The sequence below is a fragment of the Ursus arctos genome, unplaced genomic scaffold (genome assembly GCF_023065955.2).
Source record: "Ursus arctos isolate Adak ecotype North America unplaced genomic scaffold, UrsArc2.0 scaffold_6, whole genome shotgun sequence".
NCBI lineage: Eukaryota > Metazoa > Chordata > Mammalia > Carnivora > Ursidae > Ursus > Ursus arctos.
In genome coordinates this window covers 35,686,286-35,974,643 of record NW_026623078.1, presented here as the reverse complement: position 1 = coordinate 35,974,643, position 288,358 = coordinate 35,686,286, and the positions used below count along the sequence as shown (strand labels likewise).

General features: G+C 41.3%; 1 protein-coding gene across 1 annotated transcript; it reads left to right on the top strand.

Annotated features, from left to right (window-relative positions):
• Positions 1-47,837: 47,837 nt before the first annotated feature.
• On the top strand, positions 47,838-285,703 carry ZNF704 (zinc finger protein 704). The gene is made up of 9 exons (XM_026495838.4): positions 47,838-48,521; positions 95,114-95,355; positions 235,222-235,325; positions 239,662-239,903; positions 256,429-256,529; positions 260,768-261,035; positions 263,235-263,339; positions 272,333-272,430; positions 273,130-285,703. The coding sequence occupies exons 1-9, from the start codon at positions 48,039-48,041 to the stop codon at positions 273,239-273,241; spliced, it is 1,755 nt and encodes a 584-aa protein (XP_026351623.1). The 5' UTR covers positions 47,838-48,038; the 3' UTR covers positions 273,242-285,703.
• The last annotated feature ends 2,655 nt before the right edge of the window (positions 285,704-288,358 follow it).

The window sequence follows — 288,358 nt, the reverse complement described above, 5'->3', positions numbered from 1 at the left end:
TATTTGCAGATGACATACAATATATAGAAAACCCTAAGGACTCCACCAAAAAACGACTACAACTGATATGTAATTTCAGTAAGATTGCAGAATACAAAATCAATATACAGAAATCCATTGCATTATTATACATTAATAATGAAATAACAGGAAATTAAGAAAACAATTCCATTTATAATTATACCAAAATTAATAAAATACCTGGGAATAAACTTACGCAAAGGGGTGAAAGACCTGTACTCTAAAACTATAAAACTTTGATGAAAGAAATTGAAGACGACACAAACAAATGGAAAGACTTACACGCTCATGGATTGAGAGAACAAGTATTGTTAAATTGTCCATACTACCCAACTCAATCTACAGATTTAATGCAATCTTTATCAAAATAACAACAGCATTTTGACAGAACTAGAATAATCCTAAAATTTGTATAGAACCACAAAAGACCCCACATAGCCACTACAATCTTGAAGAAGAAAAACAAAACTGGTGGTATCACAGTCCAGATTTCTAGATACACTACAAAGCTGTAGTAATCAAAACAATATGGCACTGGCACAAAAAACAGACACATAGATCAATGGAACAGAACAGAGACCACAGAAGTAAGCCTACAGTTATATGGTCAATTAATCTTCAACAAAAGACCCAAGAATCTGCAATGGAAAAAAAAGACAGTCTCTTCAACAAATGGTGTTCAGAAAACTGGTCAGCTACATGTAGAAAGGATGAAAATATTATTACATCATGGGGCGCTTGGGTGGCACAGCGGTTAAGCGTCTGCCTTCGGCTCAGGGCATGATCCCGGCGTTGTGGGATCGAGCCCCACATCAGGCTCCTCCGCTATGAGCCTGCTTCTTCCTCTCCGACTCCCCCTGCTTGTGTTCCCTCTCTCGCTGGCTGTCTCTATCTCTGTCGAATAAATAAATAAATAAATAAATCTTAAAAAAAAAAAAAGAAAATATTATTACATCATACACAAAAACAAACTCAAAATGAACTAGAAACCTAAATATGAGACCTGAAATCATAAAAATCCTAGAAGAGAGCACAGGCAATAATATCTCTGGCATTGGCCTTAGCACCATTTTTCTAGATATGTCACCTGAGACAAGGGAAACAAAAGTAAAAATATACTATTGGGGCTACATCAAAATAAAAAGCTTCTCCACAGCAAAGGAAACAATCATGAAACCTAAAAGAAAACTTCCTGAATGGGAGAAGATATTTGCAAATGACATATCTGATAAAGGGTTAGTATCCAAAAATATATAAAGAACTGATAGAACTCAGTATCAGAAAAACGAATAATCCAATTTAAAAATGGGCAGAAGACATGAAAAGACACTTCTCCAAAGAAGACATACAGATGCCAACAGACACATGAAAAGACGCTCAACATCACTCACCATCAGAGAAATGCAAGTCCAAACCACAATGAGATACTGTGTCATACATGTCAGAATGGCTAAAATCAAAACAAAAGAAACAATAGTGTTGGTGAGAATGTGGAGAAAAAGGAACCCTCTTGCACTTTTGGTGGAAATGAAACCTATTGCAGCCACTGTGGAAATCAGTATGGAGATTCCTCAAAAAATTAAAAATAGAATTACCATATGCCCCAGTAATTCCACTACTGGGTATTTGCCCAAAAAATACAAAAACACTAATTCACCACTATGTTTATTGCAGCATTATTTATAGTAGACAAATTATGGAAGCAGCTCAAGTGTCCATCAATAGATAAAATGATGAGGAAGATGTGGTATACACACACACATGAATATTACTCAGCCATAAAAAAGAATGAAATCTTGCCATTTGCAACAACATGAATAGACCTGCAAGGCATAATACTAAGTGAAATAAGTCAGTCAGAGAAAGACAAATACCATATGATTTCATTCATGTGGAATTTAGGGAAAAAAGAGACTAATGAAAAACAGATTCTCAGCTGTAAAGAACAAACTGACACTAGAGGGGAGGTAGGTGGGGGATGGAATAAATACTTGAAGGGAATCAAGAGTATATTTATCATGATGAGCACTGAGTAATGTATAGAATTTCTGAATCACTATATTATACACCTGAAACTAATATAACACTGTATGTTAATTATACTAGAATTAATTTTTTTCAAAAGGTAAAAAAAATAGATAACAATGAGTTCTGGCGAAAATGTGGAGATATTAGAAGCCTCATACATTGCTGGTGAGGATGTAAATTGGTGCAGCCACTTTGGAACACAGTCTGGCCATTCTTCAAATGGTTAAACATAGAGCTACCATATGACCCAACAATTCTACTTTTAGGAATATACCGAAGACAAATGAAAACATGGGTCCACACAAAAACCTGTACATAAATGTACAGAGCAGTATTATTTATAATAGTCAAAAAGTAGAAACAACCCAAATGTCCCATCAACTGATAAATGAAATGGATTCATAAAATGTGGTATGTTAATAAAATAGAATGTTACTCAGCAATAAAAAAGAATAAAGTAATGATAAATGCTACAATATAAACTTTGAAACATTAATGAAAAATTCAGCCACAAAGAATCACATATTGTATGATTCCATCTATATGAAATATCCAAAACAGGTTTTTACAAGCTGTTATCACTGAGGGAAACTGACAAAGGCTATATCAAATCCCTCCGTATTATTTCTTACAACTGCATGGGCATCTACAATTATCTCAAAATAAAAATTTTAATTAAAAATATATAATAGAATACAAAAAAATAAAAATTTTTGACTTAAAAAATTGAGCAGAAGCAAATAAAGGGAAAAAAGAGATCATAGCACACAAAAGACAAAAGGCCAAAAAAACTTAGATCAAAAACTTCGGTAAAACTTTGACTCACAATAGAAGCACTCCCTTCTACTACAGTACATACAATTGAATAAAAAACACTGAGTCAAGAAGATAGCAAGGCAATGAAATAAAAAAAAAAACAATTTCTAGATGAAAACAAATTGAAAGACAAAGCAGCAACATTTTAGAGCTAATAAAATCAAAACAAAATAAATACTGCTGAAAATTAAATTACTGACCCAGTGAATGCAAATGAAAGAAGCAAAGCAATTATATACAGGACAATATATGGTAGATAAACATAATCCAATATAAGAACAATTGGTACATCTGAGTTGAAAAACCTCAAAACAGAAGATATATTCCAAGATATAATAAAAGAGAATTATCTAAGATATTATAGTAACTGTAGATGAAAGCTACTACTATGTTCCAAGAAAATTTACATTAGGATACCAATACCAAAGTTTATTCTAAGTATGCGAATTTTAAAGAAATCTACAGGCATCTACTAGGCAAAATATACCACACAGAGGGAGGAAAATCAAGTTGGTCTCAGACTTGCCTCAACATCATTCACTGCCAAAAATAATGGAGCTATGAAATCAGGCTTGCTCACCATAAAATATGGCTCTATACACATCTTCTCCCAAACAAGTATAAGCATCAGAAATGATAATGAGAACACTGAAGCCATAAATTCACGTCACAGCACTCTAGGAAAGAAAGGAGTCTGCAACTAATTAAATGAGCTCATTTTCTGAAACTATAGGTGGTACAAAATTAATAATGAGCTATGATCAGTACTATTAAGAAATAAAATACTGATATTATCAATCAGCAATTATTTTTGTGCCCAAAACTTTACCACAATCCTCCAACGCCCCTATAGGATAGGTGTCTTGCTGAGAAAATCAGTGGTTAGCAAGGTGAACTTGCTCTGAGTCGTACTGTTAGGCCCATAATTTAAAGTGGGGTCTACCTAACTCAAAGCCAATTCTTGCCTAACAAAACAGTGTAATCTTGTATCTAGATGGTGAGATTATACATGACTTTAATTTTCTTCTTTTTGCTTATATTTTTTCTAAAATTTCAACAATGACTCATGTTGCTTTCCTATTAAAAACTAGTAGGATTTGTTAAAGAGTCACACAAAGGTTCTTTTTTATAACAACAATACATAATTTCTAGTCCTTGGAATATTAACTCTACCCTCAAAGTGGTTGAAAACTGGCTGGTCATTTGAAAGCTTAGTGCATATACATAGTTTTTCTCACTTTTTAACTCTTTGCATATGGGTTAAATACAAAATAAATGCAAAAATAATAACCACAAATTCAGAAATTAAGTTGGCTGGGTTTTACTAGTCTAGACTAACACAGCCTGTTTCCTGGAACACTACCTAAGCCTTCTGTCTTTTTTTTTTTTTTTTTTAACTGTTTACTGTTCAACTGTCAAACATACACACGCTCATACACTGCCACTATTACTGTAGGTCACTGTGAGGCGGTATGGATTGGGATACCAGAGGGATCCAGGGTTCATCCCAATCGCAAGACCAATGCCACCCCCGGTGGGCAGTCTTCCCACAGAGCCACTGTGAGCCTGGTCAGAAACTAGGCTTCCCCAGAAGAAAACAGAATGTGCCGCCATGAGACGGCAGGCTCAACCTGGCCCATTCACATTTTTCACCAAACAGCCTCTGTCTGTCAAGTTCCTTGAACTTGCAGTAACTGGCTGGGGTGCCAAGCAAAGAGCTCAGCCAAGTCCCGGGCAGAATTCCGCCCCCCCCCCGCCACCCACCAAACCCCAAAGAGCCGGTGAGGAATCAATGAGGAGGACCTGCCAATTTTCTGTCACTTGGAGCACTTCCAAACTCAGGATCATACCCAAGGAACCAAAGTCCAAGAGGCCTGTGTGTAGAAGCAAACAGGACTTTTTCCTGTTTCAAAATATTGCCACAACTATGTCAGAAACGCTGGGAGGAAATAACGTATTTTTGTCAGATCAGCAAAAGCAGGCAGTTAGTAGAGAAAAGTGATCTCATGAGCTGGCAAGTTTTTCTTCCTTCCCTCTCCCTTAACATTTATTTGTGTTGTGGTAAATCATTGTAAACAATTTCCTCCGACTTGAAAGTTTTGAAAGATATTGGAATTCAAAGCACAGTTTTGGGTTGGGTTGGGTTGGTTTAGTCCTGCTCAGTTTGGCTCGACTTGGTTTGGTTTGGTTACTGCTCCTCAGAGTTCGTGGAAGGAGGCGGCAGTGGGACGCTGAGAGATTTAATGTCCCAGGTTGATTTTAAAACCAAGGTGTAAGATATGTTACCTCACACGTATAAGGAATTTTCAGTTACACTCCAGCAAGTCTGTTATACCGGGGCCTCATAATAGTCCATGGGAGGGGGCTGTTTGTGGTTCCCTCACCCCACCTCAGTTTTAAACGGGTACTTCATAAGCAATCCCTCTTATCACACAATAGATGAGACAAAAGCTAGAAATAATCTTTGAAGAAGTGATGATTTCACTGGAACAGGGGCTCAGATGACCTCATTGTAACATTTTGAAAGACTGAAAGCGGTAATTACAGGGTTATTTTCTAAGGGGCTTTATTTTCTTAGATTAGAAAAACATCCATTTTTGAAAACAAGGGGGAAAAAATTGGATACTTCAAAATGACCAGGAACCTTTGTAACTTTGGTCATGGTGAAAGGATTAAATGAAACTCTTACCTAGTTTATAATAAGAACTTAAATGTCCCTGACATTTCATGGTGCAGGCGAGGAAGAAGTAACTGGTTGAATGAATGCCACTGGAATGTAATTTTCCTAAATCATTTGGTCTCAAGATCTTTTAAGAGTTCTCTTAGCTTTTGAGCTTCTCAGGATTTCACGGCTTCAATAGCTACGGATCCATTTTAACTCATACTCTCTGTAGGGGAGGAGAGATTTCTCTGAAAGAATCCCAGGATTTTCAGGGATATAGATCCATCTGATAAAAGCACAGAGAAATGGCACTGCCGCAGAGACCCAAACCTTGCAGCGTCTGGGTCTAGATCATATACAATGAGCTTCCGGTGTCTCACAGGACAGTTTAGCTTCTCAGAGCAATTGGCTTCTCATCAATCTTCTAGTCAATAGTCTTTGCATCATCTGGGTTTCTTTCTTAGATCAAAGGGACAATTTATATACCAAAGGATATTCAGGTCTCTACCTTAAGTATGTAACCCAAATATAAGCCCATCTCCTGTGGTCTCATCTCTGTAGTCAAACAACACCAGTCCAGCTGCCAAAAAGCAATTTGAGAGGATTTGAACCTATTTTCATCTCCCTCAGGGGTTCTAATTAAGGCCCCAAAGCCCCTTCTTTCCCACCCACAGGTCTCCTACACTCCTGCACAACCTCTCCCATGCAAAATCCACAATTCCCTCTTCAGCACAGCTCATTAGGTTTTTCTCTCCCCCACTCCACCTTCTCTCCCCTTTTACCCATTCCATAGGGTGCCATTGCCATTCTAAGCAATCTGCCCCACCCCACTCCCTTTCTTCCAAATTTTCCATTTCAATCTTGACTTTTCTGGCCTCTTTTCCATTTAGGCTACCCTCTTCCGTTCTCTTAATTTTGCTCATAAACCATCCAGGACCCCATCTGGATTCCCAGTTAGTAAGTGGAAAGGGAGGAACAGAAATGTGTGGATGAGATGAGGGCCTGGAAGGAAGGAAACTGGATACATTCACCCATAAACAACAGGGTCCACTGTACTTGCAAGACAAAAGCACAGCTTGCAAACAAAGTGCCACTGGATTATATAATTTAAAATGGCAAATGTTATGTGTATTTTACCATAATTAAAAAGATCATGGTAACACAGACCTCAGAATTGTTTTAAGTCTTAAATGCCATAGCAAGCACAAGATAATCATTGTCAATGACGATACTGACGGGGTGGAGGATGGGAGAAGACAGGAAGGGTATAGAAGCCAGAGTTGAAACGGTGGAGTGGGGAAGAAATAAGTTGAGGCCTGGTGGGGAGGGCATAAGAGATGAACAGGACTTGTGCAGAGGACATGAAGAGGTAATGCAGATGGGAAAGTGTATACATGTATATAGTAAATGAGAGCAAGGCATTGCAGCCTTTTCATAAAAATCGAAGCAATGGACTAGTTCACACAAATCCCACAATCAATGGTATGGTTAATATTTTGTGATGAGAAGAAAGCCAGTGAATTTAATGCCGCATGCATAGCTTTGTAAGCCCTGACTTGTGAAGTAATCACGTTTCAGTACATTCTCATGTTGTGCCGCTGTCACTGCTATCTAATTTCAGAACATTTTCATCACCCCCCAAAAGAGACCCTATACTGAGTAAGCAGGCACTCCCCCTTCCCCTGACACCCCCCCAACTAGCCCTTGGCAACCACTACTCAGCTTTCTGTCTCTAGGGATTTGCCTATCCTGAATTTCTCCTATAAACTGAATCATACAATGTGTGGCTTTTTGGGTTTGGCTTCTTCCACTTAGCAAAATGTTTTCAAGATTCACCCATGTTGTGGCACTTATCGGGCCTCCGTTCTCTTTTATGGCTGAACAATATCCCATCGTATGGATATACCACATTTTGTTACCCATTCCCTAGTTGCTAGACATTTGGATTGTTTCCATCTTTTGTCTTTTATAAATCATGCTGCTCTAAATTTGTGTACGTGTTTTTGTTTAGATATCAGTTTTTAATTCTTTGGGATATATACCTTGGAGTGGAATTGCTGGATTATATGGTAATTCTATGTCTAACTTTTCAAGAAACCATCAAACTTTTCCAGAGGCCACACCGTCCTACATTACCACCAAAAATGTACAGGCATTCCAATTTCTCCACAGCCTTGCCAGCACTAACCATTTTCCCTGATGGCTGATGTTTGAACAGATTTCATGTGCTTTTTGGCCATGTGTAAATATTCTTTGAAGAAATATCTATACATATCCTTTGCCCACATTTTCTTTGGACTGTTTGGGATTTTGCTATCATAATCTAATTTTACAAGCAAGGAAACTGAGGCACAGAGAGTTCAGGTTACACAGGGAGCGAACAGCCAGCTGAGATCTAAAGCCAGGTAATCTGGCTCTTGAGCTCTTTGCTCCCGCACTAGAGTGCCACAGTATGCAAACCCCTTCTTCCTCGCTCAGAGAGCATCTCCACTGTGCTCTTTTGCCCCAAAATGCCTGCCCAGGAGGACTGGTCCCCAATGTTTTAAAAATCACTATTAAAGATTAAAAGCGATTCCTTGGTTAGGCCAGGCATCTCCCTGAAGGAAGGGAGGCAATTGAAATTTGCCAAGTTTTCATTACCACTCGAGGCATCTTCACTGATGATGCAATTTTTCATTTCAGTCTTACAGCAACTCCTGTTTTTATTACTGTTAGACCGGAGGTGAAATTAAAACGGAAAAGTCAACTTCCACGCCCAAGCTAGAAAGTAGGTGCAGCTGAACCAGAACCTGGTATATGATGTGTAGATGCTCTCTTTCAATATGTAAATGCTGCTGAAAATGCTGGGCTATTGAACTTCTCAGTGAATCGGCCAAGGCCACATGGTACAGTGTTTCTGCCATTTGCTCCAGAGTCAAATTTCTGTTTTTAGGCTTGAATTTCTGTTTAGCTGTGTGGCCCGGGACAAGTTTCTTAACCTCTCCAAAACAGTGTTCTCATTTACAAAACACTCCATGTGAGCTTTAGTGAGGCATCCATGTAAATACCCTAACAGACTGCCCCGCATAAACGCAAGAGATGCAGAGGATAATGATGACCCAGGGGGACTGATGGCTTCCAGAGGTCCCTTCTCCTGCCCCACATTCCTGCAGAGGCTCTTCCTGCCATGGGCTGACGTGTGCATTCTCTGTGCAGAGCAAGAGGAAATACAGCTCTGTTCATCTGGAGAAAGACCATCAGAGGTTTCCAAAGAGTCACAGAGCACCTTGAAAATAAAGATCAAAACAGCAACTTTGTATCTATTCTTGAATAAATCCAGGTCTCTCTGACCTCGTTGCTAAATTTGGATAAAATAAGAAATGAGACTCTGACTCAAAGCAGCAAATTTCATAGGGAAATTAAACAAATGGGTGCAGGTCCAGAGATTAAGCTGAACGAGGAAGAGATCGCAGCCAGTGACTTTACCCCAGGGAGCTCTCCCGAGGGGGGGCAGCACGGCGCGGCATGGGGACCAGCGGTTTGATCTGACCATGACATTTTACACTTCCAAGCCAGGGTTTCCTGAGTGGCATGGATTTCCAGGTGTGCTGTCATGCAACAGAGAGAGAGAGCTTGAAATGAGGAACTGGGCATGCAAAGATCTGAGTTCGTCCAACTGCTTTGGCCTTGCAGCGTCTCAGTTTTATCTGTAAAATCAGTAAACTGTGTTGAGTGACCCACTCGATTTCTCACGACGCTGCTAATCTGTGATTCCTGTGGCTTAAGGTCTACACTGCCGTTTGCTAATAATATAAATCATCCAATGTGAGGCACTGTATTTTGATGGCTTTGTAAAGTAAGTAGCGAGGGGTGGACGTGAGTAAAGCGAAGGCAGGAGGAGGTCTACAGAGGTCTGGCATTTGTGGGTGAAGATGAATATACTCAGAATCCTGCCCTCGCATTGGAAGAGAATGCTGCAAAATGATCATTTATTTGCTTATAAGAGACAGCGAGATTAGCACAAACCGGGACTGCATTAGCGGTTCAGGTTGGAGTATGATTGTCGAGGAAAAAAGCTTTACAATGCTTTGGGGGGGGATCTAATTTGAAACAAACAAATGGATTACATTTGCCTAATTTAGCAGTCAGTTAACTGTGACTCATCCTCCTCTCTCCGCTCATGTGACCAGGATAGTAAATACAATATTGACAAGAAAATCTAGCCCTCACGTGGGCAGCTGCCAGCCCTCCTCAGACTGAAGGCGCAGTGGAAATGCGCTTGTTTCCTGTTTGCTTTGCATAACCAAATTGCAGGCCCGTGCCAGTGTTTATTATAGTGTCCTACGTGAAAGGGGGCTGATTGCTAATTTCTAACTTACGAACTGCAAATATTGTGGCCAACACTCATGCCTTCTACTTCCTGCTTTTAGGCAGGCCTGAGTCTAAATGAATAGAGATAAACAGGCCCTGGTCTGCCTCCAATTCCTGAGGTGACCTGCCCACGCACTGGAAAATGTCCTTTGCCTCCCAGACTCCTTTCAGCAAGCGATAAGAACTTCGAGAGAGATGGGCACAGGTTTGTATCCCAGGTCGGCCTCTTACTATCTGTGTCACTTTGGGAAAGTTACTGACACTCTCGTTGCCCAGCTGCTTCATCTAAAACGCAAATAAAAATCTACTTCTCCAGTACAATTGTTAAAACAAATGGTAATATTTGAAAATTATTTGCAAACATTGTATCTACTGGGTAGATACTGAAGAGATGGTAACTATACTTCAGGCATCGTCAGCTAACACTCATTAGTATGAGTTGTAACTGAGAGAACAATACAAAATATCCCCGTCAGGGCAAGGGACAGAAATACAAAGACGTGTACCCATATAGAGAAAAGCCACCCTGCTCTGAGCAAGGTGGCAAGCAGGGGCTTTTGTTCATGCAAGGAGAAAATGTGGATCCACTTCCTGCGTTTTGAACAAAAGAACTCAGAGAGGAGTTAATGTTGCTGAATTTGAGCAAGCATGGGTAATGTACACACGCACCAGGAAAGCATCTGTCTTGTGTTTGGGCCAAATATGGAAGCACACCAGTGAGCCCCTTCCTACCGCGCCGGGGTGGTGGTGAGACTCTCAGTGTAACTAGAGAAGCCACTGGCTTGTTTATTGTAAGGACCGAGGAGCTCAGAGAATCAACTGGAGGCTTGGAAACTGGAAATGTGAAGGGCAGAGTGAGCGCCAGGCCTCCAGACTCCCAGCAGCATTTCTACAGGGACACCAACTGCGACCCACCCCTCTTCTGTGTCACTCATGCCTCAAAGACACAGAGGAGAGCACTGATTGGTCAGATGAGGACATGTGCTCACTCCCTGGCTGCCTGAGAGGAGCCTCTGGCCCCTACACTTTCCTAGGAGGAGGCAGGCATTACCCTCCCACCAGGCCACACAATTTAGGGAAAAGGCATTTTCCCAAAAGGAAATGGGGGCTCTAGGGTAGAAAGATTGGACGCTGGACAAAGAACAGACATTCCAGATTCTCTGCACTTGAAACTGAGTGAGAGAGTTCACGTATAGAACATGTTTCGAAAATTGATGATGTGGACCCTGACAGAGGACACTTGTGGCAGGAGTCGATGAAAGAGAGAAAGATCCAAGCTCAGTGACCTCCACCAGGAGCAGGCCTCCATCTTTTGTCAATGGACAGGAGGATTCTGAACCCAGAATGGCTTCTGTCCTGTGATTCTGATTCTGAGCCTGGTCCCCCTACATTTAAAATGGAGTCTTTTGGACAGCAGAGGGGCTGGAAATGAAAAGTGAAAGAGCTTTTTCCACATTTGTAGGAAAGCACTAAAACAAAAGCTCTAGACATCAGGGCACCGGGGCAGTTAAGGCTGACGTGACCTTCTTCCTCATTTGCCCCACACCACCATCTGATACGCGCCCTGGGGGAAGGGGGCCTCGTGGAGACAGCAGTGCCCCACAAAGCAGGAGAAGCTCCCAGCTCATGGGTGAACCCTGCTTATGCACGTAAGAGCATCAGCCATTGATGTGTGAGTTATTATCATCAATTAGATTCCTCATTAGAGCCTGCACCCTGATGAGGAAAAATCCAACATGTCCTCCAAAGCAAACCCCGAAGAGGAATGAAAAACGGGAACTAGCTGGAGTGTTCAGGGCCTCCCTTTTACCATCTCGGGCAAGTTACAAAAAAGTCTTTGAGATTTGGTTTCCTTGATTGTAAGATGGAAACCATAACTCTGTGGGTTACTGTGATTAAATTAAATCAGACAAATGGGCCATACAGTAGCGCTCTCTACATGGAAGATAAATATCTGAGTAATAATCGACATAAAATACTAACAATTCATTGAGCACTTCCTCTGTGCAGGCAGAGTCTACTTCTAGCTTGGCAGTCAGACATCCTGAGTTCAAATCCTACACCTTCTGCTGAGGAGCTAGCTGTGGGGCCTTAGGCATGTTCCCCAACCTCTCTGAGCTCTCAGAATCCAGACCCAATGGTCTTAGCTACCTCATAAGATTCTTAAGAAGATTAGCTGAGATAAAACACATAAAGGCAATGCAACAATGCCTGGTAAACTCTCAGTAAGTAGGAGGCATTACTGTTGCTGTTAGTACCCTCATTTTCCACAACGCTAGCTGCCCGACATGGAAAAAAGGACTGCACTCCCCTCACCTCCACATGCTCCTTCCAATATTTGGCCCCACCGAGTTAAAGCAACAAGGGGTGACCAGAGATGCTGACTTGGCAGAGGAGATAGAGAAAAAAAGACAAGAGGAAATGAGGGAAAAGAGGAATGAGAGAAGACTGTTATATCTGATCATGGCGCATGGGCTCACAAGTCACAGTCACACACGAGCATTTTCCACCAAGCCCTGAAAGAGTTCTCTTAATGTCATTTTGGAAGCAAATATTTAATTAGTACTCTCTAAGCATAAGGACTGCTACATTAGTATTGTATGGGGTGGACATACAGGCAGTATTGAAAGAAGGGGAGCCTGATTTGGGGGAAAAGTGATTCCAGTGCAATGACTAATGAACGAATTAGAAATGTATAGTGCTCAAGGAAGGCCGTCTGTATATTCCAGATGCCCCAAAGTTCCTGGTATCAAGACTGTTTACAAAGTATTGTAAAACCCTGAAAGATGGATGTATGAGGAAAAAGGAAAACCGAAATATTAAAAGAGAAAGAAGCTTAAAAATAGCAAGATTACCAAACCCAACTGCATGTATATTTTCAAGCTTTTAAGTAATGCATGAAGGAGACATTTAGAATCAGACAATTGAAAGAAGAGAAAAAAGTTCCAGACGATGGTAAAATTACTAAACATATAACCAATTCAAAAGGGAGAACACACAAAAAACATGTCATTTAGGAATACTTGGGTGTCTGTTGTCTTGCACATCTTTGAGATCAGCGAAGCAGAGAGATTCAAGTAGACAGCAGGGCTCAAAATCAACTCATCTCCATGAGCAGACTGATATTCAAAGAGGAATGGAGCAGAAGTCTTTGTTAATCATAATAAAGAATTTGCTGTATTCAAATGAAATAACAGCAAAGTGGAAGTATGCCAGGGCAACACCAGTTTTCCAAGCAGGAATAAAGGGAACGCTAGGAAATTACAGAGCCTTCATCTCAATGTCTGTAATTTGCAAAATAATGGAAACAATAGCAGGGTAAGTTTGCCAAATGCATTTACAAATGAGTATCATTCCCTTTAATCAAGCTAGAGATAACCAACAAGGCTGGATAGAGAATTGGGGGTTTATGAATCTCTCTCTCTCTGCTCTCTCTCCTCTCTCTCTCTCTCTGATGGGGCTATGACACAATTACTAATTACATATGACTTATTCTACTTTAATGTCCAGATTATTTTTACATAGCAGCTACTTCTAATGTGTCCATTATAAAAGAGAATAAAATAAAATGTAAAGCAAAGAAAAACAAAGTATTTCGTGCTGTTCCCATTCTATGCTGTGTGCTACTATATATTCTTTTTGCTTAATATCAAACTGTGGCGTAGACCTAAGGGAGAAGGTAAGAAATCTAAATAAATCGTCCTCCTAGGACTGCAGTTAAACCACCTGCGGTATATTTGTTCCTAAGGATCACCTTGGCAGGTTATTCTCTGTCCTCTCAGAGCCCACCCTTCTTAGAACACCCTTCTTTTTTGACATTTTTGCTGCAATTTAAGTGCATTTCCTATTGTCTTGTCTTCAGTGAAGACCTAATAGCTTAAAGTGGTCTCCTAATGCCAGAAAACCTGCCTTCAGTAACCACTGGCAGAATCCACAAATTCAGTAATTTTGGTAGACTCTTGTTACATTGGTTATATATTCATTCATCTAACTTGCATACTTAGCTCATAAGGAAAGAGCCCAGAGCTTCTAGGAATTAGAGCAACTGGTTCAAGTTGTGTCAGACTTGGGTTTAGTAGTATGACATGGGCAAGACACTTGAATCTGGATGGCTGATGGGCACCTCCACTAATTTATGATCTCTCCAGTGGTTTCAATGTCGAGTTCCACTTTGTAAGTTTCATTCTTCTGATGTCCACAGCAGACATTAAAAAGCATTATCTGCCCTCTTGTGCCTATCTCTTTTCTGGACTCTTGCGTCTTGAAAATGGCCTTCTTTATACTTGAGTAATGGTGGCCATCAGGCTTAAAATTCACAAGTTTTCCTTACAGCAACAAAATGACAAACAAAAAAACCTTTTCATATCCATAGCCATTCTTACAATTTTAGGGGAAGATGTGATCTTCCTTTCATGGAAGATGAGTATCTCCAACTGTGCATTAGAATCCATCGCCTTCTGTCTCTCTGGGGATGTCTCACTCTTCAGCTTCCCTTTCAACAGGCACCGTCCCCTCAATCGATAAACATGTTGGCGACTCTAACACACAAAACCCTTCCCCAAACCCAGTGCCCCCTTCTAGCTACTGACTTTTCTCTCTCCATGCCTTCAAAGTCAAGGTTATTGATGGAATAATCTCTACTCATAACGCCACCTCTTCACCAACCCCGTAATTGGTCTCCCATTCCCAACAACGCAGGGAAAGATACCCAAGCCAAGGTTTCCGACAATTTCTTAACTGCCAAATCCTTATCAAGCCTTTCTTGGTCACTCTGCAGCAACTGATACTTTTACCCACTTTCTCTTCCTTTTGATTTTGAGAACCCTACTTTCTCCTACTTTATGTTGTTCCTTAATCATTTTACTCCACTAATCCTGTGAGGGACTAACAGTCCTGTTTTGGGTTCTCCTATCTGGTTTGTTGAGGAGATTGCAACCTCTCCCTTGGTTCTGACACCTAAATTCCAGAAGAGTTCATATTTCATTTCAGTTCTGCTTTCTCCTCCTGCTCCAGACATGTATACTCAATTTTCTCTCGAAAACCTCCATGCAAATGCTTCCTAACCTCCTCCAACTTCAGTGATTCTCTTCTCTCTGCTGTTCTTCCCACTGTCCAAATTCCTTCTATATTCTCTCTTGGCCTGAGGCAGAACCCGGGATTAATTCTGGACTTTTTTCTGTGACATTCCCCCCCCCAACATACACACATATTTAACTAGTCACCAAACCTTCAAATTCTTTCCTAAACCTTTCTCGTGTCAAGCCTCTCCACTGCATCCCTGTGGACTTGCCTTAGGTCCTCATTATCAATTTAGGTGCCTGGGTTTTTGTCACCATCTTCCAAATGGTCCCTCCACCTGTAGCATGGCCTCCACTTCATCAGTCCTCTATGCTCCCGCCATAGCGCACACACCATTCACATTTCTTTACTCCCTACGGTCTTTTGTAGCCACACATCATCATCATTAAGATTTTATTTATTTGAGAAAGAGAAGGAAAGTGAGCACCAGTGGGGGGAGACGCAGAGGGAGAGGGAGAAGTAGGTTCCCTGCTGATCACAGAGCCCGACACGGAGCTCGATCCCAGGACGGACCGTGGGATCCTGACCTGAGCCGAAGGCAGATGCTTAACCGACTGAGCCACCCAGTCACCCCTGCATAACTCCTGGCCAGAGAGTACACAAAGCCCTTCACAGCCTCACCATTGCTGTCTTCCCCACCTTCCCACCACCACCATCACTTCACCTTCCAGCAGTATCATTCTATGTTCTTTGTGCCCCATTGCCTGGAATGCCATGAAAGCCCAGAGTAGGTGCCATCTCTTCCAAGAAGACGTCAATGATTATTCTCTCTGTGTGTGTGTGTGTGTGTGTGTGTGTGTGTGTGTGTGTTGTTGGGGCTTTTCTGCCTGTGACTCTTCACATGCAGGGCTGACTTGCTGTTCTGCATTGTTAATATTTGTTGATATGTCTGTCTCCCTTCCTGGACTCTGAACTCCTTGGGGGTAGAGTTCAGGTATTTATCTTTGTGTTCCCTCTCATAGTGCCCATAATATGGTAACTGAATTGAGTTAAATTTAACTGAAGACAAGAAATATTCTGCAAAGTACTCAGGAATGTGAAGGGTTTCAGTGAAGGTGCCTGCCTACTGCATAAGATATGAGCAGTTTGAGGTCTGGGGCTGCTTTATTTCTCCAGCACCTATCACAGTGCCCAGCACACAAGTAATATGTTTGCCAATGAATGGTGGCCGTTCTGCCTTAGGGTGATAGACCGCCCCCCCGCAATGTGGCTGTTTTAAAAATCCTTGTGTTTGGGGACACCTGGGTGGCTCAGCTGGTTAAGCGTCTGCCTTCAGATCAGGTCGTGATCCCAGGGTCCTGGGATCGAGTTCTGCATCGTGCTCCCTGCTCAGTGGGGAGCCTGCTTCTCCCTCTGCCTGCTGCTCCCCCTACTTGTGCACATGCTCTCTCTCTCTGTGACAAAAAATAAATAAATAAAATCCTTAAAAAATAAAAATAAATAAAAACATGGAGATGGACAATTTGTATTAGTGAAAAATACATGGGGGTTGTCTGGCCAGTCAACCCCTTCCCTGAGAACTCTGGTGATGAGTCACTAAAATCATGCATGATGCCCCCACATGCTCTTCCCCCCAAGTGCTGAGTCTCCTCTAACTCAGTAAGGAATTAACAGGGGTGGAGTGGGCGATATGGAGAGTTCTAGGCAATCCCCTTTCCTCTGGGTCTTTGAAGTAGAAGATTAGGTGAAGTCTATCTGGGCGCAGAGAGAACAAAGGATAGTGCAGGTATGTGAAGAAAGCAGGGAAAGAACATGAGAAAACAGAGGGAGAGAAGAAAAACAGACAGGGGGATAGGGAGAGAGGGAGGGGGAGACAGAGAGAGGAAAGAAAGGGAGAGAGGGAGAGACATGGGGGGAGACAGATAAACAAAGAGAGAGAAGCAGAGAGACAGAAGCTTTCAGGGCTAGGTTCCAGGCTCTCCTGAGGCCCACTGTGTTTACCAGACTTCAGGTTCTGTAAGGTACCACGTGGCCTCCTAAAGAATTCTCCTCATCCACTTTGGCTCTTATCTACAGAGCAGCCAGAGTGATTTTTCTTTAACTCAAATCTGTAATGGCCACACTGACCTTCTTTTAATCCCTCCAACTGGCTAGGTTCTCTCAGGCTACAGGGCCTTGAGTCTGATGCCCTCTTTCCCCAGAAGTGCCCCCACTCACCACCACCCCAGCCCTAAATTCTCTTTTCTAACACACCGTGGCAACTTTACATTTACACTGATGGTCTCTCTCCTCAAAAAGATTCTTTTTGTAGTTACCCATCGATGTCATTCAAATAGCCCAGTGCCGAACGCGTAGTATACATTCAGTGGTTTGTTGAAGGGAGAAACAAAATATCAAAGTCACTGGTTTTGCTGAGGTTTGAGATTTTCTATTAAATCCCCCAAATACCTCCCATGGCTCTATCATGATTTCGGTTCTCCCGTTAGAGATTCCTTCTTCCAGGTTAATGAGCATTTAGTCCCCTGGGCATGTCAGTGTTCACACTTTGAGGCAGAGTCAAATGCTCCCAAAGGGTCTCTGTGGTTCTTAGGACATTAGGCACCAGCATGTTTTGGGACGTGAGGAGCAAGAAAGGAAGGGAAAAGACATCAAACCAAACCTTCCCAAACTGCGTGTATGAGAGAGAGAAAAAGAGAGAAAGAAAACCATAAAACAGTAGATTAAAAATTTACATAATAAATAAACCCCAAAGAGCTTATAAATCTCTTTTCCAACAGCATACCAAAAGAGGTGATTTCCCCCTCTTCCTCTCACACACAAAATACAGTGTGACTTGTGGTTTTGTTTTGTTCCTCATAGTCTTCTGGGAATTCTAGTCTAGTAAAATAAAGTGAGAGAAGTGTCTTCGCCTTTCTACTAACCCACCAATGAGTCCCTGGCGGAGCATGGTCAGCCGGCCACCTCTCCTGGGAAGCCTTCATAGAGCTGAGTGAGTGAGAAAGAACAAGGAACAGAGGAAAGCAAAGTCTGCTTTTATTTGGGTTCCATGAATTGACTCAGTGAACCTAACTGGGTCCTCATTCCCCTCTTCCTCACAAAATGGAAGTTGGGGTTTCAGGGGAAGCTTTCACTGGAGTGGTAAAAATTCTTAGATTATCGTATTTTAATCGCAGTACAAGGAGATAGTACATCCAAAGAAAACACTAAATTACTTGAGGGCCTCCCACTGGGATCAAAGAATTCCCCTGTCTCCACATGAAAATTTTAAAATTTTCTCCCCACATCCTAAGAGCCTTCAAGTTCTTTTCTTCTCAAAGAGAACCACTTTGCCTTACTCTGAGCCAACACCCTTCACCTGTGTCCACTTACGACCTCTCTACTCCAATAAGCTTTCCTTTGATCAGCTTTAACTCATTTTGACGATGATGATACAATCCACTGCGCTCCGTGGGCCATCAGTGCTCATTTAATTGTTTTGCAGTACACCACTTGACATTTACTTATAATATTAATATTCTGAATTGTTCTCATGTGCTTATTTCTTTATTCAGTGCCTAAAGTCCTTAAGGCAAAGAATGTTTATGCACACACTATATATACTTCCAATTCGATTAAATTCAGAAAGCATTTACTCCATTGCATCAATGCCTGGCACGTGAGTAAATGCATAGTATGTACAGAAAATATAGTCACTACAGAGAAAAACATCTTTTAGATAGATGTGGCACTGTCCCTACCTTGGATATGTTTGCAGACACCTAGTTCTTTAGGAAACAAATTTTAAAAATATATATGTATGTGTTAAAACATACGTATATGAGAAAACACACATATATAGGTTTTATATATATTCATTTGCACAAGAAAATATTTCAAATTACTTTAGTCAATTTGTAAACATATGTAAACGTATAGAATGCACACGTATTTGAACCAATAACAACAATACGGGATTGTAAGGGCTGCAGTGGGAGCTGGGACACCTTGCAGAGGCAACACTTGAGCTGAGCATAGAGAGATGACAAACTCCCCAAGAGAAGCAGGTGGAGGAAGTTCATCATAGGTAAGGGAAGGAGGATAACAGGAGTTATAAAAAACCCGAGCTTCTGGAGAACAGGGGACAGTTGGATTAATTTATGATGCAGAGATACAGTTTTGTGAGGTAAAGACTAAGATGGATCTGGAAAGACAGGTTGGGCTCTGTTAGGAAATTTGCTCCTTATCCTACAGAGACCCTTGGAAGGTTTCTCAGCAGAAATGAGATGGGAGAAAATACACAAGTCCCCCCCTGCGGAGGGGACGTGACCCATGACCCCCCTACCCCAAGCAATTGAAATTTCGGAGTACCAAACCTTATATATACTATGTTTTTTCCTATGCATACCTATCTATCATAAAGTTTAATATATAAATTAAGCACAATAAGAGATTAGCAACAATAAAATAGCACAATTATAACAATATACTGTAACAAAGTTATGTGATGCAGTCTCGCCTCGCTCTCAAAGTATCTTATACCGTACTCACCCTCCTTCTTGTCTTGCTGTGGGGCGATAAAATGCCTATGCTGAGGGTATATGAGGGGAACGAGGGAGCCGTTGCAGGGCAGGGCCAGACTACTGCCGGCCTTCTGACCACAGGTCAGAAGGAGACCCATCCGGCTGGCCCCAGGGACCGGAAACTACGGAAAGCCAGAGCGCTCCGTAGCTGTGGAAGGACCACTAGTTGCGTTTCCACGAGATTTTCCGAGGTTTTCCCGGGCAGCAGTTTGGAGACTGGTGGGAGGTAGTGGCTTGTGAAACTGTGGAACAGTTAGGCAATTCCCCGACCCTGCGTGGTGGATAGTAGCCCACATGAAGGCAGTGGCCCTGTAAGAAGTGGGACTAGAAGGCCATCTCAGAGAAGAGTGAGTGTGCAAGAACTCTCCCCGGAAAAAAATACAAAATAGGTACAAAAGTGATTACTCATTTAGAGTAAGAGAAGAAATTACAACAAATTACAAGTAATAAAAAGCGGGAAAGCACCACAAAATTCAGAAAAAGTGACATAATAATTTTATCCTAACCATAATTAACTGCAGACACACCCCTACAACACTTTTCCTATATCTTTCCTCTGAATGGTTTTTTCTTTTTTAAGATAAAATTCTTACAACAAAAAGTTCACTATTTCAAAACATACAATTCAGTGGTTTTTAATATATTCCCTAGGTCATGCAACAATCATCACTATCTAATTGCAAAATATTTCTATCAGCTCATATTTGGGATGAGAGTCAGTCCCAAGTGCCCCCACCTCCTCTATCCCTTCTAACCCTAATCTATTTTCTGTCTCTGTAGATCTGCCTATCCTGGTCATTTCTTATAAACGATACCATACAATACAGGGCTTTTGGGGTCTGGGTTCTTCTGCTTAGCATAAAATCTTGAAGCTTCAACCATATTGAAGCTTGTAACACTATTTTATTCCTTTAAAAAATTTTTATTGAAGTGAAATTCACATGATAAAATTAATCATTTTAAAATGATTCAGTGGGATTTAGTACATTCTCAGTGTTATGTAACCACCACCTCTATCTAGTTCCAGAACACTTTTACCACCCCAAAAAGAAACCCCATACCCATTAAGCAGTTATTCCCCATTTCCTCTTCTCCAGCCCCTGGTAACCTCCAACCTACTCTCTCTCTGAGTTTACCTACTCTGGATATTTCCCATAAAAGGAATCATGTAGAATGTGACCTGCATTTGGCTTCTGTCACTTTGCATAATGTTTATGAAGTTCTGCCACATTGTGGCGTGTATTGGCACTCCACTGCTTTTTATGGCTGAATAATACTCAATTGTCTGGGGCACCTCGGTGGCTCAGTCAGTTAAGCACCTGCCTTTGGCTCAGGTCATGATCTCAGGGTCCTGGGATCAAGCCCCACATCAGGCTCCCTGCTCAGGAGGGAGTCTGCTTCTCCCTCTCCCTCTGCTGCTCTTCCTGCTTGTGCTCCCTCACTTGTGCTCTCTCTCTCTCTAATAAATAAAATCTTTTAAAAAAATATTCCATTGTCTGGATGTTCCACAATTTGTTTATCCATTTATATGTTGATAGGCCCATGGTTTTTTCCTGCCTTTTGACTATTGTAAATAGTACTCCTATGTATGTGTGTATATGGATTTGTTTGAGTACCCATTTTCAATTATTTGGGGCATGTACCTAGAAGTAGAACTGCTGGGTCATATGGCAATGCTATGTTTAACTTTTCGAAAAACTGCCAAACTGTTTTCCAAAGCAGTTGCATTATTTTATGTTCCTACCAGAATGTACGAGAGTTCTAATTTTTCACATCCTCACCAACACTTACGGTTTTTTTTCTATAGTGAAAGTCCTAGTGGGTGTGAAGTGTTACCTCATTATTGTTTTGGCTTTGATTTTCCTGATAACTAATACTATTAGGCAACCTTATATATGCTTCTCAGTAGTTTCTGTATCTTCTCTGGAGAAATATCTATTCAAATCCTTTGCCCATTTTTTAATTGGGGTGTTTGTCTTTTTGTTGTTGAATTGTAAAACTTCTTTATATTTAATATTCTGGATACTAGACACTTCTCAGATATAAGATTTGCAGATATTTTCTCCATTCTGTAGGTTGTCTTTTCAATTTCTTGATGATGTCCTTTGACACTATCAATTCTTCTATTTCCTTGCTGAAAGAATTTAGATGATTTGATTATGCTATGTCTTCTGTCTAGTTCTAGCAGTAACTGAAAGTGGAACATTGAAATGTCCCACAATTACTGTTCAATTGTCTATTCCTTCCTTCAGTTCTGTTAGTTTTCGTTTCAGTATTTTGGAGCTCTGTTGTTAGGTGTATGCATGTTTAACAGACTGCGCCACCCAGGCCTCCCTTAGGTGTATGCATGTTTATAATTGTTATATCTTCTTGATGGACTGACCCTTTCATTATTTTGATAATCCTTTGCCTCTAGTAACAAGTAAAGTCTGTTTTGTCTGTTATTAGTACAGCCACTTCAGCTCTCTTTTAATTACCATTTGCACAGAATGTATTTTTTCGTCTTTTTACTTTCAACCTATTTGTAATTTTTGAATCGAACATGAGTCTCTTGTAGACAACATGTAGTTGGAGCAATTTTTGATCCATTTTGCCAATTTCTGCCTTTTCATAGAAGAACTTGATTCGTTTACATTTACTGTAACTACTGTTAAGGAAGGAGAACCTCTGCCACTTTGCTGTTTGATTTCTGTATGTCTTATATCTTTGTTGTCCCTCCATTACTGCCTTCTTTTATGTTAGTTATTTTCTACTGTGCCATTCCCTTATAATTTCTTTTACCATATATTTCTGAATTCTTTTCCTAGTGGTTGCCCTGGGGATTATAATTAACCTCTTAATTTATAACAATTTAGTTCAGATTAATATCAATTTAATTTTAGTGTTCTAAATCTTTGCTCCTCCGTAGTTCAATTCTTCCACCTCACCTGCTCTGTGCTGTTATTGTCATAAATTACATCTTTGTACATTGTGCACCCAACATAGGTTGACAAATATTGCTTTATGCAGTTGTCTTTAAATCAGATAGAAAAAAAAATAGTTTCAAAGAATACATTCATTCTGTCTTTCATATTTACTCACGTAGTTTCCTTTTTCAGAGATCTTTGTTTCTTTATATGGCTTCCAGTAACCATCTAGTGTCCTTTTCTTTCAGCCTGAAGACTGTCTTTAGCATTTCTTGTAGGATACATTTGCTAGCAACAAACTTACATTCTGTTGATCAAGTAATATCTTAATTTTTCTTCATTTGTGAAGGAAACATTTTGCCAGATACAGAATTCTTGGTTGGCTTTTTTTTTCCTCTTTAAGCACCTTTTTTTTTTTTTTAAGATTTTATTTATTTATTTGACAGCGAGAGCAAGAGAGCACAAGCAGTAGAGGGAGAGGGAGAAGCAGGCTCCCCGCTGAGCAGGGAACCCGATGCAGACCTCAATCCTAGGACCCTGGAATCATGACCTGAGCTGAAAGCAGATGCTTACCCATCTGAGCCACCCAGGTGCCCCTCTTTGAGCTCTTTGACTACATCATCCTACTGCTTTGTGGCCTCTATGGTTTCTGATAAGAAATCAGCTATAAATCTTATTGGGGCTCTCTTATAGGTGATGAGTCATTTTCCTCTGGCTACACCAATAAGTCTTTGTCTTTTGATAATTTGATTATGATAGGTCTCAGTGTGGATCTCTTTGAGTTTACTACTTGGAGTTTATGAAGATTTCTTAGATGTATAGATAATGTTTTTCATCAAATTTTAGTTTTCTGACATTATTTTCTGAAATATTATTTCTGTTCCTTTCTTTTTTTCCCTCTCCTTCTAGGACCTGCTTGATACATATGATGGTGTCCCATAGGCTTTTAAGACTCTATTAATTTTTTGCTTCATTTTTTTATCTCTTTTGTTCCTCAGATTGGATAATTTCAATTGACCTGTCTTCACGTTGCTAATTCTTCTACTTGGTCAAATCTACTATTGAACGCCTCTAGCGAATATTCATTTTTTAAAGAAGATTTTACTTATTTCTTTGAGAGAAAGAGTGAGTGAAAGAGAGAGAGAGAGAGCACAAACTGGGGGAGGGAGAAGCAGACTCCCCTGCTGATCAGGGAGTCCAACACGAGACTTGATCCCAGGACCCCAGGATCACAACCTGAGCTGAAGGCAGGTGCTTAACTGACCGAGCCACCTAGGCACTCCATGAATTTTTAATTCAATTCTACTTTTCAGCTCTAGAGTTTCTATTTGGTTCTTTTAAATATATAATTTTTATCTTTTTTTTTTTTTGCTATTTTCTATTTGATAAGACATCCTTCCCATTCTTACCTTTTTTTAGGTATGGTTTTCTTTAGCTTTTTGAACCTATTTCATTTAAAGTCTTTTTCTAGTAAGTCCAATGTCTGGACCTCCTCAGGAACAACTTTTAATAAATTCAATTTTTTTCCTGTACTTGGGCCATGTATTCTTTTTTCTTTGCATGCTTTATAACTTTTGGTTGAAAATTGGATATTTTGAATATTATAATGTGGCAAGTCTGGAAATCAGATTCTCTCCTCTTTCCAGGGCTTATTGTTTGTTGCTTATTTTATTTATTGTTGTTTATTTGTTTACTGACTTTTATGAACTATTCTATAAAGTCTCATTCTTTGGGGCCTTTTAAGTCACTGTTCTGTTAGATTAGTGGTTAACTAATGATTGGACATATTATTTCCTTTCCAAACTTACCAAAAAATTTCCAAAACTTACCAAAAATAGTTTTTTGCCAAAGGGGTTCTGTGTGTATGTGTTGGTGCACTCAGCCCAGCAGTTTACAACTCTACCTAAGTGTTCACTTTCTCTTTGTGCAGAACCTCAAGGTCAGCCAGAGGTCAGATCCTACAGCCATCTCATGTCATTCCTGAGCATGCATGGCATGCTAGATTATCAGGAATATGTGTGAACTTTTCAGTCTTTATAGACATCTCATTTCCCAGCCTTTCCTCCTAAGCTTTTTGATTTATGCCAACAGTTATCTATAGCCTCAGGCAGCAGCAACTAAAATATTTGTCTGCAAATGTTTTGGACAAATAACCCCCCCTTCCCAGTAGCTTTTGAACTGGGCCAGTTTTAAATCAAGGCAAATAAAGGCAAGCTTTTTTAACTGGTCTTCTGTGAAGCCACCAGATTAAAAAAATAATAATAATTTTCTTTGCAAATGAGGTCCATCCTGTCCCTTCAGAACTGGGAATGTAGGCCGTTCTTTTTCAAAGCTACCTCAAAGCTAGGTGTGGGCATGGGCCTGGGCTAAGTTAAAATGCCACAAACCTCACTGTTCTTACTGGGATTCAGCATTTGCCTTAAATAAGTACTCCCTGGATGTTGCAAGCCTTTGGTTAATTTCCAGGTTTCTGAAAAATTTGACTGGGACAGTTTTGCCAGCTGTTTCTTTGCTTTCATGGAAGAACAGACCGTTGGAGATCCTTACTATACCACTTTCACTGACATCACTCTGTACACTCTTTTATCATCTCTTCATACAACAATTCTGTAATATAACTTTCCATTGAAAAAGTAGAAGGATGATCCAGTCTTTCCTTTAGCATAATTGACTAAACTTAAAAAAAAAAGCATAGTTTAGAGAAATTTCATACAGCTTATGAGCAATACCACATTTATAACTTCCTTTAATTTCGTGCTCAGGCAGGGCCTCCTGCTAGATAGAGCAAGCCTGCAGAGAACTCTAGCTCTTTGATCAGAGTTGGCGTGGCTCCTGCAAACAGTACCCTAGTATCTGGTTAGGCTTGGTCAGGTCCTTGCACCTCTTCCTCTCCCCCATACTCCTACTTACATTGGGCTAGTCCTGGGTTGAGAGAAGATGCCTAGAAGCCTCAGTCAGGATGCCTGGAAGCAAGCCCGGAAGTGGGGCCCAGGGCAGCTTCAGCTTCAAACCCTTCTCCAGGGATCCAAGAGAGGGTCCCAATGCTCCCTGATAACTGTCAAAGACAATGGCCCAGAAGACCCAATGGATATAAGGGTAGTGCTGGCAGTCTGTGCACCCTGCCCACAACTCTGAGACTACCAGCAGGGTATATACAAAATAGGTACAAAAGTGAATATACAAACAACTCACCCAAATGTGCCCATCAATGGCTGAGAAGCATATAGAATGTGGTTTGTTCATGCCGTGGACTATTATTCAACAGTACAAAGAAGTAAAGTGCTGGTACATGCTACAGTGTGGGGGAACCTTGTAAACCTTATGCTAAATGAAGGAAGCCAGTCATAAGAAGCACATATTCTGTGATCCCATTTATATGAAATGTCCAGAATGGGCAAATGTATAGAGACGAAAAGTGGACTGCTTCTTTTCCTTCTCTTTGGAGGACAACACTCAGCCTAGGAAGGGACACCTGCCGGTGAGGAGCCCTGAAGCTTGAGCTCCACCGGCAACCTTTGGATACGCATCATACAGTTTTCTCTTTTCTTTTTCCTTTTCTTTCTTTCATTCATTCTTTTCTTTTTTTTCTCCCTCACTCCCTTTCTCCTTCATCGCCCCCCACCCTTCCTTCCTCCCTAGGTTGTGTGACTAGTTCAGGGTGCCAAAGATTTTTTTTAAAAAATACATACTAAGTGAAATTAAGCTTTCCATTTTCACTGACTCATTTGTTGGCAATAACACAGTTTAAGGTGAAGAGATGTGGGTGGAAGGGCCCAAAGAGATGAAAGGAGGAGTGGCATTTAAAAAATGTACATATGAGCAATAGCTCCTCAATTTAAAACAACAGAATCAAGCAAACTAATCTTCTTTTCCTTTCCTTTATCCATAGACGCCAAGGCTGATGGCGACATGGAGGGCAGCACCCGCAAAATCAGAGTTGGCCTCAGAAGCAATAATAGATTTGACACGCTTTTGGAATCCTATCTGAGGGGTTCCCCAGCTCATAGAATTCCACCTTGGATCCCACCTTGGTAGTTCAGAAGTCCCCTTGGAACACGCTCAGACATCTTTTCCCAATTCTTCCATAGTCATTTCCAGAATGTGCCCCTGCTTTTCTTTAAACAATTTTGATTTGGTTAAATGTGGGTGAATTATAGACTAGATTATAGGACTAGAACATTCTGAAAACTTTGCTGAATTCTTATCTTCAGCTGGGGAGTATAGTCAGTCTCCCATTCTGTCATCACCCACAGTTATCTGTGAAAAGATCCTTGTCTGCGTGATCCTGGGGTTTGGCAAGGCATGAAAAGGCCGGTTTTTGTAAAAGAGCTTACCTCCCAAAAGGATACTGTGTAATGGCAAAACTTGCCAGCTGATCCCTGAATCTGCTTCTCCTTAATCCTGGACATACGGACCATGTCTCCCAGTCTGACTTATAGCTAGGTGGGATCGTTTGACTGAGGTCTGGTCAGCGGAACATGGGCAGAAGTGATATGTACCATCTCTATGTCTGTTCACCCACCAAAACACCTCATCCCCAGGATCCACTCCGCAATTTTCACCTTCCAACTGGCTGGAATGGAAATGGCTTCCAGGGCAAACTGAACAGCCATAAGTTAAAGATGGCAAAGTTGAAAAGAAAAAGAGGCGGACTCCCCGTTCCGGGTGAATCACCATCAAAAGAATGCCTTCATTGGACTGTTAAAAGAATGGACATTTAATCGCATTAGCCATTGATATTTGGAGGTTTCTCTCACATCCCTTGATGTCCTAACTAGTAAAAATGTATTTTAAATGAGCCTAACTGTGTTAAAATCTATTGCTATATAACAAATTGCCCAAAAATGTAGTGACAAAACAACACACAATTATCAGCTCACGGGTTTTGTGAGTCAGGAATTCAAGCGTGGCTTAGTTGGGTGTCTCTAGTTCTGGGACTCACAAGGCTGCCAGCAAGGCCAGACTGTAGTCACAGAGAGGCTCTCCTGGTATAGAATCCACTTCCAAGCTCGCTTTTGTGGCCGTTGGCAGCAGTTAGTTCTCGGAGGGTTGTCAGACTTAGGGCCTCAGATCCTTGGGGCTGCTGGCTGGAGATGTCCATTTCTTTCTTTCTTTTTTTTTTTTTTAAAGATTTTATTTATTTATTTGACAGAGAGAGAGACAGCCAGCGAGAGAGGGAACACAAGCAGGGGGAGTGTGAGAGGAAGAAGCAGGCTCATAGCAGAGGAGCCTGATGTGGGGCTCGATCCCAGGACCCCGGGATCACACCCTGTGCCGAAGGCAGACGCTTAACCGCTGTGCCACCCAGGCGCCCCTAGAGATGTCCATTTCTTGCAGAGGCTGTCTGTCTATAGCATAGTTGATGACACGGCGGCTGGCTTCCCTCAGAACAAAGAAGGCGCTCAAGACAGAGTCACAGACTCTTTGCAACCTCATCTTGGAAGTGATATCCCATCGCTTTTGCCATATTCTATTGTTAGAACAAGTGGGTAGGTCTAGCTCCTGCTCAAAGGAGGGGATCTCACTCAGGGGCATGAATACCCAGAGGTGGGATTATTGGGGATTATTGGGATTATTGTCTTAGAGGCTGCCCACACACTAACTTCACTCAACGTTTCCATTTTTGAGGTGCTCTAAAGGTATACTGCTCAGTATAGGGACCATTGGCCATACATAGCTACTAAAATGAAATAAAATGTAAAACTCAACTCCTCAGCCATTCTAACTACACGCCAAGTGCTCCATAACCACATGTGGCTAGTGGCGACTCTATTGGTCAGTGCAGATACATGACAATTGCATGTCATAGAAAGTTCTCTTACTGCTGTAAAAACAAAACAAACAAAAGCCCCTCTCTTTAAAAAGTTGATTGTTTCCAGAATTGTGAAGCAACATCTGTTTTCTAAGGTACCCAAACTCTCTTTTTCTGACCTCATTGCCATTCATGTTGTTCCTGTCTCTTTTCAAGAACTCAGTTACAACTAACTAGTCTCTTCCCTTCTTGAAAACCAGCTCTCAAGAAGTGATTAAGCTCATTCATACTGAGATGTAAATGACTATCTTTTAACCTTATAATTTCCTCAGTCGAATTTTCATTCTAACAAGACTGGGTCTAAAACCCAAGGAATACGTTTTTATCTGCGGCACTTCAGACATCAATACCACTGACTGGGGTGGGGGGGTATGTTTTGTTCTGTTTTTCTGGAAGAGGGGTGGTGTTCACGTCTTCCCAAATACTTCTGAAATTTGAAGAATCCTTTATGAAATGAGAATTCTCACCCATAGTCTATCTGGCTTATGATTCAGGTTTTCACATACGTGTTTTCTCAAAGTCGGTAACAACCTGGACCTGGATGTGTTCTAACTTAGTAAAAATCAAACAGATCAGGTAGTAGAAGCTGTCTCTACTTATTTATAACGAGGCACCGCAAATCGGGTGGATTGCATTATGACATTTAATGCATTACTTTTCTTCCAGGAATCAATGGATCCATCATTTAACTTGTTTCAAGCAGAAGGACAGCCTTTCAGCCGCAGAGGGAAAACAGAAGTTCTTTGACAGAGGAGGCAAAAAGCGCTGGAAATGACTCGCTCGGTTACCAACAATGTGCATTTCCACCTGAGCGAACAGGCCCATTATTAGAGCCCGGTGTCTAGTATTCACCTCCGCTGCCTGAGCAGGGTCGTGGCTGTACACACATAATTTGCCACATTGTCTCCATGTGATCATTTGGAAGCAGAGGGAGCTGTCTCTAATGACAGGTCGCACACATTCACCAGGCAGGCTCCTTTATGCCTGCCTTGCCGGGCTGGGCGCTGGCAGCCCTGCCATGCAGGCGCTTGTTTTTGTTATGGAACAAAAGCCTCACTCCCAGCTGTGGCGCCAAAATCTAGCTCACACTGTACAAGTAACTGACAGCTCCAAAGCTTGGCGGAGGGGAGGCCAGGCTCGGCTCCTCCAATAGCGGTCGCCCCTTTCTGGGAGCCCCGCATGTTTACAGGCAGCCTGCAGCCGGCGGGGAGGGGAGCGACGGGGAAAACCAGGACGTGGAGTCCGCTCGGAGTGGGCGTGCGTGCGCCCCGAGAGAAAAGTGAAAGCATCCGCGGCCGCCGCCGCTGCCGCCCGGCAGCCTGCCAGGGAGCCACCTGGAGCCCCGAGCCTGTGGCTAGATGCTGGGCATTTCTTTGGTTCACCGCTGCAAGAAATTTCCATGCCAAGTTCCTTCTGACTTCATGTACACAGTCTTTGTGATTATAAGGCGATGAAGTAACAGAGAACGTCACCCCTTCACTCAGGGGGACTGAGAGAGAACCATTTCAGTCCTCGATCCCCCTACCAGCTGCTCTGAAGTGACATGTGAGAGAAACTGAAGGAGTCGATGGATTATATGTTAGAAATGTTGATTGCTTCCTGCAAACCTTCAAAGCACAACGCCATTGCCACCATCATTAAAGAGGGCTTGTTAAACACTGAACTGAGCCTGCCTTGTGCCTGCCACTGTTGTGTACTGAACCATGGAAGGAGAAAGCGCTTGATCAGGCCTCTGCCTCCGAGTTGTGAATGGATTAACATGACAAGGAAAGTTCCCTGGGTGTTTTGCAAAGTCAATGTGCAAGATCTATATCTGTTACTTACCAGGCAAAATAAGACAGGTTGATGCCTGGTCAGCGACAGGCCACCAGGAGATGGAAAAGCATCTAGCCTTAAGGGACAACAGAATGATTTTTATTTTGCGGTTTCTGGGTTGGAGGCAGAGTTCAGAGGTTGAATGGTAGCTCTGGGATCTGCCCACCTGGTTCTGCTGATGTTGGTTGTGTGTTTTTGGAGAAGGAGTCTCTGGGCCTCCATTTTCTCACCAATAAAGATAATACATCCAAACTTGCTGTGAAGACTTAAGGGGAGAATTTATGTAAAGTGGCTGGCACTTAGTAAGCAGACAATAAACACATTTGGTTATTTGATGCCACCACATGATGGAGAATGTTCCAGAAAAAAAAATGGTATGATGATAGGCGCATGGTTCCTTGTGAAAAGAAGGCATTTAGGACAATATACCTGGGACCTAGTGAGCACCCAATTAGTGTTGGTGATGCTCCTGCTGAAACCAGACAAATCCTGACCACTGCCAATTACCAGATATGTCTCTCCATCTCTCTGTGCCTCTGTGTCCTTGTCTCCACGGTGCATATAGAACAGTACCTACCTCATAGGACTATTGAAAGAATCAAACGAGATAACCCGTGTAAAGAAACTGACACCTGGCCACACTCGGTAAGTGTCAGCTATTGTTACTATTGCTTTCAGCAACTGAAGGATGATCATTTTAGAAATCATGGCTTGGAGATAGACTGCATCCTCCTTACAGTGCCATTTAAGGATGGGAGGATGGGAGGTTTTCATTAGGAACATGCTCCGTTTTACCTTCTGTGTCTCTCTTCCCTTTAGATCTGGGGTCTTCTCCTTTGTCTGGGCTCCAAACATCCTTTCGATGCCCTAGCTGCCTAGGATCCTGCATTCTGAATTAACCAGACCTGTCTTCTCTATAGCTTCTTTTTAAAATTTTTATTTTGAGATCACTGTATATTCACACGCAGCCGTAAGAAAGAACACAGAGAGATCCTGTATACCCTTCACCCAGTCTCCCATAATGGTAACATCCTGAATAACAATAGTAATATCACAGGCAGGACAGTGACATCAATACATCCACTTTATTCAGATTTCACTAGTTTTACATACACTCATTTCTGTGTGTGTATTTAGTTCTGTGCAGTTCTATTACACGTGTAGATTTGTGGGATCACCACCACAGGCAAGATAAAGAACACTAACTATCACAAGGGTCCCTTGTCTATCCCTCTTTTTACCCCAACCTTCCCTGATCCTACCTCCCCACCATTTTCCCACAAAATTTTTGTCTCTTGAGTTCAGAGACCTGCTAAATGCTTAGCTCAACACAAATAAATTCTGGCTAGGGGATTGGTGGACGATAGCTGCTGAATGGGTCATACTACCAAGATCATTGTATTCTCAGGGACAGCTTTAATGATTTTACCCTAGAGAATGAGCAGCAGACTATCAGAAAGCAAGCAGAAGAAAAAAAGAATTATCACTTAAATTTGAATGCATATGAAAAAGGTTATGAGACCTCTGCCCCCATGAGGACTCTGCCTCATGACCTTCCAGAGGCCTTATTTTCTAATGCCATCACATCAGGGGCTAGGATTTCAACATATGATCTTTGGGGGACCCAAATGTTCAGACCATAGCACACACACCTTTAAAACGGGAAACCTTTCAAAAACTTCTCCACTTCCTCCACCCCCCCACCCCACTCCCATGACCCACTGAAATAAATAAGAACTTTCTGCTGCAGCTGAAAAACTGGATCTCATTTCTGTTCCCTTTGAATAGCACAGGGCAGAAGTTAAACAATCAATCAATGCCCCACACTTGCATCCGCCACCACAGAGCCCCATTTCACTATCTGTGGCCAACCGCAACCCTCAGTGCTGATGACCCCGACGTGTTCTATCCGGCGTAGAAAGCACTGGCTTAACGCCTGGCAGGGCCCAAAGATGAAAAGCATTCCTTCACAACTTTTGACATAATTAGAATGCATAATATTCCACAAACATCCCCCCACCCCTGCCACTGTTAAGAGAGCCTGTCAACTACAGCACAGAATCCTAGGAGAAGGGAGGTGGAAGCCTTCAGCCTCAGGTGCTGCATCTCACAGGATGGCCCTTCTAAAAGGGCGCAAAGCCAGTCCTGCTGGCTTTCTGTGATGCTGCAGGCAACTGCAAAAAGGGCAATGGGGTCGGGAAGAGAGGGTGTGAAGGAGCGACATGGCTGGAGGGGACAACTGACACGGATCTTTCTCATGTTCCAAAAGTGCGGTACCTGGATCACAGCACCAGCAGCACCCTGCACCTTGTTCGGGCGCAACATTTCCAGCCCCCCCCCCCATGTCTTCTGAAACAGAAACTGAGATTGTGTGCCATCGATCTGTGTTTTAATAACCGCCCCTCCCCGCCCCAGGTGATTCTGAGGCATGGTCTAGTTTGAAAAGCACTAGCGCTTCCAACAAAAAGATGCAAAAATAAATGTGTTGGCCCGCTAGAATGGAGAATCATTCTTATAGAGGTATTGATGGGACAGTCAGGTAGAAAGAAATGCTTGAGCATCTCTAAACCTAGGTACCATTCTAGGGACAGAGGGATGAGCAAGACAGTTCATCTCTCAGCTTCCTGGAGCTTTCATTCTACCTGCTTGGTAATAAGTGCTCTAAAGAAAAAAAAAATGCATCAGACGTGGAGTGCAGTTTTAGCAGAGTGGTGAGCAAGTGGTGATATTTGAGTGGAACCTGAATGAAGCGCGTGAGCCAGAGGCCATGCTAAGGTCTGCGGAAGAACATTCTGGCAGAGGGGACTGAAAGCGTGACAGCCTGACATGAGCAAGAGTTTGTCGTGACCAAGGAAGACTGACAGGTGGTATAGGTAGAAAGGAAAGAGGAGAGCAGGTTAGTGAGAGGTGGGATGGCGCAAGATTATTTGGGGTCTTCTAGAACTCGCAAGGAAATTTAGATTTCTTCTGAATGTGATGGGAAATCATCACACTCAGAAGTGTGTGATGGAGGGGTGCCTGGGTGGTGCAGTCGTTAAGCGTCTGCCTTTGGCTCAGGGCGTGATCCCAGCGTTCTGGGATCGAGCCCCACATCAGGCTCCTCCGCTGGGAGCCTGCTTCTTCCTCTCCCACTCCCCCTGCTTGTGTTCCCTCTCTCGCTGGCTGTCTCTCTCTCTGTCAAATAAATAAATAAAATCTTAAAAAAAAAAAAAGAAGTGTGTGATGGTTGGAGAGAGGCATACTTTGTCTTATGTATTTAAGACAATTTGGCTGCTGTGTGAAGGTTTGCTTATAGGAAGACAAAAGTGAAAGTCATGGTATTAGTTAGGAGACGAGCATGGTAGTCCAACTAGGCAATGATAAATACGGTAGTGGTGGAGGTGGTGGGTTTGGTTGAATGCAGGATGTATTTTGAAGATAAAGCTGGGATGTGGGAGAAAAAGGAGTCAAAATAATGTCTAGATTTTTGTCTTAAGGCACTGAGTAAATTGCAGTGCCATTTGCTGCAAGGAGCAAAACTACAGAAAGAACGAATGTGTGGAGAAAACCAAGGATTCAGTTTCGGTCATGTTATGTTTGAGATGCCTATTATAACATCCAAGTAGAGCAGGGCATCAAATATATGAGCCATTTACTCAATGGATAGATGGAATTGGACTTTATAGTATGTGTAACTAAGTAAAAACAGTATTCATGAACTAAATAGTAGGCAAATATTTTAAAGTAAGCATTGGACAAAATAATAATTTATGTTTAAAAAATTGCTTCCTCCATTCTCACACTCCTTGAATCTACTTTATCCAAACTTTCCACGTGGCTCGTCTACAGCAGTGTCTTTTCTACCACTAGAACCACGTTTCCCATCTTCTTTTTTTTTTTTTAAGATTTTATTTATTTATTCGACAGAGATAGAGACAGCCAGCAAGAGAGGGAACACAAGCAGGGGGAGTGGGAGAGGAAGAAGCAGGTTCATAGCAGAAGAGCCTGATGTGGGGCTCGATCCCAGATCGCCGGGATCATGCCCTGAGCGGAAGGCAGACGCTTATCCGCTGTGCCACCCAGGCGCCCCATGTTTCCCATCTTCTAACAGCTTTCCAGAACACGTGATGTTCACTGATAGCTGAGCTGTGTAGATCTGCATATGATGTGGCCTCTGGACACTTTGCCCCAACCACGCCAATCCATCTGCTGCTTGTGAGCTAACACCAGAATCACACATGACCTTGCTTTGTAAGGTGAGGTCTAGAATTCTTTTTTTCAGGAACATACAGCAATGGTGATCCCAGGAAAAACTGCCTAATCTACGGTACATTTCTTTGCCTCCATTGTTCAAAATTAAGTGTTTGAGCGAGCACCCTTGTAAAATGAGAGATGTCGTAAAGTCCAAATATAAGCTCTGCCTCTTTCTTGAGGGATGATTTAGGAGATAAAGAATCATGGATTTCAGCGGAAATATGTCAAGGCTAAAGAACAGTAGGCAGAATACATCTGGGCCTTGGCCTCATAGTCATCCTCTGCAACGGGAGAAGAGCTGAGGTACTTGGGGAATAATTCTCAGGTGTTCAGTTTGGTGTATTTGAGCCTGAGTGCAGCGGTGACCATATAACCCCGGGGATGTGGAGAGAAGGCTGGTGCTGCTGGCTTGGGTCCACTTTCGGGTGCCCTAAGGCATGTTGATTTGAGTGGAGAAATGAGATTGTCAAATGCTTCCAACATGAGTATTCACATTTCTCTGTGCCACTGATCCCCTCGTCCCATGAGCCTTCCCCGACCCACCCTGGACATCTGGCTTGCTCCTCCATGATCTACTTGTAGACAGGATCATGTGCTCCCCAGAGGCATGGTAATGATGTCGCCCTGTGTCTGTGTCCTCTGGGAGGTGGGAGCTCTCGACTGAAGGGACTGGGTAATGATCTGGGCATCTCAGAGTCCAGCAAAGACCTCACCATAGACATTCAACAACCTTTACTGAAGGACTAGCCTTCAGGGCTATATTTGGTTTGGTTTGGTTTTATATTTTTTAATTTGGTTTCCTGTGTAATCCATAGAAGGAGAGAGAATACGTAGCTATATGGTGTCTTCTGAGATGTGCAGCTACATGAAATATCCTATATCCCATAGGATATATCTCATCCTATGATAAGAACCCCTAAGAAGGAGTTCTTAGCTTCCAAATATGATATATCCCCTGCCATCTATATTGAGCCTGAAATTACTCCACTAAAAGTTACCATCCAGTTTAGGCCTTCACAAATCCACTGGCTTATCTATAACTATCCAAATACCCTTGGTAAGAATAAACTACCAAGTTCAGCGCTTCGTAACTAAATGCACATGCAAACCACTTGGGGATCTTGTTAAAATCCAGATTCTGATTTGGGGGGGAGTCGGGGCTGAGATTATGCATTTCAAATTAGTCTGCAGAACACACCTTGGGTTGCCACAGACTATGCAGTGGTTCTCAAACTATAGTGATTATCAGAATTCCCTGGAGAGCTCGCTAAAACACAGATCCCTGGACCTCACCCCCCTATTTTCTGTTTCAGTAGGTCTAGGCCTTAAAATTTTGCACATCTAGCAGGTTTCCAGGTGATTCTGCTGGTCCATGGAGAATCACAGCTACACATCAAATGTGTTTGCCTTCTTCGCTCCTGCAACGGCTCTGAGAGAAGCTGGAGAACATCACACAGTCCTGCAGTGAGTTGGCCTTGACCTGTATTTGCTATTTCTCCCATTCCCCTTAGAGGCCAGCACCAGTTCCCACTGCTCTCTGTAAACCCACCAGCATAACCTCTGCTATTTCACAGAGAAAACAGAAGCCTTTGGGTTTGAACTAAATCAATCGCTTATCTGGTCCCCTACCTACAAAAATGTCTGTATCTACAACATTCTTGAGGCCCTTTCTCTTATAAGAGACAAGTAAATGACCCTGTGCCAATATAGAGTCAGTCCATCTACTGGGCTCTGGATCTTATGACTACTACCGTTAGGATCTTTCTTCTTCATTTACCTCTCTTAATTCCCGTTTCTTCTTTCTTTTCTATTAATCTTACCCAGATCTTTCTCATCTCCAAAAACTCTCTTTATACAGTTTCCTCTAGTCCTCCCTTTAGTAGTTAAATTTCTAGAAAACATTAAAACCTGAAATGTGTATTCAATACTTTCTTAAATTCTGATTTTAAAAATCCACTTTGACCTGGCTTCCCATCCTCATTGGTCCCCTGGAAATGCTCTTGTTAATATCACCAACTTGTTACCAAATTCACTCAATTTTCCATCCTCCTCTACAGTCTCAAAACACATTCAATTACTTTAGCAAACATCTATGTATGTTAATGAGTCCTGTATCAGTCAGAAAAAGAGAAAACATTCTAAATTTAAACATACAAGGAATTTCATCCCCACAGGTGCTGAAGAGCTGAGAAAACAAACAAGGGGTATTGAGACAACCTAGAAATCAGTGACAGGAAGCTGCTACTTCCTGGCTGGAGGGATGAAAGGAAAAGGTGGGGCTATATCATGGCTCTGGTGCCCTGGTGGAAACTGGAGCCACTGGTTTTTGTGGGGAAACTGGAGCCATAGAGGAGATGAGCCCAGTGGAGAGACACTCTAGAGCAGACAAGGTGGGGAATTTCCTGGCTTTTGCCTCATTCTCTCCCAGTGCCTCTCTTTGGCCAAACCCAGCCAGCAGTCCCTGAGAAGGGGGCCTGAGACAAAGCCTACAGAGGTCAGCAACCTGATACAAAGGGCAGAGCGGGGAAAGCATCTGATGGCAATTGGCCAAGGACCAGCACAGCTTCTAAATCAATATACCCTTTCTAGATCTATCTCTTAAATGTCAAAAACCATTGTACAACTTGATCTGGGTGCCCAAGAACACCTCAACCTCAACATTTCCCCAAATAGTGCTGTCTTCCCCACCCAGCCCGCTTCCCTCCTGCTTCTCCTTCCTCTGTGACGATCACTAAGATCAACCGAATTCCATGAGTCTAAACCAGGCAATTGTCCTTGGCTCCTTCTCTCGTGCTGCCCAATCCTACTGGTCACCAGGTTTTGTTGATTTCCACTTTTGTTGTATTTCTGCTTTTTATGTATTTCTTATAACTACTCTCTCCTCACTTTCTTCTCTCTAGCAGCTTTGTTCAGACTCTCTTCATTTCACTCCTGGACAAAGGCAGAGCTCCCTGACTGTATGACCATTCTCTTATCTTCTAGATAGACCAGAACTAGAAGTCTATCTTCCATACTGCTGCCAAAATAAACTTCCTAACATGCACATTGAACCACATCCCTCCACTGCTCAAAATTCTTTAGTTTCCCCAACAGGATCCCAAGTCCTCACAGAACAGGTAAGTTCTGAATCCCTGCAGGTCCAAGCACAGAATAACACTCAAATCTGAACATTGGACTCTCCTTCTCCAAAGAAAGAGAAGAATCTAGATAAAAGGAAGTGGAAGAGACCCTAAGACGTGGAGTTTTGCCGCTAGTGATTGTACACACCCTTCCCAGTGTCATAGGACAAAGCTGGAAACAGGGCTCACTTCATGGCAGGCAAGCTGTCACTCAGGGCCCCAGGCTTGCAAGAGCCCACTTTGCTTTAATGCTCTGCTGTCTCTGTCTTGAAATTTGTGTTAATTTTGAGCAAGGAGACCCACATATTCGTATTACATTGGGCCCCCCACAAATTATGTAGCAAATCTTGGCCAGGAGTATCGATGAGCCTAAATAACAGGAACCGAAAGGCGGTAGTTCTGAAAGATGGCAGCTCATCTCCTTAGAGCGACATCAGATTTCAGAGTCTAGATAATACAAATATTCCAAGTAGGGACTGCCTGTTGAGCTGCAAGGTATATAAAAAGGGTAGACAGGTCACTGAGGACAACACGCTGCACATGGAGTGAGAATGGGAGAAAGATATTTAAAGCTGATAGGAAAATATCACTAACAGTACAATCATGTGGAAATAGTACAAAAACAAAACAAAACAAAACCCAAAGCCTTCATAAAACAACATGGATGAAATGACTATGGCCTGGTGGCTGAAACTGTATTGAAAACCTATTGGGGACGATTTAGAAAAAAATAGTAAAGATCATTATATATCCAAGATCACAACTAGCCAGTTTTTTCTCTTCGCTGAATATTGAATAAGGGGAAGGGAGGGATCCCCTAAATTTCTAAAGGACATGCTTTGGCTAAAAAGCAAAAAATCTTGTATGTGTGCATTCTTATATATAAATAGTAAATCACCAAAGAGCCAAGACTATTATTCTATTTTCTTGTGGCTCACCTTTCTTGTATCCTCCTCTGTCTTCTCCTTCCTTTTCTGTTCCTCTTCAGTTTTTTTCTCTTCCCTCCTCTCAACCTCAGGAAAGGAGCAAGAAACAACAGTATTTGCAGCACCAGGTTTTGCTTGAAATTTAAGTTTAGGCCAACGGTCTTAGAAGTCAGCTTTGCCTGTCACATGGCAAGAGGAAGCAAGACACCAAGCATCAGTAGTGGCTGTGACTAGGTAAACAGATGGAGCTACCAGGGGCGTGGGGATAGTGGGCTTTATAAATAGGAGATGGTGGGACAGGCAGCTCCACTATTGCTTCTTACAGACATAAGAAAAAAATTGCAAGTAACCTCTGTATCCATAGTGAAAGGCACGGAAGACGACCAAGGCTGCTCTGCCGCACCCCCTGCCCTCCCTCCACCATCCGTGCGTGTGGGCCAGATGGACAGTCCTCACACCTACCACGGTCTAGGGAAAATTCTATGCCCTCTTATGAAGTGGTGAGCACTGAGGAATGTTTAGACGCTTTACAAAATTCTGTCTCTCATTTCCCCCCCCACATTAACAGACATAACAATAACAACAACGAAAAGAAATTTATAATTAGCATTTAAGAAATCCCAGGGGCATTTATATCAGCATGAGCTGATGTCTCATATTTTACAGGTTTCAAGACTCTTACTATAGGTTGCTGGGGTTAATTCAGGTCCTTCTTCCCCTGGAATAATTTGAGAATAAAATAACAAACATTGGAACTAAAATGGTGTAGATAAAAATAGTGCTGGAGGCAGAGGGGATGGATTAGGAGCTTTTGACATCTCACCACCCTCAAACCTGAAAATAGCCTAATTGGAAGCCCAATGAAGGTAATAAATGAGGGTTGTTAAATAAAAGCTAATGATTTCAAAATATTAGGTTTTTGAAATTAGGTAGGTAGATGAGAAAATGTGGTAGTATTGATTTCGGATTTGCAGCAAAGTACCATGAGCGTGATTTCCGTGTCCTTAATTAGCTCAGGCAGGTTCACCTAAAAATGAATGTGAAAAGTAGAAAACAACACTTCAAGGGTCTGAGCCTGCAGGCGGTTAAGTGTTCGCCTTGGACTCAGGTCATCCCGGGGTCCTGGGATGCAGCCCCCCATCAGGCTCTTTGCTCAGCGGGGAGTCTGCTTCTCCATCTCCCTCTGCCCCACCCCTACTTGTTCTCTCCCTTTCTCTCTCTCTCAAAAAAAAGGCCTGAGCCTGCACTGTCCAATAACATAGCCACTAGCTACATGTAGTTATTAAACTTAATTAAAATTAAACACAATTTAAAAACTAGTTCCTCATTCGTACTAGCCACATTTCAAGTGCTCCACTGCTACCTGTGGCTAGTGGACGCCATATTGGACAGGGCAGGTAGAGACCACTTCCGTTATTGCAGAACGGGCTAGCAGATGAAACATTTGTGTGCTTACACTCATGTTAATGTTAAAAACATTAAAGGGGTAGGATTTAATATTTTGAAAAGCATTTTTTATTAGAGATATTATGGTGGTGATGATGCCGATTTAAACTTAGGAATATTTCTATTAAGAGGAAATACTAAGCAAAAGTTTTTAATTCATTTTAATTAATTAAACTACAGTCAGGAAGGCATGTAATCAATAACTAAGTAAATGATAATCAAATCTGAAAATTTAATTTTAAGAATTCATCCCAGCAATAGCACATTCTCTAGTATAAGGAAATCATTATGTTGGAGAAGCATATAAACAAAATTAAAATGAAGCTTTGCTGAAAAAAATTTTAAAAAGAAAACACAACTTGAAGGAAAATGATAAGGGCTGAAGTCTAGCAGAGGCTATTAGTACAAAATTTGGGGGGAAAACAGGGATAAGAATTTGTAAATAAAATCAGCAAAGAAAGGGAAAGAAAGGCCCATGAATAAATCTAAAGCTTTGGGGAAGATAACGTGAAGAAATTTAGAGAAACACTTGCAAAAAATATGACAAATATTTGCAAAATACTAGAGAAGTATTTGCAAAAAATATGACAATAGGATGTTTAATATGGAGAGTTCATACAAGTGGGAAGGAATATCCAGACTCTTGCAGGCATATGGGCAAAGGATAAGAAAAGAATTCGCAGAAGGGAAATAAAACTTGAACACATGGGGAAATACTTTTCTTCATTAATGATGAAAGAAATAAATTAAAACAAAATGAGGTTTGATGGAACATTTATCAAAGTAGCAAAGAGAGGGAAAGATGGAAAGAGTGTGATATGATCAAAGCAAGGGCCAGAGCGGAAACCAGCTGGTTGTCAGAATGAAACTCATGGCAACTCCTTCAGAAAGCCACCTAGTAAAATGTAGCAAGAAAATGCTCACTCTCTTTGACCACTAATTCCACTTCTGGCTCTGATTCTAAAGAAAGAACCCAAAAGATGTATAATATTTTCTGTACAAATGTTGATGGCACCCTATCTCAAATACCGAGACATCAAGAAATCATGATGGCACAGTGGCTTGACAGAAAATTCTGTGGTAAAAATTATGCTATTACTCTTTATTTGAAAGTGAACTATGTGATATTCGAATACATTTTTAAGTCATTCGAATACACATAAGTCAAAAATACAAAAAGTGGGAGACCCCCTTTGCCTCTTCTCTCCATCCAGTTCACCTCCTAGAGCTTGGAAGGTATCCTTCGGACACTTTCATATCCATCTATCCATTTTTCCATCTGAAATCATACTGTGTAGGAGTGGATAGCATACTTCATGTGGTTTTGCTTTACACACAAATGAGATCATGTTTAAATATTATTTTATAACTTGCCCTTTCCACTTCGAAATTTGAGCCCCTGCCCTTGTAGGACACATTGACTTCCCTCACTCTTTTTAGCTGCTGCATAGTGGTTCACACATTGCCAAAGGCTTCATTTTAAACAATTCTCCTATGGATGAATATTTATGTTGTTTTCCATATTTTGCTATTAAAACCAGTGCTGCAACAAGTCTCTCTGTGCTCCTTTGTGCTCATGTACACTGTTTCTTCAGGATACATAGTGAGAAGTGGATTGCTGGCTTCAAATGACAAGTGCATTTTAGAATTCTTTTTTTTTTTTTTTTTTTTTAAGATCCCATCCATTCACTTGACAGAGAGAGAGACAGCCAGCGAGAGAGGGAACATAGGCAGGGGGAGTGGGAGAGGAAGAAGCAGGCTCCCAGCAGAAGAGCCCGATGTGGGGCTTGATCCCAGAACGCCAGGATCACGCCCTGAGCCGAAGGCAGACGCTTAACGACTAAGCCACCCAGGCGCCCCGCATTTTAGAACTCTGATCAATATTGCAACAGTATACACAAGTACCTATTTCTCCATATTCTCAGTAATATTGCACATTATCAAAGCATTAACATTTCTACCTCTCTGATAGGTGAATAGTATATCTAGTTGTTTCAATAATGTGGAATTAGTTGTATTTTGGTATATATTAATTCCTGATTTTATATTAAAAATGTTTTCTAATCATCTTTCACTTATTTTAAAACTTTGTAATAGTGCCTTTGTCATAAAGTAAAATGTTTTTTTGGTGGTCAAATTTATCAGCTTTTTGCTATAGCTCTGACTTGATATCTTTTTTTTAAAATGCCTGTCATTCCCCAGAGATCATAAAAATATTTATGCATATTTTATTTTAATATCTTCATGATTTATTTTTTTCCTACTAGCTCATAATCCATGAAGTTATACTGCAATGTGTGAGAGAAAAGCTCACATTATAAAACCAGGTGGAAAAACAGTATGAAACAAAAAAAACCAATGATACATAGAAAAGAAATTAAATGTATCAAAGCAATAACAGAGTTATTTTTAGGTAGGGAGATTAGATGTGAATTTTTTTCCTTCTAATTGTTTCTGTTTCAGATGTTAGATAGTATTGGTTATATTTATCAACACATGATGGCTTTTTTTTTTCCTGCCTAGTACAGTAACCATCCTTTTCCTCTTTCTCCTGGTGGTTTGGTGAAGGCCTCCAATCACAGCACTCCACCCTTGGCCACAGATGCGGGCTCATGAAGAGTCCTTCACTGGGATTTCCCTAACTGCTGCAGACAGCAAAGAGCTTCCCTGCCCACGGTCACAAGGCCGACAGGTATGTGGCCAGAGCTGCCGAGACCCGGTTCTAGTTGACCAGATAATGAAACAAATGACACACATTCAGAGAAAGATAGAGGCAGAAAGACAGGACCACACATCATGTAAGCCTGCAATCTAATTTTCCTCAAGCTCAGGCTCATCTGCGGTTGAGTTACCTGGGCTGATAAATCCCTTTCCCCCTTTTTTTTCTTTAGGGTGACTAGGATTTCAGTTACTTGTACAGAACGGGACTGGATAAAAAAAAAAAAAAAAAACTATAGGAGGAAAGAAGATGAGATGAAAGCTTCAGAGATATGAAAATATCATTAGTAGGAAGTAAATATGCATTTAGACTAAAGCAATCCTCACTTTGTAGAAAGGGACACTAATACGAATAATATAAAATAACAACTACTTGGTTTATAGCCATTAGGGCATCTTATTACCAAAGAGAGAGCTAGTAAAATAAGATGGTAGCAAGTGTATGCATAATTTCATAATTTTTGCATTCCCAGAAAAGCAGGGATGCCCCCTGAAATTAAGGGTGACGTTGGTAGAAACAGAGATTGTGGTCTTAAGATACAGCACCTCAAATTAGCTTTGAAGAGATGTCTATAAATAAATATAAATACATACGTGCATACATGTAAAAATAAACATATGTACATACCTTTGTAGGCATGTATAATAGACTCCATTTGTGGACTTTAGTAATGGGCACTTGGCTTAATCATAAAACAGACTTCCGGTCAATATCACATCATGGAACTCAAGAGTCAGAAGACCTGAAAGAGTACAATTCATTCATCTTAGAGTTGTGAACCCTGCAGAGATTAGGGGACTTAACTAGTGTCCCATGGCTAAGAATACCCAGAACAGGATTTGGACTCAAGCCTCTGGGACACCAGTCCGGTGTTCTTTCCATTGCTTTAACGTGCCAATATGAGATCACACACACACACACACACACACACACACACACACCACATACTCCCCAAAATAACAAATATGTGTTACATTTTAAAAGGACAGTTATTGGTATCATTTTGATACTAGCTTAAAAAAATTCAAGACTGGGGGGTATTTTAAAGAATCATGTTAAAAGTACATTGTGTTGTTAAAGAGGGCTTAACTTAATTGCTCATGGAAGAAACATTTATCTGGGTGGAGGTTTATGCTTGATTTACACAGGCTTTCAGCCTGAAGGTTGTAATAAATGAGTGATTCTCTTAGCCTTAATCTATTTTTCATATGTTGAGATGACAGTCATCATCTGAAATCATTTTTAAGATTCCCAGAAGTGTGGAAAAACCAACCTAATCTTACTTTTATAAACTGTTTAAAGGGCAAAATTTTACTTTTAGTTTTAAAATAACTTTTAGAAGGAGGTACCATTCTCAGGGAATCCAGTGATTGAAGGTTGACGAGGCCATGAAAGAGCTACTACTGATGAGTCAAAGCCCGTTGTATTTCTGCCCTGGTTATGCCTATGCCTCACTGGATAACCTCATTTGATTTGGGGGGCATGATTATTGTTTTTCTGAAGACTGAATTTTTAAAAATTGAACAGAATGTCAAATTGAGCCTGATTTTTTTATTTTTCATTTTTATGCTCTAGTTTCTCAGATCCATGTTTTTTAAAAAAATGTTCAGAGTAACTTTGGAGCTCAGAACTCGAAGGTTTAAGAATTATAAGAAATCAGGCATGAGGCAAACTGTTGTGTGGTGGTTATGGAGTGGTCTTTACTGCAAAGCCCATTCTCAGTCTTCCTCATCAATGCTTCTCACACTGTTTGGCCGAAGCACCCCGGATACAGAGGAGAATGGATCCTATCCAAGGTTAAGAAGAGGGAGTTCAAGTTAATGCTTGACAAGGCCGCTGCTGCAAGTTCTCATTCAGATTTTACATTATGCTCCATAGTATTCTTATGTTTAATACACGTATTTATGTTCAATATATATGAAATATTATATATATATTAAATACATATAATAAGAAATCGTAATAAATATAATTCTAGATAATTATAAGTATAATTATCATTTAATAACAAATAAGAAATTAAACATATTAAATATTATTATTTATTTCTTTATGTTAAACTTCTAGCACTCTTCACCCTCTCCTCTGCTTTATTTTTCTCTATAGCACTTATTGGATCTGTTAAACCCTATAATTCATTTGTTTTCTTTGGTTATTGTCTACTTTCCTCCCCACAGAGGGTTATTTTGTTCACTGTTGCATACCAGTGCCCAGAACAGAGCCTGGCACTCAGCAGGGCTCAATAAATACATACGGAATGAATGATGGAATGTTTCATCTGATGACGTGTTAAATCAGACTGGAAGATGTGTCTTCCTTATCCTATGACTGAGAGGCACGCCTCATCCTCAGTGGGAAGCGTTCCTAGTTTTGGGAAGTAAAAATGTGTTATGTTTAGGGAACATGGGGGAAAAGCAGCAATGACCCATTTGCTTGGCACCGTGAGATATTTTTTGACTTCTGAGTCCATGAGCACAGTGTCATGAGCCCATATCATGAGATATTTCTTGATTCCTGATGAATTAGGTAATTTGATTTTACTTCCCCACTAAATGTCCTCTTATTTCATAAGGTTGGTCTTTGGTGGCCTGCACAATGCTGCTTTCCCTGCCCATCTAGCTCCTTCTCATCTCTCAAAGCCTAGATTGAGCCAAATTGCTTTTGTGACATTAGCCTGCACTTCATGGTCCGAATATTAAGGCCAATTTTTTCCTCCCATTCAGAGGGCAGTCTCTTGGGCCAAATGGGGCCAGGGAATGGGTGTGTATGAGCTCTGCAGAGGTGCCCTGAGAGAGAAAACAAGCTGATTTCAAAGCACATATAGCAATTTTGAAAGAAAGTACAATGGTGTAAATTAGTATCTCTTCTATTAATCCACAAATACAATCACTGACTCACTTAACTTTGTTTTTCTGCTCAGTTCTCAGGAAAACATTTACTTTCTCTCATCTATGGCAATTTCAGACATAAAAAGCTTTATCCGTGGCCTGACCATCGCCCCTTGGTAAGCTGTAGTCAGGCTTTAAAAGCATGTTCGTGCTAGTTACTGACAGTTCTGAGTTTACTAAAAAGAGAGCTACACTGTTGTTCTTTGAGAGTAACCCAAGCCATTGTGTTTATATACTGCTATCAGTATATTTAATATAATGAGGTTTATATAGATCTTCCTTGTGCTAGCCACTCTTCTAAGATGAATGCACACATTAACTCATTATCCTACAAAAGAAATTTTTATTAGGTAGGTGCTCCTATTATCCCCATTTTACAGATGAGGAAGCTGAGGCATAGAGGGATGGTGAGTAAAGGCATATAGCTGGTAAGTTCTAGAGCCAGGATTCAAACCCAAACACTTTGGTTCTTGAGACCACATATGTAACCACTAGCCCACTTGTCTCACAGCTTTGTTCCCTTCTGTCACCCTGCCCATACCTGCCAGCCAACTCCTTGCCCCTGATCTTTATTCTTCCTGGTCAGAGAAAGACCCTGCTGCCTCTCTCTAAAATCATCTCCCAAATCTACCAAGGTAAATTTCTTGCATTTGGGATGAAATCACTTCAGTGACCCTTCTTTACTCGTTGGAAACCCTCACTAATACTGATTAGTTCACTTCTTGGCTGGCCCCTGCTGTTCCATGCTTTGATCAAATCCACCCATCTGTTAAAAATGCTCAAACTATTTTTTCTTTCTGAATTCTTGAATGGAATAATTACAAATGAAAAGTTCAACCAGGAAATGCTATAATCTAAATGGAGTTTGGGGAAGAGGAGTCTGGTGGTCGTGTCTGGAGGGGGTTTAGGAGGGGGTGTGTCGCTGAGAAACTGGGTGTAGAGAAACTTTCACTTTTGAAGTCATGAAATACCATAGGAACTTTGGAAATGGAAAGGAAGGGGTGGATGCAAGAGGCATTTCAGAAAGAACAATGGATTGGACTTGTGGGCAACTGCCTCTAGGGATAAAGTAGAGAAGGGAGTTAAAATGATACCGCTATTTTGGGCCTGACTAATTATTCGAGAGTGTCATTACCTGAAATAGGTATATCAGGAAGCTAATCTGATTCAGGGAGAACAAAAAGTTCATTTTAGAATCTTTGTCATCATCCCAGTGGAAATGTTCAACAGTTGGAAGACACCATAAGTGAACATTTAATGAGCTCCCTTCAAGTGTCTAACAGGGCACAGGATGTTAAATCTCCTACAGTAATTACCGTGAAAGGAAGCTGAGGGTGAGGACATCTTCTACACCGGCCTCATGGAAGCACTTGCCAGAGCATTTGGTGAGTTAGCTCTTCATCAGACCTCCCCTACAAAGACGGAATGTGGCATATGATTTGTATGTAAAGAATATGGCTTACTATAGATCCTAATCCCAAATGGTACCACATGACTTTTCTTTATCACACCTAGAAATCCTCAGAAAGTGACAGTGTCATTAGTTATATGGCTATGTGCTTGATTTCCAGACTCTTATTTCATATTAGCTTTTAAAAATAACAAACTCAGGCAATCTTGAACTCTTGCCCCAGTGTGTTTCTCCAAAGGCCTCGATAGTGCCAGGGGTCTACGGGCTGGATGGTGAGAGCTGAAAGCTTCTAGGAATGTAGCCCTTATAATCAGGCACTTAAGGTAAACATGCAGACAGGAAAGCTGAAAGACTTACGGAGTTAGCACATCCCGCAGGGAGCTCAATGGGCAGGGCCTAGAACTGTGCGAGGTCAATGAGACTGAGAGAGTGGCAGGCAATGTCATGAACCAGTATCTCGAAAACGCAAATGAGTCTGATAATTCATATTAGCAAGTGGCCCCAAATCTCAGATTGATATACCTTCTCGGGTTTCACGTAAGGTCAAGAGTAGTCCCACGCACTGCAGAAACCATGAAAATAACTTGCGGCAAATCTCTTCCTTCGAAGTCTGAGTTTGACCAACAACCCTACTTGCCCCAAAGTCTTCCGTGCACCCTGCACAAGGAATCATCTGCGGCGGGGTAGCGTTTGCCCCAGCGTCTGGGCCGAATGCTGAGAAGCACCAGATTTGCGGAGGCTGAGGGTAGGGGAAATAAATCCAGTCCGGGTTTTGTCTGAACGGGGGGACCGGAGAGCTGTGAGGAATGGCTCGCGAAGAGGGGGGCGGTGGTGGAAAACACACAACACAAACAGCTCGCGCGGAGGGACGGCAGCTGTAGGCCAGGACCGCGCGGGCGCAGCGGGCCGGGAGAGGCGCGCGCGGGCCCGGCCACCGGCCGCATGGAGCGCAGCGCGGCCCGCGGCTCCCGGGCGGCAGCGGCAGCGGCGGCGGCGGCGGCGGCGGCGGAGGCGGCAGCGCGCCGCTCGCTCACACCCACCCCCGCCCGCGGCCGCCGCGCCGCCCCGCCGTAGCCGCCGGCCGCCGGCGTCCCCGCGGGCCGGTCCAGCGAAGGCGGCGCCCGCGCCTCTGCAGCCAGTGGCAGCTGCAAGCCCGGGGAGGCGGCTCCCGCAGCCCCCCGCAGCCCCGCGCCGGGGGCGCCTGCGACCACAGCGGCCGCCCGGGGGAGGAAGAGGAGGAGAAGGAGGAGGAGGAGGAGGTGACAAACTCTCCGGCTCCGCGCCGCGGCTGGCAGCCCGCGGTCAGGCATGCAGGCGCGGCGTCTAGCCAAGCGCTCCAGCCTGGGCAGCCGCCGGGGGGGCGCCGCGTTGCAGGCGCCCGGACCCGCGCCTGTCAGGGAAGGCACCTTGCCCGGCCTCCCACCCCTCGGCCCGGGCCCGGCCCCGGCCCCGGAGAGCTGGAGGCCGCCGCTGCCGCCGCCGCGCAGCGCCGGGACCGGCCCCCCTCGGGCCGCCGGGGCCGCCGCCGCCTCGTCGCCCGTGCTGCTGCTTCTGGGGGAGGAAGACGAGGACGAGGAAGGCGGGAGCAGGCGGCGGAGGGGGCTCGGGCGCGTGGAGGAGAAGCCCCGAGGGGGCGCGGAGGAGGAGGATGACGACGAGGAAGACGAGGACGAGGAGGTGGTCGTCGAGGTGGTGGACGGCGACGACGACGACGAGGAGAGCGAGGAGCGCTTCCTGCCCCTCGGCCCCGGCCGTGCAGTCCCCAAGGGCCCGGCCCGGGGCGCGTTGAAGGTGCGTGCTGGGCACGGCGGCGCGCGCGGGACCCGCCAGCCCCGGGAGAGAGACGGGCCCGGGCCCCGGGGCGAGGCGCGCGGGCTGAGGCCGGGGACTGGCGACCGGTGAAGGCCGGGCCGGGAGGGGTGTGTCAGGCGGCGCCGGCGGCAGAGCGAGGGAACTGATTAGCTTACACCTCGGGCCCCCAGCACCTTTCCGAGGCGGTCGCTCCCCCGTTCCTCAAAGGCCGGGTCGGGTTTGTTGTCTCGTGTGGGTGCAGGGAAAGGACACTTCTCCCTGGCGAGGTAGGGAACTTGGATATGGGACGAGGGAGGCGCGGGTTTGCGCCGGGTGGGGACGCTCGAGGTAGGAGGGGGTGAGATTTTATTCTTCGCAGAGGAAGCAGGAGTGTCCTCCCTATTTTGAGGGCTCGTCAAGCTTACTGAAACTAGCAAGCAGCTTCTCTTGTCAAGCTTTCAATCCCTTCTTCATCCAAGAACAATTGATGAGTTTCCATCACAGATGTTTGTAAGGGAATCAGTAAGCCCAAAGCGAAAATCAAGCCCTTGGTTTCTAAATGCATTTTGCTGGCAGCTTTTGGCAGTGCCCCCCCCCCCCCCAACTCGACATTGTTTAGCATTTTGGGTTTTTTGCCATCCTCAGAATTGCAGATGGGGGGAGAGGAAATCGGGAAAAGTGGGGGTAATTTGGCATTAAAAATGGATGTGAGTTTCTGCTGAGAATTCTAGTGAAGTCTCTTGTGCACTGAAGCACTGAGAGATCTTTCCGTTTGTGTATCTTCAGGAGATAAGGGGTTTATTATTACACAACTGACTGGCTGGGCTTTCAGGCATGCGATTGGACAAAGCAAACCACGTTGAGGTTCATGCACAGTGTATGTTGCTAAGAAGTTTTGAGGGCAGCAAGTGGTAGGCGATGAAGTTAGTGCTTTTTCTCGAGAGTGGTTCTTAAAATCAACTGAGTAACTATTTACTGGAGTTTTCAGAGGATAGTGGTATGTCAGGAAGAAAAAAAAATACATAAACAAGCGAGCTTAATAGAGACTATTTATCTTCTGGAGCTTGGGGGGAAAAAAAAGCTCCTCAAAGCATGAAATTGCACTTCCAAAGAAATGCTAAACATCAGCATTTAGAATATCCCCAGAATAGACATAGGCACAAATTTCTTTTCTAGACCACCCTGGAAGTACCAGCTCTAGGAGTGAGAAATTTTCAGCAAGTAGTCATTCGGGATGATAGTTTTTGACAGTTGCTTGTTGGACTCCAGACCATGAGCACGCTCATTACCATGGTCTGCTAAAAAGCCTGCATTGTATGGCTACAGGATATAACTGGGTTTGGAATTAAGTCACATGGCATCAGTGACATTGAGTAAGGAGAGTAGTGATTCCTTAGTGTTTTTGTCCAGCAATACTGAAAATATGTCTTGTGGCTTGTAGTTTGTGACAGAAGAATTAATTATAATTTACGCTCGGTAATCAAAGTAAACCCAATGTAGGAAAAAATCAAACCTATAGAAACAGAATAACTAGGGTGTGGTAATTCACATTATCAAAAAAGATTGTTCATGTCTCGAAACAGATTTCTGTTAAATTTTTTTAAAAATGGGCTTCATTTTATAACTTTTTGTGGGCTTCATTTTATAACAGCTTTTCAGTAATGTATATATTGAATAGTTTGAGTATAATTCTTTTCATTTTTTTACTGTTTTAATGACATCTTGATAGTATCTGGAGAGATTTTCTAATGGACTATAATGGATCGTTTTATTCTAATGCATATAAAATGTCAACAACATATATATATATATATATATATATATATATATATATATATACTTCTGCATTCATTTATTCAAATATTTATTGAGCATCTGCTAGGTGCCAGGTGCTATTCTAGAATATAGCAGTGAGCACTTCCTGATGCTCAAATCTAGTAAGAGGAGTCATAGCAACAATCAAATAAACAAACAAGTGTGGCACTTGAGATTGTGATTCATGCTATGAGGGAAATCATGATGTCAGAGAAGAAGAGAAAGTGACTAGGGGGTAGACCTCCCTGAGGAGGGGACATTTGATCTAAGGCCTAAGACATGTAGCTTGGGAAGATCTGTCCAGCCGAGGGAATAAGAATTGTAAAAGTCCTGAGGTGGGAAGGAGAAAAAGTTGAGTATGGCTAGAACTTGGTAGGTACGACATACGAGATATGTCAGGGAGGCAGGTGGCAGCCAGCAACCTAGGGCTTGGTGGACTTTTTCAAGTAGAGTATGAAGTCTTTGGAAAATCTTAGCAGTAAAGCATACAAGGTGGTTTTGGTTTTTGGTTTTGGTTTTTGTTTTTTTAAATTTCCTGCTGTATGGATTATAGAGGACAGCAGGGAGAGGCAGGGAGACCAGTTAGGTGGCTGTTGGTGCCATCCAGGTCAGAGGTGAGGGCAGTTTGCACTAGGTTGAGAGGAGTGAAGTTAGAGAGGAGTAGACAAATTTAGGATCTATTGTGAAGATTGACCTGCAAGGATTTGCTGATCAAGGAGGGGAGGAAGGTGAAGGAATGAGAATCCCCAGTGTAAAGGTTTATTAAATGTGCCATTCGCTGAGATTGGGAAAACTGGGGGAACAACAGATTTTTGTGAAAGAAAAATCAAATGTTCTTTTCGGACATTTTAAGTCTGAGATGACAATTAGACACGTAAATGGAAATGTAATTAGGCAGCTGGCTGTAGGTTGTGGAGCTGAGGGGAGAGGTCAGGGCTAGAGAGAAAAATTTGGGAGCCAAGAGCATGTTGATGTCAGACTTGGGCACAGCACTGCTCAAGTTTGGTGTAGGAGGAAAAGCCAGCAAAGATGGACGAGAAGCAGCAGCCAGACAAGTTGAAGGAAACTAGAGAATGTGAAGTCCTGTGAGCCAAGAGAAGAAATCATTCTAAAGATGGAGAGTGGCGAACTGTGTTAAATACTACTGGGATATTGAGTAAGATAAACATAGAGACATATCCGTCTAGATGAAATAATTTAGAACTTATTGGTGTTCTTGACAAAAAGAATGTGAAGGCAGTGATGTGAATACAGCAGGCAGAGCAGTGAATGGGAGGTGAGGACATAGTGAGACATCTGAAAAACTCTTCTAACAAGTTTTGTTGGAAAAGAGAGCATAGAGAAGGGGGAATACCTAGAAGGCATATAGACTAAATTTTTTTAAAAAATAGGATACAGTAGACTATCTAGAGTAGGTACTAAAGCATTATGGGAAATTTCTGGTGCATACAGGGGATGCCTTCATTTTCTATTGCTGTGTAACAGATTACCACAGACTTTTTGGCTTACAATAGTTCTCACAGTATCTATGGATTAGGAGTTGAGGTTCCACTTAATTGGGTCTGCTGCTGAGTCTCACATGGCTGCAATCGAGGTGTTAAGTGGGCTGTATTTTCAGCAGAAGGCCTAACTGGGGAAGAACGCACTTACAAGTCTATTGAGGTTGTGAGTAGAATTCATTCCCTTGCATCTAGGTCTGAGGGTCCCAGCTTCCTGCTGGCTCTTGCCTGGAGGCTGTCCTCAGCTCCTAGATACCCTTTCCCTCTACTCCCCACAGTGCTTTGTTACTTGAGCTTCCTCAACATGGCCTCTTACTTCATCAATCAAGCAAGGGGAATCTTAGCACCTGTCTGTCTTAGCAAGGTAAAGTCTCATATAATTCCCTGTTATCACAAGAACAATTCTCCATCACTTTTGCAATATTCTATTGGTTAAGGGTGGGTCATGAGTTCCACCCACACTTAATGGAAGGAGATATACAAGGATATATCACCTTGGAGGAAGGTGAGGAACATTCTTGGGAAAGTCACAGTAGGGGAGACCTGTAACCCAAGTACAGGGGTTGGCCTTTGACAGAAGCAAGGGAACTTTCTTCCGTTGAACTAAAGAGAAGGTGGAGAAAATGGGTCCAGATGTGGGTAGTTGTATATTGGATGATGGTCAGATGAAGTAGTATTTGTCTTATGGCTTCTGTTTTCCCCGTGCAGCAGGAGGGGAGGTCATCAACTGAGAGTGGAGGAGAGTTGAAGTAAGAGTTGAAGGCATGGCTCAGTGCTGTGGGGGAGTAGGAGAGCAAACATACTGAGAAAGCAAATAGAGTTTCCGGATAGTATCAAGAGCCCATTTGATGTCTATGGTTTCCTATTTATGGTGCAAGCAGTCTGTCTAGGTATGTGATTTTCCCAAATTCATTCCACTGACTCATGTGTGGAGTAATAATAATAAAAAATGTTTATTGAGTGCCTACTACGGTCTAAGTGTATAGTGTCATTTCAACTTCATTACATATCCAGGAATCAGGCATTATTATTATCATCCTCGTTTTACAGAGTGATAAGCAACTTAAAGATACACAGGTATTAGTTGGCAGAGCAGGTGTGTGAGCCCTGAGAAGCTGAACTCCAGAGCTACCACCCTTATGCCTTATAGTGTACTGTCTCTTTGGAGACAAAGCAGAGAGCAGGATTCAGCAGGGATAGGGTTTTGCCAGGTGGGTGAGCAATGGAAAGAAAGAGAGGAACATATTGTTGAGGAAGTTGGCATGGCTGTGACTACAATGATGGGCTATGGGATTTAAGAAAAGTAAGGACAGGAGGGGAGTGAGGAATGGTGAAAAGGCCGTAGGTCAGTGGATTAGAGAAAACAACGAGTTAACCAATAAAACCAGTAAAAGAATGGGAATGAAAGGCAGCGCAGTTTGGATTCCAAAATGTCATTAGTATGAATGCATATTTGCCAAATATTTATGAGCCAAGAACTATACTAAATGTTTTATAGGAAGGAGGATCTCATTAGAAATGATGATTTGGGAATCAATATGGCCCCATTCTCCACAATTGAGGACATTGACTCAGAAATGAAATACTGCAGCTGACGTAGTATAGTCATAAGTGGGAGCTTGGTTCACACACACGGCCTGTGCTTTTAGTCACCGGCCTGGAATCTCCCATAATTTATTTGCCCATTTACTTCCAGAAGGACTTGGGATGGCTAAGGAGGTTGAGGAGTAGATGCTATGAAGTATCTGAGATGTATTGCTCGATTATTATAATGGACACTAATTTAGGCTTTAAATGAGATAACAAGAGAAACCTTGTGTTACAGTTTTCAGTTTCTGATCAAAGGAAGCTTATATATTTATCTGCAGTGACAAGATTCCCCCTTCCACTCCCCCAAAAACATGAACCTCCTGGGCTCCTATAGAGGAAATGCTAAGTACTGCAGTAAACAATATCTTTATCCAGAGTTTAATTTTAAAAAATACAAGGACACTGTCAAACAGAGGAAGGATTCCCTAGGAAGTTGTCATTCGATGAAGCAGAACAGTAGGGTAGAGATGAGGAGGCCTGGGATTGTGCTCTGTGATGCCATATACTAGTGTGAGGATAAGAACAGAAGCATCTGAAAGGAGCAGTAATGTATTGGCATAATAAGTTTAAGAAAACAATGGACATGAAAGACTGCTCGTGCTTCTATCAACATTTCATCTATGGAAAAACTGTGAAGACAGGCTTTTAAATGAGATAATATATGCCAAAGTTCCCACTTTTGGTGCTCAATAAATATTAAATTGAATGGAATCTGCTTCCTATGAGCCAGCTCTTCATGGATGGTTAACACATCTATTAGACTGTATCTTGAATATCAGATGACTTTAAGAATCCTTTGGCAGGGTCTGTGCAGCAAACACTGAATTCCAATTTGCTAACAAGCATGTGTCTTGCAAATGGTCTGTGTTGGCTCGAGTGAAAGGCATGTGCTTAAGATACCAGACAAAGTTGTCATTCACTGAATCGTAGACTGCTGGAGTTGGAAGGGAAACAGAGATTATCTAGTAATCCAATACCCTCATTCGACCACTAAGGACACCGAGACCATGAAAGGTGGAATGCCTTGTCCAGAGAGGGCTGCTTAGCAAGTTTGGAGGGGCCAGGATTAACACCCTGGTCTGCCAACCCCAAGTTATGGCCCTCCTTTCTGGGTTAGTTTCTTGTGCCTGGGAATGTTCTATAGTTCACTCCCTTAGAATTGTGGCTAGAGAAATCACAACCTTCTGAAGTGATCTGTCACTGCTTATCAACTTCTATTTTTTGGAATGTTCATCGTAGATAAAGGGCCTCAGCTAGAAGTGGCCTCACTGTGGCTGTGGTAGCATGTGATAGGATGGGCAGGACCCCCTGGGAATCCTGCCTGGGCCAGTCCTCCATCCCTGTGCGGTTTCCAAGGGACATGTGTACTCAGCCCTCAACTAGGACCTCTCCTCCTCCACCAAAACTTTACTACTAGTTGATTGTGGAAGCATTAGAAAAAAGAGGAGGAAAAGTGGGAAGTCACGCCCTACCCTGAATCTTCTTACCCCTGCCTCTTCACAAGGAGTCAGAGAGAGCTACAGCCCTGTGTGTGCTTGACTTCATAAAACAGAGACTCTATTCATTTGTAAATCTGTCCCAGTCAGATTACTGTATCTTCCACCTCAAGAAGGGCTCAGGGAGGAGAAGTATGGGAGCATTTCCCTCTCCAAATTCCAACCTACACAGAACAACTGGTCTTGTCACAGTGACTTGATATCAAGCGTGCTAAAGTAGAAGAAATGTGACTTTTTAGTTGCCCTGTGCAATCTCCTCTTAAGGTAAATGCATAGTTTCCATTAGACTTCCTGAAGTATTTGAGAATATTCCAGGGCCCTCATACCCAGCCTTCTGGCCCAGCCAAATCTGTATCATTGAAGTAAGGGTGATTTTCTTTGGGTTTGCTTATTCATGTTCCTGTCCATTCCCCCAGTAGACATTTATTGTGGGCTATTGTTTATCATGTTCCTAATACACATGTGGGAAATAACAGTGACTAAGACCTGCCTTCAGAGAGCCCGCAGTCTAACAAATTCCTGCCAAATTGTCTATAAAGAAGTTCTAAGCCCTTTTCCCTCCTTATTCCTAAGACCAAGATTAGATTTACTGAGGGACCTTATTTGCCTACCACAATTTGGGATGTAATTTGGATATATACCCCAAAACAATTGTAGCCAAACAATCTATATGAGAAAGATGTTATGGTTTGGCCAGGAGGTGATTTCTGAGTACCTAGTCTAAGCATGTGTTTAAATCACTGAATTCGGCAGATAACCTTGGTTGCTCTCACTGGATGAAATGGAACAGGATATAACTCTGAGGTATGCGTAGTAGAATTAGAGTGATTAAATTTTTACACTTCGTTGAAGATACCGTTTTGGAAAACCCAGTGTTACAATTTGTATGTAGGGGAAATAGGCTCAACTCTTAGATTTTTGAAGGCAGGTCTGTAATTTTGGGGTAAGAAGTTTGCAGTAACATATAAGAGGGGTAGGTTCATCCTATGGAATACCATGGGGCCTTGAGGTGCAAAGAAATAGAAGGATCCTGCCTGTGTATTGCTCCCTGAGGACTGACTTAGCGTGTGTTACGTTGATGCTATGTCAGCAGTTACCAGTGACACACTTGCTTTCCGTATGTTCTTGTCATAATGGAAGGTTAAATGAAAGTAAAATATCCCTGATTTAGACTAATTGGGGATTTCTCGTCAAAGTAAGTGAATGTCAAAAGTGCTCCAACATTTTAAATTAAATCCAATTTTTAAAGAGGCTGTGTGCTTGAAACACTATTTGATAAAACCTGTAGACAGAATAATTTTAGTCCATTAGTGTGACCTTCATTGTGGGCTCATGAGTGAGGTGGGAGAGAACAGGCTTGTGTCAAAGCGGGTGATCCTGCTGGCTACCCCTCACTCCACTGTTACCTCTCTGTAGATCAAGAAGGATGTAACAGGCTGTGGGTTCAAATTCTGCCGTCTCCTCTTACTAGTTGCGTGGCCTTATCAGGTTGTTTAATGTCTCTGGGCTTCAGTGTTAGCATCTATAAAATTGGGATAATATTGTCTTGTCATTGCCTATTATTATTGAATATGACCCAAAGACCTCCTGAAATTTGATATGGATGGCAGTTTATTTCCTTTATGCTCTCAGAAAGGAATCTTTTGTAAAATTTTGCTCAAGGATCCCAAATCCCATAGTTATTTTAACTATTACAACCTTCTCCTTATTCCATGCTACCGAGGTATTTAAGAAAGCTACTTCCTGAAGTGGCTTCGTTCATCTGAACTTTCTGGTGTTCTGTCATATATGTGGTGAGCTTGAATCTTCCTTTTCATCTCAGGAAGCTGTGAGTCATGTATCAACTTGTGCAAAGAGGGCAGAGGAGTTCTATCTCTTAGGTTCATCAGTCTGTTCAGATCTATAGTTCTTATATTGAAGTAAATCTGGCTACTATCCAAAGGGGCGAGAAGAGCCTTACCACATACATTCAATGTGTGTTGTTCAAAGCTGTGGTAGAAATACCGTGATGTCACCTTCCACCACCTCTAACTTGCATATGGCTAAGAATCTCTGAGGTGTGGGTTTGCCCTTCCCATCCTCCTCTGGATTTGTGTCTAGGACCTGTTGTACTTTTGTTTGGTGAAGAAGTCATTGTTTTTTCAGGAGATGGGGATGTGCAGCCTAAAGTGTACCCTTAAACTCTTGTACCTACTTGCTTCTACTATTGGGGAGATATCCAGAAGGAGTAAAAAGGACACTCTGGCTAAACAACTTGGGGAAATTCCAGTTAAAAACAAAGGCACAGTTTTTTTTAAGTTACAAAATATTTTAAACATAGAGGAAATTGGGAAAGTAGTACAACACTCATATACCTGTAAAGAAGCTACTGGTCATAGATACCAAGGGCCATTTTGAATTTCTAAGATGGTGAATATAGGTTGTGGTATTTATATATTTATTAGATTACGGAGCCTTTTGTTCTAGAGCATCTTTTCCTTGGGGTACATTTTAGGAAATACTGTTTTATAATTATTTTTATAAATGAGAAATCCATGGATAAGGGTCTTATACTTGAGATAAATAACTAAAACTGCATTATTAAAGAAATAAATTGTCACATGTGCAGAGAAAGATTAAAATGTTGTTTGGGGTGCGGGGGGACGCCTGGGTGGTTCAGTGGGTTAAGGGTCCAACTCTTGATTTAGGCTCAGGTTGTGATCTCAGGGTTGTGAGATACAGCCCAGCATCAGGCTCCCTGCTGAGCATGGAGCCTGCTTAAGATTCTTTCTCTCCCTCTGCCCCTCCCCCGCCATTCACACTCTCTCTCTATTAAAAAATGTCTTTTTAAGTTGTTTGTGTGTCATGCAATCTTCAAAATATTTCCCCTCATAAAGCTGATAATTTTTTCAGTATCAAGTTTTTTAAAAAAAAAAGAGAGAGAGTATTTCATGTGGTAAATTTTCACTTGTATATCTGTGAATACTGTTTTTGTGTGTGAAATTTAAGAACTGGTAGAGAACACTCACTTTCTTGGTAAAGCAGGCTCCATTATGGGTCTAGTGGAGGAGATGGGAGGTGTGAGAGGTGCTATCATAACAGAATTACAAAGTGCCTAGGGAACAGAAAATCACAAGGTGTTTATACTCAGGAAAATGTATTCAATGATATGTTTTCCACATTCTAAAGGAAAAACGATTTAAAATATTAGAATAGGGGCGCCTGGGTGGCACAGCGGTTAAGCGTCTGCCTTCGGCTTAGGGCGTGATCCCGGCGTTACGGGATCGAGCCCCACACCAGGCTCCTCCACTATGAGCCTGCTTCTTCCTCTCCCACTCCCCCTGCTGTGTTCCCTCTCTCGCTGGCTGTCTCTGTCTCTGTTAAATAAATAAATAAAATCTTTAAAAAAATAAAATAATAAAATAAAATATTAGAATAGTCTAAATGAAAAGAATGTATAAAATCACTAGGACATTGCAGTTGACACATTTTCTGTCAACAACAGTATGACTATTGCAAAAAGGGGGTTAAGCATTTGTGAACACTGAATACATTGTATAAGGACTCTTTATTGGATACTGTTCAATATTTATATCAGTATCACCCAACATTTAATACATCATAATTTATAGGGGGCCCTCATAGCTAACTTCATTTGACCCTCTTTGTAATCTGGAAGGTGGATATTATTATCCCCATTTATAGATATGGAAAATAAGCCCCAGAGAAGATGGAGCAACGCCTTTCTTTCTTTCTTTCTTTCTTTCTTTCTTTCTTTCTTTCTTTCTTTCTTTCTTTCTTTTCTATCTATCTATCTATCTATCTATCTATCTATCATAATTTTGTATCAAGTGACATAGATATTTGTCAAACACTGCAGAAAACAGTTGGGATCACCAGACTTTAAAAATAACTGGAATTGGTACTTAAGCAACAGTGGTAATTTAAAGAGAGAGAAGACTTTATTTTGGAGTAAATTATAAAAACAATATGAAATACAATTTTCATAAACACTTTCATATAGCTTGTTCATGCTTCACAAGTCAACTACAAGTGCTTAGTAAAGACCAAAACTCACTAATTTCTATTAATTTGGGCTAGGGACTCAAAGTTTATTTAAATAACAATTTTTTTAAAAAAAGTAAATTGTTGAAGCATTAAGAGAAAAACAAGTTGTTCCATACAAGGGAACCCCCATAAGACTATCAGATTTCTCAGCAAAAACATTACAAGCCAGATAGGAGTAGCATGATATATTCAAAATGCTAAAAGGGAAAAAATTCCAACCAAGAATACTCTACCAAGAAAGGTTGTCATTCAGAATTGAAGAAGAGATAAAGAAAGAGCTGTCTAGACAAACAAAAGCCAAAGGAATCCATCACCCTAAACCAGCCTTACAAGAAATGTTAAAAGGGCTTCTTTAAGCTGAAAAGAAAGGGCACTAATTAGTAACAATAAAACATGTGAAAGTAAAACTCTCACCGGTAAAGGTAAATGTAGTTAATTAGTCACTTATAAAGCTAATGTGAAAGTTAAAAGTCGAAAGTAGTAAAAATAACTCTACCTATGATAACTAAGGGACACGCAAAATAAAAAGGTGTAAAATGTGACATCAAAAACATAAAACTTGGGGAAGAGGAGTAAAATGGTAGAGTTTTAGAATGTGTCCAAACTTAACTTGCTCTTAGCTTGTTTTATAGACTGTTATATGTGAGCCTCATGGTATAACCACGGAGCAAAAACCTATAGTAGATACACAGAAAATAAAATGAGAAAGGAACCTAAGTATAACACTACAGAAAATCACTAAACCACAAGGGAAGAAAGCAAGAGAACAGCAGCACAGAAACAGCAGGAAAACAATTAACAAAATGGCAATAATTACATACCTATCAATAATTACTTTAAATGTAAATGGACCAAATTCTCCAATCAGAAGACACAGAGTAGCTAAATAGATTAAAAAACAAGACCCATCTATATGCTGCCTACAAGAGACTCACTTCAGATGCAAGGACACACACATGCTGAAAATGAAGGGATGGAAAAAGATGTTTCATGCAAATGGAAACCAAAAGAAATCTGGGGTAGCTATACTTATATCAAACAAAAAAGACTTTAAAACAAAAATTGTAATAAAAGACAAAGATGAGCATTACATATTGAGAAAGGGGTCACTCCAGCAAGAAGATATAACATTTGTAAATATTTATGCATCCATTAGGAGCACCTAAATATATAACTTAAATATATAAAACAAATACAGATTTAAATGAGAAATTGACAGCAATACAATAATGTTAGGGGACTTTAATATCCTGCTATGTCAATGGATAGATCACCCAGGCAGAAAATCAATAAGGAAACATCAGCATTAAATGACACATTTGATTAGATGGACTTAATAGATATATACATCCAATAGCTGCAGTATACACATTCTTTTTGACTATGCATGGAATCTAAGTGTACATATTGTCCAGGGCAGACCACGTGGTAGGCCACAAAACAAGACTCAGTAAATTCAGCAAGGTTGAAATCATGTCAAGCATCTTTTCCAACCATAGCACTAGAAATCAATTACAAGTAGAAAACTGGAAAAATCACAAATATGTGGAGATTAAAAGTCATGCTACTGAACAACCAATGGGTCAATGAAGAAATCAAAGAAGAAATAAAAAAATACCGGGGCGCCTGGGTGGCACAGTCGTTAAGCGTCTGCCTTCGGCTCAGGGCGTGATCCCTGTGCTCTGGGATCGAGCACCGCATCGGGCTCCTCTGCTAGGAGTCTGCTTCTTCCTCTCCCACTCCCCCTGCTTGTGTTCCCCCTCTCTCGCTGGCTGTCTCTCTCTGTCAAATAAATAAATAAAATCTTAAGAAAAAAAAAAGAAATAAAAAAATACCTTGAGACAAATGAAAATGGACATTTAATATACCAAAATCTATGAGATGCAGCAAAAAATCTAAGAGGGAAGTTTATAGCAATACAGGCCTACCTCAAGAAACAAAAGAATCTCAAATAAACTATCTAACTTTATGCCTAACGGAACTAGAAAAAGAGCAAACGAAGCCCTGTATGGGTAGAAAGAAGGAAATAATAGAACAGAAATAAATGATATTAAGACTAAAAATTCAGTGAAAAAGATCAATGAAATTAAAACCTGGTTCTTTGAAAAGATAAACAAAATTGGCAAACCTTTAACTAGACTCACTAAGGGAAAATGAGAGAGGTCTCAAATAAATAAAATCAGAAATGAAAGAGAAGTTATGTTTGATACCAAGGAAATACAAAGGACCATTAGGGACTACTAGGAATGATTATATGCCAAAAAATTGGACGTTCTAGAAGAAATGGATAAATTTCTAGAAACATACAACCTTCTAAGACCAAGTCATGAAAAAATAGGAAACCTGAATAAACTGATTACTAGTAAAGAGATTGAATCAGTAATCAAAAAACTCCCAACAAACGAAAGTTCAAGACCAAGCAGCTTCACTGGTGATTTCTACCAAATGCTCAAAGATTTAATATCTTTTTCAAACTTTTTTAAAAAATTAAAGAGGAGAGAATGCTTCTAAATTCATGTTTAGAGGCCAGTATTACTATAATACCAAAATCAGACAAGGACACCACAAAAAAAGAAAATTACAGGCCAATATCACTGTTGAACATAGATGCAAAAGCTTCAACAAAATATTAGCAAACTGAATTCAACAACACTTATTAAAAGAATCATAAACCATGAGCAAGTAGAATTTATTACAGAGATGCAAGGATGTTTCAAGATCCATAAATCAATTAATGTGACACACCACTTTTTAAAATGAAGGGTAAAAATCACGTAATCATCTGAATAGATGCACAAAATATTTGACAAAATTTAACATACATCTATTATTTAAAAAAAAAAAACCTCAACGAAGTGGGTATAGTTGGAACATAGCTCAGCATGATAAAGGCCATATAGGACAAGCTCACAGCTAACATTACACTCAATGGCAAAAATCTGAAAGCTTTTCCTTTAAGATCAGAAAGAAGACAAAGATGCCCACTCTCACCACTTTTATTCAGCATAGTATTAGAAATCTTAGCCATAGCTTTTAAGCAATAAGAAGAAATAAAGGCATCCAAATCTGAAAAGAAGAAGTAAAACTGTCATGATTTTATATATAGAAAACCCTAAAGACTCCACCAAAAACCTGTTAGAATTAGTATATGAGGGGCACCTGGGTGGCACAGCGGTTAAGCGTCTGCCTTCAGCTCAGGGCGTGATCCCGGTGTTATGGGATCGAGCCCCACATCAGGCTCCTCCGCTATGAGCCTGCTTCTTCCTCTCCTACTCCCCCTGCTTGTGTTCCCTTTCTCACTGGCTGTCTCTATGTCTGTCAAATAAAAAAAAAAAAAAAAAAAAAAAAGAATTAGTATATGAATTCAGTGAAGTTTCAGGGTACAAAATCAATATGCAAAAATTTGTTGCATTTTTATATACTAACAATGAACTATCAAAAAGAGAAATTAAGAAAAACAAACCCATTTGCAATTGCATTAAAATAATAAAATACCTAGGAATAAATTTAGCCAAGGAAACTATAAGACACTGAAGAGGACACAAATAAATGGAAAGATTACATACTCACGGACCAGAAGAATTAATATTGCTAAGATGTCCACATTCCCAGAGCAGTCTATAGATTCAGTGTAACTCCTGTTAAAATTCCAATGGCATTTTTCCCAGAAATACAACAAACTTTCTAAAATTTGTATGAAACCACAATAGATCACGAATAGCCAAAGCAATCTTGGGAAAGAACAAGCTGGAGGCATCCTGATTTCAAGCTATATTACAAAACTGTAGTAATCAAAACAGTGTAGTATTACCATTAAAACAGACACACAGATCAATGGAACAGCATAGAGAGCCCAGAAGTAAACCCCTGCTTATATGATCAATTAATTTATGACAAAGGAGGCAATAATATACAAGGAGGAAAGGGAAGTCTCTTCCGTAGATGGTGCTGGGAAGACTGGACAGCTACATGTAAAAGAATGAAACTGGACCACTATCTTACACCATACACAAAAATTAATTCAAAATGAATTAAATACTTGCATGTAAGACCTGAAACCATAATACTCCCAAAGAAAACATAAGAGGTCAGCTCCTTGACATTGGTCCTGGTGATGTTTCTTTGGATCTATCCGCAAAGTAAGAACAGCAAAAACAAAAATAAATAAACTACATCAAATTAAAAAGCTTCTCCATGGTGAAGGAAACCATTAACAAAATGAAAAGGCAGTGTACTGAATGGGAAAAGATACTGCAAATCATCTATCTAATAAGAGATTAATATCTAAAATATGTATAAAACTCCTACAACTCAATAACAACAATACAACTAAAAAATGGGCAAAGGATCTGAATAGATATTTTTCCAAAGAAGATGTTAACCAATAGGCACAGGAAAAGATGCCCAACATCACTCATCATCAGGGGAATGCAAATAAAAACCACAAAGAAATATCACCTTACACTTGTCAGAATGGCTATTATCAAAAAGAGAAAAAATAACAAGTGTTGGGAAGAATGTAGAGAAAAGGGAACCCCTGTGTGCTATTGGGGGGAATGTAAATTTGGTATAGGCACTATGGAAAATAGTATGGAAGTTCCTCAAAAAATTAAAGATAGAACAACCATATGATCCAGCAATTCCACTTCTGGATATGTATTCAAAGAAAATGAAAACACTAATTCAAAAAGATAATATGCACTTTCATGTTTATTGCAGCATCATTTACAATGGCCAAGATATGGAAAAAACCTAAGAGCCCATAGATGGATGAATAGAAAAAGATGTGAAATACCCATACCCACACACACACACACACACCTATACACAATGGAATACTACTAAGCCATAAAAAAGAAGGAAATCTTGCCATTTGTGACAACATGGATGAACCTATTATGCTAAGTGAAATAAGTTAGAGAAAGACAAAAACCTTATGATTGCACTTATATGTGGAATCTATAAACAAAGCAAAACTCATGGATACAGAGAACAGATTGGTGGTTGCCAGAGGAGACAGGTTTACGGGGTAGGTGAAATGGGTAAAGGGGATCAAGAGATACAGACTTCCAGTTATGAAATAAAAAAGTCACGGGGATGTAATTTACACTGTAGTCAATACTATTGTAGTTGAAGTTTACTCAGAAAGCAAATCTTAAAAGTTCTCCTCACAAGAAAAAAAAGAAATTTTATAATTTTGTACGGTGACAGATGTATTGTGTTGTATTTTGTATTGTGGTGATCATTTATCAATGTATACAAATGTCAAATCATTCTATATGTACATCTGAAACTAATATAATGTATGTTAATTATATTTCAAATGAAAAAAAAGGTAAAATTTTGAAAATGTTTTCTTTTTCTTTTTTTTTTTTTTTTAAAGATTTTATTTATTTATTTGACAGAGAGAGACAGCCAGCAAGAGAGGGAACACAAGCAGGGGGAGTGGGAGAGGAAGAAGCAGGCTCCTAGCAGAGGAGCCTGATGTGGGGCTCGATCCCAGAACGCCGGGATCACGCCCTGAGCCGAAGGCAGACTCTTAACCGCTGTGCCTCCCAGGCGCCCCTGAAAATGTTTTCAATTAGCAGGTTCACATACTTACAACTCAAAACCAGTTTAACAAAATATTAGAGAAATAGTGTAAATATTACAATAAAGATCTTAGAACTTATAAAACTGAGTATGTGAAGAGCATCTGAAAGAAAAATAATCTTGTTTCATCAAGTATTAGTTGCAGTATCTCAGAAAGGGAGGAAAATGGGCACCTGTCTCCATGTAAGCACTGACCTAGTGGCATCTTAAAGTGGGAAAGTGGTGGTTGGCAGTGAGAGAGGAGCCGCTTGATGGTTTGAAATGACCCAATGTAGGGTTTACAGAAAGAGGAAGGGACTGCTATTTGCATTTCTTGTTACATTAGTGCTTGATGGGTGGTTAAGAGGTCCTGAAAATGTGCTTTAAGTCATCTGTTGGGTGGCAGCAATTTTTTTAGCACTTTATTCTTATTCTAAAAGAGATGTCTGAGTTCAAATAGGTTATTCTCTCAACTCCCTGTATTGATTTTGGTCGCTTGAGTTTTTCTTGCAATCTAGCATAGAGGTTATTAGGAAGAACTATTTTTACTTTAAAACTTTTAATAGATATGGTGTAGTTTTCATTGTTTGTAAACTATGCCTGTATTTTTATGTTAAAATTGAGATATCTTAAAGATCTTGTTTAAATTCAGTGATAAGTTGATAGTTTTATCGTTAAAAAATTTTAGGGCTATTTCATTCAATCTCATGGTTATTTCACTCAACAAATATTCACTGAGCTCCTACTCTTTGCCAGCTGCAAGGGCATAGGCAAGAATAAGACTGGGAAAGATTTCCTGTTCACACTCTACTTGGGGAGACAGTAAACTTTGTGTACAGTGGGTATGTTACTGAGATAGGAATGTATGGAGGAAGAAATATATATGTTATATATATTATATAATTAATAAACCCCTAGCTATACTGATTTTAAAAAGAGAGAGAGAACACAGATTACCAATATTAAGAATGAAAGTCACTACAGATCCTAAAGACTTTAAAAGGATAATTAGGACATATTACTGTATGTTAGTAGAAGAGTTTATGCCAGTGTCTCAGATGAGTTGGATGAAATGGGAAGTTTCCTTGAAAAACAAATTAACGATGGGTATTAAGGAGGGCACGTATTGCATGGTGCACTGGGTGTTATACACAAGTAATGAATCATGGAACTTTACATCAAAAACTAGGGATGTACTGTATGGTGACTAACATAATATAATTAAAAAATATGATTAAAAAAAAAAAAGAAAAACAAATTAACAAAACTGACCACAAGAAGTAATAGGATATTTCAATAACCCACCATTGTTAAATAAATGGAATTTATAATTAAGGACCTGTGCATATGGAAAACTCTAGGCCTGCATGGTTTCACAAGTGAAATCTATCAAATACTTAAGGAAGAAATAATACCAATCTCACAAAAACTTTTACTGAAAAAGAAAATGGAATCTTCCAAATACATTTTATGAGGCCAACATAACCCTGATACTAAAAATATACGATGACATTACAAATAAAGAACATTATAAACTTTTATGTACATAGACACAAAATGCTAAACAAAATATTAGCAAATCAAATCTAGCCATGTAAAAGTGGAGAATACATTATGATCAAAGTTTTCCCTCCCCAAAAACGTACTTTTGGTGAAGTACTTGACAATCAACTGGTATAATTAACTTTATTAGTAGACCGAAAGGGAAAAACCACATGATCATCTCAATAGATTCAGAGAAAACAAAGTTCAACACCCATTCGTGATTAAAAAAATTCTCAACACATTAGAAATAGGAGGGAAATTCCTCAAACTGATTAAGATCACATGTAAGAAGCCTATAACTACTATCACACTTAATAGCAATATCAGTCCACCAATATCAGGAACAAGGCAAGGATGTGTGCTCTAACCCCTTTAGTCAACATTGTGTTGGAGGTCTAGCCAGTGTGATAAGGCAAGAAAAATTCATGAACAATATAAAGATTAGAAAAAAAGAAAATAGGGATGCCTGGGTGTCTCAGTCATTTAAGCAACTTCCCAGTTCAGGTCATGATCCCAGCATCCTGGGGTTGAGCCCCACATCAGGCTCCCTGCTCAGCAGGGGAGTCTGCTTCTCCCCCTCCCCCTGCTCATACTCTGTCACTCACTCTCTGTCTTTCAAATAAATAAAATCTTTAAAAAACAAAAAATAAATTTAAAAAAGAAAAAAAAGTAAAACTTTTTCTTTGCAGATGATATGATCGTATACAGAGAAAATCCTAAGGAATTGACAAAACTACTAGAACTAATCAGTGAACTTATACAGTATACAAGGCCATTTTATAAAAATCAATTGCATAGGGGTACCTGTGTGCTACAGTAGGTTGAGCACCCAACTCTTGGTTTTGGCTAGGGTCATAATCTCAGGGTGGTGAGATCATGCCCCACATTGGGCTCCATACTCAATGCCAAGTCTGCTTGGCATTCTCTCTCTCTCTCCCTCTGCCTCTCCCCACCACACGCTTTCTCTCAGTCTCTCAAATGAACAAATCTTTAAAAAATCAATTGCATGTACCGCATTTGGAAAATAAAATTTTAAAAAATTACAGGGACATCAAAGACTAAACATTTGGGGATAAAATTAAATAAAAATGTAAAAAAAGATGTGTGAGATCTATAAAATATTGATGAGAGTAATTTAAAAAGACCTAAATAAATGAATCAATATGCCATGTTCAGTGAGAAGACTTAATATAGTTAAGATGTCAGTTCTCCGCAAATTGATTTATAGATTCAACATAGTTCCAAACAAAATCTCAGCAGGAGGGACACCTGGGTGGCTCAGCCGTTAAGCGTCTGCCTTCGGCTCAGGTCATAATCCGGGTCCTGGGATTGAGCCCCGCATCGGGCTCCCTGCTCGGCGGAAAGCCTGCTTCTCCCTCTCACATGCCCCTTGCTTGTGTTCCCTCTCTGGCTGTCTGTCTCTGTCAAATAAATAAATTAAAAAAAAAAATCTCAGCAGGAATTTTTGCAGAAATCAACAAGCTAATATAAAATGTGTGGAAATGCAAAATAGCTATAATAGCAAAACAATTTTGAAAAATAAGAACAAAATTGGAGGACTTATTGTACTTGATTTTGGAACTTGCTATAAAGTGAAAGTAATCTGAACAATGTGCTCTTGATACTACAGGATAGACAGACAGGTTTATGCAACAGAATAAAGAGCCCAAATTGACCCACACAAAAAAATGGTTCAACTAAGGCACCAAGGAAATTCAATGAAGTCTTTTCAACTAATAATCCTAGAAAGACTACCCAAATGGAAAGAACAACAACAAAAACCTATACCCTTACCTTGTACCAAACACAAAAATTAATTCAAAACGAATCAAATACAAATGTAATAGCTAAAACTTATGAAGCTTCTTGAAGAAAACAGAAGAGAATATCTTTGTTACCTTAGGGTAAACAAAGATTTTTCAGATAAGAACCAGAAAGCACTGATATAAAAGAAAAACAAATTGATAAAGTAGACTTAATCAAAATTGAAGACTTTTACTCGTCAAAAGATACAAGAAAATAGATGAATAATTAAGTAAATTTCCTCTTCTATCACTTTCATCTTGGGATATCTAAACATTAGATTAATTTAGTGCCACTTTGTATCAGCCACTTTACTGGACGCAGAGAATATACTACTGAACAAGAAGGACGTGGTCCTTACAGAATATTTAATTCGGTGAGAAAATAAACTAAGAAATAATATGAAATGACAACTACAAGGATAGTGACAACATAGGACTCATATTACAGTTTTCATTTTACAAATGTAGAAACCTGGCAGTGGTTAATAATTTGCTAAGTTGCAAAGCCAGTCTAAGCTCATATGTGCTGACTCCTATTCTCCAGTCACCCCCTTTTTTTCCTGTTGTTTTAAGCAAAAAAAGAGTGGAATTTAAAACTTAAGCTAAGTGACTAGGATCAAGTAGTAAATGGTATTCATGTTTTTAGTTTACTACAAAAAGAAATAGAATTGTAGCTTTTTAAAGAAATTCCATTTTAATGTTGCTGTGTTAACAGCCTTGTTTTAAAATTAGTTTTTCAAACTCTAATACCAACACCAAAGTTAGGCAAGTTTCTCTAATTATATTCTCTTGTAACGTAATGCCCAGTGAGTTGGAAAGGAGAACTCTGCTCAGGCAGCCCCTCTAATCTTTGCTAAGTATTTTTGGTGTATCCTTTTTAAAAAGTTGGCAAAGTTGACAGGAAAGCGCTGGGGAGTAGAAATAGAGAAAAATATAGGACTTGGAGCTTATCACTTGAGAAAGAAGTCTTTACTCTTTAAATATGTCATGGGAAATGAATGCTTTTGTCCTTCTTCCCACCCTTTGATTTGTGACAGCAAAACATTGATTATGTCTTATGTTCTTACAGTGCTTTAAACTCTTTAAAGTCATTTCATATATAGTACCTCTTATAATATCCTTGACAGTCATTATTATTTCAGTTTAATCATGAGGCAACCATGGCAGAAGGTTAAATGGTTCTTTCCAGATGATGTAATAAATGACTTTGAATCCTTTCTTTCTAATCTTCCTCCTTGCTTTTGTCTCATCTGCCATGTGTTTGTAGATTTTCATGTTGGTATCTTCCATTCAGACTCATTCGTGCACTAGTCTCCTATTTACTCATGTCAAGTAGTGATACTCATCTTGTTTCTCAATGACTTCCAGCCATCATCATTGCCTCCCCTTCCCCCCTATTGATTTCCATTTTCTCCATTTTTGCCCAGTACCCATTGAGAATATTTGCGTAGGAATGGATGCTCAGTAAACACTCAAATCAATAGAAAATGAAAGAATAAGCAAGTCGTTGTGCAAATACTCTCTAATTTCCTTTATCACCTTTCATTCCGTATCTCATCTATTACCATGTCCTGTTTGTTTTTTCCACCATGTTTTCTTCCCTAGTAATTATTCTCTTCATTCCTGTGGTAGCCTCTCTGCTTACTTTGTGCTTGCATTTCCTCCTCATTTAAGTCCGTTTTTTCACAGAATTGGAATTTGGTATTTGGAAATTAGAAATTGGAAAATTGGTATTTCCATCTAAAATTATCCTAGGTTTGACATGACTTTTTTACATTATAGAAGCAATATTTGTTTTTTAAGTGCTGATAAGAAGAAAGAAGGAACTAGGGCACCTGCGTGGCTCAGTTAAGTATCTGCCTTCCGCTCAGACCATGATCTCAGGGTCCTGGGCATTGGGCTCCCTGCACAGAGGGGAGTCTGCTTCTCCCTCTGCCCCTCCCCCCACCTGTATGTGCTCTCTCTCTCTCTCTCTCTCAAATAAATAAAATCTTAAAAAAAAAGAAGAAAGAAGGAACTAATAATCATCTAAAATTATTATCTTTCACAGGTAACCACCATTCATTCACCTTGCTGTGTATATCCTTCCAAACCATAAGAGTGATATGTATCACTTAGGGAGGTCACTTATCTGGCAAACTATTCTTGGTGACCTACCTTAAAACAACAGAAAGTAAGCTAACAATGCTTGAGTAGCTGGAGTAGGCATAAAAATACAGTTCATACTGCTTAAGTCAAATCAGAGAACATTTACTTTGTGCTATGGTATGCAAAGCACCGTGCTAGGCACTTCGGGGGCTTAAAAATAGCAATAGTTATTTCTTTCTAGGAGTTTTAAGTCCAGTGAGAAACACACCCATGAACGTATTCATTCTTACTTAGTATAGTTCCTACAAATGTGGTATGTGGTTTCTTGGACTGCAGCAAATTAAAAGTTGGAAATGAGCAGGAAGAAAGTTCTTCTCCCTACTAAGAGTCACTGTCCGAAGAGCAGCAAGCATGAACTGATGTTGATGGAAGATATGGAACCTATATTTAAAATACTGTGCAAGTGAGCATATGAAATAAGAAATTTTAACACTCTGGATCCGTTTAATGTGGTGGCAAGGAGTTCCTGAGGCCATATCACTCTGTATTACTGTTTAATATTTCCATGAACTTATACCATCAAGAAAATTTTGTTTTGTTCAATAGAGAGACAAGAAGGCAACTAATACATTTTAGAGAAATTTGCAACAAAAACTACTAAAGTTTATCAGTCGAAGAGGTAGAAACTTGTTTTATTAAAAACTGATTTATGTGGCATAGGTCCACTAACATTGATGGGATTATTATCTTCACCATGAGTACAGCAATATGGAAGCATGTTCCCAAATGATTTCATTCATTCCCCATAGTTGTCTAAGGGTTCGTGTCAGCAAAGCTACATATTGCTTTCCTGCCTTTCCTTTCCAGGTGCACATCTTAAAGGTCCAAGAGATGATATTCTAACTCACTGTCCAAAATAGGTTGGATGTTTGACATGTAGTGCGTTTTTCAGGGGGTCCCTACTGACTGAAGGCACTGGATTCCTTTCTTATCTATTGCTCTCAAAGTCAGATCGCCCTATAGAAAATCAGACCCACCCCTCATGTGCCTTCTAACGAAAAGGATCCTGAACAAGCATATGTTTTCTCTCTCAGCCTTTGCTCTCTAAATGGGAATCCTGAGAGATGCCTGCCAAAGTCAGCTGGAAAAAATAATTATGTCCCTGCCTTGCGTTGGCTCATGCATTTTCCTTAGATCATGAGAATAAACTTGCTGCTGTTTTCCAAAAACAAAACAATAGCCCAACCTAGCCGGCTGATGGCTGGGGACAATCAGGAAGCAAGCCTGCTTTACTGGCCACCTGCTTTAGGTCAGGCACTTTCCCATAGTCCCCACCTGAGGGACTCCTGTCAAATCGAGGAAACAAACATATTTGCAGACATTTATAGTACAGCCTTCTGAGTTCTATGGCAATGAACTCAAAAGTGTTCTGGGACCACAGAAAAGGGAGAGTTAGCTACTTACAGGAGTCCATGAAGGCTTTGGAGTAAATGATGTTAGAACGAATTCTAAAAGCTGGAAAGGAGATTGTAAAGTGGAGAATGAGGTGAATGGTACTCTAGGAAGAAGGCAAAGCAAAACAACAAGGGAAAGCACATAGTGAGTGAGGAAAGCAGGGGACAGGAAGCGGCCCTGGTGAAGGACAGGGAGGTGAGGTGGTAGAAGCAGGCATTAGTGCTAGCATGATATCATTTTGGCTGACTTTGCTGGGGACACACCATGCCAGTGTCATGCCATCATATAAGAAGCATTTCAGTTTCATAGGGAGGGTTTTTTTTTTGGGGGGGGGCGATTAAGTACTTTTTATCCCATGCATGTATTATGCATGATTTTTAAGTTGCGTTCTTATAAATACAGGAATAACAACCTGGGGAAAAATCGTGATAGCCCACCCGTTCTGAAAAATGTGCCAACAGCTAAGTTTATGTTAAGGAATACTAATAGCAAAAAAAAAAAAAAAGACGTTTCTGGTGAATTTAATCTCATACCATTATGTGATATAAAGCAAATTATGGGGCTGTAATTTAAAAGCAAGGCCACAATACGAACCACAATTAAGAATGAAGTTCCATCTAGTACATGATTAAAAAGCAAGTATGAATAAAGGTACAAAATCAACAAAATCACAGTAAATTTGAGCAAAATCCCAGAAAGTGACCATTGCTTATTAATGCAAAATAATATTTCAAGAAAAACTGATACAAAACATAACAAACTTAACTAAAATCCCAGTGTTATGCTGATAATGTAAAAAAAAAAAAAAGCAAATATTTTGTTGGGAGCAACAAAAATTGAATTCTAAAAAGAAACATATTTTGGGGCACCTTGGTTGAGCATCTGACTTTTGCTTAGGTCATTATTCCAGGGTCCTGGGATCAAGCCCTCTGTCAGACTCTCTGTTCATCAGGGAGTCTGCTTCTCCCTTTCCCTCTGCCCCTCCCCACTCCCAGCTCATTGCTCTCTCTTTCTCTCTCTCCTTCTCTCTCAAATAAAATCCATAAATAAATAAATAAAAAATAAATAAAAAGAAACATATCTCCGTGAACATTAAAGCTATAGAACAAGCCCCCAAATGTGCAAAACTATCATAAGAGTTTTAATCTTCATCCTCAGACCTTAGAAATCCATCATCTTCTAGGCCAGGTAAACAGAACCTGAAAACCCATGATCATTACCAGAATCGCAATGCTTCATTGCTGGAACTCACTGCAGTGTAGACGGAGTTGGCCCTGTGTGCAGAACACTGCTTTCCAGTCCTCTTGCAGCGTTCTGTCACAAAGTTGAGAACAAGATGGAACCGAGTATTAAGTAATACATTCGTCCCTTTTGATCCACAGATTGCAATCATAATAAATTTAAAACTAGACTCTGAGGTAAATAACAAATCCCACCTCAGGCTAGATTTATTTGTTGTGCGTGGCTTACTTCTGTGAAGAAGAGTACTTGTATCTTTCCTAGGATGTTTTGTGTCGCTGGGTTTGCCACTGAGGAGGGTGGGGGCAGGGGAGCAGACCCCAGGCTGGTAGCCATTAGCTGCATGTCCCCTGTGGTGGTCCTCCTTCTGCCCAGAATGTGGTATCCTAAGCTTAAGATATATTTAAGGGTAAGTCTGTGCATCTGGATAAGAAGTCCTTTTCTTATGGGTTTTTCTGTATAAATGAGGTTATTTGCCTTAGATTTGTTCAGATTTGTAGTAGAATTGTTTGTGCCTTTTTTCTCTGAGTTGTATATATTTAAGTTAGAATTATGTAAAACTTAAATTTAGTTCTCACTTATTCCCTTAACATTATTCCATGTATCCTTAACTAGATTTTTGGCTGCTTGATGTTATCTTTATTATTTTTTCTCTTTTTTAAAAACATTGGATTATTTTTCTAGTTGCTGAATATCTTTTTTTTTTTTTTTTTTTTTTTTTTAAGTAAGCTCTACACCCAATGTGGGGCTTGAACTCATGGCCATTAAATCACAAATAGCGTGCTCTACTGACTGAGCCAGCCAGGTGCCCCTGTCTTTATTATTTTAATCCCCCAGGATGGGATGGAACAGTAATGATTGCCTGTTTTATTATTTGTGTTGAGGATTATGGCACAGTGGAAGATTCAGAGTCCCGAGTCTTATTTTTTATCTAGCTCTTAGCTAACAGTGCAATCTCGAGTAAATTCCTTTAGTGCTCGTTCCTTTATTCATCAGTAAAACAGAGGTAGACTATGTATCTTTTTCTTTTTTATCTTTTTTTTAGGTTAAAAAAACTTCAAAAGATAATTATCAGTTCACCCACAGTTGTAAGAAATAACATGGAGAGATCCTCTATAACCTTCATCCAGTTTCCTCCAATGGTAACATCTTGCTTAACTGCAAGACAGTATCACACCCAGGAAGCTGATATTGATACAATCTGCTGACCTTATTCAGATTTCATCAATTATAATGCACCTGTGTGTGTGTATGCAATATTACCACATATGTGATAGATTTATGTGGCCAAGACCACAGTGCAGATAGGGAACAGTCCCATCATAAGGATCCCTCCTGTTGCCTTTTTATGGCCATAGCTACCTCTTTCTCACCCTCCATCTCCAATCCCTACCAACCACCAATCTGTTTTCCATGTCTATAATTTTGTCCCTTAAGAATGTTATATAAATGGAATCATACAGTGTGTAACCTTTTGAGATCGGATCTTTTCACTACAACATAGTTCCCTTGACTTCCATCCAAGTGTTGGAGAAGGTAATTGAGAGGACATGACTGCCAGCTACTTGAGAACAGGACCTAGGCAATCAGAGGCTCCTCACCCTCCCTTGTTCCTGGAATGTAAATGTACATTCTGCTCACCATTCCCACACTAGGAACTGTTTTAAGGATGTGGGCTTGAGAAAGGAAGGTGTTATTGAGACCATCTGAATGGTGTCTGTGACTGAGCCCAGTTAAGGCCTCTAAATAAACTTTTAGGATTCTGGTGGGCAGGTGTGGAGGTCTGCTTGTCTTGTGGCTGCCCAAGACAAGCCTGGAATATAAGTTCCCTTGCTTATTAAACCTGCCCTCTACCTATCTGGAACCATCTGCCTCTTTCTTCAGTCTTTACTTGCCCTCATATAGGGAGTTCAGTTTCAAATTTCCCCTGGGAAGCTCTTGAGGTTTTGAACCAAGACCGAGTTGTTGCATATATCAATATATTCCTTTTTATTACTGAGCAGTATTCCATGGTATGGATATAAGTGAAAGACATTTGGGCTGTTTCTGGTTTGGGCTAGTATGAAAAAAACTGTGGACATCCGTGTAAATACTTATTTCTCTTGGATAAACCCCCTTGGGTACAATTGCTGGATCAATTATGGTTAAGTGCATGTTTAGTTTTATAAGAAACTGCCAGAGTTTTTTCATAGTAACTGTGTCATTTTATATTCACACCAGCAATGTATTTTGAGTTGCTTTTTATAGAACATGTGAGGTGTGGATTTGATGTTCATGTGTTTGCCTATGGATGACCAATGCTTTAGCACCATTTGTTAAAAAATTATCTTTCCTCCATTGCATTGCTTTTCCACCTTTGACAGAAATCAGCTGGACATATTTATGTGGGTCCATGTTTGGGCTCTCTGCTTTGCTCCATTTGTCTGTGTGTCTCTCTCTCTCTGCCAATACCCCACTGTCTTGAATATGGTAGCTACCTAACAAGCCTTTATATAGGGTAGAGTGAGTCCTCTCACTTTCTTTCTTTTTTTTTTCTCAAAAATGATTTTGGGGCACCTGGGTGGCTCAGTCAGTTAAGCACCCTGATTTTAGCTCAGGTCAGGATCTCAGGGTCATGGGATCAAGTCCAGAGGCAGCTCCAAGCTCAGCAGGGAGTCCCTCTCCCTCTGCCCCTCCTTCACACATGAGCACACGCGAGCGTGTTCTCTCTCTCTCTCTCTCTCTCAAATAAATAAATAAATAAACCTTCTAAAAAAAAGTTGTAGTTGTTTCAGATGACTGCCCCTTTCCATACACATTTTAGAATGAGCATGTCTATATGTGTAAGAGCCTCACTAGGATTGAGACACCTGTAGATCAGTTTGGGGCAAATTGACACTTAGACTATATTCAATCTTCCAACCCACTGCCATGATATGTCTCTCCATTTATTTAGGTCTTCCTTCATTTCTTCAGCAGCCCTTTAATATTTTCGGGAAACAGATCCCGTACATGCTTCTGCTAGACTTATACCTAAGTATTTTATTTGGAATGATTGTAATTGTGTTTTAGTGTATTTTTTGTAATTGTGTTTTAAATTTCAGTGTCCATGTGTTTGTTATAAGTGTACAGAAGTGAATTAGTTTTTTGTTTTATTCATCTTCTATCCTGTGATCTTACAGAGCTAGATATCTTTAGAAGTCCTTTTAGCTCTGAAATTCTAAAAGAACATTGACCAGTTATTCCTTATCTCCAATGAAGATTGAATGAGCGGAAGCCAGGTTAAATTTTTCAGGAGTGGAAACCAGGTTAAGTCCAACCAAAAGAACTTATTATCCAAAAACATGACTATGTCAAAAGACTATCTAGAAAATACCTCCTTCTTTGGGAGCTCTGACAATGCTATAATTAGCTTTTCATGGAAGACACACTGCTTGACTTTAGATAATCTATTTAGTCCTCCATTAAGCCCCAAATATCTCTTGATTCATTTAAAAATGTACCAGTAACAGTATTCTCAAAGTAGAGGATTTAAGAAGTGTGTATGTATTAAGTCTCTGTATTTTAAAAGCTGTGTTACTCAGTAAATTGAGTACATATCTTTTAGTACATATCCTCCAAGATAAAATATCAATTTATTTTAAAGTGTCTATTTAGGAAATGAATAGTTGCTGCTAGGAACTACGTGTGAGTTTCACTCAAGAGCAACTGCCAAAACCAGTGAAGAGCATGCAAGTCATTAGTCCATGAGTTGAACATATCAGTGATACCAGTATGGCCCTGGATTACCTGGGTAGGGATGCAAATCACTGCAAAACCAAAAGGCTGATTTAATCATGCATGATTCATGAGCAGCATTTCTTGATAAGACCAAAGGAATAAGGTAGCTTCGTCGTCCAGCCTTCAAAATCTTGAACATACAACACAACATCCAGCAGTATGGAAAGCAAAAAGACATGCTTTATTTTATTTATTTAGAATTGCTAGACATGAATAATGCCACATAGTTTTTAGTACAGCAGAGGTCAGGAGCTTAACCACTCTTCTTTAGCAATTTTTATTAAAATCTTCTAAAATTAAAGCACCCACTTCCCTCCCCCAGTCAAGGTTGAACATGGTAATTTAGGAGCGTCAGATGCTGGGGTTTTAATATGGAGATTCTTATGTCATTTAGAGCATTAACAACTGAGTGAAATGGCCCCGAGTTGCTACAATTTTTCAGATTTTTTTTGTGTTTTCCCTCTGTTTTAGGGTATTCGGATGTGCCTCTTCTGCTTCGAAATCTTACTCTCTAAGCAAGTCTGAATTCATGGTTCTGCGGATAGTGCCTTACCATTCTACTAGTAGTAAATTACAAATCTTTAAGACAGTTTCTTCATCAGTGCTAAAGACCTTCTAAATTCTCACCCATGTTTGCAGAAGTTTAGATTTGTGGAGTATCTCGTCCCTAAAAGGAATGAATGCAGAGTATTGGAGCATACTAGCTCTTTTTTGTTCTGATGTAAGCCAGGCGATTAGTGTGAGAAAGGTAAACAGCACAAGTCACACAGCACCACTTTTAATCAAATGCTTGAACTTCCTAAATGTAGCCAAGACTCTCCTTATCAGCAGGGTCAGCCTCCGGCGTGAGGAAATTAAAGTGCAAGTGCAGGAAACGTTCTGCCTTAGATCTGGCATCGCACAGAGTCCGACTGATGACTGTGCCTCCATGGAGCTCTGTGGGGTCAGAATCACTGTAGAAGTGAGGAAGGGTGTGGCGTAGGTGCTGTGGGGCTATGTAGTACTAAAAACTGTAACATTCTATGTATATTAGCTTTTGGTGGTCTTGAGAGGCTAAATCTTTATGGAGGGGAGCATAAATATACAATAACAAAATTGAATAGAATAGGTCCTCTGTAACTTCCATTCATTTATCTTTGTGGTTAAGTACCTCAAGGGCTCCAGGTTTTTTTGAAATCAAAGTCAAGAAATATTCCACATTCAGAAACATTTTTTAAAACTAAAGAGTTTTTTTTTTTTTTTAAGATTTTATTTGTTTATTTAACAGAGAGAGAGACAGCCAGAGAGAGAGGGAACACAAATAGGGGGAGTGGAAGAGGAGGGAGCAGGCTCATAGTGGAGGAGCCTGATGTGGGACTCAATCCGGAACGCCGGGATCACACCCTGAGCCGAAGGCAGAAGCTTAACAACTGAGGCACTCAGGCGCCCCAAAACTAAAGAGTTTTGATTGTCTCCACATAAAACTGTAATAGTATATTTAGTTCGGAGGTAGATTTTTAAAATTTAAAAATTCGCAAGATGAAGTTTTATAAAATGAGAAAAACAGCTTTTGTTTTCCTGTCTTCAAGTCTTTAAATGGCTCATCAGATCCCTGCCTCCCAAAGTGGGCTGATAAGTTGACTGCTCTGCCAGTATCTGGTTGTCATTGTGGTAGGGAATGAAGAACACAGAAATCTCACTGGCTCCCTCTCCTTCACTTCCCCTCCAGATCAAACGCAGCACGCATTCCTAATGATTTTACTTGCTAAGTGTTTCTCAAGGAAGTATCCTCACCATTGCAGCCACCACCATGCGAGCATCTCTCCACTAGGCTAATGCTTACTGCCTCATAGTTGACCTCCCCATATATTAGGTTCCTATTGCTAGTGTAGCAAATTACCACGAATTTAGTGGCTTAACACAAATGTATTCTTTTACTGTTTTGGAGGCCAGAGGTCCAAATGGTTCTCACTGGGCTCAAGTCAAGGTGTGGGAAGTGTTGGTTCCTTCCTTCAGGAGGCTCTAGGGGTCAATCCATTCTCCCACCTTTTCCAGCTTCCAGGGGCCACCTATAGTCCTTGTTTTGTAGGTCCTTCCTCCATCTTCAAAGCACATTGCTCCACTCTCTGCCTCCATCATTACATGCCTTTCTCCTCCACTGTGAAATCTCCCTTGTGATTTTATTTAGAGCCCAACTGGATAGTTCAGGATAATCTCCCTATTGCAAGATTTTTAACTTAATCACATCTGCAGAGTTACTTTGGTCATATAAGGTAACATTCACAGGTTCTAGGGATTAGGATGTGGATGCCTTTGGGAGCCATTATTCAGCTTACTACACCCAGCCACACTCAGTCTCTCTGCAGTTCCCCTTGACACCACAGCCAGGACAAATAGCATATCTGGTCTATCATCCCTTCTACCCCCAGTTTAAACCCCGTCCGTGTATTCCATAGTCTTAGGATCAAGACCACGTTTTTTATTATTCCCTGTCTGGCCTTAGTTTCCTAAGGCTGTCATGACAAAATAACATAGACTCTGTTGCTTAAGCAACAAAAATTTATAGCCTCTCAGTTCTGGAGACTCAAGTCCACAATTAAGATGCTGACAGCCTTAGTTTCTTCTGAGGTCTCTCTTCTTGGCTTGCAGATGGCCACCTTTTTGGTGTGTCTGTACATGGTCATCCCTTGATCTGTGTGTTATCTGTGTCCCGATCTCCTTATGAGGATATCAGTCATATTGGATTAGGGCCCACCCATATGACCTTACTGTACCTGAAGTACCTCTTTAAAGACCCTATGTTCAAATATAGTCATATTCCGAGGTATTGGAGGTTAGGATCTCAATATGTGAATTTTGGGAGGACACAATTCAATTCATAATATGTGGTCCGGGCTCCTCTATCTCCTTGACTTCATCTCATGCCCTGTACCATCCCTTATTCTGGTCTCCAGCTTTGGTGATTTTTTCCCCTAGTGCTTAAACTTGCCATGCCTTCCTGTCCCAACTGCCCTTCACTTAGATAGCTCTACCTCTCGTCAGACCTCAATCCAGCCATGCTTCCTGATATGGACTGATGGTATTTGGAGATGGGGCCTTTCAGAGATAATTAGATTAAGGTAAGGTCATGGAGGTGGATACCCATGATGGAATTGACGTCCTTATAAAGAGATGAAGAGTCCAGAGCTCTCCCTCTCTGCCTTGTAAACCAGGAAACTGGTCCTCACCAGACACCAAATCTGCCGTGCCTTGATCTTGGACTTCTTGGCCTCCAAAATTGTGAGGAGCAAATATTTGTTTAAGCCACCTAGCCTATGTATTTTTGTTATAGCGGCCCAAACCAACAAAGACACTTTCTCAGTTGCCTTTCCAGATTCTAATTTTTCCCCTCGTATGTGTTCATAGCTTTTCCACATACCTCCCTACGAGAGCATGTGCTACAATTGTAGTATTATTTATGCTTGTGCAATTCATTTATTTATGCCCCTCACTCCCACTAATCTGCAAGCTCCATGAGTGTAGGCACCTTTTTACCTTTTTAGTATACACACACACACACACACACACACACACACACACATTATTATCCCCTTTGCCTACATACAACACCTCGTAAAAATATTTATTGAATGAATGACTACTTTTCAAGCAAACACTCTTTTCAAAGGTCTACTAAAATATCTTTATATCTCATTATCACTGGGGGAAAGGAGACTGGTATATGTGTGGGTTGGAATAAATATTCAAGCTTTAGAATTTTTATCTTCTTTAAAGCTTTTATACAACTTCTTTTATAAAGAGTTCCATGAGAATAATCTTTAAATAAGAAAACTAAGAGGTATTTTAGTTGGGAATTAATGTATTAACATATACTTAAAAACTGTGTGTTACACAGGGATACAGAAGGTGTTTATATAGTGTCTATCACTTGTCTGCTGTTTTCCTGGAAGAATGTACATGTTTTTGGCTGTAAACAACTTATTTGCCTTTCGAAGCTAGAGAATAAATTGTGGCTTATTCATATTTTACCTTCTTTTTATAGAATATCCTTCAAATAGCTAGCACATGAGCAAAAAGTTTCAACTTGAAAAAAAGACAACCCAGAATATGTGACCTTTGACATTCAGGAGCACAAGTCTTTGCACTGTGTAAGGTCCTGTGAGAGCACTGCTTGGCTGCCAGCCAAGTTTCATTTCTTATACCAGGGGTGTCAGGGCCACATGGTGTGTTTGGAAGGAGAATGTTAGTATACGGAGTCTGTAAACTACTGACAAAATCCCTTCTCCTACAAAGTCCATCTCCGAAAGTACTATATTAAATATCACTATTCTAGAATATGCAAATGAGTACAAAGTTCCTACTTTACTAAATTAGTGAAGTTTATACTAATATAAGGTTCCTGATTTAAAAAAAAAAGCTAAAAAAAACCCCTATAAATTGAGTTAGTTCATAGGCAAAACATATCAGATATATTGGTGGAAAATAGTTTATTCTACCTGACTTGCAGTGATTCATAGCCACGGGGTACATTTTAGCAGCAGCCCAAGTGGGGTCGTCTTTTGGCTCATTCCCTGAGTTGAAGATGAAAGCGCCCATCAGCAGGTGAGAAGGTGAGCCTCCATTTGGCCTGCTGCCTCGCTTGCAGGCCTGCCCTGGGTCTGTGTTAAGGAGACTCACGTAGGATTGCACTGATTTGGGGAAGATTGCTGCTGTTGTTAAACAAGCCCTGGGACAAAAAGTAGAGCCAGGAATGATGTGTCATTGCTGAGCACTTACTCTTCCTGTGGTTCCTATTTCCTAGGCTTTTTTGAGGCAGGGTAGAGCTCCGCAAGTGGGGTGATGTGGACAGTGATCAGAGACACTGATGGCCCCCCACTGGGCTCACTCCAGGCACCAGCTTTGAAGCAGGTGAGATGGATTTCAAGATCTCTTCCTGGTTCTATTGCTGTCTCTATTTTTCTTATGACCCACTTCCCACTCTAGGCTCCCAGAAGCCTTCCCTACCTCTGGCTGCCCCAGTGGCCCATACTGTTCTGAGCAGAGCCCCATCATCCTCCATCGGGGCCTCCTTTTCTGTGTTTTTGTAGTCCCTTTTCCACACTCAGCCTGTATCAGATTGCTGCAGCCCTTTGTCTTTCATTAGCCATCACAATGGATATATATTGCTCTCACAAACTAATTCTCCATAAGGTATTGACAGAGAGAAAGGGCTAGAGTTCATTGCCTATTTACCATGGATCAGTCACTTTATGAGATATTTCCATTTAATCCTTTCTACCCACCTGTAATCCCTTCTTTAAAGAAGAGGACTGGACCTTGAAGTGCAGAAAGAGCTAGGATTTGATCCCAGTTTTATATGGTTTAGCCAGAGGTGCTGGATTCATGATATAAGTATGATTTAACCCTATTGTTAGAATTTCTGGCATTATTCTTAGCCATCGGGATACAGATCTGGACTGGGGATCTTTCCAGCACCTTCAAGTTGTGAGCTTCCTACTTAAATGATGTCTTTAAAAGTTTAAAAGTTAAAACTAAGAATAATAGTTTATTAAAAATCATTTTGTAGGGTATGTTACAGTTATAAAATCTTCTTTCTTATTCAATTCTCTCATAATGTGTGGATTCTTGGGGATTAAGAGTGGAAGTAATTTAGACTGGAAGGAATTGTAGTAGTCCAAGTGAAAACTGATGTTAGCCATGGAAGAAGAGAGAAGTGCACAGACTAAGAATGTGTGTTGGCGGTAGCAGACAGAAGAGGCGGCAAAGACCAAAAGTAGGGAAATCTAGAAATGGATGTGGTGTGACAGAGACTGTAGATTGGTTCATTCAGCACTTCTGCCTTCCCCTCCTGTGTTACTCTCCTGTGCTGCTGTGGCCAGAATTTCCCAGAATGAATACCTTGTAGCCAGAACCGTGTGTGCCTTCGGTTCCACCAACACATGAGGCACGTGACAAGAGGCACAAGAAGACAGTGAGGGGTGGCCACGTGCGGAAGACATCTTCTGACAGATGCAGTGTCCAAGTTTCCTGGTGCTGCCGGGGCATCTGTCATGGAAGTTCTGGTTTTCAGTACCTGTTGTCATGGGATCTGAGTGGTGGGAGGCAGTGCTGCGGTGGTTTTTCTAGTTCAGACTTGCGATGTGGTTGGACTCTTCTCCTGGCTCTTGCTTCCTGCTCATCTTTCAGCATGGTTTCTTTGTGTCATTGTCCTCTTGAACATCCCAGTCGGACTCACCAGGCTTCTTGGAGATTTCTGAACTACCAAAAACCCTCTTCCTGTGTAAGCTAACTAGAGGGTTCTGTTGTTTCCTTCTGCAAATACGAATTGGAACTCATCCTGCTATAATGAAGCCAAGAAAAGAGGATGCTTCAAGGAGTCTAATTGTGTTTAGTACTGTAGAATGGAAATTGGAAGGTGTGCATTTATTAAATCTAGTGATATATAGTTCGCTGTGACTCCAGCAAAAGCATCTTTTCTTTTGTTGGAAGTAGAAATCGATTACAATAAGTCAAAGAGGTAGGGAAGAGGAGGTAGGGGAGGGAAGAGCGCTCATGTGGACATCTTCTTGGTGACTTGACTGTGAGAGGGAATACAGCGGAGGTGCAGTCGTTGAGCAGGGTTAGTGGTCAAGATAAGAGATATTGGAGCATATTTGATTATTGATGGGAAGTAACCAATAGAGAGGTAGGTAAAGGAGAGAGCAGGTGAGGGGAAAGATCTGTGAGACCTTGCGTCAGTTATGTAATTTCTGGGTGCTTTTGTTTCTTTACCTGTAAAGTTTAGACAACAGGATCGTTCTCTTAGGATTTTGGGGGAGATTGGAGTGAAATAATGTGTATGAAGAAATTTTAAGGCAATGTCTTATATGTAGTAAAGCCTTCATAAATGTAGTCATCATTATTATTAGTACTACTAACTCTTGTTATTGTCTTCTGTATACTTTAGAATATTGTGAATATGGAATAGTAATCACTCTGTCCCTTGACTTTACAGATCTTCCTTTCAGCTCTTGCAGACTGGCCCCACTGCCATATTATCATCACTTACTTACATTAACTAAGCAAACATTTATCAAGCACCCAGTGTGTGCCAAGAATGCTTATAACAGGTATCAAATAAATCTGATGTATATATCAGATACAAAGCTAAGCAAAACTTTTCTCCTCCTCCAAGTAGCTTCTGGACCACGGGAGGAGAGAGATGGGTAAAACATAAATACTTTATGCCACATTTTATATTGTATCAGTCTGGTTCTAGCAGGAACAGAATTGCTAAGACATATGTATATGTGTGTTATATTTATTTATTCATTTATACATACATGCTCTCTCTCTCTCTCTCTCGCTCTCACACACACACACACACACACACACACACACACACATTTGCACATTTATTATAGCTGGCCAAGCAAACATGAGGTCCACAAACATCCAGGCAGGAAGAAAGGATCATGAACAGGCTGAAATGCCATAAGCACGCCTTTTTCTCTTAAGGTTTGCCTGCAATCATCTATCGTGGGTTAGCCCAGTTCTTCTGTTGACCCATCTGCCTTCTTATGATAGCCTGTGCTGAAGTGGGAGAGATTTCTCCCTCTTATTACTATCTACTCCCTTATATACCAGTTGGACCTTTATTTTAAAGAATTAAATTTATGATCAGCAGATATACAAATTTATTCTAATATGTGCTGCTTAATTTTTTGAATACACTCTAGCTGCATTTATTAACAGATTTTATTTAGTCATCTGTGCAGCTAGTTAAAGTGATTGGCTGTCTGTGAATTAAGAGCACAACCCAAGCTAAAGTGTGAATTCATTCGTTTTCAACTTTAGTTTTTAATTTCACCTGCTGGTTACCGATCCAAGGAATAATGAATTGTATTTTAAGTGAAATGTATATTGAAGGAAGAAACTTGAGCAACCATTATTCTTTTTTCTTCTGAAAATGTGCCTCTTAATCTCTCTGAAAGTTAAACAAGCTTTATCAGACTGTGGCAACCACTGTTGAGTTTGAGAGCTATCTTTACAGCCCTATGGCCAAAGGAAGTCAAGGTATTGGGTTAGATAGTCTCACACTTTTGCTTTTTGTTGCAAGAAGTGGAAATCAGCGCTGGTTTGAGAGAAAAGAAAAGTGGGATGAGGTGGGTGGGTGGCGATTATGTTTATGAGGGGAAGATCGAGGCCTGTAGCAGGAGACAGCCTGCAGCCGGCGCTCAGGTGTGGACAGGCATAGGACTGGAGTGTGGGGACATGAGGCAGCCTCCAGACCCCGTCTGTCTGAGGATCCTTCTGCCCTCTGCTCCTGTTTCTCTCCAGAGTCTGCTCATCCCTCCTCTTCACTCTTCCCTGGTTTCCTCTAGTTTCTCATGTGCACACGGCCTGGCCACGTCACCTGCACTGTCGTTTCCAGCCACCGCCACTAATCGACACCAGTTTCTAGCTCTCTCCTATCAGATTCCTGAAAGAAAAGACTCTCTTGGCCCTGTTTGTGCCCAGACAAATTGTGCAATATTCTCTTCAAGAACTGATTTGCCTTTTTATTGATACGTATCAGAAATACATTCGACAACTGTCCATAAAGTTCTATTCCAACCACTTTGGGAAATGTGCGGTTTGGTCAGAGAAACCATGTTTTAAAGCCTGATTTGGTTCCCAGGTCAGAGGCAAATAACTATTTAACCCATGTTTAAAATGAGCTTTAACATACTGCTTGAGTTCCCATGAATCTCCTTTTTCTTGCTGTGTGTTTGTGCCTAGGATTCAGGCCAGGTGGGTCAAGGGAACTCAGAGATGCTGAGAAGAAGGGCAGAGGGGCCCTCAGGGAGACAGGGGATGGGCTTCCATAGGGGTGTGGGAAAGGCCCTGTGAAGTTTGCCGCCTCTGGAGTAGCCCTTCTATTCAGTGTGATGGGTCGGGGGTAAGGTGATGAGAGGGGTCCCTGGGGAAGAGCCTCCGAGAAGGAAAGGTTAGAGACAACGGAGGTCTGTTCTGTGCCCAAGGGCCACTGGCAGTGGCAGTGGCAATCACTGAGGCTCTGTGTGGCAGTCACAGCAATTGGTATGGACAGTCTTCTATAGGTCAACTGTCTCTCAGTAAAACAGCTGCCTCTATGCCTTCAGAAAAAAGCTTCTAAGAAAAACACGTCAGGTGGGGCTCAGTCACTGTAAACCCAATGTGGAAGAAACTGAAGACGGCATGGATTATCATTGTTATTCTCGACTGCAAATGTTAGGATTCCCTGGAGAGCAAGTGGCTGGCTCTGCTGGGAGCCACAGGCAGGTGTGGGGAAGTGTCCCTTGGCATCCCTGGGGACCAGGCTGCTTGATGACCTGCTCCTAACACTTTACTGTCCAGGAATCTTCACTCCCCAGGAGTTTTGAAAATCATACAACTTTAACCGTGCCTTGCTTCTGAAATTATGCCTTATTTTCTCTCTGTAGGTTTGTCCTGGATTAACCTGGTGATATTTGTAGAAGGAAGGTCCAGAGTCCCTAAATTTAAAAAGTAAAATAAATCCTATTTTCTCTATAGATTTTATTATAAAATAAAGATTACATTCCTAGAGATAAAGTCCTTCATGAAATAAAGTTGAATATTTTGATAAGGAAGGGATTAAGATGTGACCACTCTGTGCTTCACTTATTTCTTCCCTAAATATAGCACAATTCACTATTTCTGGTAGCTTAGGAGATTTCTTTTAGACCGAGGAACCCCATGCTTTGCAGCCTCAGGAACTTGGCATCCATCCTCCTTAGATTCTATTGGTAGGTGCTACCATATAGCACATAAAATCATCTGAAAATTCATTCATTTATTTATTCCCCAAATACTTAGTGAGGGTCCACTGTGTTTCAGACACTCTTTTAGGTGCTGGGAAACATCAGTACATAAAACAAAAAATGTCTATCCTTAAGAGCATCCTGGGCTGGTGGAGCAGCCAGGACTATAAACATAATAAACAGTAAATTATACGGTTCGTTGTGAAATGGTAAGCGCTAAAGAACAATATAAAATAGAATATGGCAGATGTGGAGTGGGAGAAAAGTGCATCAGCTTTAGAGAGGGTGGAGACATTTGCACAAAGAATGAAAGGGTGAGGAAGCAAGCAGTGTAGGTATATGAAGGAAGAACATTCTGGAAGATCGGGTGGCCAGTGGAAAGGCCCCAAGGCAGGGGTGTGTCTGGCACGTTCAAGGCCAGCACAGGTTGGGGAAGAAGCAGGAGAGGGAGAAGGAAGAATAGAAAGAAGCCAGCTCAGATGAGGCCCTGGAGGCCACTGCAAGGACTTTGGCTTTTATTCTGTGCAAAATGGGGAGCCATTGGAGGGTTCTGCAATAAGGAAGGGCATGATCTGACTCTTGTTTTTGAGAGATAAGACTGGCTACTGCTACTGAGAAGGAACTGGGGCATGTAGGAGGAGGGGAAAGAATGCAAACAGGGATCCAGGGAGGAAACTATCGTACAAATCCTGGCAAGAGGTGATGGTGGTTTGGCTGTGGAAGGTGGTGGGAAGTGACTGGATTTTGGATATATTTGGAAGGTAAAGGCCACAGCATTTTCCCATGGATTGGATATGATTGGTTGAGTTAAACATTGATTTATATAAAACAAATGGAATACCTAATTGATGTGATAAATTAAAAATTCTATATACTGAAGTTAAATCCAATAAGGTTGAGCCACATTGATATTGATTTCCCCTCTCTCCTTACATTTGGTTGGAAAAGATATGCAGGTGACTTTAACTGAGACTGAGGTCTATACTGTACTTTACAGAAGTAGGGGTTTCCATTCAGGGCTTTTCAGAAAGGATTTAAAAAAAAAAAACTTAAGTTTTGTGTTCTCACTTGCATAATTTTAATAGAAGGTTTGAAACTTCAGCCAAGAAGTCTTCCACCAAAGATTTTTGCAATAACTTTGCTAAATGTGCAGCTGACTAATCTGCCATTAGGCAAGCCAAGTCATGCTTTGTTGACTATTAAGTTGTGAGGATATTAAAGTTAAAACTTGCTGTAGTAAACCCAGCATTAACAGCTCTGATTGCTGAGGTGGTGTACTTGTATGGTTAGAATGCATGATGCCAGAACCTAACACGGCGTTTCAACTCTGTTGTGATGAGTTTTACTTCTTGCCCCATCTTCCCACCACAAAACCAGTCTGACTTTCATCTGCCATTTACTGTCTTGGTACAGAGAAATAATATACTTGAGGATAAAGCAGTCAAACACTTCATTGGTTTCAGAGGGCTAAGGGAATAGTATAATCAAGGGCCTAGCAATTGGAAGCAATTGTTTTTAAAGTGTTTCTATTACACCTATTCATTAGGACTGGATAGATTTGCCATGCAACTTATTTTTCTGTGTACCTAGCATGAAATTTGAAGAATTTAATCTAAAGTGATGAGTAGAGTTCTGTTGACTATTTCTGGACATACTTTTTGACAATTGACTCAAGAGTCCCATCTTTCTTTGAGCATGACCCTGAGTGGTAATATTTTAAATTAATTTACAATCAGTTGTTCCTATTATTAATATAACCCTTGCTTTCTGTGTGACATGTTCGAAAATCTTTGGGTCTGACTACATATTTCACACTGTGGTTGATATAGCCGTGGTCATCAGTCGCTAAATATGTAATGTATATTTATGTGTTTTGAAAGCAAGTTTAAAAAATAAATCCTAATGTGGGGAAACACAATCTGAAATAGGAAAAATTCTCTTACAAAGTTTTTCAGGTATGACTATCTAGTTTCCTGGTGAATGAAAAAGTCTTAAAGAGTTGCTTGGCCAAGTAGACTATTCACTTGCTTCCTAAGGCTTGCACTCCAAGCGTGGTTTTGCTATGGCATGAATTTCATTCTCTTTTCCAGAATTTCAATTTTACTTTCTTAAATGCAGAAAGCCCCAAAAGGCAAAAGGGTTGGCTTTCTGCAGATTATTCCTGGAAATCCAGTTAATCTCCAGAGCCAACTCCTCAAATTTTATTGGGTTGAGATGAGTAAGCAAGGACAGTTTCCAAGAGTGAGTGTTGACACATGCTTTTTGGCATCTTACTTCTGCAAATCCATAGGGAGGGTGTTAGGATTAAGGTGGCCTGGAATGCACTTGAGTGTAGACAGAAGAAGGGATTGATCAAGTAAGTGGGCTGATGTTAGAAGCCATCCTCTTTTCTGATGAGCTGTGAAAACCAGATGTTTTTGTATTGAGAAAAGCTGATGAGCTTCAGTCCCTGTCTTAGAAAGTGGCATCCAATTTACAAAGGACACCATTTAGAGAAATTCAAGATTTAAATAGATACCGTTAACGTCTTGTTTAAAATATTGCAATTTTCCCTAGTATATCATATTTATAGTTATGCTGTTTATCTTCTTTTAGGAAAACAAAAGCTGTTCATTGGAATAAAAAATTCGAGTTTTATTTGCTCATTAACTCAGTAATTGGTAGTGTTCTCATATAATTGAACACTGAAGCTTTGTTCCTATGCAAAAAATTACACTGGATAATGCATGTATCTGTGATGTGCTGCATGAAGGGCTTCTGTGTTGGGTAGAAAGAAGGAATTCAATGGTAGTTATTGTAATACAATATGATTGAGAGGTGCTGATAATCAGTGAAAATAATAGTGCAAGTGAATATTATTTTAAGTAATTCATTTTCTCTTTTAATATATGCATATATACTAATAATTGAAAGCTAGTGGAAGAAAGAGTATTACCTACATAAGTGCCAGATTCTTGAGAAACAATTATATAAAAATGGTGTGTATTTTTTCATCATGGAATAACTTCATAGGTTTTAAAATACCAAATTATATGCAAACAAAACAGAAAGCAAAATTGGCATATAAATCTGCTCCCAAGGAAAACCATTCCTAACATTTTGGAATGTCGTTTTAGAATTTTCTTCCTCTTTATATGCACACATCCCTTTTCCCTGAGATCATATTACATATACTTATTTGGATTTCTTTTGTTTTCAGTTAATACATTAAATGTCTTTCCATTTTAATAAATATAGAGATACGTCTCAGTTTTTAACCATACCTTTTGTTTATGCATACTTAACCCCAAATTTATTGATGTGTTTAAGGAATTTGCATTTGTTTAATGTTATAAGTAGTTCTGTAAAAAAAAAAAAGTTCTGAGATAAATATCTTTGTGTGCTTTTCTCTTTTCTTTCCTTAGATGTAGAATTGCTAAAACAAAGGGGTGCTCACTTAAATTTGCTACCTTTCACCAGGTGGGCCTCCTATAACATGTATGCTCCCTCCAACAGTAGTTGAGAGTCCCAGTTTCCTTATATGTCGTTTAGCACAGAGCATTACTCCTCATAATTTTTGTGAATCTTTTTTTTTAAATTGTCTTTATGTTAATTTTTTTAAATTTGAAAACCTTAAATACATAAAAGTCTTCCATAATCTCACCACCTAAAAATTGTGTGCGTGCGTGTGTGTGTGTGTGCCCATCCATAGGTATTTCTAATTATATAAGAAAAGAAGTCAAAGTGCCCTCTTGGCCCATTCAGTCTTCTATTCCTTAAGGTGTATAGCTTTTTAACAAACTACTCTGTTTTTTAAATGCAGTGCAATCATGCCTAACGTATTAGTCTGCAACTTGCCTGTTTCTCTTAATAGATCATGGATAAATGTTTTCCTCTTAATAAATCATGGATATATTCTCATGACCTTCCTTTGGTGACTTAATGGTATGTCCATCGTGTGGGTGTTCCAGACTTTGTTCCCCAGTGAAGAACATTTTGGTTGTTTGATTCAAAAATTCCAACCTCCAGGAATTTTTCCTGCAGAAAAAAGCTTGCACAAATGCATAAAGCTCTATGCATACATACACAAGGATGGTCATTGTAGAATTATTTTTAATAATGAAAAATTGAAAAGAACCTAGTGTCAGTCAGGAAAAGAAATCTAATCTCATGAACGGTTACAGTTTTCAGTGTTTTAAAAAATTAGTAGATCTATTACTAACATGAAAATGTTGCCCATGATTTATTGTGAAATGAGAAAATAAGTTGCAGAGTAATACATGTAGTATAATCACATTCATGTATAGATGCTCCAAACAGTATGTATACATTGATAGGTATTTAATGCATTTCAAGTAATTTGAAGTGTTGCAGTAAATTGTTAAAAGCTGTTCTCTCTCAAGATTGGACATGACTGGGCAGGGCTGGGAAAGGGATGGGGAGGAATAGAAAGCTTTCCCCATTTTATTTTATACACATTTTTATTGAAAATTTAATAACAAGCATATATTTTGTAATACTTTTAAAAATGAAAAGTACATTTAAACTCTACAGAAACAGTGAAAAAGAAAATGTTTAAGTGAGATGAGGTAGCTTCTGAGAATCTACCTAGTTCACAGTTTATGACTCCATGAAAACACAGTTAAGTAGAAAGTAATATTTCTTATAGATACACAATATTTCATTTACAATGTGGCACAAGAGTAAAAAGAAGAAAAGACGAAGAGCAAGTAAACTGTAAGGTCAGAAGGGAGTTAGCTAGAAGCAGAAGTGGATGCCATTGACTCCGTTTCTAGAGAAATACAGAAGAACTCAAATTCCTTTTCTTCAAGAGAGCTCTCCATTCATCTAAGAGCAGATGTGTGGGGCATAACCTTTCTATTTTCTAGACAAAATATTCCCAATTCCTCCTACTAAGATGCTTTGCCATGCTGATCATTCTGTTGTGTTTGTTCCAATTTGTCAGCGTCCATCATGAAATGTGACAGCCAAAGTCAAATACTACTACCTTCTGACATCCAGTCTTAGTGTGGGGTAGTCAGATGAATCCTTTCCTGGGCAGGAGACACTTTATTTTTTCTTAATCTAGACTAAGATTATTCCTAAACCTTAGCCTTGTTTGTCCTCCTAGAAATTCCTAGTCAGTGGTCTTGCTGTTTTTCTTTATTATTCGTCACTTGGGCCTTCTAGATTGTGTTTGTTTGTTTGTTTGTTTCGTTTCTGGCTGTCTTCTGTGTTGAAACCTTTGCCTCTTTATGAGCTGTAGCATGGAGTGCTTCTTCTGATACCCTCAACATTTCTATCGTCAAAACTATCTGGCTCATAGGAGTCACATAATTAATTGATATCCGCTTCCAGGAAGGAAGCTAACTTGGCCCAGGCCATGTAGATCATCAGAAGACTTTTCCTTTTGTCACCAGGGCATTGTGCAAATTGGGGAAAAAATAAACAAGAGTGCCCTCTTTGGACAGATGTACAAAAATTCCTCTCCAGGTGGAAGAATGAGAAAAGTGTCCCTTTTCATTGGGTGATGAAGCCAAAGGATGTGGCTTGAGTGGGAACAGGATCGAGCCCCATCTTACCAGTATGCAGGATATAACCATACAATTGCTTGCAGTGGCCTGGCTTGCCATGTCACTTGTGTTTCAAAAAAAAAAAGAAAAGACTCAGACTTTATGGAACCTCTTTATAAGCACAGTTTCCCAATTTCTGGTCTCAAGTTTCTTGTGACTATTCTTTCCACACCAGTTACTCCCGGCTTAGTTCTTCTTCTTCTTCTTTTTTTTTTTTTTAATTAGCTGTACTGTTGAGGTATAATCTACATACCATAATATGCATCTCATTTTAAGAATACAGTTCAAGGGTTTTTAATAAAATTATAGCATTATACAAATATCATTACAGTCTAGTTCTAGAACATTTCCCCCACCATGGAAAGTTCTCTGGCATGCATTTACTGTCTGTTTCTTACTCCCAACCCCAGCCCCAGGCAATCATTGATCTGTTTTTTTGTCTTTATAGATTTGCCTTTTCTGGAAATCTCATATAAATGGAACCATATCTTCCTTTAGCTGCTTTGTTCTGCTAATCTAATAGGGGTTCAAATTTAATCGGTGTTCATATGTTCCTTTTGTTGTGTGCTTCTGGTAATCTGCTAGAGGTGCGACAACTAGACACTGGTCCTGTCCCTTCTGCTACTACTAACCGGATTCATCCCTTTCTTTCCATTCTGACTCAGCATTCAAACATGCTCTATTACCTTTCATCTTAGAACATTTTCCCTTGTCCAGCATCCTCTCCAGCCACCATCCTATCCCTCTGAGCCATTTCAGAGCCCAGCTTCTCAAGATTTGACTTCATGCACTCTCCCCACTCTCTACTTTCCTGTGAACTCTTCTTTTAAAAAAAAACTTTTAAATGTAAATATCTGATACGGATAAAAGAGTATTAGAAAGAACATGTAATCTTTATATGTGAACTTTGAAGCTTAGTAATATAATGAAGATCTACACCTGTCACCCACTCCTTCCAGCAGTTTTACAACAGTGGAATCCATGACTCAAAGTATCTAAAATCTCTTACTCATCGCTATATTTTTTTGTCCTCTTTGGTCCATTTCTAACTCCTCTTTGTTCCACTTTTAATATAAGGAGTTTGGGCTAAATAGTCTTTGAAATCCATTACATTGCTAAACTTCCCTGATTACTGTTGAGAGATTAATTTTTTGTTTAGGATGTATTATGGAAGACATAGCTTACATTGAATATTACTATATTTTTATGAAGTCTTGGCTAACAGCGTGACATATAATTATAACATAATTTCCATAGGAAATTTATTCTATTTGCATTAATTTGCTTTAGAATGCTGGATTTTTTCCCCTAAAATTTTGAAACTAAAAGCTGAGCTTCCCTGTAACGTTCTCCACTAACCCTGTCTTTGGATTAAATTCATTTACCCAGTACAGTCAGCCCCAAGGGAGGTATAGATGTCAATTATTGCTACAACTTAATACTAATGACTACTTAAATATTTAATTAATGTAATACTTGACACTTGGGGGGAAACTATTTATAATAGTCAAAACCAGGGTTTTGTTTTCATCTTCTATGCCTGGTGTTTAGTGTATCCCTGTTGTAACATAGGCTTGGAATGATGTGCTATGAAGTGAAAAAGTACCTCCCTCTCCTACCTCCAGGCAGAAAAAGTTACAAGAAAGTGACTTGTGCTGGATATTTGAAATATTAGTAATTATATTTGTTGATTTTCTAAGCTACATTTTTATTGAACATTCATTGAATTTTTTAAAGTTTGAAATATTTTTTATTATTTTTCTATTGTGTACTGATGTCAAAAAGCACTCATTTTAAGAAATAATGGTAACTTTTTAATGAGTTGCAAGAAGACCGAAAGTGGCTAACCATTTTCCTGGGGCTAGGTCTGACAGGAACCCCATGAGAAGAAGATCATTTTGCCCTGACAAGTATAGGCCAGGGAGAGAAGAGAGCTCAGTGTTCATATGAAAGATACATGCCAGCCAACTGGATTCCAAGGCACAAGTTCATCCCTGGGTTCTGGAAATTCTCATATGTGTGTGGGTCTTGTGACTCTAACATGCATACCTCAGAGTTTCCCTTTAGTCTGAAAATTACTGGTCTTTAATATCATACGTTTTCAGTCTGCCATTATTGAACATACATATGCTCATTTTATTCTGAAAATGCCTTATGTTTGTGGCTTTAGCGTCTATAATTCTAAATCTATTTGATCAGGTTTTTTGAGCTTCTCCTCCTCCCTAAAATTAAGAAAGAAACAAGCATATCCTCTATTTAAGTGGGTAAGTGAGAATGTATGGATTTTATAGACTAAGTCCACAAAAAGGATGAACTGTTGAATGGACCTATGACATGCCTTAACAGATGTGCATATTTTGAAACACAGGCCACTTAGCAGTGGGGTACTGATCACTTTTCTTTTTCACTCTCCTTTTTTCAAAGATTTTGTTTGTTTATTTTAGAGGGAGAGTGTGAGATAGGAGAGAGCACGAGCATGGTAGGGGCAGAGGGAGAGGGTGAGGGGGGAGCAAGATCCCTGCTAAGCAGGGAGCCCAAACCTGGGCTCTGTCCCAGGACCCTGAGATCATGACCTGAGCTGAAGGCAGACACTTAACCGACTGAGCCCCCCAGGCGTCCCCTCTGGCTCTTCTTTGTACATTCATGACTTTAACAAGTTCACTCCAAACCTCACAATACCAACCACCTTTACAAAAATCTCTAACTTCAGTCTTTGTTTTTAGTCATCACAAATTCTGAAATAACCAGAGTCCATGTCCTGAGGCTTACTTTTATACTTGTCTTAAACTGAAGCATTGTTGCATTTAGTCAAAAATGGTAAGAAAAATTAATGACTTTTCTATCATCCTACTAATAAGGGTTTTCATTAAGATCTTAACTGCTGTAGATAAAAGATAAAAGACAGTTCTTCATGAACGAGAGAGTATGGTTAAGATCATTATTCATAGTCAAAGATAAGGCTCATTTTATGTTTATAGCACTCTTCTATTCAACATAATTAGTGTGAAATATTTGAGAATTTATTTACTTAAGTATCTCAGTTGTGGAAGAGAAACCAGCGATGCATTACATATTCAGATTTGTTTTAGGAGCATTATGCTGTCCAGTCTTCACAGTTCGTACGCCTGGAACTTTCCTTTTATGTTTGTGACGCTGCTTTGTTTGCGTGACGACAGGCGATGCATCAAATGTCTGTTACTTCGTAACGTCAGCTATTTTATTTTTATGTTATATTTTTCTCATTTAAGCTGTAAAATCTTCAACATGAACAAGGAGGTCTCCGATCTGTGGTCGTTTCTAGGGTCATCTGCATATAGTCATGCAAAGCTGAGGTTCTGGCAAGTAAGAATTGTTGTGTTTCGTTTCACAGGTGGGGAGCGTTAAGCGGGAAATGACCTTCACATTTCAACCAGAGGACTTAAAACGTGACTCTAGTAAAAAAATGTCTCATCAACACTTGTTTCCCTTGGCCATGGAAGAAGATGTGAAAACAGCAGACACCAAAAAAGCCAACCGAGCCCTCGACCATGAAAAAGAAAACACTCGCTCCATCTGTCTCCTTGAGCAAAAACGAAAAGTTGTTTCTTCCAATATCGATGTTCCTCCAGCAAGGTAAGGGGACGTTAGACTTTCTCTGTGACTGCCGTAGGAAGTCATGGGAGAGCGTCTACAATCTCCACCACCATATCTCTCTAAAGCATAGAGACTTAGGAAGGGTTTTCTGCCAAGAACATTTTTCTGTTGCTTGTGTGAAATAGAGCAGGTAGCCTGGCTCTTTGGAACTGACTTTGAGGCTGCTCTGGTTGGAAGTGTTGTAGCTCTAGAAAAGAATGTTTTATTAAATTTTGGAAAATGAATAATAAAGAGCAGAAGAATAAACGTAAAAGAAACCAGGAAATGTAGTACTGAGGCTAGCCACTTAAAAGTGGGGATACTCAGATACTCAGATTTTGGGCAGAGGTTGGAGGCCAGATTCAGCCCCTGGCACGTTTTTGTATAGCCTGTGAGATAAGAGTGGTTTTACATTCTTAAAGGGTTAAAAAAAAAATGGAGAACATGTGACATACATCCTAGGTGGCCTGCAAAGCCTAAAATATTTATATGTGACTCATTACAGAAAAAGTTTGGTGATCCCTGGTTTATATCATGGTAATCCTTTAAAGACAGATCTACCTTAGAACTGGGCCAAGAGGGTTTATGGAAATATCAAAAGGCTTTTATCACATTATAATTTTACTTAAACTACATCCAGTAGCATTAAATCAAAGCACAATATTAGGGCAGAATGACAACGGAATAGGAGTAGAATGGAACATACTAGATCTTTTACTTATTTTCTTGCTTGTCATTTATTTCACTTAGAAAATAAATTCCATGTTGGCTAGGATTTTAGTCCATTTTGTTCATGCTGTATCTGTAGCACTAGAATAATGCTTAATTATGTGCTAGGGGCTCCATAAATATTTGTTGGATGAAGAAAAGAAAGAAAATGCCATAGCATGAAAGCTTGCTTATTTTTAATATGTATGCCATATTTTGTTACCAAAAGCCATTTATAATGAAATTTCGTGAGCAATTTTTTGAGGTGTCCTCTATTCGTTTGAATGGTTTCAGACAGCTTAACTAGGAAAATAGTATCTTTGGAAAAGGGATAAATGTTTCTTTTCTACCTATTCACTTTTTATAATCAGAATTTCATTGCTTTCTATATTAAATCAAAAATATCTCTTCTAGAAAATTACATATTTTTCTATTCTGCTACCAAATTTGTCATACTTTCTAAAATTACAGGTCTCTTTGTTTTCCTTAACCTTCAGTTGAAAATTTTCATTTTTCATTACTTCCGTTTAACTACTTAGAATTATTTGCTTTTCTAATTTTTTCCTATAAAGCACATGTTAAATTCTTTAGGATTAGTTCCTTTAACTGGGGGCTCATCATGAAATGTTTTATCACGCCCTAAAACTGGTAGGTACTTCAATTCGTATCTGTTATTTGGTTGACTCATAGGAAAAGTGACATGTTAATTTGAAATGTGAAGAGCTATGGTTTTATTTTCTTCCTAAGCTTGTAGTGCAAAAATTAGACTTCCTGATGTCAGATACTTTCATGACAACTTGCAGTGCGACAGGATTTACTCTACCTAAAATTTCCACTAGAGCGTTTTATATGTTAAAAGACCTGGAATTAATCATTTTAAATTACCATAGATTGTTTTAGATATATCTTTCTTCTTTAATTTCATCCCACTTGCAAAAGGTTCTGGGGAAAATAATAAAAAGGAAAGGAAGAAAAATGTTTTCTGCCTCTTCTGCCTCTGGTATGTGGAATATGTTTTTCCACTTTCTCCAGTTCACTAAGTGTACTTAACAGTTATGAGTCAAGCCAGTATTATTGTAGTGTTCTTAAACAGTATAGGGAAGTTAATTAGATTTTAAATCCATTAATGTACAGCAAAAATTCCCCAGTGACAAGGTATAATTTAGACATATTCATCTGTTATGGGAAATACTAGTTAAAGCTTCATTGTTTGAGATTTCCACTGATGCACTTGTTTTCATTGCTGTAGTAAGAATTTAATCATCACAAAAATGCCAACAGTTGGTGAAATAAATTGCTCTTCCTCTTAATGACAATGAAAGAATCAAAAATTGTGGGGTCTAATTATCTAACTCTGAATTCTTTTGGTTCTATTTCCATTTACTGTCATGGAATTATTTTGTAAATGTTAACTTTCCACTATCATCTAGATGGATCAATATTTTATTTTAAAGAAACTCCTTTACCTGAAGTGGTAAGATGATACAGGACTTTTCTTTTTGTTTATAAAGGAGAAATAGAATTCTGTCTGGCGGCAGTGTATAAATAATGAAGTTTGAGTACATCTACAGTATGGTGAAGTTTATTGGTAGGAGGAAATCTAGATCTTATATAATATATAGTAAACATATGCATATGCATATGCATATATATATATATATATATATATATATATATATATATATATATATAGTCTATGGCTCTAACCACATGATTATTGCAACTTATTCTCCTAAATCCAGATGTTATGTATTGGACAGTTCTTAGAAGGGCAGGATAACTGTTTTTGACCAATAGAGTATCATTGTTACAAAGTTTCTCAACAGTTTAAAATAAATTCTTTATAATCTTTCTCACTTTATCTTTTGCTTATTCCAAGTATAGCTAATATTTTTGTTGATGTTTGCTTTCTATATTTTGTAAAGTGGAACTTGAAATTTATTTTCTATGGTTTATATAATGAAGATAATAGATATACTTTACGTTTTTTCATATCCCTCAAAGGGTCTAGGAACTACCCTCCCCATCTTCATTCTTCACCGTGATTGAGCATTTCCTGCTTCCATTCAATAGATTATTTATTGAGTACCTGCTACGAACCCAGTACTCAGTAAAAAAAGGAATGAAATGGGATGCCAACCCTCTAGGAGCTTACAGTTGAATCATAGAAACAGACACCTAAGTAGCTAATTTCAAGTAACAGTTCCTAACTTGCTCCCTTCTTATTAAAACTGGATGAATTTGTACATAAAGAAGAATCTCTCAATATTAGGAAAGGTGTTAATTTGATACAACTATTCAAAAGCCTAATTTTTTTGTTAGTCTCTTTTTCAAGGCGGGGATGAATGGAGAAAAAGGAACTCTGTATCTGAGGTCTACTTTACAAAATCCCTGTTTGTTTACCCATTTTCTGAGGACCCATTTAAAAGTTGCTAGTTTCAGGGAAATATAAATTGAAATAAGTTATTAATCCTGATGTGTTAGTCTGGGTAAATGCCAAGGCAGGATTAAATGCACGTGTTTTATTGGAACAGTTACCTGTGGGAGAAAAGGGGTGGGGCAAGGGGCAGGGAAGGAGGGAGATGCCAGGGAGCCTGTGGTGCAGGTGTGAGCCCAGTGAGGGAGAGAGCCAGGGAAGGTTGGGTGGAAGTGTCCCAGACTGACTTGCAAGGCCATCAGCAGTCCCGCATTATATAAATGCAATGGAGTCCACTTACCTGTGGGATATTGCTTGACCAATTTTAGGAAGGAACAGTCTTTTCTTTTGGGGGACTCCTAGGGATGGAGGTGAGTGCATTATAGAGTTGGGGTACTAAGAGTGTTCCAAGTTCTTCAGTAGAGAAAACTAAGCAGAAAGAGCAAGAGTGTGTGAGAGAGCACATGAATGAACAGTGTTTCTTTGGAACTAAAGATCTCTCATTAACAGAAAAAAACTTCTTTGCAACCTGAAGGATTATTGGGGAGCAATAGTTTGGGGTTGGGGGTTACCAGGAGTGTCAGTGCGAACGGTGGGGGCAACACTCTCTAGACGATGCCTCTCTCTCTGAAGTTTTCATCACTTATTCACTTAGTAATGCCTGGTTATAAAAGACAACACCCCCTCCAAAAGAGATTGTGAATGGAGAATGAGGAGTTACTAATTGTAGATATGTCATCTTAAGTATTTTTTAATCTCTAGGGAAAAATACTAGCAGCCTTGATCTTTATGGAGAGTTGAGAAAAATGAACTTTAAGAGTATAAAGAGACAGGAGTGTGAGCTCTTGAAGAGTCCATCCAGAAAGAAATTCCAACGCTGTAGTTTGGCTCAAGAAATGAGTAAGAGGCCAAAGGTCAGTAAGTAAGACAAATGCCAGTCAAAGGTTTTTTTGTGGGCAGAGCTCAGTGACTCATTAGCCAAGACAGTGATTTTAGCCTGATTCGAAAAATATGATGAACCTAGGCCCCAGATAATAAATGAATCATGCCCAGATTAGTGGTGGAAATCTGGGGAGAAAGAAAGAAAGAGTTGAAATCCAGAATAGGGAATTTACAAATTAGCCAGGGATGTGAGGCATAAATGAAGTTGAAAGGAATTTTTCTGTTCTTGGAATGTTTGCCAAACTGTTGGACTAACATGAGACTTCTGGTGAATCGGCTTGCTTGAATGTAGTTGCTAACACCAAATTCTTTCACAGTCCAAAAAGAGTTTATGTGAGTGTTTGAACTGACCCAGAGGGTAACTAGGCATGGTAGTAAAATCTGGGAGTCTCAGAAAAGAGAACATGAAGGACTCAGGAGAGCCCATATTGGAGGAGAAACTTCCACCAACATTAGTTCTGCCTGTTGTGGAGAGTTGCTGGGGTTACCACTGGGCTAACTCCCTTATACGGTTCATGAAGTCTGCTCTTACATTCCTGTATATTTTAAAGATTGTGTGTAGTACTTTCTGGCATATATTAATTGAAACCTGCTGCTTTCGAAGTAAACTATTTCGTGGCTCAGTCAGTTAAGCGTCCGCCTTTGGCTCAGGTCATGATCTCAGAGTCCTGGGATTGAGTCCCGCATCGGGCTCCGTACTAGCAGGGAGTCTCCTTCTCCCTCTGCCTGCAGCTCCCCCTGCTTGTGTGCTCTCCCTCTGTCTCTGACACATAAATAAATAAAATCTTTAAAAAAATAAAATAAGGTTAACAGTTTTATAAAATATGCTGATTTTATAGTAAACTATGTAGATATTTACCAAAAGAGAAACAAGGAGAAACAAGTACTGGACATTCATGTCAGAACTGAGAAATTGTAAGAGCTGTAAATTGTGAGAGAGTATAACCGATGGTAATAGAAATAAAGATTTTTGGTCTGTGTGTGCCAGATATCTGGAGCACGCATGGATTGAATCATGTCCCCCAAAAGTTATGACAAAGTCCTAATCCTCCAGTACCTGTGAATGAGGCCTTATTTGGATAAAAGGTCTTTGCAGATATAATCAAATTAAGATGAGGTCTTTAGAGTGGGCTGTAAACCAGTATGACTGGTATCCATAGAAGAAAAAAGGAGAGGAGACAAAAGACACACAGGGAGAATGCCAGTGGAAGCAGAGATTGGAATGATTTGTCTACAGACCAGAGGACACCAGGGATTGGCAGAAATACCAAAAGATAAGAAAAAGGCATGGATAGATTCTCCCGCCTGGAACCTTAGAGAAAGTGCTGTGGTCTGAATGTGTCCCCTCCCAAGTTCGTTTGTTGAAACCTAATCCCCAAAGTGATGGTATTAGGAGGTAAGGACTTTGCCTGCTGATTAGGTCATGAGGGTGGGGCCATCATGGATGGGATCAGTGCCCTGGTAAAGGAGGCTCAGAGAGCTCTCTTGCCTCTTCGACCCAGTGAGCATACAAGAAGTATGCAGCCCGGAAGACAGCCCTCAGCCAATCATGTGGCCCCCTGATCTCAGACTCCCAGGCCCCAGAACAGTGAGAAATAAATTTCTGTTGTTTGTAAGCTACCTGGGCTATGGTATTTGTTATAGCAGCACAAAAGGACTAAGAAAATATGACTCCCTGACATCTTGATTTCATCTTCTAGCCTCCAAAATTGTGAGACAATAAAAGTCTGTTGTTTTAAGCCACCCAGTTTGTGGTCTGCTCTAGGAAAATTAACATAGGCTGCTTGTGCTGATGAATACGTCTATGTCTTGCCTTATAAATTTACTTTGAATAGAATAATCATTCATGTTCATTAATTAAGACTTATACTTAATAACATTTTTAGTTATCTATGCCCCTCAGACAGAGACACGATCATTGCATTTTCTATTATTTCTTATTATAAAGGAAACCCTTAATCTTTTCATAATAGCATTTTCATTAGAACAGTAACTTACAGTAACTTACCTCATCTAATAAACTGTTAGGTAGAATTTTGCTTTTCCTATAACTATTCAATTTGTGGATATTTGTTCAGTTTGTCTCTAAATCAGTTTTATTGAGGTATAGTTCATGTAGGAAAATGCAACCACTTTAAATATACACTTTAATGAGTTGTGACAAATTCATGTACGCATGTAATTAATGCCATAATCAAGATACAGAAAATGTTCATCCCCCTACCAAAAAGTTTCATTGTGCCCCTTCCCAGTCAACCTGTCCTCTGACCTTTAGCGCTAGGTAGCCAATATTCTGTGGATTAGTTTTTTCTTTTCTGGAATTCATTTAAATGGAATTATACATGATGTATTTTCAGGAATCTTCATTCACTGATTTTTTTAAAGATTTACTCTATTTTTCTTTTGCATTTGTCAGTAGTGTGTTACTTTTTATTGCCAAAGAGTATTCCATTGTGTGAATATATGATAATCTGATTATCCATTCACCTCTGATGGACATTTGGGTTGTGTCCCATTTAGGGTTATTAGGAATAAAGCTGCTATGAATAGCCGGGTCTACTTTTGTGTGGGATATGTTTTCATTTTTAAATACCCAAGCATTGAATTAATGGGTCATATGGCCATTGTATATTAAACTTTTTAAGAAACTGCCAAACTTTTTCAAAGCAGTTGTACCATTTTACAGTCCCACCAGTAATGTATGAGAGCTGCAGTGGCTTTATGCATTCACCGACACGTAGTATTGTCAGTATGCTTACATTTTTTATGAAAGTAAGAAAGTACTCTTCTTAATTTGCTGAATTTTCCTCTTCGATAGAGGTTGAATATAGTAACAAAAATTTTTGCATCTATTTACATGAGCATACTTTTAAAAATTAATTTATGTCAAATGTATTTATTTATTTACATACTTGTTTATTTTTATTCATGTTCGGTTAGCGGGCATATAGTACATCATTGGTTTTTGATGTAGTGTTCAACGATTCATTAGTTGCGTATAACACCCAGTGCTCATCACAACACGTGCCCTCCTTAATATATTGAATTACATTGATTGGTCTTTGACCGTTGAGTGAACTTTGTACCACCCCCTTACATTCTGAAGGATCCATTTTTGGTAGAATTCTGTTAAGATTCATTCATTTCCATCCATTGACCTGTCACTTTATTTATTTGGATCTCTTTGTCTGATTTTAATGTAAGTTTAATGAGAACCTCATAAAATGTATTAGGCAGTGTTCCCTCCTCCTCTCTTTTTTCTAGGTTTGTTTTGGGTCTGGTATTACTTTGCCTTAAAGGATAGGTCCACCAGTGAAGCCGTCTTGACCTGGAGTTTTCTTTATGGAAGTGTTTTTAATTACAGATTCAATTTTTAAAATTGATATAATGCTGTTTAGATTTTATGTTTCTTTTTGCGTCAGTTTTGTAATCTGTATCTTCAATAAATTATCCGTGATGTTAATTTAGATGTCAAATTTATTAACATATAGTTGTTCATAATATTGCCTTATTTTTTCTAATATCTAGATTCTGTAGTAATGTTCCCTCTCTCATTTCTGACGTTGGTCAGTGTATTGTCTTCCTTTATTTAAGCAATCTTACTAGCAGTTTATCAATTTTATGGCTCTTCTCAAAGAGCAACCTTTGTATATATCGATTATCTCTATTGTTTGCCCATTTTCTATTTCATCGATTTCTTTTTTCATCTTTGTTATTTTCTTCTTTCTGCTTATTCTGACTTTTAAATCACCTGTTTCGTTAGCTTCTTAAGTAGAATTTTCGTCATTAATTACAGATCTTTCTTCTTTTCTATTATTAGCATTTAATACTTTTCTATTTTTAGTAATAACTCCTTTCTTATTTTAAAGATTTTTATTTATTTATTTGTCAGAGGGAGAGAGAGAGAGAGAGGGAAAGCACAAGCAGGGGTAATGGCATGCAGAGGGCGAAGTAGGCTCCCTTCTGAGCAAGGAGCCCAATGCAGGACTCGATCCCCAGAGCTGCAGGACTTAATCCCAGGACCCTGGGATCATGACCTGAGCCGAAGGCAGACACTTAACCAACTGAGCCACCCAGCCAATAACTCCTTCTAAGCACTTCTTTATGTGTACCTCCCAATTGTGTTTGATTCTTCCTTCTTAAAATTAGATGAATAGAATTTGATTTTATTGTAAAAAGTAAGAAGCATAATACATTTTCTTCTTATTGTTAATAATTGAGAAAACAATCCAGAAAACAGAAATATATAGCATTTCTTGAAATAAGGTATTCAACTCATTGCATTCATATAATTAAACTGACATGTTTAGAATTTCTTAATTTTTTCTTTTTTAAACCACGCTTTACTGCTTTTCCTCTTTCATAATGTTAGTCAAAAATTCTAAATAGTTCTTGATTTTTTTTTTCTACTTGTGACTACTAGTTCTGTATGTTATTTTTTTGTCTACCTCTTTACTGATTTTGTAAACTTCTTTACCTTTTCAGTTTATCAGAATTTGTTTTATGAATTTTAGAATTGGTATGTATTCTTTATGAATTGACCTCTTTATTATTATGAAATGTTTCTTTGTTTAACCATTTTAAATTTAAATTCAATTAATTAACATATAATGTATTATTGGTTTCAGAAATACAGGCCTGTGATTCATCAGTCTAATATAATACCCAGTGCTCATTACATCACATGCCCTCCATCACTCAGTTACCCCATCCCTACACCCCCCTCACCTCCAGCAACCCTCAGTTTGTTTCCTATGATTAAAAGTCTCTTATGGTTTGTCTCTGTCTCTGGTTTCATCTTGTTTTATTTTTTCCTCTCTTCCCCTATGATCCTCTGTTTTGTTTATTAAATTCTACATATCAGTGAGATCATATGATAATTATCTTTCTCTGATTGACTTATTTCACTTAGCATAATACCCACTAGTTCCAACCATGTCATTGCAAATGGCAAGATTTTGTTTTTCTGATGGCTGTGTGATATTCCATCGTATATATATACTGCATCTTCTTTATCCATTCATCTGTCGATGGACATCTCAGCTCTTTTCCTAGTTTGGCTATTGTGGACATTGCTGCTATAAATATTGGGGTGCAGGTGCCCCTTCGGATCACTACATTTATATCTTTGGGGCAAATACCCAGTAGTGCAATTGCTGGGTCATAGGGTAGCTCTATTTTCAACTTTTTGAGGAACCTCCATACTGTTTTCCAGAGTGACTGCACCAGCCTGCATTCCCACCAGCAGTGTAGAAGGGTTCCCCTTTCTCTGAATCCTCGCCAACAACTGTTGTTTCCTGACTTGTTAATTTTAACCATTCTGACTGGTATGAGGTAGTATTGCATTGTGGTTTTGATTTGTATTTCCCTGATGCTGAGTGATGTTGAGCATTTTTTCATGTGTCCGTTGGCCATTTGTATGTCTTCTTTGGAGAAATGTTTGTTCATGTCTTCTGTCCATTTTTTGATTGGATTATTTGTTCTTTGGGTGTTGAGTTTGATAAGTTCTTTATAGATTTGGATACTAGCCCTTTATCTAATATGTCATTTGCAAATATCTTCTCCCATTCTGTCAGTTGTCTTTTGGTTTTGTCAACTGTTTCCTTTGTTGTGCAAAAGCTTTTTATCTTGATGAAGTCCCACTAGTTCATTTTTGCTTTTGTTTCCCTTGTCTTTGGAGACGTGTATAGCAAGAAGTTGCTGCGACCAAGGTCACAGATGTTGCTGCCTATGTTCTCCTCAAGGATTTTGATGGATTCCTGTCTCACATTTAGGTCTTTCATCCATTTTGAGTCTATTTTTGGATATAATGTAAGGAAATGGTATAGTTTCATTCTTCTGCATGTGGCTGTCCAATTTTCCTAACACCATTTGTTGAAGAGACTGTCTTTTTTCCATTGGATATTCTTTCCTGCTCTGTCGAAGATTAGTTGACCATACAGTTGAGGGTCCATTTCTGGGTTTTCTATTCTGTTCTACTGACCTATGTGTCTATTTTTGTGCCAGTACCATACTGTCTTAATGATTACAGCTTTGTAATAGAGCTTGAAGGCTGGAATTGTGATGCCTCTAGCTTTGGTTTTCTTTTTCAACATTACTTTGGCTATTTGGGGTCTTTTCTTGTTTCATACAAATTTTAGAATTATTTGTTCCAGCTCTGTGAAAAAAGTTGATGGTATTTTGATAGGGATTGCACTGAATGTGTAATTTGCTCTAAGTAGCATAGACATTTTAACAGTATTTGTTCTTCCAATCCATGAGCATGGAAGGTTTTTTCAATTCTTTGTGTCTTCCTCAATTTCTTTCATGAGCGTTCTCTAGTTTTCTGAGTATAGATCCTTTGCCTCTTTGGTTAGGTTTATTCCTAGGTATCTTATGGTTTTGGGTGTAATTGTAAATGGGATCGACTCCTTATTTCTCTTTCTTCTGTCTCATTGTTAATGTTTAGGAATACAACTGATTTCTGTGCATTGATTTTATATCCTGCCACATTGCTGAATTCCTGTATGAGTTCTAGCGATTATGAGGTGCAGTCTTTTGGGTTTTCCACATAGAGTATCATGTCATCTGGAAAGAGTGAGCCAATTCAGATGCCTTTTATTTCTTTTTGTTGTCAGATTGCTGAGGCTAGGACTTCTAGTACTGTGTTGAACAGCAATGGTGATAGTGGACATCGCTGCTATGTTCCTGACCTTAGGGGAAAAGCTCTGTTTTTCCCCATTGAGAATGATATTTGCTGTGAGCTTTTCATATATGGCTTTTTATAATATTGAGGTATGTTCCCTCCATACCTACACTGTGAAGAGTTTTAATCAAGAAAGGATGCCGTACTTTGTCAAATGCTTTTTCTGCATCTATTGAGAAGATCATATATTCTTGTCCTTTTATTTATGTAGTGTATCACACTGATCAATTTGCAGATATTGAACCACGCTTGCAGCCCAGGAATAAATCCCACTTGGTCATGGTGAATAATCCATTTAATGTAGTGTTGGATCCTATTGACTAGTATTTTGGTAAGAATTTTTGTATCCATGTTCATCAGGGACATTGGCCTATAATTCTCCTTTTTGGTGGGGTCTTTGTCTGGTTTTGGGATCAAGGTAATGCTGGCCTCATAAAAGAGTTTGAAAATTGTCCTTCTGTTTCTTTTTTTTGAAACAGCTTCAGAAGAATAGGTATTATTTGTTCTTTAAAATGCTTGGTAGAAGTCCCTTGGGAAGCCATCCGGTACTGAGCCCTTGTTTGTTGGGAGATTTTTGATTACTGCTTCAATTTCCTTGCTGGTTGTGGGTCTGTTCAGGTTTTCTATTTCTTCCTGGTTCAGTTTCTAGAAATGCATCCATTTCTTCCAGATTGCCTAATTTGTTGGCATATAGTTGCTCATAGTATGTTCTTATACTTATTTGTATTTCTTTGGTGTTGGTTGCTATCTCTCCTCTTTCATTCATGATTTTATTTATTTGGGTCATTTCTCTTTTCTTTTTGATAAGTCTGGCCAGGGGTTTATCAATCTTATTCATTCTTTCAAAGGACCAGCTACTAGTTTTGTTGATCTGTTCTACTGTTCGTTTGGTTTCTAGTTCATTGATTTCTGTTCTAATCTTGATTATTTCCCTTCTCCTGCTGGATTTAGGCTTTATTTGCTGTTCTTTCCCCAGCTCCTTTAGGTGTAAGTTTGGGTTATTCATTTGAGACCTTTCTTGTTTCTTAAGAAAGGCTTGTAGTGCTATATATTTCCCTCTTAGGATCGCCTTTGCTGCATCCCAAAGGTTTTGAACAGTTGTGTTTTCATTTTCATTTGTTTCTATGAATTTTTAGAATTCTTCTTTAATTTCCTAGTTGACCCATTCATTCTTTAGTAGAATGCTCTTTAGCCTCCATGTATTTGAGTTCTTTCCAAATTTCGTCTTGTGATTGAGTTCCAGTTTCAAAGCACTGTGGTCTGTAATATGCAGGGAATGATCCCAATCTTTTGATACTTGTTGAGACCTGATTTATGACCCAGGATGTGATCTATTCTGGAGAATGTTCCATGTGCACTGGAGAAGAATGTGTGTTCTGCTGCTTTAGGATGGAATGTTCTGAATATATCTGTGAAGTCCATCTCGTCCAGTGTGTCATTCACAGCCCTTATTTCCCTGTTGATCTTCTGCTTAGATGATCTGTCCATTGCAGTGAGGGGGATGTTAAAGTCCCCTACTATTATTGTATTATTATCAATGTGTTTCTTTAATTTTGTTATGAATAAGCTTATATAATTGGCTGCTCCCATGTTAGGGGCATAAATATTTACAATTGTTACATCTTTTTGTTGGATAGACCCTTTAATTATGATATAGTGTCCTTCCTCATTTCTTATTACAGTTTTTGGTTTAAAATCTTATTTGTCTTGGGGTGCCTGGGTGACTCAGTCGTTAAGCATCTGCCTTTGGCTCAGGGCATGATCTCGGAGTCCTGGGGTCGAGTCCCACATTGGACTCCCTGCTCCTCTGGGAGCCTGCTTCTTTCTCTTCCACTCCCCCTGCTTGTGTTCCCTCTCTCGCTCTGTCAAATAAATAAATAAAATCTTTAAAAAAAAATAAAATCTTATTTGTCTGATATAAGGATCACCACCCCAGCTTTCTTTTGATGTCCATTAGCATGATAAATGATTTTCCACCCCCTCATTTTCAATCTGGAGATGACTACATCTAAAATCAATCTCTTGCAGACAGTGTATCAATAGGTCTTACTTTTTTTATCCAATCTGATACCCTGTGTCTTTTGTTTGGGGGAATTGGCTCATTTACATTCAGAGTAATTATTGAAGGATATGAATTTAGTGCCATTGTATTAATCTGTAAAGTGACTGTTTCTGTCTCTGTTGTCTCTGTTCCTTTCTGGTCTGTGTTATCTTGGGGCTCTCTCTTTGCTTAGAGGATCTCTTTTAATATTGTAGGGCTTGTTTGGTGATCACAAATCTTTTAATTTGTTTGTCCTGGAAGCTTTTTATTACTCCTTCTATTTTGAATGATGTCCTAGCTGGATAAAGTATTCTTGGCTGCATATTTTTCTCATTTAGCACCCTGAATATACCATGCTAGTCTTTCTGGCCTGCCAGGTCTCTGTGGATAGGTCTACTGCCAATCTAATGTTTCTACCCTCATAGGTTACACACCTCTTGTCCTGAGCTGCTTTCAGGATTTTCTCTTTGTCTCTTGACATTTGCAAGTTTCACTATTGTATGTTGGGATGTTGACCTCAATTTAGTGGCTTTGAGGGGGGTTCTCTGTGCCTCCTAGATTTTGATGCCTGTTTCCTTCCCCAGATTAGGGAAGTTCTCGCTATGATATGCTCCAATATTATCTTCTGCCCCTCTCTCTCTTTCCTCTTCTTCTGGGATCCCATTATTTTAATATTGTTTCACTTTATGGTATCACTTATCTCTCAAATTCTCCCCTTATGTTCCAGCAGTTGTTTATCTCTCTCTTTCTCAGCTTCTTTATTCTCCATCCTTTATTCTCCGTCCTCCAGTTTTCCATATCACTAATTCTTCTGCTTCATTTATCCTATCACTTAGAGCCTCCATTTCTTATCGCATCTCACTAATAGTCTTTTTTATTTCGACTGGTTAGATTTTAGTTCTTTTATTTCTCCAGAAAGGATTCTCTAGTGTCTTCTATGCTTTTTTCAAGCCCAGCTAGCATCTTTGTAATCATTATTCTGAACTCTAGGTCTGACATCATACTTATGTCCATACTGATTAGGTCCCTGGCAGTCAATACTGCTTCTTGTTCTCTTTTTGAGGTGAGTTTTTCTGTCCTATCATTCTGTCCAGAGAAGAATAGATGGACAAGAGAACAAAATACTAATATGGCAACAATGACCTCAGAGTAATATTATACTAAGCAAATCAGAAGGGACCCAAAACCAAAAAAAAAAAAAAAAATTTTTTTTTTTATAAAAAAAATAGAACATAATCAGACAGGTGAACAGAATAGAGCAATACGCTGGATTCTGTGTATATTTTGGTCTGTTTTTTAGAAAACTAGATCCCAAAATTGTAAAGAAAAGAAAAACCCATATATGTACAAAAATAAAATTAAATACAATGAAAGGGTAGAATGTAACTGTAAAAATGAAAATTAAAAGACAAGAAAAAACAAAGGAGAGAACAATAACAACAACAACAACAAAAGGAAGGGATATAAACAGGTGAACAGAACAGAAAAATACACTATCTCCTGAGTGTATTTTGGTCAATTTGTTAGAGGAAACTACATCTCAAAATTATAAAGAAAGAAAAACTTATATATCCAAAAATAAAACACATTGAAAGGACAGAATGTAACTGTAAAGATGAAAATTAAAAAAGATTTTAATAAAACAAAAAACCAAAAATAAAACAAAGAAAAAGGAAGAAGAAAAACAAAAACAAAAAAGAGAATATGATCAGATAGGTGAATAGAACAGAGCCATACACTAGATTTTGGGTATATTTTGATCTATTAGAAGAAACTGCACCCCAAAATTGTAAGGAAAGAAAAATTTATATATATACAAAAATAAAATTAAATACAATGAAGGGATAGACTGTAACTGAAAAAAATGGAACTTAAAAAAGATTTAAAAAAGGAGTTGATAAAATAAGAAATTGGTTGAAAAAGGAAAGAGAAAAAAAATTTTTTTTTTAAATATTTAAGTCAAAAGGCTAAAGAATCATGGGGGGAAAGCCACGAATTCTATGTGCTGTATTCCCCTAGTGCTGGAGTTTTGCAGTTCTCATTGATTGATTGGTAAACTTGGTCTTGGCCGGATGTTCTTGCTGATCTTCTGGGGGAGGGGCCCGTTCTTTGATTCTCAAGTGTCTTTGCCACCCCCCCTCCGGAACTGCACCACCCTTCCCAGGGGGCCAGGCTAAGTAAGTGGCTCCAGATTGCTCCATGTGGCTTTTGTTCCCCGAAGGCTTTCCACCAAGGATGAGAATGAAAATGGCGGCCTCTGAAGCTCCGGCCCCGCGGAGCTGGGCCCCACTCCTCAAAGCGCCCTCAGGGAAAAGCAGTCAACCACTCCTGTCTCCCGGGTCTCTGTCCACACTCCATGTTCACCCAGCCTGTGACCGAGCATTTCTATCTCAGGCACAAGACCCCCTTTCGAGTCTCCAAACCCTGCAGACTCCTGTGATGCGCTCCCGGGGGAAGGAAGGAAGTCTCACTAGTTCTGCTGTTTGTTGGGCCCGTGTCCAGAGAGCAGTTGCCTGACAGTGCTGCAGTTTGAGGTTGATGCTAACCCCAAGCTGACAGCTCATTCCTGGGCTCATGGATTGCAGCCGGCTTCCCCGCTCCAATGCCTGGGAGCTCTGCCGCACTCAGACACCCGCGGTCTTCCTGTGACCCTGGAGATCCTGAGATCACAGTGTCCCACCTAGGATTCCACCCCTGCTTTGCTGTCTAAGCGCCTTTCAGGCAGGGGTATCCTCAGTGGAGCAGACTTCTAAAAGTTCTGATTTTGTGCTCTGCGTTATCAGTTTCCGCTAACCGGCTTAGGGAGGCTCCCTACCCCCGGGGTCTATCTTCCCATATATCGCCTTGGATTCACTTCTCTGCACCTCTCACCTCTCAGAAAGTGGTCGCATTTCTGTTTGTAGAGTTGCAGCTATTTTCTTTGATCTCTGGTTGAGTTTGCAGGTGTTCAGAATGATTGGATAACTAGCTGAATTCCTGGGACCACACAAAACTGACGTCTCCTACTCCTCTGCCATCTTGGGACTGTCTTCACTTTTTCTAGAAAGTTATTGTTAAGTATTTTATTTTTTTGTTGCTATTATAAATGAAATCATATTCTTAATTTTATTTTGAGATTGTTCATTGTTAGTGAATAAGAATAAAACTGATTTTTGCATATTAATCTTGAATCCTGCAACCTCACTGAATTCTTTTATTAATTTGAGCAGTTTTTGTGGATTCCTTAGGATTTTATATATAGAAGATCATGTCATCTGTAAATATAGATAGTTTTACCTCTTCCTTTTCAATCTTGATGCCTTTCATTTCTTTTTCTTGCCTAATTGCCCTCAGTAGAACCTTCATTCAGCAATGTTGACTATAAGTGGATATCTTGTCTTGTTCTTGACCTTAGAGAGAAGCATTCAGTCTTTTGCATTAAGAATGATTTTAGCTGTGGGGGCGCCTGGGTGGCACAGTGGTTAAGCATCTGCCTTCGGCTCAGGGCGTGATCCCGGTGTTATGGGATCGAGCCCCACATCAGGCTCTTCCACTATGAGCCTGCTTCTTCCTTTCCCATAGCCCCTGCTTGTGTTCCCTCTCTCACTGGCTGTCTCTATCTCTGTCGAATAAATAAATAAAATCTTTAAAAAAAAAAAAAAAAAGAATGATTTTAGCTGTGAAATTTTGGTAGATGCCTTTCATCAGGTTGAGAAAGTTCCCTTCCATTCCCAGTTAATGTGTTGAGTGTTTTCTAATGAAAGAGTATTGCATTTTGTCAAATGCTTGTTCTGTATCTTTTGAAATGATCATAATTTTTGTCCTTTATTAATATTCTACATTTTATAGTAATCAGTTTTCAGACATTAAACCAATCTTGCATTCTTAGAGTAAGTGTCATTATGGGGTGTAATCCTTCCTGTGTATTGCTTGATTTGGTATGCTAGTATTTTGTTGAGGATTTTGCATCTATATTCATAGGCAATACTGATCTGTAGTTTTCCTTCCTGTGATGTCATTATCTAGTTTTATTATCAGAAAATATTGGCCTTGGAGAATGAGTGGTGAAGTGTTCTTTAATATTATTTTAAGAATTTATAAATAATTGGTATTAATTCTTCCTTAAAGTTTGGTAGTATAATCAATTATCCTTTAAAATTTTTAAACAGGGGCGCCTGGGTGGCTCAGTTGGTTAAGCGGCTGCCTTCAGCTCAGGTCATGATCCCAGGGTCCTGGGATTGAGCCCCAACGTCAGGCTCCTTCCTCAGCGGGGAGCTGCTTCTTCCTCTCTCTCTGCTTGCAGCTCCACCAGCTTGTGCTCTCTCTCTTTAAAATCTTTTTAAAAATAAAATAAATAAATATCTTTATCTTTAAAAATACCTTTAAATAAATAAAATAAAAATTTTAAACAAAAGTTATGTTTATCTACATATTGATATCTCTCTTTGTCTGCCCCCTATTTTCTCTGCATTACCAATGGCTTTCTCCCCCCTGGTAGAGAAGATGAATAGAAGAAGTACCAGTTTGTTTGTTTTTTTTTCCTTCTATCACTTGCCTAGAGGCAAGAGGTTCATAGTGAGCCCAGATGCAAGAGATTATTTTCCCCTTTATGTTCACCAAAAAAAATTTAACTTTTTAGTAAGGACTCTGATTATCACAGCTTTTGTCAGTGCCATTCCTGAACCCATCACTATAGCCAGGGGATAGAGTCTGTGACCAGCTTGCATCATGAGCCTCATGAAGAAAGGAAGAACAGAAGGAAATCTTTGGAACAGTCAAAAACAATAGCTGCCACCCCATAGCTTTAAAAAGAAATTTTACTAGTTGCTTGTAGGTTTCCAAGGTTATTGGTCCACCATAAGCAATTGTGGATCCATTTAGGATAGGATCAAGAAAAATAGGATGAAAGGTAACCTGTTTTCTTTTCCTCCTTCCTGTTTCTAAGGGTCTCACTGTGAATATTTAGAAAAAACAGTTTCTTGCTTACCATTGTTAGAACACTCACAGATATAGCATTCTCATTATAGACTCACTAAAAGTTTAACCATGTTTTTCTGACTCTATCTCTATTAATTGGCTTATAACCGACAACAAGCTAGTTGTATACCTTGCTATTAGTTTGTGGATGACATCTATTAACAAGAATGTTTAAATATATATACACACATACACTTCTGGTGAGAATCAGTAGTGCCATGTTGTTCAGTTCCAGTAAGCCCAAGAAGATGATATGAATAAGAGTGACCTAGCAAAATGTTTATCAGTGCTAAGTCACCAGAAGACCATTTCATTCTTTAATTTATTCAACATATTTATTACCTAAGTGGATTTTATGTACCAGATACTGGAATATAGGGTAAAATAAGTTAGACATATTTCCCACCCTCATAGAATTGAGTAGAGAATCTAAACAAAAAATACACAAATAAATACATAATTATAAATTCTAATAATTTTAATAAATGGAATGTACAGGATATTATGAGGACCATAAACAGAAACATTTATTGTAGGCTGAGGCATAAAGAAAGGTCTCTTTAAGGAAAGTACACTTTAGCTGACGCTTGAAGGCTGAGAAAGAGCCAGACTGAGTTGGGAAGAAAGTATTCCAGGTAGAGGAGAGCATGCAGGAAAGCCCCATGATGAGAAAGAAGGCTGGTGTGGCTGAAGCACAGAGCCTGGGGGAGCATGGTAAGAGATGAGGTTGGAGAGGTGGACAGAAGCTGAAGAAGCTGAATCATGTGGAGCTCTAGTGGATTATGTTAAAGATCTTTCAATTGTATATCTAGGTCAGTGAGAAGGAGTTTACGGAGAAGAATGATAGAATCCCTTTCGTATTTAGGAATGATCACTCTACCTGTTACACATAGATCAGGTTAGAAGAGAGCAAGAAGGCACGCAGGGAAGCCAGTCAGGAAGCTACAGCATCAGTGCAGAAAAGATATCATGGAAATTTGGACTAGTGGGGTGACAGTTCAGATGAAGAGAAGTGGACATATTTGAGATATATTTTTGAAGTAGGAGTGAGGGCTTCTTGGTTGTAAGCAACGGAAAATGAATGGCTGATTTAACAAAGGATGGAATTTTTTTTTAAAGACTAACCGTTTCTGGAAAGGCTGGAGAACCAGGTAACAAAGTGGACAGGAGAGTGGACAGCCAGAAGCATGGTTATGTTCATTCATTCTACAGAACCAGAGCTTGCAACTGGGCTTTTTGACTTCTAAAGTGAGAGCTGTGTGTGCTTGGAAATTCCTCAGACACAGGAAGGCACTGGGCATCAAAAAATTGGCAGATGTCATCATAGTAAGGTATCATAAATCCCATTTTACAAATGAGTAGATAGACTCAGAAGTGTTAAGTGATTACCAAGGAGCACACTTGTAACAAATGACAGACCTAAGACTAGGCTTGGTTTCTGACCCCAAGTGAATTTTTGTTCCTTATTACCACCATTAGTGTTTATCAGCAAACATTTATTTGTTGTCACAAATGCGATGCCTTAAAATACATCGATAATTCTAATATCACTTGTTATCTAGCCTCTAAAAAAAACAAAAAACAAAAAACTCAACAGTTAGGCAAACACTATTAGATAACCTAGATCGTTAGAGCATGGCATTTGTTATTCTCTTTTTGCCAGACATTGTGTTTTTTTTTTTAGAAGTGCTGATGCTTAAATTGGTTGGATTTCACCCAAACAGCAATTACAATTTGATTATGCAAAGTAGTAACTGTCTTCTAATTATAACTCTAAAGCTAAAGAAATCTATTAGCAAACCAGTTGTAACAAAGAAAAAAGAGAAAGTTGGCCAAAAATATTCCTAGACCTAACAGCAGCTTATTAGAATACTCCAGATTGTTAGTTTGCTGTTGGAAAAAAAGAAGAACCATAAGGTACTGTTTGTTTTGTGGGGGTTTTAAAATACAATGATGTCATATTTGTCAGATGCTGGATAAGATAAAATCATCTTCTCCTTGTAAGACACCACTCTGGGAATTGTCTGGTCTAGAAGGAACTTCAGAAATGCATTAACCTTTGAGTTCACAGTTGGGAAATGACCCAAGCTAAAAGAAATAGCCTACTTGTACAATGGGAAATTGTGAACGAACTTGACTAGTGTTTTCAGTGGTGGTGTCTACAGTTTTCTGCTTTGTGTTTTACGTACTATCTACCATTTATAGAAAAATCTCCTGTGTCAAATTTGGAATTAAGTGAGACATAAGGCAAGATTGCAGACATTACTTCTGAATCTCTAGAAGTATAGCCGTTCCTGGAGCAAATGTTTAATGAAATGCATTAAAAACTTTTTAGGTCACAAACTCTGTAGCCAATATGAAACTACTGAAAAAAAGAGAAAAGGTTAAAAGTTCAGTTTAAGCTTATCTTCTTGAATTTTTTTTTTTTTAATGAAAGAATAAGATTGGGAAAGGGAGGAAGAGCTGAGCCGCAGATGAGGGCACAATGGCAGCAAATGGATAAGGGGTATTTTCTTTTCTTTTTTTTTTAATTATCTTATGTTATATTCTTGAACATATAAAAAAAGTATATTGGTAGGGGAGGTGGGTGGGAAGATGGGTTAAATAGGTGGTGCGCATTAAGGAGGGCACTTATGATGAGCACAGAGTGATATATAGAAGTGCTGAATCACTATATTGTACATCTGAAACTAATATTACACTGTATATTAACCAACTGGAATTTAAGTAAAAACTTAAAAAATATATTGGCAGGGGACTATAAACGTACCTACCTGTGATGGAGAAACACTAATACTATATAACTTGTAAACTCTTGTTAAGAACTGAAGCAATCTCCGTAACTATAAAGACCATCTTTTCCAGGAAACTTTGATCCATTTCTGTCCCTTCCCATCATTTTAGTAATTCCGGTCAGCAAGTAACAGTTGTTCCCGTTTTCTTGCTCCAGTCTATGTGTTATGCAGCAGCCAAAATGATGTTTCTAGAACTTGAGTATAATCATGCAAGTAGAGGGATGGAGACAGGAAAATGCTAGGAACAAATATAATTGATATTATGATTTAGTGAAACACATTATGCCATCAGTACACAATCTTGCCAGGGATTTAGATTCTAAAGTCAACAAACAAGTCAAGATTAAGTAGAGACAAAATTATTCTTTATAGTGTCTTCAAACACCTATGAGACAAAAACCCACCATGAAAGACTCAGGATCTAAAACAAATTGAAAAAGAGACAATTCTTCTCACTCTTCTTTCTCTGGGACAAAATTTCATTGAATGGAATGGGAGGAATTTCTGTAGTTGTTTTATTATTATTTTAATTTCAGTGGCTTTACTTTTTATATTATGTTATGTTAGTCCCCATACATTACTTCATTAGTTTTTTGGTGTTTTGTTTTGTTTTGTTTTTTTAGAGATTTTTATTTATTTGACAGAGAGAGAGACAGCCAGTGAGAGAGGGAACACAAGCAGGGGGAGGGGGAGAGAAAGAAGCAGGCCTCCCAGTGGAGCAGGGAGCATGATGCAGGGCTCAATCCCAGGACTCTGGGATCATGCCCTGAGCTGGAGGCAGACGCTTAACGACTGAGCCACCCAGGCGCCCCTACTTCATTAGTTTTTGATGTAGTGTTCCATGATTCATTGTTTGTATGTAACACCCAGTGCTCTTTGTAATACGTGCCCTCCTTAATACCCATCATCGTGCTACCCCATCCCCCCACTCCCCTCCCCTCTGAAACCCTCAGTTTGTTTCCCAGAGTCCATAGTTTTTCATGGTTTGTCTCCCCCTCTGATTTTCCCCCCCTTCATTTTTCCCTTCCTTCTAATGTCCTCCATGCTATTCCTTATGTTCCATATATAAGTGAAACCATATGATAATTGTCTTTCTCTGCTTGACTTATTTCACTTGGTATAATCCCCTCCAGTTCCATCCATTTCAGTACAAATGTTGGGTAATCATCCTTTCTGATGGCTGAGTAATATTCCATTATATATATGGACCACATCTTTATCCATTCGTCTGTTGAAGGGCATCTCGGCTCCTTCCACGATTTAGCTATTGTGGACAATGCTGCTATGAACATTGGGGTGCATATGGCCTTTCTCTTCACTATGTCCATATCTTCGGGGTAAATACCCAGGAGTACAATTGCTGGGTTATAGGGTAGCTCTAGTTTTAACTTTTTGAGGAACCTCCATACTGTTTTCCAAAGTGGCTGTACCAGCTTGCATACCCACCAACAGTGTAAGAGGGTTCCCCTTTCTCCACATCCTCTCCAATATTTGTTGTTTCCTGCCTTGTTAATTTTTGCCATTCTAATTGGTGTAAGGTGGTAATGTGGTTTTGATTTGAATTTCCCTGATGGCTAATGATGTTGAACATTTTTTCATGTGTCAGCCATTCGTATGGCTTCTTTGGAGAAGTGTCTGTTCTTGTCTTCCGCTCATTTTTTGACTTGATTATTTGTTTTTTGAGTGTTGAGTTACAGTAGAACAGATTTGTTGTTTTCTTAAAGTAGCTCTCTCTTCCTGCCAAGTGCCTAAAGTTGAAGTTGAATTTCTGTAACTTAAATGCACACATGCTGCAACTCCACTCTCCAAATATCCTACTAAAATCTGAAGAAAATTAGTTAAGACCGAAAACCTTTCTAAACCAGCAGTCCTCTCTCCCATACTAGCACTGATAACATTGATTAATGTTATCTTTATTTTCTTAGTTATAACTTAGAAGAGCTTGTGTTTTGTGCTATACATTTGGCTCAGGTTGTGTGTGTGTGTTTGAAAGAAAACTTTATATGCATATTTGTATTGACCTTCAATATGACATTTAAAATTAATCGATTTCCAATTATTGTGGGTTATAGCCCTTTATTATAAGCAAACATTAGTGCCAAATTAGAATATGCCACCTATTTAGAATTGCATTGTGAATTTTGGATTTTGGCCATTAATACGAATTTTTTAAATAATTAATAATTTATGTCACTTTGCTATTAATGAAGGATATATTCTCTGGATCCATTAGGTAGTTATGTTGTAAAATACTAAATGTATGATATTTAGGCATTATAGACATCACTTCCAAAGAGTCCTTGGGTCATGAATAAATGTATACTACTCCTGGCAACAAAACGAAGAAGATTTGACAGCTGAGATTTCAGGGGACCAGGAGCACCTGTTGTGCTAGGTGGCTTTGTTGCACAGGCTGGGCATATGGAATGTTCTAAAATGCTTAGGTGAGCCGTTATTCTGCTTTCATACTACCAGTGCCATAGTTTGTCTCTGAGGAATTGGTTTATGTTTAGATTTTATGTAACATCTTTTTTCCTCCCTACACCTGTTTAAAATTTACACTTGTAGTAGAAATCATTGGATTCCTATTGCCTCTCACTCTCCACATCCTTCTGCCAACATGGATTCTGTATTCTGCTTTTATCACAGAAAGGCAAACAATAATGAAACAGATATTGGTCATTGTTATTTTAAAAGAATCACATTTGAAAATACCAGCAAACTGAATCCAACAATACATTAAAAAGTCATTTACCACGATCAAGTAGGACTTATTCCCTGGAGGCAAGGGTGGTTCGGTATACTTAAATCAATCAACGTGATACATCACGTAAAAACCATATGATCACTTCACTAGATGCAGAAAAAACATTTGACAAAGTATAACATCTGCCCATGATGAAAGCCCTCAACAAAGTAGGCTTAGAGGGAACATACCTCAACATAATAAAGGCCATATATGAAAAACCTATAGCAAACATCATACTCCAGGGGGAAAAAACTGAAGGCTTTCTCCTTAAGGTCAGGAACAAGATAAGGATGTCCACTCTCACCTCTTTTACTCAACATAGTTCTGGAAGTCCTAGCCACAACTATCAGACAACAAAAAATAAAAGGCATCCAAATGGGTAAGGAAGAAGTAAAACTTTCACTATTTGCAGATGACATAATACAATATATATAGAAAACCCACACCACCACTAAAAAACTACTAAAACTGATCAATGAGTTCAGTAAAGTCTCAGGATACAAAATTAATGTGCAGAAATCTGTTGCATTTCTATACACTAATAATGAAGCAACAGAAAGAGAAATTAAGAACACAATCCCATTTACAATTACACCAAAAATAAGAAAATACCTAGGAATAAACCTAAGAGGTGAAAGATCTATACTCTGAAAACTATAAAACTCTGATGAAAGAAACTGAAGATGACACACAGAAATGGAAAGACATTCCATGCCCATGGATTGGAAGAACAATAGTTAAAATGTCTATGCTACCCAAAGCAATGTACAGATTTAATGTAATCCCTACCCAAATACCAATAGCATTTTTCACAGAACTAGAATCCTAAAATTTATATGGAACCACAAAAGACCCCAAATAGCCAAAGCAATTTTGAAAAAGCAAAGCAAAGCTGGAGGCATCACAATTCTGGACTTCAAGTTATGTTACAAAGCTGTAGCGATCAAAACAGTTACTGTATTCTATATCACTATATTGTACATTATCTGGAATTTAAATTAAAACTTTTAAAAATATATTTTTAAAAAACAGTATGGTACTGGCACACAAATAGACACAGATCAGTGGAACAGAATAGAAAACCCAAATGAACCCACAATAATACAGTCAATTAATCTTTGACAAAGCAGGAAAGAAAAGATCCACTGGGAAAAAGACTGTCTTTTCAACAAATGGTGTTGGGAAAACTGGGCAGCCACATGCAAAAGAGTGAAACTGGACCACTTTTTTTACACCATACACAAAAATAAACTCAAAATGGATTAAAGACCTGAATGTGAGACCTGAAACCATACAAATCCTGGAAGAGAGCACAAGCAGAAATGTCTGTGACATCGGCCATAGCAACATTTTTCTAGATAGGTCTCCTGAGGCAGAGGAAGTGAAGGCAAAAATAAACTATTGGGACTACATCAAAATAAAAACTTTGCCCAATGAAGGAAACAATCCACAAAACTCAAGGGCAACCCACAGAATTGGGGAAGATATTTGCAAATGACTTATCCAGTTAGTATCCAAAATACATAAACAACTGATATAACTCAATCAAAGGGATGCCTGGGGTGGCTCAGTCAGTTAAGCATCTGCCTCCAGCTCAGGTCATGATCCCAGGTCCTGGGATCGAGTCCCGCATGGGGCTCCTTGCTCAGCAGGGACCCTGCTTCTCCCTCTGCCTGCCACTCCCTTTGTGCTTTCTCTCTCTCTCTCCTGACAAATAAATAAATAAAATCTTTTAAAAAAACCCAAAAAACAAATAATCCAATTAAAAATTGGGCAGAAGACATGAAGAGACCTTTTTTTTTAAGATTTTTATTTATTTGACAGAGAGAGACAAGGTGAGAGAAGGAAGGAACACAAGCAGGGGGAGTGGGAGAGGGAGAAGCAGGCTTCCCGCTGTGCAGGGAGCCCGATGCAGAACTTGATCCCAGGACCCAGGATCATGACCTGAGCCGAAGGCAGATGCTTAACGACTGAGCCACCCAGGCACCCCACTGAGCCACCCAGGTGCCCCTGAAGAGACATTTCTCCAAAGAAGACATACAGATGGCCAACAGACACATGAAAAGATGCTCAACGTCACTCGTCATTAGGAAAAAAACAAAACTATAATGAGATATAACCTCACACCTGTCAGAATGGCTAAAATAAAAAACACAAGAAACAACAAGTGTTGGCAAGGATGTAGAGAAAAGGGAACCCTCTTGCACTGTTGGTGGGAATGCAAATTGGTGCAGCCACCCTGGAAAACAATATGGACCTTCCTTAAAAAGCTATATTAGAACCACCCTACAATCCAGTAATTGCACTACTGGGCATTTACAAAAAAAAAAAAAAAATACAAAAACAAAGGGATACATGCACCCCTATGTTTATTGCAGAATTATTTACAATAGCCAAATTATGGAAACAGCCCAAGTGTCCATCAATAGATGAATGGATAAGATGTGGTATGTATACTTAATGGAATATTATTTGGCCATAAAAAAGAATGAAATCTTGCCGTTTGCAATGACATGGATGGAGCAAGAGAGTATTATGCTAAGTGAAATAAGTCAGGCAAAGAAAGACAAATACCATATGATTTCATTCATATGTGGAATTTAAGAAATAAAACAAAGGATCAAAGGGAAAACGAGGGGCGCCTGGGTGGCTTAGTCGTTAAGCGTCTGCCTTCGGCTCAGGGCGTGATCCCGGCGTTCTGGGATCGAGCCCCACATCAGGCTACTCCACTGGGAGCCTGCTTCTTCCTCTCCCACTCCCCCTGCTTGTGTTACATCTCTCGCTGGCTGCCTCTATCTCTGTCAAATAAATAAATAAAATCTTAAAAAAAAAAAAGGGAAAACTTGAGAGGGATAAATCAAGAAACAGACTCTTAACTATAGAGAACAAACTGATGGTTACTAGAGGGGAGGCGGGTGGGGGGATGGGTGAAATAGGCGATGGGGATTAAGGAGTTCAGTCGTCATGATGAACACTGGGTGATGTATGAATTGTTGAATCACTATATTGTATACCCGAAACCAATATAACACTGTATGTTAACTACACTGGAATTAAAATTAAAACTTAATAATAAAAATAAAATAAAAAGAATCATGTTTGAACAGCACTGTCTAATAGAAACTTCATGTGCGCTAAATTTATAATTTAAAAATATCTAATAGCTACATTAAAAACAGGAAAAAGAAAATAATTTTAATACTGTAGCATTTAACTCAGCATATCCCAAATATCATTATTACATGTAATCAATATAAAAAGTTATTAGTGAGCTATTTTACATTCTTTTTCACATACTAAGTCTTCCAAGTCCAGTGTATATTTTACTCTTACAGCACATCTCAACTTGGACTGGGAGCACTTTGAGTGATTGACAGTCTCATGTAGCTGGTGGCACCCGCCTCGGACAGTGCAGCTTCAGAATAAAGCATCTGTTATACATTTCAGCCCAGCTTATCATTTATCCCCAAGACAGTGCTTTTTCTCTTTTTCTGCCCAAACACACATGAAGAGAATTTCTCACCCATACCGATAAAAGTGGAATAGTGGCTTCCTACGGCAGTATTTCTTAAGGGTCCTGGAGGAGGAAGGAGCATCCCCGTAAGGAAAGGACAGTTCAGCATCTGTGAGTCAGGGAACATTTAGTTGTGAAAAATCTGCAGCACGATTCCAGAATGTCTTCTAAAGGGAGAAGGATTCCCAGTTGTTTACAATTATTATTATGATGTTTAAATTCCATCTAAGTCAAAGAAAGGTTAAATTGGTATCATCACAGACCTGGTTCTTTAAAAACACAAAGGCGGCTGCATTTGAAGAGAGGGCCTCTTCAGTTAGCAGATGTACCCTGCCGGTCCCGCAGCAGCAACCATGAGAGCAGTACTGGCAGGCCAAGTCAAGGTACTAGAGGCTTGGACCTGGGCTACCACCCTCAATGCTTTTGCTTGTGCTTTTTGATATAGTAACAAAATAGTTAATACGTACAACTTGTAAACTAGGAAATGCAAAAAAATATATCAAAACCTTTTCAAGACTCCTAAGTACAAGCGGTTTACTTTGTTACTGACTTAAACTGTTACTGATTCCCTTTTTAAATATTAGCTTATGTGTTTTTTTTCTTCTAAAAATTAAGTTCTGGGTGGAGAAGTGTAAGGGATAAGGCTCGAGAGTTAGGCTTAACTTGAAATACTTTTGGAATTTGATTTTTATCTGTTAGGTGATGGAGAGCTATTCCAGTGACACCTTAGACTGGCATTTCAGAGCAGTCATCTGCTATGCTCTGGGGTTGAGGCAGGGATGAAGGACATACGTGTTTTGACTCTGAAGGCAGAAAGAATAATTAGGAGGCAGGTGGGAGAGATTATTAGGAGATAATTAGGAGAGATTATCATGAAACCTCGAAACAGGACAGAAGCATCGGGTAAGAAGACCACTATTTTCAAGAGAGTGTGAGGTGTAGACTACAGAATTTGGGGGGGGGGAGTAAAGCAGATGGGGAGCTTCATAAAGATGAAAGGATACTCGGAAATTCTGGCTTGGGCATCTTCAGGGAGAAAGTGGTTGGTGATGCTATTCAAAAAAAAAAAAAGAAAAAAGAAACATTCAGAAGTCAGGCAAAAGAAAATAGTTGTGGGGGGAGGGAAATAAGGGGCGTGGTTGTAGACATGTTGACTCTGAGTTGCCTTTACAATGAAACTGTAACAAAGGTCTGCAGACTTAGAACAAGTCCCAAGCACAATACATGTATTCATGAAGAATGGTATATAGACCAACTTAAATAGTCAAATCATAATCATAATGTAAATAAATGTACTGCAAGTGCTTGCTATTTTAAGATATTTTGTTTTAAAGTAAATACCACTTCTCTACATCTTGATTTTCTTTTCATATTGGCTTTTCTTAAGGCAGTCTTTACTTGCACGGCTTAATCCCTAAATGATGAAAAGATTCTGATTGCTCTTCCTCACTCAGGATTTGTTTTGACTGGATTTGGCAAACATTCACTTCTTCAATGGACTGCAAAAACTCAGCTTTCCTCAATCAACCCCAAAGATAGTATGCAGCCATGTAATAGATTTGCCTAATTTTGCTGCCCCTTTCTAAGAATAACATTTCAGAAGGTCACCTGCTATTTTCTACCACCCATTTGCCACCATGTACTAAAAAGTGCACAAAGTGGGGCTTTCATCTACAGAGTGTGAAATTTCATCAAATCGCGGTCGAAACATACATTTTTATCCCTTGGGATTGATTACACCAGGATCGCTGTAATCTTTCATGTTACTTGGATGTGACCAGAATTTATCAAGTTCTTTAAAGGCCACTAAATAAAACACAGCACTGAATGTTAAATCCTGGAAGCCGTGAACTGCTTTCGGAGGAACTGTGCTCTCTAACCACAGTTGGCCAATACATTAACCATGTGGTTTTCAAAACATCACCTCAGTTCTTTGCACATGCAATGTAATTCCACAAATACTAAGCAGGTAGTGTTAAGGATCATAAGAACTATCACCGCTCAAAGTGCCAGACGGCTGCACATTTACAAGGAGGGGCGGAGGCATGAGGAACTCGGCATGCAGCTCGGATTGAGTCCCTCGTATTTACCGGAAAGCATTACCCCCATTGAAAGCTATATATTTTTTAAGAATTGGGTTCCCCCAAGTGTTTATCTTTCAAGGCTAACAAGTGTCCCCTTTGAGTCGTTCCTAACACATAAACAGTGCAGTCATAGGTCCCTCCTATCCACAGATAATGATACAGCTTGAAAATTAACATTTGCAGTGGCAGCGAAACATGGCTACGCACCTGAAAAGAAACACATTTTGTGATTCACCACCAGTAGGTTAAGCCTGCAGTCCGTGTTCTCATTCAGTTAACAACTGACCCTTTCTCTGTAGGCAATTTAACCAAAATAAAGTAAAATTCTCAACTTAAAACAAGAAAAAGTCTTTCTGCTGTCACTTGCAGATTACTTTGGGAAGAATGTTATTTCAAACATTAGGAGTTCTTGAAGCGTGTGTTCCTATATTGGAGATAAAATAGCTTAGAAAACAGAACTGGTAGTTAGGAGGGAGGAACCTGGGTGTTCTGCTGCTCGCTGATCACAGGAGGTCCCTTGACCTTCTCCCGTGTGTCCGGGACCAGGCGTGGCACTTGCCTCTTCCCCATGGGAGCCTGGCTTTCTGGCCATATCCCGTTTCTCTCCACCTGGCTGGAGAGGTTCCCTCCTTGCAACACTGTCCAAAGCCAGTGGAGGAACCTGTACTTCCCTTAGATACAATCAGGCCAGATGGAGAAAACCAAGAAGATTTAGAACTGTATTGCCTTCTTCAGGACTAGGAAGACTCAACAATCTGCTGAGATTAAAAGGAGGTAAAAGCCCATTTTGTGCTTTGGAAATATTCAACTTGTGTTTATGCAATGCTAGTTTGCTTATTATATTACTATATCAAATTTCAGTATTTTTGTAAACACAGTAATGGATGTGAAAACATAGGTCATTCCTCTCATCAAGGAATGATGATGGTGTACTATATATTTACATATATGTTTTTATATTTTGACTATTTTCTATGCAAACATGAAAAATACACAAAGCAGAGCTGGTATAGTCATAAAGAAGCTAAGCTGGCATATGTATTGCCCACATTTGCTACTCTAAGAATGTTGGTTCATTGTCTATTGACTAACTTTTTGGGGGAGAGGGTCAGTTATTGGATAACCACTTAGAAGTTTATTGGATGTCCACTTGGAAGTAACAGTTGCGGTATGCTGTCCCAAGGCCTACCCTGTATAGCATGCAGTAAGCTTTCTTTTTCATTATTTATTTTTTTTTAAAAGATTTTATTTATTTATTTGACAGAGATAGAGACAGCCAGCGAGAGAGGGAACACAAGCAGGGGGAGTGGGAGAGGAAGAAGCATGCTCATAGCAGAGGAGCCTGATGTGGGGCTTGATCCCATAACGCCGGGATCACGCCCTGAGCCGAAGGCAGACGCTTAACCGCTGTGCCACCCAGGCGCCCCATCTTTTTCATTATTTAAAAACCACACTTTTCTTCCCCGGATAGGTGTTCTGTAGGAATCTGATGAAATGAGTTCTTAGCTATTACTAGTGACTGTGGGGCCTTCCTGCCTCATTCATCAGATCATAGCAAACTCCACTTAGCAACGATGGAGAGCAGCAGTCCCTGGACCCACCTGAATGTGGTACCCAGAGACAAGGTTACCCCCTATCCTCTGGACAAGCAAGTGGCCAGGTCAGCTTATCTAAGGAACACGTTTTCACAGCTTTTCACTGATATGTGTGATGTTTCTGGGCTCAGAATTTTCTATATTGAGTCACTCCTTCTGTTGCCACCCTCGTAAATACAGGGAGACGTTATTATGTTGGAATTATGCTGCTTGCATTTCCTTTGGAATCATGCCCAGCTGAGCTCACCGAGTCTGCTGTTGGCTTCCTTTGATCTCACAAGTGAAACCACACCAGTTTCAAGTGTGTCCCAGCATCCATACCAAGGACGCAGAGCTTTTGCTTCAGTCATTCCTCCAATGTGTGGTGAAACTGTACAAAATGAGAAACGATTTCCTTGCGTATACGTGGTATCGACCTGAGGACAACACAGCCCTGAGTACCAGCTGTCACATCTAGAAGTGACCCAGTGGCAGATAGTTGGCATAAAGGATGCTGCTCTGTTTGGTGTCAGTCTTATTCTTTATTAACCCTGGTCAAAATCAGGCGGAAGTCCCTCCATTTGCAAAGATCAGTTGGTGGCTTGGGAATGGCTTTCGCTCTTGGTTAGGGTGCCTTGTCTCCATGTTATCAAATCTCCAGATGTCCTATTTGGTTTCAGAAGAACCAGTCTTAGTGAGGGGAAAAAAAAAAAATCTTCCCAGGCTAGAAATTTTAAAACACTGGGTTTTTCTGAGCCTATGACTGAAACTTCAAGTCCAAATATGTTTGTTGATTCTTTATTTCCCAGACTCTGAGTAATTTAATTATATTGATTCTATTTATCCACATAAAGGAAAAACACAAGCCTTGTCTTTGGCCTACCTGGGCTAGAAGTAAAATAGACTGTTTTGTCCCAATGATACCTGCAAAACATATCGGGTGTCTACACTGTATGTGCTGTGGTGGTGCTGAGTGTGATGGTCATTGTTTTGTGCCAGAGCCAGGATTTATATCTCACAGAGCAGAAAGAATTATGAGCATCTTAAAAATCGTCTGGTCCATCTACATTATTTGAATGTTGGGAAAATCAGGTTTTCTCTAAGGCTAAGAGTATGAGTTTGAAAAATGGACTTAACCACTGTCTAAAAGCTGATTTTTCAAATTTTGCCACATTTTCATTTGTAAGGCAGCACTTAAAATTCATCGAGCCCGACTTATTTGCTGATGTGCTAATAGTCTTCCTTCTTGTTTGAGAGGAAGAGATGCTACTTTCTGCTCCATCCTATGAAACACACCACCTGCTTCACCAAGCCGGAATGGTATTTTTCCACTAAGGAGTGCACTTGTTTTTGCAGTTAGAATGAGGCAATGCTGTTTGTAGTCTACACTGATGATGGCGAAAGATCAAAGGTGGGAGGTGATAGCAGCTGGCAGCTTCGGGAATGATCAGGGCAACCGGTGTGGTGCAGAAGCCCGGGAATCCAGTGAGAATCCTAGAGTTAAGGAGAAAAATTAAAAATCAAAGACAGGCGTAGTTTCATGTAAAGCAGGCCATTCTAGGTGGGGGAGGAGAGGCCATGGTTACGATCGTCAGATTTAAGATCAGGGATATTTAATTTGATGGATAGAACAACTCATCTCTGTTTTATTCCTGTACCTTTGGACACGAAAAACAAATGAACAAGTTTTAAGCAAATTTAGTGAGAAAGAAAAATATTAATAATCCTACAATGAGAAAGATGGTATCTAATGTTAATGTTCTTTCCTTGACCCTCAGGGGCTTTATTTCTCTTAGTTGACTGAAATTACTCCCAGGCAATTTTCTGTGTTATCTAAGAGGACATGTTAAATCAAGGCTGGTCCCCCAGGATTCCACTAAAGGCTCTGCAGTTGAGTTGGTGTTGGTTCCAGATTGTGGGCTGAGGAATGCAGTGCTGTGTCTTATCAGTGAACAGGGAGTTCCTTGCTCCCATCTGTTCTCCACGCCCCCCAGAGCTGCAGCATCACAAGCCAGAAGTTTGGGGGGAAAGCGTGGATGGCAGCTTTAAAGGCACTGATAATTCTGCAGGTGACAAGGTTTATCCCTGAGCTTGAAACTTCCACAGCCCGCAACTAGTCTAGTGATGAAGGGTGAGGTTTTATATACCTAGTCTTTGCCTGCTTCAGTGGTAAGATACTGGATTTTTACTGTTTGATCATGTTATTTATAGTTACATCCCAATAGCATTTCAACAGGTAAAATCATAAGCCTTAGTAGTCACTAGCCAGATGCCTGCAATGATGATCAGAAATAAGAGGAAGTAGCAAAAAACAAAACAAAATAAAAATTACAAAAACACAAAAGAATCAAGTGGTATGTAGTGCAGCGTATATGCATTGGTCCATTATGAAGTTTTCAGCCTAATGGACAGCCTTTTGTTTTGTGTAGTTCCTATATCTTCAGTGTTAAAATGGTTTGTCTTTTATGGACTCATGGTGATAGATGAAAGGTTGTTCTTAATATTTAAATTGTGGGCAACTGAAAACATTAGCAAATTCATGTTAGGTCCCAATTTTTTTAATATTTTGATATCTTGAAATTCTGAAGTCTGGAAACCACAGGAAAGAACTGTCCCCTAAAAATCAGTGGATTCTTCTACTCTATTGACTGCATACTCTTGGTAAACAAAAATCTCCATTTTGACATCTGTTTTTATAGATGCTTTAGGCACTTGGACCGTTTGAGCTCTTAAACTCTCTTCCAGAATGGACGGTCAGGAAACATTAGGATTCATCATTGAATATTGCCTTGGCTCTGGAGAACTCAGCATTTACCTTAGAGTTCACGTCTGCAATGATAAGATAAATCCAGTCAACCCTAAAATAATTTATGACAATTTAATGCTCAAGCATAGCACATTATTATAATTATTTTCTTGCAACTTTTAATATGTGTTATTGGATAACCTCCTACAACTTGGAACATTAATAATTTCCAGGTTTTATTTGGGTTTTTTTTGTTTTGTTTTTTTGTTTTTTAAAGATTTTATTTATTTATTTGACAGAGAGATAGAGACAGCCAGCGAGAGAGGGAACACAAGCAGGGGGAGTGGGAGAGGAAGAAGCAGGCTCCTAGCGGAAGAGCCCGATGTGGGGCTCGATCCCATAACTCCGGGATCACGCCCTGAGCCAAAGGCAGACGCTTAACCGCTGTGCCACCCAGGCGCCCCTTATTTGTTTTTTAAATAAGAACAAATTTTTGTAAGAAGCAAATGGTTCTGCCATGTAAAGAACACAGGTTCTACAGCAGTCAAAATCAATTTCTTTCAATGGATGGTTAGTGTCATCACCAGAACCCGAGCCCCATTCTACCCACAAGAGGCATTTGGAAATGTCTGGGGGCAGTTTTGGTTGTGCAAAATAGTTCTGCACAGTGAATAATTCTCCTGCCCCAAATGCCAGTACACCCTCATTGAGAAACATTGGCTGATTGCGTATTTATGATAAAATGGTGGAATAATGTTGGACATAATATGATTATTACATTAACTACACAAATACTGTGTACCAATATCATTATAAAATACTGAAGATAAAGTATCGTTTAACCTCAGATGAGCCTTCCAGTGAATCAGAACACTGTTCCGATGCAGTCTTTTGAGGGATTTAATTTCATTTTATAGCTTAACATAATGTGAAAGTGTCATTTTCCATGTTCCAGTCAGTCCTGGGTATATTTGGCTGATAGTTTGAAGAAATAAAATCTTCCTGCAGCCTTCAGTTATTAAAATAGAACCAACCACCCACTCATTTTATTACATTCGGTGGAATGGTTTTGAATGACAGTCTAAGTATTTTAATTGGTCTCTAGCTGATTTATAACCCCTTGTTTTATGTTTCACATTTTATATCTCAAAATTACAAGTTACAGGCCCATTTTTATACTGTGCCATTTAAACAGAGCGAACAGCATTTTTTAAAAAAGGAAAAGGCAAGTTCCATTCAGAAACCCAAGGGTTATTCATTTGCATTGTCTCCACATTTTTAGGTGCTGGTGCTTCCCGTCTGTCCCTGTTGAGTATCTCTCCCTCTATTCATAGAAGTTCTGTGTGTCGGGCTGGGGGATGGGCCGGGGAAGGGGAGAGATTCCCACACGTCTGGATTCTCTCTGCAACCTGGAAATAAGATATGTCCCCTCATCTCCTGGTTTTTAATGCAGATGTGCTCAGTTCCATATTCACCCTGTGTATTTCCAGCCGCACGCAACACTTCACGCTCCATCCATGTACCCTGTGGCTCTTCGCTTTTGTTTTCATAAACTTACATGAAAAAGTTCCTTGGAATTCTACTCACTGGACCACTGAGACCAGACAGGGAAGATAATGCTAGAGTTTTTCCTCCAACCCCAAGCTTCAAGTTACACTGCACTTTCATCACTTTACATATCTACCATCACTGGTTCACGTATTGAGAATGGTAATTACACATCCACTTGTCGGTTTGCACCCAGGCGCCGCTTTCTGTGTGTCCAAACAGAAGCAGAATCTGTAATTAACTGTGCACTTGTTTGCAAAGACCTTGGCAGTTTTACGGTTTGATCGCCTTTATCTAGGCACTTTGGTTGCATGGTATATAGCTAGAGGAGGTGAGGCATGTTAGGAAATTAAAATAACTTTTTTGTTTCGTTCGGTGTGATATCTTTCTGCCCCAAAGTTTTTTTTTTTCTTCTGAGGGGTATATTTATATTGGGTGGTTGGCTTTTTATGGGCTGTTTCCATGAAAGATTTTTGAAATGTTGAGCTATAAGATCAAGAGTAGTGTTCTTGGATAGTCAACTTATTATGATAGTTTTCTTACTTAATTACCATTAGAATCAAACTCTGAGTTGTTACTGCATGGGTGTATTTCTTCATAAGGCTAATAGAATTGAAGAAACTCAAGCCTCTGCCCTAAAATTACTTGTATTTGAAAGAAACAGGTCATCCAAGCACAAGAGCCCAAACACACCAAAGCGATATTAAGAATTCCTTAGTAATAATCCATTTCTCTTCCTCTGTGGTGTGCATACATCTTGTCTCTTTGTATTTGCACTGCCTAGTCCCCCTCAGTTTGTAACTGCTCAGTTTTGTCCAGGTGATGTCAGTTTTCTTACTATTTTATAGATTTCAGATGTTGTCCATGTAATGATTCCTACCCAATTGCAACACTTACTACGATGTCTTTGTCACATTCTTTGAAATTCTTCCACTTTCTTGTTTATATTGGATATTATCCAATGCACTTTAGCAAGTAGGAACAAATCACTCTTCTTCCACAGATGAAGAGGCGATACTGCATTGTCTCAGATAACCAGTTGCTTTTTCCCTGCCAAATCAAAACAAGTAGCTCTTTTCAGTTTTCATCCTGGCACATAGAAAGCAATCAATAAAAAGAATGAATGAGACCTCCTTCATTTATTACGGTGGTCTCTGTTGTTGATGACCCCTTTTTGCTTATTGTTCTTTTCCTCTTATGCATTTAATTGTGCTTTTTATTATACTGCAATACACAGTCATTTTAAACAATTTGTAAGTATAGATAAGCAGAAGAAACAACACAAAAAGCACCCATAAACCAGTCATTGCATGATAACTACTATTAACACCTTGATGTGTATTTTTCTGTTCATTCCTTTAGATTTACATATGCAAAGCATACTTATTTCAAATAATAGTTTTATATGACATGTAACTTTTTGAACCTTTAAAATAGATGTTATAATTAATACATAGCAGACAAATTTAATGAATATTTATCTCCATCTAGAACATAAATTTAAATTTAATTACATCATATGTTGATGCAATTTTTATTTAACCATTACCCTAGTGGCCATTTTGGTTGTTTTCATTTATTTATTATCACAAGTAGAATGGTTATCACTGAACTGGTTATCCATTGCAGTATAACAAGCTACCCCAAATCCCTACTGCCTTAGAACAGCACAAATCAGTTTCCGTAGGTCAGGAATCTAGGCATGGCTTGGCTGAGTTCTCTGCTTCAGAATCTCTCATAAATCTGCAATTAAGGTGTTGGCCAGGGTTGGGTCTCATCTAAATGCTTGACCAGGGATAGTTGCACTTCGAAGCTCATGTGATTGTTGCGGAATTCACTTTCTCAAAGGCTGTTGGACTGAGGGCCTCAGCTTCTAGCTGATTGTTAGCTGGAAGTGACTCTCAGTTCCTTACCGTGTGGGCCTCCCCAGCGTGCCAACTTGCTTCAGCAAAGCCAGGAAGGGGAATCCTTCTTTACTCCTGATGTGTTAAAAGGATGTCATGCATTCACTTTGCCAGGGAGAGAGCCTGCCAGCAAAACAGAAGTCACAACCTTATGTAGCCTAATCAAAGAAGTGATATACCATCACCTTTGCTGCATTCTGTTTCTTAGAAGCAAATCACTAGGCGAGCCCAAACTCCAGGGATGTAAATACCGGGAGGTAGGGATGATTGGGAGTAACGTTAGAGTATGCCACCAATGTTAACTATCTTGTAGCTAAGCCTTGTGCACATTCTTACATAGTTCTAACTGATAAACCTGAGAAAAAATATTCCTGATATGCAGGGGGTTTTGATGTCTGTTGCAAAATTGCTTTGCAGAAGTTGTTCAAGCTTGCACTCCCACCAGCAGCTGTACTCCAAAAAATCTGAGCAGTTCTGTTTAAAATCTTTAACAGTCTAATAGGTGAAAATGGTACCACCTTGAATCTCTTTCCTTTGACTTTCATGGTGTTGAACTTTCCAGCATTCCTGCCCACTGACCTTTTCCTTTCTGTCTCTTTTCTTTACTCTTCTTCCTAACCCCATATAAGATGGTGCCACAGCGCTCTGCTCTTCAGCCTTGTTTTTCTCTTTCCAGTCATTCAGCAAATGTTTGAGGGCTGACCATGTCCCATACCTTCAGTGAGGTCACCTACTCCAAGGTCAGGCACCCCCACTATGGGCTGATTCCCAAGCAAAAGTCCGACCTGACCCTTCTCCTGGATTTCATTCCCGTAATTCCAGCCAACTGCAGATGTATCTCCATGGCCCAGACATACCTCAAACTTAACCTGTTCACCTGACCACATCTCTTCCTTGGCCCTTTACTCTCCACAACATGTGCTTCCCTTCCCCGGCGTTGCTTGCTTCCTTCCTGACAGTACTGCCACCATTCTTTTAGCCCAGATGAATATACACAGAAAACTCATCCATGGGAGCCTTAGGTGGATTCTCCCAGCACAGAGTAAGGAAGAGGTTTGGAGTCATTTTGGAGTAGGGGAGCTCAGTGAGCCGTGTTCTCCAATGAATCAGGCTGCTAATAAGCCTCTGGTTCCCATGACCAAGATTCAGTAGTTACCTCTCTACTAAGAATAAGGGACCAAGGTTCTAGTCATTTCCTGCACCTGGGATAGCCTGCTCCTCTGATAATGTATAACTCAGGGCCCTGCATTATCACCTGCTCTGATTGGTGGTGGAAATCTCTTTCCCCTTCTTGGGAAGATTTTGCTGTTTATTTCTGCTCGAGAATCTCCAGGGACAGGGACTGCTTTAGCTACAAATACACTATGATTCCACATCACCTCCACACCTACTCCTCTGTCACAAGAGTGGAGTGTGAGCTGAGGGTCCTTCTTCCCTATCTTCTTTTACCCAAAAGTGCAAGGAGGTTTGCACATGGAAAATATTCTTTTATATTCCTCACTCTCATTTTAATTCTATTTCACCTGAATACTTTGAGCAGAGCAATCCTTTTTTTCCTCTCAATGAGCTGAAAGACTTCGTGCGCGTACTAAACCAGCGCCACTTCAACTTGTAATGCTCGGCTCCAGTGCCCACTTTCCCCGCCCCACCCCCAGCCTCATGCTGCATCGTAAAATACTGCATGAGCTCGTTTCTTCATTCACTCCCCTCCACCCTGAGACGTGGGCCTTGTGATGTGCAGTTTCTTTTTCCTTCTTCACAGGGGTCTCTCAACCTGGATTTTCGGTTCATTCTTCCTTAGTAGTCTGCAGCAACTTCTGTGTTTCCTCTTACCCTAGTCCTTCCGCTTTCCCTTTGGTACCCCGCACCATCCTCCAGTCATCCTCGTTCCACGCCTTCAGAGATCGCCACTGTGCCCAGTGTGCTCCCACTCAAGCCTGCGCCCCATCCTTTCCCCTGGGACTTCAGCACCTGCCTCGAGCTGCTCTTCCTGCTTCTCTCTCTGTGCTGGTATTCATCTGTAGGCTTCCGCCATACCAGTCTTTCTCTCCGGTCATTGTCACCTGGTCAATTCCTCACCCATAGTTTCCCATTTCCTACCATTGTTTTTTTTAAGTCTGTATATGGCCCTCATCTCATGTATGTATGTAATTTTTATTTCCTGTAACTTTCTGACGCTGTCTTCACTGTTCATCACTGTCTTTTGCCCTTGGTTATTCCTTCCCCATCCCTTTCATATCTTCCTTCTCACCACTGATCTAATGTCTTTCCCATCCCCAAGGTCCAGCTCAAGGCCCATCTGTTCTCACTCCAGCCCAGGGTACCTCCACCCTAACTACACAATAGAGACACTTGCAGTATTTCTCAAATAATATTTTACCCGGGCCCAATCCTGGAACAATTGAGACCTGAACTCTTGGGTGAGACTCAGGAAGCTTTCTTTTTTCGGAATTCCCCGCATTTGTTACTAATGCACACTAACCAGTGAGAACAGCAGCTTCTAGCTAATATAACACATGGGCAACCCCGCGGCTTTCAGAACCAGCCCCATACAGTTCCACCCTGTTTCCCACCTCGTTTCCTTTTCTTCTCCAACCAGAGGCTGAAGTGTGTGCTGTGCTCATCAGTGAGTATCTTTTGACTGACAAGTCACTTGATTTTAACATACAAATAACACACTCATAAAGATTTATCCTTCGTCTGTTTCCTCTTCACAGCCTTTGTTGAGTCTAGTAATCTTTATCCCCATCAGAGACAGAAGCACAACTTTGGGATAATGGCAGAAGCTTTGGAGACACTTACTTCATTATATTCACCCGGTGTTTAACTGTTGAGCTGAGCCACATGGCTTTTGGTGGGGGGGAGAGGTTATTATTTCTGATCTTTGTAGTGTTTTTGGTGTTTACCACCTTTAACAACCAATTTAATTTAGGGACACCTAGGTGGCTCAGTTGGTTAATTATCATGCTTAGGTCATGATCTCCAGGTCCTGGGATCGAGCCCCGTGTCAGGCTCCTTACTCAGTGGGGAGGATGCTTCTCCCTCTCCCTCTGCCTCTCCTCCTGCTTGTACTCTCTGTGTCTCTCTCTCAAATGAATAAATAAAATCTTTTTTAAAAAAACCCCAATTTAATTTAGCCAGTTACAATACTTTGTCTAAATTTACAATATAATCTACCTACCTAAATATGGTAGCTAAATGAGACATGATAACGAAGAGCCAGTTCCTCTGTCAGCACGGCCTGACACGGTAATGCTGAGACCCTCTCAGAAGGACCTGCTGGTATCCGTGCTATGTAGCTCCTCGTATTAGGCCAGTTTTTGATCATCTCTTCACTTTAAAATTATCATCAAAAGGCTGTTTTTCTCTTTGACAGAATCATTCTGCTTTTTTCCTACTGAGTGTTTTTGGAGTACGTTTGCTTGCCAGTGTCCCTTGGATTTAGCCTTGGGTCGTTATGTGGGAACACTCAATAACGGAAGCCAGTGGGACGCAGAACACCGTCTCACTTTAACACTTTGTAGTGCTTTGATGTACATCATTCCGCAAACAGTGACAGTTTTCATTTTAAACTCTCCTTAATGAAAACTTACTTTCAGAAGCCCATATTTATTCAAACTCAGCCAGCAGTGTTTCAGAGTAGAGGTCCTTAGGAGATCTGTTTCAAGAACAAAAATGGGCCGTGGTGAGTGTATTAGTTGTTTTTAAGTGGGTATCTTTAAATTAGTTAACGGTGCTCAACATTATTTTTATCAGTTAAAATCGATTTGGCAACATGTAGTAGAAACCTCAGTAAGAGTGGCTTAAACAAATTCATTTTCCCCCCTTTGTGTAACAAGAAGTCTTAAACCACTTCATAGCTCATAGAGTAACTCAGGATGTCATAATAGGCCCGTGCTCCTTGTGACTTCACCCTCCACTTTCCTCCTTAGGTGGCTGTCGTCCTAGACCTACCATTCTTTCTGTAGTTTCTGACATTGCGCTTGCTTCCAGCCAGAGACTAGAGGAAAGGCAGAGCCCAAGGGGAAGAGTTGAGTTTGCTTTTTTAAAGAGGTTTCCTGGAATTTCCCTTCCCTGAAGGCCACCTTGTGCCTTCCTATTACATTTCATTGGATGGAGTTGTCACTCAGCTGCTCCTGCAGCCTGAGAAGTGTGCTTTCTGAGCTGGGAGCATTGCTGTCCCAACTATGCCAAACATTCTGATAGTAAGAAAGAAGGGGAAACTGGTTATAGAATTGGCAGTGGTAGTATCTGCCATTCTATTTCAATGATTATTTTCATTCTTTTTCATCATTTGAGTTAAAAGTTATGACTTCAATGGTCTTAAAAGACAAGAAGAGTTACTAACTCAAGACCAGCATTTGTGAGATTTTTATAAATTATAAATGAGTTGGGTTCAACTGAGCAAAGTTTTACTCTATTGGTTTTCCTTTTTTTTTTAAATCTTCATAGAAGTATTCAACTATTTTAATTGTTCCAACACTTTTTAAAAATCATGTCACTGCGTTTGTATAAAATGCTGATTATGGTCATGCGTGGAATTTTATTAATAAAAATAAAATGTGTCATAAATTCATGCTGCCTGGTGTTTTGATTTTGAAATTTGCAAATATACTTGAAATCCTGCTAATATGGGAAAAATAGGAACCTGCTGAACCATTATGGCTTCAATATGGCAGAGAAACTGTGTTCTACCCCCATCAGAGTGGGCATTTTTAGATAAAAAGTTTATTGTAATTAAGATTTTATAGAAAATAATTTTATAAAAGAAATGAATTCCTTTATAAGTTTTTTTCTTCTTTCTTCACAACATACTGGTGGTACTCCTTGGTCATTCTCAGTCACAAACTCCATTGTGAACCACAGACCTCAGAAATTGGAGGGAGGGAGAGTGGAACTGAGCTGTGATTATTGTCACCAAAAAATATATTGGGAAGGAGTGAACACAAGGCAGTAAAAATTTGCCTTGCCATAGGAAGGAAGGAAGGAAGGAAGGAAGGAAGGAAGGAAGGAAGGAAGGAAATTAGATGAACCAGCCATTCTCATTGAGTCAGTAGAAATAAATTTTTATTCACTTAAATTCTGCTGATCTCATCCTGCACAGTTTATAAGAACCTAGGTGCATGTGTACAATGCAGTTACCCACCACATGAGGCCACGGCTGTGTTTATTGAAAGCTCAGCTTAGGAAGTTCTTTCATCTTCTGATGGTTGTGGGGTGTGTGTTATTCTTTCTCTGAGTAGGAACATCTGGGTGCTGATGACAACTTGGTGACATGATTAGACCATTACCACTTATTTAAGGAGAGTGAAAGTGTTTGAGTGTGCACACACACATGTGCAAATGTGTGTGTACACACGTGTGCTCCCATATGCATGATTTTTAAGGAAAAGGGGAGGTAAAGAGCAAAAGAATCTGGCAGGATTTCTGAAAAAGGTGTTCAGAATTGCCTGATTTCCTTGGACGGTATCCCAGAAGCTTCTCATCAGAGGAACTAGCACACAGCATAGAGCAGATGTAAAATAGAGCTCAAAGTCTTTTCTCTGCATGAGGTTATTGCAATGGTTCAAATATTTGCTGTAATCTTTGCAATTAAAGTGTATACTATCCACCTCTACTTCAGTCACATTTATTCAATAAAAACAAGCCTCTTCTGTTCTTTAGTATATTTTCCTTCTGTATTTAATGACTAAGGGGAACTTACTAAAAATGTGTTCATTTTGTATAATAATAATCAGGAGTCTTATTTATTCACTTCTTGATTTAAAAAAATCCTAATCTTTTGGGCTTTAAGCACCCAGGTTTATATTACAAGGCCATTTTTGTGAAAGCAGCCCTTATTATAGGTTAAGACTTTTTGCCTTAGGAGGCATGGCTCTCAGTGAGTCCAGTCACCCAGGAGGAGAATCTCCATCATCAGGTCCAGGACAAGCTAATGGTGACCCAGTCTCTGAGCTTGTCTGTTTATACAGAGTTTTTGACTTTTCAAGACCAGCCCATTCCTTTTTAAAAATAAGTTCTGGTTTTTACATGTTTTTCTTCATGTGAACGTCAAATTGCCTTCCATATAACTTATGTGATTGGCTCTGGTTCTGCCCTATGGAGCAACCCCAAACTCCCCCTTTTCTATATTTGAATGCAGCTATTATATCCTTTCTAAGTATTTTCTTCTTCAGACTAAAAGTCCCCATGGATGTTTGAAGCAGGGAAGAGTCGTGTGTGGCAGTGTGGCAGGGCATGGTTCAAGTAAAGGCTGGTAGGCCCCTGACAGACACAGAAGTTGTATGTCTTCAGAGTGGACCAGATACGTGAGTGCAACTCAGCCCCTAGGCAGCTCTCATGAGAAGGGGCTTTGAATGCAATGCCATGTTTAGAGATGTGTGTATAAACAGGGGTTAGTATGATATTTCCTTCCTCCGTCAGCTGAGGTGACCTAGCAGCAACCACGTTCCGGTACCAACAAGCATGCCTAACACCCAGATGTTGGTTTTTAATGACATTCTCCAGTAAAATGAACCAGGGATTGCAAAATGACTGAATCTAGGACTAAGGAAAGAAATACCCGAGATGAGCCTGAAGAGTCTTGTCTTGCCAGAAAGTAAAGAATTAAAAAACTGGGGCGCCTGGGCAGCTCAGTCAGTTAGGCAGCTGCCTTCGGCTCAGGTCGTGATCCTGGGGTCTTGAAATCGATCCCCACATCAGGCTCTCTGCTCAGCGGGGAGTCTGCTTTTCCCTTTCCCTCTGCCTCTGCCTCTCCCCCTGCTCGCTCTCTCTCACTCTCAAAATAAATAAATAAATAAATAAATAAATAAATAAACACATTGCTGGGTGCATGTCAAAGACCAAAGGACCCAAGAGAAAGAGCTTCTAATGTGCAAAGCTGAGACAATTTAAACAACAAAATAAAATAGTATTGGATGATAACCCAAAGCATAGACTAAATATCCATGAGTCCATGGAGATATAAATAAAGAATCTGAGAAATAAATTATAGGGGAGAAAATCTCTTGTGCAGAATTCCAAATAATTTGTGTAAATATTCCCACTTTAACGGCATAGAGCATAATTCTCCACTCCTTCAGTGTTGGTTGCTCGTAGTGTGACCCCTTTCCGACGAGTACAGTATGAAAGAGGAAACAGTAACTACTTCTTACTGCTTCAGCCAGGTTATCAAGGTCATCTGCAGTGATAATTCACATTACTACTACATACCCTTGATATGATGTGATGAAAATAGCACTTTAATTCTGTGATCTTCTTCCCCCAAACAACCCCAATTCTAATCACTCAAAAAATTATAAAAATCCCAATTGAGGGATGTTCTATAAAATAGTTGACCGTACTCTTCAAAACTTCAAAGTCACCAAAAGCAAGGGAAGTCTGAGAAACTGTCATAGCGAAGAGAGCCTAAAGAGACATTACAATTAAATTTAGCATAGGGATCCTGGATAGGATACCAGAACAGAGAAAGGACATTAGAAAAACTAAGGAAATCTGAATAAATTAAGGACTTTAGTAAATAGTAATATATCAATAGTAGTTTTTTTTAATTGTGACAAATATGCCATATTAATATAAATTGTTAATAATTGGGGAAACTGGATGAGGACGGTTAGGGGAACTCTGCACTATCTTTTCAATTTTTCTGTAATTCCAAACTGTTCTAAAAAATAACGTTTATTTAAAAAAATTTTTTTAAAGATGTCTAGGAGAAAACCTGGAAGACCTTGTATGGTCATACCTGTTTAGAAATACAACACCAAAGGCAAGATCCATGAAAGAGCCAATTGATAAGCTGAACCTCTTAAAATTAAAAACATCTGCTCTATGAAAGACAGTGTCAAGAGAATGAGGAGACAAACCACAGACTAGGAGAAAATATTTGCAAAAAACACATCTGATAAAGGACTTGTATCCCAAACATAGAAAAGGACTCTTAAAACTCACGAATAAGAAAACAAACAACCCAGTTTAAAAATGGGCACCTCACTAAAGAAGAAATACAGATGGCAAGTAAGCATGTGTAAAGATGTTCAGCATTATATGTCATGAGGGAATTGCAAATTGAAACAGCAATGGGATACTGCTACACACCTATTAGAATGGCCAAAATCTGGTACACTAGCAACACCAAATGCTGGATGAAGAGCAGCAGGAACTCTCACTCATTCCTGGTGGGAAGGCAAGGTGGCATAGGTACTCTGGAAGACAATTTGGCTGTTTCTTACAAAAATAAACATATTCTTACCATATGATCCAGCAATCATGCTCCGTGGTATTTACCCAAAGGAGGTAAAAACTTACATTCACACAAAAATCTGCATACAGATGTTTATAGCAGAGCAATTATATTCATAATTGCCAAAACTTGGAAGCAACCGAGATGGGCTTCAGTAGGTGAATGGATAAACTGTGGCACATCCAGACAATGGAATAGAGTTCGCTAAGATGAAATGAGCTATCAAACCGTGAAAAGACATGGAGGAAACTTAAATGCGTATTACCAAGTGAAAGAAATCAATCTGAAAGGGCTACACACTGTAAAATTCCAATTATATGACATTCTGGAAAAGGCAAAACTATAGAACCAGTAAAGATATCAGTGGTTGCCAAGGGCTGAAGATAAGGAGAAATGAATAGGCAAAGCACAGAGGATTTTTAGGACAGTAAAATTAGACTGTAGGATACTGTGGATACACGTCATCATACAGTTATCAAAACCCAAGAAATGGGGCGCCTGGGTGGCGCAGTCGTTAAGCGTCTGCCTTTGGCTCAGGGCGTGATCCCGGCGTTATGGGATCGAGCCCCACATCAGGCTCCTCCGCTATGAGCCTGCTTCTTCCTCTCCCACTCCCCCTGCTTGTGTTCCCTCTCTCGCTGGCTGTCTATCTCTGTCAAATAAATAAATAAAATCTTTAAAAAAAAAAAACCCAAGAAATGTACAACACCAAAAGTCAGCCCTAATACAATCTATAGACTTTGGGTGATAATGATGTGTTAATGTAGGTTCATCCATTGTAACAAATGTGTCCTCGTGGTGCAGGATGTTGACGATGGGAAAGGTTGTCCATAGGGCAGGGAGGGCGTGTGGGCAGGGTGTGTATGCAAACTCTCTGTACTTGCCACTCAGTATTGCTCCAAACCCAAAACTATTCTCAACAATAAGGTTTATTCATTTTTTAAAATGTCAATAAGACGTATATTACATCCTTTCCTAGTTGTCAAGCTGAATGGAAGTCAGATTTCTAAAGTTTAAGCAGGTTGCTAGAATGTGCAGTCAGAACAAGGAGAGACTTAAATTGTACGATTTAAATGTCTGGTGGCTCCAAACTCTGATAATAGAACACTCTCGTCTTTCTCAGATGGACAGGCCTTCTCTCCCCGTGCGGCACAGGACGGGCAAGATGAATGTTTGCTTTTGTGACTCCCCCTTTGGCTGCTGCTTCCCGGTAGACACAGCCCTCTGCTGCAGCACGCATCACATTCTCTCTGCAGACCTTCAGGTCTGCCTTCCGGGAATCCAAATATGTAGACTTCACGCTTTTATGGCTTTGACCTATTTTGCTTTGATTATGTAGTTTAACTTTCAAAATGTGACACTTACTTCATCTCCAAATATTTCCAAGTACTCCCTCAAAAGCACTGCTGACAATTCCAGCTCTTCCAAATATTCTCCCTAAAATATATTTTCAGACTGTCTCTTACCCTGGCCCTCCTCTGATTACAGTCCCATTACCGAATACCTTTCCTACTATTTTATTTTGACATTCATTTTAAGACCGAATGCCCAGAACTGCTGAAGGGCTCTACATGTCATCTGATTATTTCAGAGTACAGTGGACTCTTGTATTCATCTGGACGTTGTAATTACATTAATGCAGCCAAAAATTGTATTAAGTACTTTAGCAGCCCCATCTCACTAGCTCTTGTCGAGACCGTAGTTAAAAACATCCCTGAGGCCTTTATCCTGTGAACTAGTGCATCACGCAGCTGCTCAGAAAGTCTCTCCTCCAACTTGTGCTTTTATAATTGAATCTCTTTAAATGTAAATGCAGACAATTACATTTGTCCTAGTTAAATTTCATCTTGTTATTTTGAGCCCAGAGTTCCAGCTTATTGAAATCTTATTGAATCTCGGTTCTGTCATGGATTTCTGCTCTGTGTCCTTGTCTGTGTCTAGGACCCAGGTAGAGGAAGCTTGCAGATAAATCTGTGCCAGCTGGGGGAACCCAAAGCCAGAGGTATGGAGAGGAGACAGTAGCGATGATTGCCCAGGAGTGGAGAAGGCAAGCTGCCTTCTCGAACAAAGTAGCAGCTCGCTGATGTTTTTGGTGGCAGGTCACAATCCAACATTGTAAAATACATTGAAAGTCATTTGTTACTAATGGCATTTAACATACTGAAGTTTAGGAAGGACTTATAAATTAGAAGGAATCTGAGACTATATCGTCCCTCCCACTCCTTTGCATTCTCTGAGATATTCTCTTTTAAGATTTTATTTATTTTTATTTATTTGACAGAAAGAGACAGAGAAAGTGAGCACAAGCGAGGGGGGAGCGGGAGAGGGAGAAGCAGATTCCGCTCTGAGCAAGGAGCCTGATGCAGGGCTTGATCCCAGGACCCTGGGAGCACGACCTGAGCCGAAGGCAGATGCTTCACCGGCTGAGACACACAGGCGCCCCTCTGAGACATTCTTCAATGGGAGAAAAGGGGACAGTATTGAACTAGTGGAAACCTGGCTTTCTCATGGAGGCTGCAGTCTATACATCGGGTCTGCCCCGTGCTACTCAGCACGATGGCCCTCGGTCTATTTTTAAGGCTACAGCACGCCTGAAGCATCGTGTTCCCATGAGTGACACCCTTTCGTAAGTGTGGCTGCGCATTACGGGCTGCTGCCTTAGCACAGACTGCCAGCGTGGGGTCTTATTCCAGTGCATCAGATGTTCCCCTCTTCCTCCCTCTCCTGCTGCTTCGTGGCATGCCACTGGCTGGAAAAATCTCAGCTCTAACATTTAAAGCGGTGATTTGCGAACTGCAGCACGTTAAAGCTGGGGTTGGCAAACTATGGCCCGTGGACCGAATCTGGCTCACCACCTGTTTTTGTCCATGGTTAAACGGATGTCGGGCCAGAAGTTTTTAAAAAAGAGTAATATTTCCTGACACAAGAAAAGTATATGAAATTCAACCTCATATAATAAGGTGCATAATAAAATGCAATAAAATTGTACTGGAACACAGACACTCTCATTTGTTTATATATTGTCAGCAGTTGCTTCTCTGCGGAAACTGCTTCAGGTACCTGTGACCGAGCCTTTATGGCCACGAGGCCTAAAATATACCACCTGGCCCGTCACAGAAAAAGAAGTTTGTCAACTCTGTGTTAAAGGGTCACTTGTATCAGACTCACCTGGGATGTTTTTGAAACCAGATTCCTGAGTCCCCCACCCCCCCAGATGAAAGGCATCAGAATTTGGAGATAGGGCCCAAGAATGTGCATTTTAAGCTAGCTCACGTGGGGCACATCTTGACAAACGTTGACAAAACTAATGATAATGAGCTGAGTATATGGGAAAGGAAAAGATTCTACCCCTTCTATGCCATTTTTCCTGCCCAACCTACTATCTTTTTATCCCATGTGATGTAATTTTTCTACAAACTGTATACATTCTATTGGTCAGTTTCTAAACACTTCTCCAAATCAGCTCTCTTCCAGATTTTTCGGTTCTGTAGTAAGAATGCTGTATTCGTTTTCTAGGGCTGCCATAACAAATTATCCCAAGTTGGGTGACTTAACAGAATTTTGTCTCTCACAGTTCTGGAAGCCAGAAGTCTTAACACGCAGCAGGGCATTGTTCCTCCTGGGGGCCCCGGGGAAGAGTCCATTCTTTGCATCTTGTAGGGTATGGTGGCTGTTAGTATTCCTTGACTTGTGGTCTCATCACTTCAATATCTGCCTTCATGGCCATGTTGCCTCCTCTTCTTCTCCACGTCTCCTCTTCTGTCTCACATCTTCCTCTGCCTTTCCTGATAAGGACACTTGTCATCACATTCAGGGCCCACACCGATAATCCAAGATGATCACATCTCAAGATCCTTAATTGCATCTGCAAAGAACTTTTTTTCCAAGCAAAGTCACACTTCCAGGTTCCAGGGATTAGGGCGTGCACATGTCAACCCATTGCAGATGTCGTTGTTCTCCTCTTGCTCCAGCAACCATTCAGTTTCCGAGTCTTGAAGATCCCATCCCTGACTCTCCAGTCCTACTGGTGCCATTTTTATTCCATTCTGTCCACAGGAATCTCTTACTTAGGAATTTATGGTGGTGTCTTCTTCTTTGAAAAATTTAGAACACATTTCTGAACTTGGAAGTAGGGACTTTCTAGAGGAATATTGCCAGTGGTATTTTCCATTTCCTTCTCCCTCTCCTTCCCTATTTGTCCCTTACCTTCCAGCGACACTACTGTTTACTGTAACTCTCCCTGCTCCTGGCTTGTTTCTGAACTCACTCACACTGTCCCTTCCTCCTGGAAGACTGCTTTTCCCTCCATCCTTACCACCACTAACCCTGCCCTTGTATCATCTACAACCCGAACATCTTCCAAAGCTCATTTGAGGTCCTACCTTTACACGAGAGCTTTGCTGTTTCTTCCCACTGGATGTGAATCTCTGAGACCTTCACACCTCTTATGGCATTTACCTTCTCCTACCTGGTGCTATAATGTCTGTACTGGCATTGCCGTGGCTCTGCATATAAACTTCCTCAGGTTGGGACTGTGAGAGAGTACACTCAGTGGTGAAGAGCTGGGGCTCTGAATCAGACTGCCTGGTACAACTCCAGTCACTTACCAGCCACGGATCCTTAGGCAGGTTATTCAAAATCTCCTCATTATAGTTTGCATCGTAAATGGGGAGAATAGTAACAACTCCTTTCTGGAGCTGTTGTGAGGATCACATGAGATGATGCATGTTAAGTACCTAGAATATAGTAAACATGCAACATTTCGGTTTTGTCATTGTCTGTCTTATTTCTGTCTTCTGAGGGCTAAGACAAAGACTTCTATAAGGAACTACTAAATAAACACCTATAGTGTTTAAATCATCAAATTCAAGCCTGAAACCAGAAGCAGGGGACCTGAGTTTTTCTGTTCAGATGCCATGTTTATCAACTCTAGGTATGATGTGTCATTAGCAAGAACCAACATAAATAAACCAACTTTCTATTTTTGCTGGATGTGAGTCTTCTTAGAAATTCTGTCATGGTGTTCTTTTCGATACTGTTGATACTGTTTCTTTTCATCAAATGGATAGTTGGGGTTTAACTATGGTTTTCATTTCGTCGTGGTTTCTATCATACCACCTAGTTTGCTGCCAAACACTAACGAGCCTGAAGTAACCAAAGAGTAGAGACTTCTGTTGGTATGTAGTCCATTGAAAGGTGCAAGTGCCCGGGGTAAGGAGAGCAGCCATGGGCCTGTGATACCCGTCAGTGAGAGCACACTGACAGATTTCTTCTCAGACTGAAGTGATGCTCAGAAGGAAGAGAGGCCTCGCGGCAAATCTCATCAACAACGGCCCTTGAAGACTGCGTCTTCTTCATGATTCGTGATCTAACACACACGGCGGTGGGTATGGGGGTTCCAGGCAGACAACACTCTTGGTGGCTTCAGGGGTGCCTGGCTGTAGCAGACCTTTAGACGGGACTGGCTTAGAAGTGGCCAGTCTTGAAGCCTCTTAGTCCAGTTGGTGAACATGGTTCTGAAGAAGATTTAAAATGTGTTTTTCAGAACGTGAGGTCTGGGTATCATGGTAGGAAGTAGTAAAGGAATGTGGGCAGAGCGCTGGCTTAGAACCGGATTTTGAATAAACTTCCAAGGAGTTGCTGTAATGATAGAACTTGGCAACACAGTTGGATTGCAGCGTCAGATTAATCTTCCCCAATACAGAGCCTGCAGTATTATAAAGGAGAGGCCTGATTAATCTGATACTGCATTCTGGGGTTGGACATTCTGGTCTCTCTTACACAATTTTGCTCTTTGAGACTTCCGTGGGATTATACTGAGCAATCCTGTGTAGAGGCACCTTTTAGATATTGTTAAACTTCTTCCAGACATGCATAAATTCCCCAACAAATGGGTTGTACTTACTTAGGGGTCATATATTCTGAAATTAAATGTATATTTTTTCCATAAAAACAAACTTATTGAGTTTAATTCAAAAGATAAATTTAAAAAGCAAAGCAAGTTTAACCCATTATGCAGCCAAAATATAGTACATTGGCAATAATATATATTCTTAAAAACATACTTTTTGCCGGTCTTTACCCCTTCTCAGCTATCCATACCTGGAAGGCAGCCTACCCCTCAAAGAACTGGAGAAAAAATAGCTGAGTAACAACTTTTTACCTCTCCCTCCAAGTCTCTCCTTATATGGAGGTTTAGAGTCTGTTGGTTGGAAACTGAAGCTCTCTGGATTTGAGGGACACCATTGGATGGTAGTTTCCTCTGGAAGAGGCCGTTTGTTTCCAGGTTTGGTTTATGGGGTCTTTCATTCAACCCATATGGGACCCCTGGTGCCCAAAGAATAATAATTATAATGATTTTAGAAATAATAACTAAGACACACTTACTACATACCAAGCATGATTCCAAATGCTTTATGTACATTAATTCATTTAATCTTTACAAAAACCTTCTGAGATTGGTTACCACCAGTTTCCATGCAAGGGAAACCAAAGCACTAGAGAGGTTAAGGAAGATGCTAAGCTCAAACGCCTAACAAAATGAGACCGAGGACTCCAATCCAGGCAGTCTACACCCAGTGTCCAAACTCTGGATACTGTATGACCACCACTGATTCCTCCCTGTGCAACCTTAGGTGCATTTTTCTAGCTACTACCATAATTTGTATATAACATTCTGTTATGACCTCAAGGAAATGAGTTGTTCACACATCCCATTCCCAGGGAACGCCCCACTGCCCGCCACTGCGTTACCTACAACTGCTATTGGCCTTTGTGTGGCCCTGGCCTTGTTTAGACTCAATTGGTGATTGTTGACCATTTCTCAGAGCTGCTGCTTTTGCTCTGAGGTTTCCAAAACCCCAGCTTTTCCCATTCATCCCTCTTCCAGATCCATTCTCCGCTCCTCCCGGCCTGCACCATCCAGGTGACGGTGTCCCCTAACTTCCCTGATAACTAAAGCTGAAACCAATTCAATGCCACTCATTAAAACGATGCAAAACAAAAAGCCAACAAGATGAACGTTCTTAATGCTGACAGGAAAAGAAATTTTTATCAGGGGAGTATGAAGGGTAAGAATGGGGATTTGTGAGAGTCTACAGGAAGCTTAAGGTTTTTCAGTAACATTGAAGATTCAAGGAACTGACTCTATGTTGTCTCATTTCATTTCGTTTCTTATGGTACAGTCTCATTGGCACCTGTCTTGCCTTTCCATGTGCAGATGCAGTGAAGCGAGGAGCCCTTTTCCTGAGATAGCTAAGCAAGAGTGTCAGACTGTGGAAGGAGAGCCCGTGCGAAGGCACTTGTGCCCCAAGCAGCGGCTGCCTGTGATGACTGTGATGAGTCGTGATTGGTGAAAAGAGAAAACACGGCTTGTGCGTGCTCTTTGTATGGGAGGAAAGACACTGATGTGAGGGAGAGAGGTGAGGTGGTTGGTGTGGAATGATGGGACGGCAGTGCTGACCAGAGAAGCAGGAGTGGGGTGGCGTGGGGATGGGGTAGAGGGGACTGTGTGCAGGGTAGCTGCTAGCACGCTATTTCATAAGTGACTCTACCACTTGGCTAAACAACCTGGGTGTTGTCTGTAAGTGCAATGATCGCATTTCCTCTACAAGTGCATTGTCTGGAAGCATTGATCACATACCTAGAAAAATTAAAATAATGAGAAATTAATAAAAGTAATTCTAGAGTTGAGTAAAGCGACTGCAAATAAGACTGATAAAAAAAAAAAAAGAAAGCAGTTGCTTCCAGTTAGAGTGTGATTCCAGTTTATAACCAGTAAGGAAATATAACTTTAAAAAATTCTCAACAGCAAAACAATGTAAGAATACTCTTAATGAGAAGTGGATAACCTATACAAAGTTTTTTTTTTTTTAATTTTGCTATGCAGAAAAAGATGACTTAAAGAAATATATACTCTTTCTTTTATATAATAAAAAGGTAGGAGCACCTGAATGACTGATTCAGTTGGTTAAGCGACTGACCCTTGATTTCAGCTCAGGTCATGATCTCAGGGTTGTGGAATCCAGCCCCATGTAGGGCTTCACACTCAGCGGAGAATCTGCTTGAGAATTCGCTCTCTCTCCCCTCCCTCTGCATCTCCCCGAGCTTGCATGCACACACGCTCTCTCTCTCTCTCTCAAAATAAATAAAATCTTTTTTAAAAAAGTCCGTTCTTCATAAATTGATTTTAAGGTTCACTGCAGTTTTTTTCTTGAATATTTCAAAATTTAATTTATATAATTACACTACTCATCAAAATTACAATAGGATTTCGGAGTTAGAACTGCAAGTGAGGGGAAGAAAAGATGAGACTAGGAGTTAAAAGGATTCCAAAATTTGTTAAGAATCATGCACAAGAGAGGAAATGGTCAGAGAAATACAAAGTTAAAAGAATGCCAAGGGGCACCTGGGTGGCTCAGTTGGTTAAGCATCTGACTTTGGCTCAGGTCATGATCTCAAGGTCCTGAGAATGGAGCCCCAAGTTCAGCAGGGAGTGTACTGGTCCCTCTGCTCCTCTCCCTGCTCTCTTTCTCTTAAATAAATAAGTAAACAATCTCTCTCTCTCTTTTTTTTTGGTGAATTTCTTGTATCTGCGTATTTTTATTTTTATTTTATTTTATTGTGTTCAGTTAGCCAGCATATATATTACATCATAAGTTTTTGATGTAGTGTTCAATGATTCATCAGTTGCATTAAAACCCAGTGGTCATCACAACGTGTGCCCTCCCTAAATAATCTTTAAAAAAAAAAAAACGCATGCTATAAAGCAACTGGCCTGGACTTTAAAAAAAAAAAAAAAGTCGTGTCATATAAGACAAAAAAGAGAGAGATGGAAAGAGAGAAAGAAGGAGGAGCATAGAAAGGAAGGGAGGAGGAGAGAGCGATACAAAGAAAGAAGAAAGATGGGTCAAAGGACCCATATTAAAAGATATTAAAAAAACAGGACGACAGCTAAATGTAATGGGTGATTCTTGAGAATCTCTTCTCAAGAGAGATCTCTCTTTTTTAAGCTATAAATTGTGGGAGCATTGAGAAAATTTAAATATTGACTGTGTATTGGGTAATAGTTTGAATGTAATAATGGTATTTTTATAAAAGAGGATGCCCTTGTTCTGAAAAGATATATACTGAAATATTTAGCAATGAGATGTCATGATGTCTCTGGGTTATTCTCAAATAGTTCAGCAAAAATGTGTGGGTGCATGTGTTGCGTGTATACAAATATAGAGTGAGAAAAATAAAATGTGACAAAATGTTAGTGATTAGTGAGTCAAGGTGAAAGCTCAACAGGTGTTCGTTGTATCTTTCTTTCAGCTCTTCTGTAGACTTGTAATTGTTCCAAATAGAATGTTGTCCGGGATGGGGGGGCAGGGTATGGCAAACACGAGAGAAAATATTAAGGAAGATTCTAAAAAATTAGTAATGAGGGCTACTAGCCCTGCCAGATTCTGTATTCATTAAACAAGCAGATTATTAACTGTGTATTATGTTCTGTGTTGCTGTGCTTATTAAAACAGTAACGGCACAAAGCTAACCAGGGATCAGTGGACTGACATAGACAGCCAAAGGACCAGGATAACTGGTTTTTCAACCACAGACGCTTCATAAAAGAAAGGAAACTAGTAAACCACAGCTAACTAAATCATTGCAAATTAAACAGTATTCCACCTCTAAAATCACTTTTGAAAAAAATAACAGTGACTTGCAGGAGAGGGTGGAAATAAGCTCCTACTGTCATTCATTGTTGGTGGCATTGGAAAGCCATCCAAGTCTGTTGGGAAATAATTTATCAGTTCTTATTATAAGACATAAAAATCATTATACCATTGATTCAGTGATTCTATTTCACAGGCTGTAGCTTAAGCAAACTAAAATAGTAGGTATGGTGAAAACTATGTACAAAAACTTGTCACTCATATTATTATTTATTAAAATGAAACATTGCAAGTGTGTTAAATGTTTAACAACAGAGGACTATGTAGTGAATTATGACATACTGCCCAAAGGAATATTGTGCAACTATTAAAATAACGATTATGGAGATTGCATGAAAAAAATACTTTGAAATGTGAAGTTAAGAAATGTTGAAAAATTATGTGCATAATATAAATGATATTTTTTAATGCCAACTTAATGAGCTACCCTTTATCACTATGATAAGTACTTATTCATCTTACTGAAGTTTTTATCCTCTATAGTATATCTTCTTTTCCCTATCAAGGGAGAAAAATAATTCAGTGAAGTCTCCCATGCTGGGCAGCACTTACCTGTGTATGAGAGCAAATTTCCATCACTTGCCATTTTCCTCTAGAATCATCCAGAAAGATAGGTATTCAAACAACTATATTTTATTGTTGTTCTTGCTGTATAATTTTCCTGTTTTGCCCACCCTGTCATTTTTATCACCCTGAGTAAATCAAGAAAGAACGAGGGAAAATATTCTCAGAGAATGATGTATTTGAGATATGGGTGTCGCGCGCTTTTTGAAAATGTGCCACTTTGCTTTTACAAAAGACCTACATTAGTGCCTGGTTTTGCTAACTGAAAGAAATCCAAAGTGGACTTTTGCTTTTACGAGAAAAGGCAAAAAGCAAAAACAGCATTCCGGGTTTGTTTTGCAGCGAGCTGTTAGAGAGGCAGTGCAGACCCCAAGCAGCAAGGGTGGCCCCGCCCAGCTCCTTCCCTGCCCTAACTCTGAAGTGTGTCTGTGAGCTCTGGGCTTTATCTCCATTTGTTTTGTGCATCCTTAGTAAGATGGGTCCTAAGGTATCAGAAAAGCCTAAAAGTGGTTATTTTGGAAGTTTGAGAATGCCCCCGAAATTTCTCATATAAATTAATGGTAATTGTTTCTTCCTTTTACAGCATTTCAGCTTACAAAAGTTTTAATAGGAACACTCTGCTTTCTGATAGCAGGGCAAATCTGTATTCAACTAAGTAATGGTTACTATTCTAAAAATATTTACCTGCCATTGATTTGGCCCCATCTGTGTACAGACTAGACAGGTCTCCCCACACAGCTGAGTATAGTCTGTACCAATCTACTCAATAAACACTGGAAAATAACTTGTTGAAAACAACTTTTTTTATAATTCACTTTACCTTTAAGCATTTTGTATGGCTTCTCAGGTGCCACTGTTATAAATACAGAAAAGGCAGACCGATAGGACAGCCAAATCATTAACATCCATACTTTTATCCAAATGTAAGTGGAAAAGTTGATATTCTAATTTAAAAACTTTTCCATGTCACATAAATAGAGAATGAATCAAAGATCACAGACCCATTATCTTCTCTACATACATTATCAGTAAATTCTTTGCAGTTGATTAAGCACAATTGTGGTTTTATAACAAGATATAGCAAGATAGCAAGATATTTGATGCTCCGTAATTATAGCAAGATTATCTACTGATTTGTTGGGATCTAGTGGTGTTTTGCTTTTAGGGGTTTTGTATCCCTAAGGTAACAAAGTAGTTAAAAAAAAAAAAAGGCTGAGGGGCACCTGGGTGGCTCAGTAGGTTAAACCTCTGACTTTTTTTTTTTTTTTTTTTTTTTTAGATTTTATTTATTCTTTTGAGAGAGCGAAAGAGCACACTCTGGGGGAAGGCAGAGAGGGAGAGGGAGAAACAGGCTCCCCTCTGAGCAGGGAGCTCGATGTGGGGGTGGAAGGACTCCATCCCAGGACCCCGGGATCATGACCTGAGCCAAACGCAGAGGCTTAACCAACTGAGCCACCCAGGCGCCCCAAGCCTCTGACCCTTGATTTCAGCTTAGGTCACGATTTCAGGGTTGTGGGATCAAGCCCAGTGTTGGGCTCTGTGCTCAGTGTGGAGTCTGCTTGTCCTTCCCCCACCCCCACTCTCTCTCTCATAAATAAAGAAATAAAGTCTTAAAAAAAGAAATAGCTGAGTGGGAGACTTCAGCTTTTCAGATGATCAAGTAAGCATACTCTTCCCTGTTCTTTCCTGTAAGAACTAACCCTCCAGACATTTTATATTAAACGAAGATAAAGATGAGCACTGGGGAAAGAAGCTAGAGGCCTCAGGACCAGAGGAGCGACAGGGTAGTGAAGTCCCTGGGTTTTCTGTTTGCTTCATATATCTCAAACTTGCTGAAGAAGCTGGCAAACCAGAATTGCCAACTACACAGACAGAAAAACCCCAACAACAAAAATCCCTGTTCTCTCCTAGACAAAAGACAGGAAAGGGGCAGCCTAGCAAGACAGAAGACTTTTAGACAATAACCCCCCTACTGCAGCCAAACATCTCAGAAAAAATATGGGCCCAGCTCCACCACCCATATCAGCAAAGGCACAGTGGGGAGCCTAGACTTTCACCCTGGTCAAGCTCTAAAGAGGGCCCCAACATTCCCGTCGGCATGGCTTCAGAGAAGGCGAAGTAGGAAGCCTAGACTCTCACCCCATTGGGCAGTAAGACCCCCCCCCCAGTAGAGACCATGCGGGGTACTGGAACTCCCACCCCCATCTAACAGAAGTCCCCTTAACCTCAGATGTCAACAGACCCAAGTGGGGAAACTGGACTTCTGTCCCCACTTTGAGTGAGCATCTGAAGAACCCTGACTAATATACTTGGGATGGATTTCTTTACATTTATTGTTTTGGTTCAAGGAGTTTCTTGAATTTAGAGGTCTAAATCTCTTGCCAAATTTGTGACATTTTCAGCCATTATCTCTTCAAGTAGTTTTTTAACCCCTCTCTCTTCTCTCCTTCCAGGGATCTCATGACATAAATGTTTGATCTTTTGTTATAGTCCCATGGGTACCTGAGGAACTGTTCAGTTCTTTTTAGCCTATTTCTTCTCTGTTGTTCAGACTCAGTAATTTCTATTGTTCTATCTTCCAGTTCACTATTTCTTTCCTCTGTCCCCTCCCTTCTGCAATTTTGTTCATACACTGAACTTTTTTCTTAGGTTATTATTGTATTTTCAGTTCTGAGACTTCCATTTGGTTCTTTTTTTTTTTTAAGATTTTATTTATTTATTTGACAGAGAGAGACAGCCAGTGAGAGAGGGAACACAAGCAGGGGGAGTGGGAGAGGAAGAAGCAGGCTCCTAGCAGAGGAGCCCGATGTGGGGCTTGATCCCAGAACGCCGGGATCACACCCTGAGCCGAAGGCAGACGCTTAATGACTGCGCCACCCAGGTGCCCCCATTTGGTTCTTTTTTATATCTTCTATTTCTTTGCTGAGATTTTCTATTTTTTCTTTTGATTCAGGCATGCTCATAATTTTTCACTGAAGCATTTTTATCATGACTGCTTTAAAATCATTGTCAGATGATTCTAACAGTTCTGTCATCTTCGTGTTGGCCTCTAATGATTGCCTTTTTCATTCAGTTTGAGATCTTCCTAGTCTTTTGTATTATGAGTCATTTCCAGCTGAAACCTAGACATTATGTATTATGTTATGAGACCTTGGATGTCATTTAAACCTGTTTTAACTGGTTTTTAACTGTCTTGCTACTGCAAAGTGGGAGTAGAAGTCCAATTTCCCCACTTGGGTCTAGAATCATGTTTAACCAAATATCTGCGTGATGTGCCCTAGCCAAGTTGAGAGATACAACTAATCATTATACCAAGAACTGAACTTCTGAAAGTTTTCTTTGTCTGAGACAAAGAAAAATCTTGGAGGCATCCAGAGAAAAATGGCACCTTACCTATAGGGGAAAAACAACTTAAGTGACAGCAGATTTCTCAGCAGAAACCATTAAGAGGGGGGAAAAGATAATATTTTTCATGTATTAAAAGAACTATCAACTCAGCATCCATACTTGGCAAAAATATCTTTCAGTAATGAATTAGAAATCAAGGCATTCTTAGATGGAGGAAAAACCTTGAAACATCAGGAAAGAATAATGACCATGGTAAGCAAAAATTTGTGTAATACAATAGGCTTTTCTTCTCCTCTTGAGGTTAATATTACCCCGATACCAAAACCAAAGACAGTGTAAAAGGGGAAAGAAAAAGAAAGAAAGAAGGGAGGAAAGAAAAAGAAGGAGGGAAGGAAGGAAGGAAGGAAGGAAGGAAAAGAAAGAAAGAAAGAAAGAAAGAAAGAAAGAAAGAAAGAAAGAAAGAAAGAAAGAGGAAAGAAAGAAAGAAAGAAAGAAAGAAAGAAAGAAAGAAAGAAAGAAAGAAAAAGAAAGAAAGAAAAAGAAGGGGAGGGAGGGAGGAAGGAAGGAAGAAAAAATGATAGAGCAATATCTCTCATGAATATAGACTCAAAAATCTTTAATAAAATATTAGCAAATAGAATTTAGCAATATATAAAACAAGTTTTATACTGTGGCTAGGTGGGGTTTATTTTAGAGATGTAAGGATGAGTCAATATTTGAAAATCAATCCATGTCATCCATGACATTAATAGGCTAAAGAAGAAAGTCATATGATCATATCAATGCAGAAAAGGGATTTGACAAAATTCTACACTCATTCATGATAAAACTTCAAAAAAATAAGAATAGAGGTAACTTCCTGAATCTGATAAAGAGCAACTAATATATTTAATGGTGAAAAACTGATTGCTTTCCCTGTTAGATTGGAAATAAGGCAAGGATGTCTGCTCGACATATTCCCAGAAATTTTAGCCAGTGCAGTAAGGCAGGAAAATGAACTAAAAGACATATATATTGGAAAGCAGGGAAAAAATGTGCCTATTCGCAGTCAATATAACTGCCTATCTAGTACATGCCAAGAAATCTACAAAAACAAAAAACTCCTAGAACTGACAAGTGAGTTAAACAAAGTCACAGGATACAAGACAAACATACAAAACCAATTATACTTCTGTATACTAGCTATGGACACTGAAATTAAAAATACAATGTCATTTTACAATTGCTCAAAGGAAAAAAATATACTTAAATGTAAATCTAACAAAACATGTATAGGACTTATATTGCTAGAAACCACAAAACTGATTAAAGAAATCAAAGAAAGTTTAAAAAAATAAGACAGATTGTGTTTGTAGATTGAAAGACTTTAACAGAGTAATGATGTCAGTTCTCCCAAATTGATACTCAGGATTAACACAATTGCTATTAAAATCCCAACAATATATTTTACAGATATGGACAAGATCATTCTAAAATGTATATGGAAAGGCAAAGGAACTCAAATAGCTAAAACAATTTTTGAAAAGGAGAAGAATCAAATGGAAGAATAAATTTCAGAATTTTGTAGCTACAGTAATCCAGACTGTGTGCTATTTGTGGAGAGACGAACACATAGATCAATGGAGCAGAATAGAGAACCCAGAAATAGACAAATACAAAAATGCTTAACTGATTTTTTTACAAAGGTGTATAAGCAATTCAGGGCAGGAAAGTTAACATTTTCAACAAGCAATGGTGAAGGAATTGGACGTCCCTCGGCAAAGAATAAAAAAGAACCTTAACCTAAGTCTCATCTGTTATGCAAAAATTAACTCAAAATCTCTCATGAATTTGAATCTGAAAGGTACAACTATAAAATTCTTAGAAAAAAATAGGAGGAAATCTTTGGGATGTAGGACCAGGCAAAGAGATCTCAGGATTGGCACCAAAATTACAGTTCATTAAAGAAAAATTGTAAATTGGACTTGATCAAAATTAACATATATTTTGCAAAAGACCCTGGTAAGAGGATATGAAGGTAAGCAACAGAGTGGGAGAAAATATTTGCAAACCACATATCCAAGAAAAGACTAGTACCTAGAATATATAAAATTTCCCAGAACTCAACAGTAGAAAAAACCAAATGATCCAAGTAGAACATGGGCAAAGGGCATGAGCAGACATTTCATTGAGGAGGATACAGGCAGCAAATGAGCACATGGAAAGATGTTCAGCATCATTAACCATCAGGGAAATGCAAATTAGAACTATAATGAGATATTACTAGGCATCTATCAAAACAGGTAAAATTTTTTAAAAATTGTGACAACACTGAACGCTGGCAAGGATGCAGGGAAACTGGATCGCTCATATAGTGCCAGTGGAAATGTAAAATGCTGCAGCCACTGTGGAAAATTGTTTCTTGAAAAACTATACATGTAACTACCATATGACCCCACAAATTGCACTCCAGGGCATTTATCCCAGAGAAATGACGATTATGTTCGCACAAAAACCTGTACATGAATGATTTATAGCGGTCTTATTCATAATAGCCCCAAACTGGGACCAAGCCAAATGCCCTCAGTGAATGAATGATTAAACGAATGGTGGTACGTCCATCCATACCGTGGAACACTACTCAGTAGTCAAGAGGGATTGCCAGGCAATTATGCTGAGCGGAAAAAAGCCAGTCCTCCAATATCACATACTGTATGATTCCATTTATTTAATATTTTTGAGAGGACAAAACTACAGAAATAGTAAATGGATGAGTGGTTACTGGAGGTGCAGGAGAGGGTCAGGGTGGGAGGTGAGTGAGTGTGGCTATAATGGGATAACATGAAGGATCCTTGAGGTGATGGAAATGTTCTCTATCTTGACTATACTAATGGCAATATCCTGGTGGTGATATTGTGCTATAGTTTTGCACAATACTATGAAGTGGTAAAGGAAAATGGATAAAAGATACATGAGATCTCTCTGTATCATTTCTTACAACTTCATGTGAATCTGCAACTATCTCAAAAGGAAGTTTAATCAAGTATAGCTGAGCAAATGGGTCCCTGCAGAATCACCAAGTCAGATATTTCAACAATAAGTCTTTATTCTCTCAAAAAAAAAAAAAAAAAAAAAAGGGAGTGCAGTTTTCTTAAGGTTTCACGTCATTGTCTAATAGAATTTTTAGTATCTCTCAAAACGCTGGCACCATCATAGACCATCTGACTTGGCTGGGAAGGATAATCTTATACTAGGACTTTAACTGGCTCATACATTTCATTACCCTAAACTATAAGCTGCTTAATGGCACAGACCATAGGTTGTCTCTGTACCGTCAAATGTTTACAAGGTCTGGCTAGTGCACGTTACATTTCAATACATATTTGTCAGGTGGTTGGATGAATGGATGAAACCAGTGTTTCCCTGGTAAATATTGAACAGCTCTGCAGAAGAAAAAGGAAACTGATTCTTATCATTTGTGGATTTCTCTGGTATAGCTACTCCTACTTAGCCAATTTCAACCACAGTGACACTCCAAACACTCAGGGAGAAATATTAACAGTCACCCTTGGTGAACCAGTGGGAGCTGATACCAGCACACCACTGGCTGGAACCGAGCTGGGTAGTGTTAGTGTGTGATGCTAAGTGCCCTTATTTTTGATGCCAACCTTATGTATTCCAGTTAAAATTAAAAAGGAAACTGGGCCTCTCCCACATGTACTGTTTAAAGATGTTACATTGGTTCGAGAGATCCATTGAGAATCAGTGAGTAGTTGGTTCAAAGCAAACTCATGATCTCCCCCTAGAAAAGAAAAAGAAAAAAAGAACATGGTTTATTGTTAGTGAATACAAACCTTTTTGTGATGAGTAGGACGTTCATGTAGGGAGATAAGAAAGAAAGGCGTGAATGACAGTGATTCAGAGTCCAGCTCCTGACGGAAGCAGGCTAATTTTTCCTGATTAGCCTTTTTATTTCTTCTTGGGGGCAATTACTTACAGGAGATGTACTTAAAAGGACCTACAATATAAAGCTTTACTTTTTTAAGGGGTCTGAAAGGAGAAATCTCCACTTGGCTTTGTGAAGTGGGCTTGTTTTTCAGTCTTAGAGCTTCATTTCTAACATCTGAGTAATCACACATCCCCCCTGCTTGTTTTCAGTCTTGTTGAATGTTTCTGAAAACTGTCTCAAAGACAATATTTTCTCCTCTCTCTAACCTGCAGCTGCTACATAATCTACACTCAAAGTTTGTGTTGCGACACACAAGCCCCAGGGCCATGGTCTCTGCTGGCTTCGGCAGGGTTTATTTGTTCCAAAGATATCAGTGCGTTTGGGTTGCTATAGAGATCTCAAGTGAGCTAAACTGTCCGAGAAAACCTCAGCGAAGCCAGTTAGGTATCTTCTGAAGCTCACGGTGATTAGTAGACCCAGATATTCTTAAAATGTGTGCTGTAAGCAAAGGAACCCCTAGGGAAAGTGGTTTGATGCCCCCGGCTTGAGGGAGTAAGTTTGAAAGCAGCAAAAAGACTGAATACCAAGAAGCTGGAGAATTTCTTTGTAAACATTGTTATAAGAGAACACCTAGGGTATTGATTAACATATTAAGGTCTATTTCTTTGGGACATTGGATGTTAGCTGTTCAGTATTAATAAGTTTATACAAACTAGCCTAAGAATTAACGTGATTCAAGGTCTTGCTTATACCAAGTTCAGACACAAGACATGAGGTTTTCTATCTGCTTTTCTATATTTCCATAATAATATACATTATTTTATGATTAAAAATCATACATTATTAGAAAAATGAAACAGTATTATTATTATTTGTGTAGCAAATATTACACAGCCTAGAAGTGAAGTAGTTAAACTAAGCCAGAGTTAGATTAGTAAACAGAGTTCCTTTTCTTAAAATAATTTGAACACTGGTGACCATGTGTTTCTCCATGTGGTTAGAATCAGAAATGAACACTTTTATGGGTGAAATCAAATAAACTTTTTAATTTTTGTAAGTTATTTATTAATTAACCAAGTTAATGTCAGGTCTTTGAAAGATGACAGATTTGTGAGGGATCTTTATAACAAAGGTCAAACTGTTTAAATTAAGCCTCTATAAATTCCTTGGAGTAATGCCAGAGGATGGACAGCACTCACTGGAATGGGTGTAGAGGTCAAGTTTCAGGAAATTCTGGCATGGACTTTTATATTGGAAAGTAGCTTAACCTCCCTATGGTGCAGTTTCCTCATTTATAAATGAGAGCTGGATTGGATAGCTCCTAATGTCTCTCTCTCACTTTGACATTTTATGATACAGCAATCAGCTGCGTGTGATAATTTAGTAATAGAGCAATCATTTAGAAACAAATATGAGGGACCCAGATATTTCAGAACATCAGTAACATAGGTCAGGAAAGGACAATTCAGAGTAGTGAAAAATCTAGATCCATGTATTAGCTAAGTCTCTTTCTTTTCTTTCTTTTTTAATTTAAATTCAATTAGCCAACATGCAGTACATCATTAGTTTGCGATGTATAGTTCAGTAATTCATCAGTTGTATATAACACCCAGTGCTCATCACATCACGTGCCCTCCTTAACGCCCATCACCCAGTTACCCCATCTCCCCATCCACCTCCCCTCCAGCAACCCTCAGTTTGTTTCCTAGAGATAAGAGTCTCTCCTGGATTGTCTCCCTCTCCGATGACTTCCCATTCAGTTTTCCCTCCCTTCCTCTATTGTCCTCTGCACCCTTTCTTATATTCCTCATATGAGTGAAACCACATGATGATTGTTTTTCTCTGATTAACTTATTTCACGACATAATCTCCTCCAGTTCCATTCACGTCAATGTAAATGCTAAGTCTCTTTTGATGGAGACGAGTGAATCTCAGTTTACATTTGCTGGAATCTCAAAGCGAGTTTCCGGTAAAGCTTCTGTGACCCAAAGAAAGGACAGGGTTGCAGCTGGACTTCGGGAACTACAGCAGGGAGGATGGAAGGAAGCACGCTCTCCCTGTCTGTCTCTGCTTCTTCCTGAGATCCATGCCATTCTCTCCTCCTGTAGAATGTCTTTCTGCATACAGCAGGGAGCATGGCCATGGAGAGGTCCATGCTTGATTCTCACAGATGTACAACTCAGGGACTCTTCACCACATTAAAACAAAATCCTGGGGAAAAGTGCTTGTTGGCCCAATTTAGATGAGGTGCCCAATGTTGGATCAGCCACTGTGAGCAGGGAAGTAAGTCATATAAGATAAAGACCCACTAGAATAACACAACTGATGTTAGGAGAAGTAGCATTTTCTAGAATGGAAGGTTACATTTACCAAAAGAAGGGAAGAAGTAGAAACTGGACAATAAAATGATAAAGCCCACTAACCTTTTCCAAAAATTCTTAAATGAAATGAATATTTAATACTTCTTGTATATGCAGTAACTGCACTAATGAATTATTGCTTAGTGAATGTGGCCATAGTTTCACTAATACTATGCTAGAATTTACCTGGCCCCAGTAGGTGCTCAATAGGTACCTGTTATTTTTATGATCTAATCAAGAGATTAAAATCACAATTAGAAATTTTGGTATCAACTATTTGAGAGTACCTTAAATATTGTGACATGAAGAATCTCACCTTTTAACCAAATATATTAGTTACATATCACTGCATAACAAATTCCTACAAATTGACAGTATAAAACAACACATTTATTATCTCATAGTTCCTGTGGGTCAGGAATCTGGGCACAGCATAGCTAGGTTGACTGCCCAGGGTCTCTCTCATGAGGCTCCATTTAAGGTGTCAGCCAGGGATGAGGTCTCATCTGGAAGTTTAACTGGGGAGGGATCTTCTCTCCAGCTCACTTTTGAAGTTGTTGGCAGGATTCACTTCCTTTTGGGTTGTTAGACTGAGGGCCTCAGTTCCTAGCTGGCTGTTGGCCAGAAGCAGCCCTCAATTTCTTGCCATGTGGGCCTTCCCACCATGGCAACTTGCTTCATCAAAGGCAGTGAGATGGGGAGTCAGCTAGCAAGATGGAAGCCATAATCTTAAATAGCCTAATCATGAAAGTGACATCCCATCAACTTTGCCATATTTTATTGGTTACAAAGCAAGTCACAGGTGCCACCCACTCATGGGAAGGGCATGACACAAGAGTGTGAATAGTATCTTAGGGTCTGTCACACCAAAATATTGATTTAAATAGTATTCACCCAGTGTAAGGCTGGTGTGTAGGAGTGAGATATTTAGCTAGAGGAAAAACAGCTTTTAGTAGGAAAAAAAAAAAATGGCCCTGTAAAGAAAGCCCAGGCTTAGATCTGGTGTTACTCTAGAGTCCAGAAAAAGTGTATAAAACTAGGAACATTCTAGTTAACTGCTCAGATACCCACAATCTCTAGTTAGTAGTATGAAAAATTCTTTTACTCATCTTTACACCCCCAGAATTCCTAGCTTGGTGGCTAGCTCCTAATAGATGCTATGTGCTGAATGATGAATGTTTTTTTTTTAAACTTATTGTTTCCATGTGGTAGGAAGCTATATAGTGTACCAGTTCAGAGCATGGACTTTGAAGCCAAAAAAACCTGGGATCGCATCCTTTGCTCTGCTATTTACTTGCCATGTGACCTTGAGTGAGTTACTCAAATTCTCCAAGCCTCAGTTTTCATCATGTGTGAAATGGGGATAATCCATATTTTATAGCCTCTAAGGCACCATGGATTTTAGGGTGCAGCATTAATTTATGTGTAATTCCTAAAGAAAAATGGCTGCCAATTAAACTATGATATAATTTAATTGATTATAAGTTGTACCCTGATTTCAAGCATATTAGAATGTGAAAAAAGTGTGTAGTTTAAAACAGTTGTATCATGCCAGTGCCTACCTACTTTTAAAAGTTGAAATGAGATAGCATGTATAAAACACTCAGCAAACAGTACCTTTCATGTAGTAAGAGCTTAGTATTAGCTAATTATCATTAGTAATTCAGTCATCTTGCAGACCCTAAAACAAATCCTTATATTTTGCTTTCTTTTTTAATACCTGAAATCGGGTTGCAGAACAGAACCACACAGCCAGTCTTGACTTTTGCACAGAAGGAGTGAAATATTAGCAAAACGACTGTCTCAGACCTGTAGTTCTGTCCAAAAAGCTTAGTAAATGTGACACTTGACAAAAGCCATAGTGGAAAGTGCACTTCCCACATTTCATCTCTTAAACGAAGGTAGAATAAAGGCCCAAATTGTGCTTAGTAATTCAACAGGTCGAAAGCCAGTTTTTAAAGCAGCTCTGCTCTGCTTGCCTGTTCCTATGATAGATGATAATTTGGAGACTAGCTGAGCAATTGCTCCACAGTGAACTGAAGGAAGGCCTTTATGCATGAAGCTGGCAGTACTTCAAATGACAATGAAGGTCTATTTGAAGCAACATGATATTGAGACCAGTTGCTCTGAAGGAACAGGTGTAAGAAGACAGCACCAGAGAAGGACAAAGTCTAGACAGAGAGGGTACCTGTTACACTGGCTACAGGTCTAAGAGGGAGCACCTAATGCGTTTCAAGTATGTGGAAGAAGAGCTGGCCACTCTTTGTCTCCTTGGACACCCTGAAAGACCTCTTAATACTTGTCCCATCATAACCCTGAGCACACTACTCTTGCTATCTAAGAGCGGCGCTATAAGCTCTGAGGGGGTGGTGAGTGTGTCTATCTGGCTTCCCGTTACATCTGCAGTAACTTGTACCGGGAAGGTTCTAAAACCTTCACTGATGATTGTGTGGATACTGTGTAACCCTAGGCAGGGAAGTGATTGGTGTATAATGATGCCAAACTTTAGTGAAATTTAAATAAAATAAACACATTTGAATTTGAATAGAAATGCTTACTCAATATGTATTTGTCAACATCGTGCTTTATGGTCTCCCATTAATAAGGCCCACTCTTTAGATTAAAGCAAGTTCCCAGGAAATAGGTATTGTGACAACCAGAAGAACAATAAAGAAGTTGTTATAAACCACCTGTCTCTCCATTTTACTCCAAATTACAGGGCAGTATGGGAACCTCTTTACTCTCTTTATTCTTCAGTGATGTTCAAAGCCACATGACAGTGGGCAGGTCACTTGAACTTGTGGACTCAATTGCCTAGTCTATAACATGGAAATGATAGTAATAACTCCTCATCGGGTTGACGTGAGGTAAGAGGAAACTCTCTTTAAAATACCTAATACTATTCCTGGCACATAAGCAGTGAAGGAATGGTAAATAACACGTGGCCATCATAGCGGAAACCCTTGTGTTCGTATGTCTGGGTGCGAAGTAACCGTGGATGTTCTGAGGTGGAATGAGCTTGTACAGTGCCCTTGAATATGTCTCTGCTGGTATCCAAAACTTGGGTTTCTGATGCAGCAAAACATGTTTTTTGAGGGATCCCCAGATCCCCAATGATACTGCAGCTCTTCAGCTACATTTTCTCCGATAACAGACTCCATATGTCTATAGTGTTTCTTAGCCCTGAGCCTGAAGCCCCACTGACCTCACGTTCAGAGTCCTGTAGGACAGCTAACTGATTCCCTGACTACTGGGCTATTGCTTCCAGTTCCTCCAGGGATAGAATACTAAAAGTGTGAAATGGCCAACAGATGGAACTGGGGACATATTCTGCTGGACCAGGGGAACTTTGGCAACTCCAGTACCTGAGGGCACTCATTTCCTGTAACATGAACATGCTATTTGGGGGTACTGTTGTTTATGCATTTCTGGTTTTTTCCCCCCTGTAATATTTCATGTCCTAGGATTGAGTTTTGGAAAATAGAAGAGCCCAGTAATGTGAAGTCATGGTTCTCAAGCCTGGGTACACACTAAAATCATGGGGGGTGGCAGTGGGGGGAGGATTGGGAAGCAGTTCAGATGCCTGGATCCACCCAGAACCTAGTAAATCTGAATCTTTGGGGCTGGGCCCTGATGACCACTCCATTTTGAGAACCACAGATTTAGAGATTCTGGAAATCACTTTGTTTCTCAGGAGTTGTGTCTGTTGTCCTTAGCTGGACCCATTCTGTTTTATTTTTTTCTTGAGTGTTTTATTTGATTTTGGTCTCAATAGAGCTACTAGAAGATATCACAGGAGTTGAATGGATACTAATCTTAAGCTGTAGTGGGATCAGGTCACTAAGTAAAGATCAATTTGAGTGCCTTGTAGGCACCAGGACCTGTGAGGGACTTTCACCCAACTGTCTTTGATAATTATTATTAACTGTTGAGTAATTTTCTTATTAGTCACGTTAGGCTCAATTTGCTTTGGTAACAAGCAACCCCCAAATCTCATTGGATTTAAACATTTCAACAGCAAAGGCTTATTTCTGGCTTATGCTTCATCTATGCTCAGGTACGTTTGGTGAGGAAGGTGACACGAGTCACTTTCACTCGCATTCCACCAACCTTCAGGGAATCGGGGCTTGCAGTTCCACTGTAGGACTGGAAGGAGGAGGACGGTGAATAGTCCCAAAGATCCAGATGCTAAGAATGCTTTTTTGTTTGGTAGCAAGTCAGTTTCCTTTGCATTTATCCATTTATGAAATCCCAAACTATTCTACCACTTTCGGAAGTGTTCATATCTCACGTCCAGTGAAATTACTTTGCAGGGGCACCTGGGTGACTCAGTCAGTTAAGCATCTGCCTTTGGCTCACGTCATGATCTCAGGCTCCTGGGATCGAGTCCCACGTCTGGCTCTCTGCTCAGCAGGGAGCCTACTTCTCCCTCTCCTTCTGCCTGCCGCTTCCCCTGCCCCCCCACTTGTATTCTCTCTCTCTCTCTGTCAAATAAATGAAATCATTTAAAAAAAAGAAAAGAAAATACTTTGCAGCCATATCATTGGGTATTTTTAAGAAATTTTGTGGAGGTTTTTTAAGTTTAATACTTGTTTTAATTTTTGTTATACTAATGACAGCATGGGAGAATAGCTGCTGAGATGCAGATATTTTTATTGTTTTGTTTTATGTATTTGTTATACTAGTCAGAGGTGACTACATGTGTCAATGTGGAAGAAATAGTCATCCAAACCACTCAATGGCTGTCCAGCTTGGTGGCGCGTGTGCGGGAGGTCTTGGCTGTCCCCTTAGCATACCGCTACGTCTCTAAGCAGCCAGTGCCGGGACAGAATATTGAGCCAAAGAAACGTTGCAATTAATGGACGGCACTGGAGGAGATAATGCTAAGTGAAATAAGTCAAGCAGAGAAAAACAATTATCATATGATTTCTCTCATCTATGGAACATAAGAACTAGGAAGATTGGTAGGGGAAGAAAGGGATAAAGAAAGGGGGGGTAATCAGAAGGGGGAGTGAACCATGAGAGACTATGGGCTCTGAGAAACAAACTGAGGGCTTCAGAGGGGAGGGGGGTGGGGGAATGGGATAGACTGGTGATGGGTAGTAAGGAGGGCACGTATTGCATGGTGCACTGGGTGTTATATGCAACTAATGAATCATCAGAAACCAGGGATGTACTGTATGGTGACTAACATAATATAATAAAAAAACATTAAAAAAAAAAGAAATGTTGCAATTAATTCAGAAAATAGGATTTTAAGAAAAAATACACTGGAAGAAAAGAGTAGGGCAGGGCTCCTTAGGCTTGGGAGCAGACAGGAGAGAGGTTTGTTGTGCTCATTTCCAATCCAGCGTGACATTCCATGGTTTGGAACCCGTGTGAGTGAGACTTGCAGCTACTTGCTCCGGGTGTCTGTGTCTAGGTCTCTGCCCGTGCCACTTCTCCTCCTGGTGAAGAACCTCATATTCCCAAATGCCGGATGTTCCTGTGGCAAAGCAGCAAAATGCTGGGAAGTGTTTCTCGGTGGGTCAGAGAGGCCTGGCAATTGCACACCGAATGTTCTTTCTCCATCCACTCCGCAGCTAGCTTTGGGATTCAGCTTTTCTCAGGGGCTACCACGTGTTGGGGGAGGTCAACAGCCCCAGCATGGATGATAGTACTTCAAACATTTCAAAACATTCTGTCCTCTTCATAGAAATTTGCTTCCCTGCCTTCTGTGGAAAAGAATATCCCGTAAGAGAGGAGGACACGTTTTACTCATTAGAATTAGGAGAAAAAAGCATTCCTCAGCGCCGCAGCCAGGGCTTGCTGCTTTTGAAGAAGGAGTGATATTTGACACAGAAATGCATCAATAGGAAAGGCCACATTTAATGTTTGTTGTTTGGGTTCAGCACTGGAACCAAACCAGTTTTTCTTGTCCCCTTTTTTTTTGTCTGAGTGGCAGAAAGCCCAGAAATATAAGTTTGCATGCCAAGAGATGGCTCTAAATATAGTGCTGGGTGGGCAGGAAGATTGTTTCCTCATGAATGCAACTGGTGTGTGCTGAGTACTTCTCGCCATCCTCCACGGGAAGGGGCGAGTTGGGCTCTGCTCAGCCTCAAACCGCAGGCTCTCCTTCTGACGGGAAGCCTATAGAAACATGAGCCTGGACAGGTTTGCTCTGCACTCACATCTCCAGCCAAGATGTGTAGATTAAACAGTCCCTACCTACCTAGCTGGCTGCTTTCTACTCTTTAGGATTTAGGAGTGCAATTAAACACGTAACAATGGCCAGCTTTTAGAGACTAGGAAGAAGGCATTGTGCACGTCTTGTTTAAACACAGATTGTTTATAAGAGGTAGAAAAAACGTTGCCTCGCCGCTGTTTGCTTGGAAATACAGGAGGATGTTGCTGGCTACTGTCGAACAGCCAGCTTTGAAACTTGACTACTTTTTGCTTGTTCACGAGGCTACCTTTGGCTCTCTTACCTGTTGACTCTTGATGCAATTGAAAGGAAATAGAGTTAGGAGGATTAGTAGACCCTCCTGAAAACACTAACTTTAAAGATTGCTTTCTTCCGTTTTTCCCAAACGCAGAGCAGGCCAGCACCCTCAAGAGCTTAGCTCAAAAATGCCTACTATTCTCTTGCCCTCAGCAATTAAATAAAATATACTTGGAAACTGCAGCTCACAAATCAGATTGCTCCAAGGGGTTGGAGAGAGCTGGTTTGATAATTATTTGAGTCCAGTTCCTCGATAAAGGTTTACTTTATCTCACTTTGGTTTTTTTCTTTTTTTTCTTGGCAGGGGACATAAAATGGCAGCTTTGCAGATTAACATTGATTTGGTTTTTATGGTAAAAGCTTGTTATGCCTAAGGAAATACTGGAAAGTAGCCAGCGCGTGTTACGTAATGAAATCAACTATGTTCAATGTATTAACGTTGAGCAATTAAACTGAGCCCTCAGTTGGTTCTAAAACCCAATGTTTCTTACCCAGAGACCATTAACTCAGTAACAAAGAAGCACTTAGGAGGATCTCATCTCAGGAGGATCCTGACTGACAGAGAGCCCTACCCACGCACAGAAACAGATTCCATTGATCGGGAAAATGCAAGGGAGAGATAGCTTCTAGTAATTCATTAAGGTTTTCATATTAATTTGTATTTTATACATTATAATATCTTCCATGTATATTTGGAAAATAGTACAAATATATGGTGGATACCTTGAAGTCCCTGAAAGAGTGTTTGCCTCATAATTAGCAGGCAGTAAAGAGTTTCAACAGAGAATTACATGTCATTCAGCGTATGGACAGTTGTTCGTGTCCATGCAGACCGACAAAAACTTCAGGGCCGCAGTTTGGAAACCAAAATGCAGTCTGTTTCTGTGCCTCTTTATAGGACTCTTGTCTTGCCCTTGTCAACGAAGACCAGGAACGAAGCAGCGGGCTGACCGAGGTGTCATTCTTTGGCGAGGGCCGAACACCCCAGGGGTGAAAAGCATCTTGCTGCCCACTTCACTTCTCAGTGTGATCATTAATGTGATTGCCAGCCGGAAGTTTAAAGACTTCCTCAGCTTTGCCCCTTCTCAGTGTGTCCAGGTAGTAAGATTTCAGTGGCTAAAAAGAAGCAAAACTTTTCTTATTAACATTCTTCTATTAAAACCAAGTTAGGCATCTATGTTGCAAGAATAAACATTTTCCCATAGAGAATTGATTAGAGCTTTTGGTTCATAAACATTTTTCTAAATTTTTCCCTAATTGATCTTTATGCAAAAAGAGTTGTCTTGGAACAACCATTCCGAGATGCCCTCAGAGACCTCACTGAACTGCTTAGAGCTGGGCTGTCCAGGATAGTCTCCATGAGCCTTCATGGGGCTACCGAGCCTCTGAGATGTGGCTGGTCAGGAGTGAGGTGTGTTCTACATGTAAAATATACGGTGGGTTTTAAAGACTTTATGGGGGAAAGGATGTAAAATATCTCATCAGTAATTTTTTATTTTGATTGTATTTTAAAATGACAATATTTTGCATATGTTGTACTAAATAAAATATATTATTATTAGAATTAATTTCTACTTTTTTTTTAAATGTGGCCACTAGAAAATTCAAAATGACACATGGGGCTTGCATTGTATTTCTATTAAGCAACGCTTCTCCTTAAGACTATGAGGAGATCCCACCCGTCTGAGTCGGTGAGTGAGAAGTAACACTGGCCCTGAATTCCACACCAGTTGGCACTCACTGTAGTGAGTAGATTAGACTGATCTGAGTGGCCCTGAGGAATTATTTCCTGTGCCAACCCCGGTCGATGTTGTGGCTGCCTGTGGGGTATGTATTGAGAAGGAATAGAGGCCACCATACCTTGGCTGAGTGGAAAGGAGTGCCCAGAACTCCTGGCCTGAACTTGTTTGCCCACCCAGGAGGAATTCTTGATCCACTTAAAGGACAGTTGAGCAGAAGCTTCAAAGTCATCAGACTAAGTTGAAGCCAAAGTTAAGGAGTTTCTGTTAGAACAAACACCTTAAAGGAGTTGACACAGTGCAGGTGAGGGAAAGTCTGCACACCCGGGATCATCCAGGCTTGTTGAATTCAGCTCAAAAAGTCACATTTGGTAAAGAGGGAAGGAAGCATGGAGTGGGGAAGGGACCGCGCAGCCCTGGACCAGTCAATGACAGCGCAGGGGGAGGGTCATAGGCGTCCATTGGTTGCTCTTTTTCACAGGGACAGTTTTCCCCAGCAGATAGTTACTGAATGCTAACTATAGTTGGCCCTTGAACAACACTGGTTTGAACTGCATGGATCTGCTTATATGAGGATTTTTTTCAATAAATACAGTGTATACTATAAATGTATTTTCATTTACATGAAACGGAAATTTCATTTTCATTTTCATGAGTTCCTTAACAATATTTTCTTTTCTTTAGCTTGCTTTCTTGTAAAAATACAGTATACACAGTATATAACCTATAAAATATGTGTCAATCAACTATTTGTGCTATCAGTAAGGTTTCCTGTCAACAGTAGGCTATTAGTAGATAAGTTTTGAGGTCATTAAAGCTAGACACCAGATTTTGGTCTGTGTGAGGGGGAATCAGTGCCCCTAATCCCCACATCGTTCAAGAGTCAGCTGTACACATTTATTAAATGCTAACTACGGGCCAGATACTAGGTTTCTTTCTGGGCATTAAAGGCTGAAATAAAAAAATAAGATACAGTCTTTGACCTCAAAGGGATTATAATCTACTAGGCAGGTAAAGGCCGTTTGTCATTTGAAGATTGTAAGGGAGACTCCTTAGAAGTAGCTAAAGACATTCCTCTGTGGGCAGAGGGGCTGAATGCGCACCTCCCTCGTTGCACGGTGGCCCTAGATATCTGGCTGCTTTAGCCCTTCCCACAGAATCTAAGTTCCATGAGAGCAAGGGTTTTTGTTTCTGTTTGTTGACTGCTGAATCCCCAGCACCAAAAACAATGATTGGAACTGTAAAGTGCTGAATAAATATTTATTAAATGAACTAGGGTTTGGATGAAATTCCTACACACTCCATTCCTCTCCAAAAAATAGGCCCAATATGGTTCTTGAAGGCCTACAAGCTGGGGAAGACATCTTCAAACTAGTTGCCTTCCTTCTTCACTCCGTCTTTTTTTTTCCTTATCCTTTCCTTCCTTAACTTTCTTCTAAGATTTAGTGTCTTTCCTGATTCTGGGCCAGCTTGCTCTGGCCCCAATCAGTCTTTCTCTTTCCAGAACTTTTTTCTACCCTTCTCTTCTTCCCACCCAAAAACAAGTTGCTTTTTCTCTTGCTATTTCCCATGGTCATTGCCAAATCTAAGATGTGGATTTTATAGTGTGATTTGAACCCAAAGACTATGAGAGGATCCTGTGAGATCTTTCCAGGGCAGAGATAGACCTCTAAGCTCAGAAGCCTGGTTGCCTACAAATATAAGGCATTCATGTCAGGGCTGGGAGGTTTAATGATGGCCTCAACCCAAATACCTCAGGCACTGTCTATTGTTGGTAAGCTTATGCTTTCCACAGACATAAAGACATCTTTCATTCTTATTTTGTTATACACACTTTCTCTGTTCACATGGGAGGACTCTTGGGTGTACCAGGGTGGGGAGAGGGCTCCATTAGACTTTGCATTGGGGCCCCCTTTTTTTAGATATACCAGTGATTTTGTGTCTGGGTAAATACCTGCCATTATTTTGGAAGAGACATCTCTATATAACACCCGGACTTTTCTGACAATCCAGAAAACATCTTTAACATCTAATTGTAATGCAGATGTTTCTGAAGATGGAGTATAATGTTCACATACATCCTTGCCACTAGTAGGAATATTGCTCCATGTGACAGCTATTGCAACCTCCAAGAGGAAAATGAGGTACTTTAAACATTTTTTTTCAAAATCTACATAAGTAGGCTAAGGTTCATGGGGTTGGAGTGGCTTTCATAATTGCTGATGCAATCATAAAGGCCTTCAGTCAGCCTAAGTTCACACCATGGAATGAGGATGTACTGAATATAGTCTGTATTTCTCTAATGACATTCTTTTTTTTTTTTAAGATTTTATTGAACATTATATCACAAACCAATGATGTACTATACCTTGGCTAATTGAATTTAAATTAAAAAAAAATTTTTAAAAAGATTGTATTTATTTATTTGAGAGAGAGAGAGCACAAGCTGGGGAAGGGGCAGAGGGAGAGGGAAAAGCAGACTCAGCAGGGAGCCTTCCAGGCTGGATTCCAGGACCTTGGGATCATGACCTGAGCTGAAGACAGACACTTAACTGACTGAGCCACCCAGGTGCCCCTCTGATGACATTCTTTATCCAAGTTCATTTTGATGCCACAGTATTTGGAAAGAGTAATTTTCTAAGCCCTTGTCCCCACTTCCTACTTCTGTTTTTCTTCAGAGGTTTGTGTAGCACGCAAAACCAAACAGAAGTGCAGATCATTCGTTTTGCAGCAGAGTTAGTGGTTTCCATACCACTTTATAGTTCTGCTTATTTATGGTATAAACTGTATTCACGTCCCATATAGAGAGACTTTCAATTTAATTGACAAAAATTATTAAGTGCTCACTGGGTTCCAGAAGAGCAGGGATCTTAGTTGCTTAGAGAGCCTGTTTCATGCGTAAAGGCCAGTAGGGCCTACCACAGAGCCACACCGCAGACTGCAAATTTAGCAAACCCAGAAACTTAACTGGAAGTCAGAATTGGCCCCGTATGATTAGAAACAATTTATTCAATTACTCGATTCCTTCAGGCAGAAAGCTAGAAGTGCTGGGATCTAGGAAACAGATGTGGAAAGCCCAGATTAAGCACATGTGTTAGGATAACAACATATTGTCAAAGAGACAATAAACTGGATTCAGGACTACCCAACGATTTTCTATTTTAACACTATTGCCCTTCAAATGGAAACAGTACCATTTCATGTGATAAAGGACTTTAGAGACTGATAAGTGCTTTCACAACCGTATGCTCATTTAATCTTCCTAATAATATGGTGAACTTGTGAGTACACTTTACCTGGTTACTAAGCCTTCTCTGACTTAATCCTGCAACCAATATCCATACCACCAAGGACTGGGTTCCGTGTCCTCCAGAGCACTGAGTCCTTACTACCCCTCTCAGCACCTACGACTCTCCACTGAATTTACCTCCACCATCTGCTGCCCCACATTGGACTTGTAAAGTACTGGAAAGCATGGTCCTATCTATGTAGTTCTATCTAGTCGAATCTTATGCTCTGTAACTTAGTAGAATACCCAGCATGTTGAAGGTGCTGAATTAAATTGAATTACAGAGCTGGGAACTAAAGCTCAGAAAACTTAAACACCTTACCCAAGGCACTAGAATGTGAACCCCATAAGAGTAAAGACTCAGACCATCACATTCAATATGATATCCCTAACGTCTAGAAGAGTGCTTGAATGAACGAAGGTAGCAGGTGAATAGTCGAGCAAGGACATAATCACAGGTCAGTGCTACTGAAACCCTGTACTCTTCCTAACATGTCCAAAAGCATGAAAGGGGATAAAAAATATTATTTAATAAGCTCCTACCACGGGCACAGCTCTGTGTAAGCCACTTTCACATACATGATCTCATTTAATCTTCACGACGGGCCTGGGGTTACGTGTGTATGAGGTTATATTTCTCTTGGATAGACACCCAGAAGAATAGAGGAGGTCCTTGTTTAACTTTGTAAGAAACTGTCAGACAGTTCTCCAAAGTGATCCCATCCTTTTTGCCGTCCTCACTGCAGTCCTGAGAAAGTGTGCATTAGACTAGGAAATTAAATCGACTCTCCCTTGACAGAAATATATTTAATCAGCTAAGAGGCCTTGAGACAATTTTGATGTTTTCCTTCTCTTTCCAGAGGGCTGCTTGTCTCTAGTTTGTGCACTCTATCGGTCTTTAGAGTCTGTGGTTCTGAGCTCACTTCATTGCGAAGTGCACTGTGTTTGCAGCTGCAATTGGATGGGTGGAGTTGGGCCTTGCTTCTGTACGCTTACTGGTGTTCTACGATGTGAAGACACGTCCCAAATCATCGAAAGAAGAATTGCAAAGTAATTCTGTTGTGATATATATGTTTAATGGCAAAGTTGCAAATTTTATAGAGAATTCTATTTATTATAACTGCAAGGTATCCTCCTTATTTTTAAAACTTTGGTTGAGCTGGGTGGCCAGTCTGCTAAGATACTGGGCATTATCAACACACGGAGCCATTTCCCCTGGGAGATATCGTTTCCACCTATAGCAACATTTCCCTCAGAGCCTTTTTCTAGTGCTAGAACTTAGCTACATAATTGCCACAGCCCTAGCAACCAAAGCTAAGGAATTTCCTTCTGTGCTTGGGGAATTCCTTGAACTGAAATTTCTCTCTTTCTCTTGCCTATCTTTAAAACTTAACAGTGGATAATAATATTGCAGAAGTAGGGGTTGCCATCAAAAATATAATACCACCCTGCTGCAAAATTCCAAGGGGACTGAAAATTATTTCGTTTCTTAATTATGAGCTTGAGAGTTTCAAAATTTTTATATCAAGTATATTGAGAGGATAATACCTAAACTTAAACTATAGAAAAAATTAGGAAAAAACAAGAATGGAATGCTACACGGTGTTGTAGGAATAGAAGACATGGGTCTTCTCATTTTAAAAAAGGTATTTTTCATTCTGAACTTACACATTTAAGAAGTTGATTGTTCCAATTGTAAATATTTTTTCTAAATAACTGACCATAGATTTTTTTTTTGAAGTAGAGTCCATGAATATAAGTATTGTTTCTTTATGTTTGTTTAGTGTTGTTTCGATTCTTTTTTATAGCAATTTACTACTACAAGGGTGTAAGTTAAAAGTTTAGGATCCACTGAGCTTTGAGGAATAATCAAAAATGAAAATGCATCTGTTTATCCTCTAGCTTAAATAAACCATGTAATTACCTAATTGAATATTTAATGTTCCTTAGTTCGTGTCTGTCTTTCCATTACCCCTGGCCTCCCCAACAGTAAAAAGGGGCATTCCATTAGTTAAGCACATTATTTTAAACAAAGACCACCCTTTCCCTGGCTCTGTGCATAAATAAGTATGTTTGTGCCAGCTGAGTGCGTTTGGGGATTGTGATAAAACTGTCATGCACTAAATTGCAGCCAGATTAGATCACGACAAATGTAACAGGGATGACAAGAAGATTTCTTGAATGGATATTTGAAATTTTCCATGATGTGAAAGTCCCTGAGCTCTTTGCTCTCATAAGTGATTACATTCTGCAACAGGGGAGACAATATTTAATGATGTGATTAGCAGTTGGTGACATATTTGGCTTCATGTTCCCTTGTGATTGAGTTACTTTCAAGCAGTGCCTTGGGGAGATGTATTCACCCTTTCACGGCCCTAGCATGTAATTCAGCGGAGTTCTTCTCTCAGTGTTACTTCGGTGTTTTAGAAGAGCGTGGTCCGAAAAAACAAATTGCGGGACACATGTAATTTTACATTTTCTAGGAGCCACATTTTAAAAAGTGAAAAGAAGCAGTTGAAATTAACTTTAATATGTATTTTATCTCCCCCAACATGTCCAGCATTTCAACATGTAATCCATATTTTTTATTAATGAGATATTTTAGATTTCTTTTTTTTTTTTTTTTCAAAATAAGCCTTCAAAATCTGGAGTTTATTTTACACCTACAACACAGCTCAATTCAGACTAGCCACATTTTGAGTCAAGAAAGAGCTTCTTATCGTGCAGCCTGGAAGCCACTCACTTGGTTGAGTCATGAAAATTCCTACCTTTTTTTCTTCATTGAGAGCCACACTTCACTATCCTTCAGTCTTAAGATCATTAGAAAAGGAAGTTTTTTATTTTCATTGTCCATAGCATTTATTGGACCACAGCCATGCTCATTTGTCTACATAATGTCCGTGGTTGAGTAGAAAGGAAAATTTTGATAATTGCAAAAGCCAGCACTTACTGAACCATCCACGGTGCTAATAAGCAAGCCACACTAATTCATTTGCTCATTTAATTCTCACATGACCCTAGGCAGTTAGGCACTCGTGTTACACTTGAGGAGCAGAGAGATTGAGTCACCTGCTTAAGGTCATGTGGGTAGTAGGCGACAGAGTCAAGATTTGGATCCCCGTTTGCAGACCCACCCCCAGCTAACTGCTGACCACAGTGGGCTGGAGGCTCACGGCAGACTGAGCTGCCAAGAGCCCTCACAGATGAGCCAGAATGGAGATTGTGCAGAATGGCCGTGGGCAGCTGAGAAAGCTGCTAGGTCAGCTCTCAAACCTACCTGCTTTTCTGAACATCCTCAGGCAGGCCCTTCTCTCTTCTCAAGCTGTACTTTAGTTCATATTTATTTAGTGGGACATATGAGGATATTTACCCACTAACATCATAGAGACACATCTTTAAGTATATTTATAAATTCTGTTGAGTCCTCAGCATGGAGCCCAATGTGGGGCTCGATCCCACAACCCTGGGATCACGACCTGAGCTGAAACCAAGAGTTGGACGCTCGACCGACTGCACCACCCAGGCACTCCTGGAAGGAAAGAAAGTTCTATACTAAGAGTACAATCATTAAACTTTCAGTGATGTCACTGAGACGTGACTGGCACAGACAGATCTCAATTATGGATTTGTAATCTAAAAATTGGACAATAACACTGAAAATTAGAAGATTTTTGTCTAGGAAAGTGAGAAAGGATATTAGAGAAAGGGGTAAATCAGTGATTCTCACACTTTGGCAAGCATCATGTTTACCTAGCAGATTTATTAAAAATACAAATGTCTAAGTCTCATCCTCTGATAAAGAACACATGTCTTAAAAACCTGAAAAAAAAAAATCTGTTGAGTCCTTTCACCCCATATTATTTGATGGGGAGGAGATTTTTCTTTTTCTCTGGAGTCTCCTAACTATGAATATGGGTAAGGAACTCACCTACCTCTCTTTCTCTGCTTCCCCAGGAAACAGGGCTTTGAATGGAGCAGGAAAGCAGATGTGGCTTCTGAATGTACTTTCTAGCTTGAAGGCTGAAGGGAAGGAAAACATTTTGCAGTGTGATAGATCTGACGCGCTGTCATCTTCCTGTGGAGGGCTTTGCTAAGCCTTAAGATATTAGCATATTGACCTTATCCAAAGCTAGCCCTTTCCTTTGGATCACATCCATTTGTCCACAAATACAGCAAATAGGACAAGGTCAGGAAGGATGAGGAGAGAGAATTGGAGGTTTGCTGCCTTCCTCTCCATAACTTTGCCCTTGTATCTCAGACAGACAGAGCATTCCAATTAAACCAACATGTGGGACATCTACCTGAACCATCTGGGTATCTACCATAGAAGAAAGGATTGATGGAAACACTGTTTTTTTCCTAGAATCTAGAGTTCCAAATAAAGATTTGGAGAATGTGGTTTATTAGGTATGACCCAGGAATACGATTTTTGATCTTTGGTGGCATGAAAACAACCCATTACTTTAGAAATTCAAAAAATTTACACTCATTGCCTGAGTGGATTTCTGGGCTGAATATTTGCTAAGTAACCCAAATTGGCATCTGCCTTTAGTCATAATTGCCCATCAAAGTGGGAGCAAGGGAACATTTCCTATATAACTTACAGTTCTAGCCTGATCCTTGGGTTCTATTCAGTCATTCTGTTGTGAGCCTGTTGTTTCTCAGCTCTTAGCCCTGGGTCTGAGGGTTAAGAGATCAACCATTACAAGTTTTGGCATTCCATGTAGACAGGACAGTGTGGAAACTGTGAAGAAGAGTCATTTTCTCTTCAGCCAGTAAGTATTTGCTGAATACTAGGTGCCCAGAGGAGACAAAAGTATATAAAACTATGTCACTGCTTTCAAAGTCAGATTGAGGAAGTAGGTGTTCATCTGGGAAACAAAGCACAACAAGGTATGATCAAGCAAACCCCGTATTGCCCTTTTTTAACATGTTCTTGGGAATTTTGTAGAATATTAAAAATATATTTGAATGGTACTAAAAACAGGTTCATATTATTGCAAAGGTTAGGGGGCCCAGTGAAAAGAATATAGACTCTGGCACCAAACCAATCTTGTGTCAAATGCCAGGTCTTACTAGCTGTGTCACCTGTAGGAATAACAATAGTCCCTATAGGATTGTTGTAAAAACTAAGAGAGAGAATATATGTATGTTTGCAGCTTTAAAATATGTCCAAATAAGTCTTAGAAAAGAATCCCAGATAATTTAAGTAGATACTCCTCCAGGAGATAATGGTTAACTCCCTCACCTTGAGTATGGGCTAGATTTGTGACTCAGTCCCAAAGAAGAGTGTATGCAAAGGAAAAAATACTAAATGTATGGAGAAACCTGGTAGATACCCCTTGAACCAAATGATCAAGGTTAAAATTATGAGAGAGAAGTCATGTTGATATGATGTATTCCCTGAAGTGTTCTGATGAGAAGAGCACTTGACCTCTGCGATAATCTTTCTAAAAACTCATAACCCCAGTTTAATCATGAGAAAATATGTCAGACAAACCCAAATTGAAGGATATTTTGAAAAATAAGTGACTGGTACTCCTTAAAACTGTCAAGGTCATGAAAAACATGGAAAATTTGAGAAATTGTCGCAAACCAGAGTAGACATGGTAACCAAATGCAATATAGTATCCTGGATGGAACTTGGAAGAGAGAAAAGGACATTAATGAAAGAAAGTGGTGATATCTGAATAAAGTCTGGAATTTCATTAAAAGTAACATACTAATGTTGGTTCCTTAGCTCTGACAAATGTGCCAAAGTAATGTGAGATAATGACATTAGAGGAAAGTGAAACTCATTGTGAGGTACATAGGAAATTACTGTATTATTTTTGTAATTTTCCTATAAATCTATCCAGAAAAAATTATTCCAAATAAAAAGTTCATTTTAAAATGCGTCAAATTCTTTGATACTCCTACCTTCAAAAGATGGAGCTTGATTGTCCTTCCCTTGAGTGCACTGTATTTAGTGATTCACTTCTAATGATAAAATGTGGTATAGATGGGACATGTAATTTCAAGACCAGGTTATAAAAGGCAAGTGACTTCCTTCTTGCTCTCTGTGGGATCATTTAGTCTAGGGGAAGCTTGCTGCCATATCATGAAGTTACTCAATTACCTAAGTGGAGGCCCACATGGTAAGAAACTGGAGACTTCTACCAATAGCCAGCAAGAAACTAAGTTTTTCTGCCAACAACCATACCACTGAGCTTATTTATAAAAGGACCATCCAGCCCCAATCAAGCCTTCAGATGACAGCAACGCTACCTGATATCTTGCCTACAGCCTCTAGAGCAACCTTGAACCGGAACACTGAAGGAAGTGGCTCCCAAATTCCTGACCACAAAATCTATGTTATTTTAAGCCACTAAGCTTTAGGGTAATTTGTTATGCAGCAATAGATAACAAATACAGTCTAAAACATGGTTAGCATACTGGCTGGTGTATATAAGTATTCAATAAATTATAGTTTCTATTATTATTATTCAAAAATGATTATTTTTTTCCTCTATCATTCTAGACCTTACATTTCCTCTCCACTTGGAAGAGTGATTCTTAACCATGACAACACATTAAAATCAGCTGGTGAGCTTTAAAAAAAAAAAAACTAGGGCCCAAAGCCTTAGACCAGATTAATTAAATAAAAAATTCTAGGATGTGCCCCATCAGTGTTGTTTTAAAATTCCCTTAGTAATTTTCGCACTCAGCCAGGGCAAAGGACCATTGCTATAGAAACAGTATCATTTAAATAGGGGCTACCTAAGGGAAACAAAGGCAAAAATGAACTATTGAGACTTCATCAAGATAAAAAGCTTTTGCACAACTAAGGAAATAGTCGACAAAACAAAAGGCAACTGACAGAATGGGAGAAGATATTTGCAAATGACACATCAGATAAAGGGCTAGTATCCAAGATCTATAGAGAACTTATCAAACTCAACACCCAAAGAACAACTAATCCAATCAAAAAATGGACAGAAGACATGAACAGACATTTCTCCAAAGAAGACATACAAATGGCCAACAGACACATGAAAAAATGCTCAACATCACTCAGCATCAGGGAAATACGAATCAAAACCATAATGCAATACCACCTCATACCAATCAGAATGGCGAAAATTAACAAGTCAGGAAATGACAGATGTTGGTGAGGATTCAGAGAAAGGGGAACCCTCCTATACTGTTGGTGGGAATGCAGGCTGGTGCAGCCACTCTGGAAAACAATATGGAGGTTCCTCAAAAAGTTGAAAATAGAGCTACCCTATGATCCAGCAATTGCACTACTGGGTATTTGCCCCAAAGATCTAAATGTAGTGATCCAAAGGGGCACCTGCACCCCAATATTTATAGCAGCAATGTCCACAATAGCCAAACTAGGAAAAGAGCTGAGATGTCCATCGACAGATGAATGGATAAAGAAGATGCAGTATATATATATACGATGGAATATCACACAGCCATCAGAAAAACGAAATCTTGCCATTTGCAATAACGTGGATGGAACTAGAGGGCATTATTCTAAGTGAAATAAGTCAATCAGTGAAAGACAATTATCATATGATCTGACTGATATGTAGAATTTAGTAAACAAAACAGAGGGTCATCGGGGAAGAGAGGAAAAAATGAAACAAGACGAAACCAGAGAGGGAGACAAACCATGAGACTCTCAATCATAGGAAATAAACTAACAGTTGCTAGAGGGGAGGAGGGGTGGAGGTATGGAGTAACTCGGTGATGGACATTATGGAGGGCATGTGATGTAATGAGCACTGGGTATTATATGAGACTGATGAATCACAGGCCTGTATTTCTGAAACCAATAATACATTATGTGTTGATTAATCAAATTTAAATTTTGAAACGTTTAATTAATAAATAGGGGCTACCAAATTTCTAAAACTTCTGAAGTTAGGAGCATAAAGTTGTATTTCTTGCTATTTCATCAAAATAGGCTTTATGCATTGGGGAAAATGTGTTGCAAAAAAAAAAAAATCAGAAACTATCCACTGAAATTGCATGTGATTATATAGCCTCCTTTGAAAGGAATGAAACAATCTTTAACTAGAGGAGCTTATCAACTAAACAGAGAAACCACAGGATAATTCTCTTGACTTTACAGCAGCAAAACAGATTATTTGTGGACTGTATTCCGAAGGACAGTTAATGTTTTCCTTGGTTAATGTACTGAACTGGAATTCCTTTTTTCCTGTTTATATTTTCTTTCTGTCAAGCATAACCAACAAAGCAAAATTTGCTGCATATTAATCTAAAAGAATTATCTGCATGAGGCATCTAGGAAAAAATAAATCATACTAATTTGTTTAAATACTCTTTATTTGACCCGCCCCAAAAAAAGTCTTCATATTTATTTTTTTTTCATTTTTTCATTTTAATTCCAGTATGGTTAACATACAGAGTTATATTAGTTTCAGGTGTACAATATAGTGATTCAACAATTCCTTACACTACTCAGTGCTCATCGTGATAAGGGCATTCTGTAATCCCCTTTTCCTATTACACCCATCTCCCCACTCACCTCTACTCTGGTAACCGTCAGTTTGTTCTCTACAGTTGAGACAGTTTCCTGGTTTGTCTTTCTATTTTTCTTTTCTCTTTTGTTTCTTAAATCCCCCATATGAGTGAAATCATGTGGTATTTGTCTTTCTCTGACTGAAAAGTCTTCATTTTTTTTTTTAAAGATTTTATTTATTTAGTTGACAGAGATAGAGACAGCCAGCGAGAGAGGGAACACAAGCAGGGGGAGTGGGAGAGGAAGAAGCAGGCTCATAGTGGAGGAGCCTGATATGGGGCTCGATCCCAGAACGCCGGGATCACGCCCTGAGCCGAAGGCAGACGCTTAACCGCTGTGCCACCCAGGCGCCCCCTTCATATTTTATACTGAAAGCACGAAGCCATGAAATAGAGAGCATATAATTAATGTAGAACGCTTTGTCATTTCATCTTCTTGTATCACCCAAGGAAGAAAATAATCCAGCAGGAATGAGGTCTCAGTCAAAATGAGTTTTGACCTTTCTATTTTGTCATGTGGATAGCTCATTGGCAAAGGAATGAAGAAAATGGTCATTTCTGGGATAAGCAGGCCCATTATGGTCCAACGAAATTTTGTTACTTAGAGTTGGACACTAGGTTGAATATATTTTAAAGGCATTTGCTCAGCGAAGATTTGGGGAGTGGCACTTTAGAAGATTACGAAGATTCCACCCCTGACTCGGTAGGTTTGCAACACCATTGTTAAAATGAAAGGTAATATAGAGGGTACTCCACATTTTTGCATTTTAAACCACGAATAAAATATAATTTCAAAAAAAAAAAGAATGACAAGCATGAATCAGTTTTGACAGAGAAGATATGTAGGAAAAGGTAGTATTTGGTCCTTACAAATAAGAGTTTTCGGTCCTTAATATTTGGGTATCATTTGGATAAATAAGGAGAATGGAAAGCATCTAAGCTGGAAGAGAATCACAAAAGCAAAAATAAGCATCGTGTGGGGAATGGTGAAATGATTGACTTACATAAAGTGGAGGTTTATTTGAAAAGTAATAGGAAATGATTTTGAATAAATAGACCAAGACCAGAAGATATTGAAGCCTTGAAGGCCACACTGAGTACCCAGGAACCACTGAAGGTTCTTGAGCTCCCTGAAATTGGGGGGTTATGTACAGAGGAGAGGGCAGAAGTAAGCAACTGAGGATGATTTGAAAAAAGTAGAAAATTAGAGGGATTGACAAATCTGAGACATGGTAGAGATGAATTCAAATACTTGAACTTAATGACTAATTAGATACGTAGACTCCTTTTAGTAGATATGTCTTGGGCTGAGGACCGGCTTCAGGTGGCAGATAGCCATCAATAAATAGTGATGGTGGTAGCCATACAATCAACAAGTATCATCCTTTGACTATTTGAGCCCTAAATCTATAAATCAGGAGTGTGATTCTATAGTTCTTATAAAATTTGGATGCATGGTAAAACTTGGAAAGGTATTTTTATAAAATGTTCATCTTTCCATTTTAGGTAAACTCAAACAGCAGTTCTATAGAAAACAAAGTTTTGTAATATATACTTAACATATTTCTTTTAAAATGACATTGTTGGGACACCTGGGTGGCTCAGTAGATCAAGCATCTGCATTCGGCTCAGGTCATGATCCCAGGGTCCTGGCATCAAGCCCCGTATCGGGCTCCCTGCTCAGTGGGGAGCCTGCTTCTCCCTCTCCCTCTGCTCCTCCCCCCTGCTCCTGCTCTCTCTTTCTCAAATAAATAAATGAAATCTTTTAAAAAATTAAAATGACATTGATACATCTAGAAATTGTTTTCTCCGTTTCTGATCAGAAGTACCTAACATTTTAAGTTCTAGTTTATCTTGTTCAAGCACATGCTAGATATCTAATTCTTGTTACTAATAATCATATCACTTCAAAAATAAGATTTCCTTATGTGTTTGAAACATTTCTTACTGTCTTTGTTCAGTAACTAACTTTAAGGTAAACTTTCTGAAATAATGATGGTATGAAACAATCCAGAAAACAGTGGGGATTGTTCTCAGTGGCCTATAGGCCTCTGCACAGTGCTGATTAAATGTCCTCACAACATGACTACTGGTTCTCCACAGAACTAGAGCCTGTACCCTTTTCTGAGGGCTAAATGTGAAGAGCAATGGCCTTCCTGTCTAGTGATTTGGCCTTGGGGGAATTTGCTTGACATTCTATCAACAGGGTTTCTTCACATTCTGCTGTGACTAGCTGACTTGTCACAAATGAGTGGATTGGCAGTTGCTACAACTTAATTTAAAGAATACTGGTTCCTATAGTATGAGAGTAGTTTGAAGAAGTGATGCTATTAGATCCTTAGCCAAATAAAATAAAATAGTATATCTATATATTATATATGTGTGTGTGTGTGTGTGTGTGTGTATTATATAGTTTTTGTTTTCTGAGGTATCTGTAATGTAAATTAGTTAATAAAACCATACAAGGACTTTCATTTCTATAAAGGTCAAAATTTAGACTAACTCTCCTAATGAGAATGATAAAATCTGGACAAAATATACTACAAGGAATCACTTGGAGGCACCAGAGATCTAACAGGGCAAAATTATGGGAAAGATGGGAAAATGAAGAAATTCTAGAGAGGTGAGCCTGCCATAAGGGTCCAGTTTTCCACTCAGATGTCTGTTGGTCCTGGAATATATAACTGAGAGGCTGAGAAACTGAACAGGGCTTCTGACAGATGAGTAAAACTTGGAATCTAAAACCCACCAAAGTTGAATGTGAGGCTTGTAAATACCCCAGGCTGTTGATTAAGACACTGAATGTCTCCCATTAGGAATAAGAATGAACTATAAATAGACTGTCCTCTCAAGCCTGAAGCTCAACTTCAAGTCATTTTTAATCCTTGAAATTAAATCAAGATGATCTCAGATTGCTGGTTTCTAAACCTGCCAATAAGAAAGGAAAGCATCTCTCAAGGAAAAGGATGTCATCAAGTCTCAAATTATTTCTACAGATTTGCACATGCTGTGTCCACTACTCAACTAATAATAATCAGGTTCATGAGGAGATAATACAGTAAGGATGAAAAAAACAAGAAAAATAACAGATAATGGACACATGGGACTCCACATAATAAATTATCACACACAGGGACTTAAAATAATTTTTTTAAGTTTTTATTTAAATTCCAGTTAGCATACAGTGTCATGAGTTTCAGGTATATAGTTAGTGACTCAACACTTCCATACAACACCCGGTGCTCACCACAAGCGTACTCCTTAATCCCCACATCCAAAAAACCATCCCCACGCAGACCTCCCTTCTAGTAACCATCAGTTTGTTCTCTATAGGTTAGAGTGGGATTCTCTGTTTGCCTCTTGCTCTCTTTTTCCCTTTGCTCATTTGTTTTGTTTCTTAAATTCCATATGTGAGTGAAATCGTATGGATTTGTCTTTCTCCAACTGACTTATTTCGCTTACCATAATACTCTGTAGCTTCATCCATGTCATTGCAAATGGCAAGATCTCATTCTTTTCCATGGCTGAATAATATTCCTTTGTACTTTTATACCATATCTTCTTTATCCATTCATCAATCAAGGAACACTTGGGCTGTTTCCATAATCTGGCTATTGTAAATAATGCTGCAATAAACAGAGGGGTGCACGTATCCCTTTGAATTATATTTTTGTATTCCTTGGGTAAAGGGCGATTGCTGAACCATAGGGGACCTCTATTTTTAACTTTTTGAAGAACCTCCATACTATTTTCCACAGTGGCTGAACCAGTTTGTATTCCTGCTAACAGTGAAGGAGGGTTCCCCTTTCTTCACATCCTCGCTAACACCTGTTGTTTCTTGTATTGTTGATTTTAGCCATTTTGACAGGTATGAGATGATATGTCATTTGGTTTTGATTTACATTTCCCTGATGATGAGTGATGTTGAACATCTTTTCATGTGTCTGTTGGCCATCTGTATGTCTTTTTTGGAAAAATGTCTGTTTATGTCTTCTGCCCATTTTAAATTAGATTATTCATTTTTTGGTTGTATCAGTTCTTTATATATTTTGGATACTAACCCTTTATCGGATATGTCATTTGCAAATATCTTCTCCCATTCCGTAGATTGTCCTTTACTTTTGTTGATGATTTCCTTCACTGTGCAGGAGCTTTTTATTTATATGTAATCCCAAAAGTGTATTTTTGCTTTTGTTTCCCTTGCTTTAGGAGACCTATCTAGAAAAAAATTGCTATAGCCAATGTCAGAGAAATAACTGTCTGTGTTTTCTTCAAGGACTTTTATGGTTTCAGGCCACATTTATGTCTTTAATCCATTTTGAGTTTATTTTTGTGTGTGGTATAAGAAAGTGGTCCAGTTCCATTCTTTTGCATGTAGCTGTCCAGTTTTCCCAACATCATTTGTTGAAGAGACTGTCTTTTTCCCATTGGATATTCTTTCCTGTTTTGTCAAAGATTAATTGACCATATAATTGTGGGTTCATTTGGGTTTTCTATTCTGTTCCATTGATTTATGTGTCTGTTTTTGTGCTAGTACCATACTGTTTTGATTACTACAACTTTGTAATATAACTTAAAGTTCAGAATTGTGATGCCTCCAGAATCGCTTTGCTTTTTCAAAATTGCTTTGTCTATTCAGGGTCTTTGTGGTTCCATACAAATTTTGGGATTGTTTGTTCTACTTCTGTAAAAAACACTATTGATATTTTGATAGTGATGTGTAGATTGCTTTGGGTAGTACAGACATTTTAACACTGTTTGTTCTTCCAATCCATGAGCATGGCATGTCTTTTCATTGCTTTGTGTCATCTTCAGTGTCTTTCATCCGTGTTCTATAGTTTTCAGAGTACAGGTCTTTCACCTCTTTGGTTAGGTTTATTCCTAGGTATCTTATTATTTTTGGTGCAATTATTAATGGGATTGATTCCCTGATTTCTCTTTCTACTGCTTTATTAATGTGTAGAAATGCAACAGATTTCTGTACATTGATTTTGTATCCAGTGACTTCACTGAATTATTTATCAATTCTAGCAGTTTTTTGGTGGAGTCTTTCAGGTTTTTTATAAATAGTATTTTTCACATGTTCAATGAGATTTTTTTAAAAGGCTGGAAATTTTAGAAGAAAGTGGAAACTATAACAATGAACCAACTGAAAAATCCAAGAACTGAAATTAAAAACTTTACAGAGGGGTGAATTAGCTATTTATTGTTTTGTAACAAATCATCCCAAAACTTAATAACTTAAAGCAGCAATAATTATTTAATCTTTTTTTATAGTTCCTATGAGTCAGGAATATAGGAGTAGCTAATTTGGCTGGTTCTTGCTTGCGGTCTGTCATGAGTTTGCCATTAGACAAAGACTTAACTGGGACTGGTGCCATCTGAATGGGACTTACTCATATAGTTGGGAATTTCATTCCTTTCAGTATGGCCTTCTCCAGGGCGCTGCTTGAGTGTGCTCATAACATGATGGCTGGTTGTCCCAGGACTAGAAATCCAAGGAGCAAGGCAGAAGCTGCAATGCTTCTGATGACCTAGCCTCAAAAGTTACACACATCACTACTACCATATTCTATTGATCTTATGGATCAGCCCCGATCTAATGTGAGAGGAAACTACCTAAGGATATGAACACTAGGTGATGAGACTTATTGGTGGAGGAAATTGGGGGGGGGGGTACTTGATAGCTGAGTACCATGAGTAGGCACAGCAGAAGAATTAATAAATAGGAAGAGGGAATTGGTAAACAGAATAGAACACAATGAGACAAAAGGATGGAAAATGCAGAGAAGGGGATATGGATACAATATGTAATTGAATTTTCAGAGAACAGAAGAGAGATATTAAGGCAGAAGCAGTATTTGAAGAGGTAACAACTGTGAGTTTTCCAAAAAAAAATGAAAGATACAAAAGCACAAATTCAAGAAGCCCTATGAATTCCAAGCAGGATAAATAGGGCAAAACTGTAGACCCTCATACACTGTATGCACGTATAATTGATCTTTACTTAATATTTTTAACCTGTGTTTGAAGACATTATTGCTGGTTTGAATGGGGCTATTCATTTTTGTAATTTTGGAGAATTCCTGACTTAATGTGATAGGAGACATTGATACTGTTTGTGTTTCATTCTTAATTGTTCCTAGTCCTTGGTTACTAGCCTTTGGGTCAGCCTGAAGCACTATATAAAGGGAAAATGTACATTGTAACAGAAAACACAACTCCCATTAACTTGATATTATCCAGCTGCGTAGCATTCAACTATTCCTAACTTTTAATCATACTTCATTCATACTTCCATACATCTAAAAAGCAATGATAGTTAAAATTTATAGAAATGATATTGAAGTGTTGAAATCCCATCAGAATCTTTCTTTTAATGTTAAGTTTTTACTATATTTTGAGTTAAATACATCATTATATAATCCAGTTCTTTAAAAATTGACCATGTGTATATAGCATTGTTAATTGAGTATGTGAATAACCACACACACCATTTCTTGGCCATGCTATATTAGCAGGAGTTAATTTGACATATACTTAACTCTTTTGTTTAGAAAAACTACCATTTTTACTTCTACTAGTTATTTTTAATCGGCAAGCATTTTAAGTAATGGCAAGCATTTAACAAGAGAAATTTTTATTCACATTAAGCTCCCAAAATGTTGGTGTGGATTGTGAAACAGTGAATGCTGTCCATCTAAAGATGGGATCTATTTACAACAGGTGGGGACAGGTGGCCATTCCAGCTTCACATAGAGATTTTTAGCTGCCATAAGGAAACAACTACCTTAAAGCTGATTGGTTTAACCCACTATCTCTTAGACTGATTTCTTTCATTAAAAAAAAAAAAATACCCAAATGAAACCGTTTTTCTCCAAATGTAAACATTCAAAATAAGGGTCTTAAGAAGTCAGGTCCAGTTATTAAATTATATGATTCTATCTGTTTCTTCAAAGTTTAACACAAACTTGAGGGTGTAAGATGGCAAGATGAACTTGAAACAAACTTGAGGGGGTCCAAGATGAACTTACCTCCTCCCGTGAACATACCAAATCTACATCTACAGGTGGAACAACTGAAAAAAGACCTGAAAACTAGCTGAGTAGTGCCATCGCAAATGATAAATGGACCACATTGAGACAGGTGGGAGAGGCAAAGATGTGATCTCACCAAGAACTCTACCTCTGGCACCACAACGCACAATCAGGATGAATCTCACAAATCCAGGGCTTCTCTCCGAGAAGCAAGAGGTTTGTGCCTAAGATACCCCAACACTTGGAACTTGCATCAGAGAGACAAGACCCCAAAATGTTTGTCTTTGAAAACCAAAGGGCTTAGGGAACTAAGATGCTGCTCTGAAAGGACTCAGACACAAACTTACTTCCCCGAGGGCCCAGCACGAAAGCAATAGTGCCTAGACTGTATGTGAGGGAAATTCAATTGCTAATTTTAAGCATCTGCTAGAGGAGCAGGGGGCCTACTGAGACTCTCTCCAGGGACAGAGGCACTGGTAAGCACCATTTTTGCATTCTCGCTCTACTTGCTGGCCCTGGAGGTCATGCATAGCCCCTCACTCTCACTGCCCTGCTAAAGCCACTGAGCATGCCCCAGCTCTGCACTCTCCCACTGTCTTGCTAAAGCTGGTGGTACACTCTGGCCTCCATTTCCTTGGCCTTGCCAAAGCCAGCAGGCATGCAGAATCCACATAGCAGACACTCCTTTATCACCTGACTCCGGTGGCCAGGGGATCTTGCATTTCTGTGTCCCATGTGACTACAACAATTGGAAAGACAGTTCTTGGCAGGCCACCACCCCAGGGCACTGCACAGACAGCAGACTGAAATACATCACCAGTTTTGCTATTAAAAAAAAAAAAGTGTATTTACTTTTCCTGGAGCTTCAGCCTAAAGGGCAGTCTTCGAGTCTGTTACACATCTAGAGGCTACAGACGGACTGTCAGGGAAAGTAGGCCATGGGATACCATCTTTGTGCTCTTCCCCAGTCTCACTATGGCTCTCTGGTGCCTTTCAAAAAGGAGTTTATCCACTCATCTAGAGCTCCAATTACTGCAACTGTCACCCAGAAGGCACCTCCAAATCGCCTGGTCTGGCGGCCAGCATGGTTTGTGACTGCATACTTTAAAAGCAGCTGCCTGAGGGTCTGGCTTCCAATCAGCCTGAAACTAGATGCTGAGATTCCTTCTTTTGGAAAATTGAAACTGTCAACAACTGAGACCGATCAAGAATAAATCTGGCTGCTTCGACAGTCACGAAGGTTTGAGAGACAACCAAGAGCTAGGGAAAGATTGAATGATAAGTTTTGTCTCACACAAAGCCACTCCTTCAATACTGGGAGAAGTAACTGTTTCACTTAATACATAGAAACAAACACAAAGAGTCAAGCAAAATGAGGAAACAGGAATATATTCCAAGTGAAAGAATAAGATAAAATCTCAGGGGACAAAAAACCTTAATGAGATGGATGTAAGTAATTTATGTGATAAAGAGTTCAAAACAATGGTCATAAAGATGTCACTGAACTTAAGAGAAGAATAGATGAACACGGTGATAACTTCAACAGAATAATAGAAAATATAAGGGTATCAAAGAGAAGTCACAGAGCTGAAGAATACAATAATTGAACTGAAAATACACTAGAAGTGTTCAACAATAGATGAAGCAGAAGAAAGCATCAGTGATCTAGAAGATGGGACAGTCTTCCCAAAGAGAACAGCAAAAAGAAAAAAGAATGTTTAACAAGTCAAGATAGTTTAAGGAACCTATGGGACAACATCAAAAGGAATAATGTTCACATTATAGGAGTCCCAGAGGTAGAAGAGAGAAAGAAAGGAGCAGAAAATTTATTTGAAGAAATAATGGCTGAAAACTTCCCTACCCTTGGAAATAGACATCCATATCCAGGAACCCATTGAATTCTAAATAAGATGAACCCAAAGATATCCACCCAAGACACATTATAATTAAGATGTCAGACATTAAACATAAAGAGAGAATCTTAAAAGCAGCAAGAGAAAAACAACTTATTATGTACAGAGAACCCACAACAACCTATCAGCCAATTTCTCAGCCGAAACTTTGCAAGTCAGAAGAGAATGGTATGACATATTCAACGTTCCGAAGGGAAAAAGCTTCCTACAGAGAATATTTACCTTGCAAGGTTATCATTCAGAATTAAAAAAGAGATATGTTTTCCAGACAAGCAAAACCTAAAGGGCTTCATCACCACTAAACCAACCTTACAAGCAATGTCAAGAGGCTTCTCTAACCTGAAAATAGAAGACATCAATTACAAGGACACATGTGAAAATATAAATCTCACTGGTACAGGTAGTGGATTGGTCACTTATAAAGCTAGTATGAAGGTTAAAAGACAAAAGTAGCAAAAATACCTATTACCACATTAATTAATTAAGGGACACACAAAATAAAAAGATGTAAAATGTGATATCAAAAACATAAAATCTGGAGGGGACGGTAGTAAAAATGTAGAGTTTTAGAATGCATATAAACTTAACTTGCTATCAATATTAAATAAACTATAATATATATATAGGTTGTTATATGTGAGCCTTATGGTAACCCCAAAGAAAAACCTAGGGTAGGTTTTATATAGTGTAGATATTAACCCTTTATTGGACATATGCTTGTCCAAAAGATAATGAGAAAGGAATAATACTATAGAAAGTCATCGCTTTTATTCAAAATAGTATTGGAAGTCCTAGCCAGAGAAATTAGGCAAGAAAGAGAAAGAAAAGGCACCCAAATTGGAAAGGAAGAAGTCAAACTGTCACTATTTGAATACAACACAATTTTATATATAGAAAACCCTAAGATTCCACCAACGAGCTATTAGAACTAATAAACAAATTCAGTAAAGTTGTAGGATAAAAAATCAATATACAAAAATCTATCACATTCTTATACAACAATAATGAACTATTAGCAAAAGAAATCAAGAAAATAAGATTTACAATCTTATTAAAAAGAATAAAATACGTAGGAATAAATTTCATCAAGGAAGTGAAAGTCCTGTACACTGAAAAGTTCTGAGACATTGATGAAAGAAATTGACGAAGACACAAATAAATGGAAAAATATTCCATGCTCATGGATTAGAAGAATTAACATTGTTAAAGTGTCCATTCTATCCAAAACTGTTACAGATTCAATGTAATCCCTATCAAAATTCCAATGGAATTTTTCACAGAGATAGAACAATCCTAAATTTTGTATAGAACCACAAAGGACTCCAAATAGCCAAGCCAATCTTGAGAAAGAAGAACAAAGCTGCAGGCAACACACTCCCTGATTTCAAACTATATTAGAAAGCTATAGTAATCAAAACTGTATGATTTTGGCATAAAAACAGATACATAGGTCAGTGGAACAGAAGAGAGAGCCCAGAAATAAACCCATACAAGAATATGCAATAAACAAAGGACTGTTTCTTCAATAAATGGTGTTGGGAAAACTGGGCAGTCACATGCAAAAAAATGAAATTAGACTGCTTGTGTCTACCATACACAAAAATTAACTCAAAATGGATTAAAGACTTGAATGTAAGACCTAAAACTATAAAACTCCTAGAAGAAAACACAGGCAGTAAGTTCCTTCACACAGGTCTTGGTAATGGTTTCTTGGATCTGTCTCCAAAAGCCAAGACAACAAAAGCAAAAAATAAATGGAGCTGCTTCAAACTGAAAAGTTTCTATGCAGAGAAGGAAACCATCCACAAAATGAAATGGCAACCTTCTGAACGGGAGAAAGTATTTACAAGCATGTGTCCAATATTTATGTCCAATAAAGTGTTAATATCTACACTATATAAAGAAGTTATACAACTCAAGAGCAAACAAAAACAAAACAAAACAAAAAAACCTAATTTGAATTAAAAATTGGCAGAGGATATGCAAAGACGTATTCCCGAAGAAGACACATAGATGGTCACGGGTACATGAAAAGATGCCCAACATCACTAATCATGAGGGAAATGCATATCGAAACCACAATGAGCTATCACCTCATACCTGTTAGAACGGCTATTTCCAAAAAGAGAAGAAATAAGTATTGGTGAGGATGTGGAGAAAGGGGAACCCTCATGCACTGTCTGTGGGAATGTAAATTGGTGCAGCCACTATAGAAAACAGTATGGAGGTTCCTCAAAAAATTAAAAATAGAACAAACATATGATCCAGCAATTCCACTTCCGGTATTTATCTGAAGAAAACAAAAACACTATTCAAAAAGATACATGCACCCCCAATGTTTATTGCACGCAGCATTATTTACAATAGCCAAGGTAAGGAAGCAGCTTCAGTGTATATCACACACTCACACACCATAGAGTATTACTTCACCATAAAGAAAGAATGAAATCTTACCATTTTGGACAAATGGATGGACCTAGAGGGTATCATGCTAAGTGAAATAAGTCAGAGAAAGACAAATACCATACAATTTCACTTACGTGTGGAATCTAAAAAACAAAACAAATGAACAAACAAAACAAAACTCAGATACGGAGAACAGAATGGTAGTTGCCAAAGGCGAGGGGGGTGAAGGACTGGCTGGAATAGGTGAAGGGGATCAAGAGGTACACACTTCCAGTTATAAAGTGAGTAAGTCATGGAGGTGTAATGCTTAGCATGAATATTACTGCAGTGCATAGTTGAAAGTTGGTAAGAGCATAAATCTTAAAAGTTCTCATCACGAGAAAAAAAAGAAAAAGAAAAAATTGTGTAACTTTGTATGGAAATTGGTGGTAACTAGATTCATTGTGGTGGTCATTCCTCAGAGCATACAAATATCAAATCATTATGTTGTACACCCGAAACTAATGTTATATGTCAATTATACCTCAATAAAAAAAAATCAAAACTTGGTCCTATGAAGCATTCATATTATACCTTTCATTTACCGATCTGTAATAAATTCAACTTGTATTGTTCAAGTGGTTTTCTATTTCATTACAGAGATTAACTTCCCGGTATAAACCACCGACTTTACTGTACCAGGGCAAAGTTCAGAAGTAATGTTGTTTGCAAACATCCAGTGAAAAGGTGGGGAACTAGATGCTCCCACAGAGAAGAAAAATCTAACCTCTAACTTAGAAATTAAAAATCTTCTTTACTGTTGGTAATTATTATACTCTATCACCTGGGACCACAATTAGCTAAATCCACAATGGTTGTAAAGGATCACTGCACTCATACAGCATGATTTCAGACATAGTCATGAAGTGTACAAACAATATTTTCTGGATGCATATGTATTTCTCCTCTGAAATGTAAGAGAAAAAATGCTTTCATAGGAATTATATATTTTAAGTCTTCTTCCTTGCCAAGTTCCTTTCTTGGTGCCAGCTTAGCATCTCCCCAGGAGTTTCTGTTTCTGGCATCCTACGGCACCGATTTTGGTGCTGGTAATATCAAACTATGTAATTTTTCCATAGGGGTTAGAAGTGAGCGTGTAGTTTTATGGATAGACGTCTTAGACACAGATAAGAAGTCACCATCCAGGTGATTCTCTGCAGTAAGACTGATCAGAAATTTGATTCAGGTTGGGGGAGGGTGCTCTAGTAGTAATCAAAATCTGTTCTCCATGGATGAGATTTCATGATACCTACTCATCCTAGATTTAATGAAATCTCACACGTAGAGATTAGATTCTCTCTCCAGTCGGAATCCCCCAGAGCCACGATTGCATTTCCCGTCAACGATCAGTGCCACGGCTGAGCTGAAGAGCTTAGTTACCTGCCAGCCAGATGGCGCTTCTCCAGTCTGCAACCAGTGTTGGAACGAAAATGCTTGAGAGGGGTGGACTGGGAATGAAAAGAGTTTTGGTAGAAAGTCCTCCCCCCCCGCAAATTCACAGCAAAGTGATAGGCTTCTACTTAATCCAGTAAGGGTGACCCAGGAAGAAGCCAGGTTTCAGGTATTATGGGGGGGGGGGGGATTCTAGGTCCCTCTCCTTAGTCATCATGCCCTCCCCTTCATTGAGCTCTTACTGCATACCAGGCACTGGGTTCAGAACTGTACATTATCGGGGCGCCTGGGTAGCGCAGTCGTTAAGCTTCTGCGTTCGGCTCAGGGCGTGATCCCGGCGGTCTGGGATCGAGCCCCGCATCAGGCTCCTCCGCTGGGAGCCTGCTTCTTCCTCTCCCACTCCCCCTGCTTGTGTTCCCTCTCTCGCTGGCTGTCTCTCTGTCAAATAAATAAAATCTTTAAAAAAAAAAAAAAGAACTGTACATTATCTTATTTGATCCTTACACTGACTCTATGATAAGTTTATTATCACCTCATTTTATAGATGGGGAAACTGAGGCTCAAAGCCTTCGTATCTATTGTACAAGGCCATCCAGCTTTTGTAGTAGTTCGTACCCAAATCTAAATCCGTAAGACCCTAGAGCTCCTCTCCCGCAGCCACTATGCTACATTTCCTTTCCTTTTAGTAGTTTTCCTCCCATCTTCTCTTCTCCGAAGCCCCACAACACTGCCCCCCTCCACTTCAGATACCAATCATAGGTCTGGGTCGTTGCCTATATCTCTGACCAAGCAGCTGGAAATTGGAGGTTCCCACACCCTCTCCTTAGGTTTGATTAACTTGCCAAAGCAGCTCACAGAACCTGGGAAAACAGTTTACTTACTATTTAGCAGGTTATTATAAAAGGGTCCCTTAAAGGACACTGACAGAAGAGACAGGGAGCACATGGGAAGATACATGGGAAGGGGCAAGGAGATCCCATGATCTTTCAGCATGCACCATTCTCCCAGCATCGCCGTGTGTTCACAAACCTGGAAACTCCCTGAAGCTCATACTTCGGGGATTTTTATGGAGGTTTCATCGCGTAGGAATGATCAATTGTTAACTCCATTTCCAGCCCCTCTCCCCTCTCTGAAGACTGGGGCCTAGGGGGACTAAAAATTCCAAGCTTCTTATCATTGCTTAGTCTTTCTGGTGACCCGCCCCCATCCAGGAGCCCATCAATAATCACCTCATTAGAACAAAAACCATTCCTATCATCCAGGAAATTCCAAGGGGTTTAGGAGCTCTGTGTCAGGAACCAGGGTCAAGGACCAGTGAGAACAAAAGATGCTCCCCAACGCTCTTATGACTTAGGAAATTACAGTTTTAGGAGCTCTGCGCTAGGAAGCAGGGGCGGACAGCAATATGTAATTTTTCTATTTCCTACTAGGTTCTTAATAAATATTACTCTCCCTGCCTTTTCCCTTTACAAGTTGGGGGTCTAATGGTGTGAGTGTGTCATGTGTCCACTGAAGTGAAAAGTGCCAGGCACGGGAGATAGCCCAGCTTTAGTCACCTCTAGTTTCTTGGCAGAAACAAAACTTTCTTCTATATTTTACTAAACTGTTATTAAACATTGCCATGCATCCAGCAAAACTGTACTGCGGCCTATCGAGCAATGTAGCACAGTGAGTAGCAGTGCAGGCTCTGGGCCAGAGTCCAGGCGGCTTTGCCAGTTGCTGCTGTCTGACCTTGGCAAACTACCTACCTCTGCATGCCTCTGTTTCCTCGTGTGTGTGTGTGTGTGTGTGTGTGTGTGTGTGTGTGTCTGTGTGTGGTGGGGATGGAGGGTTACGCCTACTCTGTAAGGTTGTAATAGGAATTAAATTAGATAATATATGTAAAACATTTAGCATAGTTCCTAGCATACAGCAAGAGCTAAGTAAGTGATAATGATCATTACTATTATTTAATATTAATGCCATAGTTAATTTTTTATACTCTTGGGCTCAAAACTGTGAAGAAACACAGACACTATCTCTCGCCATTGCAGTTGGACCCTGTTTGTGAAGAATGCTGGTTACCTTCAGCAGTCTGATAAGTGCAGTAATTAATGACTTCTTTGCTGATAAGTTCTGTTGTCCTTTGATGCAGGAGCTGATACTAATGCAGGCGGTGTGTTATGTTTCCCAGGACACCTTTGAATAAAATGCCATTTCCTCAGGAACAGCTAGAAATACCGATGCTAATTTTTCCTGTGCTCAGGAAAAGCAAGAGCGCTCCCGCTCCTGCTGCAGTGGGCTGGAAGGAGCTCTCCAGAAACATTATGTCATCCTAATTTGCACTGCCAGGGGATGAGCTCATGGGGCGGGGTCTCACAGGGCTGCAGCTGTGCCAGTTCCTCACTTGTGGGATGTGCGTCCTCCTAGCTCGCCTCTCTCTCTCCCTGCTACCCCCTCAACCCACCCCCTGCTGCCTGCGCCAAACAGGAGGCATTGCACGATGAATGATTGAAACCTGCGGCGAAGTCCTACAAAACAGAATCAGGCGTCAGAAGGCACAAGAAAGGCAAATTGTGCGTTTTAGTTATTTTGTGTTCCAAAAAACACAAAACAGTTGCAGAGCTGCTGTTGTCGATGAGAAGAGACTTCTGTTGGTTCTCTTTGCGTCTCCTCCTTTGTCTGACAGCAGCATCTTTCCCCTTTTCTACTTCAAGCAACAGCTTGATCTATGAGCCAAGCCATGCAGGAAAGGAGCTGATCGTGTCTGGCCCTAAGCCATGTGACTGTAGCAAGGAAGAAACATGTGAGCGATTTCCCACATTCTTTGCACTCTAATCTGTACTGTGAGTATGTTTATACTCCTAGCCTACCTGGTGGTATAGTAATGGTTAAATATACAGCCTTCAGAGCTGGCAGCCTGACTCCAGATCCCAACACAGGCACAGGTGAGAATTGTGTCACCTCGGCAAGCCTCAGTTCCTCCAAATGGGTGTCAAAACAAGCCTAGATGGAAAGATTGTTGCAAACATTAAATGAATATTGTGTGGTCATCACTAAGCACAGTGACTGGTCCATGGAACGTACTCAATAAATGTGAGTGATCATTAATAAGATACACAGGCTAAACTGCCTTATTAACCCATCACTGCAAGAGAATATATATAATATATATAAATATATATTTTAAATATGATTTGGAAGGATATAAATTATCATATACTATACTTTCAAGGAAATTATTTACTCATAAAAAAGACCTGTTTTGGTTTTTACCTTTTATTATGGAAATTCTCAAACATACATTGAAATAGAACCCTATACTGAGCCCCCCAGTACCCATCACCCCACTTCAACAATCATCAAACATTTGGGAGCTTTGTTTCATCTATTCCCCATGCATTTTTTTTAAGGTGGAGTATATTAAGGGCAAATCCCTGACATTGTGTCATTGCACCCATAATATTCCTCTAACAGAGAAAACTATTTTATTTTTAACTTAACCACAGTTATACTCCCTACCACAATAAAATAATTCCTTATTATCATCTAATAATGTCCAGCTCATCTTCAAATTTCCCTAATTGCTCAAAAATGGCTTTTTACATCTTTTCTTTAAATCACAGAAAATATTTCTCAATGCTTAGGTTTTTTAAATGATTTCTAAATATGGCATATGAATTATATTTCAGAGCTAAATGGCAAGCACTGAAAAATGCAAATATTGATATTTATACAGTAGAAAAAACAAATCACTACTTTGTTTTTATCAATTGTTAATCTGAATAATTAGTTTTAAAGTAAGAAGTTCTGTACTGGTTAGGGTACCTAATAAATAACAAATATGTGTTAATTTTTTAATCATTAATTTTACATGATTCAGAGAGCCAATATTCTGATGTGCTCATTTTCTAAACACATGATTTAAAAATCTTACTTAAACCAACACTTAGTGTATAAACAAGATCATAATTTATTGATTTCTCTCCCTGCTTGTTTCATCTTAATTTAATGTCTATAAATCACTATCTACATTAGAAATTTGTTTAGAAAAACGTTTAATGTTCAGTATTGCCAATAGCTGTTCTTGGTTACATGTAAACATTTAATTTAACTTCCTGAAAATATATCTCCTTCCATTTAAAGGCAAGCTCTGTATGGTTCCTGATGTGTTTAGAATTCATATAATCAGTGTTAACAGTAAGTCCCCAAGGAAGCATGAGTTATGTGCATAAAAATGTATGTGTACATTCTATTTTTCATAAAGGATATAGTCTCTGTTTCATTGCTGAACATAAGTTCCCAGGATGACATCATATTTTTTCTTTGACAAATCAAGGTCATTCAAAATGCTCTGTGATCTGGCCCCATTACTTGCATGGCAGTATCTCTCATAACTTCCTCTTTTCTCTGTCCCCCCAGGCCCATGAGGCTGCAACTGTGTTGGACAACTAGCCATTCTCTCTGTGCTCTCCAGAGAGAATGTCCCTGCCCTTCTTGTTCTCAAGCTATTCCATATACGTAAGGAGGAGTTGCCAAATTTAGTAAATGAAAATACAGGAGGCCCAGTTAAATTTGAGTTTTAGATAAACAACGAAGGCATTTTTAGTGTTAGTGTATTCCAAATATCACATGGGACATACTTAAACAAAGTTCTTGTTATTCTATCTAAAATTCAAATTTAACTGGCAGTCCTGTGTTTTATCTGGCAATGCTAACCTAAGGAAGCCCTTCAAGGGCTGGCTTTTCTTCCAAGAAACCTTCCCAAGTACCCTCCTACCCTGCTATCGCAGCATCCTGCTGGAACCTCTCATTAAATACATAAGTACACCAACGTTTTAAAATCAGTCATATGTATATGTGTCTCCCTACCACTTTGCAACACAAACAGCATGTCTTATTCCTAGAGTTCTGGATTTAACATCTATACCCCACTCTCCTTTCCACCTCAGGGATTAGACAGCACCAACCCATCACGACTTCTTCCCCAGTGAATTGTTTTTTTGGCTTGCTTCATGTAAATCTGAATGGCCTAGATCCACCATAATTGGGTCCTAACAGTATAGCAGGCACTGTGGTGAGTAGAGGAGGTAAAAAGGTGAATTAGATACGTTTCTGACCATTAGGAACTCACAGCTTGTGGTCTCAGAGCAGAAACACATAACCGGGCAGGGATTTTGGTAGGTATGACTTATTTGATAAATATTCATGAAAAGCTCACTATATGCCAGGCACAGTCCTAGGCACTGAGCATGCAGCCGTGCACAAGGGATGCCCTTGCCCTCCTCCAGTTCATTTCCTGAAGCAGGAATATCCAACTGGGAGATGTGAGTGAGAGGTCCAGATAACCTTGCAGGGTATCTAATGAATAGGCTGAGTCCTCAAGTAGAGTAGGATTTGCCAGACAGAGGAGGGGTGGGAAATTGGCATTCCAGAAGGAAAACTGGACAGTGCAAAGGAACAGACTATGAAAAAGCCCGGAATGTAACCTCTGTTAGGACAGAGACTTGGTCATCTGCTGCTGGAAGTCCCATGCATTAACTAGTGCCTGGCACTGAGGAAGCGCTTGGTCAACAGTTGAATGGGTGAATGAAAGCAAGTGTGGTAAACACAGAGAAAGGCAAGGGGACTGGGATGGCCAGGGCGAAGGGCGGGAGGCATTGCTCTAGAAGTAGACTGAGGGCAGAGTCATGAAGGGTTTTGGAAATCACACTTAGAAATGTGAATTTAAATTATAAACAGTGGAGAGCCACTGACAAGTTTTCAGGCCTAGAATGACATGATTACAATTAACTTCTGAAGACATTGCTTGGACGGTGCTGTGGAGAATGGATTAAACAGAGTGGCGACTAGGGCAGGGAGACCAGTATAAGTGACTATTGTTTTGGGAGGATGGACCCAGCAGAGAGGAAATAAGAGTCTATATTGGGCAGTGGTGGTAAAAAAATCAGAATGGGAGAAGGATTTTAGATTATTTCTGAAGTAAAATCAATATAACTTTGGATCAGTTGGGTCAAAGGGTCAAGAAGAGGAATGAGCCTTAAACAACTCCCAGTTTCCTGGCTTTTACAACCGTTTGGACAAAGGTTCCAGTGTGGCACACCGGAAGTCAGTTGTAGAAGGTCTGGACAGGAGGGATATTTGGAGGTATCATTAGTGAGCATTGAGAGATAAAGCCATGAAGATGGATGAAGCCAGCCAGGGAGAGTGTATAAAATTAAACTTGAGGGAGGCCTGGGAAACGCCATTTTGCAGATATGTGTTTGTCATGTACATATGTATATGTATTTGCGCATGGTTGATGAACGCAAACCCAGCCTCAGCTTGGAAAAGGAATAGTGAGTCATTAATAGGGCCTTGCTATTCTACACATAGAATGTTTTTATAAATGAGAAAACTCATTGATCTTATTTGATTTATTATTGACATCATCCGTGACTCCTTAAAGAAATATCACTTGAGGCACTTGGGTGGCTCAGTCGGTTAAGCAGCCAACTCTTGATTTTGGCTCAGGTTATGATCTCAGGGTCAAGGGATCGAGCCCCGTGTTGGGCTCCAGGCTCAACAGGGAGTCTGTATGAGATTCTCTCTCCCTCTGCCTTTGCCCCTCCCCCTGCTCCTGTGTGCTCTGTCTCTCTCCCGAATAATTATATCTTTAAAATACATATATATATAATTTAACCCTTCTCTGACTTCCTCTTACATATTTCATCAGACTGTTTTTTTTTCAAAGACCAAATGAATACAGTATGATAAACTACTTTGACTTGCATGGAAGAGGAAAAAATGAAAAATCTTGTGATGAAACATCACACAAGATAATTACTGATGATGATAAAATATTATTAAAAAGTAATCCATTCTAAGAATCTCCAAAGCAGCTGCATTTTTAGGTATATGCATAAATATTATATCATTCCACCTAAGGGCTTACAATGGTTTTGAAAATGGAAAAGCTGGTAAGAATCAGTATGTGAGTCACCACCAAATAGCTTTCACCTCATTGATAACGAAGTGATGGTGATAAAGGTCTTTTGAAACTTTAGAACAATGGAACATCTATTAACCAATTCCCTGGATTAAACAGTGTTTTTCATTCTGATAATTAAAACTCAAAACTACAGGCTAATATCTAGATAAGGGTCTTCAGAACTTTTTATTCATAAATTCTCTACAAGAATTTTCTAAACTGCACACCCTTTCACACAGGTTAAAGTTGGCATCTTCAATTTTACATTATAGGTTTGAATAGTAATATTGTGTTTAGATAGTAATTTAAATAATATTGATATTTTAATAAAAACCATAACATCACTTTTAAAGTATCCAGTGGAATCTAAAGGCCATAGAGATTTGATAGCCACCATGATACATTTTTTTATAATACACAAATAAATTTTTTTTTAACTGACAGAAATTTTACTTCTTTTTCTTTTTAACTCAGTTTCCACCACACTTTCTCCACAGAACTTTATCCTAATGTAATATATTTAGGTTTTAAAGGTTTTTGCTGATCAACCTACCACATTTCTCTACAACAAAAATATATTCATAAATTTTAATTAAAATATTTTATGTTTCCTGTGACTATATGATTCTGAATGATTAACATGTTTTTTTATAAGTTATACTTACAATTACTAGTAGTCCACGTTTGACCAACACAACATGTTTCCGTTAGAAATTTGATATGCAAGTGAATATAAAAATAAAGTATTAAAACCACATCTCCTTATTGGTCTATAGAAATGCAACAGATTTCTGTACTTTGATTTTGTATATTGTGACTTTACTGAGTTTGTGTAGCAGTTCTAGCAGTTTCTCAGTGTAGTCTTTTGGGTTTTCTACATAGACTATTCTTCATCTACAAATAGTGAAAGTGTGACTTCTTCTTTGCTGATTTGGATGCCTTTTATTTCTTTTGTTGTCTGATTGCTGAGGCTAGGACTTCCAGTACTAGGTTAAGTAACAGTGGTGACAGTGGACAGCCCTGTCTTGTTCCTGACCGTAGAGGAAAAGGTCTCAGTTTTTCCCCATTGAGGATTGTATTAGCCGTGGGTCTTTGGTGTATGGCCTTTATGATGTTGATTTATGTTCCCTCTATCCTTACTTTGTTGAGGGTTTCTAAGAATAGATGCTGTACTTTGTCAAATGCTTTTTCTGCATCTATTGAGAGGATTATATGGTTCTTATTCTTTCTTTCATAAATACACTCTATGTACAAAACCCAAGACTCCACCCAGAAATCACCAGAACTGATACATGAACTCAGTAAAGCCGCAGGATACGAAATCAACGTACAGAAATCTGTTGCATTTCTATACACCAATAATAAAGCAGCAGAAAGAGAAATCAATCCCGTTTATAATTACACCAAAACCATAAGATACGTAGGAAAAAACTGAACCAAAGAGGTAAAAGATCTGTACTCTGAAAACTATAGGACACTTACGAAAGAAATTGAAAATGACACAAAGAAATGGAAAAACATTCCGTGCTCCTGGGTTGGAAGAACAAATATTATTAAAATGTCTATCCTACCCAAAGCAATCTACACATTTAATGCAATCCCTATCAAAATACCACCAGCATTTTTCACAGAGATAGAACAAACACTCCTAAAATTTGTATGGAACCACAAAAGACCTCAAATAGCCAAAGAAATATTGAAAAAGAAAAGCAAATCTGGAGGCATCACAATTCTGGACTTCAAGTGATATTACAAAGCTGTAGTCATCAAGACAGTATAGTACCAGTACAAAAAAACAGACATATAGATCAATGGAACAGAATAGAAAACCCAGAAATTGACCCACAACTCTATGATCAACTAATCTTCAACAGAGCAGGAAAGAATATCCAATGGTAAAAAGTCTCTTCAACAAATGATGTTGGGAAAACTGGACAGCAACATTCAGAAGAATGAAACTGGACCCCTTTCTTATACCATACACAAAAATATATTCAAAATGGATGAAAGACGTAAATGTGAGACAGGAAACTATCAAAATCCTGCCAGAACACAGGCAGCAACTTCTTCGACATCAGCCTTAGCAACTTCTTACTAAACATGTCTCCAGGGGCAAGGGAAACAAAAGCAAAAATGAACCAATGGGACTTCATCAAGATGAAAAGCCTCTACACAGTGAAGCAAACAATCAACAAAACTAAAAGGCAACCTTCAGAATGGGAGAAGATATATACAAATGACGTATCTGATAAAGGGTTAGTTCCAAAATCTATAAAGAACTTACCAAACTCAACATCCAAAAACCAAATAATCCAGTTAAGAAATGGGCAGAAGACATGAATAGAGATTTTTCTGAAGAAGACATCCAGATGGCCAGTAGATACATGAAAAGATGCTCAACATCAGTCATCATCAGGGAAATAGAAATCAAAACTACAACAAGATATCACCCCACACCTGTCAGAATATCTAAAGTAACAACATAGGAAACAACAGATGTTGGTGAGTATGCGGAGAAAGGAGAACCCTCTTGTGCTATTTTTGGGAATGCAAACTGGTGCAGTTGTTCTGAAAAACAGTAGGGAGATTCCTCAGAAAGTTAAAAATAGAACTACCCTACAATCCAGTATTTGCACTAGTAAGTATTTACCCAAAGGATACAAAATACTGATTCAAAGGGGCACATGCACCTCGATGTTTATAGCAACATTATCAACAATAGTCAAATTTTGGAAAGAGCGCATTGACAGGTGAATGGATAAAGAAGATGTGGGGGTGCCTGGGTGGCTCAGTTGTTAAGCGTCTGCCTTCAGCTCAGGACGTGATCCTGGCGTTCTGGGATCGAGCCCCACATCAGGCTCCTCCGCTGGGAGCCTGCTTCTTCCTCTCCCACTCCCCCTGCCTGTGTTCCCTCTCTCGCTGGCTGTCTCTGTCTCTGTCAAATAAATAAATAAAAATCTAAAAAAAAAAAAAAAGAAGATATGGTGTATATATACACAATGGAATATTACTCAGCCATCAAAAAGAATGAAATCTTGCCATTTGCAATGATGTGGATGGGGCTAGGGTATATTATGCTAAGCTAAATAAGTCAGTTAGAGGAAGACAAATACCATATGATTTCACTTATATGTAGAATTTAAGAAACAAAGCAGATGATCATAGGGAAAGGGAAGGAAAAATAAAATAAGATAAAAACAGAGAGAGAGGCAAACCATAAGAGACTCTTAGCTATAGAGAACAAACTGAGGGTTACTGGAGGGGAGGTGGGCAGGGGTTGGATTAAACGAGTGATGGGCATTAAGGAGGGCACTTGTGATCAGCACTGGGTGTTGTATGTAAATGGTGAATCACTAAATTCTACTCCTGAAACTAGTATTACACTAGCTGTTAAAGAACTAGAATTTAAGTTAAAACTTGAAACATTAAAAAGAAAATAAAATAAATTTTAAAAAACACATCTCTTAATGGGATGGAGGGTTTTTTAAAAACATAGGGGCACCTGGGTGGCACAGCGGTTAAGCGTCTGCCTTCGGCTCAGGGTGTGATCCCAGCGTTATGGGATCGAGCCCCACATCAGGCTCCTCCGCTATGAGCCTGCTTCTTCCTCTCCCACTCCCCCTGCTTGTGTTCCCTCTCTCGCTGGCTGTCTCTATCTCCGTCGGGTAAATAAATAAAAAATCTTTAAAAAAAAAAACAAAAACGTATTTATCTGTGGATGAAGATATATATTACTAGAATGAGATACTATTCAGTATTAATGTTACTCTAATTTTTCGTTTTTACTAGTGAGCACTGAAAAAAACTTGTACACATGGACAGGTAAATGGGAATGGAAAGAGCTGTATAATATCAGTGTCACTCAATTATTTGAACTGTTTTCAAGGGTGAAAAATGCCAAATATCACATAGTATCATATCATCAAAAACTATTTTTAAAAATCTAATTTGACTAGGCTTTCCTTCAGTCTTCTTAAAATCAGAGAACTTAAAAATCACTTGAATTTCAGGGGCGCCTGGGTGGCACAGCGGTTAAGCGTCTGCCTTCGGCTCAGGGCGTGATCCCGGAATTCTGGGATCGAGCCCCACATCGGGCTCCTCCACTATGAGCCTGCTTCTTCCTCTCCCACTCCCCCTGCTTGTGTTCCCTCTCTCGCTGGCTGACTCTGTCTCTGTCAAATAAATAAATAAATAATCTTTAAAAAAAAAAAAAAATCACTTGAATTTCAAAAGAATTTTTTTTATCCAGTACTCAGAGTCATTCACTTTTTTTTTTTTCCTTATGACACCAACACTAATTTTTCTAATTGACTCCTAGTTGCCGTCCTGGAGCTCTTGACACACCGGGGCAATTTATAGAAACACGGATGAAAGGTTACCCTTTTTCAGAAAGTGGGAGAGGTTAGTTTAGGGATGTGGACAAAAAGAATCCACTCTTCCTAACAGCAAATATATTCTCAGATCAGCTGTAGGAGAGAGAACACCATAGAAAGAGTGTCATGATGGATTTTTTTTTATGAAAACTTAATTGCTTTGAAAAAGTCAATTTGCTTTAACAATTGATGACACCGTAGGTGCTACAAAACATTATAAAAAACTGGAAAAATCTTTAAGTTATGCACTCTTGCTTGGTAAATGTCTGTATGTTCTTGTTTCACTTTAAATCACAACTGAATATTTTATACAGCTCATGGTTTATGCAACAATAATGAACACTTATTAAGGGGTCACAAGGGCTAGGACCTGTCCTAATTTGTTTTTAATTTGTTTTCATTTCCTAGCTAACCCTCACAACAGCCCTGAGAGGTACATAACTTTTCATTCCCATTTTACAGATGAGGAAATCGAGATGGAGAGAGAGTAATGTGCTTGAGATCAAACAGCTAATAAGTGACACAACAGGCAGTTTGGCTCCAGAATCTATGTTCCTAATAAGTAAGCCTTTACTCCAAGCTCTTGATTTTGAATTAAAAATAAAACATGTAAAGGGAAGCCTGGGTGGCTCAGTCAGTTAAGCGACTGACTTTTGGTTTCAGCTCATGATCTCAGGGTCATGAGATCCAGCCCCATGTCAGGTTCCCTGCTCCTGGGGGAGTCTGCTTGAGATTCTCTCTCCCTCTCCCGCTGCCCCACCACCTGCTCACACCCGCACGAGCTCTCTCTGTTTCTCTCTTTCCAAAATAAATAGATAAATCTTTTAAAAAAATAATATAAAATAAAAATGAAACATGTAAGGTCCATATTGAACCTTTTTATTATTTTGCTCTTTTTTAAGCCTTTTTGATTAATTGACCAAGCTAGCATGTTAAGGGGTCTCCCACTGGACTATAAATGCTAAATAATAATGATAGTTCTAGAAACTATAAATCGGGAATGATGTAGGGTGTCTTTTAGTGTCCAAAAACTGCTTAGTCAGTTTGGTTACAAAAACATAATAAATCATCGTACACATGATGAAAATAGATATTAAAAAGTTTTAAGCAAGTCTAAACAAGTTCTCCTAATTTTTAGCCAAATATCGATTTCTCTCATTTTAGTATGCCTTTGGAGACAAATTTTCAGAATACCTTTAGGTACATCACAGAATATGGTTAACGATGTAAATATCCACATATTTTAATTAAGCAGACAGTTAAGCCCCTGTGCAACTTCTCATACACAGCATCTGTGCCCCCTTCCATCCCTCTCTATACAGTCTTCCAGGCCTTCCCCATTCCTTGCTTTCATTTAGCATGTCTAAGATATTCAGACTGTGACATCTGCATTTTCCTTCCTTTTTACACAAAGGAATCTCAAGCTTCTTCCTCTTTCTATTTCCTTAAAGTTAGCACAACGTTCCAAAGTCAAATTGATTTCCTCACTTAAACTGCAAATCTCTGTTTAAGCATTATTTCAGGCCAGACTCTGTGTTAGGCTCTGGCTGTAAAGCAAGGAGTAGAACAGAAAGTGCTTCCTCCCTCACAGAGTATGTGGTCTGTAAGAGTCTGAGCCATAGTCAGAATAACAGCGTGATAAGTGATACAGGAGGGGTGGATGGTGGCCATCCTGTATGAATGGTGGTGCCCAGGCCTAGTAGAGGAGCTTGGAAAGCAGCCTTTGTGTTGTAAATGCTTGACCTCCACCTGGCTCAGGCCAGGCTGCCTGAGACTGACTCCCTTGGTGACTGGCTGCATGACTGAGATTGATGACACTAACCAAAGGGCAGTTGTTGGTTAACCTTCTCAATGGCTAACAGCAGGGCTTTGGTGCCAGCTTTTCAGTTTTCCCTTCTAGATGAGAAAGCGGGGCCCTGGAAAAGTCCTTCCTGCTATTTCTACTTTACCACTGAGAGGAACGAGAGGAGCTTTTTCTTGGTCCCCCCACCTCCCCCTGGCTTGGGAAGCTCTTCCTGCCACTGCTGCAATTGAGGGGGAAAGATCACGGGCCGCAGGAGAATGACTCCCTTCCTTACCCAGGTACTCAGCCTCCTTTGTGCTGAGTTTCAGAAATGGAACATTCTGGAATCGTGCAGGAAGAACACACTGGAAGTGCCTGTGGCCACGACACAGAGATTGCTCCATAAAACAGTCTTGAAAATTCACCTCATGCTTTAGCATTTCCTACATGCAAACGTTTATAAAAAGAAGGTTTAGAAGTTCTCTTATACCCTGCACGGCCTAGGCTGTGAAACTTGGGTAACAGGTAGAAGGAAAAAGAAAGAAAAACGCAAGTGGCTTGGCAGCTGAGGCTTAGAGGCTGGCTTAAAATGGAGGTGGGACACAGAAATATAAATCTGCTTGTACAGGGGGCTGGCCAAGCTTAGACACAACTTGGGATATGGTGGATAGTCAAGGAGTCACATCCGGGTAATGGGGGAAAGCAGCCAAAGTCACCAAAGGGAGGCATTGGTGCCCCAGGAAAAGCGTGGATTTTAGATGAATTCAAACCCTGGCTTTGCCATTTAACAGCTGTGTGACCTTGGACGAATCAACACCTTTAAATCTCCTGACTTTCCCCATGGTATTAGTGTGAGGATGAACTGAGACGATGTGTATAGCATGATTGGAGACATCCCATCAATATTAGTTCCTTCCGTGTCAAGTAAGCTAACTGATTTCCTGAGGTCACACAATCGGTTACGTGGAAGCCAGTCTGGGCTGGAAGGCGGACCCGCTTCTCAATATGGAGCCTGCTCATTTCTCACGGACTCAGTAACCGACTTCTGCCGGCTGCAACGGCGAGCTGCTTTCTCCCAGCCCTCAGCTCCTAACACATCGCCTAAAAACAGAGTGAGAAACAACCCTCTTTTAGGTTAAACAGCCACGAACTAGCCAAAATCCCTGACGAAAAGGAGGAAAATGCCTCCAAAGAAGATTTGTAGAAGCAAGAAACCTTTTGAGTGTATGTCAGCGATCCCCAAATCTGCTATTTGTAAGACAAGTAGGAGCCTCTTTGTCCTAGCTCCTTAAAGCTTTGTGATAATTGACCTGTGTCACATTTTGAAAAGAGTAACCCTGCCATTATTGGCCTAGCAACTAAGTGTTATTTGTATACTAATCAGTAGTTATTGTTACTCTGATCTTTCCTGGAAGCATGCCACGGAAGCTTGTCAAATTGTTTTGGTACCACCACAGGGAACACACTAGGTAGTCTTTGATGGTAATCAAGACATCACTAACTAATGGCTCCCTCTGTCGATTTTAAACCTTAGTAAATTGTTTGTTATCCAACTGGAACCAACAAAAATGTACAGAGGGCCCACTCTGGGCAAGAAATGGGCTAAGTCACTGAGGAACACAAAGATCAAGACAGTTTGGCTACTGGCCACTGGAAGGAACAGACCTGTGTACATGGAAAACTAAAACACGAAACTGCACAACTGTTAGCTCACTTGACACAAGGCCGAGTAGCAAACCATTCCAGTGTCGGCGGCTTAAACAGCAGTTCTGTACTCTCACTCATTCCCACTCACAGGCAAGCTGGCTGGGGGTCCGCTGATCTGGGCTAGCTGTGGCAGGGCTGCCCTTCGAACCGCAGGCTGGAGTTCAGGTTTGCTCCGCAGGACTCGCCTCCTCCTTCGCTCCCTGCAGGGCACAGGTACGGAGAGGGATGAGGTTGAGTTACAGAGTAGGTAGCCAAACAATAACTAACCCAGTTGTGTAGGCTGCCGGGTCTGTTTGTTCCACTTCATCCTCCAGCTAAAGTAAATGTCTCATGAGTCCCGCTCTCTGGTCTTCCATTGTGTCCTCGGTGCCTGGCACAGAGTGGCACATAGTAGGAACCAAGGGATATTTACCCAGGAAATAATTAAATGAATAAGGGGTGCTGTATTCATGAATAGTGTTGTGACAGAGCAATGGAATATTCGGATGTCTTCTCGCAAGAGTCCTGAGTGATAGCCCTGCTGTTCATGCACGACTTATAGAAGGATGGGAAGACCATAGTTGGACTTAAGACATTTCACACATATATTTTCTACTTAAACCTTTCCCTGTCCAGAAGGCTTTTTCATTAGCTAAAAGTGTGCAGAGACGCTCTAACTCCTGGAATTATTTAAAGAGTATGGAATGCCCGTGCAACTTAACAATGGAAGTGCGGTCAAGTTTCAGCAGTGTTTTCATTGGCCTTTCTTCGTTTTCCCTGAGGCAGATAAACCAAACCAATGGAGGACAGGATGCTGACAGTGCGTAACAGCAAGTAATGAATCGTGCTGATCCAGCACTTAGGTATTGTTCTTGACAGCACAGGCCTTCCCTGTAGAAGCTAATAGAAAGCTCCTGTCGTAGATAAAACTGATGAATATTATAATCCCAGTTTGAATAGACTCTTGAGTTCTTGTTTTCAGATGTTAGGAAGAGACATGAAATCTTAAGGATACAGAACAGAGACCAATGCCAAAAATGTAACTGTTTTGCTTGAAATAGCTTTATTATGAACAAAAACAATTTAAATGACTCAAAATGAATTAGTGGAAGTTTTCTGGACATGCAATTAGACATCTGTCCAAAAAATCCTTCTGTGGATTAGGTCCTGACATAATAAGTTTCCTGTGAGCAATCAGTATCAGCTACAGTGTTTAAGAATGGCAAATGTCGTCTTGAATACTTTGGCTCCAGATGCTAGAAGACTAAGGGAAGATGTCTTTGGGTGATTCAAGGATAGAGGGTCTCAGATGAACTAAGTCCTGTGAGTAGTTGATTCCTTTTTAAGTGACATGATTTCCTAGGGAAATAAGTATTTTAGAAAGCAGGCTGGGCAGAAGGATATGGATCTTTCGGGGTGCCTGGGTGGCTCAGTTGGTTAAGCATCTGACTCTTGATCTCAGCTCAGATCATGATCTCAGGGACATGAGATCCAGTCCCCCATCGGGCTCTGCACTCAGCATGGACTCTACTTCAGCTTCTCTCTCCCTCTGCCTCTGCTTCTCCCCTGACTTGTTCTCTCTCTTTCAAATAAATAAATAAATAAATAAATAAATAAATAAAATCTTTAAAAAAAAAAGGATATAGATATTTAAAGTGTTGGAGAGAATCCTCAAGTTACTTGACCTATAAGCACCAAGGGCTTTGAAATTAAACTCTCATAATTCCAGTATGTCATATGACTTGGTTTAATGCTCCTATTCCTAGTGTTTTTAAATCAAAGATAAAAGAAATTATGTGATATCAAAAGAGACCCTCTGAAAGGAGTCAGAAGTCCCAGTCTCTTGTCATGAGGAATTCCTCATCTGTCAACCTCTGAGACAGACTCAGGAGTTCTTAACCCAGGCCATTCATTAGAGTCTCCTGGGAAGTTTTAAAAATATCAATACCCGAGGCCCACCCCAGAGATTCTGATTTAATTAGCCTGGAGTGGAGCTGGACATCTATATTACTTTTAAAAATTCTCCAAGGGAGTCCAGTGTGCAGGCAGTTTTGAGGAGCGCAGGATTAGAACAATCTTACTAAATCTCTGGAAGGTGGGAATGGCCTCACTCCCTCACTTGAGCCCCTGCTCCTCCATAACCCCATAGCCCCGAAACAGAAACTGGAAGCCACAGGACAGAGGGTTTGGAGTGTGCCACTCTATCCACATAGCAAAATCACTGCCGTAAATGAGTGGCTGCCAGCAGATGTCGTCCCGAAGTGCTGTGCTCTCTGGAACCTGTTCCGAGGCTTGCAGGGCCCTCCTTCTGGACCTCAGTGCCCCTCTCACAAGAGAAAGAAAATGCTCACTTTGGGAACATAAAAACATGCATCTCAGATAGTCAAAGGATAAGGACAATTTAATTCACATCTTGTGCGGGCTTAATAAATTAATAGTGATCCTAGAAATACATCCTCTACTTCTGCCCTTGAGAACAGGGGAGTAAATTACTCTTTTGCAATATTATCTTAGTTCTTTTCCATCTAATAGACATCAGTACCTGAATGCAGAGTATCCGTATTTGGCCTGTATTTTAATGAGTAACTTAATTTGATGAGTCAGAATTTTGGTTTTTTCAGCCAAGAAATATGATCAGCATGCATCCATAATTCTTTTTCATCTTAGAAATCACTATTGTTTCCATGGAATCAGTTGAAATGATGAATATTAAATCTGACTTCTTGTGTGCATGGAAGCAGAATGGCAGACAAGAAAGATGAGTGGCAATAGAGAGATTTTGTGTTAAACAAAATATTCGTACTGAAATATCACAGTCCAGCCTTATCAGCTTCCTGCTACCACACCCTTTAAATGACCTATAACGGGACCTGTATGTTACTCACAATTGCACTTATGAGATGACTTATCAATCAAATGGAAACCGGTGGTCGGAGCCCTCTTTTCTTGAAGAAAACGGCTAATGTAAATATGTAAGCCAGAAAGAAAAGGCTCAAAGACATGCAGAGGAGGCTGGTCAGAGGAGATCATCAGTCGTGTCCAGTGATCTTACAGAATGAGATTGTCTAGAGCTACAAAAGCTTCCAGGCAGTCACTAATACCTCCTCAGAGCCTGGGGAGCGGTCAATGATTCATTGACCAAGAAGGAAATAAAAAAACAAAATTGAGCAACGACAGCCAAAACCTAGAACGTTTGATATGCACATGAACATTTTTAAAGTCTCATGGACAAAAAAGAACCTACAGAAGTGGCCAAGGTTTGGAACCATGCAGAATTTTTCCTTGATTCACTCATTGATTCAGCAAATATGTGTAGGATATGTCAGGCACTGTTTTTAGCACTGGGGATAAAGCTGCTTTTCATCAGTATTGATAGAATTTCACCTCAAAGGGCATAGAGGTTCAGGAAAAGGTTTTCCCTCCAGCACATTTCATTTTCATTAGCTTCAATAGAACTTCCTCTTAACTCAAATATTGTTCTCCTTCGACTCTACCAACTTCTGCAAGATGACAGTTTTCACAGAGAGGAAGGACATGGAGATCATGCTGTGGCTGCTGGTGAAAGATTTGGGGACCAAAACCTCAGACAGCTAATATCTATCTAGAAAAAAAGTGGCAGCAGTGTTAGCAGACCTGCTCAAGTATAACAAGTTGAAGGAGATTTTAGGATTGCAATGTATTCTTCTAGAACCCAAAACAAGACTGTGTTGGGTGAGACTTGGGACCCAGCCATCCCTGTGCTATAGCCCTTTGAGTGGTACCAAAGAGGGTGTTCTCCTTGATGTCAGCATCAGATACCAGGAGGGCACTTCTCAAAGTACAGCATTCACTGAAATAGACCTTAAGCAATGACATGCAGATATGACTGGTTTCTAAGATGACAGTGGAGACATAATTGCAACTAAAAGAAATTACAGATTAAAGGGATTCTCCTACAGTATGGAGGTTCCTCAAAAAGTTGAAAATAGAGGTACCCTACAACCCAGCAATTGCAGTACTGGGTATCTACCCCAAAGATACAGATGCAATGATCTGAAGGGGCACCTGCACCCCAATGTTTATAGCAACAATGTCCACAATAGCCAAACTAGGGAAAGAGCCCAGATGTCCATCTACAGATGAATGGATAAAGAAGATGTGATGTATATATATATATGCAATGAAATACTACTCAGCCATCAAAAAAATGAAATCTTGCCATTTGCAATGACGTGGGTGGAACAAGAGGGTATTATGTTAAGTGAAATAAGTCAATCAGAGAAACACAATTATCATATGATCTCACTTATATGTGGAATTTAAGAAACAAAACAGAGGATCATAGGGGAAGAGAGGAAAAAATAAAACAAGACAAAATCAGAGAGGGAGACAAATCGTAAGAGACTCTTAATCATAGGAAACAAACTGAGGATTGCTGGAGGGTCGGGGGTTGGGGGGATGGGGTAACTGGGTGGTTGACATAAAGGAGAGCACGTGATGTAATGAGCACTGGGTGTTATATAAGACTGATGAATCACTGAACTCTACTTCAGAAACCAATAATACATTATATGTTAATTAATTGAATTTGAATTAAAAAATGAAAAAAAATTAAAGGGATTCTCCTAAATGACTAATTACTAAAGAACTTCACTATTTGAAATGATCTTATTAGCTGACTTCTGTACTGTCTGTCTTCTCTACACCTGCTCCAGATAGGCAGGTGCCTTGCCTTACTCACCAATACCTAGACTAGTTGCCTGATAGGAAGTTTATTAAATATTCCATGACCAATCTGAAGAATTGATGATGTAGATGATACAAACCTGGGAGGGACTTCAGACTCAACATCCTAAAGCCCTCAATTTAGTGGAATGGCCAACTGAACTGAAAAGGTGACATTTAAGAGCAATAAGATGAAGTCTATTATCTGGTTCAAAATTACCATCTGCACAGGGGCAGGACTGGGGAGAACTGGCTTAACAGTATCACCTATGAAATGCTTAAAGGGTTTAGTTGACCATAAACTCAGTATGAGTCAACCGTATGAAAAGCAAATGTCCACTATCATTACTAGAAGTGAGTCCCCATTATAGTCCGTTGATTTTCAACACAGGGGGCCAAGATTATTCAGGAACTGTCTTTTCAGCACGTGGTGCTCGGACAATTGGATATTCAGATGCACAAAAATGAAGTCAGACCCCTATCTCAATCATAAACAAATGGACTCAAAGTGGATCAAAGACCTAAATGAAAGAGGTAAAACTATGGGAAAAAACTCTTAGAAGAAAAGATAAGCGTAAAGTTCATGACCTTGGATTAGGTAACAATTTCTTAGATGACACCAAAAGCACAAGCAACAGAAGAAAAAATAGATAAATTGGGCTTCATCAAAGTTGAAAATTTTAGTGCTTTGTGCAAAGGGCACCATCAAGAAAGCGAAGACAACCCACACAATGGGAGAAATATTTGCAAACCCTACATCTGATAAGGGTCCAGAATCCAGAATATATAAAAATGCTTACCCACTAGTAAGGAGGGCACGTATTGCATGGTGCACTGGGTGTTATACACAACTAATGAATCATCGAGCCTTACACCGGAAACCGGGGATGTGCTGTATGGTCACTAATATAATATAATAAAAAATCATTTTAAAAAAATGCTTACCCACAATAATTTTAAAAAACAATATCTCGATTAAAAAAGACAAAGGACTTAAATAGGCATTTTTCCAAAGAAGATATGCAAATGGGACAGAAGCACATAAAGAGGCTCAACATCAATATAGTCTTTAGGACAATACGAATCAAAGTGATTTAGCACACTGTCGTGACTATTATCAAAAAGATGGATGTTATCGGGGCGCCTGGGTGGCGCAGTTGTTAAGCGGCTGCCTCGGCTCAGGGCGTGATCCCAGAGTCCTGGGATCGAGCCCCACATCGGGCTCCCTGCTCCGCTGGGAAGCCTGCTCTTCCTGTCCCACTCCCCCTGCTTGTGTTCCCTCCTCTCTTGCTGGCTGTCTCTCTCTCTGTCAAATAAATAAATAAAATCTTTATAAAAAAAAGATGGATGTTATCAAAATAGTAAGTGTTGGAGTGGATGTGGAAGAATTGGAACCTCTATACATAACTGGTAGAATTGTAAAGTGGCACAGGCTCAGTGGGAAAGAGTTTTCAGTTCCTCAAAAAGTTAAACATGGAGTTTCCATATGACCCAGCAATTCCCCTCCGAAGTATATATCCAAGAGAAATGAAAACACATGACAACACAAAAACTTGTGTATGAATATTCATAAAAACATTCACAATAGCCCAAAAAAGTGGAAACAAACCAAATGTCCATCAGCTGATAAACAAAATGTGATATATCCATATTGTGGGATGGTATTCATCAATAAAGACGAATGAAGTTCTGATACATGCTACGACATTCATGAACCTTGAAAACAGGATGCTAAGTGAAAGAAACCAGTCTCCAAAGGTCGCATATTGTGTCAGCCCATTTATACGAAATGTCCAGAACAGGTAAATCCATGGAGACAGAAAGCAGATCAGCGGTTGCCAGAGGCTGGGGAATAGGTAGTGACTGCTAATGGGTATAGAATTTCTTTTGGGGATGAGGCAAATGTTCTAAAGTGGTAATGGTTGCGCAGCTCTGTAGATATAGTAAAAAACACTAAATCATACACTTTAAAAGCATAAATTCATGGTATATAGATTATACCTAAATAAAGCTATTACAGAAAGAAAGAAAGAAAGAAAGAAAGAAAGAAAGAAAGAGAGAGAGAGAGAGAGAGGGAGGGAGGGAGGGAGGGAGGGAGGGAGGGAGGAAGGAAGGAAGGAAGGAAGGAAGGAAGGAAGGAAGGAAGGAAGGAAGGGAGGGAAAAAGGAGTCCCCCGGGACCAGGTCCCCTTTCATAGAGCACTGATCACATGATAGCTGAAGTACTAAATTCAGTCCTGGGCGTAGGACAGAAGCAGCTAAGAGCTTAGCTCACCAATAGAAAAGCAGCTGGGATAATTAGGGCATTTAGACCATTCTGGACAAAATATAGAAGACATGTGGAATGTTTAACGTGATTAAAAAAGAAAAAGATTTACAGGGAGCCGTTTAGTCCTTCAAATTTGAGTGACGTTTGTGTGGAAGAGGGCTGAGAATCGCCCCCTGTCTCCCTGGAACACTGAAGTAGCTAGGGAAGAGGCTGCTGGCGCCCCACACAGAGGACAGCTTTCTAAACACTGAACTGTCGGAAAAAGAAGGCGCTCCCTTTAGGGATGCTGCGTTCCTCACCACGAAAGCTAAGGCTCAGTGTTCATGGACTAAGGGTGCAGTGAAAGGCAGCAGTGGCTTCAGATGACAGCTTGGACGAGCTGACCCTGAGATAGTTTTTCTATTAGTGGATTCTATCATTTAATCCCAGGAAACTTCTGGGTTGTAACTGATCACTCAGATCTCATATGCCTGGAAGTTTGTGCTACTTTTTTCCCGTGATGTATTTCTTACCTTGCTCTTGCTCACATTAAAGTGCACCGGTGTTTTTGTCTATTTAACACACTCTTAAAAATATCTTCTGAAATCCATCCTTATCAACTAGAAATCCAGATCATCTGTCCCTCCAGAAGTTGCTCTGTGCCCTCGTCCAGATCATTTATAAACCGGTCCTAAGTGACAGTTTTACAGGAACTCAGTTGTTGAGACATGTCTCCCTCCAAAGAAGTGCCTGTTCATTTCTACCTTTTTTTTTCTGTCTCTAAACTGGTTCTTTATTCATGACAAGTCTCCCTTGATTTCATAACTCCACTGTAACAGATAGTATGTAAGGTGGAACATTATGAGAGGTGTTTCTCAAGAAGACAGGGATCACCTTCCGTGTACTTCCTGCCACAATTCGGCTTGGTTTGGGAGGCATGCATGGTGTAGCCGGCTAGGTGCTATAGCTGAACATCAGCAGAGATGGAGGGCGGTGAGCCACTCCATGCACTGTTTCCCCCTCACCCACATGCATCTCTATGTCCTCAAAGAATAATAATAGATGAATCAGGCATAATTTGCTTTTGCAGAAGTCATGTCATGGGCTTAGTGTTCTGTGTCCCCACCCTTTCCATTTCACCAGCATAAAAGGTAAAAAAAAAAAAAAATCCACGCCCCCAATAGTTGGTGGCTTCCACGGTCCCCTGGGAACCCTCCTTATAAAACAACTAGGACCATTGAAAGACAGATTGTATATTTTAGGTTCCACAGGTCCTCCCTTAAGTTTCTTTAATACAGGGAGTTTTTAACCTACTGGAGGCTATGGATCCATTTCATTGAATCCACAACCTGCCGAAAAAATATACAAAATCTTGTGTGCGTGTAGATATCCACTTGTTCTTTCCTGATACGGATTTTACACCTGACCTGCCATTCACAATGGGTTTCTCCATCCCTATGGTATGGGACCCAAGCATCATTAGTCCCAGTGTCCATGAGACTGTTGCTGTTGGCCACTATCCACTCCCATTGCCTCTGCTACTGCTATCAGACCCGCCACTGTCATCAGGATCTCTGCCAGTTCCCGTCTTCCCAGCTGTGGCTTCATTACAGTCTCTGATGTCTGTTACTTGCAGGCTAGACCATGCACAGCTCTCAAAGCAGTTCTGCTCGTGGTCAGAAGTGTACGAGGAACCACCACTAGGTGGTATCGGGAAGAGCTGTGTTAGCCGAGGCCGGGGATCCTGGTGCCTGCCTTGCAGTGCTGCAGTCCACCCCAAGCTCCCAAGGGGAGCCCTGGCCTCCCTGCTGCCAAGCTGGCCTCCCTTGTGCAGTGGCTGCATCACTGGTCTCTAGCCAGCGGTACACTGCACTCACATGTCTGGCCCCTGTCCATTTGCCTAATCTTGCCCACTTCTTTGCCTAGCGATCTGGGCAAAAACAGTGTTAGTCAGCTCGGACTGCTTTAACAAAACACCATAGACTGAGTGGCTTAAACAACAGACATTTCCTTCTCACAGGTCTGGAGACTGGGAAATCCAAAATCAAGATACTAGTTGATTCGGTGCTTGGTGAGGGTCCTCTTCCTGGCTTGCAGATGGCTCCCTTCTTGCTCTTCCTCTTCTTCTTACGAGGCTCCTTCTTCTCCTTCTCTTCTTATGAGGACACTGAGCCCATCATAGGGCCTCCACCCTCATGACCTCATTTAAACCATTCCTTCCCTAAAGCTGTTCTTCCTAATGTCATAGTATCAGGGTTAGAAATTCAGCATACACATTTTGGGAGGACACAAACATTCAGTCTCTAACAAACACACACTGTGTGTGCCTGGATGGGAATCCAAGCTCCACCACTTACTTGGCTTCACCTCTCTGTGTCTCAGCTTCCTTACCCGCCAAAATGGTGATAACAATAGCATTGGCCTCATAGACTTGGTGTGAGGATTCACTGAGTTCATGAAAGTCAAGCCTAGAGCAGTGGCTGGCATGGAGTAGATGCTGCGTAAAGGTTAGCTATTGGGATTTATATAAGGAGGTAGATGATACTCTGGGTTTGACCCAGGAGGACGATAATCCAAAGGAGTTATAATAAAGGCAACTCTTAGGCAAATGCTTTGAACAGTTCTGGCGACAAGAAATCCTCCCAGATGTTTTATTTAACTTGACCGTCCTATTCCTCTGTACCATGACAGCAAGTATAACGCATGCCAGGTCAGGAAAAATACATGGCAGACAGCTGGTCCTTAAGGAATGTCTCTCAGAGGAGCTGGTGAATGTGTCCAGTGGAGTGGTGGGGGCAGGGGCGGGGGAGTTTTGAAAGAAACAAGATCCCTGTGTTAAGTTGCAAAATCACCATAAAGAAACAGCGCTTGTGGGAGGGCATGGAAGTGTACAGATCTTTCAAGAGAAGCTATTGCTACAGGAAGCCTCCTGCTGCCACTCCTTTGGACCCACTGTGGCCACCAAGAACACGCTTCCCCTGGACTGTTCCTCTTCAAGGACCTAGCACAGCAGAGTTGCTAGAGGCAGGCCATTCCGAATGACATAGGATACCTCAAACAGGCCACCTTTGCCCAGATACTTCATCAGCTCGACTTGAGACTTCCGTAGAACTGCTCTGAAGTACTTCCTACCCAATTGTCCTTTTCTTTGGCTTCTTTCTCACAGGTGTCAGACCTGCCTGGAGGTGGACCTTCTTGCGCCCCTCCCACCCTATCCATCCTAGGCTTCTTCCCCAGTAAGTTGCTTACAGAACTCATCCTGTCTTGGTGACTGCTCCTGAGCAGACTCAAATGGACAGCTCTTAATGCTCCCTCTCTGACCTTCTAGAAGTTTACCTGCCTACAAAATGAAAGCAGGTGCTCATTGCTGTCTATGCTGGATGAACTTTTGTAGAAATAACATACCAAGTAAGAAAAGAAATGTTAATGGAGTTAATGCCATGTCATACTGAAAAGGCTTTTTTCCTCCATATTTTTATAATCATTTTTAATTGGGTCATTTTCTCATCAAATTTCATATAAATCCAGATTCTGTCGTCTTGATGCTTATTAATTCCTTATCATAAGCTCATGGGTTCAAGAAAGCAGAAAGGCAAATTCATAACCCTTCCTGATGATTCCCCCCCCAAAAAAAGGATAAGAAGAGAAGATAGATAGGTAACATTGAGCTGTTGACTAATAGAGGCCTATTTGCATTTGAGATATTTAGAAGTTCATGTTAGCACAGAATTGAAGATTTATTGCATTGGTAATCCCACCATGGTTTAATCAACATGCTGTTAGAGTAAGTGCACCCATAAACTCCTGCTCCACAAGTATGACAACCTAAATCAGTGGAAAAATTACCAGCAGTGGTAGAAATGATTATTTATACCCGATAGCTGTACAAGCGTTTTTAGTGATGCTTTTTACATTAAATATTAACTCCAGCATCCTAAGCTTACAAGCCATTTCTATTGTTTTCAGAAGAAATGTGAAATAGTAGCTGAGATGCTTTCCCTAGACTGTGGACCTCACTAGGCTTTAGCCTAAGCCCTGTTTGGCATTACTAACCTGTATTCCTCTACCTCTTATTACAGGAAACTGGATATGCCCTGGCTAGTAGCCAACCAGCCATGTTACTGATCTGCCGGGATGCCCAGCAGTAACCTTTGCATTGTGTTGCTCACTATATCAGTTTCTCCCGGTTATTCCTTTGGGGAAGTCATGTTCCTTGTGCACAGAGGATACATAGCTAAATGTGCAATTGTTCGGCCTTTGGGTGTTCAACAAACAGGTTCGATTTCAGAGTGCTTGGATCGCACTGTTACGAACAAATTTAAGAGTGATAGAATTACCATTTTCTAGGGACAAGACAGTCTGAATTGATCTGTCATCCAATAATAGTTGTATGGATTGACTGAAACATATATTGGTAACACAGTTAAAAAATAAAGCAAAGAACACAGGAACCAGAGCCAGTAATGTGCGTGTATGAGAATTCTCCAGAGGGCCCCATAGATGCTTTCATTGGAACCTGGACATCCCAAGTGCCTTATGTGGAACATCGACAAGTATGGGGCAAGGGAGTCTGCCTAAAGCAATACTTTGCACACAGTAGATATTATCGAATTGAAGCTTGCTTGAACTACCCTAATAGATTATCTTCAATAAAATTCAGCTCTAGAAATAAAATTACCTACAGTACACACCTTAGGAAAGAGAACTATTGTCTGGCTCATTGATCTGAAACAATCAATTTAAAATGAGAATAAATTGGCTCACTTCTAGCCTGTGAAACGAAAGATAAATGTTTAAATAAGGGCAAATATCAGATTGAAACTGCCACTTTTGTGATAAAAAATAGTGCATTTCAGCAATTTCATATGGTTCCACCTAACAGTGTGAAAGAGGTATTGGTGGAGGGGTCAAAATTTGGGTATGTGAGTTGAATTGAAATTTAATCATTCAGAACATTTTAAGCATATTATAAGAACCCCATTAAAGAAAACCCTTAGAGAATCCTTTTGAAAGCAAAGCACTCTTTTTTAATATGAGTGATAAACCCATAATTTAATCTACTTTTTTGTCGACTTGATCTTTTATATGTTATGTTCTCATTAATTGGAATCACTCACGTATATAAAAGAAATCTTTTGTACTATAAGATAATTTTATTTTTTTAAAAAGATTGATTTATCTGAGGTGGGGAGCACATGCACGAAGGGAGGGGGAGAGGGAGAGGGAGATAGAGAATCTCAAGTAGATTCCCTGCTGAGTGCAAAGCCCGTGGCCAGCTGAAACCAAGGGTCGGCCGCTTAACCTACTGAGCCACCCAGGACCCCAGATAACTTTAAATACAATACAGAAAAAATTGCATAACCTAAAATGAATTGCATTTAGTTTACAAATATGTTTCAGTTATAGAAGATGACATGTATGCCTCAAATTTAAAATAAGATTATGGAGACGATCACAAAAACAGCATTAGGGTGTGGCCTGAAGACCTCACTGGGCCACCGGAATAAGGCAGGCCTGGCTGACTGGCCAAGTGCCCTTAGGAAGACACCAGTCTCTGTATTTGTAAAATGGGGAAATAATATCAACCCATGGTGGAAATCTACAATAGTGTACATAAAGTGTCTGGCATTGGGAATGCTCAATAAATATTAATTATTATTAGAAAGAAGGTGCAGTTTTTGAAAAAAAGATTATAATTTTTTTTTCTCTTTTTTAAGCCAAATCTGGAATTTAAGGAGCTTACAAGGGATTTATTCCCCCTACATCACTTACCAGCTTGTTCCCCTCTTCATAGCATAAGACAGTGGAGGCATCAGCCCTGCCACAGTGTAGGCAGAGGTGGCCAAAATCTGCAAGCAGGTCCCAGACAGGTTAAACATGAAATAAACCAAATTTTCAAAATAAAATTAAAAGTCCATACTCACCCTGAACCTATAGCATGGGAGCAAATGAGCCCACTTCCTATATGTGATAGTTCTCCTCTGCCCAGCTTCACTGGTGGCTCCTGGGGGGACGGGGGATGTTTTCCTCAGAGCTCATACCCCAGTGCCTTTGCAACACGTGGGCAGTGATGTCTCTGAAACTGCTTTATCAGAAGGAGAGCTTTTTCGGGGTTCCTGGGTGGCTCGGTCACTTAAGTGTCTGCCTTTGGCTCAGGTCATGATCCCAGAGTCCTGGGAGTCCTGCATCGGCCTCCCTGCTCAGCAGGGAGTCTGCTTCTCCCTCTGCCCCTCCCCCCAGCTCATTCTCTCTCTCTCTGCCCCCCTCTCTCTCTCTTTCTCACAAAAATAAATAAAATCTTTAAAAAAAACAAACAAACAAAAACAAAAAGAAGGAGAGCTTTCCCTGTCACTCCCAGGGAGCCTGTTGGGAACAGGCTCTCTCCTTGAAAAAAGGACTCTCTTATGAGTCCTCTCTCTTTGAAAAAAGCAAGAAGGTAAAATGGATACAACCATCACTTCTAGCCCACATTTAGATCTGTTGCCAACATAATAATGTTACTATTTCAGGTAAGAGAAGCAGCAGAAATAAGAAATACAGTATTTTTTAATCTTAATTTTTTTTAATCTAGAAAAAAATGATCTTATTTTTCTTTAATGGGCAAACCAGAAACCCTGTATTTGTTTTCTCCCAACTGTCCTCATGAAATAACTATGATCACCATAAAGTATAGCTGGGAGTTCTTTTTTTTTTTTTTTTTTAAAGATTTACTTATTTATTTGACAGAGATAGAGACAGCCAGCGAGAGAGGGAACACAAGCAGGGGGATTGGGAGAGGAAGAAGCAGGCTCATAGCGGAGGAGCCTGATGTGGGGCTCGATCCCACAACGCCAGGATCACGCCCTGAGCCAAAGGCAGATGCTTAACCGCTGTGCCACCCAGGCACCCCTGGGAGTTCTTTACATTACTGAGACCTAAAAGGATTTAAGGCCTCCAAGCAATAATGTAATTAACCCTACTGATAAGTCTGGAATGACCCAACTTGGACACAGATGTAAGAGTGAGAAATGCAATTTTTTTTTAATTTAAATTCAGTTAGCCAACTTATCAATTTAGCTTATCAATTTAAATTCAATTAGCCATTAGTTTCAGATGAAGCGTTCAATAAATTATCAGTTGTGTATAACACCCAGTGTTCATCACGTCACGTGCCCTCCTTAATGCCCATCACCCAGCTACCCCATCCCCCCCACCTACCTCCCCTCCAGCAACCCTCAGTTTGTTTCCTAGAGCTAAGAGTCTCTCATGGTTTGTCTCCCTCTCTGATGACTTCCCATTCTATTTTCCCTCCCTTCCCCTACGGTCCTCTGCCCTGTTTCTTATATTCCACATATGAGTGAAACCATATCATAATTGTCTTTCTCTGCTTGACTTACTTCACTTAGCATAATCCCCTCCAGTTCCATCCATGTCAGTGCAAATGGTGGGTATTCATCCTTTCTGAGGGCTGAGTAATGTTGCATTGTATATATGAGCCCATCTTCCTTAGCCAGTCATCTGTTGAAGGGCATCTCGGCTCCTTCCACAGTTTGGCTATTGTGGACATTGCTGCTATGAACACTGGGTGCAGGTGCCCTTTCAGATCACTACATTTGTATCTTTGGGGTAAATACCTAGGAGTGCATTTGCTAGATCATAGGGTAGCTCTTTTTTTAACGTCTTGAGGACGTTTTCCAGAGTGGCTGCACCAGCTTGCATTCCCACCAACAGTGTAAGAGGGTTGCCCTTTCACCAGAGAGATGCAATTTTAATTACAGTTTTCTTCTCGAGGACAACTGTGACATTTATCAGGTGGACTATTAACCTGCGGACTGCCTGAATGACTCGGTGCACTTTCACCCCATTAGCCTGGGCCCCACCACCCCTGCACACATGGAGGCCCTGCTCACATAGAGGCCCTGCACACATAGAGGCCCTGTTCACATGGAGGCCCTGTTCACATGGAGGCCCTGCAACATGGAGGCCCTGCAACATGGAGGCCCTGCAACATGGAGGCCCTGCTCACATGGAGGCTCTGCAACATGGAGACCCTGCTCATATCAAGGCCCTGCTCACATGGAGGCCCTGCTCGCATGGAGGCCCTGCAACATGAAGGCCCTGCAACATGGAGGCCCTGCAACATGGAGGCCCTGCTCACATGGAGGCCCTGCAACATGGAGGCCCTGCAACATGGAGGCCCTGCTCACATGGAGGCCCTGAAACATCGAGGCCCTGCAACATGGAGGCCCTGCTCACATGGAGGCCCTGCAACATGGAGGCCCTGCAACATGGAGGCCCTGCAACATGAAGGCCCTGCTCACATGGAGGCCCTGCTCACATGGAGGCCCTGCAACATGAAGGCCCTGCTCACATGGAGGCCCTGCAACATGGAGGCCCTGCAACATGGAGGCCCTGCTCACATGGAGGCCCTGCAACATGGAGGCCCTGCTCACATGGAGGCCCTGCAACATGGAGACCCTGCTCATATCAAGGCCCTGCTCGCATGGAGGCCCTGCTCACATGGAGGCCCTGCAACATGAAGGCCCTGCTCACATGGAGGCCCTGCTCACAAGAAGGCCCTGCAACATGAAGGCCCTGCTCACATGGAGGCCCTGCAACATGGAGACCCTGCTCATATCAAGGCCCTGCTCGCATGGAGGCCCTGCTCACATGGAGGCCCTGCAACATGAAGGCCCTGCTCACATGGAGGCCCTGCTCACAAGGAGGCCCTGCAACATGAAGGCCCTGCAACATGGAGGCCCTGCTCACATGGAGGCCCTGCAACATGGAGGCCCTGCTCACATGGAGGCCCTGCAACATGGAGACCCTGCTCATATCAAGGCCCTGCTCGCATGGAGGCCCTGCTCACATGGAGGCCCTGCAACATGAAGGCCCTGCTCACATGGAGGCCCTGCTCACAAGGAGGCCCTGCAACATGAAGGCCCTGCAACATGGAGGCCCTGCTCACATGGAGGCCCTGCTCACATGGAGACCCTGCTCACATGGAAGCCCTTCATGATGCGGTGCTCCCCAGGACTCCAGACAGACTGGGCGGCAGCCAAATGCTTCCTGCAACATCGCACCCTCTTCCCAGAGAGTCTGACAACTTCGCTCTGGCCACTGCCAAGTAGCAGCAGATGTGTAGTGCAGCAGAAAGAAGTCGGCAAGGATTTTGCCATCCCAAAGGGCTGGGAAAAAAGAGACTGGCCACCAGGAGTGGGATACAGGGCCTGAGCGCACGGCCACGTCCACCTCCCATCATCTCCTCCGCCACACGCAAAGCACACCTGTGCACAGAGCACAGGGTCCGCATGGAGACGCTCACACACAGACCTAGACACGCAGAGAAGCACACACAGACCCACAGGACATAGACACACACAAGACACAGACACATATCCTCACAGAGGTATGCACGCTGATACAGACACACCAAGAGACACTCCCACACTGTCCCACACAGGACATCAACCCACAGAGAGACACGGAGACACACACATACACTACCAGGAAGGGAACTTGATGAGCCCCTTCCGGTCTCCCACCACCTGGTGCCCACACGGCAGCCCCAGAAGGGCACCCCGAGTGCACAGAGAGAACACGTGGATGTGAGACTGGACCGCGGACTCCCGGGAGAACGTGTCAGCTGCTATCGAAAGCGCCAAACCTCCAAAGCACAAGGGCACCGAGGGATGTTCACGATGCTTCCCTGAGCTACACTTTGCAGTCTGCTCACATCAAGAAGTCCAGCTAATCACACAGAATTGTTTTCAGGGGATTTGGAACTTATTATTTAATAATGTTATTGCTGCCATTCTGGAGTTCACTGATAGGTCTGTGAGCCTGTGTGAATAGAGAAGAATTATCGCAAACACTGGAACCAAATCGATTTTGCATAGATAGGCCAACATCTTTTAAGCCCAGTAAAAAATTTTATATAAATGATTTATTTAATAGCTGCGTTTTTGAGGGATTGTTTTCCACCAGAGGAACTGAATAAATTACCAGATCCAATAAGACGACAGAGAGAGAAGATGAACAGAGAACAACTACAGAAGTTTCTATGCTCCCCTGCCATCCCTCAGCAACCTTGAACCACCATTACTTAGTGTCAATTTGTCAAAAAAGAACCTTTGTTAAGACTGTACCTTAGGCAAGGTTTCGTATCAGATGTTAGAAATAGATGCCAGACTGCGTCCTGATCCGGAAGGTGGGAGGAGGTGAGAGCACGAGAGCCCAGGTGATACAGTGCAGAGTGGAGTCACCTGGCACCGCCTGGCAGGTGCAAGCAGGCTTCCCAGGAGTGGGACTGAGCCAATGACGGAAGGGTGAATGAAACAGGCCCGGTGGAGAGGGGAGGAAGCTTGTTCCCAGCAGAGGGCGTTGCTTGTGCAAAGGTATGGAGAGGATGAGAATTATATAGAGAACTGCCAGGAGTGTGGAGCTGCCCTGCAGAGCACGTGTGATGAGGTGGGGGTGGAGGGTGGAGAGACCCAGCTAGAGAGGGCCAAGTGCTTCCTCCACCGGCACTGAATTTCATCCCAAAGTCTGTGGGAACCTCCCAAGAATGTATTTCTCCATTGCCCCTCCACTCTTGTGTAAACCTCCTGCTGCTATGAGACGCCGTCCCTCCACCCCTGCTGGACTCCTCTGCCATCTTGGTCATTCACTCTTTACTGAAGGCTCGAGCTACCTGGTCACAGCTCTCCTCTCCTCCTCAGTCCTGCTGTCATCCTGGATGACATCGGCGCCCATCTCACCATTTGTGATCCAGTGACCTTCGCCTCTACTCCCCCTCCACCCCTACTCCTACGTCCACACCCTGGGCCCTGCCATCTCCCAGAATTCCTCTCTGTAGGACCCCTCCGTCTCCAGAACTCCTGTCCTACTCATCATCTCCTGTTCCTCCAACTCTTTCTCTCTTTTGCTTCCCCTACACCTCTTTTTTTTAGCTCATTAGGATCTCTGGCTTCTCTCCATTTGCTCCCCCATATTTCAGTCCCCTCCAGCCTCCACTCACTTCCAGCCACGATCCCAGACTATCTCCCCAAACACAGTTTTATCACAGCCTTCCACTTTCCTGTGCTCTTGTTTGTTGAACCCTCCCCCCCCCCCCCCACCGCCCAGAAAAAGCCAGGGAGGTATCTGTCCAGCAGCCTGCCCTCGCACTCCTGCTCCAGGCTCAGGGCACAGCTATCAGAACCCCGTGGGGTCACCAGGACAGAACCGAAGTCTCCAACCTCAGCAGAGCTGGCATTGCTGCCTGACCGACTTCCTGCATGCTAGTCAGTTTTCTCTGAACCCTTCAGCATGCCAGAGCCTCCTCTTCTACTCCTCAGAGGGAAGCATGTTTACTTCTGAGGAAGGAATTAGAGCAGACACCTCCAAGAAGAAACAGCATCAGCTTCCCGAGCCCCACACCTACAATGTGCCTTCACCCACGCCGTGTTTGTTCTCTGCGCTCTAGTCCTAGAGGACAGTTCCTCCTCCTTTTATCTAAAGCTGATTCCCCCCGAGCCCAGGACCCCACTCTGTGGCAGCCTCGTCCATGCAGAATCCCTCTCTCCTGCGTCTACAACCTCTCCAACGCTACTGGCTCTTTCCTGTCAGCATTTACATGTGCTAGAGCTCTATTCTTCTGAAGCAGGAACAGACAAACCCAAACTCTCTTACCTCCCTCAAAGAACCACACTCTTCTTCTTCCCTTCATGGCCAAGCTTCTTTAAAGAGTCATTCACAGGCCCAGTTTCTCCCCTCCTGGTACCCATTCGCTCCTCAAGCCAGTGCCACCCTGCTTCCGCTCCTGCTCGAGTTTCTGCCTGCTTCCGTGCTGCTATTCTGGGGGACCCTATCGTCCTGATCTGGGCTGGTCCGTCTCCCCCTTCTGATGCTGTCCCGTCTTAGAGATTCTCTCCCCTCTTGCATCCTCTAACCACTGTCCTCATTTCTTTTCCACCGCTCTGTGCATCCCTGCTCCGTGTCCCTGCGTGCAGGTGGGGAAGACACCTGGGCATGTAGTAGACTCAGAGAAAAGCCAGGAAAGCGGGATGCCAGAGCCAGGTCTGGAGGCAGGCGGGTGGAGGCATGGCTTCAAGCGGGAAAAGCAACACTTGCACCCACCTGTGAGACTGAAGAAAGGAGGCAAAAGGTCATGCCCGGTGGCCTGCATGTTCTCCATGATGTAGGAGGCTAAGAGTGTCTGCCGTTTGAGTGTGTAGGAGTTGCAGCTTGGAGAGAGAGGGGAAGACACAGAATAATTGCAGGCGCGAATGGGGGGACGCGCTGACCAGGGACAGGTGAAGGGTCTGCTGGAGGAAAGCATGCGTAGGGTCTGTGCAGAGGCCGGCGCTGTGCTGGGGTCCTCCATCCGCACTTGGCTGCCCCGGGGCAGAAGAGGAGAGAGCAGCTAGCGAGAATGCAGCCAGGGTTTGGTGGTTCTGGGCTAGTGGAGCAAAAGGCCAGAAGGGCCAGGGATTCAAGGTTGCTGGGGAGAGACGTGGTCAGGCGGTCCAACCAGGGAACCCAAACTGTAGGAAGACACGTAGGCAGCAGCAAGCTGGGGACCTGGGAGGAAAGGGAGGAAGCCAAATTCTGGCCAGCCCTGCGGGATGGAAGTGCAGACGTGCTGAGACGGTTTGAGATAGAAGGAAAAGAGGATTGTGAGGTTGGGGCAGAGCAGTAGCAGGTTAGGGCCAAAATCAGATTTGTGTTCTCGTTTTTATTTGGATTCTGGAAGTTTCAAATAAGCACAGAAGTATGAGAATGGTCTAATGAAGCCCTCAGGGCCCATTCCCTTGCTTCCACAGTTGTCAGCATTTTACCTGTTTGATTTCATCGACTCATCCTCCAACTTGTATTTTTGGGGGTGGGGGAGTGGGAGGCTGTAGGATATTAAAGCAAATCCTCATTTTCATATTATTTCACTTATAAATATTTCAGTAGATCAAATTTGGGGTTTTTAAAAAGATTTTATATATTTATTCTACAGAGAGAGAGCTAGCACACAAGCAGGGGGAGCAGCAGGCAGAGGGAGAGGGAGAAGCAGGCTCCCCACTGAGCAGGGAGCCCGATGCGGAGCTCGATCCGAGGACCCTGCGACCATGACCTGAGCCGAAGGCAGACGCTTCACCGACTGAGCCACCCAGGCACCCTCAAATTTGGTTGTTTTTTTTTTTTTTTTTTTTTTTAATTTACTCGACAGAGAAAGAGACAGCCAGCGAGAGAGGGAACACAAGCAGGGGGAGTGGGAGAGGAAGAAGCAGGCTCACAGCAGAGGAGCCTGATGTGGGACTCGATCCCATAACGCCGGGGTCATGCCCTGAGCCGAAGGCAGACGCCTAACCGCTGTGCCACCCAGGCGCCCCCAAATTTGGGTTTTTAATTAGACAACAGTTCACTGCAATAAGAATTTGGGTAAAGGTTAATGAAAACCATTACTACTGAGTGTTTAGCATATGCCAGATATTGTACATATACGATTTAATTCTTCCAAAACCTGATGAGGTTGGTGTTATTATCATTCTTATTTTATAAATGAGGAATAGGAAGCTATACAAAGCTACGTCATGTGCCTAAAATCACTCCGCTGGTAAATGCAGTTGCTGGGTTTAAACCCCAGTCCATCTGACTGTGGCATCCTTCCTGTCAAGGTCAGGACTCTGCTAAACGTTGTTGGGATGAAGGGAACAGAAAGTACAAAGTTAGGATACGGGATACTTTCACTACATCCCCTAGGATCATAATTCCAGATGAAGTAACCATAATGGCTATCAATTTTTTTTCTGTTAAGTAGGCTCCGTACCCAGTGTGGAGCCCAACTCGGGGCTTGAACTCACGACCCTGAGATCAAGACCTGAGCTAAGATCAAGAGTCAGATGCTTAACCAACTGCACCCCAATAATGGCTATAATTTCTGTGCCAAAATATTTGGTGACTTTTCGGGAAGAAAGGTGCTGATAGAAGGTCTGGCTGATGCTCAAACAGGAAGAGAGAGCGAGCAGGTAGCTGCACACCTGAGTGGCCAGGGAGCCGGGTTTCTGTGTGCAGGTGGAGGGACGGTGTAGGCGAGGCAGGTTGAAGGCCAACAGTGGGGGTAACAGGGGGAGTAACTTCAAAGGGAAGGAGGAGTGACCCTGCTGGAGAGCCCAGGTACAGTCAAAGGGGAGAGGATATGTGAGTGGCTCTTCATAATGCAATATGGAGTCCATTGAGCAGAGCGACGTGGGCGAGGAATGAAGTCACGGTGGGAGGGTCCAAGAAGAGAGAGCAGCAGGTGGGAGAAAGAGAGAAACAGGACTGGATATCATCTTTTTGGGAAAAATGAAATGGACATCAAAGCAGTCACCTGGTTCCACGCTCCTCAGCGTGGCCGGTGACGGTGTGCAAACTCTGCTCCCAGTCCACCGTGAGCTAGGTGCGGAAATTGAGAGAAGCAACAGCTTACAGGTTTGCGCAGGGGTATGACAGAGCCACAGTCGCCATGGGCCAGGTTTCCTCGTATTTTACAGAAGCATCGATCTATGACAGAATAGAGATTTCTTTCAAATGATCCTTCACCGCAGGCAGCTTCAGAAGTACTGGTCCGTGTGGCCTATGTATTAGGACGTGTTTGCTCTCATTTTCCCATCTTGCTGATCAAGGCCACCGGACGCTTCACGGCAATGCGCAGCTCCCTTCCTCTTCCCTACAGTCTGAAAGGAAACAACAGCGAGGCTGAAATTGGAGGAGCTCGCGCCGAGCGACTTCTGCTCCAGGAGACCTTTAGAGAGGAAGCAAAGCCTCATGCTTAATCACGTGCAAAAGTTAACAGAATCCAGTTTCCCAAACTTTCAGTTAAAGCTTTCCCAGAATCCCAAGATTGAGGATGATTACCGTGGCCTTTCCTGTAGAAGAGGGTTTTTTTTCATTCTTTATTCCTTGTTGTAGGATTGCCACAAGTTTTACAAGTAATGGAACGTGGTCTAGATAGCCGATTTCGGTAGTTGCTAAGGAACTGGATTAGTGCTAATCTAAAGAATGTATTATTCATTTTTATTTCCGGTTGTTACTACAGTATTTTAATTGCAGATAAATGTCCTTTTATGGCTCTCCAGGGTGTAAAACATTTCTCTGTTAGCTCGTGGGTTAGCCAGGGAAGACCGTGTTTGCATGCACTCCCCAAACAGATGGCATTCAGGCATGAAGTGGCTCAAAGGAAGAAAAAAGCTTCTTGGACATAAACAGTAGCTGGCCTTGTAAGCAAGGCCACAGCCGAGCACCCAGGGCCAGAGCAGCGTAAGACCGTGTCCGCTGAGGCTGCACCCCCCTCCTCCTGTCGCAGATGATGTCATTCTGCAACCTGCTGCCACGGTCACCAGGCAGTCAGTTCCTCACATAAAAGATTGGTTGTCAAATTAAGAAACTCATTTTCCACACGGCAGCCAGAGTGAGCTTTTTGGGAAACAAATCTGATAGCATCACCCCAAGCTCCATGACCTCTCCCACCCCACTCTGCCTGAAACACTCCAGGGCCTTTAAGATTAGGAGTCAAACGTGTACAGGACTTCGAAGACCCTCCCTGGGCCGTCCCCGTCCCAAATGCACAGCACGCTGTGCTCAGCCTCTGCGTCCCCTGGGAAGGCAGCCCTGCCCATGGCCTGCACTGCCCAGCCCAAGGCTCACTCAGGCAGCACCAGTGCTCGCTGCCAGTCCCGAGGCCGGAAGGAAGGTCTCCCCTGCGCCGGCAGGACTCCGGTAGGGCCTCCTCGAAGCCACACCGCTCCTTCCTGGCATGTATCACATCTGTTGGTTCATGTTTATTTGTTGTCTGTTTGATTAAGGACTGGTTTTTCCATAGACTAGAGGTCAGGAACGCAGAGGCTCTGCCTGATTTTCCTTCAGACTGTATTTCCAGTTTCTAGAAGAGCCCCCAGCGCATAGCCAGCACGCCCAGAGTGAGCATGAAAAGCAGAAACTCTTAAACCTAAACTCCACACTGCCTTCCAGGCTTTGGCTATTTGTCAGCAGGCTTCAAGGGCCATGACGTCATGAGCTGAATCGTTGCCAAGGCATCAAAGTAAGGCTCTCGCGAGGGACCCAGCAGCTGCTCCCACATGTGCCAGTTGCCACTTCTTACAGAGGAATTCCTAAGAACTTCAAACAGTTTTGTTCTTTACGAAAAATAACACCACCCCACCCCCCCAAAAGCAACAACTGGTAGTGTTGGTGCCTGTTAAGAAGAGCTAGTGAAGCAGTCTCATACTGTCCTCTTTCATGGGGGATGTATGCTATGGGGTACGCAGGAATGTGGAGCTTAATAATAGCTAACATCGATGGAAATCTGACAATGGGTGAGGCTTGTGCTGGCACTCCGGTATGTTTGCTCACGTAATCTTCTCAACAGATCTATTTTATCCTCCTTTTACAGATAAAGAAACGGAGAATCAGAGATGTCAAGTGATTCACCCAAGGTCACACAGCTAGTAGTGGCAGAGAGTAGACTTGAAGCCACATGATCTAATTCCAGAGCCTGCACTCTTAGCCATTAGCTTTCTCACCTCTGCCAGAGAGGTCCAGGACACATCTTAGCAGATATCAAGGGAGTTCTGTACTCATAGACTAAAGACTCTTTTCATAGAGGAACAGTTGTTGCTTTGTCTGATACTTTGGGTTTGAGTTAAGACTTAACTAAAAATAGCTAAATAACCTACCTTTAGTTTCTTCCCCTTCCATACATTTTCTGTTTTGATCAATTTCTAAAATAGAGCTAGATTGGTTGTCTAGCTCTCTCCCACGTTCATGAATGTTCAATTGGGCTTCTCTCTGCTTAAAAGAATATGACAAACCACTTAGCCTGGCACATGAGGCCCCAGGAACTGGCCCAGGTTCTGTCCTCTCTCATCACCCACTAGCCTTCAAATAGGACTCCTAAGCATATTGCAAGCCAAAGACTTGCCTGCTTTCTTGCCTGAAATGTGAATCTCTCATCTTGAAATCCTATTCATCCATCCAAGCCAGGTCAACCTGAGGGACAGATCATGTGTAGGATAACAACCAATATTACTATTATTTAAGAGTTCTAAATATTATGAAGTTCCATAATACTCAACTAAGTCTGGGAGGTAAGATTAATTGGGGAAAAAAAAAAAAGATTGAGCAAGGTCTCGGCCTTTTGCAAACATGTGATTGATAGGGTATTCAACAGTAGATTCAAATTCAGTTTCAAATTACGAAAGAATATTTAACATCACCTCTAGAGGGATTTTTCCCCTCAACAACTCTAAATCTACCAGAAGGCCTTTGCAGCAGTTTTCTCAAAGTGTAACAAATTCTACTTTGTATATCATCTCTTCATGTTTAATTATAAGGATTTGAATTTGCAGCAGCAATTAATCAGTAATTAGATAGTACTGTACCAAAAGAAATTAAACAAAGATAAAAACAAAAACACAACTCAGCACAAGACCATATCCTCTGGTAACATTCCATGCAGCAAGATAAAAATACTCCCGGAGAGATACAGGTTAATTGAATAGGAACAAGGTACTCTTTGATTTTTGGTTACTATTGTTGTCAGTGACCTCCAAAACCAGTGGGAAAGTGAAAAGTAATCCAAATACAAAAATGCTCTGATTATACTAATGTTTATTCCTCTTTTCACTCTTCATCAGAAATCCAGTTTATGACACTCAAAAATTGTTTTGAAATGTAGTGGTAAACTTTGGCAATGCAAAAAAAATGCATATTTTCTTTTTCCTTAATTTAAATTCAATTAGCCAACATAGAGCACATCGTAAGTTTCAGATGTAGAGTTCAGTAATTCATCAGTTGCATATGACACCCGGTGCTCATCACGTCATGTGCCCTCCTTAATGCCCGTCACCCAGTTACCCCATCCCCCCTGGAGCAACCCTCAGTTTGTTTCCTATAGTTAAGAGTCTCTAATGGTTATTTTCTAACGATACCTTCTCTGTTGATCTTCATGTTTAAAAAACATAAAAATCAGCTTTTGAGTTAGTTATCATTTAGACCTCTAAAACAAAATGTTCGCCTTAAATGTGAAAAAAAATACAAAGCAGATTGAGGAAGGAAAAATAAAGGTTCCCGAAACCAAGATGTAAGAGAGGAAAAAGGCGTGCCTGTACAGCAAGTCCCTTTAGAATCAGGGTAGAGGGCAAGGGGACCTTCTCCCTACAGTTATGCCGTTTCCCTTTGTCAAGCTCATGGCTGCTGACCCTGGTCCTCAAGCCTTTGGTTAACAGAGCAAGAGAAGACTGACAGTTGGAAAGAGAAGTCAGCCTCCCCTGTAATTCAGTCTTGAGAGGGACGACAAAGCCTCCTGCTCACGTGTGCCCCCCACTGGCATGGAGTGATCCCGACAGCTGGGCTCTGGGGAGGGCAGCCAGGCAGAGGAGCCCCAGGGTCCACACAGCAGGTTACAGAGCAAACCTTTCTCCTTCAAGGCCTCCAATTACTCCTTCCCCTTGTGACCATGACCGCATAGGGAGACTGAACCAACAAAATACTCAAAATTACCTTAAGGCACTTTAAGTTCTTTCCCTGGTGCTGTTTCAGCAGGCTTTGTGTCTGTAAGAAACTGGAATCAGCCTTACTCCAAGTATGAGGATCGTGTAAATTATGGATATTGTGAAATCTTTAATTGTGCGCCAGATGAATGAGTGGGATTTTCCCTTAGTGTAGGAGATTGTCTTGAAAACTGGTGCAAAGTGAATTTCACCGTGTACTCTCAAGCTTGCTTTCTAGAAGCATTTAATTGCCATTCTCTGAAAAAAAGTAATTTATCTTTTGATAGAACAGTTGGTGAGAAAGAGAGTAAGGTGCTTTGAGAAGAGCTATAGAAGAAAATTTGAAAGATTCTCATCTCTGGGTACCTTGGATTGAAAGAGTAAGTTTGTTTAGTAATTTAGTGTTGCCATGGACATTGGAGAGGCAAGTTGTAATGATTTTTATAACTTCATGATGAAATTAATTGAGCAGTGCCCCCAGTTTGATTTTTTCTCCAATTTGAGAATCCCTTTTCCCAGTGTATTGGGAAGTGAGGCTCTAAAGTTTGTCTCTAAGAGTTCACCGCTTTAAAAATTACAGAGCACACCTTGAATGAAAGCCACATTTGTCAACGTGACATTCATTTGTCAATATGGTTTATTAATCCTCTTCAACTGTTCTCTAGTTTGGAAACGTTCATTTCTCAGGAAGTGGTACAATTTATCTGATTCCAATGTACCGCATAAACTTTTGCCTCTTGATATTAACTTCTTTATTGAAATAAGCTTCAACAAGCTGACTCCAGTTCACAATGATCATTATCTTATGAACCTTCACTCAGGGTTAACTGGCTAAAAATTAATGAACCAGAGTAACCTCTCCATCTCAGTGAATGATTACCAACGGCTCTTCACTTTAGCGACTAACTACTCCTATCCCGCCTATGCTTCCTGTAGGAGAGAGTAGTGAAGCAGGGCACTGGAGTTTAAACACCTCTAATCGCATTTCTCCTCCACTGTCTCCCATTTCAGTAAATGGCTCTAGTTAACGCTCGAGCCAGACTGTCTGACAGCCATCTTGGATTGCTCCCTTTTGCTCATCTCCCAACTCAGGGCACCCGCCAGTCCTGCCAGAGCAGGTGCCACGGCCCCCCGGCTAGCTCAAGCCACTCTTTCCTCTTGTCTCGACTCCTAGCGATTATCTTCTAACTGGCCTCCCTACTTCTAGTCTACCTTCCCTAAAACGCATTCTCCCTATAGCAGCTCAGGTAATTATTTTTAATCATATTATGTCGCTAGGCTGCTTAAAGCCTTCCAGTGATTTCCCATTCCACTTAGAATAAAATTGAAACAGCTCCTGTGGCCAAAGGACCCCAGATGACCAGTTCTACACCCTTCTCTCCTTCTCCCTTAAAAGTGGGTCGTTCCTCAAATACCCAGCGCTCATTCCACCATCTGGCCCTCACACAGCTGTCCCTTCTGCTTGGAGGGCATTTCCCCACCTTCTTAGAACTGACTGCCCCCCCTTCAAACCTCACCTCAGATGTCACCTCCTAGAGAAACCTTTCCTGATCACCTTAAGTGCATCCACCCTCAATTACTGTCATGTCAACCTGTTTGTACACTTCACACCACTGTCACTGTCAGAAATTATTCTGTTCCTTTGTTTGTCTCCTGATAATTGTGTTTCTCCCCACCAGCCTTGTCTGTTGTTCACCATGCATCACCCGTGCCTAGAACAAGGTCTAAGCTAGAGTACACTCGCAATAAATACTTGTTAGCTGACTGTCCAATGAACGAATCCTTCCCTTCCTCATACGACAGGAGTTTGACTGGATCACTTCACCTCTGGAATCCCTGATCTACACAATAAAGCTGACAAAGTTTGGATTTTATGCAGATAAGCTAAAGGAGTCAGTGTGTGTAGTAGCTTGTGGTACATGCAGGGCTCAGGGCCCCTAATCGACCATAGTAGACAGGGAGTGAGCACAGGTAACACTCTCCCCCCTGTTTTACAGGAAATCTTCAGAGGAACTGGACATGGATAAGGTGACAGCAGCAATGGTACTAACTAGCTTGTCCACCAGCCCTTTGGTTCGAAGCCCACCTGTGCGGCCGAACGGTAAGCCTGGGTTATGGGGCCTAGGGGAGGGATCTCATTTCTATCAAACACAATAAACAGTGAACCATCACCCATTAGCAGAAGCAAGGGAAAATGTGGAAGAAATGGAGACCTCACAGCTCTCATCTTCCTCCTCATCTTCCCAGAGACCTCACAGCATCTCATTCATACATCCATCACTCAGCTCACATTTACTGAGCTCCAGCACCTTTGCAGAACACGTCTTTCAGAGCTCGTGCTTCTTTTTCCCAGGTAAATGGAGATTGGCCCAATGAAGTTATTTTCACCAGCATTATTTCTGTTCGATTGGACAGGTAGTTGGATCAAAGAACTCTGAATATTAAATATTCTGAAAAACTATTATCCTAATAGAATAATAATATTAATCAAATGGAAGTATGTAGTCCACTCAGTCATTCAATATGTATTTATTAGGTACCATGCTAGATGGCTTGAAAACAATGTCCATAATCATTCATACTGTACAATTCCTATGGGGGAAAAAGCTTATCAATCATATTAATGGTTAGCATTTATTCAGCACTTATTATGTGCTGAGTACTAAGCTTACTTTATCTCATATAATTCTCACAACAACTCTGTGTTATTATCACTATTTTACAGATGAGTAAACCGAGACACATGAGAATTAACTGACTTGTAAATAGCAGTGCTGAAATTCCATTCCATATCTTTCTGATTCCAGATCTATCTTAGTCGTGATATAATATTGACGCATATAATTCAATAGGGTAAGTCAGGAGGGCAGCAAGAGATGAGATTGGAGAGCTTGACCTAATATTGATGAAGAGGAGCCATGTATTCCTGGCTCGGGGTCTGGGCATTAATCTGAGGCTACAGCATAGCTGTTAAGTGATAAGCACTGGAAAGTTATGATCGGGATTACAGGTAAATACAAAAAACACAACTATGTGCGTGTCCTGGACCTTGGTGGTCACAGTGGGGATGAACAGGACATAACTGAGAAATGTGGAGAAGGTAGAATCGACAGGACATAGTGATGGACAGAGAGGATGAAGGAGAGGGAGCGACAAGGGTGACTTCCAGGCCATCGGTATGCTTCAAGAGAAGGCTCCTCCCTGAGATGGGGAGCAGAGCAGGGACACAGATCTTTGGGTGACCGTTAGGGCAAGAGGTGGGGCTGCTGAAAAAGATGAAGGCCCAATTTGGAACACGTTTAGTAGGCAGAACCTGAGGACTTTGACGGGTCCGTGTCTGGTGGAAATTTGGGTACAAGCCAGGAGAGAGACCTGGGCTGAGAATGCAGGACTGGAAGGCACCATTGCAAAACCAGGTGAGGAGATGAGATCACCTTGGGGAGACTGTGTAGAGGTAGAGTGTGACAAGAAGGTGGCTAAGGGGGATGGTAAGGCCCGTCATCTCGTAAGGGACCAGCAGAGGGAAATAGCCCAAGGGGACCTGAAGGGTCACCAGAGATGTAGAGGAGAACCAGGAGAGTGTGGTTCTTGCAAGTCAAGGGAAAAGCATGTTTCAAGGAGAGCCTCTGGTGCTGCAGGAGGTCAGTCATGAGAAGGACTGAATTCTGCATCAAGGAGAAGGTCGCTGGTGGTTTTGGCAAGAGTATTCCCAGTGGACCACCCCTGGGTGAAGCCAGGTCAGTGCACTGAGACCACTGAAGGAAACCTTCCCCTCAAAGCCAGCCTAGTCAATTAGGGGACTGAGCTATGGTTCACACATCATTTGGTTATCAGCATGAGATGTTAAAATAAATATGTTGAACATCCAGTGAGTCCTCACCAGCACTTACTCCAATCCAGCTGGGGGATAGGGTGCTCCTGAAACGAGCCTGGCCATCCCTGTTGAATGACCTGACCTTCTTCTCTGGGCTTCTTGGCAAACAGGTAGCCTGACTTACCTTTCTCAGCTTGGCCATGCCGCCGAAGAAAGATTACAGTAAACACAAAACTGAAGGCATCCCCAAAACCCATCCTAGGAAAAAGGAATCACAGAGCAGAAAAAGTATTTTTTTGCTATAATCATCATTTTTACCGTCGTGTTCTTTTTTAATTGAGAACATCTTTAATATTCCTTTGTATTAAAAGGTTAGAATCAAAATAAACTTTTCACTTCTTTAATGAAAACTTTTGTTAGCACAGTTACAAAGAAAGTAATTCAGTGTTTGTTTCCAATTTAAAAAAAGAACTACCCAACTAATAATCCCAAATTCTCTATTATCTCTCATTTAGTCTGCAACAGGAAGCAAATTTTTAAAAAGGGAAAGCAGTTTATGAAAATGAAAGAATTATTAATTTTTTTAAACATAAAAATTATATCCAGAATTACGGGAAGTCAGCGAGTTTTTGAAAACTGTTGTGTTCCTTTTCTGTGTCTGAGAAGGATCATTTTGTCAGGATGTGGGTGTGCAAAGAGAGTAAGAGACCAGTGGTGTGTGTCTACATTTTGGCAAATATTTGTTTAAGAAAAGACACTGTTCTCTAAAAAACACTCTGAATTGGTTCTGACTTTTTTCTGAAAAGTTTATTTCTATATCACATTGTCCTTCTGTTTAAATAGTGTTTCTAAAGGAAAGGTCATTCACAAGTAAGCAAATTAACTTTTGGCACTGACACGAAGCAATGTAACAACACTGTAATAATAGTTGGTTTTCAAAATAAATTCAATTCCTCATACCTAGCTCGATGACACATCTAGCACCATGAACTTGTTTTATTTTACAAGTGTTTGCCGCAGTATATTTATAAGCCTCATAAGCCTGCCAAGTGAGTCTGCCACACCAGGTAATACTACCTAAGGCCTTGCATTAGGCTGCTCTTGAAGCCGTGTTGTCTTGAATGGAGCTTTCCTACTTACTGTAGGCGGCTCGGTCCGGTCAACGCGTCAGTCTCTGTGTAGACTGCAGGGGTGAGATGCTAATTTGGTTTTGTTGAGGCTGGCAAGGTGTGAGCCTGCATACATGACCACTGGATTCTGTTAGAGCCTTGCTTTAATGAGATGGGTAACTTTCTCCTGCTATTTCAACTTCAATCTTCACTCCACTAAGTGAACTCCTAGTCTGATGTAGTTGAGGAATGTGCTAGCAATCTCTGATTATGTGAAGGTGGTGAAGAAATGTCTCCTTGAATGCTAGTCTACTGTTTGCCTTCATTACTAATTACACAGATGTTAGCAACATTTTTTTAATGAGGCATTTTGAGACTTCCCCCCCCCTTGTACTTAGAATATCATTTTAATATATTCAAAGTGTACATAAATATGAAGGAGAAATTATCCTTTAAAAAGAAAGCAGAATCTATAGAAATGTTCATTAAGATTGGGCATCTTGAAAGGTAAAGCAAATCTTCAGTGATTAAAAGAGCCCCCCCCACACAAGACATTCTAACTGGGCAAAGATCTGTCTATATTAGCAAACATTTTATAATGTTTCCCCACAAGTGGAAAAGTAAAGTTCAACACCACTCTTACCAGTAATTATTACCAATAAATTCTCCTCTGATCTCAGTTTTGCTGGAGAAAAAGGACGTTGCTCACAACACAGGGCCCACATGCATGAAGGAGAAGAAGCCCAATGGGTAGACCAGGGTTTGGGCCCCGCGCCACCCGAGTTACATACTCGTCATGCGGCAGTCACAGGACTTCCAGGCGCCTCACGAGCCCCATCTGTAAAACAGGCATGACAGTCCTTACTCGGAGAGACAGATGTTGTGAGACTGCACCAGACTGTGTGAAGGAGCTCCGTGAGATGTAATACACTCACCAAATGCAAGGCGCTGGTATTTGTTAGAATAAGCAGCTGTGAAATAAGGTAGATTATTATTCGGAGGTAACTATCCGGAAATTATTCTCTTCGATTCTTAAATCTTAGACCAACTTTTTCTGTAAATGTCATGCAAGGATCACAGACCTATGAGAAATTTCTTTTGAAAAGTTAAAATAGGGGGTGGGGGTGGGGGAAGACTGCTGCCCATGATTTCTTTCTTAGAAAGCCAAGAGCTCCCCAAACTTAGCAAACAAGAGCATCTTCTTTTTTCTTATTTTCATATCATCTCCACTGTCGTCCTGAGAAACTAGTGTTGAGCAAAACAACACACATCAGAAAACTGTGAGAAAAACCTGTCGTGTGATTAAAATAGCTAAATGTTTATAAACTATAAAGCTACGCGATTTTTTTTTTTTTTTGAGGTTCAGAGTAAATCTTACATCCCCAACCGTTGCAAACTGTCGAGTGGGCTGCAAGCGCTTTCACAAGCATAGCGTCGAGGGCCCGGTCCCCCCCCCCCGCCCCCCGCCGTGCAGCCCGGACTTGCACTGACGCTGTGTTTGTGTGCATGGACAGAGGGCCTCAGCGGATCCTGGAAGGAGGGAGGAGGCGTGCCTTCCAGCAGCAGCAGCAGCGGCTACTGGAGCTGGAGCGCCCCCAGCGACCAGTCCAACCCGTCCACGCCGTCGCCGCCGCTGTCGGCCGACAGCTTCAAGCCCGTCCGCAGCCCCGCGCCGCAGCCGCAGCCGGACGACGGCATCGACGAGGCGGAGGCCAGCAACCTGCTCTTTGACGAGCCCATCCCCAGGAAAAGAAAGGTTGGTGTGTCGGCCACACCGTGTTGGGGTTTGGGTTGCCGGAATGTCCGCCTTCGAAGGGCCGGGCCGGTGTGAGCCTCGGGGGGTGATGCTGCATTCCTCCACCCCACGCCCCGTGGGGCCGGCAGAAACGGCCCTGCTCCGCTCCGATGTTCTCTGACGGTGCAAAAGAAATCAAGGGTCATGATTAAAAACAAAATCGACCAAGTCATGGAGATGTTTCTTCCAAGTACACATGCCCCCCCCCCCCCCCACCGACCCCATCCTCTGCTGGTCATTTGCAGTACTGGCGTAAGAATTAACATCAGGTATTCTACCACTAACCAGTATTTGAGAGTTAGAAAATGGTACTTCGGACTTGGTTTGGTAATTAACTCACTCTCTTTGATGGGACTTAATTTTTTCCTCTGTAAAATAAAATTAGTACTATATTTTTCTCTTTTTTGCTTCAGTAAGCCCCGAAGGGTTGTTGGGAAGAATATTTTGCCCAGTATTTTTATGAAACTGGATTGAAACATACATGCAAGTTGACATATAACATGTGTGTACTTACATCCTAAGAATTACATACTTTATACATTAAAAGTGAAAAAGGAAATCGAATTAATCGATTTAATAAGTTAATTGATTATAGTTTTAAGTCACAGCAGTCCTGCACAGTAAGTATTATTTTCCCATTTTGAAATGAGGAGGTTGAGAATCAAGAGATTTTGCATTCAACCCACCCCTTTCGTGCCGGTTAGAAAGGGCCAGAGTTGTCATTCAAACACAGGTCTGCCTGGACCTCAAGCTCACATTCTTTTTCGTTTTCTTCACATACATTTAAATCATTATGTTCACTCCCAATTTTTCAAAAGTATTTCTGTGTCATGGAATAAGGCAATACTACCATAGCTAGAAAACACTTTAACATTATTTTTTAAATCACCATATAAATATGAAACTATTTTACATATTGGTCTTTTAATTTGTTATTGGTAGCTTCATTATTCATGACTATTCACAAACAAAAATCCAAAGCAAAACCCTAAGGGCTGCCAAGCAACCTTTTTTCCCCCCAATTCATTTCAAAGAGCGAAACAAAGAGATGGCACCAGTCCAACTGTCCCTCCCGGCATCTCTCTTAGCATCTTTCAGCGTGTGTGTAACAGTGGAGGTCTGCAAGCACTCCCTCTACTCGGCGAACAGGGCATTCGTGTAGTCTCCTGTCCTTCCCAGAGGCAGTGGCATGAAGGGTTGCTGTTTTACACACACACCCCCAATGGGGCAGGGGGGCTGGAGTTGTTCAGCCTCTTCTGAGTCCCCAGAGACTCTGAGTCTTTGCTTGACTCGTCAGGGAGAGAGACTGGCACTTCTGTTGGTGGGAACCTTCAGGCAAGACAGCCATGTGGACCCAAAGTCTTCTCCTCTTGCTTCAGGCTGCACAGACTTTCTGGGGTCATCTGAGTGTGTAGTGCAGGCTCTCATCCAGCAGGTCCTGGCACTGTGGCCAGGACTCTGGCCCAGGAACCCCCTCCACACCCCCAGCTTGTAAGGTGCACTGCTGAAAGCCTGCCACAGCCTTTCATTTCTAATGTAGCCAGGAGCCAAAATTCACACTCTTGCATTACAATTAAGTTGCATTGGTCAGACTTGTAGATTCTATAGGCTTCAACTAAATTGGGGGATAGTCACATCACCAAAGGCAAAGGGGGGGAAAAAGAAAGCTTCGTTACAAAGTGGCTTTATTTGAAGGACACAGACCCCTCTGCGGGATGCTGGGTAGTAGGAATAAATGCACGAATAAGAAACATGTTCAACCTTCTTTCTTTATGATTTTTCCCTCTATTCAGACCCTGCGTTTCCTCGGGGTGATATCCCTGCTGGCTGAACCTTGTAGTCACTAATTTTAAATCATGGATCTTACATAGACCAAGTCATTGCCTTTTTAACTTCAAGCTACGTTGAATAGTGAGAGTAATGAGAATTTTTTTATTTATTAAGTGAACCAGTATTTCTTGAGCGCCCATCAGGCCAAGGCACAATGTCCTGAGATGGGGCTGTGGCTGCGTCCTTTAAGGTTGAAAAGCCAGGAGGGTGGACACTGATGTGTAAAGAGGCAGTAATGATCGGAGAGATAAATGCTGTGCTCACAATGTAGTAGAAACACAGTAACTGTGATGCCGTTACCTTAGAGTTTTCAAGATCGTATTTCAAATGATTTCTTAGAGTTAATTTGCTCAGTCCATTTGACAATATGTTCTAGTCAGTGAAACTTTCAGAGTTCATCCTATTTTTCTCTTCATTCCCTCAGACTCCTAATATATTTGAGACCATGGACAATTGTGATGGTCACATGTCCTGTGGGGATTGTTTGAGAACCTTCTAGAACAGTATTTTCCAAACTGCAGGTCTCAGTGCGCTAGTGGGCTATGAGTCAATTTAATGAGCTGTGAATAGCACTTCTTTAATGAATAAGACAGAACAGAATGCATTGTATTCCATCAGGGTAGGTGTTGTTCCTGGATGCTTTTGTTTCAATTATACACTTATGTGTATAATGTGCAAAATGTATCTTTTACTGTGGTTCATGGCTTAAAAAGTTTGGAAGCCCCTGTTCTCTACTACCAAGAGAGAACCTGGTAAGTGGTAATGAAAAGAGCACTGAACAGAAATCAAAAGACCCACATTCTAAACCCAACTTTGCGACCCTGAGAACTTAAGATATCATCTCACCTCTTTGATTATCAGCTTCTTCATCTGTAAACCAGGCAAACAGGTACTATCAAACCTCTCTCCGGATAATGGTAAAGATTAAATGTGACCATAAGTAGAAAGTATGCACAAGCCCTAAAACCCTGTGTCCTGGAATGTAGCAACATTGTAAAGGACATTTTGGACCCCTAAACAATGGGGGAAGCAGCATTCCCTGGATGGGATTATAAAGAAGTGATTCTGATCTTCCTCCTCCTTATAGAAGCTCTCTCATCTCCCCCCCCCCCGTCCCACCCATGGACACCTCCTTTTCACATCTTACGCTGATCCATCTTCCTCTTATGTAAAGACAGTATGAGATGTATTGCCTGGACCAGGCATTATGTCTCTCTTTTTTTTAAAGATTTTATTTATTTATTTGAGAGAAGAGAGCATGAGAGAGAGAGACAGAGCGGGGAGAGGGGGAGCAGAGGGAGAGGGAGAAGCAGGCTCTGCCACCGTGGGGCTCATCCCAGGACCCTGGGATCATGACCTGAACCAAAGGCAGAGGCTTAACCCACTGAGCCACCCAGGCGCCCCAGGGGCATTACGTCTTACTACCAGCAGGAAGGAAGAAACATTTGCTGAGAACAACTACATTTGCAAATTTATTTATAGTTTATAACATGCTTTTAAATAAAGCCTTTAATTTTATCATCACAAAAATCCTGGGCATATTCATATCCCCATTTTGCAGAAGAGGCTCATTAAGATTATGTGAATTGCCCAAGGTCCTGTAGCTTATAATGTGGTAGAGATAAGATCAGCTTGGCTGAAATAGCAAAGAAGAAACTCTTGAAGCAAATTAATTCAAGAAATCCACATTTCCCTCTGCCCACAGAGGAAAATAACATGGAAAGAAAATAATCAGATGCAGCTACAGTCAACATCATGTGGCAGGGTGGGATTGGGGTTCGGAGGGTTCAGAAAGAAATTCCAGGGCAGAGAACGGAACTCTAGGCTCTCTGCTGCAGGGCCCACTTCCTGAATGAAGACCCATCGCTTCTAAGAGGATCTTCAGCCAAGATAGTGAGAATGCAAGAAAAGGAAATGAAAGGCTTCTTTCTCCCGGCCCTGGAGATCAGCCAGCTAACTGCTCCAAGCCCAGTGCTAGCAGAATTTTTCCTCTGGGATTTCAGACCGACAGACAGTACTTCCATGCACAGAGAAAAGCCAGGACTCAAACCATAGGGAACATGCAGTTCCCGTCACGACCACAAGGTGACGCAGTGATCCCAGCTACATCCGCTCTGGTAACCTGGGAGAAAACAAATTCTGTGGAAGGCCTAGAATGAACCATCAATCCCAGAGGACCTCTAGAAAGTGAAGAAGTGCTGGTAACTACTTATTAATATATACTTTTTCCCATGTCAGATTCCTAATTCTGTCAGATTCTGAGTTTGTCCATTCCGGAACAGGGTAAAACAGTTCAGGCTCTGGAATTAGCACCCCAGCTCCGATACTTTGGTGACCATAAGCAGGTCGCTTGACTTCTCGAAGACCCAGTTTCCTCGTTTGTAAAATATGGATCACGATATGGATGCACCACATGGATGGGGTTGTTCTGAGAATCATACGAACAATATATGCTGGCTGCTAATATTTGGCTTTCCTTTTTACCCATTCGACAAGTGACTGAATAGAAATTTGAAAAGCATGGGTGTGCAGAGAAGGGGGTGCTCACCTCCGTTCTCCCTTCTGTCCCCACACTGACTGTGTCAGTGGTGGTGCAGCTCAAGACACCTCATCCTGCAGCCACTTCAGCCACCTTGGACTTACTTAGGGTTAACGGGAGAGGCCAGCCTAGGATCAGGTGAGAGGTTAGGGCAGCAGTGACAGGGGCAGGAATCAGGGAAGCCTGACTCAGGACTCCGCCTTTCATAACATCAGCAGCAGCTCAGAGACAACCACTACATTCTGGCCTTCCTCGTTTGCATTTCTTTTTACAGGTGTCTTGACCATAAGCTGCTTTACTCATGAACTAGGGAGAATCTCAAGTCAGAGGGAAAAAAGTGCTGAGTTAACATAAGGTGCTTCCGTAATTATTATGCAGTAGTAAACAATGAATTCATCGTTTGCTCCACTCCGCATTTTCAATCTTTCAGAACCAAAAAGCAATGAGTCACTTTAAATTGTGAATGACTGAAAAGGAAACAAACCCGTAAAGCCCTCACCAATAAGCCGTTGCCAGTCTCTGCCTGACTTAATTCCTAACCCACTAATTCTGAGCGGAGAGTGTCTTCTGCAAGAACTGTGGCTCCAGAAATAGACCCATCTGTTAGAACTGCTGGGGAGGGCGGTGCTAAGAAAAGCAGCTCAGGGTCACACTGTACGGATTTCATGGTGATGACACAGCATCACCAGCCAGGTCGGGGGAGCGGTTTGGCTTCAGGGAGGATCCGGATACAGAGGAGTGAGACCTAGGCACTTCAGTGACGGGATCTCAGAATCATCTGCCAGGCAGTATAGAAGATCCGGAGCCCTGGACCTCGAAGCACTTCAGAAGTCACCTAGCCCACCCTTTCCAAGTTTCGGGACCGCTTGACCCCGTGCAGAAATGTCCAGATTATCCCAAAGATGAGACGCACTTGTAGAATCCACTGGTTGAGAAAATATATACTGTGTAGGGATTTTTATGAATTCATGAATGCTTTTGTCATTCTAGAAATCATTTTAAATCAACTTTATTTATGATCTCCACACAATAAAATGAATGCATTTTAAGAATACAGTTCAGTGGGGGTGCCTGGGTGGCTCAGTCGTTAAGCGTCTGCCTTCGGCTCAGAGAGTGATCCTGGTGTTCTGGGATCGAGCCCCACATCAGGCTCCTCTGCTGAGAACCTGCTTCTCCCTCTCCCACTCCCCCTGCTTGTGTTCCCTCTCTCGCTGGGTGTCTCTCTGTCAAATAAATAAATAAAATCTTTTTTAAAAAATTAAAAAAAAAAGAATACAGTTCAGTGGGTTTTGACTGAGTTCTCCACCTGAGGAACCCCCACTCCAACCAAAGCCAGCATACCCCATGCCCCTCTGTAGTTCAGTGCCCCCCCCCCACGACCCCCGCAAAAACCAGCTCTCTGACTCCGATCACTGTCGGTCAATTTCGCAGAGTGCCACACTTCAAGTAAATGCAGTCTTACCGTGTGTACTATTTGGTGTACAAAATCCCACGTGTTGGCAACAGGAGTGCTCATTCATTGCTGGTGGAAATGTAAAATGGTACAACCACTTTGTAAAACGGTTTGGCAGTTTCTTACAAAGTTAAATATATGCTTCCCATATGACCCAGCAATTCCACTTCTAGATATTTACCTAAGAGATAAGAAAACATATGTCCACAAAAAGACTTGTAGACTTGTAGTTCAGAGCTGTTTTATTCATTATCACTCCAAACTGCACACAACCCAAATGTCCCTAAACAGGTAGATGGAGAAACAAATTATAGTATAGTCACTCAACAGAATCCTGCACCACAATAAGAGGAATCAGACTACCCACGCGTGAAACAGTGGGTGAAGCTCGGAAATGTTACGCTGAGCTAAAGTAGCCAGACATCAAAGAATACATTCTGTATTATTCCATTTATGAAAATCTTTTTGTTATTTTTTTAGTTTATTTATCATCACAGCATCTGTAAGCAGTGCGTATAGATGGGAGATGTTGAATCCATGTTTGGTATACATTGGAATTCACCCGTCACTTTGCACTCACCTCACGTACCTCAGAGATTACCCGTTCAGTCCTCCTGTCTTACAAATAAAGAAATAAAGCCTCAAAGTTGAGATGACATGTATAGGGCTGCTTTCCCAATAAAGGAAAGAATTGGAACCCCTACCGGCTTCTAGGCAGTTACTGAATTTTTAAATACATCTGTTCACTGCTCAGTCTTTGGGAACATGCCGAGGGTCTCAGGGGACCTCTTGGTGCTCAAAGAGCAATTGGAGCCTTTGCCAAGCAGTGTGGGTTCCTCCCACAGCAGGCGGGCTGAGGAAGCATGTATAACGCAGCCCAACCCCATCTCTGCAAAGTATACGCTCTCCTCCCCTCAAGGACCCTGGGGAGGCTTGGATGCATGAACACGCACCCCCCAGCACACACACAGACACGTACACACGTGTGCACATACACACACACCTCAATCGCCATATAACACATACATGAGGCTCTTCAGAATCGCCTCCGAGAAAGCAACTTGGTATTAACCCCAGGCTGCTGTGTGGTCAACTGGGCAGTAAAGGGATGTTCATGTACCTTCTGGAATATAGCTTCAGTTGGACTTATCCCTAGGTATGTTATAGACTACTTCAAAATTCAGCCACGTTTCTACTCTTGGAACTGAAGGTGACCTTCAGCCATCACCTTGTCGCTCCTGTGGACCAGTCTCGGTTCTTTCAGGAAGACAGAAGCTACTCCAATGTATTCTGGGTATGAAACAATTCCAAACCAGGGCTGAGCCTTGCCGTGGGAAGGGCAAGCAGAGAAAAGACGAGGGAAGCCTTGGCCAAAGCTCTGGGCCTATAGCCCCAAAGCAGCTGGTGCCTGAGACCGTCTGCACACTGCCTGCAAAGCGGAAGCAGCTCCGGGAAGGGGCCTCCAGCCCTTGTAGCCTACTGCACCCAAGCTGGGTGACTCTGAAGAGCTTGCTGGAAGCTGCTGAGAAGCCCCCACGGGCCTGTGTGAGATCCCATGGCTCTGCTGCTACCTGCTCAGAGCCTCACTCCTCTGGGGGTTGTTGTCAGTGGTGTAGGAAGCAAACTTATGGAAGACCCCGGCCAACGGTGGCCCCGGCTCCGTCGGACATCCCTGCCTTGTGAGCTTCTTTCGCTTAGAGCTGCGAGGGGCAGCCACGGCGGCAGCACGGACGGGCACGTCCAGACTGGGCCGCTGCCACTCCACCAGCAGCTTTGCTTGCTTTGGCCTCCTGCACGAGCTAGGACCCAGGTGGCAACCCTGGGCGATGTTTATTTAGCTATTTTTTTCCTGTTCTCCTCCTCCCATGGCTTGTGGTTGGGTTTGGTGTTTGTTTTTTTTTTTAATGTAACAGCAAGTAGTCTGTTTGTAGACAAAGGATTGGTTTTCACTGGATGTCGTTAGGGGACTTGGCCAAGTACTTAATCACCAAGTAAGGGGCCTCCTGGTTTGACAGAAGAACATCCTTCACCTGTGTAGAAAGAAGCCACTTGATTCCATTCAAGTTGAGATCATCCTTTCGGTGTCCTTTTATTCTCCCAAATCATTCAAGCAAGTGTTATAGGGTGGCTTCCATTTTTAAAGAAATAATTTTTTCAAATTACAAATAGGATAATTTTTACATTTGGAGATTAATGTAAAAATAAGGTACCCCTCCCCAGTATTTCCATCTTGCAATAACACATGTTTATTTGCATTACATATCCCCCCCCAAAAAAAAGATATTGTTCATATACTTTCATAACCTACTTTTCTCCTGTATCAATCAAGGTTCTGGCAGGAAGCAGACCGTGTAATCCAGTGGAGTAACTGAAGAGAGTATAATGAAGAAGCTCTTGACAAAGGTGTAGACAGGGTTGGGGGACATCAGAAGAAGGTATCCCGGGAGCTAACAACATTACCACCCGTAAGCCTGAAGAGGCAAAGAAACAGAGGGGTTTCCAGAACCCAGGGGGTCACCAAAACTCTGAAAATACCAGCAGAAGTGTTAGTTTTTGGAGGAGAAATGTAGCCATAGCCCACAGGTGGCCAGGAGACAGAAAGCTGAGGACGTCCATACCCTCTTGCCTTCGGGTCTCTCCTCCTGCCTCCCCACCTCCTATCAGTCCCTCCCATTGGCCAAATCAGCCAGAAACCAGTGGGCAAGCGGTTCCACTGATGCATAAAGGTGAGCCTCCAGGCACTGAGCTGAGTGGAGAAGGGAGTGGTGGGAACTGGTAGAGACAAAGAGGAAGCAATTCCCTTACTACCCTGGGAACTTGTTTCCTCACGTTGAAGCAGCTTTTCTTACAACTTCATTTTGAAGATTCTTTAATATTCAGTTATATGGAATTAATTGAACCAATCTGCCCATAATTACCTCAGTAACCTTGAGATGATTTCTGATTTCTCGCTATCTAAGAATCAGTGCAATGAGCATCTGTGTACACATGTCTTTGCAGGCATGTCAAATGATTTTCTTGGGGTAGATCCCTAAAAGTTGGATTAGGTCAAAATGATAAGTGTTTTCCAAAGCTTAATCTGTATTGCTCTTAAATTTAGAGATAGCAAATATCTGTGCATGGGTAAATCATAAGGGCAGAGCTCTGGCAGTTTGGGATAAAATGGGATAATAAATGAAAGACCTTATTCAAAGGAAATGCCAAAAAAGAAGAGGTAGAGGAGAGAAAGCCGAGCTTTCCCTATGTGAAGGAGTTTGGGAGTTCCCGGTCCCCAAGCACAGTTAAAGGTCTTCCCACCATATGTAATTATGTTTCTGAGTCCGCATTTAGCAACCACCTTGCAAATCAACAGGAACTTTCTCTATACATCTGGAGTGTAATACTGCATAAAGGTCTTCCAGTCGCTTATGCTAATGACCCAAATCATTATAAATTAGACAATCATTTTTCCTGCTGCACATTTTCCACTTTCTTCTGGTAAACTTAGACCTTCCTCAGGTATGTACCCGTGCAGGGTGTGCAAGGCTGGAAGGAAAAAGTACTATATGGAGTGAAGAGAAAACCGTCTATAATTCAGTGTTCACCACACCTGCCATGGGCCTACACTGAGAAGTTAATTTACAGCCAGGTCAGATAATCAAGTGGTAGTCATACTAGGAAATCTTGAATTCCACAGAACAACAATCTTTTGACAAACATTCTTTGAAGATTGATTGTTTACTAAGTACATTCCAAACTACTTCAGTAAATTAAGATATCTCAAATATGGCTCATTGCTGTGGACCCCAAAACACAACTTTCCTAAGATTCAACACAACAAATTCTAATTGCTAAGTTATGTTAGGCACAGGAGTAGAGTGTTGGGCAAGAAGTCATGGTTTCTACTCTCAGAGAGTTTCCCATGTTCGAAACTATTTGGCCCATCCCCGGCATGTCTCTTGGAAACCTAACAAAAGAAAAAAGCAAGGAGGAAGCAAAGTTGATCACTTTTCATATCCATTACCTACTTTTCTTTGGGCGACAGATTTCTGTGGAGCCGTTAGCAGGGGCCAAAAAAAGTGAGGGTGTGACTGAGGAGATGATGTTCAAACAATTGCAGTTGGTAGTTGTCCTCATTCCAGGGGACTTAGAGAGGGTATCGGTCGGCTTCACTGTGGATTCTGGGTTTGATAGCCCTGTGTCAGCTCTTTCCTCCTACCTAAGGAAAGGAGTTATACCAATGATATTTATTTTTCTGTAATCAGTACCGAGCTTTACTGCTTATCAACTTAAAAAAACAGATGTTTGACATATTCCTGCAAGGACTAGGAACAGCAATCTTATAAATAATACTTGTTATGGCACAAGAATACCATTGTGATAGCCATTTCCTAAAACTATCAGCAGTTGGAACCTTTAAAAAATTCCTAAGATGTGGAAGGAATTTGGCTCTGTGTGTTGTGAAATACTATTATATTAACTGTCTCATTGGTAGGAGCCATCAAATGACACTGGATAAGTCTTCTAACTTTTTGGGTTCTGGTTTCCCCCCATGAATATGAAAATAGTATCATATGCATCTCCTGGTCCTTTCCCAGTCTCTCAGGCAACACTTTCAGCCTTCTCTGCTCTCCTCAAAGCTCCCACACAGCTCCCCACTCTGCCCTTCGCTTTGCACTTCCTACCTCTGCACTTCCTACCTCACTGAAAAATTAGAAGCATTCAGACAGGCATACTTTTTTTTTTTTTTAATCAGCAAACTAAACTGAATCTATGTCCATCCCTTGGTTTTCTCTTCTTCCAGGACCGAAATGCCCTGAGCCACCCAGGGCAACCCTCCCACCCAGGCTGGAGCGCTGATGCTGAATCATCTTTCTTCTGCAGGGCCTCACCCTGTGGTGTCCCCCTCATGCCCCCCATCTCTACTACACTGTCCGGCTCTTCTTCCTTTGCAACTGTTCCCATCAGTGTGAAAACTCACTTTAGTATCACTCGTCTTTGCAAACTCTCCCTTTACTACTCGCCACCTTTCTTGAAAACGGTGGCACTTACTCTCCAACCCACGGCAGTCTGACTTCCTTCCCCACTACTCTGTGAAACATGCTCTTCTCTGGGCCACCGACAGCCACCACGTATGGCCTCTATGGGACTCTTCCCAGTCCTCGTTCAACGCCGTTGGCCTCATCTTCCTTCTTGAGCGCTTTCTTCTACCTGTGCTGTAATGTCACACTGTCTTGATTTCCTCTCTCTCTCTCTGACTGCTCCTGCTCTTTCTCACTCTCTCTCTGTCACTGTTCCTGCTCTCTGACTGCTCCTGCTCTCTCTCTCTCTCTCTCACTGCTCCTGCTCTCTGACTGTTCCTGCTCTCTCTTTCTGACTGCTCCTGCTCTCTCTCTCTCTCTGACTGCTCCTGCTGTCTCCCCCTCTCGCTGACTGCTCCTGCTCTCTCTCTGTCACTGTTCCTGCTCTCTGACTGTTCCTGCTCTCTCTTTCTGACTGCTCCTGCTCTCTCTAACTGCTCTCTCTCTCTCTGACTGCTCCTGCTCTCTCTCTCTAACTGCTCTCTCTCTCTGACTGCTCCTCTCTCTCTCTCTCTCTCTGACTTCTCCTCTCTCTCTTTGACTGTTCCTGCACTCTCTCTCTCTCTCTCTCTGACTTCTCCTGCTCTCTCTTTGACTGTTCCTGCACTCTCTCTCTCTGCTCCTGCTCTGTTTCTGGTCTCTCGCTCACTGACTGCTCCTGCTCTCTCTCTCTCTGACTGTTCCTGCTCTCTCTCTCTCTCTCTCTCTCTGACTGCTCCTGCTCTCTCCAATAGGAAATATCGGATGCTGCAGAGTCCTGGGCCTTCTACTAATCTCTAGTTGCATTTTTCCCTACAGGATCTCATCCAGACCTAAGTTTTCAGCAATCCTTCAGCTCCTGACTCCAAATGTCTATCTCTCACCCTGCCTTTCCCTAAGTTCCAGGCTCATATGTCCAGTGCCCTACTTGCCACCCCTTCCTGATCTATAATAGGTGTCTCTAAGTTAACATATTCAAAACAGAACCACAATCTGCCTAGCTATGGAAGTCATCTTCAATACCATCCCTTGTAACATTCCTCGTTTTCAACCCAAAGCAAGTACTGTTGGATCTGCCTGTTGGATGTGTCTGCTTTCCTCCGTGCTCACCGCCCAGCCTTCTTCCATCTTCTCTGACCTGCAGTAGCATACCACCAGCAAACTTGTTACTCTCTCCCCAAAACAGAGTGATACTTTTTTTAAAGATTTTATTTATTTATTTGACAGAGAGAGACAGCGAGAGAGGGAACACAAGCAGGGGGAGTGGGAGAGGAAGAAGCAGGCTCCTAGCAAAGAAGCCTGATGTGGGGCTCCATCCCAGAACGCCGGGATCACGCCCTGAGCTGAAGGCAGACGCTGAACGACTGCACCGCCCAGGCGCCCCAGAGAGTGATATTTAAAAAAAAAAAAAAAAAAAAAACTAGGGGCGCCTGGGTAGCGCAGTCGTTAAAGCGTCTGCCTTCGCTCAGGCGGCTCAGGGCGTGATCCCGGCGTTCCGGGATCGAGTCCCACATCGGGCTCCTCCGCTGGGAGCCTGCTTCTTCCTCTCCCACTCCCCCTGCTTGTGCTCCCTCTCTTGCTGGCTGTCTCTATCTCTGTCAAATAAATAAAATCTTTAAAAAAAAAAAAACTAACTCATATAATCATACAGTATTACTCTCCTGCTTAAACCCTTTCGATAGCTTCTCTTTTATTTTAGAATCAAGTCCAAATTCCTTCCTTTCACCTCCGAGACCCTCAGGATCTGCTCCTCCCTGCCTGTCTGCCTTATCTCAGATCATTCTCTCTCTCTCTCAGTACCTTCGAAACTCACTCTTCTTTCTGGCCCTCCAATCTGTCAAACTCTTCTTCCTCTTTCCCCTGGAAAATGCCTGCTCTTAGCATGGCTACCTGCTGCTCCAACCTTTAGGTCCCAGCTCAGAAGTCACCTTCTGGAGGTCTTCCCTGACCTCCACACCCCCTCCAGTGACCTTCCCACAGCTGCGGCAGTCACCATGTAGTAGCATTTCTGTCTCTGCCCCACTAGCATGTAAGTTCCTGGAGAGCAGCTGGGGGTTTTTTCCCTCTATCCCTGGCACCTGGACTGTTCCTTGCTAAATAGCTGTTTAGTTTAATTAATTGAAGAATACTATCAGCAAAAAGGTTTGGAATGAATCAAAAAGTGTTTTCATCTATCATGACTTTATTTCCAGACAGACATTTGGACTCTCGGGTACATGTCATTGCAGTTTGAGTCATTAATTCCCTTAAGTGGAAGAGATTTTTTTTAATAGTTTAGCTTCATTGTTTGAAAAATGGGTAAAAAGCACTCATCGTGTGAGGGTGTGCTCATTAATATTGTTAAGTCAGGCTGTGCTTTGAATACAAAATACCAAGCGGAGTTCCTTCCTGTGAACCCTTCGGGCCGAGGGGAAGGATCTCAACTCTCCCCCTTTTTTCATCCGACAGCGCGTGTGTTGAGATCAGTAGCCCAAGGAGGTCAGGGAGCCTGAGATTTGAGAACTGCCCCCTTAGAACAAACACAGACTCTTCAGGACTGTGTACTTGAAAGTCTCCTAAGTCTGTGCTCGCTTCTGGGCTCTCTTCACACCCGGCTCGGCGCCAGCTCCGTGCAGCCGCGGCTCCTGTACGGGGCTCTGAACGGCCGGCTGCCGGGCCGAGCGCCCCCCAGCTGCTGCAGACGCCCTGGCGCCGAGGCCGGGGTGGCCCCCTTGCGGCGTCAGGAAGGCCAGCCTCCCAGGCAGAGCCTCTGGGACCCTACGGGCTACCGGGCTCACGGAGCCCACAGGCAGGGGGGCTCCTCCGGCTGTCGCTGGTCCGCCCTGGCTGACCGCAGCCGTGTGCTGCTGTAAGGTTTCCACCACTCGCCATGCTGAAAGTGGCCGTTCCCCAACACACAGAAACACTGCTCAGTTCTGGAAGTTTCCAAGTGTCTTTTCAATTGAGAAATGCACAAAAATCTTGGGGGGGAGGGGGCTGGATCAGGATACTAAACCCATCAGTAATACCTGAATGAGTCATCTTCTAAATGTGTAAATGATTGTCCCACAGAACAGGGCATATACTGGTGAACCCCACAAGGGCTTGATGGCAGAAATCCTACTGGACTTGTAAACAAAGCTCCACTAAGCCCCTCAGTTCAGGGAAGGTGTCACCGCGACTGTTTATTGGTAAGGGTAGGGTTACTGTTGGAACAGCCTATTTCCAAACCTCAGTGTTAAGCTTAACACCATAAAGGCTTATTTATTTCATATGTCACAATCCAGTCAGGTCAGTGGGAGTGGTGAAGGGAGTATCTCTGCTCCACACAGTCCTCCAGGGACCTGGGCCCCTTCCTCGTAAGGCAGGGATTCTTAAACCTGGAGTCCACAGGTCCCCAAAAGGGTGGACAGAATTCAGAGAGTCTGTGAACTTGGAGTGGGAGAAAAGTATATTTTCATCGTCATTAACCTCCTTATCAATTCAGCATCTCCTGTGGTTATGATTGATAGCATCAAACCACCTGTGACTTTACTACCAGTAGATAGCATAGATATTTTCGTATCACATTATAATTTTAGCAGATACCATGAAATATCATTTAGGCTTAACACAACTTTGAAATTATGGTAGTTATTAGTTATATTAATGAACAAGACCTTCTTATTCAATATGTTCAATATGTTAAAGAAAGAATACAGAGTACCAAGCATATCACAAAATATTCTTAATATTTCGATAACTGTATTTCAATACACTTGCTCTTCTTTGTATTTCTATGTGTTTTATTTTAAATGTTAAAAAATATTACTTTCCATAGGTTTAATGTGAAACTGCCAAAAGGGTGCATAGCAAACAGAAGATTAAGAACCCCTGATCAAGCAGGTCCCCTGAGTCCTTGAGCGTCCTCGGCATTTAGTCAGCAGCCTGGGATGAAATGGCACTGCCAAGTAGTTGAGGAACAAGTCTTAGAAGGAATATCTGTCACTTCCGCCCACATTCTATTAGTCCGAAGTCAGTCACATGTCCCCACCTGACTGCAAGGGAGGCTGGGAAATGAGGTCTAGCTGTGGGCTCAGGATGAAAAGGAAACAGGGCTCGGTGAGCACACAGATGTGACTGTCACCCGGCCTGTGGGAATAATCAGCAAAGCGCTGGCACCCCAAGGACAAGGGCCCTTTCTGGAGAAAACTAATCTCCTGTCAAATTCATTTCAGGAAGTATAATCATAATAATACCATAACAACTACTATTGGTTGAATAATTAGTCCTGTTGGTGTTGTGCTAAAGGATTCACTTTCCTGACCTCATTTAATCCCATAATAACCCTCTGGGACGGGTACTGTTATTGTTCCTACTTAATAAGTAAGGGAGCGAAGGACTGGAGGAAGTAAGTCCAAAATCAGTGCTCTCAATCACTGTGCTGGACTATTTGGGGAAGACACTGAGACCCTTGAAAAGAAGGTGGCATTGTGTCCTGGTGGAAAGGGCAGTTCCTGGCGCCCAACTCCCTGCATTCCCAGCTTTGCTAGAAGCTGGTTTATTCACTGCACACAATTTACTGAAACTCTCTACGAATCTATAAATGGTGGCAATGATAGTATCTATCTCTGGGATTAAATGAGATAAGCTTTTGCAACAGCACTTGGCATATGATAAGTGTTCAACTGATGTTAGATACATCATTACCGCCTAAACGACACTGTGACCGCCTTAATGAGAGTGAACTAAATATCTGGGCAACAGTATCCATGAAGGATGCAGAAAAATGCCCGAGGTCACCAAGATCCTCACCAGCTGGGGGGAGAGGGCAGTTCTCTAGAATGGTATGCTGAGTTATAGTCAAGATGATGGGAAGTTGGGGGCACCTGGGGGGCTCAGTGGGTTAAACATCTACCTTTGGCTCAAGTCATGATCCCAGGGTCCTGGGATCAAGCCCCACATTGGGCTCCCTGCTCAGCAGAGAGTCTGCTTCTCTCTCTCCCTCTGCTCCTCCCCACCCCTGCTCCTGCTCGCTCTCTCTCCTTCTCTCAAATAAATAAATAGAATGTTGAAAAAATTTTTAAAGATAAAAACCCAAATCATGACATTAAAAAAAAAAAAAAGGTGATAGGAAGTTGTTACCTTTTTTTTTTTAAGATTTATTTATTGGGGTGCCTGGGTGGCTCAGCTCTTAAGCATCTGCCTTTAGGTCAGGTCATGATCCCAGGGTCCTGGGATCGAGCCCCGAATTGGGCTCCCTCCGCGGCAGGAAGCCTGCTTCTCCCTCTCCCACTCCCCTTGCTTGTGTTTCCTCTCTCGCTGTCTCTCTGTCAAATAAATAAATAAATAAAATGTTTTAAAAAAAAAAGATTTATTTATTTATTTTGGAGGAAGAGAGAGAGTGCAGGATGGAGGGGCAGAGGGAGAAGGAGTGGAAGAGAATGTGAAGCAGAGTCCCCTCTGAGCACCCAGTCCAACTCGTGGCTCGATGCCACAACCATGAGATCATGACCTGAGCCAAAATCAAGTCAGACACTTCAACCGAAGGAGCCAGCCAGGTGCCCAAGTTGTTCCTTTTCTAATGAAGGGGGAGAAAATGTGTTGGGGTTACAGAAAATATTGATGGGTTAGTTTTCATTTTCATGTAACTTTCTCCTGTTACAGAATTCTATGAAGGTGATGTTCAAATGCCTCTGGAAGAACTGCGGGAAGGTGCTGAGCACTGCGGCAGGGATCCAGAAACACATACGGACCATTCATCTGGGGTAAGGCAACGCTCCCTGCAGGGCTTGGTGAGGCCTCCGTGAGCTCAATCTAGAGCTGCACTCAGAAATTACATACACACAAAGTCCGAATGCAGGAATAGAGACTGGGCTTGCTTGGTCTTCCTAATCCCTGCAGAGATGGCCATCAGATCACACAGGCCGATATGGCACAGTGGAAAGAATGTGGATTTACCCTTGCAAAGCCTCCCCAATTTACTTACTAAGTGACCTTAGGCAAGTCACTGCTGTGAGCCTCGGTACTCTCTGAAAATGAGGCTAATAGTAATATCAGCCCAGCAGGGTCACGTGTAAAGGTCAAAAATAAAACATATGTGAGAGTGATTTATAAAATGCAGAACACTAGGGTAGGGTCCTTGGACCCCCTGAAATTGTCTGTCAAATTAAATGTGCGTTTTTTTCCCCCAATGGGGAGTATTCGTGACTTTGAGCCTCAAAAGCATTTATAGTCTACAAAGGCCTTAGGGCCTGTGCCAATCAGCACTGTGGTTTCTAGTCTTACGATAGCTGATGACTTGGCTCCATCATTTTCTGTTGGTCAAATAACCCTTCATTTGTACACTCTATGCTTTTCCTCGTGCTACATAGAAACCTTTCGAAGGAAAGAGAACACAGAGTTTCCAGTAGCAGTGATTAGGGGTCACACCAGAGAGGCAGTGGAGGCTCAGCAGTCTTGTCCTTTAGTCTCTCGGTCTTTCCTGCCCAGACTGAGAAGGACCTTGGGAGGCCGTCCGTCATAACCAGTGTGTATAAGGCAAATCCAAACACATGACCAGGTCCCCAAATACTTGGACAAAGGAGTCCTTTCAACAAGATGAGTGTTGAGAAATAAACACTAAAGTCCCCCTGCCCAGCAAGGGACAAATTTAGGAAATGCATCATCCATAAAAAAGTGGTATAAGAAGAAAATAAAAATGAGTTCTAAGGTGACTCTGCTGGTCTGTGCAGGTGGGCTCCTTCAAGGACTGTGCCGAGCAGCAGGATCTAGCCCACCTACCCGTAGTGCTGAGGTTTGGGGACACAGCCAGACCCTTCCAGAGTACAGCACACAGAAGGTTCCGGAGCGCCGCGGGTGCGGTGCAGCAAGACCGGGCTTCTGCTCCCCTCCCCAGAGGGGCTGTCTACCTTCACCCTCCAAGAAATACCGCACCGAAACACTGCAGGGCAGAACGGCCTCGCGCCTGCTCCTGAGGCCTCCAGGGAAGGAAATCCTGCAGGGTCCCCCTAAACCTCACGGTCAGGACGACTCATAATGTAACTAGCTCAGAGTTATTTAAAGGCTTAGAAAAAAAAACTTCCCGAAGCTATAATCGGGAGCGAGGGTGTTTGTTTTAAAGTCCATCTGCCCAGAAAGCTGAATGCTATTCGGTACCTCGACGCACACGCCGCATGTATGTATTTATAGACCGTAAGTGGCATCTCACGATTTTTCTGAGCTCCCGGGCTGCTCTCATGGTGGGTGAAATTCAAAATGCAGCCACTACTATTTGCTTCCCTAGGATTCCCTTTTTACACTGTGCTCCTAAAATTGCCTTGGTGAATTAAGATTCACAGCCCTGCCAGCTACTGCCCAGGTCTGGGCCTGGGTTAGCAGAACTCCGAGGCCAGTCCGCGTGTGTATGAAGCCTGAGGCCTGAGCTCTCTGCCGGACTGGGAGAGGGAAATCGCCTTTGCTTTAATCCATGCGCTCAGTTATGCGATGTAGGATGATGGAACATTTGTAATGAATGTTGGCTGGTGGGGAGAGAAGGGGAGCATACCAAAGCCTCCCCCCAAAAATATATATCGCATCTGATATGGGTGCAGTGCCCAGCAAGAGTATACAAAATACGCCCTTTTTCTCTTAACTATCACCCCGCTCTTGTACAGCGGGGGCTGATCCTGATTTATCCCCGTGCGGGACACACAATTTCCCCTAGGCCTGTGTGTCTATTAGTAGCACTCAGCGGCCGGTAGCAACTCGCCCTGCCCTTTACTGGAAAGGAAGTGGGGACAGGAATAGAACAGGCGCACATTCTTGGGCCCACTCTCTGGGGTCTTTAATGGTATGCTTGTCAGAAAGCCAAGCCCTGCCAGACCTGGTACAGTCCAGAGACACCTCCCCAGACGCCTGGGCCTGAGAGCTCTCAGGGGAAATGGGACAAGGCTGGGAGAAGTCGCGGATTTGACCAGACAGAAAGGCCGAGGAGAGGGGGAGATTTTTATGTTAGGTTCTATATAGGGCTTGGAAGTGGCGGGGGGGGGGGGGTGTCTTATTCCAAGTGAGTGATCTGCTACTGCTGGATATGGTCATGAAATTTGGGGATACCCCATGGAAGGAGATGTACAGACGCTGTCCTATAAAACCAGGTTGCTAGACGTGCACCCCTTCTCTAGAAATTAACAAATCGAATAAATCTTTCCTAAGGTGATAGCCAGCGGCCCCTGGGTAGCTCAGTCGGTTAAACATCGGCCTTTGGCTCAGGTCATGATCCCAGGGTCCTGGGATCAAGTCCCACGTCGGGCTCCCTGCCCAGCAGAGAGTCTGCTTCTCCCTCTGCCGCCCTTCTCGTGTTCTCTCTCTCTCTCTCTCAAATAACTCTCTCTCCCTCAAATAAATAAATAAAATCTTAGGAACAAAATAAAAGAAAGTCATTTGACTAAAGTTAAAAAAAATTTTTTTAAATAAAGTGATGGACAGTTTTTAAATTTTACTCAAAACTTTCTGTGGAGAAGTACAATTGCCCATGTCTCAGGGAGAACTTTGAAGGCACCAAGAAGATATTTCTCTGGGTGATAGTAAAAATTGAGGTCTTCTAACTTCAACTTTATTTTAATTCAGTGAACACTTAGTGCTTACAATGTGTGAGGCACACTTCTACACCCCGTGTATTTATTTGCTTAATCCTCACAATAAGCAGGCGCTGTGACTATCCCCATTCTGTCAGTGACGAGCCCGCGGCACTGGGCCACGGAGGCTGCCACAGTCACACACACAGCTGAAGGGTGTCAGATTTGAACCCGGGAAATCTGACTCCGGGATGGATGCTCATAATCACTGTGCTACAAGGACCTCAGCTCCATGCGTTCAACATTTAATAGGCACCTACTGTGTGCCAGGCACATTGATATGTGTGGAGTGACACAGAACGAACAAGACAGCCTAGAGAATCACAGTCTTGTGACGAGGATTTTAAAAAAATTACAGAAATGTGCCAAATAATTAAGTAAAGTGAATTAAATAGAATGAATACACTTCAAAGGGAGCACGGAGGGTCTAGCAGGGAGGAGTTATATCGTGACTCCTAACCTTCACAATACATCCCAAATTTGACTTCTGGTCACTTCCCTCACCAGCCCCCCTCGCCCAGACATCTGGGTGATCAATGACAACAGCCTCCTTGCCGGCCTCCCACTCTGACTCTTGCCCTCTGTCCTCTCTTCTCCAGACACTAGCGACAGTGATCCTTCTAACAGGTACCTCAGATGTCTCCTCACAAGCCCCCTGGCTTCCATCACACTGAGAATAACATGCAGGGCCATTCTGTGGACTACAGAGCCCTGCGCCATCTTGCCTTTGTCTCTGTTCACTCCACCTGGGGCCCTGGGCACCAGCCACGGGCCTCTCTGCCCTTCATGGAAAACACCGACCCTGCCCACCCCAGAGCTGTGTGCTGTTCTTCACGGCGTGAGCTTCCCACGCATCCTGGTGCGGGTTTTTCCCTCACATCACTCAAGCCCCTGCTCAAATGTCACCTCTTCAGAAAGACTTCCTAGGAACACTCTCTTTAAAATAAATGCCTTCCCTTCATCAATTACCCTGGTAAAGGACACTAAATCTGCTTAATTTCTCTCTCTGGGATTTATCACTACCTGATATATGAAATATGCATTTCTATATGGGTTTCTTATCTGTCCCCCCCACTAGAATGTAAGTTCCATCAGGTCATGGTCTGTGCTTTGTTCACCATGGTATCAGGAGACCCTAAAAAGTGCCTGGACATCATAGATTCTCAATAAATTGTTGAATCATTGATTCATTGGATAAATCGTTTTAAGAGGTCAAGGAAGGCTTCGCTGGATGTGGACAGCTGAGTTGAGTGTTGCAGGATAAGTCAGAGTTTCCCAGACAGATGATATGGAGGAAAAGCATTTCCAGACAGAGGGAATGGCGAGTGCAAGATTTCGGGGCAAGAAAGTGCACTGCGTTCGCGTAATCGTTTTGCCCTCTTTTGCCCTAGGCGTGTTGGGGACTCCGACTACAGTGATGGAGAAGAGGACTTTTACTACACTGAGATCAAGCTCAACACAGACTCAGTGGCAGATGGACTGAGCAGCCTGGCCCCAGTGTCACCGTCTCAGTCCCTGGCTTCACCTCCTACTTTCCCCATCCCAGATTCAAGCCGAACAGAGACTGCTTGTGCCAAAACTGAGACTAAACTGATGACACCCTTGAGCCGCTCAGCTCCCACCACGCTCTACCTCGTGCACACCGACCATGCTTACCAGGTGACTGGCGAAGGACCATGAGAGTAGTCACTTTGACCCCTGACAAAAGCAGCAGCATTCTGCCATGCGAGGAAAGGGTAACCCGGTGGAAAAACAGCAGCACACGAGTAGCCTGTTAGCTGAGTTCGTTTTCCTTTTTCTCCTTTTAAAGCCCAGATCTCACACAGATAGGACCTCTGGGCTCCTGGATTCCCTGATATTGACTGAAGATCCAATCCCGTAGAGGTTGTCATGGGATTAAAATCCTTCATATTGTAAAAATCTCAGGAGGGTGCTTGGCACCCTTATCTGTTAAATAAGAAGTAAAATAAATGAAAATATGAGCACTGAAAATCTTTGACACAATGACATAATCACCCTGCGCCCCAAATCGGGGGTTTCATGCCCTGCCTTCTGAACTGGTAACTAACGCTCACAGCTCAGAGCAGCGAGTATCAGTCTTCCCCAGACCAACAGCTCAGCATCACCGGGGAACTTGTTAGAAATGTAAATTCTTGGCACTGCCCCAGACCTGCTGTCTGTCCTGTAACGGACCCTCTGGGGGGGGGTCCGCTTCACTGGAAAGTCTGATAAGACCTTACAGACAAACCCTGCAAAGCTCCTTTGTCCCCCCAACAATTATTAACTCTTTTAAATGTTGATTTGTTTTAATATTTCAAAACATTCAAATTTTAAGAAAACATTTTTTCCAAAATTCTCAACTACTCTGTGCAACTTTTTAAAAAAAAATCTCCTGTCCATATTTGTAACTGTGTTCTCCCAACCTGGTTTTATAAACACATTACACATAACTGAATAGTTTCTGGTTACACCGAAGCACCAAAGTGTTTAAATCTTATTGTTAGGTATCTACTCTTTAGTCTCTCCAGTTTTTTCCACTATCATTACTAACTCTACTACGAACACCTCTGTGCCGGGAGCTTTTTTTTCCCCTTTGAATTCCCAGAAGAGTAATTATTGAGTCAGAGGATATAACATGAAAAGCTTATGGCTCTTGCTGTGTATTGCCACAATATTTTCTGGTGATGCCAGTTATAAAAACACTGTCACTAGCAGCTATATCTATAATTAGATGTAGAAACCTGTGGAAGAAGCATCCAGCCACTGATTGAGTGGACTTACGCTCAAGAGCCATGCAATAGAGCTAATTATTAAATTAGTTGATGAGATAAATTTCATTCCTGACTCTTGTTATGTTGGTCAAAAAGAATAATTAATTTCTTTGTTCTTGTTTGTCAGTGTTGCGTTTAGAAACACTGGTTCGAAATCATGGGTGTGAACCAATTTCAGCTGTGTTGTTCATCTGTACGAGAGTTGGAACACGCAGTAGGTGACCTAAAATGTCCTTCCCAAGCCATGTATTCATAATATTGGGATTGTTCTATTTATAGACATTATAAATGTTCAGCATCAAAAATGTTAAAAACACAAGCAAATGAAGAAAATTCATCCCCTAATCCCAACAAGAAGAAGCCCCTCGGTTAATATTTTTTGCATGTCCTCAAGACTTTGTTCTATGTATGTATACTCTTTTTTTTTAAAGGGAATTTATTGTAGTACTGTTTTTCTTGTGCTTTGTTTTTGCCACTTAATATATCATGAACAATTTCCCATGCCAATGAGTATTCTTTAAGAACATCAGGCTCTGTGGATATATCATGATTTATTTACCCTCTTCCCTATTATTGGACATTTGCATTTCCAGTTTTTTGTACCTAATACATAGTTCTGCAATGAACATCCTCGTATCCATTTCCTTACAATGAATTCTGGAAGTACTATAGCTAATATACAAAATACTAAGAATTTTGATACATCTTGCCAAATTGCCCTCCCCAAATGTTGTACCAATTTACCCACCCGTCATCCCTGTATGATTGTTTCTTTCCCAATTTGGTAGTGAAGCATTGTGTTTTACACACAAGTATGTCCTAAAATAGGTATATTTATGTATAATAAAATTTCTTTTCAGAAACCATCAAAAACCTTCTGCTTTTATTCCATAGATAGCTTGCTGAGATGCATAAAAAGTTTATTTCTAGCTATTCTCTTGGACTATGTTTAATCTCCTCCTGTTGGATAGGCTAAGTTATTAAACCAGCTGAAACCACTTTCAGGGCCCTACTTAGGCAACGATAGCTTAGGACTACGAGGAGAAATGGTGTTTCATAACAACGTTCTCTGTTTTCTGTGGAACAGGCCACGCCCCCCGTGACCATTCCAGGATCGGCCAAGTTCACCCCCAACGGCAGCAGCTTCAGCATTTCTTGGCAGTCGCCTCCGGTTACCTTCACGGGCATTCCAGTAAGTAGAAAAACAAAAAGCCAGAATCTGGTCAATGCTGAACATAAATTTAGAGAACAAATTATAAAAACATGCAAGAAAAAGACAAAACTCAGAATGCCAGAAGTACTCTATTCCTGAGTGATACTTGTAAGCTCCCAGCACGTACCTCACGGTCCAGCCCAGCCCAGTCCAGCTTGTCTGTGGAAAAAGTCGCTATGACTGGCATTTGAGAAAACTAGGAGAGTTGCAGCCGCTGATAAACAACTTGTTAGAAATGTGTCAAGATTTTCTGTGTCGGTGGTGTATTTCTGTGTTTCCAAAAGGCTTTATAGAGTTAATAGCTGAACTCAGACGCTGAACATAAGAGAAAAAGACCCTGTACATAAATGATATTTATCATTTTGAGTAACTTTATAAAATTTATGCTTTGAAATTATTGTTTGTGAGTATGTCATTTTGAAAGGTTAAAAAAAACACATAAATTGAAATCATTTTTTTTTCTTCCAAAGCTGATAGGTACTCAGAAAACAAGGGTGCTGAACTATGCAATCAGGTTTAAGTGGTATATAAGAATTGATTTGACATAGTAAATGATTGCTGTCTGATACATTGCCATGAATTAACTTGATTCCTAACCATTCATTTAAAAATATATTGGGTCTTTTGTAGCTTATCACAGAATATCCACAGACCTACATACTGTTGATGCCCACAGTGGTTTATAACTCCTGATAAGGTCCACAGAGTGGCTTATGATAACAGACACTAACCTTATTTTCTCCTCTCCACCCTTCTCCACAAGGACCTCACAAAAGCTTCTTATTGTCAACCCCTGGCAACTTCCAGAGGTTTCCAGAAAATACTAAGGCCTCCTACAGTGCTGATAAAAATGAAAGGGGCTCAATCAATTATGCGGTGCTCTGACGATGAATATTTATTCAATCCCCTAGGAGAATAGCCAACAATAAAAAAGCATCCCGCTGGCAGCGATTTGGGAATTTGTAGCTTCCAGAAAATACTCCTGGAATTTGATTTTTAAATAATCGAGGATCTGGAGTAATTATGAAAGTCACCTGCTTCATCAAATAGTAGTAACGGCTGGCCACCTGGAAAGAGCGAGAATGCAAGGAGGGATCTTGTTAGTAGACATTAGAAGACAGCACGTAGGTAACAGTTTTGCTTTCTGGCAAGAACAATGATCAACTGAGGAGGGTGTGCGAGGTTAACCATCAGTCCTTTGGGGGACTTTCATTTATTTATTTATTTGGGTAGACATAAAAGACCTGGAGTGGCTCTCATTATCATATTTGAGGCCACCCCTCTAACCTAGAAAGGCAGCTACAATTACAGCGTTCTAGAGACCCACTATTCTGAATCCTAGTAATTCCTGTCTTTGATTCGAGCATGTTCAAGAGCATACACCGTCTTGCTCAGCTGGGGTGCAAACAAGCGTAGCGTGTGGCTGGAACAGCCCAGTTCAGACTCCTTTTCAGATGACCTCTGTGACGCACCAAAATGGAATTTCTTTCCCTTTGCTTTATTCACTAAATCATCTCCTTCTGAAGTGCAGAGAAATCACTGAGCGGTGTACGACTAGCTACGTGTCCTCTGAAGTTCCTAACTGTTTTACCCAGTAAGATGCCAGCCAGGATACCTTCTGTGGTTTGTTTTCCAGCAGCAAGGTTTTGTTTTTAAAGATTTTATTTATTCATTTGACAGAGAGAGAGACAGCCAGCGAGAGAGGGAACACAAGCAGGGGGAGTGGGAGAGGAAGAAGCAGGCTTCCAGCAGAGGAGCCTGATGTGGGGCTCGATCCCAGAACTCCGGGATCACGCCCTGAGCCGAAGGCAGACGCTTAACGACTGAGCCACCCAGGCGCCCCTCCAGCAGCAAGATTTTAACACTCTTCTCTGCTGCGGACACTGTGTGTATCTCTACCCTCACCTCAATGCCCTAGGTTGTTCGAAGTCCCTAATTTCATTGGTTACCAGGGACAGTCCAGACCAGAGCTTTGACAGAAAGTGGACAGAGTGGCTGGGTTAACTAGGTATCCCACTGAAATCCTACTTCCGCTTCTAATGTAATCTTTCACCCTGGAATTCTCAATCTATCTGGTTGTGTCATGTTTCAACCAACACTTTAGACTCTTTTAGCAGCCATTCCTATTTCAAACTAAAGAGAAGGGGAGGAGATGCTATTTTCCCAGGCTTTGTTTTACCCTAGAGAGAAGGCTCACTATGAAAAATGTTCTTTATGTTGCTATAATGTCTATCAGGGGTTACTGTTTGCCTCCTTCTAGTGGGGGCTGGATCTTACAATGCCACACCACAGAAGCATAGGACTGGTACGCGTCCATGGACTGGGTGCCAGTGACTGTCCCTGAGTTCTCCAGGAATGCTGTCCCCACCACTAGGAGACGGGTAGCCAGGTGGAATCTAAGAGCATATGAGTGCCTACCTTCTAAATTAGTGTAATAGGGTTTTCAGACAGAAGCTCTAAACATTTTAAATTATAATGAATTAGTATTAGTGATGGCCTCAGCTGTATCCAAATGGAAGAACAAAGCAGATTCCATTTTATAAAATGTTCTTTAAAGAACATGTTTCTCTTTGTACTCCAAAACAAATATCCCGAGCTTGTCAGCCCCGTTTAAGGTTTGCTTTTTTTCCCCACATCTTGGAGACCTGGTATTGAGAAGGGGATGCTTTTATATGCTTCCTAGAGAATAGAAATAATCTCCTTCTGAGAAATCCCAAGGTTTGCAGGATTTTATTTATTCATTTGCCTACACAAGATTTCCTGAACATCAGGCTTTAATAAGTTCCCTGGGTAAGACATCTTCCCAGAGGTGTGGACTGGAGAAGGCTGTTCTGCATAACTCCAGATGTAACTGGAGGTGCAGTCTTTTCTAGCCAAAGGCTGTAGACATAAGGGTAGGGAGAAAACCCTCATTAATTACAGTGTTCTTTGAGCTCTTTTTCCCGAATGGCCACACCTTTTCTTCTAATTATCTACATTCTTTTCTCTGTCTTTTCATGACAGAAAGCTGAGAGTTCTTGACCCCATATGAGTCTGCTCAATACTGCCATACCATAATACCATAGACTGGATCACTTTAAACCACCAAAATGTATTTTCTCACCATTCTGGAGGCTGGAAGTCCCAGATCAAGGTGGTAGCTAGTTCAGTTCCTGGTGAACTGTAGATGGTGGCTTGTAGAGGGCCACCTTCTCACTGTGTCCTTTATGGCCTTTTCTGTTGGTGGAGGCAAGGGAAGGGGTGGGGGTGGGGTGAAGAGACAGCCCTTGGGTATCTCTTCTTATAAGGACACTAATCCTATTGGATCAGGGTCCCAGCCTTTTGGCGTCATTTATCCTTAATTACTTTCTTAAAGGCCCCATATCCAAATATAACCACACTAAGGATGAGAGCTTCAATATATGAACTGGGAGGGGCACAAACATGCAGTCTATAACAAGCCCACACAACCAAGAACGAATCAACCTGTGATCCAAGGGCCTGGAGGGTGTCATGCTGGGGCGAGGGTCTCCAAACCTAAAATAGTAGTGCCTAATTATCAGACATTTAGCTGGGTTTTTTGTTTTTTTTTTTTAACACCGTGAGGAAGGATTCAGAATAGTATGTTATAATATGTTACAACCAAGACAAGGATCTGGTTTTTTCCACTTGAGAGATAGAAAATCGCAAAATTTCCCCAACATATCTACAGATGGACACAACATTCTTATGATGGCTCTGTGTGAGGCTCAGATGCAAATCCTCCCTCTGGCATTTACAAACTGTGACCTCTTGCCAGTCACATGACCTCTCTTGAGCAATGCCCTCAACTGTAAACCACCCCCATGGAGTTGTACTGTTGAGCGCAGTGCCTGGCTCTGGCTGACATTATGGAACATGCACTCACTAGTCTTGCAGTCTCTGATGTGTCTCATTGCTGTAATACAGGGGCCAGAAGCGTATTCTCCCTATTTGGGATTGACTGATATAACCCATATCTACCCAACATGGGGGAGAAATGAGCCATGATTTTTGCAGACTAAAGTTCTTTAAACTCTTCTGAGGTCACACCTAATCGGCAGAAAGTGAGAGGCGTACAGAGGCCTGTGTGCTCCCCAAGCTGCGTGTGAAACTCCATCACTGTGTGAGCCAGGAATCGCTCTCATGAAGCCCGGAAGGACCCAACACCCCCACCCCGGTTTAGACCTGTGGGGGCTGCCCCATGACCTCCACCAAAGCCCCTGTAAAGAGCTGAGTCCTTAAGGACTGAAGAAAAACTGTTCTCTGGAAAAAATAAAATGGAGATTATACTTTTAGAAAAGATTATTATTGGGGTGCCTGGGTGGCTCAGATGGTTAAGTCTTTTCCTGCAGCTCAGGTCATGATCCCAGAGTCCTCGGATGGAGTCCCACATCCGGTGCCCTGCTCCAGGCGCCCTGCTCGGAGGGGAGCCTGCTTCTCCCTCTCCTCCTCCTGCTCCCCCTACTTGTGCTCTCTCACTCTCTCTGTCAAATGAATGAATAAAATCTTTAAAAATTATTATTTGTTTATTTTTTTTATTTAGGAAAAATATAGTACTCTCCGAGTATGTTATATACTTTATAAAACAGGCCCCCAAATAAACTTAGAAACAGTTAAGATATAAAACTAATAAAGATTTTTTTAAAAATGAAGATTGAAATGTGGAGACCCCTGGGAGAGAGAGCCCACATCCTGCGGCGCAGGGATTTATTTTAGAGCGCACCTTATTGCCATCAGCTCCGTGGCAGGGTGGAGGAGGCAAAGAGCAGCGCCTTGACGTCCTTCAGAACTAGTTCCAAGGTGGGCTGCTACAGACGGCCTGTGTTCGAGTATGGGCCCCACCACTTACCGGGCCGGCAAAGGACTGAACGTCTCCACTCCCTTACCGAGGACGGGACAGGATGGCAACACTACTTATCCTAGGGTCGCGGTGAAGATGAAAGCAGACAGCGCTCAAAGGCACTTGGTCTAACAAGCCCTCGGTAAATCACTACCCCCGCTACTCAGAACGCCAGGATGCTCTGCCGGCCACCTCCCGGCTCGCCGTCTAAATGATCTTATCTACAAAACGCAGATAACAGCACTGCACTGGCAGGGGTTTTGTGAGGGTTAAAAGAAATGATACATAAACTAGGAGCCGGCCTCTCGCATTTGAGAGCACTAAATAAATGTCCGTTCCTACGCCAGCTACCCCCTCCCTTCCCCACCCTCCGCCCCCGCTAGAATAAAAAGCTTTAAGCCATGATTGGCTTGCTATAAAGCCTCGAGGAAAGCTCACAAGTTAGGTCCTGTTGGTCCTCGCACGGAACCGAGCCACAGCCAATGTGTGAAGCGGGTCCTGGCTTCTGCTGTGTTGCGCCCCATAAAACCCAGGTCTGGGGTGGAGTGGGAGGGGCTGCTGCCGGATAGGACTATACACGCAGGCCCTGAACTCCCCAGTTAAGAGAGCCATTAGCAGGAATAAAGACTGTAGTCAGGGGTTATTCCTCCATAGTCCTTAAACGGTGTTTTTTTTGGAATTTTCAAAAGCCTGGTCCTCACTCCGTGCTCAAACCAGCCACATCACCAGTTTTCCCATTTCCGCAAGTGGCACCATCCTCCCTCCAGCTGCTTGGGCCAGAAGCTAGGATTCACCCTTGGCTCCTCTTGATTCACCCCTGATTGTTCTAAAGATTTGTCTTCGTTTTTTCCCATCCTTCAGCGGGTCCCAGACTCTGCATGATTCTGCCCTGAATCCAGCCCCTTCTTACCACCGGTGCCCCGCAAATAGTGCAAAAGCCTCGTAACTAGACTGCAGGGCTCCTCTCCAGACTGTCTCCAATTCATTCTTGATGCAACAAAAGAGTTGTTTTTTTTGTTTTGTTTTGTTTTTTTAGATTTTATTTATTTATTTGACAGAGAGAGAGACAGCCGGCGAGGGAGGGAACACAAGCAGGGGGAGTGGGAGAGGAAGAAGCAGGCTCCCAGCGGAGGAGCCCAATGTGGGGCTCGATCCCAGAACGCCGGGATCACGCCCTGAGTCGAAGGCAGACGCTCAACGACTAAGCCACCCAGGCGCCCCGAAAAGGGATCTTTTTAAGGCATTAATCAAATGTCTCGCTTTCTAAAATTCTCCAGTGGCTTCCCCAGAACTTAGAGCAACATTCAATTCGAACTCTTCAATCACAGCCAGGAGGCATGACCTCTACCACTTCCTGTCCATCTACTCCCTGCCTCCACCCCTTGTCTTCTGGCCCCATTGGCACTCTGCACCTAGGAGCCTCTGTCACTGATCCCCCTTTCTCCAGAGTGCACGAAAGATAAAAGGCAACCCCTCGGGGGGCCTTCTCTCACTGCCCTAAATAAGTAAATGTCCTCTCCCTTAATGAGGCCTTGCCTATCGACCTATTGTATTTTCTTCAGGCAGTTCTCACTAAAATGATCTTGCTTGTTTGTATTTATGGCCTGTCTCCCCAGTAGAATATATGCTTCATGAGGGCAGAGATTTGGCATTGTTCACAGCTATGTACCCACATTCTAGAAGGGTGTCTGGTGCATAGAAAGAACTTTATTAATATTTGTTGAATGAAGAGCACCCTGTCATCTCATATGACTTCACATAAAATGGGTGTGGCACTTTTGCACAATTTAGAACCTTTCACATTATCAACCAGCTGATGGAAGTTGGGTCACTGTCATGTCAACTAAACTCTCCTAGTTCTCTCACTAAATAAGACAGTATTCTTGGGATTCTATGAATTCTGTAATAATTTTTAGATTTTTTTAATTGTCTCAACCTCTTAAAACAATCCATATAAGTGCATTCTAGATCACCACAGTGGCTGTGAACACCTGAAGCATTCCCTCCCTCTGGTTTGCTGTAATGCACCCTGGTCAAGGGTGGGATGCAGGGTAGGTGTAGGATGGGACGGGATGGGGGCGCCTGGGTGGCTCAGTTGTTAACCGTCTGCCTTCAGCTCAGGACGTGATCCCGGAGTCCTGGGATCAAGCCCCACATCGGGCTCCTCCACTGGGAGCCTGCTTCTTCCTCTCCCACTCCCCCTGCTTGTGTTCCCTCTCTCACTGGCTGCCTCTCTCTGTCAAATAAATAAATAAAATCTGAAAAAAAAAAAAAAAAGGAGGAGAGGGGATGGAGATTCTGCTCCTGGAAAGACCTACATATCTATCCACATCAAATGCATATACTGAACCCCAAAGCTTTAATTTTTAAAAAAAAAATATGTATGTTAACTTACCTCTTCTGACCCTTGCTCTTACCCAGCTTTAGCAAAAAAGTAAAGACCAATGGTACAGAATAATTCAGAATCAGGGCAACAACAGTTTAAAATGTTAGGTTTTTACTTACCTGTTTAATTTCTTAAATCAACATCTAAGAAGATAACGCTGATGTATATTCCTTTGAATTGAAAGAAAATATAAAGTGCTAGTACCCGTACTAGAGAAATTCAGTAATCTAAGTATGCCTTAGGAACGTTCCCATGACTGTTCATTGGTCATGGTACTTCCATGGCCACGTTGGCTTCTAGATAATTGTCTAAATTCATTAAATATCTGCTCTTCCACATATGGCAATGCTGTGTATTTACTTGAAATATCATTTGTCTTTTCTTACAAAAACTTGTTTTTTGTACTTGTTGAGAATCCCAGGTGCTGGGAAGATATTTAGTGTTATGAGAGCAGAAGATGCAAAGGGTCCAGTAAGAAGTGTAAGAGGAATCAAAAGCCAGGGGCCCTCCTGTTATTATGCCTGAGAGGCAGAGGTGTACCAGGTCAGACACATGCTCTGGCATCAGGTAGAGCTCAATACAGCGCTGGCCCTGCCATCACAAGTTCCATGACCTTGGCCAAGCTATTTAACCTCCCTATGCCTTGGTTTCCTCATCTATAAAGTGGGAACAAGAATAGTACTTATCACGTGGGGGAGTTGTGACAATTAAAGCCATCATCAGTAAACGTGTCACGTAGAGAATGCCCAGTAAGTATTTCAGGAATGACATTTGTTCTTGACTTGCTTAGACTCTGCTTCTAACATTTATTCCCATTTGGACCCCACAGTCTGCTGTGTGGATGTCTTATGCAAGAAGATATTTATTTAGGGGCTGTGAATGATCTCGTAAAGCCAACAGAGGGCCGAGGTCCATGTTGTGTCATTGCCATTGACTGGCTATATAATTTTAAATAACTCTCTTAACCTCTCTAGGGATTTGTCTTTTTTAAAAGGTAGCTCATGAGGCTTAGAATAGGTGAAACTATACTTTAAGGTTTGAAATATTATTCAAGTGATAATATGTTACTATGGGCAACTTGGAATACACATGTGAAGTCATGAAGTTTTTTTTTTAAAGATTTAATTTATTTATTTGACAGAGATAGAGACAGCCAGCGAGAGAGGGAACACAAGCAGGGGGAGTGGGAGAGGAAGAAGCAGGCTCATAGCGGAGAAGCCTGATGTGGGGCTCGATCCCATAACGCCGGGATCACGCCCTGAGCTGAAGGCAGACACTTAACTGCTGTGCCACCCAGGCGCCCCAGTCATGAAGATTTTTAAAGTATTCATTGTTGGGGTGCCTGGGTGGCTCAGTCGTTAAGCGTCTACCTTCAGCTCAGGGGGTGATCTCGGGTTCCTGGGATCGAGCCCCGCATAGGGCTCCCTGCTCTGCTGGCAGGAAGCCTGCTTCTTCCTCTCCCACTCCCCCTGCTTGTGTTCCCTCTCTCACTGGCTCTCTCTCTGTCAAATAAATAAAATAAAATCTTTAAAAAAAAAAGTATTCATTGTTGCCAAGTCTTTTCTGTTTGGGAAGGCATTTAAATTCTGCCACGAGCATCACCCCTCTCCGTGTTAACATGCGTCTCTGTGAAGGAAGCACTTCAACTCCATGTCTGATGTTGACCACTGTCCATGGGGCAAAGTTTAATAAATGCACGGTGAGGAAAACCTGCCCCATCAACTTTGTCTTTCATGTCCTCGCCAGGTGTCACCAACACATAATCATCCGGTGGGCACAGGAGAGCAGAGACAGCACACTCACACAGTCTTGTCCTCGCCACCCAGAGGGACGGTCAGCCTGAGGTATGACTGCTTGACTCCACCCTCCTCATCTCAAGGGAATTCACTGAAAAACAGAGGAGCAGCAAGGAATAGAGAAAGCATCAGATATGATCTTCCGTACAGTTTCCCTGGAACTGACAAAACACCCTTTCTTTTGTTGCCATGGTTTTCCCCACCCATCAGTTATTAATGAAGAGTTATTGTTGAGGGGGGCGGTGGCAATAGTTTACCGTAAGTTTTCTTGCAGAATAGATACTGGTGATTAGTGGGTCTATTTAAAGCCATATGGCCTTAACCTCTGTATTAAAAGAACTTTAAGATACAGTTGTTAATACAGATCAAGGAGAAACCCCTCAGATTTCCCTTAACCAGAGTGCCAGAAATTTGAGAAGCAAGAGAGCACCTGAAAGCCCATACTTAAAACTTAAAAGAATAAAGCTCTCTACTGGTATTTTTTGTATTTACTTGTTGAATTCAATTTGATGAAGAGGGCATGCCCCCAAATGGACGAGTAGAAGCTTGAGAGTTATAGTAGCCAACAGTAACAGCTGAGCGTGGCGGCCGCTGCACCGTCCAGCAGGTGCTCAAGTCCGCACCGAGCAAGAACCCCTACTAGGTTTCTTAACACTGTTCTCTTGCTCTTCCAAGGGATCTCAAGCCCTCCAGAGAACACGCCCTGACTTCCGCCCTCTGCCTAACTGCTCCTTGCCTGTCTTGCAGGAAGCCCCGGGGAGAGGGCAAGAAGTGCCGCAAGGTGTACGGCATGGAGAACCGGGACCTGTGGTGCACCGCGTGCCGCTGGAAGAAGGCGTGCCAGAGGTTCACTGACTGACCCCCGGGGCCACCGCGCCGGCGCCGCCCCGCTGCCCTCGCCTTCCGCCGCAGGTTCTGGAAAAGCGCTTTTTCTTCCCAACAGAATACACTTGAAGCCCAGGAAAAGCACTTCCAGGAAACTTGGTGGAATGACAGCAAAAAAAGGATAAAAAATAAAAATAAGGTCACCACCCTCCCTGCTCTTGCTGAGAATCCAGCGTCGGGCAGCTCTACTTTTTTTTTTCCTTGAAAAGAAGTCAGCTTTTTTTTTCCCCCTGTATGTCTAGGTCTGAAAACTGTGGACTTCATAGCAACTAAACCAACAAAGCCCGTTTTACCTAGAGAGGAGGCATATTTTGATAAGTTTTCTGAATAATGCCATTTCTGAGATTTTTTTGACGTATTAAAAAAAAAGCTACACGTTATTCAGTAGCGTTTGTACAGAGAACAATCCCTGCTTTCATTGTGAATAGTATTTCCCCTGTTTCCCGGCTGACTTCTCGGAGCAGTGCACCTCGGGACGTGCTGCCGGGAAGCGCGGCACCCCGGGTCTCCTCCTCGGTCTCCTTCGTCTGTTCCTCGCGTTTGCAAGAATGGCCCGCACGAACCGCCACGGCGCTGTGAGCCTGAAGGGCCCCCGACGGCGTCCGCCCGCCAAGAGATCACCAGCAGACTTCAGCCCCCAGCTGAGTCCAGGACACCCCGCCGCCATGTGGGGGGGCACCCAGGAGTCGCCTGGGCTCTCGAAGAAGCCCTTCCCCGGGAGGCGCCGCGGCTCCTCCTCCGCCGGCCGCCGCTGCGTCGAGCACGGGCGCGCGCGGCCCTCCGGGTAAGCCTCGATGATGCTTTTTTCAGGGGAGCAGTGCAGACGGCGGCCTGGCTCTGCTCGGCGCTGCTGGTCTGACAGCCTCCTTGCCAGGTTAGCGGGTCATCGGGCCTTCCCTCAAAACTCCACCCCGGAACCGGTTTCAGAAAAGGTAGAGAACTGGGACTCCCCCCGCAGGCTTGCTGTGGACAGCGGAGCACAGCGTCCACGTCCCCATCTGTGCAGAGAGACACGTGAGGTCAGCAAACCAACATGCATTCCGAGCGCACTTTCAGAGGTTGTATGCTTTAGCACGTCCGGGAGATGGGTTCGTGAGCGAAGAAACAGGATATGGGCGCATGGGAGGTCCCAAACTTTATTTTTCTTATAAAAATATGGGAACTGTTCGTTAAGAATTTGCTCAGAGGGGAACATACAGAACACCAAAAGGCAAATGCATGTCGGTATAGGAATCTCTCAATTTAGTAGGGCCAGGGCTCCCACTGTGTTGCTTTTGGCAGGCTTTCTAGCCTGGTTTGTTTGTTTGTTTGTTTGTTTGTTTGTTTGTTTGTTTGTTTTGGTGGTCGTGGTATGGGGGAGGGGAGTAGTCGTCATGTTCTATATATAAGCTCATCGTCTATCTGTCCTACCCTGGATTGCCCTGCTAATGAGTTGTTTCTCCTATACCTATGCAAAGTAGGAGCACCTTATAGTGCTGTGTCAGGACGGGGAGCCTACGATCAGCCATAGGAATGTTCACTGAAATTGCACAGACGAAAGTTTAATATATGTCTAGAGATTGTACATACACTTTTGTTTTAAAGAGTTGAAAGAAGTCATCTAGTAATAACAAATAGCCTTTTCCTTTTATAATCGAGGGAAATAGAAGGAGGTTCCACAGTGTAATACCCACAAGCTCTGCATTCATATGTTTGAGCAATTTTATTTTTTAAGCTTTCAAATGACTTTTTAAACATTATTCCTTGAAAGATGCTGTGTTCCACCACTTATTTGTATTTCAACCACACTTATTTCAAGAGAGCAGGAAAAGAGCTTCATTTAATTTCCTGTCATGGTTACCGATCCCTAGTAGCTCTGGCACCGGCTTTAATGCGTGTTTCAGTATTTACAAGGTCAGCCAGGAAAGGGCATTATTTTTTTTTATGGGCGGAAGTGTATTTGCATCCTCAGTCCCAGCATGTCTTTTCTCCTCCCTGGAGTCCTCTTGCTGTAGCTATAGAGCATATATAGAGATAGCCACATGTCTCTGCTGTGACATGATGCTCCGGCCTGGCCCAGGAGGCCTGAGCTGCAGGTGGACTGCCCAGCGGCCACAGCGAGTCCAGAGCTGAACCATTTGAGCTGGTTCCCTGTGGACCGAAGGGATGGTTGGCTGGGATGCCATCCCACAGCAGAGGTTTTTCTCTTCAGTGAGGCTCCCTGGCCTGTGATCCTGAGATTAAGTCACTCATCAAAAACAATCAAAGTGATGAGGGGCTAAATCCATCCTCCCCACCCCCCAGAACTTCGGAACACAAGGAGGGAGAGGTCTTTGCCATGGAGTAGTCCTGGAGTGAGGTTTCGTAGCTCTCCCCCAGAGATGCGGCCCATCATTAGTTCTGAGCTCTGGCCTGGAGGGGCCAAGCTCAGTCCTCCCCTGGTTTTTAGCCAATGAAAAAGTGTAAGCAGAAGTGTAGAGCTGAAGGCAACTTCCCTGGGATTTCTTCTCCTTTCTAAAGCCTTCTTTACACGTACTCTTCTGCGTCTCCTAACCACGTGGGGACTCCTTTCTGCCAACTGCCCCGATCTCTGGGTACCTTCTTCTCTGGCTTCCAGGTGTGCACAGACCCTCAGTAGCTTCCCGCACACACAGACATCCTTTCTTTGTACTGAGGCATGTCATAACTAGAGAACCACCAAAATTCACCTGGCTGGCCTTGGGGGGAAAAAAAGTGATTAACTTCTTTCAAGCCACCCAGAAAGCGATGAATTGCAATATACAGCACTGATTGTAAAGGCTAAAATTAAAATAAAAAAAAAAAAGACAGAGCTATATATTGTTATATTTTGGAATTAAATGAAGTGCCAAATTAAGCCCAACATCCATTTTCTGCCGTCTCTGTGATACCACATTCTTTTCTGTCTTCATTTGGCGAGGGGAGGCAGAGGATGGGTGGGAAGGGCGGTCCCATAGCATACTGGCTGGCTAACTGAAGCTCCGTCCATCCCAGGGACCTCAGTCAGCTGTCTGTGCAAAAGGAATGGCAATACAATGGATTCTGGACCCAAAGTATTTCTAAATAAGGCGAGCTTTAGCCTTTTGATCTTTCTCTCCCTTGATCCCCCTTCCTTCAGAAAATAGTTCTCATCTCTGTCTGAAGAAGGCATCTCGTAGTAAGGGACAGGCATTCTTCAGGTAGCTACAAAGCAAAGAGGGTTCATCAGGCGGTAGTATTAAGCCTTAGTCCTTACCAAAGGATGTACACCCAATTTATGGGAAGTAGTGTGACAAGACGGAGAAAATGCCTGGGTAGCAAGTGGGTAGGTTGGGGACCGGAGAGGAGATACAAGAGGTCTATGGACATCTGGCTCTCTCTCATCTTCTTAATGCCGGTCAGCCAGCGGGGACTGTCCCTGGGCACTTCCGAGGGAGCCGTCATGTTGTCCCTCCAGGAAGCAAGAAGAGAGTTCCCTTAGGGGAAGCAGCTCTGCCCAGGGATACAGGACCACGGCGCACATCTCTAGGGGCCCCGGACTTCCCACCCTCTGGCTTGCTGGCAGATTTCCTCATGGGTTGGAAAAAGCCAGTGTCGGGAAGAAGGCAGCGGGTTTCCGACCGAGCGCCCGCTCCGCGGCAGAGTGCCTGTCCGTGCCCTTCATTAGCCGAGTGCTTGTCCAGTCGTGACTGTGTTGCCGATGAAAACTTGCAGGAGACAAGGATGGGGGTTACAATTCCTGGGCTTTCCAAACTCTTTACATGAAACGGTTACATGAATGTTGCAAGAGATTTCTGAAACCGAAATGCCCTCTATCAGATTTCAAGGTCATGTGAGTTTCAGTCGGCTGTCTCCAGTGTCACACGAAGCCACCACCCTTTCGAAAGCCGCCCTGGGTTCTGAAGTCCCGGCGCGCCTGAACCCATTTCCTCCTTCTTCAGACTTCATTGGAAAACGAAAGAGCAGCATTCACTTGAGAATGTTGAGAGAGAAGTGGCCAGGATGTACCTACAGGAGAGCATACCTTGAGAATAGTAGCAAAATACTGTAAATAATATTCCTTTCCTCAGGGAAAATTAAAGGGTATGTGAAAGATCTGGAAGATCCTAAAACTAGAAAGACTTAGTATCTCTAGAGTCTTTTCGAGTCAGAGAGTTTTGGTGTTTTGGGGTTTTGTTTTGCTTTTAACGAACATAATTATTTCAAGACAACTGGACAGTACCAACTTTTTGAGGTGTGGAGGAATGCTCTATGAAAAAGAGCTGTTTCTCTGCAGCTGACGCGCGGTCTGAGGCTGACCTTTGAACCCCAGGCACGCTCCCTGGCGGGTGTGCATAGACTCATGTGAGGCTTTTTCTGAATGTAATTGTGAATACGAAGCCTTGGTTCCTTTCTCGTCATGGTTGGATGACTGCACGCGGAGTCCCGTAGGGGAGAGCTGGTCGAGACACACGTTTTGCTTTAATAGCATGTTAAGGAGCAAACTTCCATGGACTTGTGTGGACAAGGTGCTGCTTTTTCTTATGACCCTGTAGAATTTCTATCGACCACATCAACTGTAGCATTGACCTGTATGAACACAGGGAAGGATCTGTGCATACAAATGAGAGCAAACGCAGCAGAATTCATGAATATGTATGAGGATGTGGATCCTTTTGGAGAAGGCGCTGGGTACACAGGTCAACTGGAGATTTCATTTCTCTCAGAAAATAACCCTACCAGCGGCACACACACTCTCCCTGTGCCTCGTACCTGTGGGGATTCCTCCGTACTGGAACTGTTCCGTTGTGTCTTTCCGCGTTGTAACGCGTCAAACCACAAGTCAGTAAATAAAGTGAGATTAGCACTTTTGGGTACCAAGTGGATGACTAGGTAATGCACACCAATAGAGCAAGAAAGTATAACATGTATTTAAGACCGACTGGTTTGCTTATCGTGACTGACTTTGAGAAAGCCCATATCCAATGATATCCATGCTTTAAAAGGTGTACCTATCCTGGGACCGGAAATCAAAATGGGAATTTTACTTCTGGTCCTATTTTGTAAATAGTTGCTTTTTTTTGAAGACAATCTCATGTTTTATAACTTTTCCTGTAGGTCTGAGAATCACAATGGTAATGTGTTGTGTCAAAATGTAATCTTAAATACGATAATAATTATAACTTAATTTTCCAAATAAGACAAGGATTATACTGTTTTAGGCTTCTACGATTCTAAGAGACATGACACTTTTATAATAAGCATTAGTACTTAACTTCTCAAGTTAACAGAACTGGAAATATTTTACAAGATACTGTGTTTTGTAATCACAAAGAACATGAACATTTTGTGGGAAATGACCTTGGTTTTATACATTGTAGCTTATTTTTTAAAATACAGTATTTACCAGACAGGAAGTGTTAGTATTATAAGCAATTCCTGCTCTCCAAACAAAGGGCTATGCCTCTTTTAAGCAAGTGTTTTGATGCATATCTTTTCAATGAACCCTCTGCAGCAAGGGTAGAAATGCAGATCAGAAGGGAAGAGTATTACAAGAGAGTCAAGCTAGCAACAGCTACTCCTTTTATCATTGCCAGTGTGTTTGCAAAGTATGATGGATAAAGACACTTTAAGAATCATCCTGTGTATCTTAAAAAAAAATGTTAGTAGATATGCTTGCAGGCAATGGGAGAAATATTCTTGGAAATTCTTTAGTGTAAAATGAGATTCTGTCACAAAGACAAGCTTCACAAACCTGCACTGAAGTATCATTGGGTGGTAATTTCTCAAACCATGGTATGTAAGCCCAAAGATAGAATTTTTAGGCAATCAGTGGTGTTTAAAATAAGTTTTTCCTCAGCACTAACTCAATAACTTTAATTTCCTTATCAAAGCAAGTGCTTGATTTTTCATGAGAAGAAAGAACAGACATGCAAGTTTGCGATCAGAAAGTCACTGTATTCCCAAGAGTCGGGAAATAAGGGAGGGAGCCACGGAGAGTTTATTAACTGCACAAATAGTTTTGAGCTTTGCCAAAACCATTTCATAATGCTGTACGGTTTTTTCTAGCCCACTCACTGTTAAAAAAAAAAAAAAAGGGCATCTTTTCTTTCTAAGATTTCAGTAACTCAAAAGCTAGACTACTTAGCAGTATGCAGATAACATCAAAAGTAAAGCTGGGATAGAATGACCGTATACCCATTGGGCAACTCCTACAAAGTGGTCAGAGGGTCACTCAGACCTTGCTTTCGGACAGGCTTTAGAATCTGCACACGTGAGGACTAGAAACGCACGGAGACAGGGAAAACCATGAACAGCCTCGACCCCTGGTCTCTGAGATGAGGCAGTCTGCAAATCCCTGTCTTCATTCCCTCGACTATCTCCGTTGCTAGCATTAAATCCCCAAGAAGTGCTTATTGCTGTGTGGTTTTGAACCAAATGAGTCTTGCTTCTTTTTTAAATAGAAGCTTCCTAATGATTTATAGCAGAAGCCTTAGAAAAGCCGGGCAGGATCTGTAAATGAACCATTCAGGTCAGGCGAAACAGGGACACTACGGAACGGTGGCGATCCTTGTGACCCAGAGAGAGCACGCCCCCCTTGCGTGGGGCACCGAGCTCTAGGCAATCAGAACCATGCAGAAATCAGGCCCAGGGCTACTAGATCTTCTGACTTGGAAGGAAGATATTACCTGACATTTAAGTGTTGACAACTCAGATTCTTGGCCAACACTGTGCAGACCAAAGAGAAGCTATGTCTGGGCAGAGGCAGCCTCTGGCCACCAGTCTTACCTGTTGGGGAAAGCCCATCTCACGTCCCACGGCCACGGGGTCGGGTTCGTCCCTCAGCCCCACAAATCCACACGTCGGCACTATCTGGGCCCCTAAAATCAAAGAAGGGAAAGAGGTCAGTTGTCCCCAGAAATCCTTCTCATGGAAGACTTGAATCTAAAAATATAGTATCCTTAAACTAGCGTTGCCTCTGATCAAAATATGCTCAAGTACCATCCAGCGCTCCCTCCGCCCCTTCGGGCGCGCCCAGACCATGCCCGAAAGCGTAGGAGAACTGTCATCCCCACTGCAGTTCTCGCCTGCCGTGACCACTGTGATGAGGGCCGGCAAGAGCAGCCCTGTGCCTTCGGAGAAGGCAGCCGGGAGCCCCGGAGTTTGACACAGCACACTCCGCCGCCTCGAGCCAAAGCCCTTCGCCAGCCCCTCCACACCCCTTCCCACTCCATCCTGCCTCGAGAGTGTCCAGTCCAGGGTAAAACTGCCATTGTTTCATCCCCAGTATAGCAACATCCTTGCTTCAGAACTGCTAGGTATTTTAAATGTCCACTAACCCCCAAAATGGAGTTTTTCCACACAGAAAACCGTAGCGCTTTTGTCTGAGGACAAAGACAAAATGGGAATGAATGTGTCATGGAAAAAATTACTTTTTTGGCTCGGATCGACCGAGTTACTTTAGACTATATCTTACACCAGAGTCCTGGTGCTATTGGGATAATCGCTAGCCCTTTCACATATATAATAAAGTATGTTTCCTCCAGACGCATTATTTCATTTGCCCTTCCTAAGGACCCAGCGTAGAGTAGGAGTATTTAGCAACCCCTCCGAGGCCAGCCCACGACAGTGTTTAGCCTGTGAGCCGGCCCTGTCACTGCCTGAAGGGAGGAGGGGAAGGGCTGGGGAGAGCACTGGCGCAGATCAAAGTCTTCCAGACGCTAAACGCGAAGAGACCCAGAGACCCGCCAGGACCTCAGCGCAGGTCCTTCAGCATAGACACAAGGCGCGCACTCGTTCCCATTGTCACATGCAAACGTAATGATCCCCACGGCACCCCTATAGGCTGCCATGCCCCTACTCCCTAAGGTCCAACCATCTAAACGGCTGATGACAGGAGTTTCTTAGCCAATGTGATGTTCTGAGTGAAAGCTTTCACTCCTTGGGAAAAATAATTATTTTGCTGTTACCACTCAACATTCGTTCTCCATGCAAATGGAAATCAATGCCAAGAAATCGAAAAACAGCTCAAATTTACAATTTTCAATGATCAAATCAGAAAGGACCATCAACTCAAAGTTGGAAACAGCGGTGAGAGATTGAAGCCACGTTTCAATATGAATGCCATTTAAACAACATGGTCAACGCCTGAGATCTCTGTCAGGGTGACTAAAAGGCTGTCCCATCATGAACAGGTTTCACGAGGCCCTGCTCCCCTTGCTTTACCAGGCTTCGCGTCGCGAGTTTAGGGTAGAGCCAGTCCCAGGGAGGGTAGTCCTGGAGCTAGAAGGGGCCTAAACCACTTTGGCCTGCCACCTACCTCCTTAACAGGCTTTTTGACAAGCGATGCGATTGTCACCTGTCCGCGAATACAGCGCCGGAGGAGGCAAGAGTTGAGCCCTCTCCTCTGCAGGCGAAGAAACCCGCTTCGCAGTGGTGACCACCGAGGCCACCAGGGCTTCGTGAACAAGCAGGAAGCTGAGGTTCAAAAGAAGATGACTGTAGATTCTGACAGAAGGCGGAGATTGTGAATTCAGTGCTCAAATTGTCACCTTTGTTTTTAAAAAATGTGCTTTCATATTGGGCGCCGTTCATGTCATTATTAACGGCCAGCTTTCAAAGAAAAAGGGCCCCTTTATTTATACTATGAAATGTTAAAAATGAAGTCTGGAGCCCAATTAACTGTTACATTTACTTATGAGGGGCAATTCCCTAAATTTTTAATTCAGAAAATTCACCAGAGTAGAAAGTAGCAACTCTGTGGTTAAAGAAGAAAATTTTCTTTAAAAATAAAAACCAAAATAGCTCATCTGCTTCCTTCTGAATTCTTTCTACATCTCTGACTCAGGAGGAAAACCAGGACTCTGGAGAAGAAGTTGAGCTTAAAGAGAGAGAGAACAGTCCCCGTTCTGGCAATTAGTCTTACCACCCCCTCCCCCGCCCCATCTTGGCAACCTCGTGTTCGCTTGTATAACCTTACTGAGGCCACACTGTTATTACCTATGTTCCCTTCCAAAAATTCCAAACTAAACACTTTTGCTTCTGTGTTGCTGACTTCTCACTCTTAAGGTCCAAGGGGATAAATATGACTGTGACTTGTATGTGAGGCTCAGTCTTGTGAGGCTGCCCTCTTTTTTCCAAGAAAAATTTCCATCTGTCTGAACAGTTTTGGGTGATCATTCCGAGAGCAGGTCAGTCAGCATACAACCTGCAACTCATCACAAAAGACGCAGACAGACTCGCTGATAAAGAAACACAAGGCAGATATCTAATCCTTCCACCTGGCTTCAAAGCCCTCCACGCAAGTCACCTACCCACCAGGCCCATCCGTGGGGAGAGCCAACTGTGTGATCAGACCACCATGGAAGGACAGAAGAGAGCTTCACATTTAATTTCTCTGGGCCCTGACCTCTGCCCACAGTTACATAGCGTGAAAATTGACTTAGCCTTTATTATGTGAAAAGAAAGTGGCTCCTGCAAGGTATAATTGTTTTAACTTCATATTTATGCAAGGAGGAAACTACTCCAATCTGCTTTCACTGTTAAGCACCTGTCCCTCACCCTGGTGGAGTCCTCTTCCCATGCTTTGGGCACACAGGGCCAAGACAGAGGGGGAAAAGGTAGAGCTTTTGGGGCCAGCAACGCCAGAGTTGGAATTACCCCTCAGGGATTTACAGTGTAGTGTAATTATAAACTCCCCCCACCCCCTCCAAAACAAAGGATGCATCACTTTGCAGATTACAAACCCTTGCTTTGCTTTTTACGCCTTTGTATCCTATTCTCTGCTAATTGGAAATCAATGACTGTGACTTGACCAAGCCCTGTGATGATAGCAAAGCCCCTTCTTCCAAAGTATCTCGACTGTCTGGGGAACCTCTGTGATCACTGGTAGAAAGCTTTAGAATAGACTTAGATTTTTAGGAAAGAACTCAATACCCCCAAAATGTTCCATGACTTCAATAACTGAAAATGCTCTGGGTGTAAAACAACCCAGAAATGTGGATTATATATGTTTTTAAAAAAAATGCCATTAATCAATATTTTCCTACAACATGACCTAGAATTCCTATTTTTGTAATTAATGGTTGGACGATGGTCAGCCATTTAAACATATGCTCTCTGGAATAACCAGATACTAGTGTAGTTTCCAAAGTGTTTCATGTCTCAAAATCTATATACTTAGAAGAAGAACTCAGGATAAGAAAAAAATCGCTAGGTCCCAAAGGGTTCATGACCATCATCAAATGCAACTACCGAGTGGCCTACGGTCATCTTTGAGGGGGCTGGGGAGTGAGAGAACAACAGTGATCACAAACCCTCCGTTGCCCTTAGTCCATGGTAAGGTTTAAAAAAATAAAGAAAGAAACGCTACTTTTAAAAATTAAGCCATCTTTCAAATTGTTTTCTACACCAAATCTAAAACATTGAAACAAAATTATAAAATATTTCGAATGGGGTATTTAGTGGAAATGCTGTCAGTAGAAAGCATTGCTTTTTAGTGCCTGCTAAACGAAATCACGTCAGACGGAAGAGAGAGCAGCAGTCCCTCCTGTGCGATGCTAGTGGGAAAATGACAGGCGTTAACTAGGAATGGGGCACTAATTCAAAAGCAATGTGGTGATGCTATCGGGTTTTGAGAGACCTTTTGAAATACGATCTTACCACCGTTTGGAGGTAAGTGAGTACTTGCTTACAAGTCTTTAATATTAGTGAATGAATGTATAAAGTTACAAACTATGCATTTTCAAAGAGTAACGTGTATTTTGTATCAAATCCAAGCAAATTTTTTCATAGACTTATCACAAACACAAATGATTCAAAATAAACTTGAGTGCATAACATTATGGGAACGTGGGACTCCCATCTATATTCTTCCAGCGGATATTTTTAAAGACAGTGCATTGAAATTTCAGACTCTAAACAACTTCAGCCATTAAGGTAAATGAACAGGAAATGGTTTCTATTTTACTTCTCAAGCAGAAATGAGAAATGCTGGCTGTGACCAAACGTGCCCGGTTTTTTGAAGGTGGATCTTCTAGTAACGCTGGGTTACCAGGCAGACAAAGCTGCATGAGGCGAACGTGCATCACATTGGATAAACACAGCTAGCGTAGGTTGTGTCTGTCGCGTTTAGTTCTCAATCTGAGAACAAAAACTACTCTCTAGTGGGTTTGGGTTGTAGCATTTCAGAGAACGAAGTCTAAAAATGCTGTCCGTCAGAGCGAATCATTAGGCTTTTTTCAAAATTACATGGAGATAATTACTTACATTTCTGGGACGTCCAGATAGAATAGACACGCATTTCCTCAGCCTTCTTGTTGATTTTTTTATTCCCATGAAAGCTTCCCCCTAATAATTTATCCTTGCTCCTTAATTAGTACTTTACTACATTACTCAGCATGAAAAAAACATTCTTTCCCTTCTTCTGACAATGTTGAAATAACTCCATTTCTCTGCCATTCTAGTTCTATGTCCGTTGAGAAAGTTTCTCAACTGTTTGTAGAAATATGGAAAATATGGGAAAACGCACTTCTAAACCTGGTACTTATGGTTATACTGGATATGTTTGCTACCTATGTAGACGTTATTGGGGGTGGGGATGTGTCTTTTTATATGATTTTTAGCCAAATTCCGATGTTCTGATACTACATTTCTGAATACCTGACTGTAAATACAGCCTGCGAAGGTTCAGGTTACTACACCTTTGACGTGACTGTTCCTCAACCATGCTCCTTGCCAGCTTTTGGCACATTGTACATAGATTTGTTGAATGTTTAAATGATGTTGTTTTTTCTAAATGCTGTTCTCTAAAACAACTTTTTGAATGTTTTTTGCTTTCCATTGTTTGGGACTTTGTGTGTTGGTTTAAAAAAAAAATGTTTCCTAAACATTTAACACCAGGAAAAAGATTTCAAATAAACTGGTGCTAATTGAAATAGAAGAAAAATTTCAGATTTGAAGACTTACCGTATGAAACGTTCACACCAGTTAAAAACTAAACTGCACTTTCCCAAGGGGACAGCTGGTAACTACCTGCCGTGGGCATCAGGAGGACCACCGAATGTTTATGGTTTCTGTGGCCCATGTAAGCGTAACACATAAAAATGGCGCTGTCCCCCCAGAGTTGAGCATTTGCTGCATTGGTCCTATGGAAGCATTTAAGTAGGGTAAAGGCGTAGAGTAAGAATCAGTTTAGTACTAGTCTCCTGGTCTTTGGACTGTCATGTTCTGTAATGCTTAGCCGTAACGATGAATATGGTGTTGCCGATGGAGTCTGACATCATCGCTGACCTGTACTTGCCGTGTGTATGGCTCTTCCTTGGGTTGCACTGGCACCTGCCAAGCCGGAACACTGGACTTGCAGTAAGACCATCCTGACTTCTACAGCGTCCACACACATGAATTTAAATGCACTTGTAACTGGTTAATTACCATGGAGTCTAACTTCCACTTAATAAAAGTTTTTGTGTATCTGCTTCTACCGGGGGGCTGCTTATTTAAGTAAAAGCTAACTAACTTATACCCAAGAAAGGCTCACTGGGGACAGAGGGTTGGAGGTTTTACCTACAGTTGTAAAAAATAATTTAAAACCAAAGGGATGGGGCCCCTGGGTGACTCAGTTGGTTAAGCGTCTGCCTTCAGCTCAGGTTATGATCTCAGGGTTGTGGTATCGAGCCCCGCATGGGGCTCCCTGCTCAACGAGGAGTCTGCTTCTCCCTCTCCCTCTGCCCCCTGCTCGTGCTCTCCCTCACACTCTTTCTATCTCAAATAAATAAATAAAATGTTTAAAAAAAATAAAACCAGAGGGATGTCTTCCCCATATCAATATCCACCATTAGAAACGTGGAAGACACGTCTCTCTTCTAGAGTTCAGCCCCGGTAACTACAACACAAACCATGCCCCTGGCTATGACCGCCCAGATAAGGCAGCTGCCCGCCTGTGCTGCTAGTCCCGCTGTACCAGGCATGTAGACACAACCTGGCAAACAGAGGAAAGGCGATGTCTATTCTGGTGCCAAGCCAGCCTGGAGACCCTCCCCAGGCCAAGGCTGGGTCCACTAGAATTTGGTATAGTCACCTACAAGAGCCAAGCTCACGTATGTGTGCAGCCAGGGAGCAGGCTTTGGAGTTCCACAGACGTGGGCACAAATCCAAGTTTTGCCTCTTGCAAGATAAATAACCGGACAAGTGATTTCACTCTTGTAAACGCCGTCCTTATCATGGAACATGATAATAAAAAAGAGGAGAACTAATTAGCCTGGCTTGGGCAATATCTTTACCTACCCCTAGTCCAATCCTCGTTGGCCGGAGTGGGAAGGATTATGATCTCTGTCCTACTGCCTCGTTCAGAGAAGCTCCCACATCATGGGGCGATTGTGAGAATTACCTGAATGAACATGTCACCGTGCACAGAGAAGTGGCCCACAAATGGAGGCCAAAATCCTCAAAAACTGGAACCCCCAGACATCCAGAATGAGGGCTTTCAAATACCAGAATTTTCTTTTCAGCTTCTTAAAAAGATTCTTTCTAAAACAAAAATGTCCTGGGACGCCTGGATGGTTCAGTCGTTAAGCGTCTGCTTTTGGCTCAGGGCATGATCCTGGTGTCCTGGGATCGAGCCCCACATCAGGCTCCCTGCTGGGAGCCTGCTTCTCCCTCTCCCACTCCCCCTACTTGTGTTCCCTCTCTCGCTGGCTGTCTCTCTCTCTGTCAAATAAATAAATAAAATCTTAAAAAAAAAATGTCCTGGCTTAGCAAATAGCTTACACGGCACATCTGGATGTTTTCTTGGTTACCCCCGATTGTCATTATTTCATCCATTCGTAGAATGAGCAGTGGAGACAGAGCTGTATAACTCAGCCTATTCCAGAACTGAAGGACGCCCAGGGCCTTCTTCCATGCCAGCCCCAGCCCCAGCCCCAGCTCCAGCCCCAGCCCCAGCCCCAGCTCAGCGGCTGGTCACTGAACCTCTGTGGTTTCCTTGTATTCAGCACACAGCACACTGCGCCCCTTGCGCTTTCCTGAGACGCGCTGGAACAGCCAGTACAACTAGCCCTACTGTCCCTGCTGTGGGCCAGGCGGTGTGCAGGATGCTTTCAGGAGCTCATCTCACTTAATTCCCACAGCAGCTCTGTGTGTGGGGACTGTCACCCTCATTTTATCCGGAAGGAAACATCTTCCAAAAAAGTTAAGTAACTGGCCCAAGATCACACAGCCCAGTGGACACGGCACCCCCTCCCCCTGCCCCTGCCCAGTGGATATTCTGTGTCTTTAGGGACTGTTAGCACGAGTCTATTGTGACTTATCGAAAGCAGAGCTCGTCTCTTTTCTCTGCTTATTGGCTTTCCTCTACTCTTGAACCAGGTGTGGGTTGCCATTCATTCTCATCTCTCCTGGCTCCAGTCTCTCCCAGAGTCCGAAGCCACTGCAGGGACAGCTGGGCCCCATATTCACAGCCGTCAGTTAGAGTTTCACCCGTGCTTCCCCACGGCATGCCTGCCAGGCCCTCGGCCACGTGCATGCCGGCCCTCCTTCACAGCACAGCATCCTCAGGCCTCCCGAAGAGGGTTTCCAGACAGGTCACTCTCGGCAGCTACGGTTTTGCTATGGAAGAGGATGGACATTTCAACCTCCATGAACGGGGCTCAAACCGCACATGCTTGCCTCTCCCAGGCTCTCCCTGCAAGGTTCCAGGAAGCTGTCCTCCGAGAGCCGCTTCCAGAGGCCGTGTAGCCGCAGGGGTGGGAAGCAGGAGAAGATATTGAGAGTCGGGACTATAGATGTTGTCTTGCAAGGTTATGTGTAAATCACCTATTTGCAAAACACGTTTTTACCAAATGCTTATTATCTAAAAGGCTGCTGCATAGCAAAAGCTCCTGAAGAAATGAATTATTTTAATGTAAAAAAATTAAAGGTACCTTTCCCTCAAAAAACCTCCTCCAAGACCTTACATTTCTTGAGGTTGCAGACTATGTGCTATTTTTCATATCCGGCTCCGATAATACCCTACCAGGCATATACTAGGTGAGCGGTAAATTTTTTAATCAATAAATGAACAAACTGATCAGAGCATTTCTTCAGATTCTGGATATGCTCTCTGTTTTCAATCTACCATTGACCAGACAAAGCAAAGCGG

Coding starts and splice junctions, on each gene's coding strand:
- ZNF704 (XM_026495838.4), top strand. CDS start 48,039: ATGCAGGCGCGGCGTCTAGCCAAGCGCTCCAGCCTGGGCAGCCGCCGG. Junction 235,326..239,661: donor CCCACCTGTGCGGCCGAACG/GTAAGCCTGGGT, acceptor GTGCATGGACAG/AGGGCCTCAGCGGATCCTGG. Junction 261,036..263,234: donor ACACCGACCATGCTTACCAG/GTGACTGGCGAA, acceptor TCTGTGGAACAG/GCCACGCCCCCCGTGACCAT.